We start from the raw sequence: 288,358 nt of genomic DNA, 5'->3' as shown, positions 1-288,358 counted from the left end.
CTGGCAGCCAGTTTTGCAGTTAATTGGCCTAAGTTGTCAGGAATCCATTGTTGCCACATTCCTCATGCCAGCGGCCATTTAAGGGTATGTCCTCATTGCGATCACCATTTTGTATATGCCAATGACCCAGGCAATGGCAGATAAGGCTTCTAAGCAGGGCAAGGCCAAGGCAAGTCAAAAAGGCCCAGGCATATGGAGGGGCCATCTCAAGGAGCCCCAGAGATAGGCCCCATCTCTGCAAAGAGCTGTAGTAGTCCCTAATGGCCCAAAGGCCCCTAGACACCCCTCAGCTGCACCATTGCAGACCCCTAAGGACTCTACCAGGCCCAAGTCCAGAGCTAATGGTATGGCGGAGGCACAGGCCACACCTGCTCTTGCCCTCCAAAGTGCCCCGCCCCTCTAATACTGGGCATGGGGCACATATGCAGCTGTCCAGCCGGGCATCCAATATTATGTCTCTAGATAACGTGAATCTGTGGCTGGGGGAAACTTACATTTGGGAACCCTCCAGAACTGCTAGGGAGCAAGATATCAGGCATGATCCCCCCCTCCTCCTCAGACAATATCTTAGAGAATCAGGAAGTCCAGGACAAGATAAATGAGAGAAGAATCGAGGCCGGCAATAGGACCCTTGCAGGACCCACATTACCCACTCCATAGCTGGCCTCTTCCACATGTGCCTATAGCAGAATGATCTACACAGGTAATGATCAAGGAGGTCTGTCGTGCAACCACCTGGTTGTCCCTGACTTCATTTATCCATTATTACAAGATGGACTCATTTGTTGCTGCTGATATGGCATTTAGACAATGGTGCTCCAGCAGGTGGCACCTAAACATGGGATTGCCAGCCAGGCTGACTTGCCCTCCCTAGGGACATGGGGCTTTGGTATGTCCCATCCTTGGAGGCTACCTCCACCCACTAAGGAGAATGGGCATTGGACCTATCTGATATGCCCCTTCTCATAGGGTGGAGCTAGCCTCAAATTACCCCCTATTATTTTCTGTACTGGCTGGCATATGAAGGTCCATGTACTGTTCTATGTGGGAGCTGCACACATAGTCTACTGTTGTCTTTTGCCTAAAGAAGGGGGTTACCAGGTGGAGGGACACAACTTATACTTTTTCAGAGTCAGTCATGATAGGCTAAAAGGCAGTGTCTTCCCATCCTTGGACAGTAGCGAGAAGGGGCATATTAGGTAGGTCCTAAAGAGTCGGACACGGAGTGGCTTGAACACGTTTATTCCAAGGTGAGGATGACAATACAACAGAACGGAATCAAAACAACACTGCTCAGTCCCCTCTATTTATATTCCCAGCTGGCTGAGGGAAGAACCAATGGGTGTCTCTTAATTTTCCCGCTCGTGGAGGTTACCGCCCCTTTCTACTCTCTCCTCCTGTTACAATAACTCTTCCTGTTGCTGGCACACTCTAGGCACTTCCTGTTTGTTGATTATCCGGAACATAACACTCCTCCCCCCTTACTCTGGAACATACGTAATCCTTTAAATAGGCGGGCTTCCGGATTATTCTACTAGAGTGTACTCTAGGCACTTCCTGTTTGTTGATTATCCGGAACATAACAGGTCCAACACTCATTTCTCTCCCCCCCCCACACACCCTTTGGCTGAGGTTTTAGTAAGAAACACAGGTTTTTAAAACAGATCCAAAACCCCTGCTCTTTGGTCACATCTCAAGGTTTTTAGATGGCCTCTGCAATCTTTAGACAGTTCATAAAGAGGATGTGTGTGACCCAGACCTTAGAGAGAGATGGTGGTTATATGACTTCTGAAAAGTTGTCATAAGATATCAAATACTAGACTGAGGTTGATATATGCCTAAGACCTTTGAGAAATACTGAGAAAAGTGAAAAAGACTCAGCTGAAGGTTTGTGTCTGACCCTTTCTAAAGTATCTGACCTATGCAACTTGTGTTCTCAGCTGGTATTCACTTGGTATTCAATTTGATCTTTCATTTAACTGTACTGTATTTTCCACTTTACCTGCACTAGGTATTTTGCCACTCTCCAGACTAGTGAAAAGTTTTTCAAGAGTGGCATAAGTTCTATTTGTTGGTGTTGTTTTTTTAAAGAATGAAATATTATTTATTGAATTTATTTACAAATATACATAGACATGTGGAAAAAAATAGTAGAATACTTTAGAAGCTTCAGACAAATCTCCAGGGAAATGAACCTGGATAGACAGCCATTATAGCTTATTGTATGATTCATTCTTTTGCCAGTGTTTTTCTGTCTCAGATCTCTTTCTTTCCAAAACCATTACCATTTTGTGTATTCAAACACACGTATATTATGATATTCAGTACCCCTGGGTTCCTCTGAAGCAGTGCCTGAGAAAGTATATTCAAAACATTGCGGAGAAATCTCAAACTATTTGATTTTAATTCCATTAAAACAAAGAACCAATGTCATTTGCATTTATTTTACCTTCTAAAGGAGCTAGCTAGCTAGTAGTCCCCATCCATATATATTTTTTGGTCTTTTATCTACATTTTACATTATGCAGGGCAAAAAGCACACAGAATTGTTGTGGCGTAAACAGATTTGGTTAAAACAGGTGTATCACTAATGATATACCTTGCATTGCATATATAAACAACAAGAGCTCCTTAGTAACAGGAACACACTGAAATAGTTTCATTTCCAGATGTAAATGTGATTGCTTCAAATGTTAAGTTTTTGCATAAAGTCTTGGAGGGTTCTGGGTGACAGTCTGCATCAGTGGTGAAATCTACTTACCTTCCCTACTGGTTTGGAAACACGTGCTTTGCACTCACTTTTTTCACCCTCTGTGTATGCGTAGAGGGTTAAAAAAGAAAATGGTGATGTCCAGGAAGATGGGCATAGCTTCATGCTGATGCCAATACTGGTTTCCGAATCACCGGCAGCCACTGCTACCAGTATGCCCAAAACGGACCGAACTGGTAGCATTCCACCCCTCGTCTGCCTATGTCATTTCATGTACATTTGCAGCCTCAAGAACAAAACTTGAGAAACCAAAATTGTAAATAGAAGCAGCACTAAAAAGGGAAATATCCTGCTTTCTAGTTTCTTCCAGCTTCCAGCTACAGCCTTAAACTTTGTCATCAATCTGCACAATCCTGCTTCTTTTTAACTCTCAGGAGTAGGCATAAGGCTTCTCTGGTTCAAAGAGTGTTTCCAACAGTTCTCTAATATCCAGATTCAATTTGTCAAGGTGCTTTTTTTAAAAAAAAATCCCTTTAAAAATAGTTGAATTTAAAATGTCATCAAAAATAATCTAGAAACCTGGTTTTGGACCTCCGTTCAGGAAATATAAGTTAGGTAAGTGTATACTATTCAAATCAATTTCTTCAGACTAGATCAACTTTCATGGGCAAATTATACAGCAATCAAAGCACTAGCTTAGCATTACTTCATCTTTAAATTCATCCTCATTCACAGTGAGCAAAAAAACCACCAAAACATAAAAACCTTAAAAAAACATACAATGGTAATTTATGGAAAGACACACGGTTTGTCCTATAGCTATCTCTATTGTTACAGGCTGAATTACAAACATGTAGTAATGATGCCTTAGGGCCTTGCTCTCAAGCATGGGAGTACAATGAGTCTAACCTTTTCACCTCTTCAACTCCCCAGTGTGTCACTGGTGGTCAAGTATACGTGCCCTCCTCTCATCTGCACACCCACAGTAGAGAGATTCATCAGTTGCTCTTGTCAGGAGCCTCTATTAATCACTGCAGGTGCATATGTGATTTCTGCTAATGCATCTCTCCCTTCTCAATGGGACTCTGTTGCAAAACTGGCTGCCACCAGCAGATATCTTAGGCAATTAATTAAGATGTCATTTATAGGCCCATTGGGTGACCTTAATTAAACTGTAAAATGGTGAACGCTAATAAGAAAGATGATATCTCCGTAGGTGGCAAATCAAGTATATTAACCTCCCAGTAAGGAAGCTTGGCTTCATTTGGTACAAGATCCGAGGAGCAACCACAGCAGTGGCATTCAGGGACTCACTGCCTTCTTCTGAAAAATCTCAAAAGTAGAGAATAGGATGTTTTGCTAAAATCATGTTAGTGGTATGCATGTGCCTTGAATTTCTCACAAAGCTACTGTAGATCTTGCTTACGTTGCAGCCTAATGATCACACTTCATTATATACTCTCCATAAACTCTTCTGTCAAAGAAATACAATTCTACTCTCAGTATTGTAATGATTAATGTTTTGGACATCTCCCAAGACATACTGATGACAATGTAATGTATATTCAGCAGACATCAGCATTTATTTATTTATATTTTTAAAAACCGAGTTAATAATTTACATTAGCAATAGCACTTCGACTTATAGACTGCTTTATAGCCTTCTCTGCAGAGTCAGCATATTGCCCCCAACAATCTTGATCCTCATTTTATCCATTTCAGAAGGATGGAAGGCTGAGTCAATATTGAGCCCGGTAAGATTTGATTTGCCAAACTGCTGGCAACCAGTGATCAGGAGAAGTAATCTGCAGTACTGCATTCTAACCACTGCACTACTGTGGCTCACATTAGAGATGTGTTTATTAGTTGTGGTTATATTAGCTATTCTTAGTAAAGACTTAAATGAGTAGAAAACTACCAGGAAAGATCACAGGATTATAGCTGGAGATATAGAATAAAAACTTAGCATATCAAGAACATATCCACAACATAATCTATGGCATTTTTTCAGGATAGGAATATTGATTCTACCTAATGACTTAGTCAAAGAAACCTGTCATTATATTGGAAGATCAAATATCCTTAGGCTAAAGACTTATTTGGTTGTATATATTATCTTCAAAAACCTATTATGTGAACAGTGCATAATATGATTTTAAAAATAATCTCTAATAATTAAAAATATTTTTAATGTAATGATGCCCTAAAATTGAGTTTGACACCAGTGGTTCCATACATGCAGTTTTCTTGGCTGTCTTATAAAAAAACGAATAAGTGTTTGGCTTATACCTCCTCCCAATATAGAATTTCCCATTGCTGCTTTGAAAACAGCTGAGACTATGCTTCCTGCCAGATTTAGTCTTTAGCAAGAAAGTATTTTAAAATTGAATTATTGGCCATCACATCTGGGTCAAAACATTCTATAAATTAGAAATCTATTTGTTGGCACAATTGCTACTCTTGCTTATTTTGTTCTGTTTTTGTTGTTGTTATTGTTTTGTTTTGTTTTATTATTTATTTATTTTGTTTCATAGTCAGATAGTAAACCAGAATGCACTCATACATCCCTAACATTCTAGTTTATAAACATGACTGAGGATTGCCTTTTGTAAACTACTTAAAACCCACCTCTGCCGTCAGGCATGGGGGAATTGAGATCCTCTTTCCCCCTAGGCCTTTATAATTCTATGCATGGTATGTATGTATGTATGTTTGGTTTTTATATTAATGGGTTTTTAATCATTTTTAGTATTAGATTACTATTGTACACTGTTTTATTGTTGCTGTTAGCCGCTCCGAGTCTCCGGAGAGGGGTGGCATACAAATCCAATAAATAAATAAATAAATATACAAAGATTTACTGTGTGAACTGTTGTCTGCAGGAAGTAACTCTTTTCCAATATCCATGCCTGCACAGAAATGAGGGTTTCGAATATTTTAAAATGTACAAAGCTGGCACATTCAAAACTCAGTTATTCCAGCTAGAAGTGTTTTGGATGTTCTGTTTCAGCTGATATGAGCAGAAATTATCTTATCTGTTGCAATTGGGAGGTTATCTTTTGAATTATGTTTTAGTTCTCAAAAGGTGATTAAAATGGAAGCTTTCCAGAGAACATTGGGGTATGCAATAGTGGCGAATATCTGTAGCTCAGGTGTAGGAGGAGGGTGAAGTTTTGTTCTCTGAGCTTGGGGTTGTTTTCTGAATGTTTCATTCCAGTCTAGGTAAAGTCTTTAGTAGCGTTTATGGGGTGTCAGTGTCAGTGATCTATTTACAAGGGCTTCAAGTGTAGGTATGAATCAACATCAAGCACCACCAGTTCAATAGGAGCAACACAAACATCATCAGTTATGCTACCACCCGCAATGCTCATGAATTCATTGAAGCCTTGCACAGGCAATTATATCAACACCCTTATTGATCTCCAATCAGCCTACAAATCCCTCAGAATCCAAACCAATCGCACAACCAACCAGAGACAGCACCAACCCTCAACCGAACCATGCAACCCATCAGTCACGAGCAGTTTGCCTCTCAATGATACTGACCTGATGTAACCTCCCTATCACAAGACCCTCATTTATACACCCTTGTTTGAAGCCCTTATAAACAGAAGAACATTTACACTAGCATCCCCTAAACTCCTTTGAAGGTGTTACCTAGACTGGTAATGAAACATTAGGAAAGCAGACCAAGAAGCTTGGAAAATGAACTTCACACACATTTAGGTATGGTTGAGATGGCATGATTTCTTCTTCTTCCTTCTCTATTTCTTATTACTGTTACTACCCCCTTGGATATGTTAATGTTGCATACTATTGCGTGTTTTTGTAGTTATCTGCTTGAATACCTTTGAGATTACTATAATACCGTTGAAGTTATGATAAACAAATTTGAGAGCATGTTAATGGGGAAAAAAACTTTCAAGGGACTGCTGGACTGGTCTTGCTGTCTTATGAAAAAATCTCTACAGTCCAAATCAATATTATTTGGAACTTTGATCGTGTTTTTTTTATTTTGCAGGGAGCCAACATGGAAAGACCACCAGGAACATGAGTCACATTGCACAGAAACTGCATCAAATTAGTCTTGATCTGGACAAGGCCAGATTCAAGATGCCAGTGCAGTAAGTGATCGTCCAAGGCATTGTGAAGAGACCAGTAAGATAAGAAGCACAGGCAGAATTCATCTCCTTCCTAAATGCAGCAAGCCATCAACAATGTTATTATCTCCCCCTCCCCAAAAAAACATTTTATGCTTTGGTTGATTGCTTTGGTTTGGCCAGCTCTTCTGGAGTTGTTGTTGTTTTTTACATCAGCATAATGTGTTCATTATTGCATTCTGTGGTTTCTATTTTGCCTTCTTATTTGTTTAGACTCCAGCATATATTAGAAATGTGAAAAGAAAAAAAAGAACCCAGACAGCAGAAAGAAAGACAGAAAATACTAATACTAATGCTACTAATACGAATACTAATACCAATACCAATACCAATACCACTAACCAATATCAATACTAATATTAATACTAATATTAATGCCAAATCTGGTGAAACAACTGTGATACAATTGTTAATAATAATAATAATAATAATAATAATAATAATAATAATAATAATAATAATAATAATATGGACTGATCAACATCAGAAGGGGCATCTTCCAGGGGGACTCTTTGTCCCCATTGCTATTCATCATCACTATAATCCCGCTGTCACTCATCCTACAGAAAACAAACCTACGCTAGCAAACTGCTAGGAATTCACCAAAAATTTCATACCTGCTGTATATGGATGACCTGAAGTTGTATGGAAAATTAGAAACTGAGATACAGGCACTAACCAACACTGTGCGAATCTTCAGCAATAACATCAGCATGGAGTTTGGCCTGGATAAATGTGCCACAGTGGCACTGAAAAAGGGGCAAATCACTGAAAGTGAGGGCATTGAAATGCCAAATGGTCAAACCATCAAATGCCACCAGCCAGAAGCCTACAGATACTTCGGCATCTTGCAACTGGATAATATCAAGCATGGCCATGTGAAAACTGTGATCAGCAAAGAGTACATCCAGAGGACCAGAAAAATTTTGAACAGCAAACTGAATGGTGGCAATGGTGGCACTATCAAGGCTATAAATGGTGGCAATGGTGGCACTATCAAGGCTATAAATACATGTGCCTTACCTGTCATTAGATACAGCTGGCATAGTGAACTCAAGCAGAACTGGACAACCTGGACAGGAAAACCAGAAAATTAATAACAATCCATCAAGCACTACACCCCCGGAGTGATGTTGACAGGCTGTATTTACCAAGGAAAATAGGCGGCAGAGGACTTTTGCAAGTGAAGCAGACAGTGAAAGAAGAGAAGCATGCATTAGCTGACTATGTGAAGGGAAGCAAAGAGTCAGCATTGATAGAGGTCAATAATAGGACGCTTCTCAAGGTGAAGCAAACTAAGGACCAGTACAGAAAAACTGTAACTCAATGTCGTATAGACAGTTGGCGGAACAAAGCATTGCATGGCCAGTTCTTGGAGAAGATTGAAGGCAAAGTGGATAAATAAAAGACCTGGTCATGGCTCACAAGTGGAACACTCAAAAAGGAGACAGAAGGACTCATACTGACGGCACAAGAACAGGCCATTAGAACAAATGCTGTCAAAGCCAGAACTGAAAAATCAACAGACGATCCGAAGTGCAGACTCTGTAAAGAAACAGATGAAACAATCGATCACATACTCAGCTGCTGCAAAAAGATTGCACAGACTGACTACAAGCATAGACATAATGCTGTGGCACAGATGATCCACTAGAACTTGTGCCGGAACTACCATTTACCAGTGGCAAAGAACTGGTGGGATCATAAGCCTGAAAAAGTGGTCAAAAATAAGCAAGCAAAACTACTGTGGGACTTCCGACTTCAGACTGACCGAATTCTGAAGCATAACACACCAGACATCGTGATCGTGGAGAAAAAGAAAGTATGGATCATCGACATCGCAATCCCAGGAGACAGCAGAATTGAGGAGAAGCAGCTAGAGAAATTAGTGAAATACGAAGATCTAAAAATCGAGCTGCAATGACTCTGGCATAAGCCAGTGAAAGTGGTCCCAGTGGTACTTGGCACGCTGGGCGCAGTGCCAAAGGATCTCAGTGAACATTTGAAAACCATTGGAATTGACAAAATCTCCATCTGTCAATTGCAAAAGGCCATTTTACTGGGATCGGCAAACATAATTCGCTCCTACATCACGCAGTCATAGGTGCTTGGGAAGCGCCCGACTGGTGATGAAATACGAAATCCAGCATAGTGATCTCATTTGCTGTGTTGTATTGACATAATAATAATAATAATAATAATAATAATAATAATAATAATAATAATAATAATAATAATAATAATAATACATCAAGCACACTAAAATTAAGAAGAATATTGGTGGTGAATACATCAGAGCAGCAAAGAGAATTTTAAAGTCCAAACCCAGAGGAGAAAATGTCATGAAGACAAGCAATTGTCTGGGCAATTCCAGTCTTTAGATATACAGCTGGAATAGTGGACTGGACTCATGCAAAACTAACATCCCTGAATAGAAATTCAGAAAAATTATAAGAAGGAATTGCACCCTTCCTTATGACAAAGCTTTGAGAACAAATGCATATAAAATCAGAATTATCTCTGCAAAGAAGCAATGGGCTGGGTCACCTGGTTAGGTGGTGTAAGAAAATTACAAACAACAGCATAACAAGGTAGCAGCAATGGTGCATACAAATATTTGCAAGAAATACAATTTGCCTGCAAGCAAGGAGTAGTGGAACCATGAAATAGGCAAACTAATAGAAAATGAAGAAGCTAACGTGCTCAGAGATTTTAGAATTCAAACAGACAAGCTCCTACCACATAACACCCTAGACTTAATGATTGTTGATAAGAAAGACGAAATAAAAAAAATCTAGAGGTGGTTATTACAATACCTGAAAAAGCAGAATAGAAGAAAATTAATTGGAGAAAATCACAAAATATAAAGACCTGTGAACAGAAATAGAAGGATTGTGGCAAACGAAACCAAATGTAGTACTTATTAGTACTAGTAATAGGCACCTCGAGTCCAATTCCAAAACATTTGGAGCTTCACTTGAACATATGGTGCATCGCATCTTAACACCATAGAGAAAATCATCATCAGTCTATAGAAAAAGGCATCTTTACTTGGAACAGTTTATATCCTGCGACAATATTTTAAATATTATTAAACAACATCTGTCTATCCCCAGGTCTTTGGAAAAGATTCAATAGCTGGACAAAAATGCCAAATCCATTTTAAACATCTGGTGAACTGTGTGTTCCATCATAATGATGTAAATATGAATTATTCGAAGATATAAATATTGGCAGCGAGGTAGAGAGGGATTTTTGTTCTCAAATGACGGAAAAAATTTGTGATTCTGATAGACAACTGATTTCCTTCCTTCCTTCCTTCCTTTTCATTCTAGTATTTATAAATTTCAATTCTTCAATAGCCACTCAATGTTAAGAAAGTGGGGAGGAAATAAATCTGGAGGCAACTAAATCTTGAAGTCAGTGTTTTTCAGACTTAGCAACTTTAAGATATATGGCATGCAGATTGTGGAATTCTGGGAATTGAAGTCCATATATCTTAAAGTTGCCAAGTTTGAAAAACACTAATTTAAATTTTGGGATGGAAAGATATATCCCATGTTTCTGACTGTCACCATTTAATGGACTGCATGGAATTAATTTAATATTATTGTTATAATAAAAGAGACAGCTGTGCCTTGTGTCACAAAGCACTGGATGGGAAGAGGGGGAAAGAATTATAGCTTGTTCTGTTACTGATCCCGTCAGTCTCCTAACCTGGATTATCATGAAGGGCTGATACTGTTTCTCTTTCTTGCCCTTTTTTTATTAAAGAGAGTCACGAAAGGACAATCTTGAGTTTCTTTCTCATCCTTTTCTGTTTTTCCTAGACTAATTTTACATCTCCTTTTTTTAAAATTTATTTTTATTCTTATTTTCATACATTTTCATATATTTATCATCTCATTTCTCATTTCATTCTATTACAAAATCTTTATACATTTCAAGGTAAGTGGGCTTACCTGCTGCCAAATTTGCCAATGGCGACATCATGGGTTGCAAAGAAAGAAAGGGGCAATCCTGCGTGAAAGCACGAGATCACCTCATACAAATACACGAGCCTTGCAGCAAACTGTGCAAGCTCGCTCAGAGAGGTGGGTGGGCCGGCGCCAGGTAAAAAAGGCCGCCCTGCTGGAGCTGCTTCCTTTCTGATCATCACAGGCAACAACTGCCCTCCCTCCCTTTATTTTCAATGTGTTAAGGTTGCCTTTGCAGCTGAGTAGGAATTTTTTGTGGTGCAGGTGGGGTTTTTGCCTACTCCCCACCGAAAGAGACGAGAGGGGACATGTAGGGGTGTTTCAGTGTCAATTTGTTTTATTTTTAAAAAAAATATTTTTATTGTTTTCAAAAAGAGACAGACAAAGACATACAACATTAAACATTTAAGGAGCTGCCATTGCTCCGCTTGTCATAGAAGTCTAACTAATACAGAATATAAAAAACGCTAACTGTTACCAGATCTATGCAGAAATGCCACATGTGTAAATTACATTCTTATTGAATTTAATTCTATATTTTTAATATTAAACTTATTAATTAAATTTCTTTATATTTTAAAATATTATGTACTTATATAAAAAGAAAAGGAATAAACAAAGTATTAGTAATGCAGAAAAAAGAGAAGATAAACACTTCTAAGTTAGTTATAATATAAACTATTTCATTCTAGTTATTAATTCTATTTTTAAAATTCCACCAGTCATATACTTTGTCCCATATTTTATAAAATTCTGTTTCAATTTGTTTTAAATGCTCATTAATTTAAACCTCCTTTGGTCACTAGGGGGACAGGTTGGTGGCGGAAAGGGGTGTTGGCAGCAGCTGCGTGTTCTCCTTTAGGGCACCTTTTGGAAAGTGATTGGCTGTCCCTTGCCAGAAGCTCTGGACATGTCAGGCCTTAGTTATGGAGGGAAGTGCCACTGGGGTTCACCTACATCAGGACCAGCATACACAGGAAAAAAAATCTTGCAACAGGGTGCATGCGAGATTTCAGCAATTGTTTTGCTTGCTCGCATGCACAGAAGCAAAAAATCACCAAAATCTTGTGTGAATTTGCTTTTGCACATGTGTACGAAGCAAAAATATGGTGGCGCCCATAGGACTGGCACTGTAGCAGCTGTGTGCAAGTTGTGCAATCTGGTGACCACTACTGGTGTGCCATCCCCTACCATACTGGTAGCAACCCATTACTAGCTATCAGTGCATGCACTAAAACCTGTAAAGAAGATTACCAACCATGGTAAATGAAATAGACATTACCTTTTAAAAACTTTTTCTTGTCTGCAAAGATGCCACTAATTTTCTTATTTGCTTTGAAGCACCCATCCCTTGTTCCAGCTCTATTGTTCATTTTCATTGCATATAGGTAAGCTTTAACACAATGTTTATATGGTGAACATTAATCTTTTCATTGTACAAGGAAAATCCTAAAAATAGATACGTTTTAAAAATGGAATTTTAATTTAAATATAAAGAAGCTTTTCCCCATTGGGAAAAAGAGACGTCTGCCTCAGGGAATGAAGGGCTGAAATTTCAGCATCACCCGACAACAGAATATTCAGTAGGCTATTATTTCTGTGCTGCCTCTGCAACCAATAGCCACTGCTTACCTGATGGGTACTCAAGAGCACATCGCTGGACCACTTCCCAGAGAATCAGACCCTTGAAGCAAAATCAAGATTGATTTTGCTTCGCTTACCAAGGCTCTCCTGCCGTTCAATTTATTTGGACCACTTCAGAGGCTGTTGCTGAAAAATGCACTGATGCTGTATATTGTGGGTTCTCTATTTTCACCAGTGCTCCAGGGCCAAATTCATAGACATTTTCAACTGCAATAGTCTGCCGCCTTTTACACTGTGTAAAAATTGAAAACCTGTTTTGCTGCTGTTAAATCAGTGGTGTTGAAGGAGCTTTAGATATGCTCGTGGATAATTCAAGAACTTCAGATGTTGAAAATCTTCACCCTTACAAAAGGTGGATCTTAAAGAACTAGATATAGTACATTAACTACTAATGGCTTTACTTGTGAAAGACGAAGGTAAATGGGGTAATATAGGACTTCGGTATACTCTAGCTGTTAAGCAGGCTTCATCAAAGAATCTTCTGAAAGCTTTAAGCTAAGAGGCTAATTATTTTGTGATTCTGTATAGGCAAAAGATGTGAATGGAGACAATGTAATAGGATAGCACTAATAGTTCTAATTTTGCAGGCTTCTCTACTGGTGCATGTATATATATATATATATATATATATATATATATATATATATATATATATATATATATATTTATTTTATTCATTTGTCCAATACACAATACATATGGAAGAGAATAGACATGAAGTAATATATATAAAGATAATATGTAAAAATAGAGGAGAAGATATATGAAAGGAAGAAAATATATATGATATATGAGATAAAGGAAAGACAATTGGACAGGGGACGAAAGGCACATTAGTGCACTTATGTACGCCCCTTACTAACCTCTGAGGAACCTGGAGAGGTCAATCGTGGATAGTCTAAGGGAGAAATGTTGGGGGTTAGGGGTTGACACTATTGAGTCCAGTAATGAGTTCCACGCTTCGACAACTCGATTGTTAAAGTCATATTTTTTACAGTCAAGTTTGGAGCGGTTAATATTAAGTTTGAATTTGTTGCGTGCTCTTGTGTTGTTGCGGTTGAAGCTGAAGTAGTCATTGACCAGTAGGACATTGCAACATATGATCTTGTGGGCAATACTTAAATCGTGTTTTAGGCGCTGTAGTTCTAAGCTTTCTAGACCCAGGATTGTTAGTCTATTTTCGTAGGGTATTCTGTTTCAAGTGGAGGAGTGAAGCGCGTGCATACACATACACAAACATACACACACACATCACATAATGCTGTCTAGTCAGTTGCTATTGGGGAGAAAGCCACAACAAAATGCAGGCAATGCTGCTTATGAAAAGTGTGCAGAACTTCACTTTGTACAATTCCTACAAATTAAGTACAAATCCCCTGCTATTTTCATGAACGTTTTTAAGAAATTTATCATTAGTAGTTACAGTTATGTTGGGTAATTTCTAGATTCTACCATATCTCAAGATCTAAAATGAACACCTAACATCAAAAACATCATCAAAAAAGCACAACAAAAAATGTTCTTTCTGCACCAATTCAAGAAGCTCAAACTGCCCAAGGAGCTGTCGATTCAGTTCTACAGAGGAATTATTGAGTCTATCATCTGGGCCTCTAAAACTGTCTGTTCTGCAACCCAGCAAAACAGACACAGTCTTCAGAGACACAGGCTTCAGAGGATAATTAGAACTGCAGGAAAAAAAATTGCTACCAAGCTGCCTTCTACTGAGGACCTGTATGCTGCATGAGTCAAAAAGAGGGCTGTGAAAATATTTACAGACACCTCACATCCTGCACATAAACTGTTTCAACTCCTATCCTCAAAATGACGCTATAGAGCACTGTACACTGAATGCATAGAAACATAGAAGATTGACAGCAGTATTCCAAATGTAATCTCACCAGCGTTCCAGAGAGCAGGATCACAATGTCCCTCTTCCTGCTTGTTATACCTCTAGCTATGCAGCCAAGCATTCTACTTGTTTTCCCTACCTCCTGACAGCACTGTTCACCCATTTTGATTCTGTCAGAAATCACTACCCTAAATCCTTCTCTTCTGAAATTTTTGCTAACATAGAACTGCCAATACAATACTCCGATTGAAGATTCCTTTTCCCCAAGTTCATTATTTTACATTTGGAAACATTAAACTGAGGTTTCCATTGCTTTGACCACTTATCTAGTAAAGCTAAATCATATTACAGATGCCTCCAGGAATATCAACCCTATTGCACACTTTAGAGTCATCAGCAAATAGACAAACCTTCACTATGAAACCTTCCCCATGTCACTCACAAACATATTAAAAAGAATAGGACCTAGAACAGACCCTTGTGGCACACCGCTTGTACAGGCTTTGCTCAGAATACTCACCATTAACAACAACCCTCTGATGTCTACACCTCAGCCAGCTGCAAATCCACTGAACTATCCAGGGATTAAGTCCAATCTTCACCAACGTATCTATCAGCTCTTTATGTGGAACCATATCAAAGGCTTTACTGAAGTCCAGATAGGCAATATCCATGGTACCACCTTCATCCAACGCCTTTGTGACATAGTCAAAGAAATCAATGAGATTAGTCTGACATGATTTGCATTCAGTAAAGCCATACTGGTTTGGATCCAATAAGTTGTTGTTTTTTAGGTGCTGATTTATCCTCTTTTTGAGTAGAGTCTCCATCATTTTAACTATAACTGATGTCAAGCTAACTGGCCTGTAGTTACCAGCTTCTTCTCTACTGCCCTTCTTGTGGATAGGCACAACAGTGGCCATCTCCTGTTAAAAGGGATTGGTTAAACAAATCAGTCATGGGGGTAGCAATCACTGATCTGAGTTCTTTAAGAACTCTAGGATGGATGCCATCTGGACCCATTGCCTTATTTATCTTTAATCATCATCACTTTTCTAAACAAATAATTTCCTCAACACTGTCAAACAGTTTACTTTCTGTATTACTATTAATCTTTTCATCGTTCCTATCACCCATTTCCTTTCACTTATAACTGCATGACTGTAACTTTATTGTTTGTATCCTTATGATTTATATTGACTGTTTCCTAATGTGATTTGATTGCTCATTTTTACCCTATGACTATCATTAAGTATTGTACCTTATGATTCCTGATGAATGTAACTTTTTCTTTTATGTAGACTGAGAGCATATCCACCAAAGAAAAATTCCTTGTGCATCCAATCAAAGTTGACCAATAAAGAATTCTATTCTCTTTTATTCTAAAGATGGGTATGGCAAATCTCCTTTGGAAACGTGAAAAATGCCCATTATCGTATTATGAAAATCAATTGGAAACCTATTACAGTATGGTCATAGAGAAAATAGATTTGCTTATGTTTTACGTTATGTTTTACACTGCTACACTGAGCTGTAATTTGAATAAAATAGCTTTGTTGATATAATAGAAAATGTGGTCAATAAAATACTGAAGAAAAATATAAATAAAGGTGTTCTAAAATATATTTGTAATAACAGAAATTAAAAAGTGGGTATTTATCTCTATTAAGAAATTTTCAGTTGTTCTTCCAGCATGTGTCAATAGTGATATATAAATTTAGATACCTTAAGTATATGCATTTTTTCCAAATGTTATGTAACATTAGAGACATTTTTTTTGAATAAGTTTGACTATGAAACTTATTTGATAGTCAAAGATAAATCATATGAATATGGAATGGGGAGTCAGATAAAGAGATTATGTAGATAAAATCATTACTTCAACATTTACAGACATTGTACTGTATTGCCAAAAAAGTTAAATAAATGTATGCATGAAATATTCTGGAGTCTGGATCAAATGGAGATTTATAGAAGAACAGGAAATCTTAAACTCAAGTTTTAGTTTACATGAAACCTTTCTGTCTTTGTATGATGCCATTGTACTTTTTACTCTGTAACCCTATGTTATTTACTACATCTTCTCTGGCTGACACAAGTTTCTTGTTTTAGGATTGTATAATTAATTCTGAATTAATTCTTCCAAAGGGATGAAAATATTAATAACACTTCATCGCCTCCAGAATTCTGTTTTCCTGGTGTAGAATTCATAGTTGTTCATTGCAGGCAGCAAATTTTAGATTAATCCAGAAAAGTCATAAAGCTAAAGAAAGCAAAATATCAATCAAAAGTAGCCAAACTACCCTTATGTCATAATGAATTTTGACTTGAGTGTATCCTAAGGTGAGACATTATTTTCATATGCTTTAAAAGCAATTAAATTATAAAGACGTCCACAGGAAAAGGAAACTAATATAGACCTATATTATTCAATTTATTCAGTTTGTAACATATGAAACCTTAGTTTGTTTCTTAAAAATGAATATTTTAGATGAATGTATATACTGTACAACAAAATAAATAAATACATTCCTGTTTTTTAATTTAATAATTTTTATTGATTTTTTTAAAATGTAAGACAAACAAAACAAACAACATTTAACATATATAGGAGCTACCATTGCTCCTCTTATTATAGAATTCCCATTTTTAACGGTGTGTTTCCTGTGGGCACCTCTGTTTCAAATGCAGCATCTCAGTTGATTCCTTGGGTTTTTCTGGCCCTTCACTGTGAACAATATTTTTGACTCATGCTTTCCTATTCCAATAATTCCTGGCTGCCATGTACAGCATGTTAGGATTCTGCAGTAGGTATCCAATATAGCATCACTATATCACATCATTCCTTCCCCAAATACATCACTCCTTCCCCAAATTGGTAGATATTACAAATATCGGTAGATATTTCAAATCAATAAATTATTTATTCAACATCACCTGCCAGTCACATAGTAGAAGGTGTGTTCTTTAGTGCACTTTGATGTCTTACCCTCCACAGTGTTGGACAGAAGGTATAATAATATTCCTTTTGCAGAATGAATTTCTTTCTGTGCTCTGGAGGAACCAGCCTCCTCAGCTAATATAGAAACATGTTCCTTTATATAGCGTATGACATATAGAAATATGTTCCTTTGATGCACTTTTTGCAGGTAAATTGCCCTCCATTGTGTTTTTTTACCCAGAGGTCCCCAAACATGGCAACTTTAAGACTTGTGGACTTCAACACCCAGAATTCTCCAGCCAGCATAGCTTCTCTTTAACACAATGTATATACCAATCTCTTTTTGTCCTGAGGATAATGTTAGTTGTTCTTTGCTGTCAGATCAGTACACTGATATGATAAGAAGAGTTGTATTTTTTTTTCTTTTTGATTTGTCATTGTACAATACAGGAAAATTACTTTACCAATGTTTGTTTTTCCGGTTTTATTAATGTGTAATTATCATCTTTTGTTTTGACTCTTTTTTTATTGCATCTAGGTTTTGTTTTGCCTGCCACTTTTCACTGTTCATATAAATGAAAATATACATGTAAGTTCATATAAATATATAGCCACTTACTGGTTAGGTAGAACTTCATAGGTAGAACTTAATTATTCAGTTCAGTCCTGGGCTATGTTTCTGTGCTCCATCCATTGCAGTAAATTAATATATGTATTCGTATTGAAGCTTTAGATAAATTTTAGATTTTAGGATTTTGTCAAAGTATGTTTTTGTTTTGTTTTCTCATGCCATATCTTTCCTGTGCTCTTTTTTTAAACAAGCCAACTGCTTAATTCACTGACCAATTACTATCATAAAAATATCTACTATTAAATGTAATTTAAAACAACAATCTCTCCTATATGTCTTGATACATTTCAACCAGAAATTGCATATATCCCCATTTTAAGCTATTATCCATTGTGATAATGCTCCTGTGCTGGCTCACTTTTTTCCCATCTTATTTCAAGTAGCTTATTTTAAGTCTTTGCCATTAACAATACTCCCAGAGTGGCATGCCATAAATTAAAATGATCAGATCAACACATTACAAATGAAAGAAGTTTTAAAATTATAACAGCATGATTATCAGCATATCTGCCAACATTTCAAAATCAAAATTCAGGAACAGGATTATTTAAATGTGACTCTAGCAAAACACACAGTTGTTTCTGTACCTTTACTCATCCCTCCCTGTGTATTCTGTTCCTTGATCCTTAAAAGGACACTCTTTATGTGACTCCAGATATCTAGGAAATTATTTCTTCCTTTATAATTAATTACGTTGACACCATTTACACTATCAGTAATGCAGTACTTGGTTGAATGCTGGTTGTGTCACCAGCATCTTCTGTAAGCCTCTTTTTCTATTGCATTTGATTTTTCCTAGCATTATAATATTTTCTAATGGCTCTTGCTTTTTGGTTCAATATAGTCTCAGGAATTTTATTTATTTATATTTCATATTTCTTAACTGCCGCCTATCTCTCTTGGAGATGTGCATTATACAGACACCCATCTTCTATCACATTTTTTTTAGTGGCGATGAATATTTTTTCAGAATCAAATGTCTTTTCTATACAACACCAAGTTTTTATTGCCATAGTGTACAAATCCTGATATATATCGTTTCCTCTTGTAGAACATCAATACAGCTTTTGGATTTATATATGAGCCTGATTAAGGTCAATGAGTTTTTTTCTCAAAAATAGCTTATTAGGGTTGCAGCTATTTTAAACAGAATTAAACATGTTAGCAGAATCATATACCATTGACTGAAAGTACAATCTTTAATTTTGCAGTACCTTCATAAAAACAAAAAGCATTCCTAACTGCTATCCTCTGTTTCTAACCATTGGCTTATAATATATACTGCTAAGCAAAACATAATCAGGAAAAAAATATGCTCCATTCCTTATGTTGCATATATCTGGATTTAATGAAAGCCACAAATTTCTCTGCTTTTCTCCGAGCTATGGTATTGCTCTAGCAATTCATAAACTACATTCCTGAATATTAAGGTCATGTAGACAGGCTAAACTGCAGGTGGGAAGCAATTTCTTAAAGTTGTTACTTTATGATTTTTACCATTATCAAATTGCTTTGCCCTTAATTGGCTGTAAATCATAATACTTCTAGCAACAGCAGAAATATAAATCCCCCACTGATAAAATGAACAGAAAATAAGCAGACAAAGAAAACCCTTTTAAAGAAGAAAAACTAAATTGTCTTGGAGAAACAGCATGCAGCTTCTCAAAGTTTACTGTTTGCTAAGCTGTACATACTCTTCAAAAGAGGGCCATGAATGCAGAAGTGACTGTAACTAACCATGAAGATCCAGCATGAGCGTTGGTCAGAATGCAAGCTTTGTCCTTTCGAACTTATTCTGCAATGTAATATGCAAATACATAGGTATAGTTGTGGCACAAATATTATCACTTGATTCCTTTGTGCAACCTACCCACCACTGACATCTCTGATGCAATCATTAAAGCTGGTAGGTCATTTTCCAGGGTCGAGCAACTATTCTCCAATGTGCATGCATATTCATTCTGCTCTTAAGGCAAGATTTTCATTTGTCACATTCTTCCAAGTCTATAGCAATGCCTGGCCCCAGAAAAATGCAAAGTCCAAATGGATTTCTCAAAAAAAAAAGTTTTATTTAACAAAAAAGAAATCTGTACGGGAGCTACATCCCAGAGTCAGAGAATTACAACAGAAAATGCTTATCCTAAAGTCAAAGAATTAGAATAGAAAATGCCAATACTCTTTGTGGGACTGCTGGTTAGAACTCATCATTTGTTTTCATTCTATAAGGCATGTTTATAGATTTAAAACGCAATCTCAGTGTGAGGTTGTTGGAAGTGAGAAAGTAGCTGGGAACTTTATATCAGTTGTGGGGGAGAGAGAAAAAATCCGGTGCTGTTGTGTCATAGATAACAAAATGTTCTAAGGGAACAAAAGAAATTGTTTTGTTCTTTTAATAAAATGCATTCACTAATAGAATTGATGAGAGCATCTGGTTGTGTATCTCATCACTCTGAAAATAGCTAAAATGGTCACACCAGCTTGCCACCTGCAACTGTTGCAGATGGTCATTCTACTTTAAGCCCCAACACATTTATGCAATACACTGTGAAAAAACATTTTAAATGATTGTACTAATAGTTTTGGCAATATAATTTTAGAATTGTATTTTACTGTTAAGAATGTTCATATCACACAAAAAAAGATTAAATGCAATCTGCAAGAAGATATCTTTAATTTGAGATTAAAGAACTTTTTTTTCCAAACAGAATAACAGACTTTCCACATTTTATTCCTTAGTAATATACTGTTTATAGATTTTCAGATCTATAATGCAATGTGCGGTCTATTGATAAGATTGTGTGCATGAATTATTGATTTTGGACATATTTCTTTCATTATTGGACCAGGCGCGCCTATGATAACTTGATAATAATATCCCCATAACATGCATTGGGCTACTAACTTCTTAGTTCAGAATTCTGCCACTGGTTGGATTATGTTTTGAATTCACAATTCATTTATTCCCTAAAGAATATAAATGATATAGAAAAAGCAAAGATGCCGCATCAATAATAACGCTGAAAAGAAAGACATTGACTGATGAAAATATCACACAAGACATGTCGTGTGTTTAAGAGAATAGTTCAAATATGTATAGAAAATATACACTGCTCAAAAAAATAAAGGGAACACTTAAACAGCACAATATAACTCCAAGTAAATCAAACTTCTGTGAAATCAAACTGTCCACTTAGGAAGCAACACTGATTGACAATCAATTTCACATGCTATTGTGCACATTCAACTGTGTACAGAACAAAGTATTTCATGAGAATTGCAGCACCGGACTTACCCGGCAGCAGGCTTTGCTGGAGGGACCGGGAGACACCGGACCCTCATGGCAGCAGCCATCTTGAATCCCGAGCAAAGTCTCGTGAGATGAGACTTCGCTCGGGAGTTCGGGCCTGTCTGGCCCGGCTGCTGATTGGTCCGGGCGGGGCCTGCTTGCCCTATATAAGGGCGAGCAGGCCCGGGGCTCTTCCTTTTCGCCCGGACAGCAAGCCACGAGCAGACACTTGTCAGTTCTGCTCGTGGCAGCCATTTTGGAGGAGCCTCATGCGGCGGCCGCCATTTTGTGCAGCCTGTGGTGGGCGAGAAGGCCTCCTTTTGCCTTCAGGCAAAGAGGATTTATTGCGGAGCCAGCAGCAGCTGTGCTCCACCCTGGTTTGCCCCCCAGTTTCCTGGGTTCGGGGTGTGGGGGTGCTCTCCTCCGGGGCCTCCTGGGGTGTACAGGGTCCCTGGGGGGGGGGTGAGGCCTTGGGAATAAAGGCCCCTATAAAGCGGTGCAGCGAGGCCTTGCTGCAACCGCTGGGGAGGGGGGAGGTTTTCACCTCCAGGGGGTGCATTGGGAGGCCTGCAGCATAAGCAGGCCTTGCCTCGTGGGTGCAGCCTCCTTGGGGGTAGTTCTCTCCCACCCCCTTCTTTATTCTGATTAACATAAAAATAGTTTGAGGCAGGCCCATGGCCCCTAAAAAGAGGCAAGCCCAGGCCCTTCCGGCCCAACCTGTGGTTCGGCCTAGGAGGGCGGCGAGGCCTTCTGCTCGGGCTCGTGCCAGTGCGGAAGGGCCCCCGGGGGTGGTCCCGGCGGCAGGGGGGGTGGGATTCATGCCCACGGTCCCTCAAACCGAGGTTTCTCCTTCTCTCTCTTGGGCCAGGGTCCTGGAGAGGCTCGATGAGCTGGAGCGGTGGCGGTCTGGGGCAGGCCCGGAGGGGCTTCCCATGACTGCCTCCGCAGCATGGGGTAACGACCCCGAAGAGGAACCAGCCCAGGAGGGACAGATGGCCCACACCGCGCAGCTGGCCCATACCGGGCAGACGGCCCAGACCGGGCAGACGGCCCAGACCGGGCAGATGGCCCAGTCGGGGCAGTGGTCATCGTTCCAGGGCCCGGCGAGGATGGGCCCCCCGTGGATGGCTTCCACCCCTTACGGGGCAGGTGAGGTTGCACCACACGCAGGCACTACACCGCTCCTTCCCGTGCAGGGTCCCGGGTTTATCCCGCCTGCATTGGGGAGTGGCAATAGCTTCCTGGGGGCCACTGCGGGCACATGTGGGCAGGTTTGGTCCCCGCCGGCTCCGCCGGTAGGGGCGCCAGGGGTATCTTTCCCACCTGGGGCAGGGGTGGGGGGTTGGATCCCTCCTCCGTCGGCCATTATGCCACCGCCCCCTTTGGTGTATCCACCGGGGCTTGGTGTGCTGGGGATGGGGGCCACCACGGTGTGGGACCCGTTCGCCAGCATCAAGCCTGGGGCCATCCCTTGTGGGTTGCCCGCGACACCATTGGGCTATCATCTCCACCCGTCTGTGAAGGAAGCAATCTGGCGGGGGGAATATGTCGACCTTTTCTCCCTTTTAAATAGGGAGGTCCCCAAGCAGGACAAGGAGGTGGTGCCTGGGGAGAAGGTTAAAAAAACGAAGGTCACAAAGTGTTTCAGCTCTTGGCTGTACGCTTTTTTGACCTTCGCTTCGGTAGTAATTCAGAGGCAGCCGGGTAGGGCCGCTGCACTGCTGAAATACATAGACCTAATAGCGAGAGCCCACTTTGAGTACGCAGGTACGATCTGGAGGCACTACGATAAGGGGTTTAGGATGCGTATCGCCCATGACCCCTACTTGCCCTGGGATATGGTGGTCCCGGACCTTTGGTTCCAGGCCACGCATATGTCCGGGAAGGAAGGATGTGATAGGACCGACAGCGGTCACTTTATGGAAGAGGAGCCCGTGACGCCCGCGCCGGCCAAGGCCGCGGCGGGTGGAGTGGGAAAAGGGGCCTCTCTGGTGTGCCACGAGTTCGCCGCAAAAGGGGCGTGTTTTCGTCCCTTTTGCAGGTTTCATCACGCATGCGGGACTTGTGGGGGGAACCATTCCGCAGCCGTGTGTCCCCGCCCCAAGAAGGGGACGGAAAGGAAGGGCGGGGGTCCCCCAAAGCCTCCCCCACCTGTTGGGGGTAAAGGGGCCCAGTCCAATCAATTTGCAAGTGCTTGAGGGTTGGTTGGGCGACTACCACCCTCGCTCGAGAGCGGCCACTCTCTTGCTAGGATTTTCGGAGGGATTTAGGATCCCTTACATGGGTGTTAGGAGGGCCTTCATGTCTGACAACCTTAGGTCGGTTGTTGGTCATGAAGACATTGTTAGGGAGAAGATTCGGAAGGAGGTGGCCGAGGGCAGGGTCCTCGGGCCCTTCCCGGAACCGCCCTTCCCGAATCTTCGTGTGTCTCCCTTAGGTGTGGTCCCCAAAAAGGCGAGTGGTGAATTTAGGTTGATTCACCATTTGTCTTTTCCAAAAGGGGAGTCAGTGAATGACTTCATTCCTGACGAGCTTTGTTCGGTCCGGTATGCATCCTTTGATGCGGCCGTGACTATGGTTAGGAAGTGTGGGACAGGAGCCCTTATGGGTAAATGCGACATTAAGTCGGCATTTCGGCTCCTCCCCATACACCCCGACGACTTTGAGCTGTTGGGCTTCCATTTCGAGGGTGGTTATTACGTGGACAGGGCTTTACCTATGGGTTGCTCTGTCTCGTGCTCTCTGTTCGAGGGTTTTAGCACCTTTTTGGAATGGGCGCTCAGGAGGCAAAGTGGTCTGGGTACTGTCGTTCACTACCTTTGGTGATTTCTTGTTGGCGGGGCCTGCGCATTCGGAGCAATGCTTTGCTCTAATGCGGGACTTCGAAGCCCTTTGTGCTCACTTAGGGGTGCCTTTAGCCTCTGAGAAGACCGAAGGCCCCGCCACCAGGATTACTTTTCTGGGTATTGAATTGGACTCAGAGGAGCAATCTTCCAGATTGCCCCTGGAGAAGTTGCTCAAAATCCGAAGGAAGCTTGATGAGGTGCTGGACTGCAGGAAGGTTACCCTACGGCAGCTTCAGGAATTGGCGGGCATTCTTAATTTGCCTGTCGGGTAGTTGTTCCTGGTAGGGCTTTTTCCAGGAGGTTATACGACGCGATGAAGGGGCTCCGTTTGCCCCATCATCGTACCCGCCTCTGAGCTGGGGTCAGGGCTGACCTCGGCGTGTGGCGGGATTTCTTGGTCAGGTTTAATGGTTTGTCTTTCTGGAGGCACGGGCTTCTTTTGGAAGCTGAGTTGCAGCTCTGCTCTGATGCCGCGGGGACTTGTGGTTTCGGGGTAGTGTTAGGTGACCAGTGGTGCTGGTCGGCATGGCCTCCGGAATGGAGTGCCTCTTCGTTCGTTAAGGACCTGACGTTCTTGGAGCTCTTCCCCTTAATAGTGGCCTTAGAGCTTTGGGGGGAGCAGTTTAGGGACAAGACCGTGCACTTTTGGTGTGACAACCTAGCGGTTGTCCATGTGGTGAATGCCCTGTCCTCTAAGAGCGACAGGGTCATGCGGCTTGTCCGCCATTTTGTGCACAGGTCCTTGTCCCTAAACGCATTGTTTTTGGCTAGGCATGTCCCCGGGTTGGATAACGGGGTCGCTGATGCCTTGTCCCGTGGTCAGTTGTCCAGGTTTCGGACCCTGGCCCCGTGGGCCCGAGAGTTGCCAGAAGCGTTCCCCGGCCACCTCTGGAGTCTGGGGGGGATCCAGAGTGGTGGAGAGACGAGGCATCCAGGGCAATCTCCTTGTCTGTAGCGCCCGGCACCCTCAGGGCATACCAGCGTGCAGGTAGGAGTTTGGGGATTTCAGGCAGGGCAGGGGTTACCAACTTAGTTGGCCTGTCCCTGTAGAGCACCTGGCCGAGTTTTGCGTCCAGCTTAGGCAGCGTGGCCTGTCAGTTAGGATGATCCGGTCCGGGTTAGCCGGCCTCGCCTTTCTGTCCAAGGCGGGGGGGGTTGCAGATTTTTCGGGTGACTTTCGCATCCGGAAGATGCTGGAAGGCTGGCTGAGGGAGCAAGCGGGGGCCCCTGGTGACACTCGTCGGGCTCTGATGGTGGAGCAGCTGTCTTTAATTAACGGGGTTTTTGACAGTCTGTATGCCTCATTGTACGAGGCCCGTCTTTTTAGGGCAGCGACTTGTGTCATGTTTTTTGGGGCCCTCAGGGTCAGCGAGGCCATGCGTCGTCTCAGGCTGACATTCTGCTCCGGGCCTTCCAGTATGCTGATCTGGCCTTTAGACAAGGAGGGGTATCCCTTGTAGTAAGGCAGTCTAAGATGGATCAGCTACACAGAGGGGTTATCCAGCTTAGTGCGGCCGCCGACCAGTCGGTGTGTCCGGTGGCCGCCCTACAGCTTTATTGTGGTCTGCGGGGGTCAGGGCAAGGGTACCTGTTTAGGCATTGGGACGGTACCCCTCTGACCCGTTACCAATTTTGGGTGCTAGTGTCCAGGGCAATGGCCCGGGTAGGCATGGATCCCGCCGGTTATGGAACGCATTCGTTCCGCATCGGCGGCGCCACTAGCGCGGCACTTTCTGGTTTCCCGGCCCATCGGATTCGGGAGATCGGCCGCTGGCGGTCAGCGGCATATTTGGGTTATGTTAGGCCCACTGAGGATCCTAGGCAGGGCTTAGGCTGGGTAACCTCTCTGTGTGTGTCCTCTTTCAGGTCCCCAGGCTAACATGAAACCAACGGCGCTGCTGTGTGGCCACAGCATGATATTTTGGGCCGGCCGCTCAGCAGCCAGGAGCGCCATTGGGACCCAGCTGTCCCTGGGGCAGTGGGTCAAGGTTGCCTGGATGGGCCGGAGAGGTATGCGGTGGGAGGGTCTCCTACCGGCGTTGCTGAGCGGTCAGCATTCTGTGGCTGCGCCCGGCAGTATGGCTGGGGCGGCTCCTCGGGGTCGTGCCCAGGTGGGTTTGGGTGGGCAGCGTCCTGTGGCCGCACCCAGGTGGCTGGTATTGCACTTAGGAGGCAATGACCTGTGCATGCTGGGAGGCCTGGCGCTGATCATCCAGGCACGCGAAGACCTGCAAAGGCTTCGTGAGGTTTGGCCCACCACGCAAGTGGTGTGGTCAGAGATCCTACCTAGGATCGTGTGGAGGGACGCCTCTTCCCTTAGGGCCATTCACCGGGCGAGACGTAGGGTGAATAGGGCCCTGGGCAAAACAGTTAGGGAACTAGGTGGGGTTGTAGTGGCCCATCCCCTTATCACAATAGACCGGCCATGGCTTTACCGGGCCGACGGCGTTCACCTGTCAGAACAGGGGAACGCCATTTTCTTACAGGACCTGCAGCGGTCTCTGCGTGAGCTGGCGCAGCTAGAGGGGGGAGTCGGGGGGCCAAGATAGAGATCTGACCCCCGCTCTGTGGCAGGTTAGGGGCGGAAAACTGGGGTGGTTTAGCAACCGCGCGTTCTCCCTTGGGCATCTTTGGGGATGATTGACAGGTTCTCCGCAAGCTCATGGAGGGAGTGCCTGCCTGAGCAGCTGGGGGGAACCTGTCTTTGGGTCCTGCACCTTTAATTCCCGGATTCGGGGTAGCCGGTGGGACCCCCCTCATGCAAAGCATGGCAGGGTCGCAGGTGATGGACTGGTCCCTCACCTGGACTTGCATCGAGATACGCCCATGAGTTGCCCAGGAAGTTTTTTGTCATAACGTCATTTCCGCCCCGGAAGTATTTGTTTGACCCTGCAGGTCCATTTCCGGGTCATAGTTGTTTATGCTAATTTATGCAAATTTAATGAATAAATTATGCAAATTTATGTTAATAAAAATGACCCAGTTTAAATCCAGCTCTTGTGTCCGTGTCGTTACTCCGTCTCTCCAGCAATTGCAGCACCGGACTTACCCAGCAGCAGGCTTTGCTGGAGGGACCGGGAGACACCGGACCCTCATGGCAGCAGCCATCTTGAATCCCGAGCGAAGTCTCGTGAGATGAGACTTCGCTCGGGAGTTCGGGCCTGTCTGGCCCGGCTGCTGATTGGTCCGGGCGGGGCCTGCTTGCCCTATATAAGGGCGAGCAGGCCCGGGGCTCTTCCTTTTCGCCCGGACAGCAAGCCACGAGCAGACACCCGCCCGCCCTCCCTATTATGCAGTGTGCTTAGGGGTCGCCATTAGGGGGCCGAATGGGAATTTTTTGCAGTTCTGCCTTTTAGCCGGGCTGTTTTTTCGCCCATTCCACACTGAGGTGATGGATGTGCGGTTAGGGGGTGCTTGCATTTATTAGGTTAATTGGCTTACCTTTGGTCATTTGGGTAGGCAGGTTAGGGGCGGAAAACTGGGGTGGTTTAGCAACCGCGCGTTCTCCCTTGGGCATCTTTGGGGATGATTGACAGGTTCTCCGCAAGCTCATGGAGGGAGTGCCTGCCTGAGCAGCTGGGGGGAACCTGTCTTTGGGTCCTGCACCTTTAATTCCCGGATTCGGGGTAGCCGGTGGGACCCCCCTCATGCAAAGCATGGCAGGGTCGCAGGTGATGGACTGCTCCCTCACCTGGACTTGCATCGAGATACGCCCATGAGTTGCCCAGGAAGTTTTTTGTCATAACGTCATTTCCGCCCCGGAAGTATTTGTTTGACCCTGCAGGTCCATTTCCGGGTCATAGTTGATTATGCTAATTTATGCAAATTTAATGAATAAATTATGCAAATTTATGTTAATAAAAATGACCCCGTTTAAATCCAGCTCTTGTGTCCGTGTCGTTACTCCGTCTCTCCAGCAATATTTCATTCATTCAGATCTAGGATGTGTTCTTTGAGTGCTCCCTTTATTTTTTTTTGACCAGTATATATTGTAGCCTAAAAGTTAAAGCAACTACTTGACAGACAAGCAGTCCAAGTTCGAATCCCAGAAGGGTATGGCTAGCTGATGAAAGCTAAATAGCTTGAAATAGATCTACTGTATACTAGTCTCCCTTTATTTCTTTATCAGTAAAATTACAATATATGAGAAAAATGGTTTATCATGAAAGCGACTGCCTGCATGACTGGATTGGGGCTGAAAGGCAAAAGGAAGCAATATGCTCCCTCCCATATTTGGTATAGTAGAAATTTTAAAGCATGATACATTATACAAAATATACGGTAACAATAATGGAAAAACTTATGCTAATTTTTGCCAATGCAGCAATGTAATTAGTGGAGATGACTGGAATATTTTAACTAAATTTATTATATTACAAAAGTAATAATTTTTCTCTATCCACCTTTTCTATCCCATGCATGATTTTATACACTTCGATCAAGTCACCCCTTAAATGCCGTCTTTCAAGGCTGAAGAGACCAATGCATTGTAACCTGGTATCATAAGGGAGGTGTATTATGTCTTTTATTCATTAAACATGAAACTCAGTCAACTGAACATTTAAAATGTGTCATAAATACCATTGACTATTGCTAATGGTTGATATGGGTTGCTGCCAGCATCTGAGGTATCAAGTATCATCTGAAAATATAGGATGTTCCAAGTAGTGCAGTTTTTTGCAGTTCTGCTGGGATTATTGCAGAAAGCTGCAATTTCTTGATGTGTTTTGTAAAATTCTTGGACAGGGTACCTTGATGACAATGGGTATCATCCATAACCATGTAATTTCGATGGCCAGATCCTGATATTTCATAATTTTTTCCTGTTCTTTTTCTTTGACTCTGGCATCTCCTGGTACCGCAATATCACTTCTGTTCTTGACAACCGTATGCTTCAGCCCTCAACAACCATGATATCTGGCATGTTGTGTTCCAAATGATGATCCATCTGTATTTGAAAGTCCCACAAGATCTTTAACATCTCATTTTTGATAACTTTTTCCACTTTGTGCTCCCATGATTTTTCGAATTTAGGTATGTTGTATTTTTTTACATAATGACCAGTGGACTAATTTAGCAACTCGATCATATCTAGCTTTGTAATTCATTTGTGCAACTTTGCTGTATTCACAGCAAAGTGTGAAATATTTTCAATTTTGTCATTGCAAAGTCAGAAATTTGGATTTTGAGTGGATTTTTTTAATCTTCACTTTCATGGCATTGTTTTGTAGTGCTTGTTTTTGAACAGCAAGTATTAAACCCTCTGTTTCTTTCTTGATGGTTCCTCTCTTAAGCCATGCCCATGTCAAGTTGTTATTACATTCTCTTTCAATGTTTCTCAAGTGCTGTCAATGCAGAGCTTTGGTTTTCCATCCATGTAATCTGTCATCTAACTGTTTTTCCTTATATTGTTTCTGTTGTTTTTAAAATATTATCCGTTTTCACAGCAATGTTTCTGTGCTTGGTATAATAATAATAATAATAATAATAATAATAATAATAATAATAATAATGATGTTATTATTGCACTTGTTGTTGTTTATTTATTTATTTACTGACCATTTTGAAGGTAAATAAGAGTTCTCATTTGAGGGACAAATGACCAGGCTCAACTGTATCTTTTTTGGAACATTAGATGAAAAATATTGAATTCCAGAGAGGGATATAAGACTGGGAAAGACAAAAGGAAAGGGAAGGAGAGGATAACCAGTAGCAAGGAGAATTATTATTATTATTATTATTATTATTATTATTATTATTATTATTTAATTAATTAAATTTGTATTCTGCCCCTCTCCGTAGACCTGAGGTGGCTCACACCAGTAATAGAAAAACAATATACAATACAAAACTAATAATTAAAACTATAAACCCATAATTTAAAAAACATGCACACAACATACCATACATAAACAATATAGGCCTGGGGAAGTTATCTCAGTTCCCCCATGCCTGACGACAGAGGTGGGTTTTAAGGAGCTTATGAAAGGAGAGGAGGGTGGGGGGCAATTCTGATCTCTGGGGGGAGTTTGTTCCAGAGAGTCGGGGCCACCACAGAAAAGGCTCTTCTCCTGAGTCCCGCCAAACAACATTGTTTAGTCGACGGGACCCAGAGTAGGCCAACTCTGTGGGACCCAACTGGTTGCTGGGATTCGTGCGGCAGGAGGCAGTCCTAGAGATATTCTGGCCCGATGCCATGAAGGGCTTTATAGGTCATAACCAACACTTTGAATTGTGACCGGAAACTGATCGGCAACGTATAGTCAATTGCAATGGTAATGAGTTTTTTGTTGGAAGACTTGACAGCTTGCGTTAGGGACAGTTCGTTGGGGGGGGGGGGAATCTATCCATGTGCTCACTAAGAGTCAATACTGACTTGATGACAGATAATCAATCAATCAAGGTTTTTAAACACCAGTCTAAATATATGCACAACTACCCTACCCAAAGTATCATTTTTTTTAAAAAAAGTGATAAAAATTGTGCTGCCTACAATCATTTACAGAATGTGTGCTTCAATAATCAGTGCTCACATCAGAACCACACCTGGTTCTGGAAAAACTAATAAAAGCATTTGGAGGAAACATTTATAATTCTACAGAAAGGAAAATTATAGAAACTGTACCAAGAAAATGATCCAACTGTCAATGAAAGCCTGTATTATTAGCTCATTTGTGAAAATTCCCATTCCGTAGTAAATGTGAAAGTATCCTAAATTGAAGAGACCGAGATGGATTAAATAAACATTTGTACGAATATAAAATTCATTTTAAATAAGCTGACTTTGTTGATTGGAGGAAAATAGTAAAACAGCTGGTTGTGAACTATAAATGTACTCTCTAGAAAGAATTAATGGATTACTGCCAACAATTGTAATTATAAAAAAATTCAACATTTTTGCTACACCTAACAGCAATTAACTGAGCATTATACAATTCTGTGTAAGTGCAGCTACTGAGAGCCAGTTTCTTAAAGTTAAGGCCATGATGAAAAACCTTTGGCACCCATGCACGAAGTGCCATGCAGAGCCCTCTCTGTTGGCAAGCCCACCATCGCCCCAGGTCAGATCTCCATGGTGTTTCTTTCATGGACTTTTGCTTCATGCAGATGATGGAACAAAAGCTCATGAAAGAAAGAGATCTTAGCTCTTGCAACCTTGCCTGTATTGGGATGCTTCACTTCCCACCAGCCAGCTGGTCTTAAGGTCACTGCTGTGCATGTTTGTGCATGTTTGTGTATGTTTGTGCACATGCATCATTCACTTTGGGTATTGTTGTGGTTGGCTCTGGCCCAACTCCTGTCCCAGGGAATGTGGAGGTGGATGCAGGGGAAACTTCAACATGTCACAGGCCTGTGTTATTGCCGACAGAATCAGTTCAGAGTTTAGTTTCCTCAGACGATGAAGAAGGTGGGAGTGACTCGGCAGAGGGGGGCTTGGCACACAGCCCAGGCAGTCAATCTCCCTTATCTTCCATTGATTCAGATGATGATGTTTTGGACCCACGCAAGCACAGAATTATGCGTAGAAGAGATCAAGTAAGAACATATTACAGGAGATAAGTGAGGCCACCTGTGTTTGGGTAGGGCTCCAGTAATTAGGGCTGCTGCTATAAATGGCAGCATGTGGGTTTGGCCATTGTGGAAGAATATCTGACCGCAGTTTGTCAGGAATCCTGTGTTTTCTGGACTTTGTTGCTTTTTCACGCCTTTGAAAACAAAGCAGAGCAACGTGTGTGTGTGTCTCACTTCGTTGGAAGATAAAGGGGTGTGAAGTTTCTTCACAGCTGCTAGCTAAGTACTTAATGACTGCTTAAGGGTAATTGTACAGACTACCCGGTTGTTTTAGGACAAGTGCTCTTTGCAATACAAAAAGAGTGCTTAGTTTATTTTGAATTTTGTGATAAAGAACATTGTTTTGAATTTTCAAACGTGTGTGTGTGTCTGAAATTTGTATCCTTGAATTTTCAGGAGGCTCCTATCAGAGAGCCCAGCAGAACAGGTATGCACCTGTTCTCAGTTTGGGAACTCAGTGAATAAAAGTTTCACCATTACTAGGTTATAGCAAAAGACTTGAAGCCAAAAGTCTGTGAATTCTAGTTCTGTTTTACATAGAAAATCTACAGGCTGATTTTGAGCCATTTTCTCTCTCCCTCCCTCTCTCTCTCTTTGCCTTAGGAAGGAGGCCATGGCAAATCACTTCTGAAAAACCTGCCAATAAAATTGCAGAGATTTGCCCAGACAGTCACCAGGGGTTAAAAAAAACTATTTAAAGAGACTACATTATCATCATTATCATCATCAATATCATCATCATCATTACAAATTAGCAGCTATTAGATTGGGTATGTTAAAAAAACAAACAAAAGAACCACTAGATGGTAGCAGAGAGGAATAGAAAATTCTGCTGCCCTCTAATGGTTGCCAGATTTTTGCAAGCTAAATCTAGAAGGTTTTTCCATTTTTCCTTTTAATTTTTTAATAAAAGGTAGAATTTTTGGAACTTCTTTTGCAATCAAAGTAAAGTCAGCAATTCTCTTCTAAAGTCTTCCCATGTACCGTAGTTAAAGAAAATGACAAGGTCTCTGCAGCAAACAGGACAGGGAACTGTCTGGGTCAGCCAACACTGACTTGTTTAAATAGTGTGAAATTGTTCTTTATGAGGCCACTCACCTTTTGACCAGAGAGCTAGCCTCTTGCAATGTCTAATGTTCTCTGCTATCCCAGATGTTATTTGTTAGAGAGGAAAAGAGAGAGGGAGAGAGTTGAATTTAGGTCCAGTTGTTCAGCATTTTGATTGCAAAATGTTAAGGGCTTAAAGATAAAATAGACTGAAATGTAGGTGGAGGATTGACAAGTATGGAATTCAAGGGTGGTTAATCTTTTGGCTTCCTGCTGAGGATTCTAACAGCATTTCCTTTCTGGAATTGCAATTTGTACTGTTTACAGCCCCCCTGTGTTGGGTGCCTTGTAGCATCTACATTCAAATACTGGAAGAAAGAGAAAGTTGTACAAAAGACAAAGGCTTTGGTTCAGGAGTAAATGGCTTGCAGTTTGCCCTTTTTCACATTATTTTACATAACAAAATTATTGTTTAGAACTCTAAACATGAATCTGATTTTTCAGATGAAATTTCACATTTTTAATCAGATCCTAGCTAATTTACAGATGTTCAGTGGTACCTCTACCTAAGAACGCCTCTGCTTACGAACATTTCTAGATAAGAACCTGGTGTTCAAGATCTTTTTTGCCTCTTCTCAAGAACCATTTTCTACTTACAAACCCGAGCCTCCGAAACTGTAACCGAAAAAGACAGGGAGAAGCCTCCTTGGGACCTCTCTAGGAATCTCCTGGGAGGAAACAGGACTGAAAAGGGTGGGGAGAAGCCTCCATGGAGCCTCTCTAGGAATCTACTGGGAGGAAACAGGGATTCCATCCTACCTGTGGTTTCCCCAATCACACACATTATTTGCTTTTACATTGATTCCAATGGGAAAAATTGCTTCTTCTTACAAACTTTTCTACTTAAGAACCTGGTCACGGAACAAATTAAGTTCATAAGTAGAGGTACCACTGTATATTAATCTGCTGTCATGCAATGAGATAATGCTAATGCAGTTACTGTTGGATTTATTTTTCTGAACAAAATTGCAAATCAATTTTGCTTTCTGATAAACAGTATTTTGGGAGTGACCACACACATCTGGGGCAGTAAGTTGGGGGGGTTTGGGGTGGGGATTAGACCTTTCATCCCAGGGTCTCAAAATTCCAAATAGCATTTAGCATTTAGACTTATATACCACTTCATAGTGCTTGACAGCCCTCTATAAGCAGTTTACAGAAAATAAGCATATTGCTCCCAATATCTGGGTCCTCATTTTATCAACCTTGGAAGAATGGAAGGCTGAGTCAACCTTGAGCCTACTGAAATTCGATCTGCCAAACTGCTGGCAGGTAGTGAACAGCAGAAGTAGCTTGCAGTATTTGCACTCTAACCACTGCACCACCGAGGCTCCTATCTATGTCAAACTCTTACAGATGCTGGCCATTTATGTTCCATAGTATAGCTATAAATGGGGAAACTTCCATATGATACACAAAGTTAAAGATTGATGTTGAAGCCAGCAATTGTACAATTGCAGATCTGAAGAGCTCATGCTTTCCAAAAATCCCCATGCTATTTGTTCATGTTAAATGTAAATATGAGGGTCGCCCAAAAAGCAATGCACCACATTTTTTTTCTCAGACTACAGTAATGGTACAAATGCGAAACTTTAGATATACATTATTTGAATTGTCAGGAGTATGTGTGTAAATTTTGCATTTCTTCAGACAGATAACATAGACGCAGCAGTGTTTCGAAATGGCGTCTGTAAGTGATATATATTACAAACAGCGTGTCGTCATTGAATTTCTCACTGCGGAGAAAGAAACTGTTGGGAACATTCACAAACATCTGTGTACAGTTTATGGAGAATCTGCAGTTGACAGAAGTACATTTAATTACTGAGCATAGAGGGTGAGGGTGTAGAGGTGATTCATACAGTGCAGAAATGGCTTTGTGACCAGAATAAGGAGTCGTACTGACAGGGCATACACGCTCTTGTGTCTTGCTGGAGGCAGGGCATAGAATGGGATGGAGATTACGTGGAATAACAGGGAGTGTAGAAGAAACATCATTCTTTCTTCTGTGAAATTTTCATTGTGTTCAATAAATAATTGTTGAAGAAAGAATGTGGCGCATTACTTTCTGGGCGACCCTTGTAGACTACAAACTGGCCCAGTTGAACCATCAGGGGGTTCAATAGGGAGCTCCATGAAGTTATTTCCAGTTAATTGCATATGTGCAAGGACCTGAAGCAGACATGTGTTATGGCTGAAATCATGAGAACAGTGGGCCTATGACCCAGAAATAAACTATTAGTGGGATCAAAATCCAAGGGGAGGTCTAGAAGAACCCATAGCTGTCCTTTTCCTTGTTTTTTCTTCAATGTGACAATGATGCTCCCACTCCAACATAAGGCTTCAATGTAAGCATAATCAACATCATCCAACTGTGATGACCCAGGGCACGGCACAGAGGCAACAAAGGCAGCTGGCAATTCAAACCATCCCTTTATTGCTCCAAATTGCCCCAAACACTGGCAAGTCCCAGAGTAAATTGATCACACACACACACACATACACACACACACACACCCCTCCATCAGCCTTTGGCTGTAAGTTATTCAGCACAACGCTGTGAACTAAATGGCTGCAAAGCAAGAAATCTAGCAGGGCAAGTCATGAAAACTAGGAAGCAAAGAAGCAATGCAATTAATCCAGAAATAATAATAATAATAATAATTATTATTATTATTATTATTATTATTATTATTATTATTTATTAGATTTGTATGCCGCCCCTCTCCTAGACTCCGTAGAAAGCCAGAAAGAATGCAAGGAATCCAGGAAAGGTCAAATATTGGCACTCAACACTGTGAATTCATCATTTATTCCCAACAAAGCCCCCCCCCCCCCCAGCATCTCCTTGTAGAAAGGGATGTGGTGCCATCCTCCCGCGTAGTCAGGTCAGTCTGCACTGCTCTCTCCTTCTCTCAATTCTCCATGTTCAAGGATCAGGAGGGGGCGGTCCTTCCTCATCGCCTGATCTCTGTCTCTTATGTTCACTGCTTAGCCTCTCTTGGTCATCCTGCACCCCCCTCTCTCTTTGCCTACAAACCATCCCAATCCTAAAAGACCGTGGCCTGACTGGGCTTGCCCCTCTCCCTTTTCCTCCCAAGCAAACGAAGCCATCCCCTCGATCTTTGGTGGCTCCAGTTCCACCTTTTCTTCCTCTGCAGCTTCAGGCTCTGATGGGAGCATGACACCAACACTATCTGGGCTTGAAAAACCAGAGCATCCTCTCTGGGCTGAGCATCCTATAGGCATTGCTCAATGAATTAAGATAATGAAAAATCCATATGAAATTACAGAGGTATCTCTGTAATCTATAGAATTAATCCAGTGCACAATTAGAAACCTACGGAAACCTGAACTATGATTGTGATGTTTTATAACAGGCCATTATCTCTCAAAATGATTGCCATTTTTCATTTAAAAAACTCTCCATATTTGCCAAGCAAAGCAAACATTCTACCATTGCTAAAAGTCAGCCTAACACCGTGGGAGAGATAGAAAGTAATGGATCCTCTCCGCACCTTAAAATGTTCTTTTACTAAACTGGAGGGAATTTTGCAGAGCACATCATAGCCAGATTAAATGTTTAAATAAAGATAGTGTTGGGTTGCTCTGACGGAAGACCCAAGGTCTGCTTTATTCATTCTGGCCAGAGTCCAATATAATTTTCCTATGGCCGGTTGAGATGATATAATGACAGAGCAATTGAATCCTGCCTTTTCAAAATAGGATGCAGGTTTCATTCCTCATATTTATTTTGTCTGGGGATCTGACAGACCTGGCACTGTGCTCTGATCACTAAATCATTGTGTTGACCTCTCTGGCCCCCTCACTTGATTCCTTTTTAATGAAACTGTCCTGAGGAAAAGAAACCTCTTTAAAAGAGCTGGCAGAGACAGCTACACCATCATATAGACACATACAGTGGTCTCCTCCCTCCCTCTCTCCCTCCCTCCCACCCACCACCTAGACCAGCAGTTGCCATGCATCTAAAATCAGCTTTATTTCTGCATCTGCCTTACCTCTACCTAAAAGAAGCAATATTGAACAGGATAATTGTTGGGGTGTAGTATCAGCACAGTACATGTGTATAAAAAATTCTGCATTAATCCTTATAAGCAGCAAATATATCTCTGTTTTATTCTGTATAGGATGCTAAAAGTGTTGTGGTTAGCTCTGGCCCAGCTCCTGCCCCAAGGACGGTGGATGTGGGGGAGACATCCACATGCTGCAGGCCTGTTTTGCCCCCCCCATTGGAATCTGATGATGAAGGCTCCTCTGACCAAGAAGACATGAGTGACAGGGCGGAGGAGAGTGTGGCAGACAGCTCAGAAGGAGATCAATTATCTAGCTCCTCCTTGGATTCAGAACAAGAGTTAATGATACAGCCATGCATGCGGAGAGCCATGCATAGGCAACAACAACTGAGAAATTATTATCAAAGAAAATGAGGCCACCTGTGGTTGGCTGGGGCTGTAGTAATTAGTGAGGCTGCTATAAAGAGCAGCCTGTGGGTTTGGCCATTGTGGAGGATTATCTGATCCTTGTGTTTCGTGACTGCTTTACTGACTTTGACCTTTTGTGTGCTGATTTTTCCTCGCTTTGAAACTAAACCAGAGCAAAGTATGTTTCAATTTATGAAAGAAGAAGGACTGTGAATTGCCTCATGGCTGCAAGCTAAGTATCACAGAACTGATAAGGGACTTGTACAAATTACCAGTTTGTTTGGAGATGAGTGCTCTTTGCTATACCAAAAGAGGGCTTAGGTTAAGTGAATTTTCATTATAAAGAACATTGTTTTGAATTTTCAAACGTGTGTGTGTCTGAAATTTGTACCTGTGAATTTTTGGGAGGAGTCTACCAGAGAGCCTGACAGAACAAAAAGTAATGAGAATTGTGTAATATTGAGAATGTGAAAAGGATTTCTAGCAGTCCTGAGACCCGTGGATGGAAATCAGTCACAACTATCCATGCCAGAAACGTCTCTCATATTACATCTGACAGGGCTGACTGTGCAAACTGACTCTACAACTCAAAGTCTTCCATGGGGTCCAAGATGGCCTGGGATGCCCTTTCAGAGCTGGATCATACATTATCTTAAGCTATAATGTGGTGGGTTTTGATGTTGACATAACATTCTGTGTGGACTGAGACATTAGGGTTTATTTAATAAACCATGATTAAATAAACCATACTCTGCATACCAAGTAGGATATCCTTAAGGCTTTAGAAAACCATTATGTTGATCCTGTCCTTCTTTACATATTTTTCTTGGATTCTACTAGATTGGAAGGAATTACAAAGGAATTAAGATATTCAGAAATGTCTTCTGGGATTCTTTCCAATCCTTTTACCAATGGTGGCCAATGAAGGCATATGCATTCTCTTATACATAAAACAAAATATTGTAATATAAATGAAACTATTTGTAGCTCAGGACTGAAATGAGGGATCCTTGGTGCTCTCTGAATTTGCTTTCTTACAGACATTTCATTATCCAAACTAGTTAACACCATCAGTGTTAATTACCTAGTTTGGATAATAAAATGTTTACAAGAGAACGACCAAGTCAGAGAGCACTAAGTGTCAGCATCCCAATAAACATCCTATAAATAAATCAGAGTCCAAACCTTGGCCTTCTTCCAAGTTCCAATTTATTAACAGAGTCATGTGGGTACAACTGTAGTCAAACTGATACTAACTTTTCCTACAGTTTCCCACCCAGGTTAAGGTTCATCCTTCATCCCCACACCCCCAAGTTCATCACATGGACCAGTCTGGTTGTCTGCACATCCATGGGCCTCCTCCGTACTTCTGCTGGTGCTGAAGAAAGATGGCCTTGAAACTTCTAGAAGGAATTTGTTGTGGCTAGTATCTTTCCCCCTCATGCAACCACTCCTCCTAAATCCCATGGTACTACTCTCCTTATGGCAGGCCAAAGTCTCTAACTCAACTGATGGGGACAACAATCTGCTTTGTAGCAGTAGAGCAGAAAATATGGAAGAGAGGTTTGTATGCTAGAACAGCTGTCATATTCTGAGTCGCTCACTATCAAACTTCCTTTCCCAAGTTGGAATGTTTTTCTCTGAAGCCCCAAGCTACAGCAAGCCCATTTTTGAGAGGCATTTTTTTTTTTTTTGCTGGCTTCTCCTCTGGTACCAGACTTGGACCCTTTCAGTTTTGTTTTCAAAGAGTTATGCTACTGATGGACAGGGAGAATCCTGAATTTTTTACATAATTTCTTTTCAATATTCTTGTTGGGTTAAAATAAAAACTGAATTGGATATACTTCAAATAAAGATGCCTCGACCTTTTCTGATAAGGGAGATACATGGTCATAGTAAATTAATGTCTAGTTGAAAATCATCCAGAAATTGCAACTGGAATAGAAAGCCATATTGTTAATTAATATTGCTTGCTGTGAGCACATCATCTCGGTGTTAGATTACAATTGATTTCTGATTTGTTTCTGGTCCCATCAAGACTTTTAAAAGCTGAAAGCTCAAAAACTGCTTTCTGTTGGTAATCTGCCCATCAGATGAAATTGATCAGGAACTTAATTCAGACAAAATGGGCCCCTGACAAAGAAAGCAGCTACCTCATAGCATGCAAACTGAGCTAAGAAATACACAGAGTGCAATAGCAACAACATAAACAACAACCTCAACAGCCCATCAAATCAAAAGCAAGTGCCTTGGGGGGGAGGGTTGTTTACAATACAGGTTAAGACAATAATTAAAAAATTACATGAGTTTAATGTGTCAAACACATCTTTAAATGTTAAAAACAGCAGCAACAATAGCTTACCTTCTGCACAGAAAGACAGGCAATAGCATAATAAAGTTAGTCATTGTCTCTTATATTGGCCGTAAGATCCATTTTGCACATGTGTGTTACAGAGTTTCAGAATGAATGCACCTTGTACAACCCAGTGATTGGGAAAAGGAATAACATATTTGGCCATGTGCAATGAGGACCACAGGAGTACTGTGATGAAGGGGGCGTTTTCATGCCTTTTCATCAGCATACATAAATATCCAATTTTCTAGCACATTCATTTTCAGTTCAGAGCACCAGTAGGCCACCTAGGTGTTGTTATCCCATGCTGTTCTCTGCAGCTGTCTTTGCCGCAGGTACGTCAAAAAACTGCAAGCAGGCAGTGCAGACGTCTATAAAAATTGATGACAGAGCACAGTTTTCTATCATAAGAAGTTCAGCTACTTCCTTTACTGTTGATTTTTAGCAATATCAGATTTCGGTAATGATTTGCGTGAGACTAGGAAATGTGTCTGACAAGTCATTATTGTATTTCTGAACCAGAAGTTCCCTGGATGCAAGTCTCTTCACCAGTTACTGATAAACTGTAGTATCTACTTTATTCTGCCTTGCAAATCGACCAGTATTGTTTTAAAAAAACAAAACACCACCACATTTGCTCTTAATTGGTACTCTGGAGATGTTGGTCTTTGATACTTTCAAAGATCATCAAGAAACTTCTTAAGCACATTGGTTTTGGAAGTCCTAAGATTTATCCCGAGGCTGGCCATTGCTACATCATTATCATATTTGATGCTGTACTGAATTATAGCATTTTGTGAATTATTGAGAGAATCTGGAGGAGCTCTTCAGTTTTCTTTGGGACAATTTCAGGTGACTGCCATAGTTCTGAAATGCAATTAAGAAGGTCCAACATTTTTGAGAGCAGCACACTCAAAAATACAGAAACTTTCCTTTTGAGTTGTTATGATACTTTCTGTTGTCTCATCCCTCTTTCCCAGAAAGAACTGAGTCAGCCCCTTATCAATATTTCTTAAATGGCAATTAATGGACATGAGAGTCTCACATCGTAGTAATCTTCTTGTTGCACATAATACCCTCAGTAGAATCTTAGACTGGGATGTTATTTGTGAGGGAAATAAATGTCCGTAAAGTAATCATACAGGGAACTGTTTCACTTCTGGAACAGTTGATATGACATCATTCAGAATTAAATCCAGTTGATGTGAACTCTACTATAATAGCAGTACAAATAAAATATGTTTGATCATAAGGTTTCCATCTCTCTCTCTCTCTCTCTCTCTCTCTCTCTCTCTCTCTCTCTCCCTCCCTCCCTCCCTCCCTCCTCCCTCTCTCTCCCTCCTCCCTCTCTCTCCCTCCCTCCCTCTCCCCTCCCTCTCTCTTTCTCCTTCCCTCCCTCGGCCCCCCTCATAATGTGTTCTGGAAGTCCCATGACTCAAAGTATTTATGAAAACCTTGAGAAACCGAAGTAACATTCCCTGAAATTTGCACTTCATTTTTTTTTCAATGAAAGTTGTACATTCATTTGTTTCTGGTCACCATTATAATTAGAGAAAGACTTCTTTTGACCATCTATACTCTATGTAGAATATTATATATTTCAAATATAAGCTATTTTGGAAGAATTCCAAAATATCTATCTCTTCTATCTCTTCTTGCAGTGATCTCAATTTATGCTTCTATCTCTTCTTGCAGTGATCTCAATTTATGCTTCTGGATAAACACTCTATAAAATTTTGCCTTTTCTCACCTCTGCCACTTAAAGTTGTTTTAACCTGGCTGGTTCTCCTCAGTTCTGATCAATTGAACTCTTCAGAATATTGGTCTATTCAAACCTCAAAATCTGAAGGGTCCTATACTTCAATCAACCATGCTTTATTATTGATAGTTCAGTGCTCAGGATAATCCTAGTCATATAGTGTATTCAATATGTTATGGTAAAATCACATCTTAGTTAATGTAGAAATCCAGCCCTCATTTTTGTCATTATTTTAAGATTCAACAATTATCATAGACTTTATTCTCACCCAGTCTTTCTTTCTTTCTTTCTTTCTTTCTTTCTTTCTTTCTTTTCTCTCTCTCTCTCTCTTTCTTTCTCTCTCTCACACACATAACCTCCCTTTATTTAAACAAATGAAAAACATGTACATAATCCATAAAATGACTAATCTATCTCTTACTGACTAAGCGATCCAGTATCCACTATCCCAACACACAGAGTTATATTGGAGCCAGAAGCTTTGCAAGCTGTCCATGAGATATTAACTGTGCCTCTGATGGCATTATACAGCATGTGTATTATAACTACTACATTCATGTTGGAATTATCAATCAAGATGCTTCTGTGTTGAAAGATTTAGCCAGTGATATCACCATTGCCCAAGGGACACGTAAGGGGACTCTTTTCATGTCCTTGCTATTTTCCCACTGAAGTGGTACTTATTTATCTACTTGCATTTGCATGCTTTTGAACTGCTAGGTTGGCAAGGGCTGGGACTAATTGATGGGAGCTCATCATATTGCTCTCAGGTTTTGACCTGCTGAGCAATCAACCTCTCAGTGGTCTTCTGATTCAACATCCTAACCACATGAACCACTCCAGGCCCTTGCATGTATGTGTAATCAATGTTAAATAGCTATTATTTCCATGGTTTCTACAGCTTTTGGTCCACTTTGTCCTCATAAATTATTAGGCTCTACAATAACATGTATGGTAATAAATATAGTATGGATTATGATGATGCACCCTTTCTTCTAATATTACCGCATGATATGAATGTAGTTGGTCACATTTTCTGCTTCACCACAGAAACCTTAGGTGGCTTGCATTTACTTTTTTGTAGCCCGTCAGTGGCTTGCACATAAACATAAGACCATTTTGTCTATCCTGAACACAAGGAAGTTGCCTCTAGACATTTTTATATTACTCAATTACTGAAACAGCTTTTGTGGTTACCAGGAGATATCTATCAGCACCTTCTTCATTAATATTTTGGGCATAATGTTTCCAGTAAGTGGTGTGTTTCAATGTTCAGTTAAACTGCATGCTGTTGTCCACCAGACTCTTCAGAATAGTCAATAAGCTGATTTACATTGCCATTTTATTGTGCAATTAGATTGAGGACCCACTGGACTACCAAGACATTGTTAAAATCATTATGATGTTCAGACTGTTTAAATTCCTGATTTACAAAGTATATGGTTCCAAGGATTCTTCCATGAAAAGAAAAAACAGCTTTATGCTTTCAATTACTGCCTTTGCTATTTTATTTATTAAGAATAATCATCTTATTCTCTTGGTTAAAATAATAATCAATCACAATTATAAAATTCAATTATCTATACTCAGTTTTTTCCCAGGGTGAATCAGGAACCAGATACAATGTTAATGACCTCTTGAATGACTCACCCAACTGGGGGCACCCTCAGGTTATTTTTCTATTGCTTGCTTGGCATCAACTTACATGCCAGCCAATATGCTAAGCATGCTCCTTTCCTGAGCTTTAGATCTCTGAATTCCTTGAGGAGTAGCCCAAAGCTGAGAAAGGACCTCCTGCTCCTGCACAGCAGGAATAGCTACTCTCATTTACACATAATGAATGCCATCCTGACAATGCAGTAAATTCGTCACATTTCCCCAAAGCTTTGCAGCTTCTGGAGCAGGGAAATCCTTCTTTATGATTGATATAACAGTTTGAAGGTGAGCATCTTGATCAGTCACCTTCTGCAACCGAACGGTGCAAACATTATCTTTGTTTTGAGTTTTCCACTATAACTTTCAATCTTTCAAATTCTTATAATCTTTCACGTACCCTATCCATCAATTGAATAGTATATATTTCCTTATTATTTCACTAAGAAGATCCATACTTTGAAGCAGAGCCTGTGTTATCTGCTGAAGTACAACAAATCACCAAAGCCTTTTCAAGTGTGAGATCTGGATCTTGTAATGTTCACCCTTTAACCTCTTCTTCTTTAGTGCTAAGCAGTATTTTGGCTCTAATGATCTCATTCAATAAAAACCAAATCTCTTGTCTATTAGCTTTAAGACATAACTTACCCAATTTCACCAATGTGAGATATAGGTTGAATTTAAAAACAAATCTTCAAACAATTCATATACCAGAAGAGCTTCATCAACATATTTATGAAGTTTGTTATTTTAAAAAAACACTAACAAATTATAAACTGTGAATATCTTCTTCCCAATAGATTTCAGCAAAGTAGCTATTGTTCTTTTTTAAATACTATATGTCTTTTCTCCCCCAGTTGCTGTCAAATACAATATAAAACTTTGCTCCCAATAGTTCCAATTATTTGCAGTGTTATATGAAGTACCAACAAAGTGGAAAATAGAAGGGAATATCTGTAGATAAAGGTTGAACTGTGAAATTATTGGCGGTCTCTGGGTTTATGTCATTACCAAACTAGGTGTAACATCATCAGTGCCAAATATAAATATCTAAATATACTGTAAATATGCTCATTTTAAAGAATAATATATTCCAAACCTAGCTTCTCTCAAATATACTTACAAAGAACAAACTTATAACATTGTGTAGTGGTTTTCAAGCCTTGCTACATTTGCAATAGCATGGAGAGATTTATTCTTGGACAAAGTTGTTGTCTAAAAGAAACAAAGTACAAACAACTTTGCCAAGAAACCTAAAGACATCATCTTCCAATAGTTGAACGATATTACATATAAATATGAAGATGGTTAAAACTTATAAAGGAATCATGCATCACATTTCCTTTCTATGGTCAGGGGCAGATCACTAAGGTGTTTTGCTGGGTGAGGCTGGTTCATTAAACAATTACAAAAAGTCCCAGAGAGGATACCAAGCTGCCTGTCTACAAGTTAAGCAACCACTGGGAAAATACTAAGCTCTTTCAATGTTAGCTATACCCATGAGATGAACCTCAAAGGCCCTTCTTTGTACATCCTCACTTTGTGAAGTTAAATATAGAAATACTTCAAAGTAGACTTGTAAGGAACACTTGAATTTTTTCAAGGGGAACAGTTTTATTGTTACAGTTATATACAATTATTTGGTTCTGACTATTTTAAGCTGTTTTTCTACCTTCTTGTTCACTAACTATTTTAACGTTGTATTTTAAAATAGGTATATGATATATTATTGATTATAGTCATGACTGCATCCAAACAAACTGCTTGCATTTTCACCCCAATGTAAGAAGTTCGTGCTAACTAATACAAATTACTGATTTCAGTGGGAATTTACCATACAATCCTGCATAGTCTAATTAATATGTATAGTATCTATTGGAAAGGTAATCCAGTGTGGGAAGGACAAGAGATTATAGAATTGCACGTTTGTGTTACTAAGAACTTCACCACATTAGGAATTCTAATGGAATTTATTCCTTGACTGAATATAGAGGCTTCTATCTTATTCTTTTATATCTAAACATTTGTACCAACCTTCCTAGAGGCTGGGAGTTCTGAGACTATAGCATCTAAAATGAGATTGTTATGAAAAATATTACAATTCATTATTGCAATGCAATGCAATGCAATAGCTTTGAATAAGCTTTGCTGACTTCCACAGCACCTACCTCTTCAAAAGTACAGAATTCCTAAACAAGACATATCTCTTATTATCCCATCATTTTGTTTCTCATGCATCCAGCCAAATGACTATCCTGTTGATGTTGACAGAGATATATCCATCTTCCACTATTGTTCCCCTCTAACTGAGATTTTGAAGCATCCTTCCCCAAACCATTTTTAATACTAAACCTTTAAAACTAATAACCCTGATAAAATTGATTACTATGAAGGTCCAAATATCATATAAAGCTAATGAAACAGGACCGAATCTTTTAGAAGTATTGGAAGAGTTTGGCAAAGTAGCAGGTTTAAAAATTAACAAAACCAAAGTTAAAAATACGAACAATATACAAAAAACAACTCTCGCCAAAAAATTAAATTTACAAATAACTAAAAAGATTAAATAGTTAGGGATAAACAAAACGGCGAAGGTCTCAAGCCTGAAAGAGGACTATTACGACAAATTGGTAATCAAAATTTAAAAAGATATAGAGAAATGGGATAAATTGCAAATTTCTTTTCTTGGAAGAATAGCAACAATTAAAATGAACATTCTACCAAAAATAAACTTCCTCTTCCAAACAATTCCTATCTATTTAACCCAAGATTTTTTTAAAAAAAATTAAAAAAATAACAAACAAATTCATTTGGCAAAATAAATGCCCCAGGATACGCTTAAAATATATGTTAGATAAAAAAGAGGATGGAGGATTGGCAATACCAAATTGGGAAGATTATTATCACGCCTCATCTCTTGCCTGGATTCAAGACTGGATCCAACTATCTAATAAATGTCTACTAACTCTAAAAGGGCATGACCTCCAATTCGGTTGGTATTTTTACCTATGGGAAAACAAAACAAAAATCCATAAATATTTAAAAAATCATCTTATAAGAAAATCCTTGCTTATAACTTGGCTGAAAATTAAAAATCAATTCTACAAGAGTATATACTGACTTGGTATGCACCTCTAGAGGCTCTCATCCACCCAAACTTTTTTTAAAAAAGTAGTATAATTAGATATAAAGATATAATCAAAACAAAAGGAGAAATAAAAACAAGGCAAGAAATGGCAGATGAGGGCTTCAATACAGAATGGTGGGAATATTTGCAAATTCAATCAAGATTTGTTAAAGATAAAAACTCAACAGGAATAGAGAAAGAAAACCCCTTAGATAAAGTTCTACTGGGGCACAAGACAAATTAATAAAAAAATTATTACATCTCCACCCCTTGTCCAGTCAGTGAAGCAGTGGAAGTGATGTGCCGGTGCCTGGAGGCTGTTGGGGTCTGGATGGGTGTCAACAGACTCAAGCTCAACCCAGATAAGATGGAGTGGCTGTGGGTTTTGCCTCCCAAAGACAATTCCATCTGTCCGTCCATCACCCTGGGGGGGGGGAGTCACTAACCCCCTCAGAGAGGGTTCGCAACTTGGGCGTCCTCCTCGATCCACAGCTCACATTAGAGAAACATCTTTCAGCTGTGGCGAGGGGGGCGTTTGCCCAGGTTCGCCTGGTGCACCAGTTGCGACCCTATTTGGACCGGGAGTCACTGCTCACAGTCACTCATGCCCTCATCACCTCGAGGCTCGACTACTGTAATGCTCTCTACATGGGGCTACCTTTGAAAAGTGTTCGGAAACTTCAGATCGTGCAGAATGCAGCTGCGAGAGCTATCATGGGCTTTCCTAAATATGACCATGTCACACCAACACTCCGCAGTCTGCATTGGTTTCCGACCAGTTTCCGGTCACAATTCAAAGTGTTGGTTATGACCTATAAAGCCCTTCATGGCACCGGACCAGAATATCTCCGGGACCGCCTTCTGCCGCACGAATCCCAGCGACCAGTTAGGTCCCATAGAGTTGGCCTTCTCCGGGTCCCGTCAACTAAACAATGTCGTTTGGCGGGACCCAGGGGAAGAGCCTTCTCTGTGGCGGCCCCGACCCTTTGGAACCAACTCCCCCCAGATATCAGAGTTGCCCCCACCCTTCTAGCCTTTCGTAAGCTCCTTAAAACCCACCTCTGTCATCAGGCATGGGGGAATTGACATGTTCCCTCCCCCTAGGCTTATAAAATTTATGCATGGTACGCTAGTGTGTATGATTGGTTTTAATTTGTGGTGTTTTTTAAATTAACTTAAATATTAGATTTGTTTTACATTGTATTGTTATTGCTGTGAGCCGCCCCGAGTCTGCGGAGAGGGGTGGCATACAAATCTGATTAAACTTAAACTTAAACTTAAACTTATATACTGCTGTGTATTAAATAACAAAACAAATTTACCCGAAATAAAAACTAACATGGATAAATGGAATGCTAACTTTAAATCAGAGATAAAAATGGAAGAATGGCAACTGCTATGGAGTAGGAACTACAGATTAACTTTGGCAACATCCTATAAAGAAAATGGCACATTACACCAGCTAAACTAGCAAAAATCAATAAAAAATTATCACCCCTTTTCTGGAAGTGTCAAAAAGAATACGGATCATACTACCACATATGGTGGCAGTGTGAAAAAGCCCAGATTTTCTGGGAAAAAATTGGGACGTGGGTGGATGAAATCTTAGAGATAAACCTAGAAAAAACTCCACAATGCTTCTTATTAGGGATTACTCACCAACAGTTTAATCAAAATTACATTTATCTGATTATTCATATCACTACTGCGGCAAGACTAGCTTTTGCCCAAACATGGAAAAAAGAAGAAATCCCACAAGATGAGTTAGTATTAGAAAAAAATACTCAATGCGCAGAAATGTGTAAATTGACCCTTGAAATCAAAGGCAAAGAAGAATCACAATTCTATGATTGTTGGAATTTACTCTACCACTGGTTAAAAAATAGAAAAAACTCTTGCTAAGTACATTGTGAACACTTAAGTATGTAAAAAAAAAATTACCTGATGAAAGCCGAATAGAGCAAATAAGATAAAGCTATGAACTATCAAGTTAGACTATTATTTGTTTTCCATGTTACTTATATGTTTTGCTTCTATTTTTTTTTCTGTGCTATCTAAAAGAGATAAATTGATTTCTGACAATAATTATAGCTGGATAAAGAAAATATACACAGTTTTGGAAGAACACATAGACTGGTTCTGTATTCGCCTACATTTTAACATGTGTTTTTGATGTATTGTGTTTTGTATTGTCTTTTTTTCCCTTCTGCATTATAATTGTAAATAAATTTCCCTCCCCCCCCAAAAAAAGCTAATGAAGTTATTGTCAGCTTCTATAGCTGCTCCTAGTTTTTCCAATTTAATCTGATTGCAGCCTTGTTTTTATATGGATATGTTTTAGAAGTCGTCTTGAAGGCACTTGACAAATAGTAGAATAAATCTCGAAAACAATAGATTGATAGCTATAGTCAGTCAGTGTCATTGATCATATTTGCATATATAGTATTCTTTTTTGTTGAAATTTCATTCATTTTTGCTAATATTGATAGCCTATCTTGCCTGCTCTAAAGTCTACACATGTTTATGTAACTTTTTTTTTTTTCAGAAATAGGAATAGGCAAAAGTATTTTAGATATGAGACCATTTTTATATGTCTGGTGTATTGTGTTTCCCCCCCCTAAATGCTTAGCCCAGGGATATTAAGCAATTGAAATCTGTCAAAGAAAACTCTCTCTGGACTCCTTTGCAACAGAGACAATCAGGCGGCAGAGATATAGATGCCTATTTTAAACTTACTTAGGCATTATGACCTACTTTTTTCTGAATAATTGAAGCAAGAAAGTACATGATCACCTTATTCACTGAGAAGTTCCAGAAGCTTGAAACAGAGCAGCTGGTGATAGTGACACGAATAATTAGCTAGTTAATACTAATCTGATAGTTGCTTTCAAAATTAAAACTGCAAAACCTAGTTAGACTATATCATTTTCTCCATTGTGCATGTTATGTATATAAAATAAAGGTAAGATCCATTCCTGAGTAACCTAATTCAGTTTTATATTTCCCAGGTCCACCAAATGTTATTGAGAAAACAAAGTTATTGCCTTATTTTTTTTTTAGCATGATCAGTTTTCCAAGCCAGTGTAAACAAAACCATTAAAAAGTATTTGCAGTTGAGGTGGAATAACACAGAGACAATATAACTGGGTTTAATGGGTCACTTTATTAATTTATTACTTGTAATAGACCTGCAGAGGTGAAGAACCAAAACAGGGTGAGAAAAATCCTGACCAAAACTTTTCTAAGCAACTTTTGGGGAAAGCTCCTTGCTAGGCAAGGAGAGGGGCTCCACCCCCTCTCCCCCGCCCTATGCCAAGCCCCATGGTGTGTGGGAAGGCTCGCTCCCAGTCCCTGGGAGGCTCTGGCCAGCCAACCCCAAGAGTGTCCCCCCTCCATTACCCAGGCTGGCTCAGAATGGAGGTTCTGGCAAGGGTCCATTCATCACCTTCCAAAAGGTGCCCTAAAGGAGATAACACGGTTGCTGCTAATGCCCCCTTCTACCCTTTCCTACCCCCAGTGACCAAGGGGAACCAAGCCAATTGACAGCCAAATTGATCCGCTAGCTGGAAGGGCACCTCCTAACCAGACCCACCCCTGAATCCAGTGTGAAATAGGTGAAAAAAACGGCCATGCAAACCAAATGCCTTAACCACAAAAAATTCCTACTTGGCTCCTCTGACATACTGCAAACAAAGGGAGGGCAGGTGGGTGTCCTTTCTTCCCAGCGGCGACCAGCAAAAGGAAGGCGGCAGCAGAGAGGGGGATCCTTATATACCCCTTTCTCTGCTCCGCCTGCACCTGCACCTGCCACACAAGGATTCATGGGTGATCTTGCTCCCTCCCGTGAGATCACCTGTCATGCTCCACCCAGACATGATGCCCGCTGTGTGTTCTGGCCCCACCGTAACCAGCACCGGCAGAAGGAGGCCGCTGCTGGTCACTTGACAAAAACAGATTTTACTTTCAACTCAATTCAAGCATCCAGAATTAATAACCATCCCCAAAATATAAGTAGAATGTTTGGTTTGGCATAATATTTTGAGAGGGTTAATGGCACTTGGCATGCACAGATATTGTTGTTATAGTTATTTTGAGATGTATAACGACTTCTACTCTGAAATAAGATATAAAGCACACGTTAATTGCCTTTCAAACTTAGATTTGCTGAAGCACTACTCTCAAATGCCAGTTCCTCAAGCAGTTATTGAGTAACTCACTTCAACTGATAAAGTCTTCCATATACAAATACTTTCATCTCCAAACTATGCCAGATGGTAATGTAATTTTGAAATGGTTAACAATTGCAGCTTTTATCTATGGATATTCTCAGGCATGCAGGTTATGATTTTCAAGAGGCAACTGGACTTTCTTAAATTTTCCTTGAAGAGCTTTTGCTTCTCACCCAAGAAGCTTCTTCAGTTCAGACTTAGAGCTGATCTCAGAACTGAAGAAGCTTCTGGGTTGAGAAGTAAAAGCTCTTCAAGGAAAAATGAAGAAAGTCCAGTTGCCTCCTAAAAATGTACCTTTGAGACAATTGTAGTTTTTTTTAAAGATTTTTCGACTTGAAACTAGTTAGCAAATTTTTTATGATATCCAATTTTTTTTTGTTTTTTTTATAATTAGATATTTTTTGTATTAGTAGCATTGAATTAGGTATTTAATCATGTATTGCTTTTTCTGTATCTGCATTTATACTTTTGAGAAAAGCAGGGATGATACATCCCTATATTGTATGTTAAATGTTTGTAAGTCTGTGTGTTATTTTAAAGAAAATTAATAAAAAAATATTGAAAAAAAAAGAGACAATTGTAGTTTTTTTTTCACTTGGAAGGTATAGAAATAGGCATATTGAGAATTTTTCATATGCTTTAAATGTTGAGAAAGTGAGCTGTGATGTATGCTTTTAGCATAAAAGTGATAAATATTGTATGAACAACATTTACAATGTTTAAAATAATAAACACTTTGTTTAATAATGTATTAAACTTGCCTGTCACTGACTCTCAAAGTCTCTGAGTGACTCACAACAAAGAAATTACTGTATAATAATGTCAACTGTAAATTTAAATTTAATTAATATATGGTGCACTTTTGGGGCAAAGGTATAACACTAAAGTTAATACCAGTATAAGGATACTGAATTTGAAAATAGTAAAGCTAACTCTTTTTAAAACCTTGCCAAGTAAAGCTAACTCTTTTTAAAACCTGGCACTTTTCAGATTCCCCGAATTCCCCAGCCATTGTAGAGTTGAAGACCATACATGTTCACTAAGTTTGAAAAATACTGAGTTGAAGTTTTTAAAAACTGGCACTTGATTTGCCTGGTCAGTCTCTCCCTCTTTGCCTCGCTGTGTTTTCTACCTTTCCAACTCAGCTTGGCAAAGAGGCAAGCTGTCCATAAGCAGTAAAAAAAACAGTCAAGCTGCAGCCATGCAATCATATCCTGACGCACAGCATAAAAAAGAGATTGAATCATGTGATTAGAGCAGTGTTTCTCAACCTTGGACATTTGAAGATGTGCGGACTTCAACTCCCAGAATTCACTGTTGCTGGCTGGGGAATTCTGGGAGTTGAAGTCCGCACATCTTCAAATGGCCAAGGTTGAGAAACACTGGATTACAGACTTTGTGGACTATTTATTTATTTATATTCATTTATTCATCTCTTTTATATACAGCCCATCTCGTGTAATGACTCTGGGTAGTTTACAGTTATTTTTCTTGTAAATACTCCTGCATAAAAGGAATTTGGTTGTAGCAATATGGTCATTTATTTTTTTTAATGTATTTGTTTTGTCTAGTACATAATGTAGGTATGTGAAGATATAATCATATTAATATACATGAATAAAAGATTAGAAAAACATTAGAAATGATAGTATTCATGATGCTAGTAAAACATAAAGAGACAATAGGACAGGGGACAGAAGGCATGCTGGTGCACTTATGCATGCCCCTTACTGGCCTCTTAGGAATCTGGAGAGGTCAACAGTGGACAGTCTAAGGGTAAAATTTTGGGGGTTAGGAGATGACACTAAAGAGTCTGGTAGTGAGTGCCATGCTTTGACCACTTGATTACTAAAGTCGTACTTTTTTGTAGTCAAGTTTGGAACAGTTTACATTAAGTTTGAATCTGTTGTGTGCTCGTGTGTTGTTGAGGTTGAAGCTGAAGTAGTCGTTGACAGGAAGGACGTTGTAACATATTATTTTATGGGCTATGCTTAGATCATGTTTTAGGCAACACAGTTCTAAGCTTTCTAGACCCAGGATTGAAAATCTAGTTTCGTAGGGTGTTCTGTTGCAAGTGGAGGAGTGAAGGGCTCCTCTGGTAAAGTATTTTTGGACATTTTCATCAGGCCACAAACCTAAGAAATCAGCTCCCGCATGCAAGAGAGAGAATATGCACAAACCAGTAGTAAAAGGTTTTAGAACTCACTACTGTAAGAAACCGTATCACTTTTCTTTGTTTCAGGGCTGAGCTGCATAATGTAGAAAACCTGTCCACAGTAGCAATTCTTAGTCTAACCCAATTCTCGCTAACCACAGAAGAGCTGACAGCGTAATGATGCATTGTCTTCACTGTCTTCACTCCCTTCTATTATTTGCAGCTCGTTATTGTTTTGCAGTATGGAAAATAGCAAGCGAAGGCTGCATAAATCATAGGCAGGAGGGGACAGGACAAAGGCAGTTCCAAGGGGGCAGCAGAAATGTTTGATTTTTGCCAGGCTATTCTGAAGATACTGTAAATAACATTTTTTAAAATATATATATATACTCAGCAAATAAGATATGTGCAGCCTGCTTTAGTTTTTCTTTTATATTTGTGAGGTTACTGTCCCAGACTGGGATTGCTACTCTAGCTCTACCTATATTTTTTAAAAGAAATATGCTCCTTTATATTCCTAAATTCATAACCCACCTCCTATGCAGAATTTAAAATTGTTTTTGTGCAGCTGAAGGCAAACAAAGGTGGGATCGGGGGTGGGGGTTGATGATTTCTTTTTTAAAAATGTGGGGAGAAAATCTTTCTGCCAGTCTTGTGTATGACAGTCACAATATAGTTTGGGCCTCCATGATTTTACAACACACACAAACAAACCAGAAAAGAAGCTTTATATATCATAGTTCATTTTCTCAGAAATTCATGGAAGCAGTTTTTGCAATTTAATATTTTAACTTAGTATTTTATGTGCAAATAATCCAAAGAAAGGTCCTGAAAATGGAGCCTGCAGAACTTGAGTTTAATTTTACTGTTCTCTTCATCTTGGGCTTAGCATTCCCCCCCTGCCATTTTCTTTTGATGGATGTTTTCTTACTCCTTGTGCTATTTATAAAGGGAAAAAGACATACATTGGCATCCAACGTGATAAGCAGACAGTCTGAATTTTCTACAGTGTATTCCAAGAAGATGCACATTAGGTCTGGTTATGAAAGAAAGTTGATATTTTGCTCTTAACTAATTAACTCAGTGTACTTTTTGAACAAAGTATTGCAGCCATTAATTATTTTCCCCTTGCTAAGTGTTGGCAAACATCATCTATTACCCAAACATGACATAGCTGCCTTTTTGTGAACCACCAGAATCATCTTCCATGTCACTCTCTGACAGGAGGATGGTAAAACTGCATTATTCAAATTGCACATCAGTCACAAAAATTGAGGAGTAATTTGTCAAAGTCACAGCTGTGCTCAATAACTACTTGGAGATGACTAAGTAATTAATCAATAATGCATTCTCACCTTTTCATTTCCCAGATTGCAGGTGCTGCTGTGCTGAAATGCCTTGGAATAATAGAATGAGATGTTCGGTGTCTGCTGGGTTGGCAGCTCCAATCTTCAGGAGGGGAGCTTCTAACACGGCTTCTATCCAAGACGGAAATGTTGTTGGAATACAGTCAGTAATTTTGTCTTCATAAAAACTTCATGATCGCAATGATTTATAGAGATGAAGATTCAGTAATCACCAACATCAGGGCATGCCCATTGATTTTTGCAAGCAAGTCAGACTTCCCTAATTTGATGCTCTTGTGTCTAGAGGATCAAATGGTAAATGGTAATTGTGTCTAGAGGATCAAATGCTAAATGGTAATTCTGGGAACTGAAATCTAATCTGTCTGGATAGGCCAGGGTAGAATTTCTAGCCCAAATGGGCAATTCATGGCCGACGTATATTATAGATAAAAAATCAAAGTAAATCCTCCTGCCACACAAACCTCACCCTCACCCATTTGTAAAATGTAGCCCACCTTACTTTCTCACTCTCAGCACGGCCAAACCCCCAGAACATTTCCCAGGCTCATACAAAAATAAAGCACATAATGAAATATGTGTCTATGTGGAATACCTACTTTGTGCTAGGTTGTTTTAGACAGCTGCTAAAGGTTTATTACTGAATCCTGACTGCAGACAATGAAATATTAATTTAATCATTATTGGATTAATATCCAATAATGCAAACTGCAATAAATCCCTGAAATGCAAGCAAAACAAGAGATAAAATAATCTATACATTTCATAATGCTTGAAACATAATAAATGAATGCATTACAATGTAATAAGATCAGAAAATGGAGCAACTGTAATATAATTGACCAATAAAAAAAACCCTCCACAATAATCTATAAATAAAACTCAAAGTATAATAAATGACAAAAGCGTATTAATTCAAATCGTAGCACAAATTCCAAATTTTAATTCTTGGTATACTGATTCCCAGTGTAAATATTAAGGTTGTGCAAATTCTTTGAAAGAGTTTCTTTTGAAATTTAGAATAGGCGTCTACCACAATTAAAAAGGTTTGCCCAGCCATCAGTCCTGCAAAGTATATGGATTCTGGACCAGGTGCCCTGGGTAATTCCCATTTCAGTGGTTTGTGCAAGCCAGTCTTCTTTCTTGGCAAGGCATACAGATTGCCAGCCATTCTGTGATGTCTTGGTCTAATCTGGGCACCACAGATAACTCCTGGCCAATGCCTTCATTCGTACTATCCTCAGATGGCCTATATGTAGAGTGTCTAGGACCTTTTTCTGCAAGCTACAAGGTACTGCAACTGTAATATTCCTTGTGTTGGTCTAAGGTCACATGGATGGGCAAGCCCAGGTTTGACACAAAGCCACACACAAACGTTCAGTTCACATTATGTTGTTATCATAAGTTAGCATGAGTTTTGTACCCTAGGAACTCTGCGTAGACCTGGAAAAATTCTAGCCTGGGGAAATTCTAGCTTGTAGCAAAATGAAACAGGAGTATATTTGCTGACACCTCAAAGCCTACTGCCAAGACTTCCCTAGATTTTGCCCTTGTATTTTGCAACATTATGAATGCTGTACTGTTCATTGTGTATGAATTACCACATAAGAACATAAGAAGAGCCATGCTGAATCGGGCCAAAGCCCACTGAGTCCAGCATTCTGTGTCACACAGTTGTCCACCAATTGTACATGGGGATCTTGAGCAGAAAGAGAAGGCAAAACCCTAACTTTCCTTTGATCCCCAACAAATGGTACCCAAGGGAATCCTGCCTGCCTCAACCAACCTAGAGGCGGCACTTGGACATAGAGGCGGCACTTGGATACATCATGTAAACTGAGCATGTACATAGCTGAAAGTTGCATAGAAATAAGATTACTATAAGAAAGCTGGCTGGAAAATAAGTTAACTCAGAAAATAAGTTTGGGATTGATCGATTGATGGATTGAGGGATTTTGATGCATTCACTCTTGGAATAAAGTTGGCTTCTTTCGCTCCTGTGATGGTGTCTGCTTATCTATCATCCCCTTAACACCCAGTTTGACAATATCTTATCTTTGGCTGTATGGACTGCGATGTCATGTGAAGTGACTGGGCTGGACTTTTCAATGTCAATAAACAGATTTTGACCACAAGTGCAGGGTCTTCAACAAGTTCCAGTGTGGGACAGCGTCAGAGGGCGTCAGTGTTGGCTGTGCTCTTCCCTGGGTGATGTGACAGTTTATAATTGTAGCCTGATAGGAAGATTGACCAGCATGTCATCCTGGGTGATATGCGAATTGGTGTTGCTGGTTCCCCTTTGAGCCTTCATGGCTTGAGTTTCTAAAGAAAAGGTAAAATATAAATCTAGAAAGCAATATTACAGAAATGATACTCATGATATCCTGATTGATCATTTAGCTTCTGAAGTAGTCCTCAAATGTCATTACTTCTTTGGATTCTCATTGGCTGCCAATTATTTTCTGGGGCATGCTATGAAAGTAATGGCATAACAATAATAGAAAATCAAACTTAAACATTACTAATTTCCATTCCTTAGTTTCTTAACTTATTTTCTCACTTCTGGATTCAGCTATGATAATTGTTATAAATTTGTCCCATCCAAGCATTGTTTGGACACAAAGATACCCTTACCATGTTTGGACACAAAGATACCCTTACCAAGAGGGTACCTCCTTAGATCACATTGCATTTTTCAAATAGATGCAACTTTAAAAATTGGAGCTTGATTTGAAAGCATAACTTATAGCCTTCCAAATTGCCTGCCAGGTCTCTCTTTTGGCCTCATTGTGTTTTTTGCTTTTGTAAACATAGCTCACAATCCAATCATAGCTCTTTTGTCAAAAGAAAACTTTTCTTGAGAAACAGAATACAATATTACTATAGAAGTGTATGAAAAAAGAAATCCTGATTTTATTTAGCAATACGCAAGTATTTCATTTGGTCTTGTCTGGCTCCAGACTTCAAAGTATTTTCTCACTATATAGCACACATTTGCAATTTGTGGCTCATGAAACCTCTTAGTGAATGTCTCACATGCCAATCTTTGCAACCTCCTATTCCAGCTGAATAGAGAAACGAAAATGTTAATGCATTCCTTGGTTCCAGCTATAAATCCTCAAAGTCGGACTTTCTGGTCAAGACTTACTTGATTTAATATAGGATCAGACAGACCCTGTTTTCCAGGAAATCTAATTTCATGTTTATAGTATGCTTAAAGTATGAGTTTGGCTTTAATCTTAAGTAGCAAGTATTTTTAAGTATTTTACTGAAAATCTTCACTCAGCTTTCACCATGGGTGACTTGAAACATTGACTCTTAACATCTGAGGAAAAGTAGTAAGATCTGACCTGATGAAGAAACTTGGCCAATGGTCAAGAAAGGTAACTTACCTTTTTATCAGTTTCATCCCACAAAACTGAAAGAGTAGAGGCAGAAGCATTTGCAGCTGGATCAACAGTGTCAAAATAATGGACACCACCAGGCAGCAGAAGCCTAGGCTGTACTGCTTTAAATGTGCAATGCATGAGTGGCACAACCATTGAGCTTAAATCACCATTCACAACTACTATTTTGACATTATTGAGTAACTCTGCAGAAATCCCCACATTTTGGAGCAATGATAACTAGGCAGCAGCAAACAATTTATGTACAGCAGAAAGCAAAATAAAGGAAATCACAGAAAGCAAATATTTTATTCATCTGCATGGATCTATTCACCAATATTTGTAAATACACAAAACCTAGCAAAGCATGGTCTCTTTCCAAACTGAATCTTGAACTAAGGATTGAAACTCCTGAAATTTGTCAAGCTATATATAATTACCACATAAATATAAAATGATTTATAATATCTCAAACAATGGATAAGAGTAATAGCTAAAGTTTTGGCCTGGCACCAGGAAGACCAAGTTTTAAGTCCATCATTTGTCATAGAAGCTTTTGAACTAATTTTTTTAACTTACAGAAAGGTTGTTGCAGAAATAAATAAGACCAATGTGATATACATATTTTGTGTAGACATTGCAGAAGAAAGTTGAAATTGGTTACATTGTGTAAGCAGACCTTAATCAGCTGGAAGTCATTTGGAGGTCTTCTACTCCAATCCCCTGTTCAACTGGAGACACCTTCATACAGATGAAGGTCCTGTCTTTTCTTAAAAACCTCCAGTAGTAAAGCACCCTCAACTTCTAAAGGTAAGTTTTATCTTTGGTTAATTGTTCTCACTATTAAAAGTTTCTCCTTAATTCCAGGTTGCTTCTCTCTTCATTCTGTTTAGATTTTTTTTTATCCTGAATGTGTTTTCTGGGCTATTGGCTATTCTTGCTAGCTTGATGTCATCTGCAATTTGATGAGTATCCCTTTTATTTTCTCATCTAAGTCATTTATCAATATATTGAACAGTTTTGATCCTAAGATGGAACTCTGCGGTAGCCTATTGCATACCTGCCTTGATGTTGATGTAGTACCCATAAGGACTACTCATTGAGTACGTTTCATCAGCCAGTTACAAATCTATCTAGTAGTGATACCAGATAGATTTGTCTACCATATTTTTCTAACTTACCATATTTTTATAACTTACCAATAAATAGATTGTGGTCTACTTTGTCAAATGCCTTACTGAAGTTTAAGCATCCTATGCCCTCTTCCTTGATGCTGAATTCACTCCTGTTCACGTTAATATGAAAAATAAAGCATTCATTTGAGAGAGAACTATTTTCAGATTCCAAAACTGATATATCCAGGTCTTCCTTTCAGCAGATAGATTTGATTACAATAGATTTTATATAAAATAAATGCTAAGATACAAAGTATAATCAGCAAAGGCAAGTTTGGGACTAAGGAATGCCAAGTATGGGATTTACAAAGGATCACTTTGCATTTTTGCTGCCTTTTCAAAATTTGAATTTCATTGCAAAACATTAGAATCGATGTTTGTACCTTTATTCTATCTATTGGGAATATCATATTTCCCCAGATTTAGGAATAATACACTGGTATTTGTTCTTTTTCCAAACCTCTAGTTAAGCTATAGCAACTTTTTCCATTTCTTTTTTAAGGATTTTTCTTGCAGAGAGCACTGTGGAAACATATTTTGCATGTTTTCTGTGAAATTGAATACAAATTATTCAAACTAGCAAAAGATAATTAAATCTCATGAATCTGGATTCTGCCTAGGTTACAACTATACTAAAATGCTAATCTTATTAATTACTTAATTTTACTACCATATTATTCAGTGAGTTCAACAACCCACTTGGTGAAACTGTTGGTAAGGAATGAATATATCACAACAGCTTTTTGAGTTTAAAAGCCCTTGGGAACTGCAAACCTCACAATTTTATTAATCAAATTATCACTTCTTTGAACTCACATTTTCAAGCCCAAATCACTTTTATCACTCTAGTGATAGCTCTAGACCAGAAACATTAAAATAATAATTTAGACTAAATTAGGTTGCTAACCATTAAAGCATTTTAGATAAGTGGGGAAACTCTGAGGATAAACCACTGCATTACAGTATTGCATTTTTGTTTTTGTTTTTGTTTTTGTTTTGTTTTTAATGCACACTAACAATTCTATATTCCTCTGTTTAAATTGAGCAGGTAACTAAGATAGAAAGATTACATGCAGCTATGGTCTTCTATGGAGCCCATGGAGCTCCCTATGATCATTCCGAAAGGTTCAAACAAGGCTGCCAAGTTACTAACAGTTCTATAGAACCGGTCCAAACTGGTAGGAACCCACCTCTGGTTCAAACCAGGCTCTGAATTTAGAGATGGAAACGTTTTGACTATGGGTAGCTCACAGTTTACAGCCAATCACCATGCAAAGTTACAGTGGCATTTAAAGAAGTTACTTACAAGGAACTCATATTTATGATCATTGCAGCATCCTTGTAGTCATATGATCAAAATCTGGGCTCTTGTGTTCAGAATGGTTGCAGCATTTTGGGTCATGTGATTTGTAATTGCAAACTTCCCAGGGGAGTTTCAAAAAGCAAAGTCAATAAGAGAAACTAGATTCACTTAACAAGCCTGCTAATTTGTTTAATGATCAGGGCAAAAGAGATTGTAAAATTAAGTGTAATTCAATGGTTGCATAACTTAGTGCTGGAAATTCTGGTCCCAATTATGGTTATAAGTTGAGGATTACAGTAAAAGCTCCAACAAGATTTGCCCTTATGTGTAATGTACCCCCATCACTTTGTGGCTTTTAGATCCTTTATTTATTTTATACTAATAATAATTCATAGGTTTTTTTTAATGCAGTTGGAGGGCCTAAAATGAACACAGGGATATAAATATCTTCTAAAGAACAAATAAAATCTTGCCCATTGATAAAGAGCCAATATATCTGCAGTATAAGTCAAACAACAAAAGAAAATGATAGTTTTGGTTGTACTCCAAATTTAATAAATCCACAAACATTTGTAAATTGATAAAACTCCAAATGTTTGATATATAATTTCAATGTCATTGTTGTATCCTGTCAATCACCGGCTCTCCAACAGCTGAATCAGAGGAGGAGGAGTGGGAGTCCGGGTCGGCATCAGGGCAACCAGAGAGCTCTAAGGGAGAAGAGGGAATAAAACTGTCAGTGAGAGAGATAGAGGCAGAACCTGGACCATCTGTTAGCCCTCAGATGGAGAGACAACAGCCCCCAGATCTGGAAGTGATTGATGAAGAAGAGGAGGAATGGCTGGGTCCAGTGCCTGACACACAGCTGCACAAAAGGCAGAGAAGAGGAAAACAGTGGAAAGCTGTGGGCCTATCCTGGGGAAGGAAGAGTCACTGCTGTTAGCTAAGACCCACCTAGGTCTGGGATAAAAGGCAGGGGGCAGAGATGAATAGGTGTGGCAGGCAATAATTCATTTCCCAGACTTGTTATGACCTCTAAAGCCCTTCATGGCACTGGACCAGAATATCTCCGGGACCGCCTTCTGCCGCACGAATCCCAGCGACCAGTTAGGTCCCACAGAGTTGGCCTTCTCCGGGTCCCATCAACTAAACAATGTCATTTGGCGGGACCCAGGGGAAGAGCCTTCTCTGTGGCGGCCCCGACCCTTTGGAACCAACTCCCCCCAGATATCAGAGTTGCCCCCACCCTCCTAGCCTTTCGTAAGCTCCTTAAAACCCACCTCTGTCGTTAGGCATGGGGGAATTGACATGTTCCCTCCCCCTAGGCTTATAAAATTTATGCATGGTACGCTAGTGTGTATGATTGGTTTTAATTTGTGGTGTTTTTTTTTTAAATTAATTTAAATATTGGATTTGTCTTACATTGTATTGCTATTGCTGTGAGCCGCCTCGAGTCTGCGGAGAGGGGCGGCATACAAATCTGATTAAACTTAAACTTAAACTTAAACTTGTTAGCCTCCGAGAGAATCTATTGCCAGGGCAGCTGGCACGCCTAATAAACTTTTGAGTTCATGTCCAAGGGTTTGTCATGCTTGGGAAGCTAGATCCGAACACTCACACTATTTTTAAACCTGCGGAAAATGATTCCAACAACTTTAAACTAAAATGTCTGTGTGACAGGCTCAAGTTATATGTGTTAAATACCTTCAAATGCATCTGTCTTCAACATAATTATGGTAGGTTGACAGTGAAGCCTTCTTTGCTACCCACTGAGATGTATATTCTGAATGAGTTTTATCTTAAGACCCTAAGGTACCTAGTTAATTTTTTTTTAAAGAAAGATAGTTCCACTGATTTATTAAATAGGATACTTTAATAGTATTCAAAACTTTTTAGAAATGGCTAACACCTTGGTAAAATTTCCAGTTTTTATCCAAAGTGTCTGAAAAATGTTTATTATTATTATTATTATTATTATTATTATTATTATTATTATTATTATTATTATTATTATTATATTTGTATGCCACCCCTCTCCATAGACTCGGGGCGGCTCACAGCAATAATAAAAACAATGTACAATAACAAATCTAATATTTAAAAAAATCTTTAAAAAACTTTATTTAAAGGCAAAACATACACACAAACATACCATACATAAACTATATAGGCCTGGGGGATATGTCTCAATTCCCCCATGCCTGACAGCAGAGGTGGGTTTTAAGGAGTTTACGAAAGGCAAGGAGGGTGGGGGCAATCCTAATCTATGGGAGGAGCTGGTTCCAGAGGGTTGGGGCCACCACAGAGAAGGCTATTCCCCTGGGTCCCACCAGATGACATTGTTTAGTCAACAGGACCCGGAGAAGGCCAACTCTGTGAGACCTAACTGGTCGCTAGGATTGTGCGGCAGAAGGTGGTCCTGGAGGTATTCTGGTCCAATGCCATGTAGGGCTTTATAGGTTATAACCAACACTTTGAATTGTGACCGGAAACTGATCAGCAGCCGGTGCAAGCTGCGGAGTGATGACGAAACATGGGCATATCTGGAAATGCCCATGATAGCTCTCGCAGCCGCATTTTGCACGATCTGAAGTTTCTGAATACTTTTCAAAGGTAGCCCCATGTAGAGAGCGTTGCAGTAGTCGAACCTCGAGGTGATGAGGGCATGAGCGACTGTGAGCAATGACTCACGGTCCAAATAGGGCCGCAACTGGTGCACCAGGCGAACCTGGGCAACGCCCTCCTCACCACAGCTGAAAGATGGTTCTCTAATGTAAGCTGTGGATTGAGGAGGACACCCAAGTTGCGGACCCTCTCTGAGGGGGTCAATAATTCCCCCCCCAGGGTAATGGACAGACAGATGGAATTGTCCTTGGGAGACAAAACCTACAGCCACTCCGTCTTATCAGGGTTGAGTTTGAGTCTGTTGACACCCATCCAGACCCTAACAGCCTCCAGGCACCGGCACATCACTTCCACTGCTTTGCCAAAACACAACTGGATTTTTTGCATCCCCAGAGTGCTAATGACCAGATGACTGATCCTTCCATTCCTCACTTTTCAATTACAATCAAAGAGACTTCTTAGATGTGAAGCAAAGCATTTAAAAACAAAAAAACAAGGAAGTCCAGTTGCCTTTTGGAAAAGTGCATTTGGGACAATCATGAACTGGAAGAATCTACACAACCCTTTCCATCCAAACGTTTGGCAATGTCTAAAACATTTTCCAATATAACAAGTACCTTGAGAATTTTACAGGATGCAAATTTATCAAACTGAAATGTCAAAATATATTTTAATTGGACATATTTCCATTTGAGAAGATAATGCTACTCACTTTTTTTCTTAAAATATATTAAATGCAACGAACGTACTAAGTTAATAATCTGATGATTTTTAAACTAATACAGGGGTAGAATCTGCTACAATAATCCCTTCCCTGCGTTAGTAACTGAAACAAGCTTTAAGGATCTGAGAAGCTGAGTAGCTGAGAAATCCTTACTATTAATTATTTAACTCAAAGAAGGAATATTTCTGTAATTCAGTGATTTAGGATTGACATATTTACAAAGGGTTGCAGTTGTCTTAGAATATCTTCGCAAAGTACTGCTTAATTTTTATCATCGTGTCTAGGGTATTGATATGTTTTTAAATCCTGAAATCAAATCTTTATTAACAGTACTCAGATTAAACAAAAATATTAAAATTGAATACATTTAATCCTCATCGCACAGTACTGTTTGTTTACCTAAATTTCTTGCTTTAACAGAGTGAAACACAGGAAGTGAGAGCTGGTTTGTTGTAGTGGTTAAGGCATGGGTACCCTTTGAACTCTTGTCCTGCCTTGAACACCAAAAAAGATGAATGACCTTTAGCTAGTCACTTTCTTTCAACCCTAGGATGGAGGCAGTGACAAACTACTTTTGAAAAACCTTGCCAAGAAACATGAAGACCAGGGAGTCTCCAAGAATCAGACATGATTGAACAGAAGAGACAGAGAAAAGTAGGAATTAAAGGAAATTTCAAGAGGGTGGAATATTATGAAATATGCATAATATTATGGAATATCCTTAAATCATGTTCACATGAACAAAGCCCCCCGCCCCCCATTTCTCAATGCATTAAAGTGGCTGGGCGCTCTTGAAAACCAATGCAACTACTTTGAATTCTATTCTGACCTGATCTCAGTGTTGGTGTCATCTCTGCATAATTCATGTGTCAAGACAGCCAGAAACAATCTTCAAAGCAACTACATGAGCTTTGCAGAGGACACGGCCACTTTAATGCATTGAGAAGTGGGGAGAGGAGGGGGGCACCCTTTGGTCATGCTAGTGATTTGTGAGATGTCTTTTCTTAAAGCTTTGCACAGCCCTACAGTATTTTCTACGCCTACTCTAGATTTCTGGACTGATCAAAGCAAAAGAATAGACAAGCTGAAAACAGCAGGTTCTGTTTTTCTTGACAGGCTACATGGAGCAAAACACATCCATCACCACCGATTCTTGAAGGTGAAATGAGATTTTTGCAAGAATATGCAGCCATCTGGACTTGGAGGTACTTTTCTCAGGAGAATATCTTCCAATGAGCTTCTCCTTGGATAGTCAGTTTCATCACTCAAAGAAACATCTGATGTTTAGCCTGATAATGTCCTTTTGGTTTTGCTTTATGAAGATGCATGTTTCAAGCAGGGTTTTCCACATGGTGTTTGACTTGGTTTGTTCTATCATTTCAGAAATAGAATGGTTTTGTATAGAAAGATGAATCTTTGGGAAGGAAAGAGGGGGAAGGAGGGAGGAATGGCAACCAGCAATCATAAACAATGTTAGGAAACCAGGCTGCATAAACTGCATAAACAAAACAAATTTTCCTTCCTGGCTAGAAACATTGAAAGAGTAAAACATTGAAAGAATAAAATATCAGTCATCATTTACCCATAACTGATTCCCAGTTTATTTGGTAGCTTTCTGTTTTTGTGAATAAGTTATTTTTTAGGAATAAAGTTTTCAGAAGCATTCAGCTAGCTATGAATAGAAGAGTAAGAGATACAAATGTTTATTATCTAAATTCTAATTAAGTTTCCATTTCATTCAAGAAACCTATTTAGAATACGATAGGCGATAGGCATGTGCTTTTGATCTGCCACTTCATTTACTTCTAGAGGCTTTTGTACCTACGTTCCCTATTTGCAGTAGGCTCTGTTATTGAACAAAGCTAGATTTGCTTCATTAACAAAAAGCCACATATTAGAAAGGCTGTTTTGATTGAAGACTAAAGAAGCAAATTTCCCCTTTGAAATTGCTTGCAGTCCTGAGCTCTCCAGATTCATCAGCTTAAAAAACCTATAAAACTCATTGTAAGAGAAAGGGGTGAGAGGTCTGTTCCCAACCAGAGTCCATCCTAGAAATTCTGTCTACCTGAGCTCTGGCATGTCTGGATGTGGCTATTTTCTCTCCTTAAATAATTACTGTAGTTACTACCTGCTCCTATGCTGGGAGATGCTCCAATTCAGGTGGAATTTTGATGGCTCATAATAGAAAATCTCCCTTTCCCAAGAATAAAATTTAAATAAATAAATGGTTCCAGTTTCTCCTTTTAAACAGGCAATCTGGTTTTCTGCTGCATGGTGTTTGGATTGGGGGGGGGGGGGGGACCATGGCCTTTTTACAATTTCAATAAGGGCAACAAAATAATGATGTGAAAAAGAGTTAAGCGGCATCAGGTTACTGTGAGATCTGCATACTAAAGCTGATTGCCATTAATCTGAGCAAACAAAGAGATGAAGGGACAAAGAATGACAGCGGATGTAAATCTATGCAAACTGAGCACAGCAGCACTTAGAAGAAATAAAATATCTCTCATGCATCAGACTGCACGTTCCCTGCCAAGCTTACCTCGCTGGTTTCAGGCTTCCCAGGCTCCACAAGCATTGCACCTGAATCCCAGGCCTAATCAGGAAAAATGTACTATTTTATTCCTTTGCTGCTTTCAGAGCTTTCCAGTCCATTAGACTTTTTTAGGAATAAAGAAGCTCCTAATGACCTTCGCCTCTGAATAGATGCTCTGCCTCACTTTACAGGGAAAGTGTACTTTAGCATGGTGCTTCAGCATCTACAGGGCTGATCAGGTGAACTATCGGGAGGGTCAGAATCTACGAGATGGACAGGGCTGCATCACAATCTCTAAGCCCCCAATACTTTTGTATACGCATGCAGCACCACACCCACAATGGCTATCCCCAAGGGACCAGGAAACATGACTGTTGCAACATTGTGACTTCAGGTCTAACCATTTTCTATGTGATGTATGAGTCATTTTGACAAAATTGTTACATTATGTGCCACACATTTGCTACATCTTTACTCTAATAATGCACTTATTACATTAGTCCATTTTGTGGGCTTACTCCATAGTGTGTACTTACTTGGCTTCAAGTCCATTTTTTCACACCTGTATAAGAGCCAGAAGTTTTCTTGGCAAGTTTTTCAAAAGTGATTCGCCATTGCCTGCTTCCTAGGACTGAGAAAGAGAAGCCTTGCCCAAGGTCACTTACTGGCTTTGTGTTAAGGTAGGATTAGAATTTATAGTCTCTCACTTCGTAGCCTTTTGACTTGCTTGCTGCACTGAACTGGCTCTTGCTCTTAGCGACAAAGAAATAAACCCAGATTAAACTAATTGATACAGGAAGACCTTGTTTAGAGACTACTTTATTTAGCAGAGTTGTGACAGTAATGAAAAAATAAATTATTATTATTATTATTATTATTATTATTATTATTATTTATTAGATTTGTATGCCGCCCCTCTCCGTAGACTCGGGGCAACTCACAACAATAACAAAGACAATATAAAAACAAATCTAATAATTTATAAAACACTAAAAACCCCATTATTAAAAACAAACATACACACAAGCATACCATGTATAAACTGTATAGGCCCGGGGGAGATGTCTCAGTTCCCCCATGCCTGATGGCAGAGATGGGTCTTAAGAAGTTTACGAAAGGCAAGGAGGGTGGGGGCAGTTCTAATCTCTGGGGGAGCTGATTCCAGAGGGTGGGGGCCACACAGAGAAGGCTCTTCCCCTGTGGCCCGCCAAACGACATTGTTTAGTCAACGAGACCTGGAGAAGGCCAACTCTGTGGGACCTAATTGGTCACTGGGATTCAATCTTTGCATTTATTTACAGTCTGTAAAGCAGACTGTAAAAACTGAAAAAAGATCATACGCAGTCAGTTTCACTTAGTGACCAAATTACCATTCCCAATTTTGGTCAATAAGCAAGGACTATCTGTAAAAAAGAGAGGTTAGAATCATGGTCTACTAGTCAGACTGATCACATACATATTCAGGGATTAAAACTTTCCCTGCAGTTTTTCTGGTTTTTCTTATGTGCAGGATGCAAAATCTTGCACAGGGAAATGCATTTCGGTGAGATTTTTTGCTTCCCAACCTGCGGAAAAGAAAAAAACTCACCAAAATGCGCAGACATGTGCATCCCTATGCAAGATTTTGCTACTTGCACAGATGTGGGAAGCAAAATTGCGCTTGATCCCGCGCTCATGCACCAGAGCCGCAGAGCTACATGCAATTAGCCGTTCTGGTAGGATCCCACCACTGCATCCAACCCATCCCACTCTACATATATGCTCTTCCACAAAGTACAAGTTGGTTAAGGAAGAAGCTGGCCCAGGGAATGCACGGGTATAAAAGTTTTGTTTGTTTGGGTTTTCTTCAGGGGAGTGTGTGAAGAAGGAGGCAATTGGTGAGTACATGTAGGCTGGAGGAAAGAAACTAATAAATGGATGTTGATAGAAGTGATAGCATCAAAAGGAACTGAACAATGAAGCAGCATGACAAAATCGTTCATGTGATTGATGGCGATCTTTAGCAATAAGGCAGTGGAGGGAAATTATTGCTTCCAGAGATGCTGGGCTTCTACTAGTCAAAGAGAATTATTCTGGGGTCAGGTTTACTCTGATTCATCCCTCGTTCCCCTTTTTTGTTTTACATATTAATAACAACCAACCAAGCAAACACTAGACAAAATATCTGGAGGTAGCACCCAATAGGAACTAACCGCTAGCAAAGTCCAGGAATGGAATAATGAATTGGGTTTCGTCAGATCAGCAAATCAAGAAAGGGGATTCATAGACCAAGAAAAAGTGGAAATCCAACCACAGCTCTTAAGCAAAGACAGAACCCATGCAACGAAATAATGGTGATAGATCAATGCCTGGGAGTAGGAGAAGGAGAAGACCATTAGGAAATTTGAGACTCTTTGTGCCCTTTTTGTATTAAGCACCAAGAATCAAAAAAATAATAGGGCTGGAAGAAGTCTTGAACATCTTCTAGTCCAGTGGTGTCAAACTCAAGGCCCATGGGCCAAATTAAGCCCACGGGGTGCTTAGCTCTGGCGTGTGAAGCCACCCTAGAAATAGCAAAGGACCAAAGTGGTGCCTCTACCAGTAAAAATGGAGCTTGGGAGAGCTGCATGTGGCCTTCCTGACCTCCATTTTTCTGGCAGAGCACTGCAGAAGGCTAAAAGTGATGTTGAACTGGCCACGCCCACTCTAGCCATTCCCCCAAGGCCAAACACAACCCTAATGCAGTCCTCAATGAAATTAAGTTTGACATCCCTGTTCTAGTCCAAATCCTGTCCAGTGAAGTGATTTTCATTTCCAAAGAAATGGGTGTCCAATCTTTTCTTGAAGACCAGAGATCAAGCATCCACAATTTCAGGAGAGAAGCTTAATAGTTCCATAGCTTAATAGTTGTAGCAGTCAGAAAAGTCATTATTATTTCAAGTTTGGATTTCCCACTGTAAAGCTTCCAATTATTCATTTTTATTCAAAAGTCTAAATAAATAAATCCACACTTTCTTCCCCATCTTGGAAGACTGCTATCATGTCTCCCTTTAGCCTTCTTTTTCTTAGGTTAAACATGCTAACTTCCTTTAACCTCTCTTCATAAAATTTTGCCTCCAATAGCCTTACCATCTTTGTCTGTCTTCTCTGAATTCTTTTTAGTTTTTAAGTCTCCTTTTCAAATTATGACCTCCAGAACGGGACATAATATTCCAGTTGTGACCTGATCAATGCAGTACAACATGATACTCTCACTTTCTATCATCTTGATATAATATCTTAATATGAAGCATTCCAAAATTAACTAGGCCCTTTTGACAGCTGCAGCATATATTTCCAGATCATGCTTTATTTGTGGTCTACCACAAATAAAGTCAATGGGACCCGGAGAAGGCCAACTCTGTGGGACCTAACCGGTCACTGGGATTCAATCTTTGCATTTATTTACAGTCTAAAGCAGATTGTAAAAACTGAAATAAGATCATACACAGTCATCTTCCACCCAGATCTTTTTCAGTCAATTTGATTTGGTATGTTCCATTGATTAAACAATATCACCTATTTGGAATGAGGGTCCCTCCCCAAGATACAACAGTCCTCACCCTACTGGCATTTCAAAGCACCCTAAAGAAATCACTTTTTTGCCTAAGCCATTGGCAAGGATAAAAATATCCTATTTCTTCCTTTTCTTTGTTCCTATCTGGGTTTGTTTACTCTGCCATCATTCCTTTTAGGTTGTGTTTTTTTTTTTTAAAAAAATTGTTCCATGTTTTTAAATGAGCCACCAGGAGTTGGCCAACCTGTAAATGTAATACATTATTATGGTTTGTCACACAGCCAGAAATTTAGACTGGATTTGAAATTTTATTCACCTATTGAGTTCTTCCTAAGGACTGGGATAGGCAGTCAACAACTGGGATGTTTGTTGGTGTTGAAATTATTATTACTATCCTTCTTTTGCTTCATAGATGGTAAAATTAAGAGCTTTTTCCATTGTAAAAGAAAAGCAATTTATTTTAATCCTATAGAGTTCAAAGGTTTATATTAAACAAAATAATTTGCACTCAGTGGCCTCATTAAATATTGTAACCATTAGAAATGTCTGAACATTTAAACAGTAATAAATTATTGGCAAAACCTCTCTCTCTTTATCTCTATCTCTATCTATCTCTCGCTCCTTTTAATTTATTTGTCCCAGTATATATTAATTCTACTGTTCTACATTAATACCTTACTAGTTTGCAATTTAAATTACTATTTTTAAAGACACAGAGCATTTCTTAAAACCAGACAGCCATCACTTTCATAATAAATAATTTGGAAAGTCTTCATTTAGCAAGGAAATGAAATCTTAATTTTTAGACTTAGTTTAGCTCACAGATGTGAAATCCGTGGCATCACATTGCCATCACATTATGTTTCATGATGTCTTTCCTCTTCGCAAAGCTGCGGTGGACATGGTCTGCATGTGACGCATCCATCCTACGACTCCCAAGTTTGACATCCCTGGTTTAGCTGATGGACCCATGAAACAAAGGAGGACATGAGATTGCTGGGTGTTCCTGCCAGTGTATACAAAAATTGCATCGTCATCATCTAGGTCTTCAACCAGAATGTGAACAGCTTATGAAAAGATACTGATACATGCACATAAAGCTCCTGGATTTGGGAGGCTACCATATTTGGACCATGATCCCTTTGACATCGAAGCTTTATCTATTTGTAGATCAATACGAGTGCAAATCCTTTTCATATGCTTGTGAGTAGTAGCAATGAAAGGTTATTTGCTCTTCCCTGCATCAGAAATTATGGCTGGAACCAACCATCTCCACACCTCTATAAACATTAGATTCAGTCACTGAATTTAAACATGCCTGGGATAAACAGATATCCATCCTAATATAAAATACAGGAAACAGTGTAAGGGCAGACTAGAATGGACCATGAGGTCTTTTTCTGCCATCAATCTTCTATGTTTCTATGTAACATCTTTCATATTGTCTATCAGTATCTGATGTGGGTGTCTCTGAAGTACGTATCTTATTGTTTCTTATTACCTGGGGAACTACTTGTAGGAACAGTTCTCATTCAGAAGTTTGCTACTGTGTTGGATTGTTTTATCTACATTTATCAGAAGAATGTAGGATGCTTTCCCCATGAAGCAAAATGTCTGTTTTTAGAAACAACCATATGTTTCAATGGTCAGTTATTCATGCTCAGTTACCAAATATTTCAAATCTATATGAGAGTCTGCAACAAATATTGGAGCATAAGGAGTTCCTGTTCATTTAACTATCTTTTCTTCCAGAAAGCTCCATTGCATTTCTCCATATCATATATTCTCCTCTCACCTCTGCAGTCAATTCCTGTGTATTCTAATCCTTACTGTGCTATTTTCAAAGGCTTTTTTCCCTCTCCATTAATGCTCTCCCCCTACCAACATTTATTTGTTCTTCTTATGAACACTAGCTTTTCTTCAAAAAAGCAGATATCTCCTTTTCATGCTGCAGATGAACCTGGCTAAACCTGCTTCAGCAATGAAATTTTTAAAATGAGAACAGAAATTGAATCAGTTCTGAGCATTGAAAGAAATACCAGGAAGATAGGATTCATTTAGACTCCAGACAAATAATTACTACTGGAATCTGTGATGTTGCTTTATTGGAGAACTATTCGGGAGGATTCAAAGTATGAATGTGCTAGTCTATCTAAGTCCATTAATTTCATGTATTCCAGTTTGTTAGCATTGAAATATATATGTCACATGTTTTTTGCTGAATTTGAAAATTAAGGGAGACTAGGATAGATCTATTTTGGCCTTATTTTGGCCTCATCAGCTAGCCATACCCTCACTGGGACTTGAACCTGCAAACCTTTGCCTTGTAAGGCAGAGAATTAACCTCTAGGCTACAGTATCCAATTCCTTCAGCTCTGCACCAGGGAAGGGTTACATATTTTTGTGTCGAATCACTCTGGTGTATTGAAGGAACATCACAGCTCCTTATTTGCCTCTCAGCCCAACCCAGGGCCATTTCCAAGGCAGTTAATTTTATTGATAGCTGACAATTCTATCTGTATGTGTCACATGTTCATTTGCTTAATTTGAAAATTAAGGGAGACTAGGATAGATCTATTTTGGCCTATTTTGGCCTCATCAGTTAGCTATACCCTCACTGGGACTTGAACTTGCAACCTTTGCCTTGTAAGGCAGAGAATTAACCTCTAGGCTACAGTATCCAATCAGCTCTGTAACAGGGAAGGGTTACATGTTTTTTGTGCCGAATCACCCTGGTATATTGAAGGAACATCACAGCTCCTTTTTTGCCTCTCGGCCCAACCCAGAGCCATTTCTAAAGCAGTTAATTTATTCATAGCCGACAAACTATATTCTGTATGTGTCAGATGTTTTTGCTGAATTTGAAAATTAAAAATGTGTGTTTGTGTGTGTGTGTGATATAAATTATACAGGAATGTGTATGCATTAAAACTGAATTATAAAATTGACTTCTACAATGTGGGATTCAATATCTTGTATCCATGATATGTCCCTATAGATTTTATCTGCATTTCCAAAATGTGTTGAAGCAAAAGCCTTTCCCCCCCCCCCCTGAATATCAGAGTTAAAAGGGTCATTCTTCTATTATAAGACAAAGGAAAAAGAATCCTCACTAGAAACAATGTAGCTCTTATGAATTGTTTATTCAAATGCTTCTTTCTAAATCCGCATTTTAACTCATATATTGTTGCTGCTACCATTTTCCTTCTACAAATGAGCTCATGATTTCAGCTGTCAGCATTTTGATTTGGAGCTTGTTGTAGTATTATGATGTACTTATTTCTAAATGAGAATGTCTGCCATCACCAATAACATATATCAATATATCTATTTCCATTCATTCTCCCAGAAGAGTCAGTGCCTACAAAATAGGATATATTAATTCAGTGGCAGAATAGCTCTCTATTTCAGATCCTCTGTGCTTCAAAACAAATGAAGAGATAAAACACTAATATGCAGTATACAGATCTTACTTTTATAAGCCCACAGAGGGGTCTGCAGGCTATGGTAGTGAAAGTCGAGTTGGAAGCCATGACAGTGCAATAGAAAATATTTCCGTTTTTAAAAGTATGTCATGTATGCAACACATGTAAGAAACAGATTTAATTTCACTCTTGGGGTTGTCATCTTATTTTTTTCTTTAACCACACCTTGGGGACATTCCCATAAACCTGCCTATCAAACCTGTATCTCTGCTTGCCGTGATTCAAAGTTGTCCTTTAGTTGGAAAATATGCAATTTATGAGCTCATCCAGACACACAATTTAATGTATGTGATAAAACATAAAATATGTCCACATAAATTTCCTATGTCCCCATAGTAGTTAAGTACGGTGAATGATGCTAAGCAAATATTTTACAATGTTGCAAATTAAATTTCATCTATTGGTGGATTTCTTAGCCAGTGGAGGGGAAATCCACCAGTCCAGGGATAGGCAAAGTTGGTTCTTCTATAAATTATGGACTTCAACTCCTAGAATTCCTGAGCCAATCATGTTAGCTCAGGAATTCTGGGAGTTGAAGTCCACATGTCATAGAAGAGCCAACTTTGCCTACCCCTGCACCAGTCAGTTTCTTTAAGATGGACTAGGGCTGAGAGAGGCTGGAATGGTGGGGTGAGCTACCTGTCACAACTGATCAAGGAATCCACATTGACACTGTGAATTACCTTGCCACAATCCAGGGATGGCTATAGGTTTAACTCTTGTTGCTGATTGAGATAAGCACCTGTCCTGATAATTTTGGTTTTTAGGTAAGTTGTGTTTCTAGATAGGCTGAAAGGCAGTGGTTTTGTTCAGGTAGTTGAGTAGGATCTTTTCCCCTCCTGAAACCAGTCCCTGGTGCCAGAAAAATTGGGGACCAGTGCCCTACAACCAGGGGTGGGCAGCAGGCAGAACGGGGTGGAACACAGTTCTACCAGCAGAAATGAAGATCCATGCGCAGCTCCAGCTGATTGGCAGCTGCCACTTCCTGGATTAGTGGTCTCGATTCAGGTCTCCTTTTTTCCCCTCCTGCTGTTGCTGCATCTGTGCTCCTTGCTTTTTTCCTCTTTCCTCCTTCCTGGCCTCGGACGAGCTTCCCTCTCTGCTGCCCGGCTCCCCTCCAGCCTCACGCAGCCATCTCCTGACTGAGGTGCAAGCAGAAGGTGTAGGTTGAAGTGGCGCTGGCAGCATTTATGCTTCTGGCAGCACCTGTTCACCTAGCTACCCAGCCTAACATGGGGGGGGGCAACCCAGGAAGGAGAGTGTGGGAAACATGAAGCAACACTGAGCAACACTGGTAAGGTTGTAAGTCGAGGACTTAAATGTTTACTTGAACAATGATGATAGTTCAAGCCACTCCTACCTGATCACATGGCCGGCAAGCCACTCCTACCCAGTCACATGACCATTAAGCCACACCCACAGTGTGGCAGTAAAAATTTTGGCTGCCCATTACTGCCTACAGCATTTGACCTATGGGATGGGCTGACAGATTCTTCCATCACTTGCAGATCACTTGCAGATCACTTGGAATTGCTAATAAAGTAGGAGATGCTGTCTCTCCTGCTTCACTGAAAATCTATTACCAAGCACGATATGCCTACATCATAGCTCTCATTGAACCTGGGTGCAAGAGATGGGCATCCTAGATCTTCTGTAGGACATGCCAACAAGTTGCACAAGTGGCTAAAGATAGAATTCCTCTTGCTTCAGCCATGCTTCATCCAGACAGAAATCCTCCTGCTGACATGGTGTGTGGAAAAATCTGCAGTATGTAATCTCCTGTGTAAGTGTGTCACCAGATTTCATGTGTATGTTGATATGGCATGAAGAAAACTTTGGGTTCTCCCACATGGTGTGTCAAATAGTCATGCCATGCAGCCAGATATTTTTTAAAAAAAATTTCACAAGCAGAATATGAAGCAAACATCTGCTGTGATTATTCTAGTTATCAGACCTGTACAGCTTTTCATATCGGAACTTTCTCAGCACTGGAAATTTAAAGATAATAACTTCCTAATAAATTGCTGCCTAGCCTTATTTAATGTCTTCCGGTGAAGAAAAGTTCATCTCCTGGCTGTTCAATTACCCCTCTTACCCTCCTCAAGGACTATTCTAGCTGGTTTGCATCAGGGATGGGCAATATTGTGTCCTTGAACATAGTTGTGTTTGCCTATGACTCACTTGTCCACAACAGTTTTCTGCACCATAGTTTTACAGTTCAGTAGAGTTATGGTTCTGTGTCTGTGAGTGTAACTCGTATTTGTGCTATTTGTAGTTACTGAACTTAAAGGCTGCATTTATTTCCATACTAATCAAACTATTGATATTGGCTTCTCCTGAAGGAATCTGTTCTGAGGCAATCTAAACTGATGGATTCCACACCCTGGGGCAGTAAATTTGTATAAAGAATGTACTTCTTCCGTAGCATTAGCTTTCCAAAATGTTATTACTTCAGCTTTTATTCAGTGTCTAAAACCTCTCCAAAAAGCATGGGAATCCTCTTCTCCGCAGGTGGGGAAAGCTGAAATAGAAGCCAAAACATTATTTGAAGCAGTGGAGCATGTGCTAATTTGTTCATGTTTCTATTCAGCAGGCATTTATTAAATGTTTCTAACTCTATTCATATGCAGGTCAATTTAATAATCTTATCTTAGTCTCCAATGACATCTATGGAAACAATAAAAATCTTTCTATATTTTATTGAGCATAATATACAAGACTTGATATAATCTCCAGACAGACAACCCAATTAGATTTGTAAAGTTGTTGTTCTTGTTAAATAAAAATGGGATTTCTACCGGTTTTGGTGTAGATTTTTCCTTTGTTCCATCCTATATGTATGAAGGCCTTTCCTTATTAATTAATTAATTCAGTACTATCCAGCCACATTACCAGACTCCATAGTGTCATCCCCAAACCCCCAACACTTTACCCTTAGATTATCTACAGTTGACCTATCCAGATTCCTAAGAGGCTAGTAAGGGGCGAGTACAAGTGCACTAGAGTGCCTTCCGTCCCCTGTCCTATTGCTCTCCTATATCTCCCATACCTTTCTTCTATTCCTATATCTCTTCTTCTATTCTTTCATTGATATGTTCTATTACTATATCTTCTTTTCTATTATTTCTTAAATATATTTTACTATGAGTATCTCCTCTATAACCTTCATCATGTATTTTACTATGTGTATATAGATATATACCCACTAAAACCCTCATTGTGTATTGGACAAAATAAATAAATAAAAAATAAATAAATAAATCTTTTTTATTATACTAGTATGACATTTTATATTCCCATTGCATCTCCCTTGCCTCTCCCTAGCTTTGTATCTTACTTCTTTATCCAATCACTACTGGGAAACTGACGGGTTACAAAGTTTACCACTTAGCACTTAGACATGTATACCACTTCACAATGCTTTACAGCCCTCTCTAAGTGGTTTTCAGAGTCAGCATATTTCCCCCAACAATCTGGGTCCTCCTTTTACCCACCTCAGAAGGATAGAAGTCTGAGTCAACCTTGAGCCTGGTGAGATTCGATCTGCCAAACTGCTGGCAGCTGTTGATCAGCAAAAGTTGCCTGAAGTATTGCACTCTAACCACTGGGCCACCATGACTCTTAATGGATTGTATGTACTTTGTGGCAGTCCTTCAACGGTGTACAATTAAAGAGGAAAATAGTAGTAAACTTGTCTCATCCATGGGTGGAAAAGAGAAGAAGGCAAATTCATGTAGGAGCAAAACATTGCTTGGACATTGTCAGAAGTACCACCTCACACCTGTGCATGGCTGCAGTCATTTCAGTATCAGACTGCCATGAACATTGGGGAGAAGTTGAGCACTTGGTAGGAAAGTGAAAGATAAGAAAATGATGGTACCTGTAGACAATGTAGAGAACAATCAAACCTCGAGGTGATGAGAGCATGAGTGACTGTAAGGAGAGACTCCCTGTCCAAATAAGGCCATAACTGGTGTGCCAGGTGGACCTATGCAAACATCCCCCTTGCCACAGCTGAGAGATGTTGTTGCAAACTCATCTGTAGATCAAGGAGGACTCCCAAGTTGTAGACCTTCTCTGAGGGGGTCAAAGATTCCCATGGTGATGGATGGACAGATGTCCTTGGGAGGCAATGCCCACAACCCCTCCATCTTGTCAGGGTTGAGATTGAGCCTGTTGGCACCCATCCAGACCCTCACAACCTCCAGGCACCAATACATTACTTCGACTGCTTCACTGAATTGGCACAGCTGAGTATTATCAGCATACTGATGGTAACTCACCTTGTGTTGACGGATGATCTCACCCAGTGGTTTCATGTAAATATTGAAAAGCAGGGGGGGGGAGGACAAACCCCTGAGGCACCCCACAAAAGAGAGGCCTGACTGTCAAACTCTGACCTCCAACTAACACCAACTGCAACCGACCAGATAGGTAGGAGGAGAACCACCATAGAACAGTTCCTCCCACTCCCAATCCCTCCAGCTGGTGCAGAAAGATATCATGGTCAATGGTATTGAAAGCCACTGAGTGGTCAAGAAGCACCAGGATAGAGAAGGGACCCCTATTCTGGACCTGCCAGGAATCATCCATCAGTGCGACCAAAGCATCTCAGTGCTGTAGCCGGGTCTGAAACCAGACTGCAGAGGGCCTAGATAATCAGCTTCATCCGAGGACCTCTGGAACTGGAGCACCATCACTTTCTCAACAACCTTCTCTAAGAAGGGAAAGTTGGAGACAGGACGATAGTTGTTTAAAACAGCCAGTTCCACGGAAGGTTTCTTGAGGAGGGGGTGCACAATTGCCTCCTTTAAGGGAGCTGGAAAAGACCCCTCCCTCAAAGAATTATTGGACTACAATGAATGACAATATGTGCTCCTTCATTTCTTCAGTTTTTTACTTTATAAATTCCTTAAGGGGGAAATAATTCGTATTCATTGAAAATTGTTTACATCTAAAATCATAGCACAGGACAGAATATAAATATTGGAAATTAATTAACCTATAAAATAATTAAATAGTATGTTCTCCATAAAATTAGCATGTGAAAATATATAAAAAAGACACCCAGCATACAGGATCTGTGCCAACAATTCACATACACAGAAATCTCAATTGCATTGGAACAGCCATCATTTTTATTCTTTTATGCACGTTCTTGTCCATATTAACACTAAAATTCTATTGGGGCCCAGATCAGAGAGTTGGGGGAGCACAAAATGTTTACTTCTTCTGGGACAGAGGATAACAGAAAATAATTGATAAGCACTGGTCTAGTTAACCACAGAAATTGGACACAGAGAAATAAGACTAGAATCATGGGAAAGTGATCTTGCATGATTTGCTTTAATTTTTGTTTTCAAAACAGGCTTGTGGTTTATAATTATAGAGATGGTGCTAGATGTCTCTCCTCTGTTTCTCTTTATTTATGATGTGCACACGCGCTCCCTCTAGAAATGAGTACATTAAGGAGGATGCGAGAAGTAAAATCATGCAAAGTGATAGAACTATACAAATGAGATTGAGTAGATTGTTTCTCTTCCTTTCCTGAATGGGATTAGAATCAAAGCTAGGTTTGTTCAAATATTTGGTGTAAACTGGATTTTTGACCAGATATGAATAGAATTACATTCTATAAGGAAAATATTGTTTGCCCCCGGAAGCAGAGTAAAGACGCTGAGACGTATTGTGGATTAAATAAGGGTCATTTTATTAAATTAACATAAATTTAAATAAATTTTAATGTGTAAATTTAAATATTTAAATCCAAACATGAACTAAGGACCTGCAGAGGTCAAAACTAACGGGGCGGAAATTCCTACCAGAAAATTCCTTGGCAACATTGGGCAAAAACTTCTTGCTGAACCAGGTGAAGGTCCAACCAGGTGAAGATCCAAGCCACGCCCCTTCATCGTGTGGGAGGAGTTCAACCTCCAATCCTCATGGGAAATTGGATCCGGTGATTCCCATGGACATCCTCTCTCCAATCCCCGAAGTTGTCCCAACCTCTAGTTCCTGGAGAGAGGCGGTCCATCACCCTTTAAAGGATGCCCAAAGGAGCATGAGCAGTTGCTTCTAATTGCCCATATCTGCCCCTAACCTGCCAAACCCCAGTGACCAAAGGGAGGCCTATACTGATATCTAAGTGCGCCGCACCCCCTAACCAATCCAGTCCGCACTGTCAGTGTGGAATAGGCTAAAAAACGTCCACCTCTAAAGGGGAGGCCGCAAAAAATTCCTATTCGGCCCCGAGGCGACCTCCATAGGACACATTGTTCATAGCAGAGGGTGGGCGGGTGTTCGCTTCCAGAGCCAGGAATCAAAAGGAGGAGGTCCTATTCGTATCACCCTTAAATAGAGCGATCTAGAACCTCCCCCAGACCAGCAGGCAGTGCGCTACCCTGGCGCGCTGCCAGAAGTCGAACTCCCGGGTTCCAAAGGAACTCAGAAGTTCGGAGCTCCAAAGAGCTGCCGACAGAGTCCCCCAGCTCCGGAGGCAATTTCGGCCGGCGGTTTAAGCCGCCGGTCGTGCATTTCTATTATCTGTTCTATAATTGAAAATGTGAGTACTGAGGATCCAGCAAACGTTATCTCCAAATATCTCCTGGGCTACTTGTTCCCCACACCTGATGGGTTACAGGCAGTAGCGGGTTCCTACCAATATATTTGACGCCATCATACCAGTAGCAAAAATGGATTTGCATGTCCAGTTTCACAGATCCAGTGTGCACGCACACAGCTGAGGAAGATTTCGCTTCTGTGCATGTGTAGGAAGAAAAATCTTGTGAGGGAACATGTGTGCGAGAGATATTTCAACCATTTTTTGCTCTGCGCATGCATGGAAGCAAAAAAATTCTCACACACATGGGTGTCCCCTCACAAGATTTTGCTTCTTGTGCTTGCACAGAAGCAAAATCTCACTCGGACTCATGCGCAAGCACACCAGAGACATGTGCTCAGCGTACTGGGAGCGGCGGGAGTGGCAACTCCCACCTGTTTACAAGATCATTAGATGATCAAACACAGATTAAAAAACAATAGTTCATAATTTGTCAGGAAATAAGCATAGATTTCCAATTTAGGAGAGACCAATTTTTCTACTTCTATTTTCTTACTTTTCTATGGCACTTTATATACTTTATGACACAGGTGTCAAACTTGCTGTGTCATGTTGATGCCATGTGACATATTGTGATGGTGTTTTTTGCCATTTGCCACGTGGTTGGCAAATCCACAGTAACTGAATTTAAACATGCCTGGGATAAACGTATATCCATTGTAAGATAAAATACAGGAAATAGTATAAGGGCAGACTAGATGGACCATGAGGTCTTTTTCTGCCGTCAGTCTTCTATGTTTCTATGTTTCTATGTTTCTATGTTGTTTCTATGTTGTTTCTATGTTGTTTCTATGTTGTTTCTATGTTTCTATGTTTCTATGTTTCTATATTCAGTCTGTGGGCCGCCAGTTTGACACTCATGTAGTTTATGCCAACCAGAGACTTTATATAACCATGGCATCTCTTCACATTTTTTAAAATTCCCCAGTAATATTGTGCCAGTTTAGGGTTCTATGCCTCTGCAAAGTTGAAAAAACTAACTTCACTCCTGAAAAACCTTCATTTAAAAAGAAAAGTTAAATACTTCAGCTTTGCCAGCTTCAGTAACATTACAAGTGATTAGTCACCCATTCCCTTTGTATCACAGGATGAAAAGAGGTAGGTCATATGTTTCCAGGGCCCAGCAATAAATGTGGAACTACTTTGATATAGGTTCTTATAAAGATCTAGTGCTGTCTCAGGACGGGTGAGTTATGACCCCATTTCTAAAATGGAGTAATGTTTTGTACGTTTTACTAATACAAACTGTTAGAAGTTGATTTTATTATAATTGAATGGTCTTCTTGCTTTTACTTTTAATATATATTTCAGCATATGACTGCATATTGGTTAGACGTGCCACAGGAATTGAAGCACGTTACGCAAGATTATTATTTTTAAAAAATGGACTACTGAATTATATAACATACAAACCCATATAAAAATTAATATCAGAGGCTCCAATTGCTAGAGGCAAAGATGGGGCAATGTCATAAAGTTTGATATGTATGCTTAAATAATATTAGATAAATAACAGAGAATTTGGCATGACAATTCTGTTCAAGGTCTCTCTATTTTCATCTGCAGTGTTTATGGAAACCTCAGGCTGGTTCTAGAAACATAATAAAGTACAAGATGTATTTTGTTTTGTTGGTTTGGTTTTCGTGCACTGTGTGAACCTATTCTCAATGTGACCAAAGAGCTGAAACTGGAAATAGGAACTCCTTTGTCTATAACCCACCCTAAGATTGCAGTCAAGCCCTTGTCTTTTTTACTTAGGCTGTTTTGATCAGTGCTACAGTATGTAGATTAAAGACCTAAATACATATATAAATTAACTGCTAAATAAAGTCGTTGCTTCCTGCAGTTTCATGTCACTATGCTTTGTTTTCCAATCTTCCATTTTATTCAGGCCATCAAAGTTTTGCTAAAAGAGAATCACAGAGAAATGCACAAAGCAATTTTTCACCTGGGCATGATGAGATTTTGACTGAGTGGTTGCAGTCTGGAGGGAGGCCAGAAGCTTCCTGCAGTGAGCAAGGAAAATGAAACCCATTAAGAAAGATATTTTCTTTTACTGTCCTAGATAAAAAATTTAGACATGTTGAACTAGAGGGTAAACTAGTCTCTGCCAGAAATATTTGTCCATGCTCTAAGACACATAATAATCACTGAAGTTCGACAACAACCCTAAACTGATGTGAGCTTCATGATTGATGATTAACTGCAAAGGTGGAACACTGGTAGTTGTTTAAATATCTACTGTGCTAATATAAAGAAGAAAACAGCCACTTAGCTCTTTCCAAGACACAACAGGACACTATCAATTCAAGTGGCACAATAACATATTTAGGACATAAGCCAGCTCATCTTCTCAAAAGAAAGAACAGCTAAATTGTACCCTTCTTTTACACCTATGAAATTTGGAGGTGGTAAAGAATAGCTTCATTCTGAGCTGATTTTTAAAAAAGAGATGATATGAGTACTTTTCAGTGGTTTCTTTTAAAAAAATGGACCAGGAGAGTAATAAGCTATTACTCATAGTTTCCTGAGATGCATCTTTCTCATGCCAAGAATTGCAATCCAGTTTTAATGTGTGTATTTCACTGGTAGGATATTGGTATTTTTTTACACGACAAAGTTGGTTCATGTTCTATATGCATTGCACTTAATAGGACTAAATGATGTGTGGTTTCAGTTTCGCATTTGTGTGCTGGAAGCATTGCAGAGAAACCATGCACAATATTCTAGTTTGGGCAAAAGGATGTGGAACCACAACTGCCTCCTTTCGCTGCCCGAATTAATTATGTAAGATGATATTCACATGTAATGAACATGACTAAGACTGGATACCATAATTAAATTAAGTCCACTCAGAAGAAACTAGTCCCACTTGAATAACCCTGGAGAGATATTAGATTGCGAGAGATCATAATAAAATAATAGCAAAATAATGCTTAGCATACTAAGCAGCTATGCACATGTGACTGCAGGGGGAAAAAACAAAATGGGGAAAGTATGCAGAGCAGAGGAGATACCTGTGATCTCTTCTGCCTAACAAAGTTAAGCATGTGCATTACTGCTCCCATCTAATGTTGCCTTAATGTATCTTGGGCACCTAGATCTACAACAACTGCCACATATATTCCGTTCTGGGTCACATGACTTGGAGGGAAGAGGAAATATAGAATGGAACAATCAACAACAATCTGAGTATTGTATTGGCAGTTCTGAAGCAAAAACTTCAGAAGAGAAGGATTTGGTGGTAGTTATTTCTGACAGTCTCAAAATGGGTGAGCAGTGTGGTCGGGCGATAGGAAAAGCAAGTAGGATGCTTGGCTGCATAGCTAGAGGTATAACAAGCCGGAAGAGGGAGATTGTGATCCCACTATACATAGTGCTGGTGAGACCACATTTGGAATACTGTGTTCAGTTCTGGAGACCTCACCTACAAAAAGATATTGATAAAATTGAACGGGTCCAAAGACGGGCTACAAGAATGGTGGAAGGTCTTAAGCATAAAACGTATCAGGAAAGACTTAATGAACTCAATCTGTATAGTCTGGAGGACAGAAGGGAAAGGGGGGACATGATCAAAACATTTAAATATGTTAAAGGGTTAAATAAGGTTCAGGAGGGAAGTGTTTTTAATAGGAAAGTGAACACAAGAACAAGGGGGCACAATCTGAAGTTAGTTGGGGGAAAGAGCAAAAGCAACATGAGAAAATATTATTTTACTGAAAGAGTAGAAGATCCTTGGAACAAACTTCCAGCAGACGTGGTTGGTAAATCCACAGTAACTGAATTTAAACATGCCTGGGATAAACATATATCCATTGTAAGATAAAATGCAGGAAATAGTATAAGGGCAGACTAGATGGACCATGAGGTCTTTTTCTGCTGTCAGTCTTCTATGTTTCTATGTTTCTATATGGAAATGTAATGGGCATATAAACAAAGATGAAGGTTTATTCAAGGGCAGACTAAATGGATCATAAGGGCAGACTAAATGGATCATGAGGTTTTTTTCTGCCGTCAGTCTTCTATGTTTCTATGTTTCTATTGCCCAATTGACTTTCCTATAAAGTTGCCCTGGGTTTTTATGAGATATCTTTTTCACACCACAGTTCTTCTTTTGTTGTCATCTTCCCTTATTTTTGGCCTCATTTTATTCAGTTTATTGTGCTTATGAACAGAACCACTTGACATACTTATGTTGTGACTAATAAAGATGATGAAAGATATGACTTTGATCATAGTTGTCTCATAGATTCTATCAATCCTGTTTAATATGTTACTGTACTGGATCGTTTTAAATGTTTAGTTAATTATAATTATCTATTAGTTTAAATGCCACTTGTTCTCCAGAATTTCTAGATGGTATAGCTCCACAACTATCTTATTGCATAAGTGAACTCAGAGAAAGAATGACTGGCTCTTTCAGTGAGCTTTTATGTTTGAAGGATTATTTGAACCTAATTCCCCCAAATCCTACTCTAATACCTTTACCAATCCACCACAGCAGTTCTGTGATATTATTGACAATCATTATTACTTAAAGAAACAAATAGCACGGAACCTTCTCACATGGGAATAATAGGTATTTTCAGGGGGACAAGTAATGAAACAGGCTTTGCAATACTGCAATACAAATTCTACACTTTACATACTTTGTATTGAAATTGCCACATAAGCAATATGCATTTTACATTGTGACTGAACAACTCAGGTGGATGTTACTTTGAATTAATGCTCTCCCAGAAATAGTTCCTGTGTTTCATCCGTCCATCTGAAGTTGGATGGATCATTGAAGTCACAGAGCAGAGGGATCAGCATTGTTCTCATTAGCACATGGAAGGACTAGAAACAATGGAATGAAACTGCAAGGGAGTAGATATTATGCAATCAACTCCCCCTGGAGATTTGAACTATCTCCATCTTCCTCACCTTCCGCAAGACTCTGAAGACCCATTTATGTTGCCAGGCATGGGGGGATTAATGCACCCCCTTCTGACTAGCAGGACTTGAGTGTGATACGATTATGTACTATCGATTGTTTTTTTAATGATAGTGGGTTTTTAACTTTAGTTTTAACTATTAGATTTTTACTGCATTGTTATTGTTGTTGTGAGCCACCCCGAGTCTTTGGAGAGGGGCGGCATACAAATCTAATAAATTATTATTATTATTATTATTTAGATTAGATATCAGAAAAAACTTTTAAAATGTTGTTATATGTATTGTTGTGAGCCGCTCTGAGTCTTCGGAGAGGGGCGGCATACAAATCTAATAAATAAAAATAAATAAATAAACCCGAGCAGTGATGGGCTACCAGAATTTTTACTACCACCCTGTGGGCATGGCTTATGCATTTTATTTCAACATCTTTCAGTGCAAATTGAGTGCTCTGGGGTGGAGCTCCAAATTTTGCTACCTGAACTGCGTTCCTGACCATTCCCGTAGGAGCCCATCACTGAACGGAAGGATATATAAAGAAACTTCAAATTTATGTTGGAAATGTGAACAAGAAGCAATATCTTATCATGTTTGATGGATATGTAAAAAAAAAGTTAGAAAATTGTGGATACCAATAAATACATTGATTCAGAGGGTTTTGAAAATTAATATATAATTGAGGGCAGAGATTTTTCATTTGGATTGATAGAAGACAGCTGGGGAAAAAAATATGGAACTTTTTTTGTGCATGATAATTGCAACAAGATTATTCTATGAACAAAGGTGGAAAAATTGGCAATACCCACAATGGAAGCTTGGTTAATAAAAATGGAACTTGTTGAGATGGTCAAATTGACTTCTTTAGTCAGAGAAAAGGTATTACCAGAATTTACTGCTGTCTGGAAAACCCTTATAGACTTTTTGCATGAAAAAAAAGAATAACCATATATTTTTATAGTTTTGAGGATTAGATAGGATAGACGTGAACATTGGGTGCTATCTAACAAAATAAAATTTAATGAAAAAGTAAAGTTCTACATTTAGGCATGAAAAATAAAATGCACAGGTACGATAGAATAGAATTCTTTATTGGGACTGTTTTTGTGTCTAGTTGTCTTGGTGTGCAGTGCTCTGTACCATGTTTTGAGGGTAGGAGTTGAAACAATTTATGTCCAGGATGCAAGAGGTTAGTAAACATTTTCATGGCCCTCTTTTTGACTCGTGCAATATACAGGTCCTCAATGGAAGGCAGTTTTGCAGTATTTGGGGTTTTTTTGCAGTTCTGATGATCTTCTGTAGTCTGTGTCTGTCTTGTTGGGTTGCAGAATATCCATGCTGTGCTCTTGATTTGTGTGATATATCTGGTACCTCATTCAATAGCAGAAACTGTAAATCCTGGAGTCCTAGTGGACAATCAATAAATATGAACCTCCAAGGTCCCTTCCAACTATTCTATTCTACTCTACCGTACCCTAGAAAAAAGAGTCACAATGTAACTTTAGAGTAAGAGGTAAATTTATAACTAACTAACTAAATAACTAACTGAGCCGGGGTGGCGCAACAGGTAGAGTGCTGTACTGCAGGCCACTGAAGCTGACTGCAGATCTGAAGGTCAGCAGTTCAAATCTCATCACCGGCTCAAGGTTGACTCAGTCTTCCATCCTTCCAAGGTGGGTAAAATGAGGACCTGGATTGTGGGGGCAATATGCTGGCTCTGTTAAAAAGTGCTATTGCTAACATGTTGTGAGCCGCCCTGAGTCTAAGGAGAAGGGCGGCATAAAATTGAATGAATGAATGAATGAATGAATGAATGAACGAACAAACAAACAAACAAACAAACAAACAAACAAACAAACAAATAAATAAATAAATAATATTATAAAGATTGAAAATTACTCTTCCTTTTTAAAAAAATGTTTATATTTTAATATTTTGTATTTTATTAATATTTTAATATTTTTTCTTTTTAATTTTTCTTTTTTCTCCTTTTCTGCACTTTCAGTTTTCTCTTTGATTTTTTTCTACTTTATTTTAGTTTTATCTTATCTTTCTTTTTAATTTTCAATATAAATTATATTTTTTTAAAAGGATACTACAGGCCCCATTGCATAATATGCTTGCAAAAACTGGAGCTTTCGGAGAGCCATCCAGCGATCTTTTCGTGCTATTTCTGGCCAATAGCTGACTACAAGAACCTGTCAGTGTCATAATGCCTGCTTGCTACAGTATCATTTCAAGCTGGTCAGTAATGGACTGCCTTAATCCATGCTTTGAATTTCATTAGATTTATGCCAACCTTCTTGTCCTTTTTTCCTTTCCGCAAACCAGTGCAATAATTTCAAGTGTTTTCCTTTCTCCTATGCTCCCTCCATATCCGGACTTGTAGTTGTGAACATAAAAAAATATATTTTATTTTTTTTAAAAAAATCCCAGAAACACTTTGAGGGAAAGCTGTGTGATGGGAAAGCAGAGTGTTAAAAAAACAAAACCTTGCACTGAGACCTCTCTAAAGCTTCCCAGTTGTCATGGCAGCAGGTTTGCAAAGTCTTCGAGTCCCCTACAATTTCTAAAGCTGATGTAGCAGCAATTCTACACTTGGGCACCTTTTCCTTATCAAGATAGCAGATTTCTATAACAGAAGCCCAGGATTTGGAAGGTGAGGCAAGGCAAGAATTCTCATTATGGGAGTTGCCCTTTGTAGAACAACCAGGCATATATTCAGCCTCCCGAAGCAACATTTACAGGGCTATAATAGTATTTTCACATTCACAGATAAAACAGCTCCAGCACAAAGATAGGTGGTAATTGTAATCCTCAACACGGAAGTCATGAAATCAGCATGGATTGAAGTCATGACTGTGCAGAAGTTACGCTGGATTTTCACATTGGAGTTTGCTAATCTAGCTAGAAGTCAACTTCTGGCTATTATTGTTATGTTTGAATGCTGTTACGAAAGAGAGATCCCTGATTGGATCAGACACAGATCCCTGATTGGATCAGACACAGCCAATAGGAGCCCGCAGGCTAACCAATAGGAAGCCTGCAAAGACGACCAATCAGGAGCTTCAGCGCGAGGACTTGAAACAATGTCACCAATCCCAGCGCTGGCAACAAAGTATATAAGTGTGGGCTTTTGCCGGGGTTTCTCAATCTCTCGCTAGATTCTTTTCCAGCCTGCGAGCTGGGCTCTATGAATGCTCCTGCTGATCAAATAAAGAGCTGTTGTCACTTCCCTCTTGCCTCTGCCTCTGATTTAACAATTATTCCTTCCAATCTGAAAATAAAAATTAACTTAGAAAAGGGAGCATCTTTATTGTCTTGGAAATATTAGTTAAAGCTAGCCTTTCTCTACCAATGAGAGACTTTCTTGGTGAGTGGATTTCCCTGAAGGTTCATGATTGTTTATGCTCATTTCACAACACATCTTTCTATATGAAGCAACTGGGAAAGATTCCGAGATCTCTTTCTTCTGTATTTTAAATTTTGTTTACCTCTGTCTGAAATGATAAACTACCCACTGAGCCTATTAGCTTTAAGTTCAAGGGCATTTTCTTCAAACTAAGTCATTATAATCTCTTTTCCCAGCAAAAGCCTTTGACATAATATACACTACAGGGAAGGGAGGCAAAAGACAGAACAAGCTCTGTTTTGAGCTTATTCTATTTACTGATTGGATCAAAGATTAAAGTGGGTATTCATTTGTATAAAGTGATTTTTAACCATGTTTTCCTGTTGCTGTGAATGGGGGCAGGAATAAAACCATTGATTTGTGCTAGTCACAATTTAACTTGTACCTTTTCCAGCCTGTTATTAATCTCTTGATTTATTGCAGGCATTTGATTTCTGCAGTATTGTTCCATAATAAAGGGATTACCAAAGGCCAGAAGTCTCTCCATGAATGCTTATTTGCTGTGGCTTACATCCCAATTTTGTATTAATTAATGGATTATATAAATAAAACTGCAGGGTTGGGAGTCAGTGTTTCTTAAGGTCTGGAGAAAAAAGCTAAGCCAAGAGACAAATAACTAAAAATGGTGTTTAAGGCACTGAATGGAAATTGCAAATGCTTTTGCGATTGCGTGGAAATACAAAAAGTCATTCCTCAATCAGACTTAGAAGGCCACAATGTAAATGTAATACATTTGAAGTTGAAGTTCCTCAGCACTTTTCTTCAATCTTCTAAGCTTTAGTTTTTCCAATCCTGTCAATATTAAACAAAGAGCTATTGAAGCTCTTGCTCAAAGAAAGTTCTGAGAAAACTGTATTAAATATTCTGAGACTGGGTAATATGGGAAACACACTAGAGTTCAGCACAGTTCTTTCCGTGAGCTCAATTGGTGCCTTATCCATCTGGGATTATTTGAATTCCCTGTGCTGCAGAATCAGAAGATTTAATGAGGACTTGCTAAGTGTCTGAAGCAAGTATTCACAATGTTTTTTTTTCAAGTTGAAGGCCATGTTTGTCCATTGAACGATGTTCTGAAGGGCTGGATCTCCAAAAATAACTAGAGCCAGGACAAAGTGTGGGTGCATAAAGCACAGAAACGAAAAATAATGTGAGATAAATTAACTTCAAATGTAATCAGAATAGAACTAATTGCATAAAGATAAGATTATTCTTTGTAATCATTAATTTATAATTTGGTAACAATTTGGTAGGACTCTAGGATCCTGTAGCATGATCTGAAAAGTTGACAGCTTTCACCATCCACCGAGAAATTTGAAAAAGTCATGTTGTAGCTACAGTCTTATAATCAATTCACCAATATTCGTGGGTTCTACTTACCTTCCCCAACGGTTTGCATTGCAATGGAAGTGCATATTTTGCGCTTGTGCATCCCTTCCCAAAAAATAATACTCTGCACATGCTCAGTACACTTTTTTTTAAAAAACCTTCCACATTACAAATGAGGCAAGGAGCACAGAACACAGCTGAAGAACAGCAATTCAATCTGCCACTCCTGATCACCTGGGCTTCGGAAGCAGAGATAAAGATTAATATAACCCAAGGGCGGGTATGCTGGTACACAGACCCACTTTCATGGACAAAGAGACCAGTTCACTCTCAGCTTGGAGTCAGAGCTACCAGTTCTAAAGAACCACCACTGCAGAACCCACCACTGCTCCTCCTGCCTGATGTAATCAGATTTAGCCTCAAGAATCTATGTCAAATGAAAAACTTGCTTTGAGGATGTCCACTTGACTGAGAGAAACTGTGAACATTGTCTCATGAACCAATTTATCCAAAGAACTGCTAACATCTGTAATCTTGTTTTGACACAACTGGATGTCTAATATTACATTTACATTTAAGAGTTTTGAGGATGCAGTATGAGAAGGTTGAATGCTTGTTGTTTCTCATGATTCTTACCCTGTGTGTCTTATTATTATTACTGAAAACTCCCATTAAAATTAGGTGACACTATTACAGATGCTTTTTGAGGAAAATGGCCTGGGGCAATGCTGGAACACACTGAGCCTGTTGAAAAGGAGCTGAAGACATTTGCTTCCAAAGAGAAGACTAAACTGGAGGGTAGAAAATACTGGTGGAGGATTATTACTATAGTTGAGACCCAGACACAGGATGATACAAGGAGTAGAGCTCCAGTTTGACAAAGCAGAAGTGAATCAGTTAAATCATAGCATGGCAGCAGAACTCTTACCTTTATCCATTTCATTCTCTGGTCTTGCTATCCCAGATTGTGGGACCGGAGAGAGGAAAGGTTTGGAAGAATAAACCATTAAAAAAAGGCTTAAGACATCAAACTTTCTAGAGATTTTTGGATGTGAGAGAGAAAATGGTAATGGTGGTAAGAAACAAAGCTGTAAAAAGGAGAAGGTGGAGCAAAATATTTTATTTTCAAATCATAGATGTAGATGTTGCAGCAAGACAGGAAGCGATATATCAATGCAATGTAGTAATAATGCAAAGTATCAAAATTCATTTTTTAAACTGTTTTGCAATAAAAGTGGTTTCTTGTTCAGTTCTTAAATTATTTATTCCTATTGTATGAGGAATATAACTTCACCCTCAGGGATGCTTATACTCATTTCTGATACATACAAAAATGATAATGCTCTTTTTTTTAACTGACAGGCATACAATATTTCTTATTGAATAACAATTGTTCAACATCTCACATTCTCCAAGCAGTAAGAATTTCCAGAGATGTAGCTATTACCCTAGTTTTGTTTTCATGAAAGGAAGTCCCTTGTGGCTTGTTAATAGTTGGTAATAAATATCTGGTTGTATATTACAATATAGTTAGGGCATAGGTGAACAGCATGAAAAATCGAAAATGTACTGTTTCCTCTACATTTTGCTAAGACAGCATCCAACCCTTTAGGTCAGCTGTGTTTTGTCTTTTTCTGTTTATTCTTGTGCCAAACACCCATCTGGACTTTTACATTCACAAATCAGCTACATTGCAGAAGGACAGGCCTTGTTCCATATTGTCATTCAGGGAACAATGATTCAGTAATTTGGCTCAGGAGTTTGTTAGTTTATAAAGGAATATGCAACCAAAGCTTGTTTTTTGAAGCTAGCATGATTTATTTTTTTATTTTTTTTATTTTTTTATTTTTTTATTTTGTCCAATACACAATGAGGGTTTTAGTGGATATATAGCTATATACAGATAGTAAAATACATGATGAAGGTTATAGAGGAGATACTCATAGTAAAATATATCTAAGAAATAATAGAAAAGAAGGTATAGTAATAGAACATATCAATGAAAGAATAGAAGAAGAGATATAGGAACAGAAGAAAGGTATAGGAGATATAGGATAGCAATAGGACAGGGGACGGAAGGCACTCTAGTGCACTTGTACTCGCCCCTTACTGACCTCTTAGGAATCTGGATAGGTCAACCGTAGATAATCTAAGGGTAAAGTGTTGGGGGTTTGGGGATGACACTATGGAGTCCGGTAATGAGTTCCACGCTTCGACAACTCGGTTACTGAAGTCATATTTTTTACAGTCAAGTTTGGAGCGGTTAATATTAAGTTTAAATCTGTTGTGTGCTCTTGTGTTGTTGTGGTTGAAGCTGAAGTAGTTGCCGACAGGCAGGACGTTGCAGCATATGATCTTGTGGCCAATACTTAGATCTTGTTTAAGGCATCTTAGTTCTAAACTTTCTAGTCCGAGGATTGAAAGTCTAGTCTCATAGGGTATTCTATTTCGAGTGGGGGAGTGAAGGGCTCTTCTGGAGAAGTATCTTTGGACATTTTCAAGGGTGTTAATGTCTGAGATGCAATATGGGTTCCAAACAGATGAGCTGTATTCGAGGATGGGTCTGGCAAAAGTTTTGTAAGCTCTGGTAAGTAGTGTGAGATTGCCAGAGCAGAAGCTACGTAGGATTAGGTTTAGAACTCTTGAAGCCTTCTTGGCTATATTGTTGCAGTGGGCTTTGGCACTTAAATCTTTTTTTATTAGTATACCAAGGTCTTTAACCGAGTGGGGATTATCTGTGATAATTTGATTATTCAGTTCATATTTGGAGTTCAGAATCTTCTTCCCAATGTGTAGGACAGAGCATTTGCTAGTTGAGATTTGGAGTTGCCATGTGTTAGATGATACCTAGAGATCTCTAACTACAATACAGCCAAGTAAGGTTCAGGATAATGCTCAGCTCTAGATCAACTTTTGGGTCCAGAGCAAGGCATTTTTCCTTTTAGAAGCTATTTATGAGGTTCCCTTTTCAGAGAAACTCACCTCATGTCTCCTGTGAAGATATCCTAACAGCTATTTGCTCAGGCTTTTAAACAAGTAACATCAATATTATGTGTGTATCATCTGGTCTCCTGAAGATGTATGCCAAACATTGTTGATCTTCTTTTCTTGTTTGCCTAAGTGTGATTTTTAATGTTTTCTATTGATTTTGTTTTATAATCCTGGTTCTTGCTGTACCTGCACAGCTTTGCTGAAGATTAGCTTAAAAAAAAATCCTTCAAATAAATAAATAAGGATCTTTGAAGAGTTGCAACGCAGCAAAAAGAGATTAATTTGGCACCTTTTCCCTACCTAACAAAAGAGGCTCGTGAGGTTTGCCTTATGTCTTTCATCATTGCTAGAATTGTCAGCATATGGAGTGCTCAGGGAACCTTATGCAAGTGAACCATACCAGACTATTTTGTTGGATATTGATCATGTGTGGTGAGGCCAATGACGTATATGCTCTCTTCCTTACTCCTAGTGGGTTTGCCCTCTGGCTAACAAGGCTGGAGGCGCAGAACTGCCTGAGGGAGGAAGAATGTGGGATGAAAAGCAAGCTGTATAAGATGCAAACTATGTTGAGCGTTGCCTAACAGCTGAAGTGAGTTCATTCTCCTATGCATGAGCATTGCATATGTGGCCTATTAGCAAAGCACTAGAGCTTTTGAAGATTGCTTTTAAAAGATACATTTCACCCCATGTTGAAATCTGGATTTCATTTAGCTAAAGTGTAGGACTCAAAAATTATATAAACATTTTTGTTTAATGGCAGATAAAGGCATAAAATGTAGACCTCTTGTAAAAGCAGAGCTTCTAGATAATTTTTCTTTTCTAAGAAATTATTTGCTTTTTATACATTTTTTTCATTTTTTATAATCTAAAGAAAGAAATTGATTCTTCATATCCCGAAAACAAAAAACAAGTTATGGATCATAAAGAAAGGAACATTGAAATATTTTCTTTAAAAAAAAATACTTTATTAAATATATACAGTACATTAAAAAAGAAAGAAAACGAAGAAAAAACAGAACAACAATACAACATTTGATATAGTATACATATAACATACAACAAAAAATAAAGCATCATGCTTTATACATGGATTATTTGATATCATAGCTTAATATTGACACCTGCTAAATAGCGGTGTAATTGGTTTGCAGCTCATTCATTTATATTAATATTTTCCCTTTATTAGTTATTACACATATATACATCTTGTTAATTTTCCTATTGATATGTCCATTTTTTTTGTTTCATTTTCTCAATGGTATAATAGTGCTTTATATTAATACTATTTCCTCTTAATATCAATTTGGTTTTTCTCTCTAAATTTAATATTTTAAATAATTTTATCATTATTCCCATTTTTCTTTTCTTTTAATTTATTTTTCGCAATCCAGATATACCACCTGCCCCAAGTTTTCTTTTCTAAGAAATTATTTGCTTTTTATACATTGGATCTCAGTTTTTCATTTTTTATAATCTAAAGAAAGAAATTGATTCTTCATATCCCGAAAACAAAAAACAAGTTATGGATCATAAAGAAAGGAACATTGAAATATTTTCACAACGTTTGTTTTCCATATATCTTTCTTTGGACTTCCTATATTTGATGTAAGAGTGCAGCAGTAGCTAAAAGTAAGCTATAAACACTTCTGCTGAAATAGGGATTAGCTCATAAATATTCAAAAATTAAATGTGATGTATGTAAACATTTTAATTGTAATCAGATATCTGTACTAGACATGTAACAGGCTTGGGTAGAAACAATTTACCAGCCTTCCCAATCATTGTTCTCCACAAGTGTTGTGGTTAGCTCTGGCTCAGCTCCTGCCCCAAGGACTGTGGATGTGGGGGAGATATCCACATGCTGCAGGCCTGTTTTGCCCCCCCTGGTGGAATCTGCTGATGAAGGCAGTGACGTGAGTGACAGGGAGGAGGAGAGTGTGGCAGACAGCTCAGAAGGAGATCAATTATCTAGCTCCTCTTTGGATTCAGAACAAGAGTTAATGATACAACCACGCATGCAGAGAGCGATGCATAGGCAACAACAACTGAGAGATTATTATCAAAGAAAATGAGGCCACCTGTGGTTGGGTGGGGCTGTGGTAATTAGTGAGGCTGCTATAAATAGCAGGCTGTGGGTTTGGCCATTGTGGAGGATTATCTGATCGTTGTGTTTCATGACTGCTTTACTGACTTTGATCTTTTGTGTGCTGATTTTTCCTCTCTTTGAAACTAAACCTGAGCAAAGTGTGTTTCACTTTGTGAAAGAAGAAGGACTGTGAATTGCCTCACAGCTGTAAGCTAAGTATCACAGAACTGATAAGGGACTTGTACAAATTACCAATTTGTTTGGAGACCAGTGCTCTTTGCTATACCAAAAGAGGGCTTAGTTTATGTGAATTTTCATTATAAAGAACATTGTTTTGAATTTTCAAATGTGTGTGTGTGTGTGTGAAATTTGTACGTGTGAATTTTTGGGAGGAGTGTACCAGAGAGCCCAACAGAACAACAAGTATTTGGAAAACAAGATCTATAGAGATTCTCAATTATCCAGATCCAAAGGTTGTCCCAATGGTGCTTTTCAAAAGGCAACTGGGCTATTTTTGTTGTTTTGTTTTTTTCTTTGAAAACATTTTGCTTCTCCTCCAAGAAGCCAAACAGAACTGGAATGCAGCTTCTTAGATCAGAAGTGAAATGTTTCCAAGAAGGGGGGGAAAACCCAACAAAGAAGATCCAGTTGTTTTTTGAAAGCACCTTTGGAAAACAATGTTCAGTATTCAAAGCAATACAGTGGTTCCTCTACCTAAGAATCCCTCTACTTACGAACTTTTCTAAATAAGAACTGGGTGTTCAAGATGTTTTCGCCTCTTCTCAAGAACAATTTTGCACTTAAAAACCCGAGCCTCCGAAACTGTAACCGGAAAAGGCAGGGAGAAGCCTCCGTGGGGCCTCTCTAGGAATCTTCTGGGAGGAAACAGGACCGAAAAAGGTGAGGAGAAGTCTCCATGGTGCTTCTCTAGGAATCTCCTGGGGGAAAACAGGGCCGGAAAAGGTGGGGAGAAGCCTCCAAAGGGCCTCTCTGGGAATCTCCTGGGAGGAAACAGGGCTTCCACCCTCCCTGTGGTTTCTCCAATCGCATGCATTATTTGCTTTTACATTGATTCCTATGGGAAAAATTGTTCTTCTTACAAATTTTTCTACTTAGGAACCTGCTCATGGAATGAATTAAGTTTGTAAGTAGAGGTACCACTGTATTGGCAATCTGATCATGTGGTAATTCTGCATTATTTGTAGTTCAAAAATAGTTCCATAGGAGTTGGAGCCAAGCTTTTAAACACAGTGTTGTGCTATTATCACATATGTATTATGAGTCATAATTTATGACCTGCCTTGAAAATGATACAGCATGGTGTCCTGTTGCAGAGAGTGCATTAAAAATCCCACCCATTTTTTAGAAATTGTTATTTCCAAAACTTTTGAAGAAAAATACAATATTATAGCAGAGAAAGTAGGGATTCAAACCATAGTTTAAAATAGTCTCACCTAACACTGTGCAGTTTATTGAGTGAATCCTCTCCTTTGGGGGAAGCGAGGACTAAGATCTGATGCTTTATTTATTTTAAAATAATATCACTGCTGGTATTTGCATTAGAATGAAGTCTTATACCATAAAGTCATGTTTCTCCACAAATCAAATGATAGTTTTCCAAGAAGAATTTCTCTCAATAGTATAGCAGAGCTAACAAAACTTACATTTCCTCTCCATTTTCACTCTTGATTTTATTGTTCCTATTCAATCAGTGCTTCCAAATTTTACACAGGCACAGATAAGACCACGTGTGTCCCAGTGAAGGGCTGCCAATTTTTTTATTACCACACTGTGGGCGTGGCTTATGCAGGATGCCCAGCATTTTCTTTCAACATCTTTCAGTGCAAATTGGATGCTCTGGGGTGGAGCTCCATTTTCACTACCCCACTGTGTCCCCCCCCCCCGGTCCGGGCAGTAGCCCATCCCTGGTTTGTCCAGACCCCCTCTATTTAAATTAACAGACTCAGTCCTTATCTGATTGGATGAGATCAACCCATCCTGGCTGATAGTTCCACCCACTATGGAGAATGAAGCTTAGCAGACTAAACCATATTAGTACAAAGGTGACAAGTCAAATGAATGGACAAAATTGTCAAAAAAGAACAGCTGATACTGGGAATGGGAGCTTGTCTCAAATTTCGTCTGAAATAAAATTAGTTCTCTAGAGTATTTTTAGCCATTGATAAAGACATGTATCTCCCTTACTATTTTATTTCTTTGGATAGAAAATGTTTATTTTCCCAAATGTCTCTGTATCAAGAGAAGGGACAGATTAATATAACCTCTAGTATACTTGTCTGTCATGGTTTTTTAGGTTGTGAAAAAAAGTGAGCATCAGGGTGCTAATCTGCACTGGGAGCTGATCACAATATTGTACACTGAAATGATGCCAGTAGCAGGACACCACCACTCTTTCCAGTGCCTTTTATTGCACACTTTGTTGGAGCATGAATATTTTATTTTGTTCTCTTCCATAAGAACATCTTCACTGATATGCACTTTAATAAAACATGAGACTATGTTTTTTGGCATCTCCTTGGTTGCCTCCAGAACAGGCCCCATCACAAATTCATTAAGCAGAACAAACACTTCAGGTTCATATCCTTAATAGCTTTGTTCTGAAGGAGTCATAGACCATGTAATTCAGCAGCAAAATGTGTTCCTGGGAGTTTTGGTTGTGCTAAGAATAAAACATGTGCAGTCATCAATAAAAACTCAAAATATATAACCCAAAATTTGAGGAGATTAAGCATCCTATACAGGCTCTCCCAGGTTCAGGGAATTTAATATGGTTTCTTTCCTGTGGAAGAATCCAAAATAGCAATAGCAATAGCATTTAGACTTATATACCACTTCATAGTGCTTTACAACCCTCTCTAAGCGGTTTACAGAATCAGCATGTTGCCCCCAACAATTTGGGTCCTCCTTTTACCCACCTCGGAAGAATGGAAGTCTGAGTCAACCTTGAGCTGGTAGTGAGATTTGAATTGCTGTACTACAGTTAGCAGTTAGCTGAAGTAGCCTGCAGTGCTGCACTCTAACCATTGTGCCAGCCGGGCTCAAAATGAAGGCTGAAGTAGGGCACAGATATATTACCAAAAAAGAAAGAACATTTGTAATCCAATCCAAAAAAAAATCAAACATAAAAACACAAACAAAAACACAGAGAAACACTGATTAGAACTTGGATCCAGAAAAGCATGAAATTTGCAATCAAAGAAAAAAGATGTTGGTGCTCCAGAAAGAGTACAGAAAAGAGTAACAAAGATTATTTGTTGTGGTTAGCTCTGGCCCAGCTCCTGCCCCAAGGACTGTGGATGTGGGGGAGACATCCACATGCTGCAGGCCTGTTTTGCCACCCTGGTGGAATCTGCTGATGAAGGCTCCTCTGACCAAGAAGACATGAGTGACAGGGAGGAGGAGAGTGTGGCAGACAGCTCAGAAGGAGATCAATTATCTAGCTCCTCCTTGGATTCAGAACAAGAGTTAATGATACAGCCACACATGTGGAGAGCGATGCATAGGCAACAGCAACTGAGAGATTATTATCAAAGAAAATGAGGCCACCTGTGGTTGGGTGGGGCTGTGGTAATTAGTGAGGCTGCTATAAATAGCAGCCTGTGGGTTTGGCCACTGTGGAGGATTATCTGACCGTTGTGTTTCCTGACTGCTTTACTGACTTTGACCTTTTGTGTGCTGATTTTTCCCCGCTTTGAAACTAAACCAGAGCAAAGTGTTTTTCACTTTGTGATGGAAGAAGGACTGTGAATTGCCTCACAGCTGTAAGCTAAGTATCACAGAACTGATAAGGGACTTGTACAAATTACCAGTTTGTTTGGAGACGAGTGCTCTTTGCTATACCAAAAGAGGGCTTCGGTTAAGTGAATTTTCATTGTTTTGAATTTTCAAACGTGTGTGTCTGAAATTTGTACCTGTGAATTTTTGGGAGGAGTCTACCAGAGAGCCCGACAGAACATGATTAGGGAACTGGACACTGAAACTTATGAGTAATAGTTTCAGGAATTGGGTACTTCTAATCTAATGAAAAGAAGGACTAGGAGTGACATGATAGCAGTGTTAAAATATCTAATGAGCTACACCAGTGGAGGGTTTAATCGCTACCAGTTCACATGCTACAAGTTCTAAGAACTGGTCTGAACAAGAAGCAACCCACTGTCAACCTATTTTTCAAAGCACTTGACAGCAGGACAAGAAGCAATGGATGGAAATTAATCAAGGAGAGATCCAAACTAGAAATAAGGCGATATTTCCTACAGTTAAACAATTGATCATTGGAATGGGTTGCCTTCAGTAGTTGTAGTCCTCCATCGCTAAAATGTTTTAAGAATTAATTGGATAGTTATTTGTCTCACATGGCATAAGGTCTTCTGTTTGAGCAGAAGATTGAACTAGAAAACATCCAAGATTTCTTCCAACTTGTTATTCTGTTAAACATACATTGATGCAAGGAAAAACCTATTTAAAACAGCTGAAGTGAAGCTAATAACAACAACAATAAAAACAATAATATGTTGTGGCAGTAATAATAACAATAAATGGAATACCAATGTACTATTGCATATCCTTTTTAAAATTCAGGAATAGACTAAGAAAATTGAATTGATCATTGTAACTAGTTTAAACCCTGTGCCAAGCATATAAGACATTTCTCATCATCAGTACTAGCGACCAGTGACCGGTTAGGTCCCACAGAGTCAGCCTTCTCCGGGTCCCATCGACCAAACAATGTCATTTAGTGGGACCCAGGGAAAGAGGCTTCTCTGTGGTGGCCCCGACCCTCTGGAACCAGCTCCCCCCAGAGATCAGAATTGCCCCCACCCTCCTTGCCTTTCGTAAGCTCCTTAAAACCCACCTCTGTCGTCAGGCATGGGGGAATTGAGATATTTCTTCCCCTCAGGCCTATACAATTTATGTATGGTATATTTGTGTGCATGTTTGGTTTTTAATAAGGGTTTTTAGTTATTTTAAATATTAGATTTGTTATATGTTGTTTTATTATTGTTGTTAGCCACCCCGAGTCTACGGAGAGGGGCGGCATACAAATCTAATAAATACATAAATAAATAATACTTACTGCTGCTGCTGCTTTATTCTACTCTAACAGAAAGAGTTGGAAGTCAACACTTTTTAAAAAATTTCTTTCTCCCCACTATATTTTAAAATTTGCTTTTGTATTTTTGTATTTTATTGTATAATCTAATAAAATGTTTAAATTGCAAAGTACTACTGATGCTACTGATAGCCCTGATAATATTAATGAAATATAAATGAAACACTTAGAAAGAAAACAGCAATGTTCTTCAGAGAACACCAAGGACCTCACAACAACATAATGTATTCCACCCCATTTCATTGATTGTGGGTGATTACAATGAAGCAAAGAAATTACAATGAAATCAATAAAATATGGCAAGCATGACTGACCAGATGGAATGAAGCAAAATATCTTGTTCTCCCTCATCAAAGACTGGAGTGAAGAACCAGAAATAATTCTTCAAATACAGTAAATATCTATAAAGTAAACATGGTTCCGTAGATTGAAATGAACAGAAAATACTGGAGAGACATTACTGTCTATCTATTTCTGTAACATAGAGTTTACATCTTCTATGATATCAGATATCTAATGGTTGCCCAGATGACCTTCAAGATTCTACTTTTGTAACAAACAAATGCTTCTGTTATTAAATCATGAGTCTCTGCATTATCCAAAGCAAGTGTGGCTGTTTGACAAATTACCAAACCAGGACCTCCTGAATGTAAAAATACTGTGGCAACTATCATTAAATTGGTCACTGATCTCATCACCATACAAAGCAATGACTTCTCCTTAGCATGATCCTTAGCAATAGCACTTAGACATATATACTGTTCCTGCTTTGCATCACTTTCTGAGTGGTTTACAAATGTCAGCATATTTCCCTCAATAATCTGTGTCTTCATTTTACCAACCTTGAAAGGATGGAAAGATGAGTCAACCTTGCACCTATCAGGATCAAACTCTAGATTGTGGGCAGAGTTAGCCTGCAATACTGCCTTCTAACCAATGTGCCACTGCAGCTCCTAAGCAGCGATTTATAAATTTTATTTATTTATTTATTTTGTCCAATACATAATACACATTGAAGAAAAAGATATGTAATAATATAAGTAAAGAAAAGAATAGAAGATAAGATATAAAAGTATAGGTGAACATATTTGAAAGGAAGAAAAGATAAATGAGATAAGGAGAGACAATTGGACAAGGGACGGAAGGCACACTGGTGCACTTATGCACGCCCCTTACTGACCTCTATGGAACCTGGAAAGGTCAATCGTGGATAGTCTAAGGGAAAAATGTTTGGGGTTAGGGGTTGACACTACTGGGTCGGGTAATGAGTTCCACGCTTCGACAATTCAGTTGCTGAAGTCATATTTTTTACAGTCAAGTTTGGAGCGGTTAATATTAAGTTTGCATCTGTTGCGTGCTCTTGTGTTGTTGCGATTGAAGCTGAAATAGTCATTGACAGGTAGAACGTTGCAGCATATGATCTTGTGGGCAATACTTAGATCGTGTTTTAGGCAATGTAGTTCTAAACTTTCTAGACCTAGGATTGATAGTCTGCTTTCGTAGGGTATTCTGTTTCGAGTGGAGGAGTGAAGGGCTCTTCTGGTGAAGTATCTTTGGACATTTTCAAGGGTGTTGATGTCCGAGATGTGGTATGGGTTCCAGACAGATGAACTGTATTCAAGGATGGGTCTGGCAAAAGTTTTGTAGCCTCTGGTGAGTAGCGTGAGATTGCCAGAGCAGAAGCTGCGTAGGATCAGGTTAACAACTCTAGAAGCCTTTTTGGCGATATTGTTGCAGTGGAACTGGAATTGGCGATAACATTCAAATAAAAATGAGAGCCAGTTTGATATAATGTTTAAAGTACTGGTCTAAAAACTGAGACTGTGACTTCTCATCCCATCTGGATGGGTAACTTTGGACCAATCACTCTGTCTCTCCCAGACCAAGTCATCTAACAGGGCTGCAAGGAAAATAGGAGAAAGAAAGACTATTAAGCATGTTTTTCGCCTTAAATTGAATATGAAAACAAGCTTGAATAAAAATCTAATAAATAAACATTTCACCTAATTTTGTTTCCTAAGGCTGAGTAGCACTCAATGATTCCACCTTATTTCTTGCTTAATGCTCTTTTTGATATTTATCTCATAGCTTCTTTACATTTGATAAGTTTTTATTCTTTATTTCTATTTCTAAAGAAGCTTTAAATTTAGTTAGTAGATAATGTGTGAATGAATTCATGTGAAGTTTTATTGTTCTGAAATAAAATGATATCCTTGCTTTTCAATTTGCTTATGAATAATTCTTCATCAAGGCCAAAAGAATTCCTGGCCATGACCCTCCCACTGGAACTGTTTGAAGCAGATATACTTATAACTATGAAATGATAGTACATCTTAACTATAGCAATCCTATGCTTAAAAGTGCTTGTATTCCATTTTTCTGTTAATGTACTACACTAAGAGGATGCCTTTCTGCACTTATACATCACACCAGTCTCATATTATTGGTCTACTTTAATTCAGTTTGCTGCTATTGTATTGGATGGGGACAGAATTTGGTAAATCAAGTGCTTTGTTGTGCAACTTCTGCTCCTAAGAGCTTCTTCTCTTCCAGTCACTGACTAGATCCAAACATGGTTAGCATTGGCAAGTTGGTTGCATCTCATGTACCTTTAGAGTGAATTGTCTGCAATGTTATCTGTTATCTATGTGATAACAACCATTTTAAAGAGCAGGTGTAATTGTTAGCAATCTACAGTAGAACCTCTGGTCATGACCAATGTTCCCTCTAATTTTTTTTCGGTGTGGGCGGAAAAGTATAGTGTCTGAGCGGCAGTCCCTTTGGGACTGGGTGGCATATAAGTAAGTAAGTAAGTAAGTAAGTAAGTAAGTAAGTAAGTAAGTAAGTAAGTAAGTAAATAAATAAATAATTCCCTTCTTTTTTATTAAAAGAATTTAATAATAAAACAAAACAAAAATCTATTACTATTATTTCTATCTTCTCCTCTTTTTCCATCCCTGTCTCCTCCCCCCTTGTGTGTGCGTGTGTGTGTGAACTCTTGAACCATTTCCAATAACAGGTGAGCTATTGGAAATGGTTCAAGAGTTCACACACACACATACACACACAAACGGCTGGGGTTTTTTTTCTCTGTTATTATTTGGGTGCTTTTTACCATATGCTTTAAATGAAGAGTCATTTCTCTCTCTTTTTCTCACTTTGTCTCTCCCTCTCTTTCTATCTCTCTCTCCCTCTTGCTCTCTCTCTCTCGCTTTCTTTCTCTTACTCTTTCTTTCTTTCTATCTCTCTTGCTTGCTTTCTCTTCTCTCTCTTGCTATCTCTCCCCCCTTTCTCTCTCTCTCTCTTTCTCACTTTCTCTCCCCCCCTCTCTCTCTGTCAGCGAGGGGGCTGCGAGAGAGCTTTCTGCAAGCACTTCGGGAATGCCTGCCCTGCCTCTACTGCAGCCCCCTTGCTGAAAGGTCCGGGACGAAAGCGCTCCCAGCGAAGGGGCTGCGAGAGGGGAGCGGTGGGCATTCCTGAAGCATGCGGAGAAAACCCTCTCTCGTAGCCCCCTGGCTGGGAGCGCAGAAGTGGAGGAGGAGGAGAAGACACAGCCACCGCTGCGGGATAAGTTGCGCCCCAAGGCGGGAGGTGGAGGAGGAGGAGAGGGGGCAGATCGGGCAGGCGGGGGACAGGGCTGAAAGGCATGGGGTGCGAGGGGGCCGGAGGCACCGTGGGGAGACAGGGGCGGCTGCGGCTCCCTTTCCTTCTACTGCTGGCGGCTCCCTGCCCCTGCAACCCCCACGCGGGCTGGCAGGGAGATGGGGAGCGCGCGCCCATGGAAAAGGGTGGGGGGTATTTTGGGGCACGCACGTGCGTGCACAGCTTACAGGGAACGCTGGTCATGACCATAATTTGTTACATAACTTTAGTCGCAAACCGATTTGTTTGTGACCCAAACCTAATTTTGAAAAATTGGCACTTGCCCCCCCCCCCCCCCAAAAAAAAAAAAGGCTACAGAAGGGGAAATCAGCCACAGAACCCGATTCTGGCATTCGTGATCAGAGTTTCTACTGTATATGTCACTATCCAATCAGCTCAGGGGCAATTTTAAACACCAAAATTCAAAATGAAACCTATTTTATTTTTCTTTCTCTGTTTGAATCATGTAGAACAGAGGTGTCAAATTCAAAGCCTGGGGGGGGCGGTGGATCTGGCCCATAGGGTACTTAGATCTGCCCATGCAGCCACCCTGGAAACAGCGAAGGACCGCTGTGTGGTGCTTCTGCCAGTGAGAATGTGCTTCCAAACCACGGCATCCTGCAATCCTCTGCCAGTGAAATCAGAGCTTGGGAGAGTTTTCACTGGCAAAGGGTTGTAGGATGCTGTGGTAGCCAAAAATGGAGCCCGGGAGCCCATTTTTGCTGGCAGAGAGCCCATTTTTGCTGTGGTGACCCCAGCATCCAACATATGTGATGTCAAGCTGGCCATCCCAACTTGGCCATGCCCACTCTGTCTCCCTGAGTTTAAACACAACCCAGAGGTGGCCCTCGATGAAATCAAGTTTGAACATCCCTGATTTAGAAGCTAGTTTCTGTGACATCTGGCTGTTAATTTTAAAATAAGAATCAGAAATGAGCACATCTCATTTCATAGTAATAAAATCTCAGCCACCAGTATACTACTGCCAAGTTTGCTTTCTTTTAAAATAACTACATTTTAAATTTAGGACAACTAAGGATAAAAGTAATTCTAGAGAGAATGACTTCCAAATAATTAATTCTCAAAAGAAAATTCATATTTGCTCCAAACATTCAAAGTTATTCCAAAAATAAAAAGTGTCTTGCATTTTTCAGGTGTGTGTGTGAGAGAGAGAGAGAGAAAGAAAGAGAGAGAGAGATGGAATGGGAAGAGAAGGGATATAGTAATAAGAAATAATCTTTGGTTCTTTTTTCCTAGTTACAATAGCAGCTAATCTTTCCTTATAGCTTTGAAATTAGTTACATTCCAGCAAAACAGCTGCTGGGTTTCAGTATTTATACCTATTACCTAGTAACATAGTGGAGAAGATGCAAGATCAGCACTTACTGCTGACACAAAGGGGCCATTGTAGTGTTAAAGAACTGTAGGAAGTAAAAGAAAAAAAAGCATTAGAGCTAGCAGTTATGTGAACAATAAAATGATTTTATAACATTAAAGTCCAGTCTGTTGAAGAAGTTCCCAGAATTATAGAGAGGTTAACTTTCTTGCATGGCTAAACTGAAACAGTTGGAACTGCTAGAGAGAGAGAGAAAATGCTATGTATCAGCTTTCTCCAACTGACTCCTTCCTGAAGTCTTGGAATCCAATTCTAATCATCCACCATCACCCAATGTGGCCATTGGTGAGATGGATTTAGACCATAGTGTCAAAACCGTGGTGTCACATTGATGTCATGTGACATTTAGTGACATTTTTCCCTTTCATGGAGCTGAGATGGGTTGGGCCTGCATGTGGCACATCTTGCCTGGGGGCCACCAGTTAACACCCCTGATAGACTGTCTTTGTACATGAGTTCAGTATTTTCTTGATTCACATTGTTTGCTCCTCAGCAGATGCCTATATTTGAACTGTTATCTATTTCAAGCTCACAGGAATGGAAGGGGATTTCTCTACAGATGTTCAGGTTGATATTAATAAATACTTGTAACAATGTTCTAACTGTAGCTGAAATAAAATCTCAACAGAAAATAACTTCCATATTGTTCTCAAGAATATTCACGGCATGAAAAACAGCATGGAACCCTCACGACATAGGACTGGATTACCTGAGGGACTGACTCTCCCTGGTTACATCAGCCTTCCAGATTAGATCTGGTAGAGAAGACATGCTGAAAGTACCATCAACTAGGGAACTGCATTTGATGGGTCACGGGAGATGTGCCTTCTCTGCCAAGATGCCCACTTTATGGAAGATCCTTTTTCCTGAAATTAAGTTAGCTCCATCACTCTTAATATTCCGAAAGACCCTTGAGATCTGGCTTTGTTATCAGAACTGGGGCTACCAAGGGATAGGAAATTGCTTAGAGCAGGTCGGTCAAACTCACAGCTTGTGGGCCGTTCTGGACACACCCATGCCTAGGTAAGCAAAGGGGGGGGGAAGGACATGATATCTCATGTGACAACACCATGATGCCACAAGTTTGACACCCCTGGTTTAGAGGATTCCATTGCTGAGGTTCCATTCATCATCCTCCATTCGCCTGAGTTTGTATCTTTGTTTTTTATCATATTTATTAAAATGGATTTGTATATAATAATAATTAATAATTTATTAGATTTGTATGCCGCCCCTCTCCGAAGACTCGGGGCGGCTCACAACAATAATAAAACAATGTTACAGTGGAACAAATCTAATATTAAAAGAGAAAAAGACATATAAAACCCTATCATTTAAAACCAAACAACACATACATACCAAACATAAAGTATAAAAGCCTGGGGAAGGTGTCTCAGTTCCCCCATGCCTGGCAGTATAGGTGGGTCTTGAGTAGCTTACAAAAGACAAGGAGGGTGGGGACAGTCCTAATCTCCAGGGGGAGTTGATTCCAGAGGGCCGGGGCCGCCACAGAGAAGGCTCTTCCCCTGGGGCCCGCCAAACAACATTGTTTAGTCGATGGGACCCAGAGAAGGCCAACTTTGTGGGACCTTATTGGTCGCTGGGATTCGTGCGGTAGCAGGCAGTTCCGGAGGTACTCTGGTCCAGTACCATGTAGGGCTTTAAAGGTCATAACCAACACTTTGAATTGTGACCGAAAACTGATAGGCAACCAGTGCAGGCCACGGAGTGTTGTAGAAAAGTGGGCGAATCTGAAAAGCCCCACGATGGCTCTTGCGGCCGCATTCTGCACGATCTGAAGTTTCCAAACACTTTTCAAAGGTAGCCCCATGTAGAGAGCGTTATATTGTTATATTGTTATATATGTGTTATATTGTTTTCATATTTGTTGCTTTATCAAATTGTTGTCTGCCGTCCAGATTCACTTTGGGTGAGATGAGTGGCTATATATGTTTGTTTGATTAATAAATAAAATTATAAAATAAATATACAGGTATGTGTCCGTCAAACAATCAGAAGTCAGGTTTGACTTCAGATATGCTATACTTTTGGGATTAGAAAACATCATTCAGAATTATAGGCTAGGGATAAACATCTTTTTGATGCTGTGGGCACATTTGGAAGTCATCAGTCTTCTCATAAAATAATACGGCAGCTTTTGTGGTCAGTCACAAACCATCCATTTATCAGAAGTCAAACTGATGAAATTGCTCCCTGCCACCATTTCTGATCGATTATTTTTCTAAGATTGTTTCAATTTTATTTTCCCTTCCAAAACAGGAATTGCTCAAACTGGCTTTCAGAAATAAAACAATTCAGCAAGCTGGAAACAGCACAAAAGATTAGAACTTCCATATTTCTCCTCACTTCTGATTAATCTTCAATAAGTAAGATTAAGCAGTGGGATGATATCCTTGCTTTTTTAAAGTTTCTGACTGAACACAGATAAAAAATCTAATCTAGTGGGCATCTTTTATGATCAATTGTCAAGTTTGCTCTTGCCTTTTGAGGTGAAGTCAGTGGCACCTCACTTTTTGGATAAAGGAGTTCTGTATACAAAGTATGGCTGCAACAGAATCCCTGCTGTAACGTTTGAAGGCAGATGTTTCTGCAGGAGATGAGCATCTGCTGATATTCAAAGGTGAATGTGCTTGCATTTCTTGTGAAGTTTCATTTTAAAAATAAAAATAAATACTTCCATTTCATGGTGTGTTGGTCTTCCATGATTTTAAAGAAGTTATTGAAGTAAGACTTTAGTCGTAGTGAGCTTTTCTCTTCCATGTGTTTGCTTTAGATTTCTACCAATATATTTAAAGCAGAACTTAGATTGGTGGGAATATACATTTTCTTCTCAGGTCTTTTTGTTAATGAAAACTGGCTACAACTGGCTATAGGATAAAGTGACCAGATTTTAACATTGGGAAAGAGGGACACCATTGACTGGGGGGGGGGGGGAGGTTCTTGATTAAAAATTTGGTCTATGTGGAGCAAAAAAAAATTCTCTTCCTTTCTCTCTCTCTCTCTCTCTTCCTCCCTCTTTCTTTCTCTCCCTTCCTTCCTCCTTTTCTCTCTCTGTCTCTCTCTTCCTCCCTCTTTCTTTCTTTCTCTCTTTCTCTCCCTCTCTCTTTTTCTCTCTCTTTCTCCCTCCCTCTCTATTTCTTTCTTTCTCTCTTCCCCCACCTTCCCTCCCTCTCGCTCTTTCTTTTTCTCCCTTCCTTCCTCTCTTTTTTCTTTCTCCCTCCCTCTCTTTCTCTCTTCATTTCTCTCTCCCTCCCTCCTTCCCTCCCTCTTGTTCTGTTTCTCTCTCTCTTTCTCTCTCCCTCTTTTTTTCTTCCTTCCTCTCTTTTTTCTCTCTCTCGTTCTCTCTTCCTTCCTCACTGTCTCTTTCTCTTCATTTCTCTCTCTCTCCCTCCTTCCCTCCCTCTTGCTCTGCTTCTGTTTCTCTCTTCCTCCCTCCCTCTCTCTCTCCCTCCCTTTCACTCCCTTTCTCTCTCCCCCCTCCCTTTCTTCCTCTCTCTCTCTTCCTCTCTCTTCCTTTCTTCTCTCTCTCTCTCCATCGATGGTGGGCACCTGCACTGCCTCTCTCACCTCCTTCTGAGGCAACGCCAACCCAAAGGCAGAGCATGCTCAGTCACTCCATTGGCAGCGCCAGGGCAAAGGCCTGTCAGGGAGGGAAAACACCGGAATGGAGCCATCTCTATTCACCGGGCCAGCTGCTGCTTGGAAGGAGTGGTTGGGTTTTTACACCTGGCACAAACACCACTCCATCTGCCTGCCCCCAAGCACAGCAGACGGGCTGTTGGAGGAGGAGGGAGGCGAATGCCTCAGCAGTGGTTTTCCTTCCCTTTGCTGTCATTGGCCATGCTGTTGCCGGCCACGGGAAAGGCACAGGCAGAGACGGGATGTCAGACAGCACAGCAGACTTACTGGCCGCTACACCCTCCATCGCTCCAGGTGCTGTGCTTGCAATGGGTGTGCCCACAGTGTAGAGTCACCAGCTCATGGAGGAGATGCAGGCACGAAGGGCAGCCCGGCAACTCCGAGAGCAGCAGCAAGTGGGCTCCCCCAGTGGGTCAACCACCTCCGGGGCACCCTTGCCACTCCCCAGGCCCTGCCAGGGAGGCAGCTGCATCTCCTTCTCATGGACAAGGAGGGAGAAACTCTCAGTCAGATCGTGCAACTCTTCAGGACACAAGCGACCCAGTCTGGCGGCGACGTTGCATGTGTCCAACATTTCAGACATGAGCCCTGGGCGGAAGGAAACTTCGCTCTGTGCCCTGCAGCTCGGTTTGTCCTTCTTTGCGGCTTCCGAGGTTTTTTTCGCCACAAAACATGGGCATATCCGGGAATGCCCATGATAGCTCTCGCAGCCGCATTCTGCTATGACTTACCTGTGTATCTTTGTTTGCATCTAATTGTTGTCTGTAGTTTTGTAACCCAGATATAGAAGCTCATTTCTATTGCTCATTAGACATCTCTTATGCAGGAGGAAGAACTGTAATCATTGTAATGAATGTTATGCGTAAAGAATGGTGAATCATTGTGAGTCAACAAAATATGCTACAACCTGATTGGTTGATGGATATATAACAATGTAAGACACCTTTGCATAGGTGTGGTAGTAGTGGTTGATAGTGGTTGTTGACTAGTTGTAGTGTGGCTTGTGTATAGTGAGATAGAGGTAATAGTGCAAATAAGATATTTTTTGCTAAGAAGAAGTAAATATATTTTCTCAAGAACTCCTGCTGCAGTGTGTTCATTTGAAGACTTCAGCTTCTTATATCTTAGTCTGTGCTGGTTGGTCGGGTTGAGTTATATCCAAAATCGTAGTTCCAACATAAACTAGGTTAGATTTGGACATAATTCTACACAAAAGGTAAAAATATAAATTAAAAGTATTAGAATTAAGAAAGCCATTTCATTGTGGTAAAACATTTCCAAACATTAAATTTCATATTTTCTTATTATTATAATTCCGGTTTAGAAATTTGCACAGAATAATATACAACACAATACAAACATACAATCAATTGCATGACTGTATAAATGTATACAAATCAATGTATCTCAGTTCTTATTCTGTAAATTCTGGTCACTCCACCCAGTGGATATTATGTGCACCAAATATTGAATATCTATTAAATTGTGTTATTTGCTTGGTGGTCTTTAGTTGTCTTCATTGTAACTATTCAAATTCTAAGAATTGTTTTATTATAATAGTGTCAATGTTAAAAATCACAGTGTCTTATTTTCTTTTTACCCCCAAAAGCTCCACTACGTCTTACTTTCGGGGTATGTCTTACATTGGAAAAAAATTGAAAGGGTCGCGTTCCCGAAGGCATCTCCCCAGAGTCCAGAAGGGCAGCCGCGGGACAGGAGCCTCGTGAGCCCTTTTCCAAGTTCAACCTCAGGGCTCCAAGCGGCGTGCACACGTGGAGCCGCAGACGCGTGTCGGGGAAGCGTGTGTCTGGAGGGGAGGAGCCGCTCTGCGCAGTTGGGCAGCCCCACCTGCCTGCCGGAAAGGAGGCGGGCGAAGGAGGGCGCAGCTCTGGCCGCTCGCCTCGGAGCCGGTCAGCCTTGCTGGGCGCTTGCAGCCGAGCCTCGGCAGGACTCGGTTGCTGGGACGAGCGCCTTCGCTGCAAGCCGCCGCCCGCTCGGCTCGCTTTGGACCAGCGCCGTCCTTCGCTTTGCCAAGCCGGGGAAGAGGCGGTGGTGCCACGGCGAGGCGAAGGTGAGGGGCGCGCGGGGAGCTTGGAAGCGACGTCATCGGGCTCTCCCCCCGGCAATACCCCCGTGTTTCCCCCGAAAGTAAGACATATGTCTTACTTTCGGGGTACGGCTTATATTAGCCGACCCCCCTGAAACCCCCGATACGTCTTACAATTGGGGGTGTCTTACTATCGGGGAAACAGGGTAGTTGGTTTACTTACTGGTTTATTACTGAACCTTACAGAGTGTGTAAGGTTCAGATTATGATCCCGCTATATAGAGTGCTGGTGAGACCACATTTGGAATACTGTGTTCAGTTCTGGAGACCTCACCTACAAAAAGATATTGACAAAATTGAACGGGTCCAAGGACAGGCTACAAGAATGGTGGAAGGTCTTAAGCATAAAACGTATCAGGAAAGACTTAAAGAACTCAATCTGTATAGTCTGGAGGACAGAATGAAAAGGGGGGACATGATCGAAACATTTAAATATGTTAAAGGGTTAAATAAGGTTCAGGAGGGAAGTTTTTTTAATAGGAAAGTGAACACAAGAACAAGGGGACACAATCTGAAGTTAGTTGGGGGAAAGATCAAAAGCAACATGAGAAAATATTATTTTACTGAAATAGTAGTAGATCCTTGAAACAAACATCTAGCAGACGTGGTAGATAAATCCACAGTAACTGAATTTAAACATGCCTGGGATAAACATATATCCATCCTAAGATAAAATACAGAAAATAGTATAAGGGCAGACTAGATGGACCATGAGGTCTTTTTCTGCCGTCAGACTTCTATGTTTCTATGTAAACAAATATTTATTGCTGATATTTATGCCTAACGAAAGTTTTCCATCACTAGATTTCCTCAACTGAATTTGGAAATTTGGGGTTTCTTGAGTATTTATGGAATATGAAGTGAGAAGCAGAGACTGCAGGCAGAAAATCTCTCCCTTGTCCAAATGAAGCAATTTAACATTCAAGCCTTTCTCTTTAGTAAAAATTGTTTCAACAATTGCTATGAATGCCCATAACATTCAGGACATGCAAGAGAGTAAGAAGGAACCCAAGTGAAGAAAAGGGCTGTAAACTGCATGACCCAGCTGTCTTAATTCACATAACCAGTAAAATGTGCTTTAGAAGCCACTAATCAGTTGATTTCCAGTGGAAAAAGGTAACCGTTCCTTTGCATTCAAAGGAAAGGAACAAAAGCAGAAACTGTAGGAGTCAGAACAATGGCGCCCAGGGTAGGCAACCCCTATGTGGTAAAACTATTTGATTGCTATAAAGGCATTCTAGGCCTACCCCCTGCCTAGGGCAACTTGATAGCTTCAGCATTTCCATCCCCCAAACTCTCACAAAGCAGTAGGAAACTGACTGAACATCTTGAATTGTGCTGACTTTGAGAAGCAGGAAACCATCAGAAAACTAATAAATGCATATTGTCTTCCCTTCTGGATGATTAACAGTAGAGGGTAAATAACATGATTCAATTAATGACTTGCCCCTTGAGTTTCAACTGGTCCTAGAATCACAAGAATCTCTTCACTCCCATTCCAAACCACCAACCATATATAAAGAGATAGTGGGGGGGAAACACGAATAAGGGAATAGGAGAGAACTGGTCTTTATTTTATTTATTTATTTTGTGTGGAATGCAAGTGAAGAAATTGGTTGGATTGGGAGAGTAAACAATGGATAGAGCAAAAGACAAATTACAAGAACAAGACACTGAACAGCAGTAGAGGGATAGCAAGGATAGAGATTAATGGTTGACTTGAATTTAAGAGATGCAGTACCAGTCAAATTAATAGGAAAATAGACCACCCACAATACTGACAGAACCCCACTAACAGAACCTCAAAATATCAGTTTTGTTGCTATTTCAAATAAATCAAAGAAAGAAATGGATTCATCTCTTCAAATACACATCATGAGATGAAACATTTTTAGATTCAATAGAAAAATAAGCCAAGTAATGGTATGGGGATGCCAGGTAAATGTTGTATTTAAAGTTGTATTTGGTAAATGTTGTATTTGGTAAATGTTATCTTGATGTAAATGCTGTATTTAAAGTTGTATTTGTTAAATGTATTTGTTAAATGTTGTCTTCAGGTAAATGTTGTATTTGTTAAATGTTGTCTTCAGGTAAATGTTGTATTTAAAGAGTATTAACAGTTAACTAACAAAAAGCCCAGATTATTTTCCCACCATCTTCATCTTCCTCCTTCAATGAAGAAGGAAAAAATACATGTCTCCTGTATAAGAAAGCTATTTATGGAGGATCATCCTTCCTTTGCCTTTCCATCCATCCTCTGCCTTTCCCATAGGTCTTCATTTCTTACTTACCATCTAATTTCAGACTCAGCACAAGGCAAGGAAAATTTTACATTTTGCCAGGAAGAGAGGTCTAAAAAGAGATAGAGCTGTTCCCTCATGTGCCTCATGGAACAATTTGTTTATTGAAAATTAACCCCCATCTGTTCCTGTTTTCATCACAGAGCACATTTGGAAAACTGACACACTTTGATGCCTCAAGGGCAGGCTGTAGAAGACAACCCCCTCAGATATCACAACCCCCTCAGATATCCCACTTTATCCAAGTCCTACCTCTAGATGCAAATGTTATCACCTACTTCCATATTCATAACACTTGGAGTTAACTGGGAGTGGTGATTACATACCCTAAAGGCAAGGGTGGGCAGCACGCAAGACAGGGTGGACTGGAGGAAATGAAGCTGCATACACAGCTCTAGCTGACCACTGGCAGTAACTTCCTGGATTACCAGTCTCAGCTCCGCTCTCCTTTTTTTCCCCTGCTGCTGCTGTGCGCTCCTTGCTTTTTTCCCTCTTTCCTGGCCTCGGAGAGCTTCCCTCTCTCCTGCCCGGCTCCCCTCCAACCTCACGTGGCCACCTCCCAAGGCCAGGAGAACCACACCATGCCAAAGCAGTCTGGGATGCGGTCTTTTTCCCCTTGTGAAGCCTACACTCGGCCCACAGCTGAGATTAAAAGGCATCGTGCGGCAATAACAGTTCACTTGAACAATGATAATCATTCAAGCCACTCCCACTGTAATAATAACACCCACTTTGTTACATGGCCGGCAAGCCACTCCTGCCCAGTCACAGGACCATCAAGCCACACCCACAGTGTGGCAGTAAAGATTTTGGCTGCCCATTACTGCCTAAAGGTGTATATAAAGGTGTATTACAGACTTACCTGATTAATTGCTAGGAAATCATACTAACTTCTATGCTAACTTTAAATGTTTGATTTCTTCCAAAGAAGCAACAACATTTGGAAAAAAAAACATCCTTCCCCGAGACCAATCAATTTCTTTTCATCTTTAGATTCAGTCTTTTATTTTTCAATTCTACAGTTGTCTTTATAAACCCAAGCTCACTGCAATGGCCAAGAATTCCTGCCCCATTTACTTTTAATGTTCAAAACTATGTTCGGAGGTTAGTATAAGAGCCAAAAATGAATCCTCTTGGATCAAGCCATGGGTTAGGTTAGGTTAGGTTAGGTTTATTGGATTTATATGCCGCCCCTCTCCGCAAACTCGGGGCGGCTCACAACAATAATAAAAAACAGTACAGTACATAATACCAAATCCAATGCCCACCCATCTAGTTACAATTTAAATTAATAATCTCATAAAAACAGTATATATAAAAAACAGGCACACATGGGCCTATCTAGCCCAGCATTCTGAGTTATACGATAGCCATTTGGGCTGCTCACAGGCCTAGACAAAGAGAGCAATAATTTTCTTTCTATCATGTTCCTTTATGGCTCATGCTTCAAGCAGCGACTTTGGGGAGACAAGCCAATACTATAAATACCAGATCTCAGAAAGTTCTAACAATCACCATTTAGGTTGCACTGTATTCATTTCAAGCAGAAGAGGAGCACAAAATGGATCGTTTTCAGTTTTCCATTTTCGTTTGTTTCTTTGCTTGCAGAATGATTGCTACTAGTTGGTTATAATGGATGAAGAGGGCACTCTGAAGGGATGCCTTCTTAGAACATCTCCCCTCTTCTTACTTCTTCCCCTATGAGTGAGCATGGCTGTTTGTTGAGATATTAATGAACTGAGAGAGCCCATGTTAACAAAGTCAGCCAATGAATAGGCATAGCAATTAAGTCAGCTAATGGGAGCTAAACACATCTGAGTGTACAGCGAATCAAAACTGAAAATTTAAGCTTAAGGCTGGGTGTGGCTCCAGGTCCACTTTGCTCTCTATCCACTCTGTACTATCTCTCTCTGAATTCTACTGAAATGAAGCTAAATGTTCTCTGCTGTCTGTAACTGTTTAAAGAAGAATTCCGGTAATGGTATTGTAAATTCATCTGTTACTATGTTTACAAAGAAGTTAATGAATCCAGCTAAATCGGTTATCTGTGTTTGCTTGTTTTTGAAACTTTGATACTGCTACTATAAACATCCACAAAAACTTCAACTTGGAAAATCTGAGACAATTCACAAATTTAGATACTGTATTTTTGGAGTATAAGACGCACTGGAGTATAAGACCCACCTTAGTTTTGAGGGAGGAAAACAAGGGGGGGAGGAAATCTGCTTCTACCTCCCAGAAATTTACCTCCCAGCAATCAGCAAACAGTACAGACAATCTACACTGTTTGTGGTGTATTTCTGTGCATGGGTGTCTGACCCAAAGAAATAGCAAAGAATTGGAGAAATGTACATTATGGAAGTATATTAATGCCAGAAAGGTTTCTTAAATGTAGTCACACTAACTCCTCCCAATTATTTAAATAGATCTGTTCCAAACATGACTAAGTCAGGATTTAACTTAGCTGCTTTATCTTAATACTAAACAAGACACCGTTACATTTCAGATTATACTTGTACAGATGCTGTTAAAAATGATGCGGCTTTCTTAAAGTATACATTATTCTCTGCTATTTAAAAGAAGATACGGTAGCACTGGGCCTCTTCAGTTTAAAGCATCTTCATTTTGTTAAGTTGTCTAGAACAGTGTTTTTCAACCAGTGTGCCGCGAGACATGGTCAGGTGTGCCGCGAAGAAAGAAGCTCAGGTTGAGAGAGAGAAAGAAAGCAAGAGAGAGAGAAAGGAAGAAAGAAAGCAAGAGAGAGAAAAAGAGAGAGAGAAAGAGAGAGAGAAAGAGAGAAAGCAACAGAGAGAAAGAAAAGAGAGAAAGAGAAAGCATGAGTGAGAGAGAAAGAAAGCAAGAGAGAGAGAGAAAGAAAGAGAGAAAGAAAGCAAGAGAGAGAGAGAAATGAGCAAAAAGGGGAGGGAAAAAGAGAAATGAGAAAATGATTGAGACAGAGAATGAGAGGAAAGAGAGAGAAACAAAAGAGAGAGAGGAGTGACTCTTGATTTAAAGCATATGATAAAAAACACCCAAAGAATAAGAGAGAAACCCCCCCCAGCCCTCACCTGTTTTTGGAAATGGTTCAAGAATGTGTATGCACACACACACACACACACACACACAAGGGGGGAAGGAGACAGGGATGAAAAAAGAGAGGAGAGTGTCTTAGGGTGTCATTTTGTGTCATTTTGGTTGGTGTTGTGCCCCAGGATTTTGTAAAAGTAAAAAATGTGCCGCAGCTCAAAAAAGGTTGAAAATCATTGGTCTAGAACAATAAAATAGAAAATAAGTCTAATAATTTGAACATTCTATAGACATTTATAGCAATTGACCTATCTCCTTGCATCCAGTTTCAGCAACTGATTAGCACAAGAAAATAAAATTCTGCCTCTGCCTCTCCCTTCCAGCAATTTGCCTCATTGCAGTTTTAGTTTCACTTTCATTTTTGCATGCGGGCCTTTCCTGCAGCTTCAATCAACTGCTGGTCAGGAGGCTGAATCAGTTGCTTGAGCTAATCAGGCTCTGTGCTGTTTGCTACAAGGAATAAATTGTTGGGAGGCAGAAGCCAAAGGATGGGGGGTGAATAAGACACACCCAAGTTTTCATCCCCTTTTCGGGGTGTGTGTGTAAAAAGGTGTGCCTTATACTCTGAAAAATATGGTACTGATGGAACTATACACTTCCTATTGTCTTTTGTTTTTCTACTTTTCTACTTAAATCTGTGGGTATAGATAGGCATAATTTACAGGACTCATTGAGATTATTTCCGAAGTGCTGCCCTGCTTATTCTTGTCACCTTAGCAGCCCCCTTTCTATTTAAGGTTTTTGACCTGGTTCAGTGTAAGAAATTGGTGGTGACATCCTAATCCTCATTTAGAAACTGGCTGACATTTTGTTTCTCCTGATTCTTGATGCTTACTATAACTGGTCACACAAAATCTGATTCTGAGACGAGGTGAAAGAAATCTCTTCAGAACCAGCAAAAATGTATGATGGGGAATATAATAGCTCTAAATTGCCATGAAACTATTTCCTGGATATAAAATTGTACAAGTTTTTTTTTTTAAAAAGGCCAACACCTGGACATTAAGAGTTTTCATTCTTCAGTGATAAAGGCATGTATATTAAGTATTAGAAAAAGTTATTCTTCAGCTTTCACAGGGCTTTCCCCCTACTTCATTACTTTTATAAGGATTCATAAATGCTAATATATCTAACAAGCCCAGCAACAAAAGGTTAGTTTAGGTCAACATATAATGGTGAGAAACAAGCAGCATAGTTAGTGATTATAGACAGAAATAGACTTTGGGAGTGGGCTGAAATAACTGGGAGCGTTTTCATTTTCTTTCTATTGTATTTCTCAGTGTCCACGAAAAGAATAAGGAAAATTATTGCCCATTATCTCTAAATATTATTCTATTTTTCCAATTCCAATAAACAAGAGAAAAGAGGAAAAAGAAGGATGAATGAATCTAGTCCATTTTGTCAAATTTGATCAGAGAAAGGGGACAGTTGTATTCCAGTCTGCCCGGTGCCTCCAAATGAGTTTCACATCAATTTCCATTATTTCTAGAGATGCTAGCCAGGCATCATGAAAATTTCAATACATCTGGCAACTCTAGGCTAAGATAGCCGAGTGTCTATATATGTAAAGAAATCTCAAATGTCTTCAGCCTCTTCAGGGATTTTCACTTAGTACCTCCTTCATAAAGAAACAGATTTTCTTAAAAACGTAATTAAAAAGTTCTTGAACTGTTGTTGGTTTTTTTTCATCAGTTTATTGTCTTTATACTTTTTTTGTTCAAGGCTCATTTATTTTATGAAGAGATTATGCACAAACTGAAAACAAATTCACCAAACACAAATTTTCATTTATCCGGAATGTTAAAAGCAAGCCTTCAAACTAAATGCTACGAAAAATGGGAAACTGAAAGCTCAGCTAGTCACAATATTAACAGTCAATGGTACCAACTTAATGCTTTGGTTAATCTATTGGCTTTAAAGAAATAAATGTAAGAACATTAAATGAAACTTCAAAACATAAAAAGAGAGACTTCCTGAAACAACCTTTACAAAATACATTTCTCAAAACACTTTGCCTACCAGTGCTGCTATTTCTTTTTCTCTCTCTCATATCAAGTGATCTTAAATCTCCCAAATAAATTATTTACACTTACAAAAACTAATCAATGCAAAATCCGGAAAGAGAGGTCATTCTTCAGGCAGGGCTACATTTGTATAGACAGAATGGCACATAAACATGCTCATACAGATACATAATCCAAATTTCTTTTACTATGGCAGTTATCCAAGACATTTAGAGGCACTGGAACGGTCTTATCTCTAAAGAATGTTAGGCATTTCACTACTGTTTGACAAAAGACTTCCATGTTATGATTTTTTCTGTTCTTAACAAAGGGATTCCACGCCCACAAGTAATGGCATACAAGTTTGTTTTTGTTTTGTTTTGTTTTTTTCAGAAAAAATATAGTTCTGTATGACGGCTGTTTCCAGTTAGGATTTATTGATCTGTAAGTGTCTATGGAGATTCTCAGTCATCCAGGTCATAGTTGCCCCAAAGGTGCTTGTTCAAGGGCCAACGAGACTTTGTTTTTCCTTGATGTTTTGCTTCTCATCCAAGAAGATGTTCAGTTCTGAATATGAAAAAAACACCTTTGGGATATACAGTATGTTGTGGTTAGCTCTGGCCCTGCTCCTGCCCCAAGGACTGTGGATGTGGAGGAGACATCCACATGCTGCAGGCCTGTTTTGCCCCCTGGTGGAATCTGCTGATGAAGGCTCCTCTGACCAAGAAGACATGAGTGACAGGGAGGAGGAGAGTGTGGTAGACAGCTCAGAAGGAGATCAATTATCTAGCTCCTCCTTGGATTCAGAACAAGAGTTAATGATACAGCCACACATGAGGAGAGCGATGCATAGGCAACAACAACTGAGAGATTATTATCAAAGAAAATGAGGCCACCTGTGGTTGGGTGGGGCTGTGGTAATTAGTGATAGCAGCCTGTGGGTTTGGCCATTGTGGAGGATTATCTGATCCTTGTGTTTCATGATTGCTTTGCTGACTTTGATCTTTGTGTGCTGATTTTTCCCCACTTTGAAACTAACCCAGAGCAAAGTGTGTTTCACTTTGTGAAAGAAGAAGGACTGTGAATTGCCTCACAGCTGCAAGCTAAGTATCACAGAACTGATAAGGGACTTGTACAAATTACCAATTTGTTTGGAGACAAGTGCTCTTTGCTATACAAAAAGAGTGCTCTTTTTTTTTTGCATTTTCGGTATAAAGAACATTGTTTTGAATTTTCAAACGTGTGTGTGTCTGAAATTGTATCTGTGCATTTTTGGGAGGATTCTACCAGAGAGCTCGACAGAACACAGTAGATCAGTATAGATAGGTTAAATGTAAATTTAAAAAGATTATTTGTTTAACTGTGGTCCAGGGATTGGGTATACTATTATCCCTAGCTATTTCCCATTCCGCCCGGTGCTGATTGAAGCTGAAGTTCAACAATTTTAAGGGTATACATTTAAGGAAAACTGTCTTAGAGCCTTGTGTATGTTGAAGTCATGTGTCCTGTAGATCAATATTGAATACTCATCTATAATTGACTGGAACTTTGATTTTCATAACATGGCTGATTGGTGGAGGCTAATATGACCCATAACTGTCCCTTTTTGTCTCAGCACTACCATGTTTCTCCCCCAAAATAAGACCCTGTCTTATATTTTTTGAACTCTGAAATAAGCCCTTGGCCTTATTGCCATACACTCAAAAGTCTGATTGGGCTTATTATCAGGGGATGTCTAATTTTGGGAGAAACAGAGTAGTAACTTAGTAACTATACATCAACTATAATCAATTGTCCTTGCTGTTGATTAAAATAGCACATTATGTGATCCCAGCCTACAAATTTTAACATCATTTAATTCAGCCCTGGAACTCTTTGTTCAGTTTATCCAAATGTTTTGGTACAGACTGCATGAGCTGTAAGAGTCCTATGGGAATCTGTAGCAGAACTGCAAAGGGGCAAAGCAATAAGCAGTTCCATCTTTGGAAAATGATTGTTAGAGGACAAATCACAGCAACACAGTATTCCAATCTTCAGTTCAGATAAGAAGAATGTGAATGTCAGTGATAATAAAAGACATTGAGAGACCAGAGAAGGTCATATCCCTTTTTTAATTTGTTATTTGTTATGTGAAGAATATTGCATTTTGATATTCTGCAATGGGATTATGGAAAGGAAATAAGCATTTTTATGGAGGTTTTTTTGTTGGGATGTTAATACAGTATTTGAATGGTAACTCTTTGTCTAGATCAGTGGTTCCCAAACTTTTTTGGCAATGCCCTACCTAAGCATCTCTAAAATCCTGAGGCCTCCCCCAAATGACATATAATTCTTATTATTTAAAAAGTGAACTACTCACACAGAGGAGGCCTAAAAGAACATTAACCAGGTTCAAACAATGTTCCAATTGCTCCCATTAAAAATGAAATTGCCCCCCTGTGAGATGTGGGCCCCATTTTGGGAACCAGTGGTTTAGATATTCCTACTCAACTAGCATCTGACTTAAAACTTTAAAGTGTCTCCATTTTTGCTAATCTAGAGAGTGCCTTATTCTATACTTGTATATAGAGGACAGAGAGTATACGTATTTTAACTGCTGGAATTAGTAGGTACAGAAACAAGAATCTTACAAAGCCAAATGGTTATCTTCCTCCTAAAATATTTAAAAATCTCCTGATGTAGCTGAAAACCACTGTGTACTATTCCATGTCAGCTAAACCACTGTGTACTATTCCATGTCAGCGAATATCCACACTTCATTCCTTAAGGCTTTCACTCACTCCATTTAAGAATGCAGCTGGTTTAGAAATTGTTATTAATATCAACCACAATCTGCCTCCCTCTACTTTTCTTCTGACTTATTTTGCACAAGAAAAGAAACTTGAAAGCTTACAACTTTTATTTTTTTAAAAACTTAAACCTGATCAAAATATTCACTGTGTGGAATTTTAATATCTATTTTTGTGACTGGTGCAATTATCATGATTATCTTATTTTTGTTGACAAGCATCACCCTATGAAATAAGTAAGACCCTTTCAATTTCCAAATTAGGCCCCAACCCTGGTAGAAATGCATCTTAAAAATAGGAGCATAGATCGGATTGGAGGAATCTTAAACTAAATAGATCAGAAAGATTTGAGATTTGTTTAAAGCAAAGCAAATTTCCCTGGAATCGTTCAAAGCAAATCTGTATTCTCCCTATAGTCTGTGAGCAATTTTAAAATTCAAAAGCCATAGGAGAGGCAATATCTCCCAAAAACTTAATTGGAGGGCCCAAAATGTTCCCAGATTAAAAGGAAAAGGGAAAAGAAGAGATAGCATAGCTTTGTGACCATTAAGTTGAATCTCAATCATAAGGAAGGCCTCACTAGGCCATTGCTTTGGGGGGGAATACTGTGTATACTCAAATATATGAACTTGCTTTCAATTTCTTCTGTGCTCCTTTATAATTCTCTTTTGGGCTGTGTAGCATAGCTTTGGTGATTGGTTTATTTTTTATGGTAACACAGTCCTTTCTTATTCCAGATACTAGTTACCTAAAGCCCCTTCTTTAGCAATCCAATGTTTAGATTTTAAAGGATTTTTTTTAGTTCGTTCTGAAGCATAGTTATACTGTACAGTGATCCCCCAATCATTGCGGGGGTTCCGTTCCAGGACCCCCCGCAACGAGCGGGTTTTCGTGAAGTAGCGCTGCGGAAGTAAAAACACCATCTGCGCATGCGCAGATGGTGTTTTTACTTCCCAGCAGCGAGGAGCCGAAGATTGGGGTTTCCCCGCCGCCCACGCAAACTCCTCGCTGTTGCCGCGCCCGCCGCTCGCCCGCCCTGAAAGGGAAAGCCCCCCCAGGCCGGCTCCGATCCCCCAGGCCGGCTCCGATCCCCCAGGCCAGCTCCGATCATTTTAAAACAGGCGCGCCGCTTTTCCGCTGACTCCTGGCGAACTTCCCCGCTTTAGGAGTCAGCGGAGAAGCGGCGCGCCTGTTTTAAAACGATCGGAGCTGGCCTGGGGGGCTTTCCAGCAACCCCCGAGCCCGTGTTGGGGGCTCGGGGGTTGCTGGAAAGCCCCCCCAGGCCTGCTCCGATCATTTTAAAACAGGTGCGCCGCTTTTCCGCTGACTCCTAAAGCGGGGAAGTTCGCCAGGAGTCAGCGGAAAAGCAGCGCGCCTGTTTTAAAACGATCGGAGCCGGCCTGGGGGGCTTTCCAGCAACCCCCGAGCCCAGGTTGGGGGCTCGGGGGTTGCTGGAAAGCCCCCCCAGGTCGGCTCCGATCGTTTTAAAACAGGCACGCCGCTTTTCCGCTGACTCCTAAAGCGGGGAAGTTCACCAGGAGTCAGCGGAAAAGCGGCGCGCCTGTTTTAAAACGATCGGAGCCGGCCTGGGGGGCTTTCCAGCAACCCCCGAGCCCGGGTTGGGGGCTCAGGGGTTGCTGGAAAGCCCCCCCAGGCCAGCTCCGATCTTTTAAAACAGGCGCGCGGCTTCTCCGCTGACTCCTGGCGAACTTCCCGGGCGAAGGGCGGGCGAGCGGCGAAGGGCGGGCGAACGGCGGGTGGACGGGCGAAGGGCGGGCGAGCGGCGAACGGCGGGTGGATGGGCGAACGGCGGGTGAGCGGGTGCTGGGGGGGGCTTCGCCCTCCCGCCAGCAAGAGGGGGAAGACCCAGGGAAGCCGCCCAGCAGCTGATCTGCCCGGCGCCATCTACGCATGCGTGCCCATAGAAAAAAGGGCACGCATGCGCAGATGGTGTTTTGACTTCTGGGTTGAAAAATCGCAAATTAGCCTGTTCGCAATGGTCGGGAACGCAATAACCGGGGGATCACTGTATATTGTGCCATGTTTCTTCTTTTTTTATACATACATACATACATACATACATACATACATACATACATGGGCGGGTTGCTGCCTGAACCGGGAGGGGGGGAAGCAGTGGGGTAGCAAAAATGGAGTTCCACCCCAGAGCACCCAATTTGCACTGAAAGATGTTGAAAGAAAATGCAGGGCATCCTAAATAAGCCAGGCCCACAGTGTGGTAGTACAAATTTTGGTAGCCCTTCACTGCATACATGCATACGTGCATACGTGCATACATGCATACATGCATACATACATACATACATACATAGAAATGAGGAATGAAGAAGAAGGAAGTGAGTTGGCAGGATATTACATCATAATAGGAAGATCTAATAAGGCACACTTTAGTTAACTCTTTCAATACTAAATGTCTATGAGACGGGCTGTCAATATACAGCATGACAATACATACATACACACACACACACACACACGTAACATATTTTTGCTGATAATGAAAAGGAATCTTCATGTTTTAGATGATAGATGTCATATTGTACAATACGTTGGCTTTATGTCCTATGTAGCTAAAATTTTGAAATTACAGGAAGGTATATAAATGCTATAAAATGATTTATATAGCTCGCCTTTTCTTAAAAACATGGAGCAGGGAGATAAAATTGATATGCCCCAGGTGCAGGGGTTTTTTATATGATGCCCTAGCTATCAAATAGTCAATAAGCCCAGGATGAAGAAAAACATACCAATCCTTCCTATAGAAGATATTCTTCAGTGCCAGTTCATGCAGGAGAAATAGAAAGGCTATTTTCCAGGTCCATCATACGCCAAGAGACAAGAATTGTCTGTCAATGTTGGAGAAGTATCAAATGTCAAGTCCAAAACCAAGAATGAACATGGTAAATCTTCCAAACTGAGATATTGTTTTACACCGACAGGCAAAATCTTGTCTTCGTCCCTTTTCTCTCACACATAAAATATCTGGGTGGGTTGCCCCTTAGTCCTTTGGAATGTACCTTTCCCTCCTGCAAAGCACATCCTACTGCATTCTATCACATCAAACATGGACATGGCAAGTGAGTCTGTAATTTCCTCCCATAGCATTGTACCAGTATCTAAATTCCAGACGGTCAGATGTTTTGGTCTGCCCAAAAGCAAAATTAACTTCTTACTTTTAGATTGTGATTTGGACTGAATAATTGAGGAAGGCTAGGATGACAGTGGAATGAGATACTTTAAAAATCATATGGCTGAGGGTGGGCTGCACTATCATTCACCATCATGAAGGTGGTTCAAATCAGGAACATATCTTTTCAAATCATTGCTGTAGCAGGAGATAAAGCACTATAGTTGTTCTTGGTCCCTCTTTATGCTTGGCCTCAAGATCCAACAACCATAGCTATGTGGGGGGCACCTCCCACCTTGCTCTCTTTTTGAAAACAGGGAGGATCTTATGAAACCATGTTAGCCAGTATTTGAGGGGCTGTCACAAGGAAAAGAGGGGTAAACTTATTTTCCACAGCACCAGAAGGCAAGGCAAGAGACAATGGATGGAAACTAATCAAGAAAAGAATTAAGAAAAAACTTTCTAACAGTGATGACAGTTAATTAGAAGTTGCCTTTAGAACTTCCATCATTGGAGGTTTTTAAGAAAAACTGGACAACCATCTATCTGAAATGGTATGATCTCCTGCTAGAACAGCGAGTTGCACTAGAAGACCTCCAAGGTCCCTCAGCCCTATTAAGTTTGAACTATGACAGCAACAATGTCAGAGGATTATGAACAATTAAATAGCAATTTCAGCTCTTCTAGCTTGTGTAGAACATCACTAAGGTTCAGTAAGGTAAGTGTGCCAAGATAAGAACCTCGCGAAGAGCTCTTTCAAACTATTGTTAAGTTTGCAAACCTGAAAAGTAGTTTTTTGTCTAGCTATTAATCGTTTATTGCATTAAATTATACCATCCAACAGATCTGATGCAACCAACCAATTATATCAACCAACAAAAAATTGTTACAGAAAGGGACAAAAAAGGATGCTTTGGTTTTGAATCTGATGACTTACAGAAGTGGATGCTCTCTAATCTTCTCTAATAAAATTGGAAGCCATATAAGATTTGTTTTTCCAGGTCAATCCACCTGCCCTATTTTGAACATCTTTAGTTGTATCTCCACGTATAGATTTTCTGTAGTCAAATCTTGGTATTAGCTGAACATGATCATTCTAAAATCATGCATTTCTGGATACAATAATTATTGACACATCAACAAAAGTTGATGGCGCTAAAGATTACAGTCAGTACATGTAATGTTTGCAAGAATGCAGCAGTTCTAAATATACATATGTTTATAATAGCTACTTATATTATTTAAATATAATATATAAATTAACTTGTTCCTCCTGGCCAATAGCAATAGCATGGTTAGAAAGTTCTTCAGAACTTTACTTCTTTGGCTTTAAAAAAAAATCTTTTGTGCCAATGTAATAAGTTGCAGGCAACAAACCTTGTGTGTAATTCAGTCCTCGAATTATTCAGAAGCAGCATCATGCCTATTCTATACAGAGCTGTGAATTTACACTAACCATTCCCAGCCAATATTCCCTGTAAGCTGCGCTGTGTGCTATAGCGCAAGAGATTGAGACCTCCACACAGCAGTTTTCAATTCCAGTGTAGATTCATAACCGTCTGTGGTAGGTAGATGGTGGGGAGTTGGGGGGGGAGCGGCAAAGGCTTTTCTCCGCCGAATGGCAGTGGCAGAGTCCGCGTCCCCGGCAGGCAAAGAGCCATTTTCTTCAGGGAGCGGCTGGCCCCCTCCGCCACCCTTATTGGCGCCAGTCAATTGCCCTCCAGCAGGAAGGACTTTGTTAGAAAAATAAAGGGGTTATTGGATCAAACTTTGGACACTTGACAACGTAGTTATCATGGTGGCAATGTCCCAGGGTTATGTGAACATCTTTTGGGATCTTCTGCAGACAAGCAACTTCAGGGATTCACTTAATGACTGTGGCAAGAAAGGTGGTAAAGTGAGGCAGAACTCACTTAATAACCATCTTACTCAGGAGATAGAAACATTGGCCTCTATTGGGGTCAGAACAGAAGTCGAGGACTATCTGTCTGACCAGTGCACTCTTTTAGAAGCAGGTCAGGAGTCCATTTTGAAGCTCCACAGAAACATCTAGGGGGGAAGGCAGGTTGTCCTCGACTTACAACAGTTCATTTACTGACCGTTCAAAGTTGCAACGACACTTACGACCTTCGCAGCAGCCCCATGACCCTGTGATCAAAACTTGGCCACCGTTTCATATTTATGATCGTTGCTGTGTCTTGAGGTCACATGACCCCCTTTTGTGACCGTCTCACAAACAAAGACAATGGGGGAGGGGGGACGGAGAAGCCAGATTTACTTAATGACCGGGTTTCTAACCGATCTATGTCCAGGCATGAAAATGTGCCGCTCAGACACTATACTTTTCCGCCCACACCGAAAAATATCAGAGGGAACATTATTCCCAGCCTATAGTTAAGAGATCAGTATACATCCATTTTAAAACTCTAGGTTCCTTTTTAAAGAGATTCTTATTAAAATAAAAGTAATATTATGCCATTGTGCCAAAATGTTTTGAAAATTCAAAAGGTTTTAAAAAGGAATATTAAAACACAATATACTAGGAAACATGTATGAAAAATCCATAATATTAAATAAAATAAAATTAACATTTTAAACAACAAAAATAAAGTCTTTTAAATATTTAAAAATAGAAGATATTGCATGAGAATAAAAATAGCAATTGTGTAAATTCACAGGCAGATGAGGATACTTTAGCAAGCAGGAAAGTTATTCAAGGCATAAATTGGGAAGAAAAGGCATTAGCTATTTTTCATGTAATAAAGCAAATTTGTATTCTGACTACAGAATTTCCCATACTTTTTAATAAGAATGTGCTGTTCTTTTATATTCTGGGATCTTGGAAACTATAATTTGTCATGTATTTATTTAAAAGATTTTTATATTAATTAACAAAGAGAATTTCAATCTTGAAATTAGAAGACAATGCAGCAACTAGTAAAATCCAAATCCAGAAAACTATTTTAAAAATTTGGATCGCAGAGCTCTACTCTAAAGGTGAACAAAACTCTCAGCCTCCCCAACTCCAAGCACTGATTTTTAACTCTAATGGGAGTGCTAGGAGACTTCTCAGCTACACATCAAATGACAACTTTTAAGATGATATTGGGGAAATCAAAGTACAAGCTTTCTAGTAGCACACTGGATTGGATCCTACTAACACATGCTTGGTAGAGCTCTAGTTAGGTGATATTCCACTGGAGATTTTGAGGAGTCAGTTTTGCCTTCACTGTAAAGTGTCCCAACCATTCTGAAAAGGTTGCAGCTTTCAAAAGAGCATGGAACCCGATGTTAAAATTGCCTCCAGGGGCGGAGAGGGGCGGCATACAAATCTAAATAATAATAATAATAATAATAATAATAATAATAATAATAATAATAATAATAATAATGACAGACCTTCAGGAAATCAGTAGAATAGTATCTTGTTTACAGAACAGTAAATTCTGTATCCAACCAGATTTATAGCAGATTAAGCTGGGAACTAGCAATAGCAAATGTATTTAGACTTATATACTGCTTCACAGTGCTTTACAGCCCTCTCTAAGTGGTTTACAGAGTCAGCATATATTACACCCAAAAATCTGGGTTCTCATTTTACCCACCTCGGAAGGATGGAAGTCTGAGTCAACCTTGAGCCTGGTGAGATTTGATCTGCCAAACTGCTGGCAGTTGGTGATCAGAAGAAGTAGCCTGCAGTACTGCACTCTAACCACTCCGCCACCGTGGCTCTAAGGAAAACACCTCCCCACCTCCCACCTCTCCCTCTCTATCATGTTGGAATTAAGTAACAAGAACTTGAAAAATGGTTTCATTGGATGACAGCACCTAGACTGCCTTGGCTGATCTGGAAAAGATAAACAGGGTTGGAACTAGTAACTACTTGATGTAAGCACTTAGAAAAGCCTCCTGGAGGAAGACAATGGCAACCAGAAGAGCACATGGAGGTATATAGGGAGTCCCAGCGACTGAATTTTACTTGAAGGACACTTTATCTTTGGCTCATCAGATTTTACTGAGACCAATTTCAAAAGAGTAGCACTCCAGAAAGGTGATATACATTTGGTGTCACTTGCTTGCATATCACGTAGAGAAGCAACCCAGCCAGAACCATATTTTCTAGAAAAAAATCATTAAAAAGCGGGTGTTTCACTTGGTGAAAGATGAGCCTTCCAGGGCCATCTGCAATAACTGTCACTGATTTCAAAGCGATCAGCATGATAGGATAATTAAAGACTTGCCTCGTTGTTAATATGCATCAGACATATTTTCTGCTGTATATGAAATAAATATAATCAATATATACAATGTGTATACATTGATTATATGTTTGTTTGTTTGTGTGTATGTGTGTTTGTGTGTGTAACATATTTTTGCTGATAATGAAAAGGACGGAGTATGTATGTATGTATGTATGTATGTATGTATGTATGTATGTATTATTGTTGTTGTTGTTGTTGTTGTTGTTATTATTATTTATTGGATTTGTATGCCGCCCCTCTCCGCAGACTTGGGGCGGCTAACAACAATGATAAAAAACAGCATGTAACAATCCAATTAATAAAACAACTAAAAACCAAACATACACACAAACATACCATGCATAACTTGTAATGGCCTAAGGAGAAGGAATATCTTAACTCCCTCATGCCTGGCGATAAAGGTGGGTCTTGAGTAATTTGCGAAAGACAAGGAGAGTGGGGGCCATTCTAATCTCTGGGGGGAGTTGATTCCAGAGGGCCGGGGCCACTACAGAGAAGGCTCTTCCCCTGGGGCCCGCCAAACAACATTGTTTGGTCGACAGGACCCAGAGAAGGCCAACTCTGTGGGACCTTATCGGCTGCTGGGATTCGTGCGGTAGAAGGCGGTTCCGGATGTATTCTGGCCCAATGCCATGTAGGGCTTTAAAGGTCATTACCAACACTTTGAATTGTGACCGGAAACCGATCGGCAGCCAGTGCAGTGTATGTATGTATGTATGTATGTATGTATGTATGTATGTATGTATGTATGTATGTATGTATATGTACAGTATATGTATTCTGGGTATTCTTTTAATAATCTTGCATTAATGTATTACAGTGATTAAGCATATACAGTACCTTACAATTGAGCTTCCTTAGAGCTAGTTCAAATGACAATTCAACATGATTTGTTTTGTATGCTTTTATGTATGCATGTGGGTTGTATGTGCGTATTAGGGTATTATACTTCTTTTTCAATGGATTTGTTTATATTCTACAGCTATTTTAATCAATACTGGCTTCAGCAGGAATTGGCAAGCTACATGCACAAATGAACATATTCTCTTCTTTCTTCAAAATATATCTTCCAGGCCAATGTTTTTTTTAAAGTTATTATAGTATAGAAATACTTCATCTAATATCAGCCAGAGATTTTCCACACATTCATTGTACGAATTGTTTTGTACATTACTCTCAAATGAAATTGATCAATACAAAAGTACAGAAATTAAATCCAAAAATTTAAAAAATGAAAAAATTAATAAACATTATTTTTTTTTAAAAAATCCAAAAATAAAACATTGCTTGAACTAGGTTTTGTGGGTACGTGCCAGCTGATTCACTAGAAATGCCAATCCCATAATTATCTCAGTTGGTAACAACAAAGAAACCATTAAGTGCCATTGTTACCTTCAGCCTTGTGGATAGAAAAAATAAGAATAATTCTATAGCAATGAAGGTTTAATACAGAGATGCTGTGCAGCATATCCACTGCTACCATAACTAATTTATGAGCTGTTTAAGGAGATGCATAGTTTTAATCCGAGAATGTCTCTGCCTCCTCTGTGTTAGAAAAAACTTCAGAAGAGAAGGATTTAGGGGTAGTGATTTCTGACAGTATCAAAATGGGTGAACAGTGCAGTCAGGCGGTAGTGAAAGCAAGTAGGATGCTTGGCTGCATAGCTAGAGGTATAACAAGCAGGAAGAGGGAGATTATGATCCCGCTATATAGAGTGCTGGTGAGACCACATTTGGAATACTGTGTTCAGTTCTGGAGACCTCACCTACAAAAAGATATTGACAAAATTGAACGGGTCCAAAGACGGGCTACAAGAATGGTGGAAGGTCTTAAGCATAAAACGTATCAAGAAAGACTTAATGAACTCAATCTGTATAGTCTGGAGGACAGAAGGAAAAGGGGGGACATGATTGAAACATTTAAATATGTTAAAGGGTTAAATAAGGTCCAGGAGGGAAGTGTTTTTAATAGGAAAGTGAACACAAGAACAAGGGGACACAATCTGAAGTTAGTTGGGGGAAAGATCAAAAGCAACATGAGAAAATATTATTTTACTGAAATAGTAGTAGATCCTTGGAACAAACTTCCAGCAGACGTGGTAGATAAATCCACAGTAACTGAATTTAAACATGCCTGGGATAAATATATATAAATCCTAAGATAAAATACAGAAAATAGTATAAGGGCAGACTAAATGGACCACGAGATCTTTTTCTGCCGTCAGACTTCTATGTTTCTATGTTTCCTGAACCTCTTCTCCATTCCCACCCTCAGCCTTGTTTCAGGAACAATCTATTCACCTAATTCACCTTGGGAAAGTTTAAATTGTCTGCAATAGACACCGCTTTGGTTCCGCAGTTGTGTCTGAAGCTGGCACAATGCAATAAATACTTTCAGTACAGCCACTCACAACCTTGTGCCATCCCAATATATTGAAGCTGAATTTGTACTGTCCCTGTCAGAATGGCCATTGGCAATTTGGCAGAAGGCTGCTTCTCTTTCTTGTTCCTACATCAATACTTTTGTCTGATGGTCTTAAGTGCATTCCCTCCCAATTAATCAGAATTCCCACAGCAACAATTTATTCGGCCACCAGTGACATATCTGCCCTTCACCGGAATGTAATTGATTACTTACACATGAGGAAATGCAGTTGAAGGCATAAAGAGTAGGTTCTTACCAATTGAAACACTGATCTCCTCTAGCTATATTTCAGCCTTAATAAAAAGAAAACATACAATTTTATACATTTTAAACTTAAAATACTTTTAAGTATAAAACTATGCAAAAAAAAAAGGATAGCCCTGAATATTCACAGCTCCATTAATTTACATTAAACACTACCTTAAAAAGAGTAATGAAATTAACAGAAGCTTTAACACTTTAGCCAAACTCCCCGGTGGCAGTATCATCTTTTTAAAGTGTTTCAAGCGAGATGGTGGATTCCCAGCACAAGGAAATTGCCTCAATTTTCCACACATTGAGCACAAGCTAAAATCTAGAAACCAGAAGAACCTAGGGGTGAAGAGCTAAATTAATGGGCCTCATTGCAGCTGTAAGTCAGAAATGTAATCACTGTTTACATCTTCTTAAGCGTTTGGGAAAACTCTTGGTAATTTTGGACCAAGCAAGATTTTGTGGGGTAGCAACCACCTGCATTTGGAGTTTAAAAGGGGATTCGGATAAATTCTCAAGGAATATTCATTTTCAGACATCCCTGATTTTTTGCTAGCAGTGGCTATAGAACTTCCCTAATTATTCTATCCCAAAAAGGATTTAGAATTTCAGACAAAACTGAATTCTACTTCACTAGGCTTTCTAGGTTGTTGTTTTTGTCTACCAGTTTTGTCACCCTGCACTAAGTAATTCCTGACAAATAGGAGAGAAAGGCATTTTTGCTCAGCCCAAGCAAGCATTTATTCACACAGCTGATTCTGATATGTACTGTGTAGCAATAGCACTTAGACTTATATATTGTCACATAGTGCTTTATACTAAAGAGGTATAAGTGCTCTCTAAGAGTTTACAGAGCTAGCATACTGGGTTTTTACTTATTTTTTATTTCAGATGGAAGCATTGAGACTATAGGATGACTAAGTTGGTCAATATCCAATCCACAAAAGAAAAGAGCACTATACTTGTATCAGAGGTATCAAAGGCAAAAAAGTATTAACATATTAGAGAATAGGAGTGGGAGAGGTAGTAATACTTTCTCCAACTGCATGGTCAGGTTATGTCTTACTAATAAAACTCAGTGTCATATATAAGACTTTTTTGTTATAGAGGCAGTCCTTGACTTAGTAATTTATTTATTTATTTGTTTTGTTTTGTCAAGTACGTATTGGTGGTATACAAAGATATAACAATGTTTATATACATGATACTAGTAAGAGAGAAACATTAGGATAGGGGACGGAAGGCACGCTGATGCACTTATTACACTCCTTACTGACCTCTTAGGAATCGGGAGTGGTCAACAGTGGATAGTCTAAAGGTAAAGTTATGGGGGTTAGGTGATGATACTAGAGTCTGGAAGTGAGTTCCATGCATCAACTACTCAGTTACTAAAGTCGTATTTCCTGCAGTCAACTTTAGAGCGGTTTACTTTAAGTCTGTATCTGTTGTGTGCTTGTGTGTTGTTGTGGTTGAAGCTGAAGTAGTTGTTGACAGGATGGACATTGTAGCAGATGAGTTTATGGGCTATGCTTAGGTCGTGTTCAAGGCGACATAGTTCTAAGCTTTCTAAACCTAGTATTGTAAGTTTAGTTGCATAGGGTATTCTGTTGAGAGTGGAGGAGTTCACTAACTGTTCAAATAAGCACTAATAAAACGACTTCCAACTGGTCTCTGAAGTTATGGCTGTTGCAGACTCATGTGACCAAAATATGGGCACTTAGCAGCACACTTAGGCAAACTGGGCAAGCAGGGACATTTCAACTCCACCCATCCAGCTATCTCTCCGCCCACCATCCTTGCCATTTTCCCTGCCATATACAATGGTAATTCTCAGTGAGAGCAGAAGCACTGTGACTAATGTACTATAGAGACCCAGAGCCTTTAGCCATCTCAGCCAGGTGGTGCCATTACCAGCTCTTACTTTAGCCCTAGTGGCTCTGGTGCCACCAAGAAATGCTGCTGACCATGCCATGTCTTCTTCCCAAGGCTGCACAAGCTGTTCTCCAAATCACATGTGCTGTTCTCCAAAGAGTGTGTCCTATTTTCATGAGGATTTAAAAAGCCTTCAAAAACTTCTGAGATCTTCTAATGCTTTGTAGGAATGTGATGCGTGCCATTCTGAAAATGGAGCATCTGCCTTCTCCTCCAATCTGGGGAAGATGGTAGGATTGTGTGGCCAGCAACTGCCTCGCAAAGGACCAGGGTAGCCATGCCTTGAAGGCAGTAGGAACAAGATGACCTGCAGTGGTGGAGCGCAAGTCTCAGAGTGCAGTGAAGGTGGCTGGGCTGGAACGGCTGGGGCTTCCTAGGGCATCTATTTTGTGCCCTGCTGTTCGGTAGCAACTTTGTAACATTTTGTTGGGGCTTCCTGGAATGGCTGGGGCTTCCCAAAATAGCTAATTTGTACTGCCCTGCTGTGCTACAGCTTAGGGCCGTGATGGCAAACATGCCACAAGTGGCACTCAGAGTCCTCTCTGAGGGCATGAAAGCCACCACCCCAGCTCAGCTCCACCATGCATGCCTCCTGCCCACCAGCTGATTATCAGGTCTCTGTTGTGTATGTGTGGGGGATGGAGCACATGCAGAAAACGTGAATGCATGTGTGGGGTGGGTGGTTGCGTTGCACATCCATGCACAGGGATGGGGAAGCAGGTGGGTTACTGCACATGCCTGAGAGGTGGTGGGAGTATGTATGTATGTATGTATGCATCTCTGTCTGTCTGTCTGTCTGTCTGTCTGTCTGTCTGTCTGTCTATCTATCATCTATCTATTTATCTATCTATCTATCTATCTATCTATCTATTTATCTATCTATATCTATCTATCTATCTATCTCTATCATCTACCTATATCTATCTATCTATCTATTTATCATCTATCTATCTATATCTATCTATCTATCTATCTATCTATCTATCTATCTATATCTATCTATCTATCTCTATCATCTACCTATATCTATCTATCTATCTATCTATCTATCTATCTATCTATCTATCTATCTATCTATCTATCATCTATCTATCATCTATCTATCTATCTATTTAGATTTTTATGCTGCCTTAGAACATGTTAGTAATAGCCCTTTTTAATAGAGCCAGCATACTGATCCCAATTGTGATCATGTGTCAAAGGCTACCTGTATTTTGGAAAACTAAAAGGATAGAATTACAGATTATAATTTGAAATTAGCTTTGTTTTAAGGTTTTACAGGTGCCTAAATTTTCTGATTCTCAATGTATAAGAATTTTTACTTACTTACTTGTTTGTTTGTTTGTTTGTTTGATTTTCTTGCTGCCCTTCTCCTTAGACTCAGGGCAGCTTACAACATGTTAGCAATAGTCCTTTTTAACAGAGCCAGCATACTGCCCCCACAATCCGGGTCCTCATTTTACCCACCTAGGAAGGATGGAAGGCTGAGCCGGTGATGAGATTTGAACCACTGACCTACAGATCTACAATCAGCTTCAGTGTCCTGCAGTACTGCACTCTACCTGCTGCACCACCCCGGCTCTATGGGAGTCATACGCACATGCATGGGGATGGGAGAAGCACAAGGGATCATATATGCATGTGTGTGCATGGGAGACTGTGTGCATATATATGCATGTGCGGGCGCAGAGGGACGCACATGCACACTTTCAGCATGCGACAACAAAAAGTTTAGCCACCACTGCCTTATGGGTTTCTTACAGCTGCAGTGTTGACACACCAAGAATCCTGCTAAGCTATGCTGGGGCTGGGCTTCGTGTTGCATATTCTTTCCTGGTCCTTCCTGAGCTTATGCTGAACTGCCGCACCCTCCCTCCCCCAACTCATGCATGGCCTGTATTAGGCCTCCCACGGCCCACCCTCTCACCCACCCCTGCACATTTTATCTGGGACTCTCTCCACTTCTTACTTAATGACCCATGTATCTGGAGTTACAACAGTAACCAGGACTGGCCTGGATTGCCATGGTGATGCAGTCACGTAACATTATGTTTTATGACTACATTGGTTAGTAATGGAAATTCTGATCCCAATTGTGATCATATGTCAAATACTACTTGTATTTTGGAAAACAAGGATAGAATTACAGATTATAATTTGAAATTAGCTTTGTTTTAAGGTTTTACAGGTGCCTAAATTTTCTGATTCTAGATGTATAAGAACTTTTACTTACTTACTTACTTACTTACTTACTTACTTACTTACTTACTTACTTACTTACTTACTTATTTGATTTTCATGCAGCCCTTCTCCTTAGACTCAGGGCAGCTTACAACATGTTAGCAATAGCACTTTTTAACAGAGCCAGCATATTGCCCCCACAATCCAGGTCTTCATTGTACCCACCTCGGAAGGATGGAAGGTTGAGTCAACTTTGAGCCGGTGATGAGATTTGAACCGCTGACTTACAGATCTACAGTCAGCTTCAGTGGCCTGCAGTATTGCACTCTACCTGCTGCGCCACCCCGGCTCTTTTTAGCCATCTACAAATAAATTTGTCCTTTGTTATTTTATCATAGCTCCAAAAATTTGGCTTCTATTCCTTTTGCTGGCAATAAAACTAAATTTAAAAGCATGGATATACACATGCACAAACAGATGATGGCAGATCCACTGTGCCATAAAGTCTTTATATGCTTGTGGACAACGCTTACAATCAATTGAATTGAAAAGTGGGGGTGTTATTCAAAATAAACAGATCAGTGCAGCTTCAAATCTAGGGAATATAATCCTTAGGCATTTTACAATTATACAATGGTATAATTATACAATTTACAATTATCCTTAGGCTTTTTAATACATAGTATTATATCACTGTATAAAGAGAAAAACTAGTAGAAATGTTATGCTATTGTTTATTCATTTGATTTCTACTTATCTTTTGTTCAGGGATTCTCTCATTTTCTCCATCCTGTGGTTGTGCTTAATTGCATTGGGAGTGACTGGCCCAACATCAGCTATTAAGCTTCACTAACTGATGGGTGGTTTTCAACCTGGTTCTTCCCTATGCTAATCCAAAAACTTTACCACAACTTCCTTTTTTCTCATCTACGTGTGCATAATGCTCACTATTTTTCACTTCATTATATGTCTTCAAAATTGTCCTTTTCTTCCCACTTTGCTCAAAGGAATCTCATAATTAAAACAAGGTAGGCAAGTCCTTGAATTCTTTACAGTCTCTTTATCAGCTTAACCATATCAGACATCTGTTTTTTTCTTTATGTAATCAAATATTGTACTTTTGTTTGTTTGCTTGTATCCGTGTATGTAAAATACTAATAAGGGCTGATGTGGCCTGTGTATGGTGTTTGTGTCTCATTAAGGTAATGCATGCATTGTTTCTACACGGTGTCCAGGGGGGAAGCATTTTGAAATTCCCTGACATTTCCCTGTAACTTGCGATCTAATTAAGGCGCAGTCATAAATGATATCATACCAAATGCTTAAGCCATGGAGAAATATTGGTAGATGAGGAAGCAAGTTGTCACCACAGTTATGCTCATTTTTGCTTGACTCTGCCAGGCAGCACAATCTGGTTTTTTTACATGATTTTTCCCTGTCTTTTAAACATTTAAATAGAGTTTTTTCCCCCGATTTATTCAGTTTTTTTCACAAATTCCCTGATATTTCCTGAACTGCTGATTTCCCTGATAATTCCCCAATTTCCCTGTTTTCCAGGTTTGCTGGACACCCTGTTATATGTGTACTGTCTACAACTCCTTTGTGTACTGTCCACAATTCTTTTGTGGACAGCAAAACAGATGAAAACAGCCTGATCCAGGTGGGCATGTACATGTTGTCTCTCAGGGGCCCTATGTGTATGTATGTTGTGGGAAATATAAGGAAAACTGCTGATAGTCTGCCTTAGGTGATATGATTGGAAAGATAGAGGATGCTTACAAAGGAGCAGCTGACAATCTAAACTGAATGCCCAGATATCTGTCCCATTGGATGTGCTGAGAGATATTTTCTAGATTTTTTTTCCTTCTCAGCCCTTGCCTGATAATGCCCATTTTTTAACTTGATATTTTTCTTGCTAACTTCTCCTGGGCATCTTAGTCCCATTCTTTTTTAGTTTCCTGGTAGAAATCCAAACTTGCCTGACAAAAGTTCTGTCTAATTTTCCATTGGGTTGGAAAATAAAAAATAAAAACCAAACCAATCGCCTTGCAGAGATTAAAACGAATTTTAATATTTCACAGTCTGATATTTACACAGCATCTGAAGCAAGTAAAACATAGTCTGTTACAAAAACGTCGAGATAACAAAGTTGAGGGATTCATACAGTCACAGCATGGAGGCCAGGCCACTCCAAAATAGGACAGGGCAAGGCAAAGTTTGGAAGGTGCATCTTCTTGCCCACTACATTCTTCCTGGATACTCCAATCCTTCTAAATTAGTTGGAATTAGATATTGACTTTGGATATTACTTTGCAATTTATATACTTCAAGCCTCATTCCTATATTATATCAACAGAATGTCAGGAATCAAGGTAGCCATAATAGGATACAGATATGGAACATTTTTACAGATGTTCATAAAGTGGAACTGGATTTCAATAGTTAACAAGAAAAATTAATAATGAGTTATGTTAAAAGAACATGTCTACACCGTCATAACTAATTTTTCATTTGCTATGAACTGTTATATGGATCTTAAATATAGTTTTCCACTGGGAAACCAAATTATCAAAATATGACATTAATTTTGCCAGAGGCAATGCTGTTCTATGTCTTTGATTTGCCCTAGCAAGAAAAAAATCTCCAAAACTTTGTCTTAATAAACGAAAGTCAAGCGGATGCTTCTTCAACCCCTAATACAAATAGGAGTGAAATAACTAGGGATTTCAGCATTATTTTAATAAAGAATAGATTATTAAAAACAGTAATTTACCCCTGAGAGGGATTTGTACTCATTACAGTTGTCCTTTACAAGTATTTATTTAATACTAAGTGGTAATTAAACTAACTCAAGTCTCCAAATAAAATTTAAATTCAACCAAGCACAACACAGCAAAGTGAAAGACAATACTTTCCTTGTTCTCAGGGTTTTAATAGAATTTCCCCAACAAATTATCCCTATAACTTTAAAGTTATTAAAGACTTAAAACTATAATAAGCCCAGTTAAAGTAAATGCTGAATTAGACAAAAGAATGGTCATGGAGAATATCTTTTGTAAGAATCAAATAGAAGATATTTCTTTCATCAAGATTCTTGAAACTTTTATTTCTACTCCTATAACCTTGGCAAAGAATCTGGTCTGCTGCCTTGATAAATATTGGAACAACTGCACAATATTTTTTGAAAGGCCAGAGTTAGATTTCTTGGACCCAAATTTTCAAAACCTGTTATCTGTGAAACCAACAAAACCTTGACATAAAAATCATTTGTAAATGTCATAAATTTATGTTGAATCATCCATTTAAGTCTCCAATTCTTTTAGCAATCAACACAGCAAGCTTTGAGACCAAAAAAACCCCCACTAAAAGGAAAGAAAGATTTTTGGCCCATTTTTGGGCCCTTTGGGGCCATTTACAAACTGTGTAATGAAGAATAGTTGACTGAGCAGAAAGGGAAGAAATGCTTTTCTCTCTCTTTCTCCTTACAGATATATCCATGAGATGGAATAAAAATTATGGAACAGAAGGGAGTTGTAACCTCATTCAAGACCCAAAATTGTAGAATTGGTAGCAATTGATTGTTAAATACCTTTGAGGCTGCACTTACTTAATCAGTAGCTGATGCAATATTTCATTTTCAAAAACAAGGAAAAATTTCCAAGATATCTGCCGATATAGGGATACCTGTTCTTTAATCCTTGATATTGTTCTTGCAAAAGGAAACAGACTGCAGCACCATTCCCTAGGCAGATGTACTTGAGGAAGATTAATAAAGTGCCCATAAAAAGTAGCCATCCTATGCCTCAAATGCATTATATCCTGTACCAAGGTAGTCCTCATATTTCCAACGCTGCAGAACATACGAGAAGTATGTTGCACCTGAACAAAAGTCGTATTGTGCCATTTTTGGAACACTGGCCATATCAATGAAGATGACATCTGATAACAGTGGATCTTCCAAGATCTATCGTGTGACCTGTGAACAGAACAGAATATATCAAACAGACTTCTGCCACTTTAACATCTTAGTGTGGATTTATATCTATATCAATATTCTTTGCCAACTAAGGTTACATAATACTAAGGTTCAGTTTGTTAATGAATTAAGGCTATGTATCACTTTGGAATCAAAGGAGAAAAGGTGCTTTGAAACATAACACGGGCACATCTACCAGCACTTTGTTAAACCAAATACTGTATACCTCTATCTATGATTAGACTGTAACTACCAAATGCAGATGCATTGTTCTGGGGAAAGAGCTACTTTTCATAGGACTGCCTGAGTGGTCAGAGACCTTCTGTTAAATCTGAAGAGCCGTTGAGCTCCATTATGAATCAGTGCTCTGGAAGCAAAACTAAAATTAAAAGACAACACATTGTTCCAAGCCAATATTAAGATGCAAAAATTGATTTTTAAGCCAACAACTGTTACAAAGGTTGATGTGACTCAGATGAGTTGCCACCTTAATTTGTTCCTTTATATAGTTTTTACATAAAATACAAGTTATAACATGACTTGTTTCTGATTTAAATTAATTTAATACCAGCTCATTTACTATGTGATTAGAGAGTTGTATGAGTCAGCCCATATATATTTCTATGTGATTGTTAAGCAAGTCAGCATGTTGTGTGAATCCATCTCTCTCATCTTCCAAATGTAGACAAACATTGCAGTTTGCAGAAACAGCCTAATTTAGTGATAACTGCTGTCTTATGCACACAAGGAATGTCTTTAATTACATGCATAGTCACAAAGAGAAGCCATAAAAGAGAACTCAATCAGCTTTAAAAGTGTCCATCAGAATCCAATGAATCAAGAGTCTCAACCAAAAACCCCCAAAAAACAGAACGATCTATTGCAAAAGAGCACGTATAAGATTTATATTGGGGCAACGAAATTTATTCCAAAATGCTTAAATATTAACATTTCTTATAATTTAATGCCCTCAAGCATTTCCAGGCTTCCAATTTTAAGATTATGTTAAGTGACCTTTTTAGCTGGTAAAGTGGAAGGCATTTTAAAAAAAATTAAAATTCCTCTAGCATAGGTACATTAACATTATTCAGTCTGAAAAGAAAACCAGGGCATGCAAGCCTCTCAAAATATTTTAATAGAAATGCATGTGCATTTAACAAGGATGATTAAAATCCCAGAAATAGAAGCTCTTCTTAGTATGATGCTAATGAATTAGGTGAAATTCAATGTTTCCACCTCTGTGATTCCACATGTCCAATTATTACAATAATTAATCCATATCAATGTACCTTAATGTTAAGTCTGACATGGGTGGAAGCTTCAGAGAGTTATAGAGCATACGCCTTCCATAGGACAAGCTCCTCTTATTCAAGCTAGTTCTTATAATCAGACTCCTTTGATTAAAGAAGTATGGATGCCAAGTGAAAAAAATAAACTCCTAAAATGTAAGATTCCTGCACTCCAGAAACTTTTCCTTCTTCTCATCTGCCAATACAAAGAGACTAGTCATAATAGCTCTGTTATCATGGGAGGGAATCAGTGATGGGCTCCTATGGGTACGGTCAGGTATGCAGAACCGGTAGAAAAATTTTGAATTTTTTTTTCTTTTTTTCCCTTCTGGGCTCTGGGTATATTTTTCCTATCACAGTAAAAGAGGTTGAATGTGTATAATTTTAGAAGAGCTGTGCGAGCGTGTGTGTGTACATACATGTACAGTATATATTGGCTGCCGATCAATTTCCGGTCACAATTCAAAGTGTTGGTTATGACCTTTAAAGCCCTTCATGGCACTGGACCAGAATATCTCCGAGACCGCCTTCTGCCGCACGAATCCCAGCGACTGATTAGGTCCCACAGAGTGGGCCTTCTCCGGGTCCCGTCAACTAAACAATGTCGGTTGGCGGGCCCCAGGGGAAGAGCCTTCTCTGTGGCGGCCCCGACTCTCTGGAACCAACTCCCCCCAGAGATTAGAACTGCCCCTACTCTCCCTGCCTTCTGTAAACTCCTTGAAACCCACCTTTGCCGTCAGGCATGGGGGAACTGAAACACCTCCCCCGGGCATGTACAATTTATGCATGGTATGTTTGTGTGTGTGCTTGTTAGTAAATGGGGTTCTTTTTAAACTTTTTAAAATATTTTAAATTTATTTGGTTTTGTTACGATTTGTTATATTTTGCTGTGAGCCGCCCCGAGTCCGCGGAGAGGGGCGGCATACAAATCTAAATAATAAATAAAGTAAATAAATATAGTAGATAATGTATATTTTTGTGCACCTGTGTGTAATATGTATGTACATATATACATAGAATTGAATAGTATATTTTGGACGTTCAGTAATAGTAAATAGATAGGGCAATTGTATCTCTTTGAGGCAAATAGAGTCCAGGCACCCTAACCCTAACCCAAACCCTTGATGTGAGTGATGTCAAGTTGGCCAGTCACATGACCTTTAAGCAGTAATGGGCAGCCAAAATGTTTACTGCCACACTGTGTGTGTGGCTTATTTTGTGAGTGTGACTTGATGATCACATGACTGGGTAGGAATGGCTTGCTGGCCATGTGACCGTGGGAATGGCTTGAATGATCATCACCATGCTAAGCATCAACTGCTAAGTCCTCGACTTACAACCTCACCAGTGTCGCTCTCTGGGGTGACAATTTACTTTGCATTTTTTGTGCTCAGGCTGGATATCTAGGTGAATGGGTGCCGATCAGCTGTTGAGAAAAGAGGGGGAGGAAATGGGCCCCCTGCAACACCTGTCAGTCTTGGTCTCCCTGCTGTTTTCTGAGGAGAAGGAGGAGGATGGGAGGGGGGATGGTCAGCTAGAGCTAGGCACACAGCTTCATTCCCGCCAGTGGAACTGTGTTCCACCCAGTCCTGGCTGCTGCCCACCCCTGCCTTTAAGCCATCCCCAGTCGCATGATTGTCAAGCCACTCCCACCTGGTCACATGGCTGGCAAGCCACACCCACAAAATAAGCCATGCCCAGTGTGGTAGTAAAAAAATTTGCAGCCCTTCACTGGAGGGAGTAATGGTAATGCTATCTACTATTATCCTGTTATTTCTTACTCATTTTACTCTTACTAAGTTGCCCAGTCTATTTCAGGAAAAAACAATTTTTCTATCACTATGGCAAAAAGTCTGATAACAAAAAGCAGAAGCATACTCAGCACCATGAGCTGCCACTTCTATTGTTATTGAGAAACAAACACTGCCAGCACTTTCAATGTAGGGGCCCATATGTGAATGTTGGTCAAACGTGAATGTAAATAAGGAAATAAAGTTTTCACCAGCTACAATCTTGGATGAGTCAGCAAAGCTAGAAATATGCTGGTATTGTGCTACCTTAAATGTTTTAGTGACTTCATTATTATTTTTAAAAATACATAAAAATGTGTTTATGTATTTGTTACCATCATTTTGAGAACCAATCCTTTATACTCTCTATATCAGATAGAAAAGCTGAGGTAAACATTTGTTCCAGTTTTTCAGAAAACACAGAAGTCAATTCCAAGATGCTAGAATAGCACTGCTGGCCAACTTATCAGGTGTTGATATTTGTGGACAGCACAAGGAAAAGCCAACACATCATCTAGAAGTCCCTAATGCAACAAAACATATTTAATGTTTTGTTAATCAAAACCATCCTAAATTTCTTTCAGCTGCTATCCTCCAAATCTTTCCATTCGGCATTAAAAATGTCCTCATTTACCCACAGTTATTGAGATCCAAATTTTCTAATTTGGGGAAATGTATCCGTAGGTCTAGCAGTCTCCAATTATAGTCATTAATCAAGGACCGCACATGATTATGACTTCGCACTTCCTACCAGTTTCTCCTTTGAAGTTGCTTATGAGAAGGTGATAGGGAATGTTGCAAATCAGTATCAGGTGACCATGAAATTACTGTGATGACTGGAGCTTTGAGGACTCTGTAATTACCACTTGTAGTTGCAAGCTTGCACAGTTGCTGAATTATTGGTTACTGAGTCAGAACCACCTGTAAAGCTCAGTTGCTTCAAATTTTAACCTGCTATACAAAACATGTTTGGATACCTATCACTTAACTCCAGTCTTACTCATTCCCTTTTAACAAACTGACAAATCTACATCCATGAAGCTTGAGCACTATATAATATCTGTGGATGACTGTAGAGACTTCAGATATTCCATACCTCATTTACCCATTACAAAGTCCATTCTCATTTATTTCACTAGTGGCCTGGAGATTTCTGCAATGACAGCCATGAGAATTGTGGATACATTTAAATATTCGTATTTAAATTCTCTCCCTGGCCATATGTGCATGCCAAACAAGAGATATATTCATAAGAATAATTTAGCCCATCTACTGCAAAATAGCAAACTAAGAGCATCATAGGGGGAAAAAGAAACATCTATCCATGTGTACACAGCAGAGAACCATAGATAATGTTGGATTATATGCATATTATTTAAATGTTCAGCTCAGCCAATAACAGTGTGGCAGCTTTATCTCATATTTCAAAGACAGAACAAACAGGAGACAATTTGCTTTTAATGTAAAAACTGAATGAAAGACAAATTTAAAATAAACATAGAGGTCTGAAAGCTAAGGTCACATACTAGTGATATGAGCAACAGAAGCAGAATCTGTTTTCTAGATAGAAGTGAGTATTCTGAGAATTCATTTTTATTCATGAAATAAGGGGATGACTATTTCTATATTGCCCATACATCTGAGCACGAATGCAGTGATACTGGATAATTTAAAAATAGGAAACAGTTCTCTGTGAACAGGCAAGGATGCTCAGAGTGTCAATTAGTCCAAATGAGCAGAGGGACTGCTGTGTTTTGCATCCAAGCTTGGGTGAATTCTTATCTGTCTTCCTCGGGTTTCTCATTACTTGGCACTTCTTTCTTGCCCTAGGGAAGTATTGGGTTCTCTATTGTTCCTTCACTTCAGCAATTTCTTTGAAAGCACATGTTCCAAAGCCCAATCAGCTCTGCCAGCTATGAATGGGATGCCCCAATTAATAAAGACTCAGCTACTGTCTGTTGTTTCCAGTGATGGTAACTAATCCTGTGACCTAGAGGCAAGATGAATTTTTGATGGATAGGATTTCACACACACACACACACACACACACACATATATATATATGATTTTTTTTTTGCTGAATTTGAAAATTAAGGGAGACTAGGATAGATCTATTTCGGCCTTATTTTGGCCTCATCAGCTAGCCATACCCACTGGGACTTGAACCTGCAACCTTTGCCTTGCAAGGCAGAGAATTATCCTCTAGGCTACAGTATCCAATCCCTTCAGCTCTGCACCAGGGAAAGGTTACATATTTTTGTGTCGAATCACCCTGGTGTATTGAAGGAACATCACAGCTCCTTATTTGCCTCTCAGCCCAACCCAGGGCCATTTCCAAGGCAGTTAATTTATATATATATATTAGAGAAAATGTGGGTAAGTTGATAATGTGTATTGGATGGAGGTAAGGCAAAAATAGTCCTCATCTTATTTTTTTTGTTGAGGGAATTTAGAAATACGCCACAATTCTGTAACTTTCCTACTTCAAAACTGAGGAAACCACCCACCAGTTTGCAGCAGTTGTGCTGAGAGATTGCTCCAAAAGCCATTGAAATACTGTAGTATAAAAGATCCCAACAAGTTGAAAATAGATCAGATCGTTAGAAAAGTGTTAGAATGTTTAGAATAAATTAGAATGTTTCATTCAAAACACTTCAGGAAAATGCCATGAAGAAGTGAAAATTCTTCGCTGTGTAGGGAAGACGCCTGTCAAAAAAGATGACCATAGGATAAATTTTCTATTCTCAAAACAGTACCTTCAGAACCAAAGTGAACACACATACAACATTGACACTAAAAAAAATAAACTAAAATAACGATGGGAAACAGATAAAGCAAGGTTGATGGAGGGAAGATAGTTGTTTTAGTCATCAAGATTACCTCAGGCAATGGGATCTACACTGATACGCAGTTTTTGGAAAGCATTTCAGCGTGGGTATGTTATCGGCAGAGCAAAAGATAAGAAAGAAAACACTCTGCTGTTTCCCAGAGCAATTCTTGGGGGATGTTTGTGTGTAAAGGAGATGGACGCACAAAGCAGGCAAAGCTTGAAGAATAATTACACTCCACTATATGAACAATGATTACAAAATTATGCAACTGATTAACCATGACATACATGTAATTACTAATGAGTTTGATAAAATTTTAATTATACCTTGTTCTTCAGAGTATTCAGCAAGCCATGAAAATAATAATCATGTAGTTCTCTGTCACAGATGATTGCTCCAACAGGAAGAGCTGTGACAGGATGGAAACCGTTTGGCTGGATTGAGAGGAAAAGAATGGAAAACCTGCTCCTGGGCAAAAATCTTACAGATGCAGCATCTCTCTAGGAACTTCATTGGAATACTGAGTGAACCTCATATGCTCTAGTCAGAGATGCTCCTTCTAAATAGCCATTAGAACTGCAAATCAATTTCTATCAGCTGGATGATGCTTCTTTTAACTAGACAACTGATCTTTTATTATCAGCACCACACTTGTCACTTCTGATTTTGTCACTCTTCTCTGGAATAATAGGAGGACAGATGGGAAGAAATACCTGAACTAAGTGATTTTCAATAGAGAAAAATATTTTCTATTATAAAGGAAAACATATTTAAGCTTTCTTGAACCGACCAAATTTGGGAAATGTTTAGTAAGATTTGTTGTTGAACCTTTTTTGTCATTTTGCGAACAACTTTTGTTTTTCCCCCTTACTTTATTATGTAGCTATGGACTGCCTATGCAAATATCCACAGGACTGTACTAAAATGCACTGTTCATACTACATCAAGATGTTCAACACTAACTTAAGTTTGAACTCTTCATAAAATAGTTGAATGTCTAAATAGCCACAAAAACGATAGTTTAAGTTTGAAAGAAGGGTAGGTTGGAAAATAGGAAATGACTACTGGAGTATGGCCTTTCTCCATATAATCATCCTGTCAACTACAGTGTTTCATTGCTTGTCTGTCATGTGGCTTTTTATATTATTTTATATTTTTACCTCCTGCCACTGCACCAATCACAACAATCCCTCATAGCCAGGCCCAATAGTAGCAATTTACTAATAAAAAGCTAAACTCAAGAAAAAGGGTCATGGGTCAATTAACCCATAAAAGCCTCTTACATAGCCTCCCCATTGTTTCTTTTTCTTTCTCTCAACATGGTTTTATAAACTATTTTATAATTAGAATTATAGGATGGTTGGCCTGGACAATGGCTGAGAGATAAGGTGGCATATCTGAGCCGTTAGATAGCAGTAATATTTGGCATTCTTAGCCCATCTGTACTAAGCAATAAAACTATCAATGCAATTGTCATTCAGCAGTCCATCTAGTCATTAGATTTTTAAACATTACCCTAAAAAATGATAAAGCTTGCCCAATATAGGTGAACCTTATCACTCATTCACCAAGGTCACATTTATTCAAATAAGACCTACCTTAGTTGTCTTTACTTTGTTTCCAGTACTGCAACTCCATCCAGACAAATCTGGTAGTACTTTACATTCCTCTCCTTCTAGACATGGCTGCATTTGGCACCACCACTTCTGAACCACTATTGATGCTATGAGAAAACAAGTGATGCTGTTAAAAACATTAGCAATTCATTAGTTCATGCTGTATTATTTCTTAACTCAAATGTATACTTCCAGTGAAATCCAAAGATCTCAAAGTAAGGATTTCACGATGTATTGCAAGAAGCACACAACACATTATCAGATGTTATTGTTGCAGCTCCAGACTGGCTATGGATGAAATCAATGTCCAATTAAATGTCCTATAGTGAATATTATATATATATATATATATATATATATATGCAGATATATTAATTTATTATTTTTGAAATACGAACTGAGACAAAAATTCATATCATCCAGAGTCTGCCATGGAACACAGCTATGAAAGGAAGAAATCATGTTAAAAATAATATCATAATATAGTTACAAGGAAAGCCATTCTAATTTTTGAGATTTATTTATTTATTTATTGAATGATTGATTGATTGATTGATTGATTGATTGGATTTGTATGCCGCCCCTCTCCGCAAACTCGGGGTGGCTAACAACAATAGTAAAAGACAATATGTAACAATCCAATTTAATAAAACCATTAAAAGCCCTAATTATAAAAAACCAGACATAAACACAAACATACCATGCATAACTTGTAATGGCCTAGGGGAAGGAATATCTTAACTCCCCCATGCCTGGCGACAAAGGTGGGTCTTGAGTAGTTTGCGAAAGACAAGGAGGGTGGGGGCTGTTCTAATCTCTGGGGGGAGTTGATTCCAGCAGGCCAGGGCCGCCGGCTCTTCCCCTGGGCCTCGCTAAACGACATTGTTTGGTCGACGGGACCCGGAGAAAGCCAATTATTTTCACTTTTCCATAAATACACACAAACACGCTTGAAAAAATCTATCCGATGCAAAGTTCAGGTACTGATCAAGCAAATCAAAGATTATTTCCTATGGTGGGCATCAATTATGCAGAAAGCAAAACAACAATTTTTCATTTCATTTTCCACATAACTTGGATTTTATATCCAAAATGGTCCACTCCAATTCTGTGAATGGAGATGGTGGAGATCAATTTAAGATTTTTACACTCAGGGTGTGCATTCTTACCACTGAAGTATAACGTATTCACCTTTCTTTAAAAATTAAAAGGCTATATGGTTACTTTTTATAAATAGATGATAAAAGAATGAGTAATGAAACAAAGGAGCTTTATAGAAACACAAGAATGCATTTTAAAATCCAATCATCACTAAAATTAATTATAACTTCCTATTACAACCACATTGCAAATAATTACAAGTCTCTTATATAATACACCAGTAGTTAGATAACCATGCTTCGCTATAAAATCAAGGACAGTTAAAGCTTGAAAATTAATGAGTAGTTATGATCAATCTTGATACATTGACACTTGAAAAATGTATGTAGAATGTGTAAGTCCTTAGCATCAGAGCGTATTAATATAAGGCAACTGGCAGTTAGAACAGAGTTCTTTTCATGTGGGGAGGGGGAGTAGAATGTTCAATTCCTTAGCATCAGAGCATGTTAAATAATATAATACTGTATAGGAAATACTAATGATCTGATGGCCATTTCAAAAAATTATTTCTTAGTGAGCACCTAGAAGCCACAAGGAACATACATGCCAAGTTTCAAGTTTGTAGGCTTTACAGTTCTGGAGATTTCATGATGAGTGAGTGGTATACAGTGTTCCCTCGATTTTCGCGGGTTCGAACTTCGCGGGTGATTCTGGTTTTTCAAAAATATTAATTAAAAAATACTTTGTGGTTTTTTTCCCTATACCACGGTTTTTTCAGCCCGATGACATCATACGTCATCGCCAAACTTTCGTCCGCCTTTAATAAATAGTTTTTTTAATAAACTTTAATAAATAAACATGGTGAGTAATAATCTAAATGGTTGCTAAGGGAATGGGAAATGGTAATTTAGGGGTTTAAAGTGTTAAGGGAAGGCTTGTGACACTATTCATAGCCAAAAATAGTGTATTTACTTCCACATCTCTACTTCGTGGAAATTCGACTTTCGCAGGCGGCCTCAGAACGCATCCCCCGCAAAAATCGAGGGAACACTGTATATAGATACCAGCAAAAAGGTTTTATTTGATGTATGAATCTTAAACAAAAATTACACTGCAAAAGAATAGAACAGTATCTTGGCAATTGTAATTAAAACAACAGTAAATCTGGAAGGTTAAGAAGTTGAGCAGCCAAAAAAACAGTATGAAACTTAAATTTTCTCAGTCAAAGCCATCCGCCTTATAAATTGGCTTTTCCACCACAGGGGGAAATCTTTTTAAAGATTAGAAGCCCAAAGCACTTTTGCATGCGACTTTTAAAATTCATAGATAGGAAAAGATATATTTTTATTCAGAAACTGTTAAACAGCAAAGTCAATCCTTCTACTCAAATATTCAAACTCTTAGCCTCCTATATGGTAGTATCTTTTTGGTTTTTTTACTTCTATATTATTTTAAAAAGAAGTTAACTAGCTTTTCTAGAAATTGCAGCATTTCTTCCCACTAATCTTACTTGCTATCATCTCTGCCATAAGTACTGCCACCCACAAATTCTTGTTTATTTTCTTACTTTCTTCTTTTGCCATTTTCAGTTCTGGTTCAATTCTGAACAATTCTTAATGGCAGCTAACATATGCTTATTCTTGGAGACAAAGCTGCAAGCAAGTAATACCTCATTCAATATCTTTGAGAGTGATAGAGTCAGAATGTTGTGTTGAAATTGGGGAGGCCCATTTGTAAATTGTCATTTATTCCATTTTAAACGTAATTCTGCCCCCCCCCTTATTTTTCTTAAAAGCACTGCCATGCAGAACTATGACTAATTGTATGCAAGTTTACATAGAACATATATACATTTGAAATCTAGAGCACATGTAATACAGTGGTACCTCATGATATGAACCCCTCGCCATACGAACAACCCGAGATATGAACCCGGGGTTCGGATATTTTTTGCCTCTTCTTATGAACGTTTTCCGTCTTACAAACCTGCCCCCACCGCCCGGCTGTCGCTTTTTGAAACAGCCGGGGGCTTCCCAGCGTCCTCCTGAACCCGAACGCCAAACCCTAACTTCCGGGTTCAGTGTTCGGGAGGCCGCCGAGAAGCCCCCCGGCTGTTTCAAACGGTGACAGCCGGGCGGCGGGGCTTCTCGGCAGCCATCCGAACCTGAACTTTTGCCGAACTTCCAGGTTGAAACAGCCGGGCGGCGGCGGTTTTTTTGCGTTTTTTTTCCGTTGCACACATTAATTCATTTTTCATTGTTTCTTATGGGAAACAATGTTTCGCCTTACGAACTTTTCAAACCTCCCCCGGGAAACAATTAGGTTCGTAAGACGAGGTATTACTGTATAACTATGTGAATTTAACCACATGTATGCACAAGGGCATACTGCTAATAAAAATCTCTAGACCCCAAGCAAACTTTTCAGAATGGGTCCCTGTGGAAAAGTTAAACTTCCCTAAAACAGAAGAATGTTATATGCAACTGTCAAGGTCAACATTTTTTCTTTGTGATGTCTGATTGTTAAAATTCCTTGAAACTGAAACAATGGTGAACTTTCAAGCTGAATGGCCACAAACTAGTTTTCCTTTGTGTTCTGTGTTTCACCAACAGCTGTGGCTGGCATTCTTTAGAGGTAGAGTGAACTGATTAGTGATATATCTCTCGGCAGCTCATAGGCAACAGAAATGGGTGAATGGCTTGTTGTATTTGATGCTTGAAAACCGATATTTGTTTGATTTTTTTTTTCAATTGGTACATTTTGAAGGAACCTCAAGAATACTGGTTCCTGATTGATCTGGAACAGGTTGCACATTGGTTCTTGTGTAACTGGAATTCTGATTGCTTTATTTTGTATAATTTCAAAATTGGTTTCCTCGTTAAAAATGTTGTAAATGCATTCTGCATTAGGCACAAATACCAATAAAGAGCACTTGGCCTGTTAACTGCATGTGTGTTTCTGTGTTGTTTTGTTCCTATCTGTCTGTCATCTCCCATCAATTCATCAATTCCAAGACTAAGACAGCTCAGATGCAAAGCCCCCTCCCTTCCACCCCCAGACAGTCAAACCCACACATTCAACACTCAAAAATTAAGTTTACATTTCATTGCCTGGGATTGTTTCATTAATTCATTGTCCAAATACACACTGCTGTGACACTATGTGGGTTGCCATCAGCTTTCCATTCGAGTAGAGAAGGTATGTAAAATTTAGCAACGAAAAAGGTAGAATAGCAGAGGGTGAGCAAAGAAAAAACAACTGAACCCCAGAAATGATATTGTGAATTCCAGCTCCCTCCCCCCATGACTAAACTGAGAATCCAGAAATAGAGAATCACAAATTGTAGCATGACAAAATACCTAGGTATTTTTAAAATTAAAAAACCCACCTTTAAAAACAAAGTTTCAACACATAGTTTATGCATATTCCTTACGCAGATGGGTTTAGCACTCTTTTAAAACATTGCTAGACTTGTGTTTAAGAAGTTGGCTTATTACTCTTTTTTTGTTGCAAATGTGTATCCTGTTCAGAATGTTGATTTGTATTCTGCTTTGATCAGTGTAATTGTAAGGTTTTTACTGTTTTTGCATAGAAGAAGGGAGAGACAGGAAGTTCCAGCTCTTTCTGATATATGGGCAGATCAGATCTAGCTTAAGACACAGAAGAGGGGATATGCCAAGCAGAGGCACTTAGAGAACTCTTTTATACTTCACTGCACCCTCAGCTTCTGTGACCCATCAGCTGGGCTATTTTTAGACAAAGTATTATTCCAAAAGAATATTGTATTGAGAAGTTGGTAACTGACATGTTATAGATGCAGAACACCTTTCTGTCTGCCACTCATTAAACCAAGCAGGTTAATTATCATTCAAAGTGCTTACCAATATTCATAAATTCTTGCCCCAGCACATGTTAAAGACAGAAAATTGTGGTTTTCCTGCTAGCAGGTGACATTTGGTGAAGGAAAATGAACTACATTATTTTTCAGAGTATAAGACACATGTTTTTACTCCCCAAAAGAGGGTCAAAAACTCGGTGTATCTTATATTCTAAATGTAGCCCCACCCACCCACCAGCCCCCTCCCTTTGGAGGTTTTTGACTTCTGCACATCACATTTTTGGACAGTTCCAGGCAGCAGGGATCACTTCCACTCATGGCCAGGGGAAGGTAGGGACTTGATTGATGAAGTGGGCGCTGTGCAGGAGGCATAAGGCAAGGTGCCTTGCCAGTTGGCCTGGTGAGGAAAGCATTTTCATCACATCTCAGGTGGCAGGCAGTTCTGGTCGATGTTTCCGCTTGAAAATTCTTTCCTCCTCAATTCCAAAAATGGGGTGTGCTACTAGAGCTGCCTGCCCCCCAAAATGCAATGCTGTTTTGGTTCTCCACACATTTTTGGAATCAGGGATTGTTCTGTCGAGCTCTCTGGTAGAATCCTCCCAAAAATGCACAGATACAATTTCAGACACACACACGTTTGAAAATTCAAAACAATGTTCTTTATATCGAAAATGCAAATAAACAGAGCACTCTTTTTGTATAGCAAAGAGCACTTGTTTCCACACAAATTTGTAATTTGTACAAGTCCCTTATCAGTTCTGTGATACTTAGCTTGCAGCTGTGAGACAATTCACAGTCCTTCTTCTTTCACAAAGTGAAACACACTTTGCTCTGGGTTAGTTTCAAAGCGGGGGAAAATCAGCACACAAAGATCAAAGTCAGCAAAGCAGTCACGAAACACAAGGATCAGATAATCCTCCACAATGGCCAAACCCACAGGCTGCTCTTTACAGCAGCCTCACTGATTACCACAGCCACAACCAACCACAGGTGGGCTCATTTTCTTTGATAATAATCTCTCAGTTGTTGTTGCCTATGCATCGCTCTCCTCATGCGTGGCTGTATCATTAACTCTTGTTCTGAATCCAAGGAGGAGCTCGATAATTGATCTCCTTCTGAGCTGTCTGCCACACTCTCCTCCTCCCTGTGACTCATGTCTTCTTGGTCAGAGGAGCCTTCATCAGCAGATTCCACCAGGGGCAAAACACGCCTGCAGGGCCAGCGCTAACCACAACAGGGATCATGGCACTTCTGCCTGAAAACACTTTCCTCCCCATTTCAAAAATGGAGCATGCAGAGATCAAAAAAGAGCATTGCGTTTCAGGTGGCGGGCAGCGCCAGCTGGATGCCCCGTTTTTGGAATCAGGGTGGAAAGTGTTTTGGGGCCGCAGTGCCAGCCGGAATCACCCATTGCCTGAAACATGATGCTCTTTTTTACCTCCTCATGCCCCATTTTTTGAATGGGGATGGGTGGGTGGTGGGTGGCTCTGGCCGGCACTGCAGCCTGAAAACACTTTTCTCTCCATTCCAAAAACAGGGCTTGAGGAGGCAAAAAAAGAACATCGCATTTCAGGAGGTGGGTGTTCATAGCATACATAGCAAAGACAAATATTGTTCCAGCACCACTTTTTTGTCTACTCATTTGACTCCTGATGATGAGATGTTAGTTTTATCAGAAATGATTTCATAGAATTATGCTTTATTGAGACAGACAAGAATAGACTCACTCTCCAAAAAGACCTTGACCTTGTTTCAGATTGGTCTAACACCTGGCAACTTCAAATATCAACCAACAAATGCTCTACCCTCCACATCGGCAAAAAGAATCCAAACCTCATATATGAACTGAATAAACAAACCCTCACAGCCAACCCACATTCAGTAAAAGACCTTGGAATACTAATATCAAATGACCTAAGTGCTAAAGCCCACTGCAACTATATCGCCAAAAAGGCTTCCAGAGTTGTTAACCTGATCCTACGTAGCTTCTGCTCTGGCAATCTCACACTACTGACTAGAGCCTACAAAACTTATGCCAGACCCATCCTCGAATACAGCTCATCTGTCTGGAACCCACACCACACTTCAGACATCAACACTATCGAAAACGTCCAAAGATATTTCACCAGAAGAGCCCTTCACTCCTCCACTCGAAACAGAATACCTTACGAAAACAGACTAACTATCCTAGGTCTTGAAAGCTTAGAATTGCGGCGCCTAAAACACGATTTAAGTATTGCCTACAAGATCATATGCTGCAATGTCCTTCCAGTCAACAACTACTTCACCTTCAACCGCAACAACACAAGAGCATGCAACAGATTCAAACTTAATATTAACCGCTCCAAACTTGACTATAAAAAATATGACTTTAACAATCGAGTCGTCGATGCGTGGAACTCATTACCGGACTCTATAGTGTCTACTCCCAACCCCCAACATTTCTCCCTTAGACTCTCCACGATTGACCTCTCCAGGTTCCTAAGAGGCCAGTAAGGGGCGTACATAAGTGCACTGATGTGCCTAACGTCCCCTGTCCAATTACCTTTCCTTTTCTCATATATCCTATATATTCTCTCCCTCTCATCCACTCCTCTTCTTTTTTACTTACTATCCCTATATACTGTATACTACTTAATGTCTATTTCATTCCATATGTATTGTATATTGGACAAAGAATAAATAAATAAATAAGCAAGTAAATAAATAAATAAATAAATAAAGTCTGTATGTGATTTTGGTTTCTCTTCTTCTTATACCCTACAGGGCCTGGGAGAAGCCAATCTGAAGCTTTTTCTAATATTTTCTTAACCTCCCTTGACTTAACACATGCTTCTACACCTGTTGTTGTCTTAACACCTTTTTTTTCAAGGTTATTTCCATGGTATCACATAAGTTGATAACGGATGAATATGAATGTCTAGTAACTGAAAAAAACTTTCCAAAACTAAGATGCAATCATATCTGAAAAAGTGGCCAAGAAACCTATGGACAGTTTCTAGAATAGAAGGTTGTCCTTTACATGGAACAAAAAGATCCATCTTGATAAACAAAACCACTAAAGGGGGAAAGGTTTTTAAAAAAACATGCATGTCTGAGAGATCATTAATAAAAGAAACTGTGTCTCAAGGAGAACAGAATTATCATGCTTAGCATGGAAAGAAGTTTTCATGCTACTGCTTCTTGCTGGGAAATCCTTGTAAGATCCAGCAGCCGGAATTTATAAACTATTTAGTAGTGACAAAGTCACATTTCCTGAGATGCACCACAAAAAGGCTAGTCTACATTGAATTATATACAATGCCCTTTTGCCTTTGATCTTCCAAGGAAAATCTGGACAATACTTAACTAGAATCAAACTTTTTAATTGTATTCATCACCCATATTGTGTGTTTGTAAAATAACTCACTGCTTTGGTGTTTTTACATTTCGGTACACATTTTATATCTTGTTTCTGTGAATTTTATGCACTATGCTTCATTTTGCTATGCCATACCAAAAAAAACCCACCCACAGATAGCCTCGGTTTGTTGACAAATATGACATGAGGAAACCAAATCCCTCACACCAATTTTTTTTTACATTCTCTTTTTGTCCACCAGAAATCCCCAAGCAAAAATTACAATATTTTTTAAACTTCCACATTTTTTGTTTTGTTCCCCCAAATTAAGGTGCATCCTATACTCCAGTGCATCTTATACTCCAAAAAATAAGGTAGGTGCACTCATCAATCACTTTCCTTAATGTGTCTCACATTAATACAATAATTACAGTACCACTCACTGATTTCATTATTAAAGCAAAATAGACTTGGTCATTGTGGCAGGAATGTTTATGCCAATATTCTGCCATTCTGGATAACATTATAATATAATGTCTGGCTAGGACTTAATATTTAGCAAGGAACAAATGAAGAAAAAGTAGAATGGGAAATGCTTTCAAGATTGCATCGTAATTCCCTAACCCACAAGATACAATGCTGATTGGAGCAAGTATCCAGGAAGAAAACTTTAAAATATATCTTCATTAGTTGTGCTTTTTACAGAAAAAATTATATGTCATCATACAGGGTAACACTGGAATAATATGAATGCAAGACCCATAACCAAGCCTACAGGTAGCCAGAGTTGAGGGGAGGGAACCATGTTCAAAACTGGAAGTGTCCACCAGTCATATTCTGCAAAGCCAGGGCCAATGTTTCATTCTTAAAGGAAGAATAAGGATTGATAGACGTTGACAGGAAGCACACAGCACACCAACATTGGTTGGAAAATATGTATTCTTCCATTAGTACTTTGCTGCCTTGGGACAGCTTTAAAGGTCCTAGACATATTAATGACAACTGATCAAGAACAAGCTGTCGTGAAAGGTTAACTACAGCTGGGATTTGGGACCTCAAGGTTCTCTGTTTTTCTCAGGGCTTTTGCCTCCACAAGCTTTTAGGTCTGGTAAACTAAACACAGGCAAGAGGATCTCAGTCTGCCTCTGTTGACCTGCCAGCAACACACTGATTTCACTTTGCCTGTCAGCTCCCTCCTATATCATGGCAATGCAGCTACAGTGCAAAAGCTGAGAATACGGAAAAGTGACGAATAAGCAAGCAATGTTGCATGATGTGCTGCCCTCCTGAGCACAAAGCAGCAAGCCTCAGGCTGCCTGTTTCCTCTTCTCTGCCACTGCAGTCAATTCTACCAGTTCATTCAAACTAAGCAGGATCTCTCATTAGGTCTGATTAGCGTATGTGATGGTTTGTTGACAAGTCTGACTCATAAAGAATAATTTGTTTTCTCCAACATAGTTTAAGTTGACTATTGTTCTTTGTTTAAACATGACTCTTCCTTGTTGCAGTGTTCAGGAGAAAGACCTGCATGAGCCTAAAAATCACAGTTTCTAATGAAAGCAAGGTAGTGATGCTTATCTGTGTCTTCTTTGGGTATAAAGGTTATTAGTGACTCTGTCCAAGACTTAGGAAGTTTTGTCTGCTCCAATATTTCATTATACAGTATACCTTTAATAGTAATGAGTCCATTGGATGATATATTTCGTTATAGAATTCTGCAGGAATTCCATCTGGTTTATGTGTATGTTCAAAATAGCTTTGTCTCATTTATCTAATCTTCTGAACTATTTCTTCCTGAGTAATTAAAATAATTTTATGCTTAATCATTTCTTTTTCTCTCTTAATTTTCTTATCTTGAGAATATTGCATCCTAACTTCTAATTCTTCACGTTTCTTCTGCAGTTCCAATTGCTGTGCTTCCCCCCCCCCCCTATTCTGTTTTGCCATATAGGCTATTGTTAATCCTCTAGATATACTGTACCTTCTTGGTATCCCATACATTCTATAAAGTTGTATATCCATTTCTGTTTTATTGCAAAAACAGGTCCAATTCTTTTTCTATCCATTCAACATACCGTACTTTCTTTCTATTAAGACACTCTGGTTCATGGTCTATCTTTCTTTTTATTCTTCCCTTCCATTTCACTATTATTGGGTTATGATCTACCCATGAATTTGCTACAATCTCTACTTCCATTATATTATCACCCAATTCCATATCCATCCATACTATGTCTATCCTGGACCATGAACTGTATGAGTTAGAAAAGAAAGTGTATTGATTTTTTTGTGGATTAAATTTTCTCCAAGTATCTTTCAGATTCAATTCTCTTCTTCTTATTTTTACCACTTTTATAATCTTCCTTTGAGTCTACTACTGCATTAAAATGTCCTATCAGACAAATATTCTCAAATTATAGTTCTACTATCTTCTTATGCAATTTACTGTAATATTCCCCCTGAGTTGTATTGGGCACCTATATGACTGCCAGGGGTGTACATTTTTGTCTTATTAATAGTTCTATTAGTAGTGTTCTCACTTCTTCATCCGCATATAACTATCTTGGTTTTAACCTTTCTTTAATATATACTGCTATACCTCTCTCCCTTTTTTTGTGCCAATGCCAAATGTAATTTTCCTATTTTTGGAAATTCTAGAATGCAACCTTGCTGTTTTTTAATGTGTGTTTCTTGTAAACAAATAATGTCTGCCTTCTGTTTTTGAAGTTTGGAAAATACTAACTTTCTTTTAACTTGTGAATTCAACCCATTTATATTAAGTGATATTAATTTAATTTCTTCTTCCATCCTATTATCTACTGGTTGTCCACATTCCTATACTTTGTCTTGTCTCCTTTTGTATCCTTGCCTTTGCCCTTCTATTTTCTTATTGTTGTCTACCTCTGTCTTGTTCCACATTCTCCTTTCTTCCCTTCTACCTGATGATCTTCCTGGCTTTCCTCTTCCAATACCTATCCACTCTCTTGTTCTTCATCCATTCCTACATACTGATTATAAAACTCTGGAGCTTTATCCAAAGTGTCAAGTCTTATTTTTCACTAGTTGCGAGGAGAGAAAATTATAGTTCCTCCTTTGCTCTCTAATTCGTCTAGGTATTTATTTAAGAGTCACAATCATATATCAATGACTCATCTCTAGTCCTATAAATTTATAAATTAGTCCCTATATAAATTTCATCCCTCACTGTCTTTTTAGAAAATCTTATGTGAACTTCACGCAGTAGCTTATGGCATGGGGCATAGTATGTCTAAACTCTATAAATCTCAATGCTATTCTGCATTTCCCTTTTTTCCACATGTAGTACCTCTGCTAGAAGTACCATTAAAAGGTTCGCTAGATCTTCTTCCTTTTTCTCTCTCATATTTTGAAACCTCTAATTCGGGAATCATAACTGCCTATTGACTACCATCAGCCTTTCCTAAAATACAGAGAATTCTAATGCTTCATTTTAAAGTTCTTGCAAATAACTAACCTCCGTCTTCACAATAATTGACTGAAAAAGATCTTACAGTTTTACAATTGTCCAAAATAAATTTCAGTATTGACAGTAAGACAAGAATTTTGGATGCTGCTAAAGCATCTGGACTAAAATGTTACATTTGCTTTAACTACACATGTTGGCTTTCCAGTTTAAGAGAAATCAGTTTCAAAAGTTATTTTAAAGTATTAATATCCCCATTATCACAAAAGAAATCCCATTTATATTAGAGATTAACCTGAAATTGATCATGTCAATAAGGGTCAAATAAATAAATAAATACATAAACTCAGTACCTTCTAAAAATCTTCAGTCTTTAATGCTGGAAATACAACTTTGATTACAAAAGGGACCTAAATCCCTTTCTTCAATAAAGATATTGTAAGTGTTATATAAAATATTTATAATTGTATCTACAATGATTTCTGGAATTGGCCTCTTCATTTCCATACAGAAGTAGACGTCTAAACATATGTCCATGATAAGGTCGAAGGCAGGAATTTTTTTTAACCACATAGTTTTCGATTCCATTCTATTTTTTTTTTGCTCTCCTTTTCTTTTTTCTTTTTAGTAAAGTCAGTTCATTTATTTTTCTATTCTAAGATTCCTGTTCTCTGGTAGTGCTTATAGATACAAATTATTGTTGAAGTCACCAGGGCAACGGAATAAATAGCATGCATTTAGCAGCCATTTAAATTTGCCAGAAGCCCAGCATCTATTCATCCATTCTGTTATTCTTCTATTAGTATATACTGAATATGCCTGGTACATATGCCCTATACAGGTAGTTCTCCACTTACAACAGTTCATTGAGTGACGAGTTACAACAGCACTGAAAAAAGTGAGTTATGACCGTTTTTCACAGCTACAACCTTTGAAGCATCCCCATGATCATTTGACCAAAATTCAGATGCTTGGCAACTAGTTCATACTTATGACCATTGCTGTGGACTGGGGTCACTGATCCCCTTTTTCAACCTTCTGACCAACAAAGGCAATGGGAAAGACAGATCATTGAATAACCATGTTACTGCAGTGATTATCAATTGCAGTGATTCACTTAACTGTGGAATGAAAGTCATAAAATGGGGCAAAACTCACTTAACAATGTCTCACTTAACAACAGAAATTTGGAGGTCAATTGTGGTCATAAGTCAAGGACTACCTATATAAAACTACTACCATCCATAAGCACCTTCCATATAATCTTAAAATTTTCTGTTTTCAAGTAGAATGTTTCTGAATTTCCCATAACGTTACAATAACTCAGTCATTTGAAGGCAACATCTGTAGCTATTCTATTCTATTCCATTCCATTCAAATCCTTCTGACATTCATATTTCTTTTTCCCTTTTATTTTTATTTTTTCTTCGCACTTTAATTGCTAAGGAATGGCAAAAGAACTATATGTTTGACTGGAAACTCTTGCCTGCACGATGATTTCAATGAAATCTCAATGGTAATTTTAGGGAAATGCTTTGTTCACATAAACCAAAGCACTTTTCCAAAGCTGCTAAGAAATGCTAGTCTTTCAGGGGAATAGTATCCTATGTTTTTTAAGTAGTTTCTTGGCATCACATATAAATCCATTTGCACCAACTAAGCTGCCAAGCCAATCAATAATGTACCAGCAGAGGCTTTGAGCCATTTCAAATAGATCCCAAATGACACTATTCAATAAAATATAGATGGGCTCAGAGGTTTTTTTTAGCAGTTTGCACAGGTGATTAGATTGCATGCTTTTATTCCTATGTGTTACGCCTACTTTATAGTAACAAGTTTTCCTACTTTTAAAAGTAGATTTCAGGGACGGAATCGGAGATATTATAGCTAAATTGACCCTCCAACAAGTGTGGGGGGAAAGGAAATGTTGATTTTAAAACACATCCCTTTTTGAGTTAAAATAAGATACAATTGCATCCAAAATATTGGCTTCTGAAGTCAGAACTGGGCAATAATTACAGTTTCAATGGAAAAGCTCTTTATAGGAAGAAAAATCTATAGTCAATTTTCTGAATAAGTGGAAGAGTCACTGTTTTTCTAAAATCAGTTAAATAATTAATTCACATCTTACTATACAATTATGAACTATCAAATGCATATACAAAAAGCTACCTTTTTTTTCTGTAATTCATTTCCTCCATTAAATATATCTTGGTACCTTATGTCCTAAATCTCTTAGCAAAGCAAATCCTTTTTTTCCCAGGGGAGAGGAAGAATATCACTTAAAATAGCAAATTGACTACAGTATTTACTGTACCAATTTCCTTTAAAAAATACTAAGCAGTTGATAACATACCATTGTATCTATACTATTGAGGAAGGCGTTGTGACTGGCCTAGGCTTCCTGGCCTGTTTTGTATATTTTTTATTCCACATCAGATTTCGTTTCCAGTAGTGGCAAGGTGTTGGTGGCCACAAATTTCTAGGAAGAATAGGAAACTAATAAGAGTATATCTCTTCAATACAAAAATTTTAGTCGTGAGCTATGATATTTCTTTTTGCAAGATTCAATTAATTTCACATTTTGGATATCTAAGTCAGTGTTTTTCAACCAGTGTGCCGTGGCACACTAGTGTGCCACGAGACATGGTCAGGTGTGCCGCGAAGCTCAGAGAAAGAAAACAAGAGAAAGAAAGAGCAAGAGAGAGAGAAAGAAAACAAGAGAGAAAGAAAGAAAGAGAGAGAGAGAGAGAAAGAAAGCAAGAGAGAGAAAGAAAGAGAGAGAAAGAGAACAAGAGAGAAAGAAAGCAAGAGAGAGAGAGAAAGAAAGCAAGAGAGAGAAAGAAAGAGAGAGAGAGAAAGAGAACAAGAGAGAAAGAAAGCAAGAGAGAGAAAGAAAGAGAAAGAAAGAAAGCAAGAGAGAGAGAGAAAGACATAGAGGGAAGTAGGGAGGGAGAGAGAAAGAGCAGAAAAGAGGAAAGAAGGAAGAGAGAAAGGGATGGAGAGAGAGAGAAAAAAGAGGGAGAGACAGAGGGAGAGAGAAATAGAGCAAAAGGGAAGAAGAGAGAATTTTTTTGTCCAACCTTTTTTTAGCCGCCCCCTCCTCAATGTGCCCCATGGTTTTGTAAATGTAAAAAATGTGCCGCGGCTCAAAAAAGGTTGAAAATCACTGATCTAAGTAATAAATATAACAGATTACCCTAGAAGGGCTTTACAATCGGCTTGAAAGATTGCAGATTATAACCAGTTCATTGGTTATAGCAGAATTAATCTGTGAAATTTCTCCAAAAAAGATTGAAAATGCATACTTGAATGAAGGTTGGTTGCCATTGCAAAAGAAAGAAAACAAATGGAACCTGTTAAGAAACTTCAGGAATTTTCCCAAGTGTGGACAGCGCATGGAATCTTAGGTCACATCTCAACTGAGAATTGAAGCCACAGGACCAATCCTATTCTGCCAGATCCTGTTCCTATTACAAAACTGTTGAGGATGAATGAGTTTGGGAATCATAATACTAGATGTCTATTTTATGGGCACAGCATGCCTATTTTCTCAAGTTTTACTAATCCATTTTCAAACTTTGTTACTGGTTGAATGTGCAATAGTATTATCATTTTCATTATAAAGTAAAAAAAATAGTCTAGAAAGCAGAAAAGCTTAAAGACATGAATCAAACTGTGCAGTAAAAAGCAGCAGACTTTGGAGTACTTGACAACCCACTTTTTGTATTCCAAAAATAGTAATTGAAGAACAGTCAGTCTTAACTAAGTTACCCTAGCCTCCATTTGGAGAAGAGTCAAACTATTACCCCATCTAGCTTACTTTTGCCTCTCCAGTCTGCTGATCTTCAGAAATGTTTGGTGAATCAGCTCCATAAAATCTGTATTAATCTGATATGATACAAATAATAATATGATAATCTGTATGATACAAAAGTAGCAGTCCACCTTACTAGCTGCAAGACTGCTCCACACTGAAGAAATGCTTGCAAGGCTTTCTTAATCCTACTTGGAGATTCCAGGAATAAACCAATGATATTGAATAAGCATATGGTGCTTTCGAAATCTTGACTTACCCAGACAGATACTGTGATGCTGTACAAATTCAAAAGCAGGACTGGGATGTAGAAACATCAGCCTCCTTGCCATAGAAAATTGTTTAAATTGGCTAATCATGGTTGCTATTAATTGCTTTTAATGATTATCAGAGACTCATTACCACTTTGAGCACAACTAAATATATATTTGAATTCAAAGTTACCATTTAGTTAGTTTTTCAATATACGTTTTTATTAGCTGTTAATAATAATGTATACTTCTAATAAGAATTAACTGGTGAAAGCTATGAAATGCTTTAAATCCGAAAGCAAGGCAAATGCTGTGATCATACAGAGGCACTCATGCCTATAACACTTTAAAGAAGCAAAGTCATTTCTTGGTATTACATTTGGTTTAAAATATATTTGACAGAAAGTTTAGTCTGCTCCCGTGTGCTGTAAAGCATACTTCTGCCTTCAAATAAAAAACACGTACAGCGCTGTTACTTACAGAAGACAGAATACCAAATAACATAGCTGGAATAGCTGATCTTGTTAAACTTATAGGATCATATTTGATATACTGTAAATTTCCTAGCAAGCACAACTATCCAGACTCACAGGCGCCAGAACAGGGGGATCAAACTCAAAAGCCCAGAGGCCGGATGTGGCCCATAGGCTCCTTAGAACTGGCCCGCGGGGCCACCCTGGAAACAGTGAAGTATCGGCCCGCAGCACCTTTGCCAGTGAAAACAAAGCTTGGGAGTGCTGCATGAGTCCCCCCCCCCCCTCTGTTTTCACTGGCAGAGGAATACAGGAGGCCATCACAGCCAAAATGGAGTTCAGGAGCCCGTTTTTCCTAAAAGACAGGTGCCCCCTGACATCGAGCCAGCCACACCTACCCTGGCCACACCCACCCCGGTCCCCCCAAAGTCAAACAAAACCCTGATGTGGCCCTCAATGAAACAGTTTGACACTCCTGCTCTAGAGCTATGAATCCATCTTTTGACCTTGCTATATCTTTGTCCGAGCATTCACACTGCAGACGGTTATATACTTACCATCTACACATGAAGGAGCAGCATGTGTTGTCCCAGCCACCTGACCTGGAAAGCAGGAACATTTCACTGTTTGGGAACGCTCTTCAATCTTATTCTTATTACAGCATCTGTGGGCAGCAATGACTTCACAAGTACCAGGTTCTATGTGCACTGCAAGGAAGGAAAGCATATGGTACACCGATGTTTAAGGAGTAGAAAGACATATAATACATACAGAATAAAATAAATTAAGAAACAAGTAGATCAAAATGCTTAGCAAATTTTTAAAAAATTGTTAAATGCATTTAATAAGAGCTGAGGAAAAAAATGCAATTTTTCAGCAGCCAAATATCAGCAAGAATATATGAATCTGGAAAAAAAAATCAAAGGGTACCCTTCACAAATTGTGACTGCTCAGCTAAGGGTCAAATGACTGCAAAACACCCACGGTATATAAAACAACAGGTTCAAGTAACTTTGTTAATGGGCAAAGCCAATGATATACCCATTATAAAGTCATTAGCTTTTGTTGATTTCATGAAAAGGTTCATCATCAAAACACTCCAAACTGAAAAATTATGGACTACTGTACTCTGTAAAATGGCAATGTGTGAGCAGCTCCAGGTGACCTGCAGGCGGGTCCCAGTGGCCGAGTTGGCCTTCTCCAGATCCCATCAACCAATGTTGTCTAGCAGGAACTAGGGGAAGAGCCTTCTCTGTAGCAGCCCTGGCCCTCCGGAATCAGCTCCCTCCAGAGATTCGCACTGCCCCCACCCTCCTCGCCTTTCGCAAGAGCCTTAAGACTCACCTATGTCGCCAGGCATGGGACAGCTAGATCATGTCCCCTTCTTCTCTGACCATTAAATGTTATGTGTGGAGGTGACTGGGTTAATTGACTGCGTTTTAATGAAATGGGATCTTAGTTTACAGTTTTAACTAATTGGATTTGTATACATATTGTTTTTTGTACTATATTCTGTGAGCCGCCCCGAGTCTTTGGAGGAGGGTGGCATACAAGTCTAACTAATAATAATAATAAAAAAATAAATAAAAATAATAATAATAACAACAACAACAATAATAATAATAATAATATTTTACTTCTGCACATGCATGGAAGCAAAACATTGCTGAAGTCTCATAGAGAGGGGCAGCATACAAATCTAATATATCTAATCTAATCTTACACGTGCATCCTATTGCGAGATTTTGCTTCCTGCATATGCACAGAAGCAAAATCTCACTGATATGCATTTGCCCGCTGGTCACCCAGAGCTGCACACGCATTGCAACGGTAGCAGCGATAGGTAGGAAACTCCGCCTGCATTGGTGGCATGTCCTTGTCATAAACTCTGGCAAAAGTGATAGAGTAAAATGGGGAATTTGCATCAGCTTTCCCCAAATCCTGTTTCCTTTCAGATGTGTTGAAACTGCAACTGTCAGAATTGCTATTCCCAAACAATCTACAGAAAATTTCATGATAGGAAAGGCTGAATCAGATTTACTTATAGGTTCACTGCTTTTCAAAACTTCATTGATCCAGAACTAATCCAAATCCAAAGAAAAATTACATGTCATGACAGTGGAAATAATGGACATCAAATTGAGGTCAACTGAAGCTGATTTTTAGATCAATTTGAATTTAATAATCTTGTAGATTTCCCTTTCCTGTCATTGCTTTTTCCTCCTGCTATTCTAGTGTCTAAAATTTATCATTTTTGAACATGATTACCAACTTAGGATCCAGGATTTTATGTGGAAGTGTATTTGCCTTGCCTAGAAACCATAATCTAAAAGATTTATAGATGAGACACAATTTAATCCAAGAGTCTAAGCCTTTTATATCTTTTTCTGTTATTCCAGCAAGTAACAAACTGCTCTGAAACTAATAAAGCTATATTTTATAATACTGCATTCCATTTCCCTTCTGTAACTAGGTTTGAGTAAGCTGATATATTGTGCGTATTTATCGCATTAATTGATTGTTTCTTCTTTCTTTCATTTAATTTATATATGATTATCAGTAAAATAAAACTCAAGACTTTTTGAGAATTCTAGTAAAAATACTTCGTATTTGTTAAGTGTCAATCATTTGATGACTCTTTTCCTTTTTGCTATTAATGTAATATAAGAAAATTTGCTTAACTTTAATTGCATGTCACAAGAAATTACACATAATGGCCACTTAAACCTAAAGGTTCCCCCACACATACATGCTAGTTGTTTCCGGCTTTAGGGACTGTGCTCATCTGTTTTGTTTTGTTTTTAAATTTTTTATTGAAATTTGTACATTAAAAAAACACAAACACAACATATAAACAGATATTGATACAAATACAAATCTAAATATTTTTCAAGTAAGTCATCTTTGTTTCTATGCCAAAGAGCTAAAACTGTACGAAGACATCTCCGTGGTTATGTGGCTGGCATGACTAAATGCCAAAGATTCACTGAGCGCTGTTCCCTTCCCACCAAAGCGGTCCCTATTTTTCTACTTGCCTTTTTTACCCGATTTCAAACTTCTTGGTAGAAGCTAGGACAAATGACGGGCACTCACTCCATTGTGCAGAGCAAGGGATTTGAACCGCTGAACTGTCGACCTTCTGATCGACAAGCTCAGTCTCTTAGCCACTGAGCCACTACATCCTATTGGCCACTTAGTTGGCCCAAAACAGGGATATATGGCACTTTACAGAGGCACTTTAAAGGAGTGTTTTGCTGGGATCTTCATAAGGTTGCAGACCTGATTCTAATTGTAGAAACATTCACAATGACATAAATAATTAAACGATTGATTTCCATGGAATGATCTCATTTTTTAAAAGAACTACATTAACAGCCCCCTTGATATTTTCCTCAATATCTTTAAATTTGTAAATAAGGTAATGAACAAAGCCAGAGGTTTTAAAATAATTTTCTTCAATGTCCTTTCTTCAATGTCCTTCAATGTCCTTCCCATGCATGTGAAAGGGACCCAAGTCCAGGAAGACTTCCTGAACTAGTGGCTCAATATTCAGCATCAGCAATTTTACTACTATTATATGCATATATATCAGGAAGCAAATCTTGATTTTATAAAAGTTTTTTTTCTAAGAAAAGATTATGAAGATCAGTCTCCGAAAGAGAAAGAGGCAGAATTAAAATTATTTGTCCCAGATAGTAAGAAAAGTCCTTGGCTCTGAGCCTATGTATATTTCTGCATTATTACCACTTCCATTTATGTATATTTATTGATATTTCATGGACGTTTTCTACTAATGAACCATCACTTTCATTTCTGCCCTTAATAATCACACAATTATCTATCCTGAAAATGTTTGGTAATAATATTCCTGACTATAAATTTGACACACTGCTTCTCTCTCCCGCAGCCTTTAAATTCTTTAGTAATTCAATTTTAATGAACGTTTTCAATATGCAAAAAGAACACAGAGTTTATCTGAAGTAGATATAGAAGTCAATAAGAATATTCTGGATTTATAATCTGAATAAGTAACCATCTCTTGGATTTGATTGATTATAAATGCTGCAAAGGAATTTAACAGAACATATTTTACAAAAAGAAACATGTCAATTCCTAAAGTTATTATTTGTACATAATAGGTACCTAGCTATTGCTCAGTATATGAAAGTCGGGACACTGCAGCAGACTTAAATGCTTTTTAATAAAGTGTAAGACTAGAAATATTTTCCATGAATTAGATTTCAGATATTGCCTTGAGAATATAAACTGAAATTCTAGCTTATTTCAGTTTTACTTAAAACTCATAAACTCTCACTAAAGTATATTCTCAAAATATGTAAGCTAAAAAAAATGATCTCTTAGCATTGATCACTGGAAATATTAGCAATTTCAAAAAAAATGTGCTATGAGGGAATAATTATTATTTCACAGCTAGCATTAACAAAAAATAGAGCTTTAAGTGCCATCCATCTCAAGCCAGTTTGTTAACATATCTACAAACACTGCTGTGGCTTCCCTTGAAATTCAGCATAGAAAACAGTGTTTCCTGCAATTGGCTTTTTATATATTTCAAATCATAACCATAGCTTGTGCGCATAGCTTGTGTACATAGTATTCTATTGAGGAAGCTGGGCTATGCCTTGATATCTGTATTTTCATTTTGTACTGCATTTCTTGCCAGGATTATGCTCTTTTGATATATGACCTTTGTCCTGCATATATCTTCTATAAACTTGACATTTTCTAAGTGCCGACAACAGGGCTAAGCCTTTCCGTTTTCACACCTGTACTTCCTCTGTGCCCGGGTAGGGTGAAGCTCCTGCTTGAACGCGTAACCACGAAATGTGCTTAGGAAGAGAGTAAAGCTTTGATGGTGTAAGATAGGATGTCAGCTAGCAATAACTTCATACGAATATAATCACTGATTAACCACAAGTTCTTCTTTGTGCCGCCCACAGGTACTTTCGATCTGTAATTCTCATCTCTGTATTTTTTACATCATATAACCTTGCCCCTTTGATGTTTGATTGGATATTTTATTCTCCGCTTTTTGAATATGTATAAAAAACCCCAAGGGACAGATTTACAACTGTTCAGACATTGCTTTTATATCTTCTGAACCTGATGCATGCACCAAATAAACCTGGCAATCTCAATTTTCTTGTGGTCTCTGCTCCCTTATTGGCATCAAACATCTGTGTTTCTGCTACACTATGACAACATAACTCATTCTTTTTTTAAGGTCAAGTATATTTTAAGTCTGAGCAAATATAAATAATGATGTGATCAAGAAGTGGGCTTTTTAGAACAATAAATATGCAGTTAAATGTCTGTTTTCAAAAGTTTCATACTAAAATTTTATCAATAATTGATAAATAACCTTGAATACCTTATAACATTTTTGACATATTTTTGATTTATCTGCCTCTTCTCAATTGTTTACTACATCTTGTATTTGACTCCAAGGTTTTTATACATAATTCCAGCATTTTTCTCATTAAGATTTAATTTGTACAGTGCCCAGAGTCACAAGAAAATTCTGTCATTCTAGAGCCATGTTATTGCCATTTGCAACCTTCCTAACTGGAGGTTTATGTTACGCAAACTTCTATTTTGTATTTTATGTTTGTTGGTTAGTTTATGGTCTGGTTCTCTATGTTGTGGCCTATGAGCAAAACCAAATACAGTATATCGATCCATTTATCCATCCATCCATCAAACAGATAATTCAACAAAGCTAAATTATAGGATTTTTTAGTTAAATTGAGGGAGTTACTAAACATAGAGCACAATTAAATTGGAGGCTATCCCAGGTTATTCCAAATTCTCCAAAGTTAAGAGTTCCAAATTCCCACACTAATTTTAATAATTAACCAAAAGCTAGTAAAATCTAATAACATGGGATCTTGGCAAATTGGAGAGAAACACCTGGATTTGTCTGTTTGTTTATTAAACAAATTTATATATGGCCTTCCATCTCACTATGTACTGGACTACTACATCATGGCAACCAGCAAAGACATGCCCCAGTGGAATTTAAAATTAAATCAAAATGAGGGGCACAAAAACCCTACTATTTAATGCACATCACAAATATTTTAAAATGGCCAAGTCTCTGCAAAATGATACCTGTCATCCTGATTTTTTATATATACCCCACCCCTACTCCTGCAGTTACATTGGACAAGTAAACTCCGAAAGACTGCAAAATCCTATGACATTCACAATTATAAGACTTAGGAAATATTTACCAAGATGGACATTTTCAGGGAAATTGAAATTGTGGAGGATAACCTACCATACTTGTGGTACGTTTCCATTGAATATATTGTGTTACATTGTGGAAACAGAATGCCGGACTAGGTAAGTTTTGATCTGCTCCAATATGTTCACTTTCTCAGCTGGTTATTGATATAATTCACTTGAGAAGTGTTTCACTAAATAACCAAGAGTGGCAAAAAAGGTAGTAGGAGTAGAAGTGATTACAAACTTCCCCATTGAGATTTCTTCTGGAAAGCTGGCAAGACCCTTCCTTCCTTCCTTCCTTCCTTCCTTCCTTCCTTCCTTCCTTCCTTCCTTCCTTCCTTCCTAATCTCTCGCTCCCTTCCCTCCCCTCCCTCCCTCCCTCCCTAGAAAGTCTTTTGATAAACTCAGACCTTAGTGTGTTTATGCTGACTCCTTGAGGACATTCTTGAATACTTAAAAGATATAATATATGGTACAACAGCAACCTTGAGAAAACCTGTTAATGAAGGAATTGGTACAAAGAAAATTCATTTTATACACCTGGTAGCTTGATATTAGAGCTATAACCAGACAATTGCTCAACCTCTCACCAGGAATGATTACACAAATCTTCCAACCACTTTTCTTTCTGTATTTTCTGCTGCCCGGTGGCTGATCACAGAGGAAGATAAGTGTGCCAATTTCCCCATCTCGTTCATCTGTAGACATTGGAAAAATCCTCAGAGATTCCTTTGGAATATTGGAGACCACTGTTCAGATAATAAACAAATCTGGTTGACAAGCTCTGTGCCTTTTCTCAAAATCCCCTCTATTTTTGAGTCACTTTGGCTTTCCCCCCCCCAGAATTATCATCCTTGAAAGTTATCTTACATATATTCTGTTCCTCGGTAAGTGATTTTTGCAGCCTTTTCCTGTGAGCTCATCTATGTATACTTTGTGTGTGATCTGTAGTCTCAAGTCTATAGTACACTTACAGGGGTACATTTATTCAACATGTATCTAACTATTGACAGGAAAATTAATGGGTTTCAGAACATTAATGCAAAATTAAAACAAATGCAACATTTTAGATCCCAAGTCTCATTCTGTTTCTGCTTGTGTTATGTAGTGTTTAAAACACTATATGGGCAAATGATCAAATTCATTTAATAAAAAAATAAAATGTCAATTTGAAATATGATGTTAGTTGGAAATAAGCCTGGCCAAAAAAAATCACAATGTTTTAAAAACTATTTTAACAAACCAGGCACTGTTTCAGACTTTCTATAAACTATGCTCAACTATCCAAATCTTATAAATATCCCAAGCCATTTTTCACAGATAACTCTATGGTTTGGTGAGAAAATGGGGATAGCACTGCGGATGTTGAATCTTGTTCGTTTGTTAAGAATGTACTCATTAGGAATATGCAACTAAATAATTTGAAATGCCTGAAACAGAAGATTCTCAATTAAACAAAGGAAATATGCCATGCTAATAAATTGCAAGCAATATTTGAAATTGCCTGACATTTACAGCAAAGGTCTCCAGATTCCCATTCATCATAAGCAAAAAAAAGTATCACTTTCACATTTACGACAAAATATATTTGAACTATACATGAAAAAGAAGAAATGTTCATTTAGCCTTTTCCTCCTCCCCAATATTTCTTTTATGTTCAAATCCATCTTGTTAGGTTTTGCACTAATTTTAAAACAAGTTGATCTGTTAAGCTGGTTGTGCATACTGTGAAAACATGATGTTTGCTGGAGCATTTGGAAGTATAGCACTACTCTAATGCAGCAGCATCTTTTTCAGGTATGCAAATACATGCACTACTACATAATCTACAATTGTTTGACACAGTAAAATCCTTATATGACAGTTGCCAAATGGTTTCCTTCCAGAAAAGTATTAATGGTATACAGTGGTACCTCTACCTAAGAATGCCTCTACTTACAAACTTTTCTAGATAAAAGCCAGGCGTTTAAGATTTTTTTTGCCTCTTCTCAAAAACCATTTTCCACTTACAAACCCAAGCCTCCAAAACTGTAACCGAAAAAGGCAATGAGAAGCCTCCGTGGGGCCTCCCTAGGAATCTCCTGGGAGGAAACAGGACTGGAAAGGCAGGGAGAAGCCTCCGTGGGGCTCTGTAGGAATCTCCTGGGAGGAAACAGGGCTGGAAAAGGCAGGGAGAAGCCTCCGTGGGGCCCCTCTAGGAATCTCCTGGGAGGAAACAGGCCCTCCACCCTCCCTGTGGTTTCCCCAATCGCACACATTCTTTGCTTTTACATTGATTCCTATTGGAAATTACAAACCTTTCTACTTAAAAACCTGGTCACAGAATGAATTAAATTCGTAAATAGAGCTACCACTGTACTTACCTGCCATTTTTCATTGTTTTGTAGGGGTGTTTTTTGAGATCACCCAAAAGAATTCATCTTTTCTATCACTAATCATTTTAATCACAAAAGTCACAATAAAAAAACTGAAAATTCATATGAATGTGAATAATTCCTCCAGAGAATTACAGAGACTTCAGAACTTTTCCATGATGTTTGATTAGATTAAATGGACTACTGATACATGCAAATATCAAAGCAAACTTAAGAAAGCAACCAAAAGTATTGGTACCACAACACCTTCCCCCAAAGAACCCAAAGTTGCTCAAAATACACTGAAGCTGACGCAATTAAATTCCATTATTATTTATTGCAAAGCCTATAGAGCAGATATTTTGCTTTTGATGTATGACTTAGCATAATCTTGTAAATAACAAAAAAATTGAAAATGGCATAGATATAAGTAGTGGTACCATTTAAAAGTTTAAAGGCATTCTTGCATATTAGTGATCTCTCAATCAGACTATTTACTTTAATTATCACAGGAATCTTCAATCTTATAATTAGTCATTCATCCTTTTTAAATTAAGAAAAGTACTTGCTCAGGCTTTTTGTGTCATTATGTACAGGATAGTGCACATAGGTTTTTTAAAAAGGCAAAGCAGAAAGCAAAGGAAGAGGATGATAGCAAAAGTATGGTAAATGTAAAGTCTAAAGCATCTCTATAGAGCTTTGTATGTGTGTGACCATGATTGTTACTACTATTAAGGCATTTACGATACATGGGACTGAAGCCAACCCTCCTGAATATTGATGAAGGACAAAAATTGGTTCCAGATTGAATAGGAGAATAGTATAAATAGTGGAGAAAGAACTAAGGAATATATCGAAATACGGTGGTACCTCTACCTAAGAATGCCTCTACTTAAGTTTAATCAGATTTAGAACTGTTCTAGATAAGAACCAGGTGTTCAAGATTCTTTGCTTCTTCTTAAGAACCATTTTCGACTTAAGAACCCGAGCCCAGAATAATTTCCCAGGAAATTTGAGAGCGGCACAAAGGCCCGGCCAGTTTCCTGCCATTCCCCCTTTACTCCCGGCCATCTCAGGCTATTCTGGCAGAGGAGCCTTTTGGTGGCGCTTAAGGAGGCTTTGGCAGTCCAGAGAGAAGCTTTTTCCTTTCTCTGGGCACTTGGAGAGGGAATAAACCTCTGCCAGCACCCAGAGAAAAGAAACACTCCCTTCACTCTAGGCAGAGCGAACGGAGTGTTTTCCTTTCTCTCGGCGCTTGGAGAGGGAATAAAACACTTCACTATGGTGACTCCCTCGCGCTGCCTCCCACACATCCGGCGTGAGGTTGCCTCCTGGAGCTTCTGGCGCAGAAAGGCAAAAGGGGGCACTTCACCCTGGCCGAATCAACTCAGCTTCAGCCAAACTGAGGAGTCACCACAGTGAAGGAAATGCACTGGCTACAAAGCGAGCAAGCGAGAGGAGAGGGGAACCCTTCAGCGTGGGAAGGAAGAGGAAGCAGGTAGCAGCAGCAGTAGCTGCTGCCTTTCGGTTAAAGGAGCAGGAGGTCCCCCCCCCTCTTGCCCACCTGGGTTTCTCTCTCTGGCGCAGTGTATGGGAGGCAGCCTCAGGCCGGGTGTATGGGAGGTGCATGCTCCTCCTCGATGCCTCAGAGTCCCTCCTTTTTTTTAAGCCTTCACATTTTGGATTTTGTTTTGTTCCCCTCACCTCACCTGTTTCCTTTAGCAGCGACTGTCCTCCTCCTTTTCTTCCTCCTCCTCCTCCCACCCAAATTCCGAGATTTTATTTCTTTCCTAATGGGTTTGCACGCATTATTTGCTTTTACATTGATTCCTATGGGAAAAATTGCTTCTACTTACAAACTTTTCTACTTAAGAACCTGGTCACGGAATGAATTAAGTTCTTAAGTAGAGGTACCACTGTAGATCTTGGCTGACTCCCCGCCTCCCAAGATCAAGTTGCAACAATAGCAAGTCATCCCATCCATCACTGGTTGACAGAAATGGCTTCCATGAGAGAAGCCCAGGAAGATCCCAAAGACAGAAAGATACACACATACAAGCCAGACTGCTAAAATGAATGTTTTCTGGTATTTCTACTTGGTGCTCTTTGATCTGAGCTCTATAATTGCCTTTTCCCACTTCTTCAGTTTAGGCATTCAACACATTGTGGGGGCTTTTTAGATCTTAGTGTTAAGCATTTCTTTAAAGCCATATGGCTCATGCTTGCTTACATGAATTCCATGATCCTGGACCTAATATCTGCTACCATTTTTTGTCTTGTACCCTGAAACCAAGTTTGGGTTGTTCGCTGGAAACCTGATGCTATTGTTTCACCCACCGCAATTCTTAAAACCTAAAGACTAATTTACAGTTTTATGATTGAGCACAATAGAAAGTTTATTTGATTTATGATTACCCCATTATTCTCTGTCAGAACTGTGAAAAACCTTAGTTTAAATGTCATTAAGACTACAGCATTTCAAACACTCTTTTCAGCCTCAATATAACTGATATGGGACAATAATATTGAAGTACCCTACTGAGTTGTAAGATATGCATTTTATATAAATATTAAATACTGCTTTGTTTATAATTGTCACTTCACATAAATTGACATTAATATAATCCATAATGACCTTCGGCAACTATCTAAAGAAATGAATAAATTTGGGGATGTGTTTGTTAGGCTAAAGCAGAAGTCTTCAAACTAGGCAACTTTAAGACTTGCTTGCTGGAGAATTCTGTGAGTTGAAGTCAACAAGTTGCCAAGTTTGGGGTCCCCTGAGGTAAAAATCCTTGACCAGTAATCCTTAGATTGATATGTGAATATATATTACTGAGAATGATAAGTTGATATGTGATATAACGATGAAAATATAAAGATCAGGAATGGATTAGTGAATCTCTATTTAACAAACAATGGCTCACCTTTTACCTTTGACCTCAAATTTACTAAGTACTGCTTGTTTCTGTCAGATCCTGCCAGTTTCTCATAACTTTTATTAATAGATTTGGTTAGAACAGTTGATTTATTCATTAACTCTGGCAACCAGGCTAGGAAACAGAAAGAGCTCAAGCAACAGCAGATACTGAAAGACATGCAAAACAATCTTGGGTGTTCAATGAGCCATAAAGAGCTTCAGGAATCCACATACTAACTGCAGCTGTTATTAATACAGCTGCATCTCTGCAAAACAGTGAAACACTTGCAGATCTGTCCTTCTATGGAAGTAGCTCATAAGCTAAACAAAAGAGAAAAATAAAAATGGAAGAGATGGAAAAAAATCTAGCACCAAAGTGACTCCTAAGTACAACAGAGAACTGGAATCTAGAGCCTTGGGCCTGCTTTGGGATTCTTCTCAGCATTTTAATCTACACTCAGGTTACACCCCTCCTTTGTTATGAAAAGGTTCGCCATCACTGCTGTAGGCAATTAATACCATAATCCTTTTAATGCTTCCTTCAGTGTATTTATTTATTTATTTATTTGATTTTTATGCCACCCTTCTCCTTAGACTCAGGGTGGATTACAACATGTTAGCAATAGCACTTTTTAACAGAGCCAGAATAATGTCCCCACAATCCGGGTCCTCATTTTACCCACCTCGGAAGGATGGAAAGCCGAGTCAACCTTGAGCCAGTGATGAGATTTGAACCGCTGACCTATAGATTTACAGTCAGCTTCAGTGGCCTGCAGTATAGCACTCTACCTGCTACACACACAGCTCTACAGCACCCTACCTGCTGCACACCCCAGTTGACCAACAGTACAAAACCTGCCATCTACTCATTGCCTTGTGCTACGCTGCCACAGTTCCTACAATGGCAAAGATTTCCTTATTCTATCTAAAAAGGGGGGATACTGTCCCTCTTTAAACTTTTCAGCATACATGAAGAATATAATGACCATCTCCTTTATTATTTCAAATCAGCAGGCAGTCAATAAATAAAGTGGGATAATAAGTTATGTTCCATAAGCAACTTGCTCAAGTTTGAGGCACGTAGTTCGCAGATTTAAATGACTGCCTCAGGAGTTGCTGGGAGCAGCCACATACTCTTTTTTTTTGAAGGAGGAAAGCCTTAGGGTAGTAAGTATCAACTGATCCTCAAGAGAAAAAAGGAGTAAGAAATTCTGTCTATGTTTGAAATAATTATTTTAGTTCACACTCATTTCTGTCTATGTGGCTGTTTTAAGCCTTGTTAATGAAAGGGGCTTGCAGAAATAATAGGAAAGAAAATAATTTGGTGGCATCTAATGTTTAATTTAAAAAAAAGTGATCACAATCATTGTAACTGACATCACCCCAAAATTAAGATATTTAAAACAGCATAGTAAATAGCACCCAAGCTTTCAATCCTAATTCCTGAAAGAGGGATTCACCTCATCTTCCAAAGGATGACCTATAAAGCCCTTCATAGCACCGGACCAGATTATCTCCGGGACCGCCTTCTGCTGCACGAATCCCAGCGACTAGTTAGGTCCCACAGAGTGGGACTTCTCCGGGTCTCGTCAACTAAACAATGCCGCTTGGCGGGACCCAGGGGAAGAGCCTTCTCTGTGGCGGTCCCGGCCCTCTGGAACCAACTCCCCCCAGAGATTAGAATTGCCCCCACCCTCCTTGCCTTTCGTAAGCTACTTAAAACCCACCTCTGCCACCAGGCATGGGGGAATTGAGATATTCTTTTCCCCTAGGCCGTTACAATTTTAGGCATGGTATGTCTGTATGTCTTTTTGGTTTTTATTATAATGGGTTTTTAATTGTTTTTAGGATTGGATTATTATTATATGCTGTCTTATTATTGCTGTTAGCCGCCCCGAGTCTTCGGAGAGGGGCGGCATACAAATCCAATAAATAAATAAATAAATAAATAAATTTTACTCACACTGCAAACTTCTCATTGTATTAATTAAAATAAATTTTACTCAGTTAATGAAACTTTCTTTGAGATAAGTATGTACAAGGCTAAAATGTCTAAAACTATATTATGGGATAGATTCACATTAATATATTTCTTTAAAATGAATAGTGTTAATGAGATGAACCTGTCTTAATTTTATGGAGAACTAAAATCCCAAAATCATTTCTAAAGCTATGCCAATCTTATTATTTACTACAGCTTTTGTAATTTTTCATCCCTCAAGAATTCAATTTTATTTCACCAAGTTAAAAGCAAGGGCCATAGCTTAAAAATAAAATATTGCTTTAGTATAGAAAAAAAACATTTTAACCACTTGATTAAAAGGATCTCAGCAGCAGGAAAAGATAATCCTACAATGAAATGTGTCATTATATTCAAAACAGAGCAACTTCTTTGTGTCTAATTTGTAGTTCTGTTATGACAAACCTCATAAATTCTCTTTTTTTCTTTTGATTGTGTTTTTATATAAATATAAATTATATGTTTCTTCCCTCATAAAGACAGTCTTTCAATGCTATTACTAATTATAGATTTATGGCAGCCGTTACCTTTTTCTCCTATAATGTTTTTGAGAAGAATAATGTTCTATGAATTCTCAAGGGACTATATGAACATGCTTTCTAAATATTCCAATACCTGTTCTGTGTTAGGTATTACAAGAATTAGAGTTTCTCCAAATCAGAAGACTGCATTAACACCAACTGAATTGGGACAGATTTGTTTATTTCTTGAAATGCCTTCTACATCAAGGGACAGGAAAGTTTGTGCATGTTTATATTTTATTTATGTGAACATAATAGAATAGAAAACTGGAGGGAGGGACAAAATTTTGTTTCTCTCATTTCTGAACTCCTAGACTTTCATTGCCTGTAAGACATTAATGTTTATCTTTTTAAATGTTGATATTCTTTCCTGCATTGCCATCTTTTATTCCATTAGTTTTGTTTTTCCACTGTTTTTATTCTTTTATGCATGTTAATTCTTTAAAATCATCTTGTTATCTACCCAGAGGTCTCTCATTATTGGACAGGTTGAAAAATGATAGTTGAGATTTTCTCAAGCTGGCACAGAGGCACAAAGACTACGTCTGTTTTTTCTCCCACTAGGAATTACTTTATTATTCAAAATTAAAATGTCTGCATTTTGTCTTGTTCCTTACTTTTAACCTTCATGCTAAGTTTATATCTGTGTCCATTTCGGATTTATTTTCTTGCTTGCCAAATGAGCTAACAATAAACAGCCCAACCTAATAACTACCAAGACAACTCCCACCAACACAGACAAAGCAAGCCATTAGAATATACAATGTTGTTGTTCTAGCACCTATTAGCACTGATGGATGTTACTTAGGTTGGCTAATGAATGGTCTGCAAGAAAACAACCAAGCTAAGAGACCATCAAGGGCCCCTTGGAAATAAAAGACCATGTTTTGCCATGTATTACAGTAGAAGGGACTAACAATGTTCTTAAAACCTTTTCTAAGTATTTCTCCAAACATCAGAAGTCTGAATGTCTGAAAACTCCAGGTGATTGGGGGGGGGGGGGAGGATAGATGACACAACTGTCATTTAATGTTGAGATTAGCAGGATTTGTTTACCTCCTCACTTGACAGAGTTGAAGATGAAGAGTATTCAATTCATGACACTTTACTGTCTGAATCTGAAGTTACTTTGAAAAAAATTCTGCTGCATTTCAGCAGGAGGGAGATTTAATTTGGAGAGAAAAAGCCCTCGGAAAAGATTCTATCCATTTCCCTGCAGCCTTCTTATTTGCCCAAGATAAGGGTTCTTAATGCCTTCCCCACATGGCAAGGAGAATAAAATAATGGGGCAATAAAGATTAGGCTGTAGGAGAAGCATTATAATTAATGAGCAAGAATTATTGTCAATGGAATAATTGTCAATGCAGGATAGATACACATTTTAAAACTATGAGAACAGTTGCACACAAAAGGATGAAAAACTGGCACCATGGGTTTTTATTTACACGCAGAGGCCAAGGGTATATTTCTTGTGTTATGTTACAGTTGTGGCATTTTAAAGACTGACAGATTTATTGCACTCATAAGCTTTTTTGTAGACTAGAGTTCCCTTCATGCATATAAATCAATTACAAGATATGTTAACTTCTCTAGATAATCTCTTTCATACACATACTTGAGCATGACAAAAGTAGAGAAAGATTATGAACTATTTGGCAAAAATGCCACGAAATGTTACCTTGAAAGCTTTCTGAACAACATTTTAGCCTCGTAGGACTCCTGTGAGGCAGTTTTAAAATGCAGCACAGAGTGATGCTCAAGGCTTCCTAGAGTGTTACTGATGAACACAGATTTCAATTTCTCATATCTATATCCAGCATTCTAGCTACCCCACAGGTATTATTTAATACACAGAGGGAAAACTCTAGGAAGCTTAAACCTAAAATAAACCATGTTTTCCATTCTGATTTATTCTATTTTGATGTCGTAGGTTATTGGCCTTATTAATAAAAAAAGTTACACTGTCTTTTGAAACATGACTACATGAGAAAGAAAACAGTGCACATTAATTTCCTTCTTAAACAACAAATAAAAAACCCTGCTTGGTTAGTCAACCCGGCTATAAAGCAAATGTGAATCACAACAGAGTTCACCTCTAGGTGAGATATTTGTCTTCATAAATATGTATCTCTTTACGTTTATTTGTGTCTCACTTAAGCTTGAAATATTGGAAGGTTTTTCTGAGGAAGATGAAATGGTTAGAAATTGTGCTTGGATTTTTCATCACTGCAAGCTTTCTGTTATCTGTTCCAATAGCAAACTGAACTTAGCTTAGGGAACCTTCTCAAAAGGATACTCAAACCATGTTTCATTTGCAGCTGTAATAACCCCTGAAGAATATAGAGAATCATCATTAGCAATGGAACAACTGAAACTTCAAGATGCAAGCTGTTCTACTAATTACTGTATTTTTCACACTATAAGAAGGTTTAGAGGAGGAAAACAAGAAAAAAAAATCAGGCGGAGCCTGATAGGACCCAAGGCAGAGTACTAAGACCTACTCTATTCATTCTCTACATCAACGACCTCTGCGATCATGTCATAAGCAACTGTGTTCTTTTCGCCGATGATGTAAAACTTTTCAACACCACGGACAACACATCTACTCTCCAAAAAGACCTTGACTTTGTCTCACATTGGTCTAACACATGGCAACTTCAAATATCAACCAGCAAATGTTCTACCCTCCACATCGGCAAAAAGAATCTGAACCTCATATATAAACTGAATAAACAAAATCTCACAGCCAACCCCCACTCAGTAAAAGACCTTGGAATACTAATATCAAATGATCTAAGTGCCAAAGCCCACTGCAACAATATCGCCACAAAGGCTTCTAGAGTTGTTAACCTGATCCCACGCAGCTTCTGCTCTGGCAATCTCACACTACTCACCAGAGCCTACAAAATCTTTGCCAGACCCATCCTTGAATACAGTTAATCTGTCTGGAACCCATACCACATCTCGGACATCAACACCCTTGAAAATGTCCAAAGATACTTCACCAGAAGAGCCCTTCACTCCTCCACTCGAAACAGAATACCCTACGAAAGCAGACTATTAATCCTAGGTCTAGAAAGCTCAGAACTACGTCGCCTAAAACACGATCTAAGTATTGCCCACAAGATCATATGCTGCAACGTTCTACCTGTCAATGACTACTTCAGCTTCAATCGCAACAACACAAGAGCATGCAACAGATTCAAACTTAATATTAACAGCTACAAACTTGACTGTAAAAAATATGACTTCAGCAACCGAGTTGTCGAAGCGTGGAACTCATTACCTGACTCAGTAGTGTCGACCCCTAACCCCCAACATTTTTCCCTTAGACTATCCACGATTGACCTCTCCAGGTTCCTTAGACGTCAGTAAGGGGCGTGCATAAGTGCACCAGTGTGCCTTCCATCCCCTGTCCAATTGTCTCTCCTTATCTCATTTATCTTTTCTTCCTTTCAAATATGTTCACCTATACTTTTATATCTTTTCTTCTATTCTTTTCTTTATTTATATTATTACTTGTCTATTCTCTTCAATGTGTATTATGTATTGGACAAAATAAATAAATAAAAATAAAAATAAAATCCTCTCATGTACCAGCTCTGCCTATTGACTCCTGCACTGCAGAAAACAAATAGAAGAGGTGGGCAGTGACAAAGACAGAAGAGGTGGTGTTCAGCACCATAAAAGGACTAAGACACTGCAGCCCAACTGCTAGTCACAAAGGACCAGCACTGGTTCACTATTGGGGACCCCCGAGGTAGTACACTTCATGGTCTGTGATGCAATATTTGCTACATAAGACACACAGACATATCCACCCACTTTGGGAGGGCGGCAGCGGTGGGCTACTAGCCGTAACGCTAAATTGCGCTCACCGTGGCGGCTTGTAAGTGCTTGCGGGGTGAGCGTGATTTTGCTTCTGCACCAGTGGAGGTAGCAAAATCGCACACGGAGCAGCAGGTGCGCCCGTGTTTCAGCTAGGTTTTTTTGCTTCTGCATATGCCAAAACACAGGCGCACCTGCGGCTCCATGCGCTCTTTTGTTACCTCCACAGGTGAAGAAGCAAAATCACCTTGGACCAGTCACTCTCTCACAGCCAAAACCACTTCACAGGGTTGTTGTGGGAAAAAGAGGAAGAGGAAGGAGTGTGTGCTGAATATGTGCACTGTCTTGAGTTATTTGTAAAAAATAATAAATTAAGATACAGATAAATAAAAATTTCCCTTTACTATTAAAAAAAACACATATTGTGTGGATGAATTCATTCAGCTAAGCTTTTAAATCAGTCATTAAATCTTGATCACATAAAATTACATTCATTGATATTTCCATTATATAGATAACAAGCCATCTCAAAAATAGCTCATATTTATAATCCAGGAGCTAAATCTACAGTGGTTCAGTGTTACAGTACTTCTCATAACCAATACTTCTAAATTTCAAATTCCTGAAATGTACACATACACAAATACACATATATTCATATCTACATATTTTGCATTCCCAATTTTGAACTGTATTTATCGTATAAACATTCTATCAATAAAATAATGGATATCAGCTCAAAATAGGGCACCAGAAGAAGATAGGGTATGTATATCTAATTATTTTTTTTATTTATTTTGGCCCTAATGAAGTTTGTTTGTTTGGTTTGGTTTGGTTTGGTTTGGTTTGGTTTGGTTTGGTTTGGTTTGGTTTGTTCGTTCATCATTCATTCATTCATTCAATTTTTATGCTGCCCCTCTCCTTAGACTAAGGGCAGCTTACAACATGTTAGCAATAACACTTTTTAACAGAGCCAGCATATTGCCCCCACAATCCGGGTCCTCATTAAAAATTAATTAATAGACCCCATTAAACAAACTTAGGTATATCAAGTATATGTGAGAAAAATATTTTGATGAATTAATCTCATTTTAAGATAATATGAAACATAATATGCTTTAAGGTATTATGAGATAAGGATATCTTTATTAAATTGATATTTCAATTATTTATTCCAGATATCTTTAAAATAAATGGTATAAGCCCTATAATAATAGTTTCATAGTATTTATAAAAAATACCATAAACTCAGAATCATCTAAAGCACACTGCAATACAACGAATAATTCAGGAACTGTCGATGCTGCTGAACATCTTGATTAATTTGCATTTTAGAGTTATTTTGCAATTTACAAATTTAGTTTTATTACAACCTGAATAATTTAAAACATTGCTCACAAAAATCGAATCCAAAATATTAATAGCTCTGACAACAACAATGTAGTTTGCTATATGTTTTGCATTCTGTAATGTATGAAATGCAAACACAAAAACAAAATTACTCTGGTTAAAATATAGCCAAGCATTTTCCATAATGTCAAATAAGTCATATAACACTTTTTTAATTTTGTTATATATCTATGTTATAAGAGACATAACCACCACCACCACCCTATTGTTTTATATCAATCCATTTATCTAGGATATAAAACCTGATACATTTACTTGGTTATATTTATTTATTTTATTTAATAAATGGATTTCTATGCCGCACCTCTCTGAAGACTCGGGGTGGCTTACAATATATAGAAAAAACAGTAAATTACAATAAAATAAATCCAGTTAAGTTAAAATCACAAAGCCATCTAAAATCCCTAATTAAATTAAAAATCAATCACACATATTGATCATATGATCATTTGTTGGCCAGAGGCTAAGATCTAATCAGCCCAAGCCTGACAACATAAATGAGTCTTAAGACACTTATGAAAGACAGGGTGAGGACAGTACAAATCTCTGGGGGGAGTTGATTTCATACGCCCAGGGGCCCCACCGAGAAGGCTCTTCCTCTAGGTCCTGCCAAACAATATTGTCTAGTTGACGGGACCTGGAGAAGGCTGACGCTGTGGGACCTAACTGGTTGCTGTGGAACCTAACCGGTCGCTGTGGGACCTAACCAGTCGCTGGCAATAGACAGTCCCGCAAGTAATATTGCTTTCAACTGAAATATATCTTAAGTAGTATATTCAATTAAGTAAAATACACACTTGGAATGGAAATGCAAACAAATGAGATGCATTCTAACTAGATGCAATTAGATGTCCTTAGTCTGGGTAGATAGACAAACATGAGCATCAAAAAGCAGGACAAATGACATGACATGAATCCTCTAAGCATCTATATTTGATGCAAACTATCATAATTTTTGCACTATAAGACACTCTAGATTATAAAATACACCTAGCTTTTAGGGAGAAAAACAAGAAAAAAAATCTGCCTCTGCCTCCCAGCAATTTGCCTCCTTGCAGACAACAGCCTGGTCAGCACAGCCTGATTTAGCACCAGCAGCTGACTGGCGGTTGGATCAGCCTCCTAGAATATTGACAATCAGCTATTCCAGGCTGCGTGGATTGCCACCTATTGCCGCCTCTGCAGGCCTCGTTTTCAGCTTCTGCGTGCCCCATTTTTGGCTTCGTGCATTATGTTTTCCACCTCCGCATGCCCCTTTTTCCATGCATTCCATTAACAGCCCGTTTCAGGCAGCAGGGATTGCTGCCGTTGCTTGGCAGAAATAGGTGGTAGCAATTCCTGCCACATGGAACGGCATGGGGAAGCGGTGATCAGTGGCAGCAGCAATTAGTAGTGATGGTAATTGGTGGCGATGGTGATAATCGGTGGTGGCGATACTCATAGTCTGGAACAGATGATCAGTGGTATTCCAAGAGGAAGAGCCAATTATTCTTATTATTATTTATTAGATTTGTATGCCGCCCCTCTCCGAAGACTCGGGGCGGCTCACAACAACAGAAACAGTACAAATCCAAAATTAAAACAATTTAAAACCCATTAATATAAAAACAATCATACATCTCATACAAACCATGCATAAAGCGGAAACGGGCCAGGGGAATCAATTTCCCCATGCCTGACGACAGAGGTGAGCTTTAAGGAGTTTGCAAAAGGCAAGAAGGGTGGGGGCAGTCCTAATCTCTGGGGGAAGTTGATACCAGAGGGCGGGGGCCACCACAGAGAAAGCTCCTCTCCTGGGTCCCGCCAGATGACATTGTTTCATCGATGGGATCCGGAGAAGGCCAACTCTGTGGGACCTAACCGGTCGCTGGGATTCGTGCGGCAGAAGGCGGTCCCGGAGATATTCTGATCCGATGCCATGAAGGGCTTTATAGGTCATAACCTATATTTAACCATATATTTAATATGGAGGTGGTGGTGACTTTGAATTGTGACCAGAAACTGATCGGCAACCAATGCAGACTGCGGAGTGTTGGTATAACATGGGCATACCTGGGGAAGCCCATGATTGCTCTCGCAGCTACATTCTGCATGATCTGAAGTTGCCAATCAGCTGCTCATGCTAAATCAGGTTGTACTGCAGTTGACCAGGCTATTTGCTGTTTGTAAGGAGGCAAATTGCTGTGCGACAGAGGCCAAAGGGTGAGGGCCGGTGGGTGGGCAGGGCTTAAGCAACATTCACTCTATAAGATGCACAGACATTTCCACCCACTTTTTTTGGGGGGGATGTTCTTATAGTGTAAACATACAGCATATTATTCAAGTCATAATTGTGATGATATTACACACAAAATGTCATCATGGTTTGCAACATTTCTCAAGGCCAACCACTTGCTAAATATATTCAATTAAATGTACTAAGTATACATTTTCTTTGAATATTTGGGATTCCATCTCAGCCATCCCCAGTTCCAGATTAGCAATAGCAATAGCACTTAGACTTATATACCACTTCACAGCCCTCTCTAAGCAGTTTACAGAGACAGCATTATTGCCCCAACAATTTGAGTCCTCATTTTACCAACCTCAGAAGGATGGAAGGCTAAGTCAACCTTGAGCTGGGTGAAATTGCATCTGCCAAACTACTGGCAGCCAGTGATCAGCAGAAATAGCCTGCAGTACTGCACTCTAACTACTGCACCACCGTGGCTCTTAGGGGAAGGGAGGTTAGGGGAAATTGGGCTTAGCATGTCCCCTCAAGGCTTTTTACTGAATATTTGAAGGCTTAGAGTAAACAGGCTAATGGGCCTTTGACACAGGAGCAGGAACCCTGCAGGCAAATGGATCGACCTCTATTATTATGTGAGTAGACATGCCATGAAATTCCCTTCACCTTCTTCCTGCCCATATTTTATCCTACATACTGTATGTCCTAAATTTACACCAATGGACAGGTAATTTGTGTTTAAAATGTTGTTCCTTGTGCAGCATTTAAAAACACTATTTTCACCTTTTAAATAATATTATTCAATAATTCAAAATGATTAAGTAAGTCAGGGCTGGTGGCTTGTCGTGATATGAAAATGCCAACAAAAGGAATTTACATCGACCTCCAAACCCCACGTAAAAAAACAAAAATAGGATTTTACATGCACAAGATATCTACATACACAGTCTTGCTATGGCTGAATAAATTCATGGTTATGGTTTGGGAAAAGGTATGATAATGGCAATATACGATTTACAGCTATCCCCATCATGTCAGCTAATGCCAGCTGACAAAGCTCCAAGGATCTATTTAGGCTTTTATTTCATATCAAGTATCTGTGGAAAGAAAGAAAAAACCTCCTCTACAGTGGATGCATAATGAGAATGATAGGAGTCTCTCCCCGAAACCTCCCCTCTTTTTTTCCCTTGCTGAGCTGGAAGAAAATGTTTATCAGTTCTGTCTGAGAAGGCAAATCAGAGCAAGTGCTTAATGCTGAACAGCGGGAAACCATGGGAGAGCCAGAGACAATTTCCTGCCCTCTGTGCCATGCTTTTCACTCCAGTTTAGCTGTTATTTTCCCTCCTGATTTCCCCTATCTTTTTTTTTAAAGAAAAACTTATCTTGCAGAAGCATGCGTACACACACACACACACACACTTCTGCAAGCTAAGTTTCTATATACTATATATAGTAAAAGAAGAGAGCACATGAATCCTAGATATACAAATAAAATTAAAGCCATGTCCTATGACATTTAAAAAGGAGCAGTCAAACACATTTTTAGGTCCTCATCTGGAAGACCATTAGCTGCCTCTCTCCAAAAATATGAATGGCTTCTTCAATCACTCAGTGACAAAAGTGATCGAAAAATACATGTCAGGGTTCCAAGCAGTATCCAAATTTAAATCAGAGTCACAGAGTCCTCGGAGAGGGGCGGCATACAAATCTAAATAATAATAATAATAATAATAATAATAATAATTATTATTATTATTATTATCATCATCATCATCATCATCACCATCATCATCATCATCATCATCATCATCATCATCATTATTCCTCAAAGTTCCAATTTATTAGAAGAGCCTTGTTGGCACAACTGGGAGAAACCTGAATCTGAAATTCCTGGGGTTTTTCCGCCCAATTGCAGTTCAAGAACTTTCCCCCATTCCCGCAAGTCCCTCATATTGATGGACTGCCATCCAACTGCCAACTTGATAGGATCCAGCCATCTATTTCCATGCAGGGGCAGGAGTGCAAAGACAAAAGATGACCTTGACTATCTAAAAAGAATTTGTTATGGATACATACAGCGACGGGCCACCATTCCCGGCACCACTGGAACAGGGCTGGGAGCGCATGCGCAGAAGCCGAATCTCATGTGAGGACGTGCGATTTCCAGCATTTTTTGATTCTGCAAATGCACAGAAGCAAAAAAGCTGGAAAGCGAAAAGGTGCTCTGTCCATTTGCCTGTCCCCCGTCCTGCCGTGAGTGGTGGCTCCACCACGAGCGGCCCAAGTGCTCCGCCCCCCACTGCCTATCTTACCTTGTGCGACGGCTTTCCCCTCCCTGAGAAAATGGCACGCAGCATGGGGAGGAGGACAGGCAGCCCTGAGTTCCAGCCGCACAGTTTATTCTGTTCTCTCCCGCGCCACAGGTATCTCTTGGCATGGGGATGGTGCCCCGAGTGAGTCGTGGCCTTCGGAAGCACAGCTGCTTCCAAAGGCCATGACTCGCTTGGGGCTTCATCGCCATGCCGAGAGATGCTCGAGGCACGGAGAGCAGAAAGCAGACCATGCGGCCAGAGTTCGGGCAGGCTGCTTTTGTTGTTGGCCCAAGCTGCCGCTCTAGGTGCCGCGGACATCCTTCCGGCAGCAAAAATTGCTGGTTTCTTTGCTTCCACGCTTGTGGATGTTAACAGACAGATTAAATTAAGTTTATGGGGCAAAATTTATGCTTTGAAATTAATACAGTTCCCTGCTTGATTTGTCTTTAGAAGGATCCCAGTGTTAATTCCAAAGAAATATTTTTGTCAGACCAGAAAATTATTTAGGAAATTATTTTGAAATAGCACCCTTTATGGATCTTAGTGAAAAATTATTAATTTCTATCAGAGTCAACTTGCTTGGATAAACATACAAGAGAAAAACTGTTTACTGCAGGTTCTAAGAAATCTTTAGGCACTACTGGGACATTAGATTTTGATATTGAGAGTCCTGGATATTTAACCTCTTGGTAAAAGTCAAAAATAAGAATAGATGGTAAAATATTTTATTGGAAAGCACTAGCAGAAATGGAGTAGTGATTTCAAATAAATTATTATGTAATAAATAAATGAAGTGTCAAAGTGCATCCAAAGTGCTTTGTATATCAAATGTAGCTTCTGAGTAGTCTTCAAAGAACACAGTGATGGGCTGCCAAAATTTTTATTGCCATACTGTGGTTGTGGCTTATTTTGCGAGTATGGCTTGATGGTCATGTGACTGGGTAGGAGTGGCTTGCCGTCCATGTGACCAAGTAGGAGTGGCTTGACAATCATGTGACCAGGGTGGCTTAAAGGCTTATTTCAAATAGGTGCTTGGACTCTTTTTCAGTTGATTAAGTCACATTATTTGAATAGCCACAAAAAGGACAAATGATAGACAGCATTATTTGTTGAGGAGCACAGTAACATTTTAAGTTTTTGTACTGAACCCACAAGGTTCAATATGATAACGGATTAGGCAAGTAGCTCCATTTTCTTTAATTGCTATAAAAGTTCAGTTCTAGATAATGATTAAAATGATTAAAGCGATCATTTATAAGCGATCAATAAGGATTAATTATTTCCTTTTTAACAAGTAATTAAGGGTCATAGTAGAGAATTAACTAGTAATTAAGGGTACTAGAGAAGGAAGAACAATAAAAAAAACTATTAAGTATTTAATAATAGTGCATAAACTTACTACCCCCAGTGTGTTCCTCTCCCTTTGGGGGCAGTAGCCCATTACTGATAGATCACATTGTAGTTGTCCTGAAAGTAACAAGCCAGGTTGATATAGTAGTTAAGGCATCAAACAAGAATTTAGGAGAATATGAGTCCCGCCTTTGTCCTGCACAAAGCTGACCAGGTAATTTTGGGTCAAGCACTTTCTCTCAGCCGTAGGAAGGAGACAATGGCAAGCCACTTCTGAAAAACCTTGCCAAGAAAATTACACAGATTTGTCCAGGCAGTCTCCAAGAATTGGGCACAACTGCTTGGGCTTCATGCTTCAAGTAGAGGTGCAACTGATGCACTAGTCAAACTGGGCAAAGCTTTTCCATCCATGACCCCCACTTGCCTAGTTGAAACTGCCCCAAGTTGGTGCTGTCCTGCCTGAAACAATAAATCAGAGACAAACAATAGCCAAATGGTTTCTGAACAACCAGCACTTCCTCTCCTGCCAGGACGTATTTGCAGATAATGAAAATGAAATCTAGACCTATAATTCAGTGGCTTTAGGGCATTTCTTTTTCAAGCTATTTCATAGATGACAAATGAAATTCAAGAATCAAGTGACAGAACTGATCTTTAACTCTTCTGTGAGATAGAATCCTCTTTAATCTACCTGTTATGTGACTTCAAACTTCATGTGTCATTACATCTATGCATTTTATTAACATATTAAATTACTAAATTAAACTAGATTGTTAGATAGATTCAGATAAGCTCTCTCATTGGATGTGGGCAACACAAGTAGTTCTTTCCTATTATAGCAACCCATTGAAATAAATTTTGCTTAGGAATGAAATAAATGGCTTCTAAATCCCCCACTGAGTTTAAAATTCTCATATAACTTTTTCAGATATTTCAAAGGGCTTGTTTGATTACCTTGGTCTCATAGGTACTGCTAAATAGGCAGAGAGAAGCTGTGGTCAGCTTGCTGCTACTTGGATGATTCCACAATGATATCATATGCTCTTTCTATTACACAACTCAATTGCGGCAAAAGACTTTACATGAGCCACTTCTGAAGAATACCTGAAAAGCAACATTGGTGCAAAAATGCAGTAGCCCATCTTGTTCGTATTCACCACTAGGAATGTATTAAAAAGTAGCTTAAGATCTTGAACTGGTTATCAATCTTGTTTTTCCATAATGGCTGAAACACTGAGGAACTGATCTGCTGACATATTGTCTCAAATATATATGATCATTGTGGGTATTTTATTGTTTACATTGACACTTTATTGCTATGTGCCATGCACATTTTAGATTTTAGCAGAGGTTTCAAATATTGTTATCAAGAATACGGGTAGACCTCAACTTATAACAGTTCATTTAATGAACATTCAAAGTTACAACAACGTGGAAAAGTGTGATTTATGACCATTTTTCACACTTACGACCCCAGCAGCATCCCCACTGTCATCACATTATCAAACAACTGACTGATATTTGTGACGGTTGTGAGGTCCTGGGTCACCTTTTGTGACCTTCTGACAAGCAGAGTCAATAGAGATGCCACTTAACAACCATGTTACTAGCTTAGGCACTGCAGTGATTCACTTAACAACTCTGGCAAGAAAGGTCGTAAAATGGAACGAATTCACTTAACAAATGTCTCACTTAGCAATAGAAATTTTGGGCCCAATTGTGGTTATAAGTCAAGGACTACCTGTATTTAAATCACACATTTACAGTTATATTCACAGTGCATCTCCTGATCACAAAAAGGCTTCCTGTACCTATTCTACGTGGTCCAGGCCAAACAGAAAAGACTGCAAGGTTGTTTTATCTTGTCAGACAAACCAATTACCCAGGGGTGGGTTATAACTTACCTCGCTGCCGATTCACTTCCTCCCGTGCCACATGGCTGTGCCTCACATGCAGTGACAAAAAATACCCCCCGAAAAACAAGGTGGCGACTGCATGCACAGTGCCGGAAGCTCAGCTTCTGCGCATGCTCAGAAGAAAAAAAATGTAAAACATTTTTTTAAAGATGGCGGCACCCACTAACAGGCACCGACCAAACCGTTCCGTGACATCATAGTGATGTCATCAGCAGGTTGCCACCAGTCTGAACTGGGAGGAATCCACCTCTGCAATTAACCAAAAGCAATAAAGCTTAAGCCCAGAATAAAACTTGGGGATGTTTTTTTATTACTCAGTAGTTTTAAGATTGAAAGACACAATAGTATATCAGGTCTATATGCAGTACACAGCTGTTTCCTCCTTCTTCTAATATATTTCATATCAGAAACCTTGAGATGGCCTTGCCAGCCAACCTGCATTTGAAGTTAACAAATATGTTACTTTTCCAAATGAAAATATTATTGCTGCCCAAGAGTAGTACGGATGGGAACAAATGATGTGGGCAGCAAGCAGCTGAACTCAAAGTCAGTGAGTCTTTTAAATAGTGATGCCATTCAGATTTGGGTTTTAAAAAAAAAAATTCTAGAGTTAAACTTCCAAATGGGAATACTGCATCTCTAAACTCCAGATTTCCATTAAATTGTAAATTCTCAGAGAACATCCTCCCTATGTCCAGGTACTCAAAAACACCCACAGTTGGCCCTTATAATGTAAATTAATTATGAATGATTAATGAAGTAACAGAACCCTAATAAACAAAAATATTTTAATCAGTTGAAAATTCTCTGAAGCTGCTTTCAATTAAGAAATGTCCTAAATTCCCTTAGGGATGGAAATATGTACATGTTCATTTTTGCAATGAGAAGCATACTGTGTTCTTCTCTCCTTTGTGTCACCTCTGAAATCAATCAAAGTTTCAGCTCAGTTTTGCATAGAGACAGCTGCACAGTCAATCCCAGGTGGGTGAGGTTTTTCCTTTAAATAAAGATTTATGTATTTTAACATTTAACAGGAGCCATTTGATCAAGAAATCTTTCTTGAAATAAAAGATAGCTCTATGCCTGCACAGAGATCTTAAAATCCATTTCTATATTCCTTTTATCCATTATCATATTTACCTAAAAGTGATACTAGTTTCCCAGCTCTGCCAAGTAATTTATCTATAAAATAGTGAAGTCAGCAGCTTCACTAAAAATATCATAACAAAGAGCGATGCTGTTTTCTATCTGATCTTCCTTAAATTCAGAATCATCTTCCTTTTAGATAAATATGTATATAAACAATTGTCATGCTCTGCCATATTGCACTTTCAAATGTGATAGCTTTTTTTGAGACAAGCTGAAATTGGACTGCCACTGAAAGAAAAACAAGATTTGCTTTTGAATAGAAGACCACCTGGAAATTCAAAGATTATTTGTTAGAATCAAAAGTGAAAAGAAACAAACAAAATGTTCAGGAAGAAAGCAACAGAAAAGCCTTTCTATTCTATTATCAAGGAAGCGGAAGCAGCATACAGTTAACAGGAATCAAACCTGACTTGAAATTATGTATACCTTATCATTACTCATTCATTCATTTGTTCATTCATTTATTTATTCATTCATTCATTCATTCATTCATTCACAGTATATTGTGCATAACAAATTTTATTTCCTAGAACCCCAAATATCACCATCTAGAACCTGATACAAAAGTGGAAGACTTCTGAACACAGGATCTTTCTCAGAACATCTCTGCCAAATGTAGATCCAAAATCCATTCCTAATTCTCCAAAACTTTCCTTAAATCAATAGTACAAATCCACAAAGAAATACCAGTGACAAACTCAGACTCAGAAATACTTGTAAATATATGGAAAATCATGCAGTGAGTTGAAGGATCTTGCTGTGATTTCAAATGGAGAGAACATACTTCCCTGGAATCATTTAGTAGCACATCCCATATTTAGCCTGTTGCATAAATGTTTTAAAATAAAATAGTTGAGTGATTCTGTATTACCCAATTCCAGTCACATCATGTGCAAACTGGCAAACTAATTTTTATCCTGTTGTCTTATGGTAGGAGGGATAAAAGGAAAGAAAAGTAACAAAAAAGGGAACAATAGCTGGAATAGATACAAAAGTCAAACCAAACAAGGAATTAAAGAGAACAAAATAACGATAAGGAGGGGTTGCAGCGGACAAAACAAAATCACGAAGTAGGAAAAACAAACTGTTATAATTATAAATACTGTAGTTTTACAATTTATAACATTGGACATTCTACAATGCGAAACTCACATATAATTTTCCAATTCCCATTTTGTAGCCCCACAGGTCATTTAGTACTTTTGAAGTATTAAAATTAAATGAGCAACTCTGAGCAATGGTATGTTTTGCAAAGTAAGAGTGGCCATAGTATTTTGCATCTGTGAAGCAAAACATGTCTACTTGAAACCTTGAAACCTATTCCTTTCCCTAATCCACAAGGTGGATTTCCAGGTGCTCCTACCCAGTTATATCCCTTAATTTTTGGACATAACCCTGTATCACCACCAAATGCATATATCAAGGTTATGAGTGGTTGCTAAATCTTAGTTGGATTTATAGGCTAAATAAACTAAATATCTCTATTTCTAGTAGAAGGAGATGTGATATGGTAAGAGCTGTTCTTGTTTTTGACTGGAGAAAAGACAGGATAGTTCCTAGTTTATTCACCACTTGAAGTGCCCAACTACTGAATAGCAGGAGAAGTTTAATGTCTTCCTTAGTGTAAGGCTGTTAAATGTGCTAAAGCATGTGAGCATGTCTTCTCCAAATATAAGTAAAATGAACACAGTGAACATAGTGGCTCACTTGGTTAGAACTCTAGGCTGACAATCAGATGTCTTATGTTTGAGTTGCTGCTTTATGATGGGATGAGCTCCCATCATTTGGTCCAGTTCCTGCCCACCCAACAGTTCAAAAGCAAGCAATCTCAAGTAGGTAAATAGATAACATTTTGGTTGGCAATAAACATGAAAGGAGTCCCCTGGGCAACAGTGATGTCACCGTCTAATCCTTTCAACCTAAAGTGCCTCAGTGCTTCTGATGCGAAAGCAGGAGCAGCCTGCAGAAAAGCACTGAATGCCAGGAACATAGAGACAAGGCAAAGGCCATTCCCATAGGCCAAATGAGATGGCCTCGCAGGTGCTCCATTTCCTTTTAGCTAGGGTCTTCCAAATGTGTTAGACTGAATTGAATTTATCGCAACTGTAACACATTATTTCAATTAACTGGATAGAGTATGTTTATGTTATAGCCTAACACAGTGTTTTTCAACCACTGAGACATGGTCAGGTGTGCCGCGAAGCTCAGCAAGAGAGAAAGAGAGAGAGAGAAAGAAAGAGAAAGAAAGCAAGAGAGAGAGAGAAAGAGAAAGAAAGCAAGAGAGAGAGAGAGAAAGAAAGCAAGAGAGAGAGAGAGAGAAAGCAAGAGAGAGAGAGAAAGAAAGCAAGAGAGAGAGAGAGAGAAAGAGAGGCAGGGAAGGAGGGAAAGATAGAAAGAGAGGAAGGAAGAGAGAAAGAGGGATAGAGAGAGAGGAAGGAAGGGAGAGAACGAGGGAGAGAAATAGAGTGAAAGGGAGGAAGAGAGAGAGATAGAATTTTTTTGTCCAAACTTTTTTTAGCGCCCCCCCCCCCCCCCGCTAAAGGTGCCCCATTATTTTGTATATGTAAAAAATGTGCTGCAGCTCAAAAAAGGTTGAAAATCACTGGCCTAACATGTCAGAAGATACAAAATTGGGGAAGACTGCTTTCCAATATATAATTGTAAACTTTCTCACTATTACATTTCTTTCTCTTTCTTAGTTCAACCACGACATTGTTAATCAATCTAATCCTCTCAATATTAGGATTTGATATTTGACAGAATTCAGTTTTTTAATTACTTGATAATCAATTCTAAAATCAGAGATTGCTAGGTTTTTCCAAAGCTGACTACCAAGTAAGAAGTCTGTGTTCCACACTTGGCTCTTATACCTTGATATTGCTAATGTTCAATGAATAATTAAAGTTTTAAACTTATTTATGCTTAAAATATCCAATGATTATCAGAGAAACAAGTAATGGTTTTATTGCTTGCCACTACTACGTCTTAACTAAATGTAGAGAAAAGAAGAGGATTATCAAGTTTGCTTTGCAGAGTATATTACAAATCCTTTATAAAATGGTAATTTTACTCATCTCTTTCACCACAGTTTATATGAGTTTATAACTCAGTGAATGTCTGTCATGCTGGTAAGATGCTATTACATAGCCATAAATAAAGCCATTAAGATCTGTATATGCAGAGACACAATTGCATGTAAAAATGCTCATTCTATTTTATTCTATGTATTCAGAACTGGAAATTCACTTCAAATCAAGGTTTTATTACTAGTCCTGCTGCTGAATTCTTATGGCCATAACATACAAACTTTTGAATACAAAAGCTAAAGCTAAAAAATGAAGTATATAATATAATTAAGTATAATACATACATAAACAAACAAACAAACAAATATACCTGCATAAGAAACAATACATTATACTTCAATAATTTCTGTTTCTTTCAAGAGGGAATTCTTTTCAACAGAATTTTCTTCCAAGCTTCCAAATTCTAATCAAACTAATCTTTATACATTCTACATTGGTATGTTTATATTAAAAACTGCCTTTCATGCCTTCACCAGAAAAACTGTAAATAGCTGACAACTTCACATATATTTTCTACTTGCTAAGCCAGTAGAAAAAAGTGAAGAGATGACAACTATGAAACAGTTCCTGGAATAAATGGAATTGATGAAAGCTGCCACAGGTTATAATATGGGGGCAACCCCCCCCCCCCCATCTTATAGTAAAACTAGTTGATACCCCTGCAGTGAAGAAGGGGATGCAACAGAACAAAAAGTCCTGGAAGGGTACATGCATTAGTGCTTGTCACCATGGAGAATAGTTGATTTTCTGAAAAATGGTCCATGATTATGTCTTCACAATTTTTAGCATCCAATATTTTAAACACAAAACTTAAGGGCTACTTACTTTTCCATTGAAAATAGAAATAAGAAATAGAAATAGAAAAGTATTGCAAACTGCAAACCCACCCAGGTTAAGAAGTAAACTTCACCACCTTGACTCAGTAATGATGCTTAATTTATAGCATGTCTTAATTTTTCTCTAAGATTAACATCTATGATTCTACGCTTGAAAATATTTTATTTCACGTTTTCCTTAAAGGATGTATTTATCCAGTTAGGATTTTACCAAACAAGCTAAGGTTCTTAGCAAAGAAAAGAAAGGGCAGCCAATGTTTTCATACTTTTCTTCCCCGGCACATTGTTCATGCAGCGCGGAACATCACCACTGTATATTATGAGTTGTCCTTCACCAAGAATCCCGCAATTCTCAGTTTGACTTTCCAAGGTTGTTAAGTCTTCGATTTACAACCCAACCAGAAATGCAAAGTCCTCGATTTATGATGAGAAATCTGATGCTGATGCCTGATTGTCTAAGCACAAGAGGCCTTTATAAGCGGGTAGTTAAAGCATTGTGATTTGTTGGCTGTCTGACAGCCACACTACAAAAGGAGCTGTTCTATTTAAGCTGAGTTGGAGTGGTGCTGAAAATGCCAGAATAAAAATTCCCTGTTTAAAAAGTCAAGCCTCTGCTAAGTTCTGTCAGTTCAAAGACTCATCTATCTAACATAGGTCATACAGTACTAGCTTAGAAAATAATTTCCCTCACTCTCAATATTTTGACTTTGAATTATTTTATAAATCAATTTGTGAGAGTTGAAGCAGGGGACAGGATGATTTCTTCAGACATCATCTTTCTGTTAAAGCATTTTTATTCAAAAGTGAGTGTGTGTGTGTGTGTGTGTGTGTGTGTGTGTGTGTGTTGTTTAATTCTTATTGCTTGCGCTTGCAGACATTTCATTATGCAAAATCTGTAAATCTACATATATCCTCTTCTATTGGTTTTTTTTTTTCCAAATCTGTTTTCTGAATTTGGATTTATTAGGCAAAACTGAAGGAGTTCAAAGAGAAAGCCTGACACCACAGCTTCTTTCATCAAACAATTGCATTTAAATAAGCACATCAAGAAAATTGAACCTTAAACTCATTAAGGCAACTAATTATTAATTTTAAAGCTGAGAATGTCCAAATCAGCAAATTCTGCTAGTGATCATTGCCTTCATCACAGGAATTTTTTTTATTTATTTAAAAAAATTTAAACAATTTTAAAGGTGGTTGCACTTTTTTGCTGCTTTGATCTCTAGGAAAATGTTTATTACATATTTATAGTCACACATACATAGACATATGTGTATATCCCTATTTCACTCATAGAACATTCAGCAGATACTGCAACTGAAGAAAAATTAAAATCTTAAGATACAAATCAGTCTTTATATGCTCAGAAAATACTATGTAAGAGAAATCCACATTGAGCTACTTGTGATTTAGTATTAAAATCCAACATACATTTATATTATATAAATAAACTGTCTCATTCATCCTGAAAAGCACAGTTTGTGTATGTGTGTGCGTATTCCATGTAATGGAATAAAATTTGTTGAACTATCATACTATTTTAACATTACAATTCTGTTCTGTCTTAAAATATGTTGGCCTCATGCATCACATTTCCCCAAATCAAATTGTTGCCTCTTATTCCTAGGAAATTCCTGACAAATTTCATGAAGAGAATAATTTAGTGAAACTCTATTTCATAAACAAATTATTATCTCTCTAAAATAATTCCAGACATTATTATAGAAATTTATCTTTATATGCACCTGGCAATAAATTAGGAAGACAAAAAGATAGATTCTCAGTGGTTGTTTGAAATGAGACTATGTGCTGGTTTTAGGTAAAATATATTAGAATTGATTTATCTATGAAAGGGCATGAATGGTAAAAATAAAATACAGAATAAAGTAGTATGCATGGAATCACATTTCATATTTTCTCCCATATATTAAGAGAATGCTCCTTAAGGGAGGGAGGGGGGAGAGAGAGAGAACTCTTTCCTTTCTATTTGGGGGGGATTATCACCGTCCCTCAAAACTATTAAATCCTGATCCCCTTGTACATAAATTTCCTATATATAATGTAGACACCACTACTAAAAACTGGGATCTTCAGAATGCCATTCTACTATCATCTAGCCAAAGGAGTAAATATACTCATTTGAGGATGCATTGAAGCATTGCATGTCTGAGCAACACTTTTAATTTTATTTCGTCCCTTTCATACTTGGAAATACTTAGGAAGACTGATATGAGTTTCTAGGCAAAATTTCCTTCCATATACTAATGAAGCTGAGTTGTTGGTTTTTTTAAAAGAAACACCACTTTACAGTGCAATATCATTGGTGCCTCTAGCTTCTCTTGCAATTATTTCCAAGTACTCCCATTAGTAATTGCAGCATATGCTAATACATTTCAAAGAAAATATAGAACTATTGCACAGCGCCTGAAACATCTTTTCAACACTGTTGTGTCTTTCACAGCACACAAGAAGTAGAACCGGCCTTCTGACATTAGGTCATTAAACACAAAAGCAGTTTGGAAGAATGCCTCATATGTGGAAACCAAAAATGCAGCTGAACCAGAGTTCAAAGTTTCTTCTATTGTTAAAAAGCTGTGTTGCATCAAAAGCTGTTATGGTCAGAAAAGAAGCAGTGAAGCAGAATTACTTTAGAAGTATCACTTTTATGCAGATACAAATATGCAACAGACATGAGTGGAATTCAAATCTGAATTTCTTAGCCCAATTTCCATCAGCTCTTTCTCATCAAGCGAGAGGCTTTGCTTTCAAATGAGAATTAGAAAATAGCTTGTATACGAAAAATGACAGAACTATATTTACAACTCAAAAGACTACAATGCAGTTATGCCTTCCAGACTCAAGCAGCATTTGCTTTCTCTCTCTCTCTCTCTCTCTCTCTCTCTCTCTCTCTTCAGACAGGTACTTATTATGTCTTTCCTGATCAATCTCTTCCTCTCTCCGCCTTTTCCCCCTCCCTTTACATCCCCCTCCCTATATGCCCACTTTTTATGTATTCCTAATATATTCCAGAATACACACTCATAGTAGCAATGGGACTTATGCACCTGCAGGCAAACTGAAAAGGCTCCTCTGTCCTTATGGACAAAACTATCTTCCTAACTACTCTAGGTGATCATGCACTTTTAATTGCTTCCAATCGCAGAAAGCTACATAGGAAAACAAGGTTCAGACAGAAGTCCTCTGCAATTATTAATTCCTGAACTTCCTCTCCTTTCAGGTCACAGTAGAGAATTCAGGGGTGGCTGAATATATATATATTTTAGCATAAAAGATAAATTAATGCCATTGTGTTCATTAGGTAAAAAATGTATTCACTTTTGATTAATTAAAATTCCACCATACAGCTTTTATCCTACAAATACCTGAAATTTAGTCCATTATTAGTAACACACTTATAAACTTCTGATATATGCTGATCATGCCATAAGCAATGATGTACAGTACTCCTATACTTCAGTAAAACTAAAGAATTATATAGCACTGCTTTCTAAGATTAGATTAGATTAGATTTATTGGATTTATATGCCGCCCCTCTCCGCAAACTCGGGGCGGCTCACAACAACAATGAAAAACAGTACATAATAACAAATCCAATGCCCACCAATCTAATTACAATTTAAAATTTGTAATTTCATAAAACAATCCCAATATATATGTATGTATGTATATGTGTGTGTGTGTGTGTGTGTGTGTGTGTGTGTATATATATAAAAATAAATAAAACAGGCACACAGTCAATCAATCAACAAAACAACATGGGCAAGGGGGAGATGTTTTAGTTCCCCCATGCTTGACGGCAGAGGTGGGTCTTAAGAAGTTTACGAAAGGCAGGGAGGGTGGGGGCAATCCTAATCTCAGGGGGGAGCTGGTTCCAGAGGGTCGGGGCCCCCACAGAGAAGGCTCTTCCCCTGGGTCCTGCCAGACGACATTGTTTAAATTTTATATCTATTTGGTTTTTAATTTTGTTTTGCTCATTTGTAAATATGGATTTAACTAATGGCTCATTGACATTACTTGGTTTCATTACAAAGGAGATCTCAAAAATCTTCCCTTAATTACCGGTATCAGAAGGACTATCCTGAATAACATTCTATCCTAAAGGAAGAAAAAAGATGAGATGAAATGGACTTGAATGAAAGAAAAGGACTTGATGGTCAAAGCCCAGCTCACATTGAGAACATATGGTATGGGAAAGCATTTTGACAGAAATAGTCCTTAGGCAGCATACATTTGTAAACCAGAGGAAACATGAAAGAGGAATTCAGCTGGAAACCAGATTTCCCCCATCAATGTTTATTCAGTTGGTTGCCTGAATAAATCCTGAACCAGGAGTAAACAACTCTCAGAAAGAGACGGGTGAAATAATGTGAGCATATAAGTTAGCCTTTGAAACAGCCTCTGCCTTGACATCCAAGGGAGCCCTATACCCTTTTAGTTTTCCAGAGGACTGTAAAGATGGCCAGAGGGGGAAGCTGGATCTTCCCTAAGCATTGGGCAAGGATGGAGATTGGCATTTTGTCTAACATCTGGGGAGAAGTATATTTGTGTTTAACCACGTCTTCATACAATGTTGTGAGCCACATACAGTAATCATTATATGGGTTAGGCAGTCATTCATTCATTCATTCATTCATTCATTCATTCATTCATTCATTCATTTACTCATTCATTCATTCATTTGAATTTGTATGTATGTCCTATAAATAAATAATCAAATAAATAAAATTACAACCTACTTATATTAACATAGTGAAAATGATTTTTTTTACCTGTTCAGTCATGTTATCATATTCCATTTTGTTGTACGTGGTATTAGAGTTGATAACATTTGGGGGTTTCTGAGAATTGTATTTAAATCCCCCTGGGGACACATTTGGTCCTGACATCTCAGGTTATATCTCTCTGTCCTAAGTACATATGGTGATGCTTTTTCAATGATATTCTTGTTTACAAGTATCCCCCCTCAAATGATTCATACTGTGGAAACTCAAATAAGTACCTTATATGAAATAAGTACCCAATCCATCTAAATACTATCCTAGAAACATAGAAACATAGAAGATTGACGGCAGAAAAAGACCTCCTGGTCCATTTAGACTGCCCTTATACTATTTCCTGTATTTTATCTTAGGATGGATATATGTTTATCCCAGGCATGTTTAAATTCAGTTACTGTGGATTTACCAACCATGTCTGCTGGAAGTTTGTTCCAAGCATCTAATAATATTTTCTCACGTTGCTTCTGATCTTTCCCCCAACTAACCTCAGATTGTGTCCCCTTGTTCTTGTGTTCACTTTCCTATTAAACAAACTTCCCTCCTGAACCTTATTTAACCTTTTAACATATTTAAATGTTTCGATCATGTCCCCCCCTTTCCCTTCTCTCCTCCAGACCAGTGTTTTTCAACCAGTGTGCCATGAGACATGGTCAGGTATGCCGTGGAGAAATTAAACATGGTCCCCAAACTACAGCTCATGTGCCAGATACAACCCATGGAAGCCATTTATCCGGCCCACCGCCAGCCGCCTCCACCCGAACATAAACGTTCCCCTCACAATCCCTCCAGCTATCAGCGACAGGAAGAGTGGAGGCACAGGGAACACTCACTGACCAATCACCTTCCAGGATTCATCCCGACCACTAGCGATGAACCAATAACAGACCGCCTCTCATCCACACCCAGGAAGGTCCCCACTCAGGCTGCTGCACACTTGTCATTGTGTGCCTGCGGCGAGTAGTTGAAACTGCTACTCCTCCCCATGGTCCCAATTTCTAATCCTGGTCAGGACTGGAGGTAAATGTTGCCACCACTAGATGAAGCCTCAGCCCAGATTTCACACTGAGTATAAATACATTTAGAAACTATATTATTAAATATATGTATAATATGTACTGTGTTAGAGTGTCATTTTGTGTCATTTTGGTTGATGGTGTGCCCCAGGATTTTGTAAATGCAAAAAATGTGCTGCAGCTCAAAAAAGGTTGAAAATCACTGCTCCAGACTATACAGATTGAGTTAATTAAGTATTTCCTGATAAGTTTTATGCTTAAGACCTTCCACCATTTTTGTAGCCCACCTTTTGTAGCCCATTCAGTTTTATCAATATCTTTTTGTAGGTGAGGTCTCCTGAACTGAACACAGTATTCCAAATATGGTCTCACCAGCGCTCTATACAGCCGGATCACAATCTCCCTCTTCCTGCTTGTTATACCTCTAGCTATGCAGCCAAGCACTCTACTTGCTTTCCCTACAGCCTGACCGCACTGTTCACCCATTTTGAGACTGTCAGAAACCACTACCCCTAAATCCTTCTCTTCTGACGTTTTGCTAACATAGAACTGCCAGTACAATACTCAGATTGAAGATTCCTTTTCCCCAAGTGCATTATTTTACATTTAGAAACATTAAGTTGCAGTTTCCATTGCTTTGACCACTTATCTATCCTTTTCTTACTAGTATCTTTCCAATCAATGGAAGATCCCCAAGACTGAGCCTGAAATCTTCTGCTTGAGAAGCAAATGTTTTAACACCAAGGAGAAAAGCAGGCTGTTCCCTGTTTTGGTGAACTCAAAAACCTGCACCATTTTAAGATGTGTGAGAACAGATTAGGTGTAGATCCTCATGGGGAATATCTATGAGGTTGCTAGAAATTGAAAACAACTTGATGGCACATAATCAATCAATCAATTAAAAAACCATGCATTTTTTTTTTCATTCTGAGAGAGTGAACAGTGAGGCAGATATGTTATAATAATGGATGGATTCTAAATATGTACATTTCTCAAAGCAAATCATACTTTTCACGAGCTTTTCAAGTGTACATCTCAACATCACATTTTCATCCTTTGGGAAAATTCAACCAAGAATCTTTCATGATGCTATGCACCGAATCTATACACAGCCAGATTAATAGAATACCACAAAGCTACTCTCTTTTCCCCAAAATAAGACGTCCCCTCATAATAAACACAATCGGGCTTTTGAGTCCATGGCAATAAGGCCAAGCACTTATTTCAGAATTCAAAAAAATGTAAGATAGGCTCTTATTTTCAAGGAAACAGAGTAGTCAAAAGCTAGGTACCGACAAACTCAGTTCCTCACCCCCATCTGTAGATGCACAGCTATTGTAATTTCCATTCTATCCAACCCACTTGCTTATTAACAAAGCAAATTAATACTTCTGACAACTGTAGTTGCGATATCTCTGGAAGGCAGCGGAACGAGAAAAAAATGAAGTACAGTGTTCTATTAAACACTGCAGATATACAATAAAAGAAATAATTTGACTTACCTGAATGGCTTCTGTGATATGATGAGGCCAGTGTCAGCCTTCCCCAAAGCATTATAAGGCAGAGAGAGAGCACCAATACTCCTTTGCTCAAACTTTGGACGTTCCTTTCACTCATTCTGCCAAGCAAACAAAAAAAATAAAAAAACACTGAAATAAGTTAAAATGCCTTACATTGGGGATAGACAACTCTGTGTCAGAAAGTAGGGAAAGAAGAAAATACACAACTTAGATTGTTTAGATTGTTCGTTCTGCAAACAGTGAAATTATATTTCAGCATTTCTATATCCCTAAGGACAAATTACAAATATGTTATCCTAACATAACCTTTTGCCTGTGAAATAACTTTTGAATCAGCAAGAAATCCCACTGGCAAGATGCAGATTTTTAGAGCACCAAGTCCTTCAATGAGTTGTATAAAAGGCTGTTTACATGCTTCTGCTGGTGAAAAATAAACAGTCCTTAAGCAGAATTCTAACAAAACAAACGTGAGGAATATCTAAGCATGCATTTTTCTAAGGAAAAGTTTTATTCCCATTATATGTCTGCATACACACATTCAAACATAGATATTGGACAGTTTAATGGTTTGGCATTTACAGACATGGTGAAACTTCAACTTTACTTCTCTTGCTGCTAATCAATCGGTTAGATTGATTTAAGCCAAACTGAATGACAGCCATCCCTGGGAAAATACAGATAGCTGCTTCACTATACGCAGCAAAAAATGTTACCATATCATTCTCACAAAGGAAGGTATAAATTTAAAAAGTCAGAAGTCCGTTTATTAATGTGAAAGCAGCTATGCCATTATGAAAATGCTTAAAATAATTTTAAAAAGACAAAAGAGGAAACCATAAACCATTAAGTAACAGAAGTATATGAACCTGACAGAAAAAAGCTGTTCCATGCTGAAGCCAGATTATAATATGGATCTTTTCTAATCTTGTCTAACCTCCTGGCCCTATGAAGTACTCTTCATTAGGAAAAGAAAGCAAAATACATTTAGCCAATGTGAAACAGCTAAAAGCAACAATGATATCGCTACTTCTGCAACAGAGGTGGGTTTCAGCAGGTTCTGACCAGTTCCGGAGAACCGGTAGCAGAAATTTTGAGTAGTTTGGAGAACTGGTAAATACCACCTCTGACTGGCCCACCCTCATCTATTCTCTGCCTCCCGAGTCCCAGCTGATAGGCAGGAAATGGAAATTTTGCAGTATCCTTTCCCGGCTATGCCAAGCCACACCCACCAAGTCACGCGACACACACCAAGCCACGCCATGCTCAACAAGCCATGGCCACAGAACCGGCAAGAAAAAAAAATTGAAACCCACCTCTACTGTGCAGCTGTATCTAATTTATAAAATTACAATGTTAAATGATATGTAGTTGTTCTGAATATTAAATGTTCTGGGTTAGGGGTGTCAAACTCAAGGCCCATGGACGTGGACTGCATCCAGCCTGCAGAGTGCTTAAGTCTGGACTGCAGGGCCAGTCTGGAAATAGCAAAGGACAGTCCCGCAGTGCCTCTGTAAGGCAAAATGGGGTGCAGGGGCATACCCCCTCTGTACCCCATTTTCAGTCTGAACGGCCTCCTGCAGCCCTCTGCCAGACAAATGTAGGAGGGCTGCTCCTACATACCCATTTTAGCTAGGAGGATGCTGCAGGAGGCATCCTACCATCTCCCTCCCCCCAGCCAGCTCATGGAGAACTACAATGCCGATCTGGCCTTCAAAGAATAGTTTGGATAGTTTGTCACCCCTGTTCTGGGCCATTAACACTGCAAACTATATAGTCCAAAAAACCATCGCTGAAATTATCTGAAGCTTGATATAACAAAGTTCTGTTACAGTTATGAGTATCTTCGTAATGGCCTAAAAATGATATTCTACTTATAACTTTCTAAGCATGGCTTGAGGAAAGGAACATATTTATTCTGAGTAATATTTATTATTCCAATTCCAAATAACGTGTTATCAGAACTCTATCTTTCTCTATCTCAAGAGTCAGTCTCACTCTCAGAGGCAAAAGAGAACAAATAGAGCATTAGTCTTACCTTAAATGTTTCTTCTTGATGTACTGCTGGATAATCCAAAGTGTAGATATTGTTCCACCTTCTTCCCTTGGAGTCTAGATCCATTGAGCTTTCTGCCATGCCTCTCCTGATTACTTCCAATTTGATGAAGACATAACAGATGACCTGACTTTTATCTGACCTTGCTGTCTACTCCTATATTCTGCACCAGACGATCACCAGGGTGGGATTGGATTCTCTGGCAGTACATAGTGAAGACGTGGATCAGGTAAGACCAATGCTCTTTCTCTCTGGTGTACTAGTATAGTAGAACCTGAGGAACTGTTGGTGCGATAGTAGTATAGGAATGTGGAGGTATACCTCTATAAAGTCTATTGATGTTAAGAAGTCATCCTCCCAGAGGCTTCCCAGGATGGACTGGAGAGATTGTATCTTGAACCTCTTGTAAATGAGGCACTTGAGTCTTTTCAGGTAGCTCTCCGCCCACCCATTCCCGAGATCTTGGGAACCACAAATAGTATGGAATAGAAACCCTGTCCCTGTTGTTCTGCCAGGACTGGCTGAATAGCCTGAATGTCCAACAGGTGTTGGATTGCGGTCTCTATGAGTTACTTCTTTGTATTGTTCCCTGGTATGGGACAGCAAATGAGGCGGTTTCTGTTGGTCGAAAGGAGAAATTGTCCGCTCGCCTGAGCAAAGTTGGCAGGATCTTTCTCTTGTCCCTCGTTTCCACCAGGTTGGGTTCCATGGCTTCTTCAAACAGCTTGCCACTTGTGATTGGTGCTGAAGTTAGCCTCCATTTTGATTTGGCATCTGTCTGCCAGTTGCGAAGCCACAACATTCGTCTGCCACCACTGCTGAGGCCATTGCCCTGGACATGAATTTGGCTGTGTTCAAAGTGCCATCTGCCGAGAATTCCATTGCTGCTATTAGTTTGGTGATGGCCTGATGGAGGTGCTGGTTATCAGATGTAATTCTGCTTTGCATCTGCCCCAGCCAGGCTAAGGATTTCCTGTTGAAAAGCAAGGTGATCATAGTTGATTTGATTGCCCAGGATGCTGCCTGATGAACCCTGCAAAGAGCCAACTCTGACCTATCCTTTGGCCTCAGGTTGTCCACTGCATCCTGGGATACTAGGTTAGTGGAATTCAAGGCTGTGATTGGCCTGTCTACAACTGGCAATTGCAGCTACTCTGCAAAGTCTGAGACTATATTGTAATTTTTTTTTGTCATACCCATTAGGATTCGAACATGTTCCTGGTTGAGTCCATTGTTTTTGGACCACATCACCATACAATTGTGAAGGAATCTCCTCACTCTGTGTCACTGGTTGTGCAAACAGTAGTGCATTTGGTTTTGTTGGGTCCAGGGAAGACTCTGAAGTCTTAGCGCCCTTCCCTGTTGTATCCCATGCCGTTGGTCACAGATCCCGAGGATCAAGAGGCAGTTGTGGCACAGAGGCAGTTGTGGTGCAGTACCACTGGCCCATACCCCTGGCACCTGAGTCTGATAGCGAGGAGGTCGGAGAGGATTTGGTGTCAGAAGCTAAAAGCCAGCCAGGGTCTTCTGCACTTCCTGAGGTGCACATGATGACTCAGGCGAAGAGTAGGAGCCTCTTCTTGATGCTAGGGCACACAGGGCTTTTAGAAGACAGGAGTGGCTTAGACTATTTAAGGCTTAGTACATCACACTTCAGTGCGGAAGACAACGTCATTCCATTCCAGGCTCTCTCTCTCTCTGACATTCTTGTTCAGCTTGTGAAAAAATTTCCTGATTCTGATAATGACCTCCGGGCTTTCTGCCAACCATGCATAAGTTTCAGGGAAATATATCTGCTTGGACTCTGGCCAGTTGTTAATTCAGTTGTTCCTGAATTTTTAAAAAGACCCATATGCTAAGAAAATATTAGGAATAAATGATTAGTGTTTAAATCAGATTGTGTGTGCATATTTCTTGGCGTACTGGACGTGGGGACACAGCATTCCCCATGTTAACTGTGGCCTTTACCCAGCGATGGGCTCCTACGGGAACAGTCAGGAATGCAGTTCTGGTAGCGAAAGTTGGAGCTCCACCCCAGAGCACCCAATTTGCACTGAAAGATGTTGAAACAAAATGCATAAGCCACGCCCACAGTGTGGTAGTAAAAATTTTGGTAGCCCATTGCTGCCTTTACCTTAAACAAAAGCGGTTTAAAAAGGGAGGGGCAGAATAACCCTGTGAATGTCAGTGGATCAGGATCTTCTGTAAGGCTCTATTCTCTCTGGTCATCCGTTCCTGGAATTCCATCTCTGCTCTGTAGGAATTTGTTTGTTTGTTTGTTTGTTTGTTTGTTTGTTTGTTTGTTTGTTTGTTTATTTATTTATTTGGGGATGACACTATGAAGTGCCGTAATGAGTTCCACACTTCAACAACTCGGTTACTGAAGTCATATTTTTTACAGTCAAGTTTGGAGCGGTTAATATTAAGTTTAAATCTGTTGTGTGCTCTTGTGTTGTTGTGGTTGAAGCTGAAATAGTCTCCGACAGGCAGGACGTTGCAGCATATGATCTTGTGGGCAATACTTAGATCTTGTTTAAGGCGTCTTAGTTCTAAACTTTCTATCTGAGAATGCCCTGCACACACCCTCTTTTCCCCACTCACGTGAGCCTCATTGCCATCTGATGCAGCAGTATTATCCATTCTCTGATGTGCTGGGGATTTTCCAGACCCTGGGAGGGGGCACCCAGATGTCTGTTGAGGAAGCAAGCCAACTTTAGCCCTTCTCTGAAAAAGCTGGAAATGGTGCTGGTCTGGAGGACTTTACACTGCAGCCACTTAACAATGACAGCTTCCGGCAAACTGACTCGCCAGCACTACCTTTTATGAAGAAGAAGAAGTTCTGTAGATCCAATGTCAAACTGGTTAGCCTGTTAATTATGTTGCAGCAGCCCCCAGTCAAACTGGGTTGCCAGTTGTTCTCTCCCTCCAGGCATCCCTTGCTGCGATCAGGAAACTTTTGCATTTTAAAATCCAAGCTGCATGGCTGCGGCGCTCCTGAAAGGCTTTCCAACGATCACCCAGCCTCTGCTTGGCGCTATTAACTATTCAAGCTGCTCCCAGCTGCTTTCCCTCTATCGCTGATTCCTTAGTTAGAAATCAAAGAACCGACCTTCCCACCTTCCAGATGCTCCAAAAACATTGCTTCCGAAGCTCCAGTCTTTCGCCCCTCTCTGCTGCTCAAATCGGCCAGGTGAGCTATTCCTTTACTTGGAAGGTGAAATCGAATTGACTGACAATTCTCTTTCTACTCTGAGAATCCAAAGTACACAATAATCTAAAATACCTCTGAAGCTCAATACAAAAAAAATATGTCTCTCCTGGCTGCAAGACTGAATCAAACTGGGAAGTAACCAGGAGAGGTGTGGCAGAAAGCTCAATGGATCCAGTCTTCAAAGGAAGAAGGCGGAGCAATAACCACACTTTGGATTCTCAAGGCAGGACATCAGAAAATGGCTTTGTTCTTTGCATTAAAAAATAGCACTGAAGTTCATTCTTTATATATACAATATATAATATAAATAGATGCAAGCAGCCTATACCAGCAAAGATTCAGGGATCAATAACTATGGTTGAATATTTCACAATCCTGTCTCTTCCATTAATTACAAAATTACAAAAAAACAGTGGAAGGGATTTTGGAGGTCTTCTAGTCCTACCCCACTGTTCAAGAAGGAAATCTGACACAATTCCAGATAAATGACTTGACCATTTTCTTCTTAAAAACCTCCAGTGATAGAACATCCACAATTAATTTTCCTTTTCTTTCTCTGATCAAGATTAATTCCTTTTCTTTCTCTGATCAAGATTAATTTGACACTCTCATAAAAAAAATTAAGCATTTCCCACCACTACAAATCCCATAACTAGATAAGCATTTAAGCAATTGCTATACTTACCTCCTATTGGGACTTTACAGCTACTGTCTGTGCATTGGCCAATCTCAGGTAGACTTGGTGTTTGAAAAGAAGGGGAAACATTAGGACATCTAAAAAATGAAAAAAGCACCAGTTTAAATTCTTTTTATTGGAGAACTGAAAAGTAACTTACAAATATTGAAAGCTTCATGGTATCTTGTAAATGTTGAACTTTTTCATAAAATATTGCAGGCCAGATTTCTATATATACAGTGTTCCCTCAATTTTCGCGGGTTCGAACTTCGCGAAAAGTCTATATCACGGTTTTTCAAAAATATTAATTAAAAAATACTTTGCGTTTTTTCCCCCTATACCACGGTTTTTCCTGCCCGATGACGTCATATATCATTGACTAGAAATTTAGGTCAGATAAGTTTTATAAGTGTGCTAGAGAACTATCTATCTCTAAAACCAAATCAAAAGAACTCTCAACGGCATAACTAAGAAAGGTCAGATGACACACACACAAAAAGAACAGTAATAAATGAAAAACAGCTGGAATCCTCTCCTAATAAGTGAAAATCTCAAAACAACAGCTATGGCACAATATATGATGATTAGCTTCACCCCCTCTTAAAATCTGTGTGCAATTATATGATTGAGTGGGAAATAGAATAGTTAGAATAGTGAAATTAAAATATGCGGACATTTTGATATAGTATGATGAAAAAAGCCTGAAGTTTTGCCATTATTTTAGAAAACCCTGTGGAGAATTGAAATATACAGTGATCCCTCGAGTATCGCGAGGGTTACGTTCCAAGACCCCTCGCGATACTCGATTTTTCGCGATATAGTGGTGCGGAAGTAAAAACACCATCTGCGCATGCGTGCCCTCGCGCATGTGCAGATGGTGTTTTTTACTTCCGCACTTGGGAAGACCCCCGCCCAACAGCTGAGGACCCGCCTGCCCGCCGCTTGTCCGGCCGCCGCGCCGCTCGTGCCGCCGCTGCTGGCGCGAGCAACGCCGCTTCCCAGCTGAGTGGCGCGAGCAACGGCATGGGTGGGCGAAGGGCGGGCGCGCGGACAAGGGGCGCACGAGCGGCGTGGCGGCCGGACAAATGGCGGCCGCGCCTGGCGGCAGCACGAACAACACAAACAGCGTGGAGGCCGAACAAACGCACGAGCAATGCAAGCGGCGTGGCGGCCGGACAAATGGCGGCCGCGCCTGGCGGCAGCACGAACAACACGAACAGCATGGCGGCCGAACAAACTCACGAGCAACGCAAGCGGCGTGGCGGCCGGACGAATGGCGGCCGCGCCTGCCGGCAGCATGAACAACACGAACGGCGTGGCGGCCGAACAAACTCACGAGCAACGCAAGCGGCGTGGCGGCCGGACGAATGGCGGCCGCGCCTGCCGGCAGCACGAGCAACACGAACGGCGTGGCGGCCGAACAAACTCACGAGCAACGCAAGCGGCGTGGCGGCCGGACGAATGGCGGCCGCGCCTGCCGGCAGCACGAGCAACACGAACGGCGTGGCGGCCGAACAAACTCACGAGCAACGCAAGCGGCGTGGCGGCCGGACAAACGGATTCTCCTCCGACCTGCCCTCACCTTAGCTTCCAGCTGATGCTTCGATCCTTGGAAGAGGCCAGAGCGCCTTTCTGCACCACACTCTGCGCTCGGGTTCCTTTCCGGAAGATGGAAGTTTCTCTCTTTCCATCCTTTCTAGCAATACAATACTCGATGGTTAAAACCATTTTAACCATCGAGTATTTTATTGCTAGAAAGGATGGAAAGAGAGAAACTTCCATCCTTCCATCCTTTCTAGCAATACAATACTCGATGGTTAAAACCATTTTAACCATCGAGTATTGTATTGCTAGAAAGGATGGAAAGAGAGAAACTTCCATCTTCTGGAAAGGAACCCGAGCGCAGAGTGTGGTGCAGAAAGGCGCTCTGGCCTCTTCCAAGGATCGAAGCATCAGCTGGAAGCTAAGGTGAGGGCGCAGGTCGGAGGAGAATCCGTTTGTCCGGCCGCCACGCCGCTTGCGTTGCTCGTGCGTTTGTTCGGCCGCCACGCCGTTCGTGTTGCTCGTGCTGCCGGCAGGCGCGGCCGCCATTCGTCCGGCCGCCACGCCGCTTGCGTTGCTCGTGCGTTTGTTCGGCCGCCATGCCGTTTGTGTTGCTCGTGCTGCCGCCAGGCGCGGCCGCCATTTGTCCGGCCGCCACGCCGCTTGCGTTGCTCGTGCGTTTGTTCGGCCGCCATGTTGTTTGTGTTGATCGTGCTGCCGCCAGGCGCGGCCGCCATTCGTCCGGCCGCCACGCCGCTTGCGTTGCTCGTGCGTTTGTTCGGCCGCCATGCCGTTCGTGTTGCTCGTGCTGCCGCCAGGAGCGGCCGCCGTTTGTCCGGCCGCCACACCGCTCGTGTGCCAATGTCCGCGCGCCCGCCTTTCGCCCGCCCACGCCGTTGCTCGCGCCACTCAGCTGGGAAGCAACGCTGGGGTTTCCCCGCCGCCCACGCAAAGGGGAAACCCCGGCAAGAGGGGGAAGACCCAGGGAAGCCACCCAGCAGCTGATCTGGCCAGGGGGAAGCAAACTCCACCATCTACGCATGCGTGGCCATAGGAAAAAAAAATGGCGCACATGCGCAGATGGTGTTGTTTACTTCCGGGTTGAAAAATCGCGATATAGCGTTTCGCAATAATCGAGATCGCGAAACTCGAGGGATCACTGTATACATTAACATGTATAAAACATACGGAAATAAATAAATGATACATCTACTCCATTCTTATGAAAGCCAAGAATGGATCATTACCCTCTAGATTAAGAGGAAAAAGAATTTCATAAACAAGGAAGGAATAGGTCTTTTTCATATTAAAATAAATGTAATTTCACCATTTTTCAAATCATTCTTTCAATTGAGCTTGTCCTATGTCTAGAGAAATTACAATGCTCTGGTGCTATCTGATATCATTTATAAAAATCCATCAATTATAGAATAATCAGAAGTCATCTTGGAGAATAATGGATACACTACAGCTGTCTGTCTGGTCTGGGATGTTTTGAGTATTTAAAAGATTTTATTTCAAAAACATTTTAAAATGATTTGGATACATTTAAAAAGGCATTGGAGTCTTCAGAGAGGGGTGACATACAAGTCTAATAAATTATTATTATTATTAAAAGTTCCCAATTTTATTTCCACATTTTAATATTTGTAGGTTGGCAAAACAGAGCTGCTGTCTGAAATACTAGAACCTATGGCAGTGATGTCAAAACATTTTCAGTTCAGGTGCAAAAAGGGTGCACTTGCACATGATAGCAGGCACGCGCATGCCCACACTTATAATGTAATGTCCTCTCTCCAACACATACACAAAACACCTGTGCTGACCCACAAACATGCGTACAACCTCCCAGCATTGTCCCCCCGCATATGCATACAGGCCTCACTGAAGCCTCTAGACCTCTGGTAGGCCCACAGGACTGTTTTTCACTCTCCCCAAGGTTCAGGAAAGCCTCTTGAACCCTGAGGATGGCACACAAAAAAAAGGGCCAGTGGGAAGTTCATTTCCTTTTTAAAAAAATATTTTCATTGATTTTATAATATAAAACATACACACAACATATAACAAGTGCTCAGTGATTGTGCCCACCACCAGACAAACATTCGTACCCCAACACCAATCGGGGTGTTTCTTGTATAAACCATTTTAACCCAAGAGCAAAATATCTATTTACATATTATAAAGTAATTCCAATTTGTTTCTTGTAGCTTGGTCTCGGATTCTACTCGCCATGTATCGTCTTACTTTGTCCCATCGTCCCATCAGTTGTCGCAAGTCAGTTTCATTAACCAAATTCATCCTTTTGTCCATAATCTCAAATCGAATGTGGTCCACCATGTACTGGTACCAATTTTGCACTGTCCATTTTGTCGCATCCTTCCAACTTAAGACTATTACTGCCTGAGCGCTTTCTATTGCTGCTTGTTTTATTTCTCTAAATTCTCCCATCTCATTACTTTTTACTAATACTGCCATTTCCTTAGGAATTATCCATCTTATATTTAACATCCTATTAATATCCTCTTGCACTTTTTGCCAAAAATTCTGCACTACTGGGCATTCCCAAAACATGTTTCCTTTATCTTGGCAGGAAGTTCATTTCCAAACTTCCGGTTTTTCTCCATCCCCAGGATTGAGGAGTCTTTCCTGAAACCTGAGAATGAATACAGCCGGAAAAAAGGGCAAAAATCAGCTGGCCAGCCTGCATATGTGTGCTGGAGCTGACATAGACCAACACCTCATGTGCCCTTATTTATGGCTCTGTGTTCCACCTGTGGCACTTGTGTCATAGGTTTGTCATCACTGGCCTATGGCAACTGAGAAACAAACCACACGCAAGTCTTTATTTCTGTTTTTCAAATTTTGATCTTTAACTAAGAAATGACTCATTGACCAATAAATGCAAAGAACAGCAAGCTCAGAGAAACAATCCTGCCCAATGCAAACACAATTTACCAGGAATGGAGGAAATGACAGCTTCGCAACCTTGCATATTACCTACTGGGATTTAGCAGAGTCTGAAGAACTACAGAAACTATAAAATTTTAATGCCCAATTTGAATTTATTAACACTGAGACATAAAGCAAGTGCATGTTGCTTGTAGTGATATAGATTCCCAACTGGACAAAGAGCCAACTCACAGCTCATTCTGCTCAACCTGAACTGGGTTTCTCTAATTTAAATATTTGTTATGAACTTATTACGCTATCTTGTTGGTTTCAAGGAATTTCTATGTGTCAAAAGAAACTGCCTGAAAGGTCTCTGGATGCCAGTACAATTGTTTTAGATGCACAGAATTACAAGAAAAGAGAAAGGCTGCTAAATTTGTGGATCAACGCTCTAGTTTTCTTATTAATTCCTGCTTACAAGAGATGGAGATAGTTGTATCAAGATATAAATGAAAGATTTATTTTAAAAAGCATCTTTTGCATCATTATTTATCGCCCAAATATAAACTAATGAATTGCAGATTCTGAATCAGCATCTTAAGAAGACACTAAACAAGGGTGTCATAGTAATTTGTTATAATAGTGGTTAAAAAATACAATATCTCTGTACAATTAAGGGGGAGCATTGTGAAGCTAATAAGATCTTTTCGTGAATTATACTGATATGAAGCACAGTTGGGGAGCCCAACATGTTGGCATCACAAATTTTCCTTTCCCATCTTAGAATTTCTTTCACAGTAGGAATTCCTCTAGTAGTAGGAAATTCTTTAGCAAAAGAAATATTTTAAAACATATTAGTGAGGGGGAAGTAGGTGTGTGTGTGTGTGTGTGTGTAAACCCAGGACTAATGATTATATACCATATTTTATGGAGTATAAGAGACTCCTTATTTTGGGGGAGGCAAATACCTACCAGGTATTCATCTAGCTAGCATCTTTAGTCTGTTCAGCTTCAGCATATTATTTCATCCCCTGGTTAGGGCTGAAAAAGCCTTTTTCAGAGGGAGTAGGAATAAAAACAAACGTGCAAAGACTTAGGAGAGGAAAAACTGCTTTGGAAGGAGTAGGACTAAAAATACCGCATTTTTCGGAGTATAAGACGCACCAGAATATAAGACACACTTTAATTTGGGGGAGGAAAACAGGAAAAAATGAATTCTGCCTCTGACTACCAGCATCAGGATTGGTGGGGTCTTCACTTCCACTTAGATTTTGATAACGAGCAGCACAGAACTTTTTATCTGTTCTAACAATAAAAATGAATTTTGCTAAAATACAGAAATGTGAAGTAAATAAGAAATTACAAGAAATCATATATGATTGTATAATCTTCCGTGTTTTTGTATTATTAGTTTTTGGTAATTATTAATAAAACATATTAGTAGAAATATTCCTTGATTTTTCAGAATCCACTTTTGTTGCATAAGGTAAATCTCAGATTTCTGCTACAGAAGTGGTCAGTTTAATTGTCTAATGTGACTAACTAAGTTTCCCAATAAAAGCCTCCTCAGGTAATACTAGGAAAACTTAGAAGAATACTGACATTTCTTTAAAGCACATATTCTTCAAATCTTTAATCATATTTTCTGTTTTATCATGCATCTGTTGACATTTTTTTTCTGCAGAAATTGGGATGGAATTTAACTGGAGTGGGTGAGGTGGGGTATCATTTTCTTGGGGGCAGAAGATAGACTTGGTTCAAAGGCCCGGTCTTCTTGCCTATAGCTGTAGGCATTGAAAGCCAGGCCTTCTCACAGCAAGGGCCGATAGAGAGGCAGCACACCAGTCTTCCTAGACCTGCCATTTTGTAAACATGCTACTGGGCTTTCCAGCAAGCCCCTGTGCCTTTGCTGCCTTGGTCAGAACCCGATTCTTTAAATAGTGCAGGGAACTGTGTTAAAAGCCTTTTAAAGTAAAGCGCTTCCAGCTGGCAGATTCCCTTCCATTTTGGGGGGGGGGATTTGCCATCTGGAAACTCTTTCCTCTATGATCCTCGCATTTCAGGCACCCTTTCTGCAATTGGAGAGGGAATCTGCCACCTGAAAACACTTCCATTTAAAGGGCTTTCAATGCAGTTCCCTGGGTTGCTTTGGGAATCAAGCTCCAACCGAGGCATCAAAGGTCCAGGGGCTTGCAGGAAATCCCGGTAGCATGTTTATGAAATGGCAAGTCCAGGAGGACTGATGTGCTGTCTCTCTATTGGGCCTTTCTGAGAGGAAGCCCAGATTTCAACGCACTTTCCCGGGACGCTTCGGGAAACAGGCTCCATGTGGAAGTGAGGATCTCTGCCACCTGGAACCACCTGAAAATACAACAAGTGGAGCGTATGGGCAGGGCTGCATTTGGAATATAAAATGCACCTAGATTTTCACCCTCTTTTGGGGGGGAGGAAGGTGTGCCTTATACTCAAAAAAGTACGATAAATGCTGCAAGCCAGGAAGATAGTTAGCACCGCGTTAGGGCTGAAAAAGACTTTTTCAGAGGAGGTAGGAATGAAAACAAGCCTGCAAAGACTTAGGGCTGGACAAACCTTCTTTGGAGGCAGTAGAAAGCTGGGAAGATCATTAGCGTCTAGTTTGGGCTGGGGAAAAAAGCTTTGAAAAAGCTACATTTGCACCCAAATTTTCAGCCTCTTTTAGGGAGGAAAGGAGTGTGTCTTATACTTCAAAAAATATGGTATATTATAGTCTGACTTGTGACTGGTCTTCAAAATTATGATCATTGCAACATTTATGCAGTCACATGATCACAAACCTGGGCACTTCATATCAGCATGCCCTTATGAGGATTTCATTGTCCACCAGGCCAACATCTGTAACCTTTCACCTGGCTTCCAACAAGCAGAGTCAATGCGAAAAGACACATTTGCTTCATAATTACAGCAAAAAATAAAAGAGTTGTAAAATCAAGCACAATCACATGATGACCCACTTAATGACTATATTGCATCAGACGTTCTGGTCCCTACTGGGGTTATAACTTGAGGATTAACCTGTATCACTTTAAGTTGATAATAAAAAAAGATTGATGTGATTTTGGAAAGCTAGAAAGTGGGATAAGGAAGCGTAAAATTAATATCCCTGACATAGTGATGAAATCTGGAGAATCCTTGAATGCATGTGGGTGAGATAGGTTCCACAAAGGAAGGTTATCTCTACAACATAAGCATTGATATTTAGCATTTGTAATCTTATACTCTCCCATCAAAAAGCGCATCCAGGGAAACGAGATGGTTACCACAGTAGCTTTGAAAAGCTCTGACATGATTTCCTAGGCTTAAATGGGAGGATCATGGCACCACGCATTTCATTTATGTATGTTTATTTAGCCAGGTACTTAATGAGCAACTTTATTCTATCCTTGTATTAGTGCTGGTAGAATTTTACAGTTTCTATTGCTATTGTAACAGCTGTTTATCTAAATTATATGGTTAACGTTGTTTTAATATTTTATTGCTATTTTAATTGGATTTTAGACAGCTGTTCCGACAATCTTGGTAAGGTGGTAAAAATTCTATTGTTTTGAACTTTGCTGCTCTATTCCACTATTGTAACTGCTTTCCCTAATGAAGTGTCTTAAGATATATAAAACTTCAACTCCCACTGTGCTGAATTATGGTAACTGAAATCCAAGGAGCCTGAAGTGCACCACACTGGGAAAGACTGTCAGAGTTTTAAGATCTTTTTCCTTCTTTTATTTAGCCTACATTACCCGATGTCACTTCTGATTGTTCACTTCAAAAATACCTGCTGAAACCACAACAGACAAGCATATATGCACTGAAGCACTTAGATCTCTGTTAAAAATGCATTAATACTATAGCGCCTGTGGAGTGCCATCTGGTGACCTTCTTTAAAAACATGGACCATTTTGGAGAAAGATGTATCAAAAATCATTTGGAGGGCTGCTGTAAAATGTTAGTAGAGCAACTCATGGATAAAAATCACCCAGATCCACTTAGAATTGGTTTCAAATTTTAATAAAGTTATAGAAAAAAAGAAGCTGTCTGTACAGAATTGATGAGGTGGTTAGGCAACACCTTATGTTGTCATCTGGGAAGAATTTGAGAGTGAATAGAATAGAATAGAATAGAACAGAACAGAATAGAATAGAATAGAATTTTTATTGGCCAAGTGTGATTGGACACACAAGGAATTTGTCTTGGTGCTTATGTACATAAGATAAAATATACATTTGTCAAGAATCATATGGTACAACACTTAATATTATCATAGGGGTCAAATAAGCAATGAAGAAGCAATATTAATAAAAACCTTAGGATATAAGCAACAAGTTCTGAGCTCTATCACCTGCAGACTAGACCTTCTCTCCTCTGGTCTGTAGACCAATTAAGAATTATGGAGGAGACATGGTAAACTGGAAACATCTATGTGAAAGTGGAGCTGAACCAACAGTGCGCTACGAGCCGGAACGTTAAATTGTGCTCGCTGCCGGGGCTCATGCGTTCTTGTGAGACCAGCGTGATTTTGCTGCTGCACCTGTTGAAGGTAGCAAAATTGTGCCTGTGTTTCAGCGAGGTTTTACCTGTGGCTCCTTGCACAATTTTGCTACCTTCACATGTGCAGCAGCAAAATTGCGCTGGTCCCACAAGATCTTACGAGCCGCGGCAGCGAGTGCAATTTAGCGTTCCGGCTCGTAGCCCACCGCTGAGCTGAACCCTATTTTTTATGTATATGTCTCAATTTAATTGGAGTGCCAGCAGTGTATAATTTCTTGCTGCCGTTCTAATATTGAAGCTGAGGCAAATCTTTTCTTCAGTTTCTTTTCTTTTTTAATGAAAGTAAAAAAAAACCCCACTCTTCTTTTTTTGTCAATGTGTTAAACCCTGTGCTGGATTTTTCATGGAATGTATTGAAACAAAATATTGAGCTGGGCAACCATTATTCATTTTTGCAGTGCAATTCATGCCAAATATTGAAATACTTTGAAGCCTAATATTTTTACCGATTGTTCAATTTCTTCCAAATTTGTATATAATTATTAGTAAAAACTCTATTAACGTTTTTGTAACAATGATACCTAAGTATTTTAAAGCTGTATGTTCTACTGAAATCCACAAATTTGTAGAGATTTCTTATTATGTTTTAGAAGGCATATGAAAACACATCAGTACTGATTTGTAAAAATTGATAGTGCTGAACTTCCACAAATTCCTCCATCTGTTTCTTAATATAGTTATCTGAATGGAAAGTATTTGAGAAAATCTGAACTATATCATCTGCAAATAGATTTAAAAGATACATCTCATACATTTTCGGAGAGGGGCGGCATACAAATCTAATAAATAATAATAATAAAAATAATAATTACCCAATTTTATCCGGTGAATCAAGTTACTATTGCCAGCTCGTCTTCAGCTTCTTTGAATAATAAGTTACTTTTACCCTAAAAGTAAATTATTGTTACCGAGTTTTATTGTTCTTTCATATGTATTTATACCTGAGTTTTTGAAATTTTAAACACTATATATTGCCTCAATAGCTTTTAGCAAAAAAGAGAAGGGATATAAAATATTAACCATTTTGTTCTGATAAAAAGCAAAAATAATGACTAAATAAATAAAATGGCAAAAGATGTACTAGCTAATGCAGGTTAATTGATCCTCTGAGAAAGAAAAGATCCCAGCATACAGATGATACCTTGATTACCATAAAATCTGCTTTGAGCTATCAATTTAAAGAGCCACACAGCAACTATCGGCATCAATTATACTCCTTTACACAGGCAGACAAATGACATGAAGTCTTGTTGACACAGGCCTTCAACAAAGCAAAGATGAAGTGCAAGAATCCTATTTAGCCTGTAAATTTTGAACAGGACCTTGGTCAGCACCCTTAGGCACTCTCATCAATGGAAGAATATAAGCACATACAGCACTGCCCTAAAGCATCCTAGGTTAATAAATGATTCAAGGAAAACTAAGTGATGGTGTGGGCAATTTGCAGAGGTCATGTAAGGAACACCACAAACAACTGTGACTTATCATGCATCACATTCTTCCTAGATATTTATTACTATTTAACTCAGACCGGTGTGTTTTTTAATGACAGACATATTAAGTTCTTACACAAAGGGGAAGATACACAGGCTTTTGATCTCAAGAAGCCCTCAAAAACTTACAATTTTTTTCATGGAGCATTACTTATGTTACATCATCCTAAAAATTTATCTGCCTCCAAGTGATCTTAAATGAAATTATCCCAAGATTTACAAAGGAAAGGATATTGAAGATAAATTTAAAAAACCAGTTATATTAAATATAGCTCTCAAAATAGATTGGTGGGAGCTTCTTGTAGATTCCAACTACTCAAAGGCATTCATTATCAACGTACTATTAATTACGATAATATTTATTACATTATTTTCATATACTAAATGTTTGTTGATGAACAATTTCAAATTTCACAAAGGGTTCAGTGAATTGAACAGTCTGAGGACTCATACTTTAGTTTAGTTCAGCAAGGTTGTTATTGTTATTATTAGCATATGGCATTGTTGCAGTAACTAGGAGTTCACAATGCTACTGTAGTAGTTTGGCTTGCCAAGGTACCAATTCTATTTTAGGATACACTTGCGCGCTTTCCAAGGTGCGCCACAAGAGGGCGATCTGGGTTCACACCAGAGAGAAAGACAAGTAGTTCTGACACCATCACCCAAGGCCCCCTCTCTTCCTGGAGCTGCCTTGAAAACGGGCACTGCAACCAAAAAAGGTTCAGAGCCATCAGGAATCTTACTCCCTGCACAGAGTACCAGCTTGTTTCCTCACTGAAGTGGTATCTATCTACTTGCATAGAACATCCTTTAGAATTGTTAGGCGAACAAAAGGTGAGGCAATTGACAGGAACTCACAGTGTCATGCAATGCTAGGGCTTGAACTACTGGAGCTGAGACCATCTCCAACATCATTAAGCACTGACCCACCGCACCTCAGCAGGACTGTTCTGACCAAATTTTGAGTTTAAAAAGAATCTTAATTTGAAAGCAATGTTTCTTATGCTGGTACATTTATTCTATATGTTTATTAGATTTATATTCCACATTGCATTCATGTATTTAAAAGGGTTTATATGAAGTTCTCCATTCTATCCCTACAACAACCCTTTGAGGTGTGCTTCAAATCACCTCCTGTGCTTTTATAGTTATGAGTACAATTTAGTCTCTACAGTCTAATCCCTCAGTCTCATTGTGCACAGATTGTTTTATTGGCAAATACAAATTCATGAAAGTAATCTAACTGATGCTCTTGAAATATAACCATAAACCTTGCTGTTCCCTTTGCTTTTTTGATCTTGAGAAAATGCTTAAGAAAAATATTCTACACTCATTGTTACTACATCACAAGAATTGTCATGGTATGATACTTTTACCATAAAACAAAGATACAGTACTTTTGGACTAATTCTAGCAAGTTACATTTGTTTCTTAAGACTAAAATCAGTTCCACAAATGTACCATCAGAAGTTCAAAAAATCAAAAGACCTTGGTCCAATTGAATGGGCAATAATATATCTCACGAGTAACTAATTTGGAACAATCAGAGCCATCTGCCTAAAATATGTACTGTACTCTTGTAATTTGTGATGCCCTATAAAGAAAATGTGAAGAATATATTTATCATTAATCTTAGCTTTAAGTTGGATATGAAACAAAGGAATAATGCAAGCAAATATTGTGCCCTGTAAAATGCAAATGTAATGACAGTCAGCACTATTACATATCACATCATCACATCTGGATTTCAGAAGTAACAGTGTTACACATCTGGATTTCAGAAGTAACAGTGTTATACAAAACATAGAATGGAGTAAAAAATAAAAAGTAAAAAAAAATGAATGATAATAAAGGGAAACCCAACTAAATCTAATTTAAATGAGTGTTTCTACTATTCTACTATTATTGTAAACACCCTTCACTCCTTTACACCAATATATTAGTTAATACATTGCCTGTTTTTAAAAATATTCTTTCCTCTTTCTTTTTGAAAATCTAACCATCTCTATCCAATCATAACTTTCTCAGTCTTCCTTTTACTCTTCGCCTTCCTTTTCCTCTTCCTCTTTTAATGTATGTATAGTATATGGGTATGCATGTGTATATGTGTATAATTTGTAACACACACACACACACAACACACACACACACATACACACAAATTCATCTCACACTCAATTTTTTTCACAATTTTATGTGAAAATTTATTCTCTTTACAACACCAAACACTCAATTTGCTTCTTGAATTCTTGCTGCTCACTTTTGTATTCATTCCACATTCATATTTAATCCCTCTCTTGTTGTTTTCGCACACACATTTCTTAAATTACCCATTTCCACTTCATTGTTTATATTTGTATTTTCCTTGCTATTCCAGACTTATTGCCATATGATAATATGAGCAGAGGCCCACTTTTATGTACAGCATTTTTCTTCTTTCTACAAATATTCATTACTCACAATAAACCTTATACAACCCTTTCAACAGCATTTGCACATCTTAGAATGTATTCATCTATTTTTATCTTTTCTGTAAACATTTTGTCAAGGTGTACAAACTTTCATTTACTTAGACTAAGGTGGGGTTTTTTTGCCATTTATATATAACTGGTAATTGTTCAAACCATTTTCTAATTATAAGCAACTATCTGAAGAAGAAATTAAAACTGAAATGTGTTTCAATATTTCAGCAAGAGATAGAGCTGAAGACAGAATGCTGAAATATACCTTCAAATTGACTAGGAAGTACTTAGAAACACATAAATATTTTGAAATAATCTTCACAGTCCCAAATAGAATTTAATATTTTTGAAAATTTTGGGAGGAATCACAAATATATAATGAGTGCAAGGAGACCTTGGAATAATTCTAAACTAGCAAAAAATTTCTAGGAAGAGCAGGGGGGAAATTTAAAAAAAGAATAGAAAAAAAATTAGTTGATATAGGAAACATTTCAAAGCTGCTATTTGTATTACAAAGTACTTGCTAGAAGGATTGAAAGTTTTTCCATTAGCTATATTTACTTTAAAAAAAACAAAAACCTTAAACTATGTCTCAAATGGCCCAATGGGATTGGTCTACATTACACAATCTGGCAGAAGGGGACTCCTGTTGAGGACCCTGTCAGTCAAAGCGTTTCAGACGGTCAGGTCTAGATGGACAACTTTTTTTGCTGTGGCTTGTCCATCTTGCCACTTGAAGTTAGGTCTGTTCCCATTTTTTTTTAGCTTTCCAGTGGAATGTTGGTTGTGTGGATGTGTGATAGATAGCTTGGGGTCTTGATGAGGTGCTATGTATTGGAGATGGCTGGTAGACTAATTGGAAAGATGTCTCTGTACTCGCCTTGCCTTTGGTTCTTTTAGCTTGTATTTATTATTGTTAATATTTATGATTTTAAATGTAAGTGGTCCTGAGATTCTTTCTAGAGCAGTGGTTCTCAACCTGGGGGTCAGGACCCCTTGCGGGGGTCGAATGACCATTTCACAGGGGTCGCCTAAGACCATGGGAAAAGACATAGTTCCTATGGTGTTAGGAACTAAAGCTTCTATTCTGGTGCCTTGGAACATATTTTTACAATCCGACCAATCAGGCGTTTACAGTGGGGGTGTCCCTCTGACCTTTCTGCCAATCAGCTTAAAGCTCTGTTGGGAGAATAGGCACTAGATTTATGGTTGGGGGTCACTACAACATGAGGAACTGTATTAAGGGGTTTCGGCATTAGAAAGGTTGAGAACCACTGTTCTAGAATGAGATGGGTGGCATATAAATTTAATAAAAATATAAATGTGCAAGGCATAGTGTTTAACTTTCTATCATATAAAGACTAAATTAACTTCTGCTCACTTGTAGGACCTAAAGTTTTGCGTGCAATTATATCTTCACATATCTCCCCTACGTGTACCTATAAATACATTAAGAACTAAGGACATATCCTTATCTAATTCCCTGATCAATATTGACTCATATACCGGTACTAAGCATTCAATATATTTTCACATATTAGCATTTTTCACTTTATATTCTTCTTTGTATATTTAGCACCCAACTGTCAATTCCATATTTGCATAAAATGTTCCATAATTCAAGTCTATTTACTCTACAATAAAAGTTTTCTTCCGCATGTATAATACATTTGTCACTGACTGACTGTAGAATAAAAATCTTATTTTATCATTCCCCATTCAGCAAAAATACTGTAGTTCAATTTGTTCATTGTACTCTTACCTGAGTTCTTCCAGGCATTTCTGCAATCATATTACATATATCTGGAGGCTTATCATTTTTTAACTTTTATCATATTTATGATATAGAATCAAGATGCAGTTATACTTAAAGTAAAATAATTAATTTCAGAAATTTACCCTAAATAAGATTAATAAGTAATTCCTGGAAGAAAAGAAAGGTATTAATAAAAAGAAACTAAAACCATATACGTAATGCTTAAATGTGAGCACTGCAGCAAAATAATGAGACAAATTAGTATTTTATTGTAAATATGTGTTTTGTGTGAAATAAAAAAGAAATATGAAACTCCAGTGTTAAATTCATCCATTTATACATCATCCATTTCAGAATTATTTCTGGTGCTGGTTTGTTTATCTCTACTCTCTTTTTAGAACCATATCACTGATATGCAAAACTTTAGGGCATAGGCAATAATAATATGCTGAAGACAGAATTAGGCTGAAACCAATTTCCTTTGATTATTTTAATCAAACACTGCATTCTGAAATCTAGATGTGATGATGTGATATGTAATAGTGCTGACTGTCATTACATTTGCATTTTACAGGGCATAATATTTGCTTGCATTATTCCTTTGTTTCATATCCAACTTAAAGCTAAGATTAATGATACGTGGAACCATGTATTTCTTAGTTCTCTGGTTTATTTGGTTGCATCAGTGTATATATAGATCTGTATTCATCATACTATTGGTTCCAAAAGTTGTCTTCATCCATTTAAACATATATAAGATTGACTGACTGACTGAGTACATTTTTATCTTGATTTTTATTCCATGGAACTCAAAGGTATAAAAGCAATTCCCATAATCTAGATGTAGACACTGATTCTGTTTAGGCTTAGTAAACATAGCAAATCTTTGAATATAAATATAAATTTGAATATAAACATTCACATAAAATGCTTTTTCCAATGAATTAAAAATCTCTGCATAAAGAAGATAAAGAAAAAATATTTGAAATATGTCAGCAAAATAAAATATCAAACTTACTGTCCTTAAATCTGAGAGATGTACTTAGTTGATGATAAACTCAACACAAAATATCTAATGTTTCTCTTATTCTATAAATCTCTTCTTCCCTCTACAAACAATTGTTAGATAACATGATATTGTAGAGATGCAAACAACTGAATCACAGTCCAAACAACCAAATCGCTATATGAAGTTCATTTCAAAAATCTCTCCATGCCAATAAATATTTTCTAGGAAAATACTTGAAATATTGGAGCAACAAATTCCAGCCTCATCTCAACATGTATCTCTGACAGAAAAAAAAGAAGACAAGCTAATTCAAAGGTTTTACCCATATTAAATGTAGATATGTATTTTATTTATTGCACTATGAATAAAAAAACATCACACGAGTTTCTTTAAGAGTATAAAGAGTTTCTTTTAGTATAAACTATAGAGGGGAGACTCCTGGACGGAGTCCAGGAGTCTCTTTTAAGAGTTTCTTTTAGTATAAACTATAGAGGGGAGACTCCTGGACGGAAGCAGCAGGTAAATGCCACATCTCAGGAAGTGCTCATTACATTTTAAAGATAACCCTATATTGCTCTCCACATTGGCAGCTGTAATTAATGGTCTGTGTACCAGAGAAGAGTAAAGTGAAGCCAGACTGGAAAAAAGCTACCATCAATTTTCTTTTTCAAGCACCATAGAACCTGCTCCTGTACACTGCAGCTAAGCCTGGGATACCTGATAGAGAGATGATCTTCTGGGTGTCCCACAGATTCTCAAATCCAGTAAAAAAAAATAATAGGATAATAGAACAATGGTTGAATCAGATGGTTAAAATCTGTCATTTTAGAACAGTAGTTTCATGAAACTGCTGCAGAAAACCTTTTCCCCAAAAAGACTAAACTAACATAAATTAATGTCATGCGAACTGTGCCAAACATCTATGATTTTGCAGTACTTTTAGGCTCTGCCAATCTTAATTTCTGAAACAGAAACAAAGCCAAGGCAGCTGCATCCAACACAGATTTAGTCCCCATGAAGCTTTTCTTCCAGGACTGATTTGAGTTAGAGCACACCAGGTTTTAAAGTCATGCTAACTTCTCATTGCATGTGAAATGGAATAATAATACAGTTGCATTAGGGATTGCCCTTAAAAGAATTAAGGGTTAAATTAGCTGATGATCGAACCTTTTCCAACATATTATTTATGCCTTATGTTTATGTTTCCTTTTATTTTATTTTTATTTATATATTTTGTCCAATACACAATGAGAGTTTTAGTGGGTATATATATATATATACACATACCGTAGTAAAATACATGATGGTTATAGAGGAGATACTCATAGTAAAATATATCTATGAAAGAATAGAAAAGAAGATATAGTAATAGAACATATCAATGAAAGAATAGAAGAAAAGGTATAGGAATAGAAGAAAGGTATAGGAGATATAGGAGAGCAATAGGACAGGGGACGGAAGGCACTCTAGTGCACTTGTAGTCGCCCCTTACTGACCTCTTAGGAATCTGGATAGGTTGATGGAAGGAAGGTAGGTTGAAAATAACCCTAGATCTGATGAAACGCCTTACCAGTTTGGGGAAACAGACAGAAGGAAACAAAGCATTACAGAGGAGAATCTGGAATCCAGAGGAGGCAAATAATGGGAGAAAGAGATTCAGAGTAATTTTGCCTTAATTCCACTAGGTATAAATAGTACAGGGAAATTGTTATGGTAGATTTTTAAGATTCTGTTACACTACCTACTAATAATAAAGATTTTTCCAGACATAAAATCCCCCCCCCCCCCCCCCTGTGTTTACCAGCCTCACAGGAATTCACATGAAGTTAATTTTACAGCAGATCATTATTTGAATTCAGGCCAGGTCCAATGCTCTAATCCAGATGCCCTTCAAATATTTTGCATTACATCTCATAAGAGCTGACTGACCCTGTAATCAAAAATATTTGGAGGGTACCAGGCACCTTCCTCCATCTAATCACTGTTGCAATAATCATTGAGAATAATTACTCCAATGGCAATATTCATACAACATGTTAATCAGGTCAGATAAAGATGCCATGCTTGGTTAATCTTGACTATATTTAGCTATTTTTCTGCCTTAGTGTATACATATATGAGCCTAACCTATTCTTAATTTATAGTTCAATTTAGTGCAAATAAAGAACATGAGCTCATGCAGTAACCACATTAAGTGAATTGTGTCAACACAGCCATTAAGAAGCCCTAAATCTTATTTGATAGGTCAAATTACTTAGTTTCATGGGGAAAAAATCACACTTTGCCCAGAGGTAAGTAATGGAAAAATTAGAAGGCCCTTCGTTCCATGTCATCAAAACAGCATAATTGAAAGCTCTCAAGCTATATCTAACTTAAATTAATGTTATCAGTAGATAATCCAAAGCTCAGAATACAGAATGCATTATGTCTGTGATAGACCGATTCAGAACGTGAGGAGCTAATAGAATTATATAATACATGTTGACTCCTACTTTGTTTCATGATCTAATGCTGACTATGGAATCTGTTGCTAACTGGTCTTTCCATTACTAAAGAACACATTCACAACACGAGTTCTGTCCTTGGTGACAAATAAAGAGATTTAATACAAAATTCAAAACAAGCAACATTTAAATTCCTTCTCATTTTTTCCTGTAACTGTTATAATATCAACCAAAAAAGGACATTTCACTATATTTTAATCTGCTTTTATTTCAGGAACTGATTACAGAAATGAACTATTCTAAGTTATGCCAGGCTATTGGATAACAACTATTCTACATCTAAATGGATTCTCTGGCCTACTAGAACTTTTAATATTTACCTATAGTGGTCATAAGAGGTTTTGACTACTTATTTGTGATAGAACATTATCAGGTAAAACAAAAGGTCTAATATATTTCTGATCTTTTTTTGTTGAATTTTGTTATAAAATTGTCACCGGAAGGGAATTATTGGGGGGGGGGGGGAGCAATTATGAAGAAACAAAAGATTAATTATATCCTTTTCTAACAACTGTAAATGAATTCTATTTAATAAATAGGATTGATAGTTTATTTATCATTTTTTTATACTGCCCATCTCACTTGTATAACTCTGGATTATTTATGAATAAAGCACAAAATCATATAAAAGCCAGAGTTAAAAACAACATTTAAAAAAGGACTAAAATGAAGTTGAAAAGAATAGTTGTAAAGTTAAAAAACCAGGCCCAGAATTGCATGCCACTCTTAAATCTCCATGCCAACTGGCAGAATCTTGACATTCCTCTAGCAAGCTTGGAGAGAAGGGGCTGATCTTGCCTTTTAGGGCAAGATATCCCATATGGCAGGGGTAATGGCAGGGAAGGCTCTCTTTCTGGCTCCCAGCTGTCGAAATTATTTAACCAATGGGGTCCACAACATACCCTTGCTGCCTGTCCAGGTGGAATATGTCAGTGAAATAGAGATGAGGTAGTTCATCGGGTAACCTGGTTCCAGGCCACAAAGGGCTTTAAAGGTGATAGTCAACACCTTGAACTGCACCTGGAAGTAAACTGGCACCCAATGCACTTCACACAGCAGATCTATTATATGTGCATTATATTCCCAAACTGCTCACCCAGCCACATTTAAAATCAGCTGCAGGTTATAGCTACTTCTCAAGGGTAGCCCTATGTGGAGTGCATTGCAGTAGTCAATAAAGGAGGTGTTTGGCTGTGGGTTCTGGCTCCCAAGGTTCTGGCTCCCAAAGACAATTCCATCTCTCCATCCATCATTCAGGGGAGGGAGTTTTGACCCCCCACAGAGAGGGTCCACAACTTGGGAGTCCTCCTAGATCCACAGCTAAGGCTAGAACAACATCTCTTGACTGTGGCTAGGGGGACTTTTGCACAGGTTTGCCTGGTGCACCAATTGCGGGGCTATTTGGACAGGGAGTCACTCACTCACACCCTCATTACCTCTAGGCTCGATTAATGCAAAGCACTCTACTTGAGGCTACCCTTGAAGAACGTTCAGATACTGCAACTAGTCTAGCATGCAGCCGCAAGAGCTGTGTTGGGCGTACCCAGATAGTCCCACATTAATCTAGCACTCTGTGAGCTGCACTGGCTGCCTATTGGTCTCCGAACACAATTCAAGGTGTTGGATATCACTTATATGGCATTGGACCAGATTATTTACGAGATCATTTTCTGCCTCACACATCCCAGTGACTGGTTAGGTTGCACAGAGTCAGCCTCCTCCGGGCCCCATTGGCCAAACAATGCTGACTGGCGAGTCCATGGGGGAGAGCCTTTTCTGTTATGGGCCCAGTCCTCTGGAAACAACTCCGTCCAGAGGTCGGCATCGCTTCCACTCTCCTTGCTTTTGAAAGGCATTAAAAACACATCTATGCCGGCAGGCCCGAGGACCGTGAGCAAAAGCTTCGATCCGGCCACTTGTATGAAGGAGGAACGATTGTCTGTTTTATTGTGGGTTTTTAGTATTTTTAATGTTTTAATAATATTTATTATCATTGTATTTATTTTTATTCTTGTGAGTCATCCTGAGTCCGTGAGGAGAAGGGTGGCCAATAGATAGACAGATAGAGAGATGGATGGATGGATGGATGGATGGATGGATGGACGGACGGACGGACGGACAGACAGACAAACAAATAGTGACTGAAAGAATGGTAAAGAAACATCTATTATTCCATTTCCTGCAAAACCAAACAGGACTGATTAAATATGAATGTATTTAAACCTGCCCATAAGCATCTCTGCACATAGTGGATAAGGAAGTCATTTTGAATTCTGTGATTGCAAGAAAATACAGTTATATCACAGAAGCAAGTTGAGGTAGGTAGACTACTATCTCGTTATTTTTCTTTTTTCAGGCAACACACCTCTTGACCTCTGCAGGTGATTTTATCTACTGAGACAGGTGAGCCAAGTGTTTCAATAATTTCTTCTTCTCTCCTTGGCACTATTTCTGCAAGATTAAACACCTTGTCAGCTGCAAGTGTCAATCTGCCATCAAATGTCTATCTCTGTCAAGGTCATAGACAGTTCAGTATTACAGAAGGAAACTTGGAGGTGACTTATTACCTTCCCATCAAAAGTCCAGTATACCTGCAGGCCACTGGAAATTCTATAACTTCTATATTATTTGTTTCTACCCAGTTGTTCTTTCAACAAAACTTGCAGGAAAATAATAGGAAATGAGAAAGATCATCCTATCCTCTGACACAATGGGACATAACACATTCTTTTTCATCAAGAGAAATTTTTAAGGAGATGAAGCAAGAACAAGGTGAGGTTGATGGATGGGGCAGAAAAAAGTAAGTAGAACTCTCTCTCACACACACACAGAGATAGAGAGAGAGAGAGAGAGAGAGAGACGCACACACAAGCACAGTATGGTATAGAACTCCTTGGTGACAGAGGATAATTTTCCAAATTCATGTAAGAATTTGGTCATGCAAGACTATCAATAGCTACTCATTCAGAAGGCTTTCTCTTATATTCTACCGTATACAGTATTCAAAGCAAGATGCCTTTCACTTGCTACTTGTTGCAATACTCATAGTCAGATCATAAACTTCTTATAGACATCTTATGGCATTTATTATAGCGGAACAACTGATAGGTCATAACAATAGCTAACTCCATTAGATCAGTCTTGTTTTATAATATAAAAAAAGGGATTTACATTTTCACATTTTCGTTTTAGTCAAAACCTGTCCCTAAGGTGAGGACTAAAGAAGGTTCTTGGATGAGAAGTGAAACATTTTCAAGGAATACCCCCAAAAAGTCCAGTTGCCTTTTGGAAAAGCACTTTGGGGGACAACCATGACTGGATGATTGAGAATCTCCATAGACATTGTCAAGAGCTGTTTACCTAGAAAAAACTGTAAACAGTTATGGGAAATTTTACTTCCCCTTTCATAAATAAATGTGATTAGGTTGAGAAAACAGTATGGAATATAGACAAAATAGGATAGCTGCCCATAACTACACCTATACACACTTTATATATTCATATTTGTGTGTCTCTCTGTGTGTGTATACATATAGTACAGAGAGAGAGAGAGAGAGAGAGAGAGAGAATGTACAAACACATTAATACACTGCACTACATTACTCCTTTAGTTTAAAAAAATGCTTCTTTTCAAAAAGGAGTTTCCATTTCCATTTCTCTCGTAATGTATCTACACCAGTGGGCAGCAGCAATAAGACACATTTTCCATATGCCTCATCAATAAGGAAGGTTGTTAAAGCCCATGAACCAAAACAGTAAAGACAATGAAAAATTCTCTTCTTCCCCCCTCGACCTTTCCCTATTTGGGTGCCTCATCCATCTGCTGAAGGTCAGTCAATACAGCCAGATGTTCCCAGATCCTCCAGGCATTTGAAATGTGAGCCTCCGTCCTTGAGCAATTCATAGAAATGCTTATCACATGAATGAATAATGTGGGCATTATAATCTGCATATAGAGTAGCCAATTCACAGCTCCCATGGGGACATCCAGGCTGAAAAGATACAGGTTCCAAGGCAACACACTACTTGTTATCCTTCAATTCATATGGGTCCTGCCAAATCATATCAATGACATTACAGTCACTGGCCCTAGTTCCACTCTCTCTTCTTCCATATATTTGAAAATATGAAAATCTCTCCAGAAACCTAGTTCTCCATTTTAAGTGGAGGCTATCTCTCATTGCCTCGCATGGGAATAACAGAAATTCAGAATAGTTTAGCCTAAACATAAAACAGGAAAGAGCTATAGTATAGTTAAACACATGGCAATACTATGAAGAGAATGTTGAAGAGTATTCAGGAACTACAGGTGGTACAGAACACAGTGGCATCGACAGTTCTGGAAGCCCTTCAGGTGGCACATCTGTCACTGCTGTTATGTGAGTTGCACTGGCTACCTGTTTGATTCTGGATCCAATTCAAGGAGTTGGTCAACACCTTTAAGAGCTTTTATGGCATGGGTTCAAGGTATATGAGGGGCCACCTTACCCTAATGAACTGACTCATCCCACTTGTTCCAGTAGAAATAGCCTACTATCAAGCCTGAATCTGACCTGGCTGTGGCTGGTCTGTTTTCATTGGGGATTTTGTTTCTATCATGGGTTTTCCTCACATGACTTCAGGCTGACCCTGTTTGGAGTTGAAAGGGAAGAGTAGAAGTGGATGGAGTTTTCAGCCAAAACAGCATAGCTCTCTTATGAGTCAGATACATTCCAATTGCTGGCTGGCCAGAGGAGGAGAAGTTGCCAAGCAACCAGTCATTATCCCTATTGGACATTGTGATATATTGTTTTGGGAAACTTTTACTTTAAATGAGGTGGAAAGCGTGGGAACCCTCAATACTGGCTTTTCACCAGTTTGTGCCAAAATGATACATTTGAATAAACTTGCTCTTTGAGGAAATCGGTTGCCTCATAATTTTGTTTGCAATGGGAACATTAAATGGAATCTGACACCTACTTCACATAGTGTTGGCCAAATCCTTTGGCTGAATTTCAGCTGGTGGGGTCCAGGAGAGGAACCTTTTCTCGTGTGGCCCCTATCCTCTGGAATATTCTCCCATCAGAGGTAAGATCAGCTCCCATACTCCTTGACCTTCTAGAAAAGATGTTGGTTCTTACTTTTTCTGATAATCGAAGAAAGAGTCTAGGATAGATTACTCTAACCCCATGACTCTATGGATTGGGTTGAGTTTTCTGAGCTCCACCTCCCTGATGATGTTTCCTCAGTTGACAACAAGTCTGAAGCGAATGGCACAAGCTTTCAATAAGCTTCCAGAATCTACAAGCTGTGTCCAGACAACACCTGAGAACCCTGCAGAAACACGAAAATCAAATCCCACAGAAGCCAGCCAAACCAGACCCAAGCATGGGACTGGACTCTTCCTTTGGTTCTCAGAAAAAGTGTGCATCAGGTAAAAACCAATGCCCTTTTCCCCTTATATCAAAGGAAGAATCCAGGATGGGACATACCAAAGGTAAGGAGTCCAGTACGGTGGGCAAATACTTATTCACAGTTCTTCAGCTCCTCATATATCCACTGCAGCACTTGCCGCCTGCATGCCACATCAGCCAAAACAAACGAGTCAATGAGATAGTGATGGATGAATGGATCGACCAATATCCATGTCGTCATCTGGTAAACTTCCTCAACTGTGTAAACCAGGCAACAGTCATAACCGCACTTCTGGTCGAATGTGCCATCAGCCCTTGTGGCACGGGAAGAGACTGACTGATAAGCATCAATGATACAGGCCCAAAGCCACCGACCAAGGGTGGAAATCTTGTTGCCAAGTGACAAAGGTCAAAAGGACACAAACAAGGCCTCTGTCTTCCTGAAGGGGGCAGTTCTGTGAGTGTAGATGTGAAGGGCCTCCTCATGTCCAAAGTGTGCCACTGGATTTCCAACCTGTGGCACAGATCCAGACAGAAATTGAGTAAAATTAACTCCAGGGGCCTGATGGAAGATGGAAATTACCTTGGGCAGGAACACTGGATCCAGCTGCAGAACCTCCCTATCTGCGTGGAAGGTGCATCGACAATGATGCCAGCTATGAGATTTGCCTCACTGAAGTGATGGCCACCAAGAATAGCACTTTCCACAGAAGTTGTAGGCAAATCTCCTGCAAGGGTTCAAATGAAGGCTTAGTTAGAGCCTGCAAGACCAGGGTCAAATCCCAAGTAGGACAGTGGTGAATGGGCAGAGGTCTGAGATTAAAGGCCCCACACAATAAAAAGCCTTATGCCTGGACACCTCCTCAGATAACCTGTGATGCCCCACTGAAGAGTGCCGATCTAAGACCTCCTCTGCCCTTGCAAACTTATTTTTTAACAAGAAGGCTGACTTACGCAAAAAGCCACTGCTCCTGCACTGGTGGAACAAGGAGTATGGCAGCGCCAGGAATCCCTCCTCCCACAGTAGTGGTATAATCGCTTGGGGCCTCAAAGATTGGATAGTGCAGACAAGACCTGCTAAATCAGCAGAAGGCCACCAATAATTAGCACTGCAGGTGAGCCTCAAACCCAGTACAGCGATCCAGAGTCCCAAATCAGAAGCTGGCTGCCCAATGGGGACGATACACAGCCCAGTTGGACAACCAGTTGGTAAAGGGGTTTGCAAAAAACAATGAATCGCTAACTATAGGGCATGTGCAAAACTTACCATAAGTTGGTTTGTTTGTTTATTGGATTTACATGCCGCCCCACTCTAAGGACTCTTGCTGCCTCAGATGACTCCATGCAGAAAATTTTTAACAAAATGGCAACTGCTCCAAAACAATAACAACCAAAACCCAAAATGATGTTTGCACCAAAAAGAGGGCCATAAACAGAAAATTTGCAGCCTTTAGCGACTTTGAGGCAATGTAGCGTTTACGCTCAAATGCAGCAGGCAGCTAAGCAACAAGGCAAGACTAAATCTGCAAAAAAAATGGCAGCACACCAGCAATAGCCAGGCTGGATCATACCAGAGAAACCACATGTAAGGGGTCAGAGAACGCGAGGCAGCCCGTCCCAATACAACTGGAACAATCCCAATACCGCTAAAGTCACAGTTTTAAAGGCAAATGGTGGCATCAACAAGCAGAGCCAACCGTGTCAGACAAATGGCCCAATAATGGAACAGGGCAAAGATATTACAAAACCCCATTCCTCAGTATCAAGCAAGTCAAGAAAATAGCCCACTCGGAGGCCTGAAGGCAGCACGAGGCAGGCACGCACAGATAAGATGATCAATCCAGGCAGGTAACACAAAACAAAATGTCGTCCCAAATGGAATGAAGGAAAAATCAAATGAAAATAAAATAAAATCAAAAGTCAGGGAAGGTCCAGAATGGATTAATTGTCCAAAATCAATTGAACAACCCCAAACTTATAGGAGCTGATAGTAAAGTGTCCATAAGCTGAGGACTGAGTTGAACGACTGAGGAAATGTCATCAGGGAGGTGGATCCTCAGAAACTTCAACCCATTCTATTGAGCTATGAGGATAGGGTAACCCATCCTGGACTTCCATATGAGGGGAAAAGAGCCTAAAAAATTGCCTCTGCCATTTGGTCTGGAGCACTAACAGGGGCCTCCTACATTGGGGTATCTGTTAGATGGAGAAGATTCTCACCCCCAGGATGCCCATCATCTTGGCTCTTAACTTAATCTGTTATTCTACTTTTAATTGTTTTAGGACTTTTTAAGCCTACAGTATTAGTGAAATGGGCAGCATAGAAATGTAATAAATGAATAAACAAACAATAGTCCAGTTCTATTCTATAATGTAAGGGCCAAAGATTGCATCGAAGCCTAACTGCAGTTGTTCGGTCTGCCTCTCACTTACAATAGTCTATGCCCAACAGTGTTCAATACATTTGCAGTCAGATATTTTTGGCTTTTGTTCTTTAAGATACTGACTGAACAAGATACAGTGAAAATCTGTAGATTAGCCTCCAGTAGGAAAAAAAAATTCCCCTAGCTCCTATTCCCTGGCCTTCAGGAGCATTCATCTGTGTCTTGTGGCATCTCCATCTGCCCTACACTGTTTTGGGAATATATGTTATTGGCTGTGTATTTGAATGTTCTGTCATGAATTCAGTGACTGGGATCACACCTCAAGCTACTGCATAAGATACAATGGGTCACTGAACAAGCTGCAATAGTCAAGCATCATATTTAAGCTATAAATAATGGTCTGAGGAATTACCATTATATATTTGGAAGATCATATATGCCTAAACTTTCCCGCTCTGTAGGCATCTGGGTTTCTAGAATGAAATCACTATTCAACTTTGGGGTCTCACCTACAGTATTTTTCATATACAAAACAGAGGCTTTCTACAATGCTTTTATTATATCTTTTGTTATCTCACACTTTAAACATATAATGAAATTGTTTATGTTTTGCTTAACTATCCAGAATAATTAAGAGTCAGGCAACACATAAATTTCATCACCATCATCATCAACAACAACATCATCATCACATCAACATCTGTGATCAACCATTAAAAAATCTGCCTATCTCAGGTCCCTGAGAAGGACTCAACAGATGGATGAAAATGCCAAATCAAATCTAAACATCTGTTTGATTGTATGACCATCATAATAAGTGATGTCTTGGCTCACAACACAAAACATTTATATGTGGTTGGAAAAAAATGTGGATAATTGATATGGCAATACTAGAGATCAGTAGAATAAAAGACAAAGAATTACAGAAAATAATAAAAGTATCTGAAAATTGTAGCTGGAAGTTTTTGGCATAAACAAGCAATGGTGGTCCCAAGGATTATCGCCATGCGCCATGCTAAAAAAAATCTTGAATGGCACTTAGAAAATCTGTATTGGAAATGTTCCATTTGCCAATCTGAAAATGCCACACTGCTTGGATCTGCATATATTCTTCACTGATGTGTTTGAAGGCTACACCAAAACAGCTGTGATTTCATATCATTGTGCAGGTAATAATAATAATCTAACCATCATTATAACTTGATTAGAAAGAAAAAAACCCACTAAGTAGTATATGTGAATGCTTTTATCTATACATGCATTAATCTATACATGCATTATATATGTGGCTAGACCACTTACTTAAGCAGAGTGCTCCATGATGATTTTAGCTTTTATTTGAGTCTTGGCAGTGATATAGTTGATTGATCAGTTATGGGTAGGTCTCCTTAATGGATAGTTATTTCCTGACAGGCAGAATATATAACAGCTGTATATTTTATGTTAAGATTGTTTTCTGCATCTTTGGCTTCTTTCCTTAAACCCCACATTTGATATCTGTTTCCATCCAATGAATACCAAGATGCTGGTATTCAACTAAAAAAAAAATGTTCTCCTGGAAAGTATATCCAAATAGGAAAGATCCACATTTTAGCCTGATTGTCCATTTTCATTTTGGTAACTTCGTACAAGTACAGTTACAACAACATTCATTTACCAGAATAAAGGACCTAACTTATTAAGTCCATCTATCAAGAAACACATTAAAAACCACAGAACTCTTTCTAAGTTGCTGAGGTCTGGTTCAAATATTTTCTAAATCAAAAATATGTAGTTCTGGTTTGTCATATTGCATAAATCCAGGCACTGTACTTTATTAAACATGGCTTATAGTTTATTTATTATGTTGTATAAATCCAATAAACCAAAATGAAAGAAACCGTGGCTTAATAAATAAGTACACCTGGTGAAAAGGAAAACAGGATTAATCTGCCTAGCCTTGGATCATTCAATAATATTAAAACTACAACCTTGGTTTCTGTCCTTCATTCCCCTTCAAAGAAATATGAATAAAAGTCATGCTGTAAGACTCAGCAACTAAAGCCAAAACATGCAGGGAGCCATTCACATGACTTTTGTCTGCAACTCTTTTAAACAGTCTTCTCCAATAGTCATGAAGCTGCCCTCCACAACATGCAATTCTGGAAAAGGATATACTGTACAGTGGTACCTCTACTTAAGAACGCCTCTACTTAAGAACTTTTCTAGATAAGAACCAGGTGTTCAAGGTTATTTTGCCTCCTCTTAAAACCCATTTTCTAGTTATGAACCCAAGCCCAGAAAAATTTCCCAGGAAATTTGAGAGCAGCACCAAGGCCCGGTCAGTTTCCTGCCATTCCCCCTTTAATCCCGGCCATCTCGGCTTTTCTGGGCTGCCAGAGGAGCCTTTCCATCGCGCTTAAAGAGGCTTTGGCAGTCCAGAGCGAACAAAGCATTTTCCTTTCTCTGGGAGCTTGGAGAGGGAATAAATCTCTGCCAGCGCCCAGAGAAAAGAAATGCTCCCTTCACTCTGGGCAGCGACTGTCCTCTTCCTTTTCTTCCTCCTCCTCCTCCCACCCAAATTCCGAGCTTTTATTTCTTTCCTAATGGGTTTGCATGCATTATTTGCTTTTACATTGATTCCTATGGGAAAAATTCCTTCTACTTACAAACTTTTCTACTTAAGAACCTGGTTACTGGACGAATTAAGTTCTTAAGTAGAGGTACCACTGTACTTTGATTTAAGGAGTATCACACAGGTGATATATGTTTGCAACCTAGAACAATCCAAAACACCTTTTCCCTTCCAAATTCAAAGCACTCCTTAACTTAATGTTGATGAGCTCCTCTGGGTTCCTTCTAGAGAACCTTATATTTTCTATATCTCTTCCTCACAGTAAAAACGCAATCAGACAAAACATGATAGATCCCCTTCCTTGGAGTATAATGCCAGCGAGAGCACTATTGAAATGTAGTCAACAAATAAGGTCAGCAAGTCATGGAGTCATGTCTACAAACAAAACAAATGCAGTTCATGGCAGTGCCAGGTAAGGGACTAAAGAGGTTGTGGTGGAATGCTAAAGAAGCACAAGGCTTTCAGTGCACTTTCTACCACAATTATTATTTCCTAAACTCCTTGTGGTTTACTTTTACTACAACTACCTGTGAATCTACTTATGATTCACTTGTGAATCTATTTGTGAGTCACTTCCACTAAATTCCTGCAGCAAGGAATTACAATTTTATAACTTTTTTTTGTAATTTCAGTGTTTTTCCTTCAACAATTTAGCAAGAGCACTGCTAACACTACTGTCAGGCACTGATAGATTGCATTATCAAAATAAAAGAAGCTACATTGTTTTACATAGGAGATCAGGGTACAAAGGCTAATGGTTACAAAGCAATGAACTAATTTAAGCCAATGTGCATACACACCACTGCATCTTTGGTTCATTCAATTCCTAATCCTATTGTTTTTCTTTCTTTCTTTCTTTCTTTCTTTCTTTCTTTCTTTCTTTCTTTCTTTCTTGTCATGACAGTGAACTACATGAACCAGAATTGCTGCAGGAATTTAGTAGAAGTAAATTTAAAAAATTAAGGAAATAATCATTCTAATAGAAACATTTCATTTAAAAAAAAAACATGGTCTAAAATAAATTGGCTTTTTATTTTATTTCCACTCCTGTCTCTAGGAGCACTTGTAAAAAATAAACCTCTACTTACTGCCAGGCCTTTTAAACAACTCTACCTAGTAGACAAAATGCTAATGAAAATCTTCCTATCATCCTAAATTTTACAGCATCAATCATGCTTTGGCATCACTCTAAATTACAACAATAAAGAGTATTTTGGTCTGTCCTTCAAAATTACTCAGAAATTACAGCTGGTACTGTATGCAGGAGATCGAGCCTTTAAGAGTGTTTCTCAATTTGCCCAAGTACAACCACTACTACAAAAGTCTCAGTGATTATCAATTAATTTCTGGTTATGATTTAAGCTGTTGTTGTCTCTTTTAATTCTAAAGTCCTACAACATTTTAGTTTCTTTATTTCCTATTACTTTGTCTACTTTGTGATCACACAATTCTTGCTTGCTGGAAAACAGTGTTTCTTGCAGATATTTCAATGCACCATTTTTGTCATGAAGTTGTTTTTAATCAGTCTGTGCAATCTTCTTGCAGCAGCTAACTAAATGATCAGCTTATTTGCAAATGCATCATTTGCTGTTGGTTGCAATCTTCTCAGTACTTGTTTTATATGCATTATACTCAGAGGTGGGCTCCTGCCCGGAGGGGAGGATGCAGTGGGGTAGGAAAAATGGAGCTCCATCCCAGAGCACCCAATTTGCACTGAAAGATGTTGAAAGAAAATGCAGGGCATCCTGCATAAGCCACGGTCACAGTGTGGTAGTAAAGATTTTGGTAGCCCTTCACTGATTATACTTAATGTTTAGTCTTATGCAGCAAGAAATTGCCCCTCTTGTCTCTTTCTTCAGCTTTCCTTCTTTTAGCCATTGTTGTTCTTATTTATTTTGCCTACCAGTTTTTTTATGTGCTGGCTATATAATACTTTTACTTGCTACGTCTCTTTTCTATTCTTTACTGGACTTTCTTATAGGTCAGTTTGATCTCTTTGGTATTTAGAAAGCTTTCATGGTATACTAGCATCTTCCCCTCTGTCCTTCAGATGCCTTTTTTCTTCTTTAACTGCCTGATGTAGTTGCGATATTCTAGGCTTACATATGCTTCTTGGTAAACAGAGTCAGTCAACATGACTACATGAATGAAAGGGCATGATTCATTGTCATTATTTTTCTGACATTTCTATCCCAGGTTGTTAGTTCTTTTTGAGTTCAGTTTACCTTTTCAAATACATAACTGGAATTTCCCAGATATTAACTTCCTTGATAGTATTTTCTCCACTGAGTTTAGAGTTCAAGACCTTCTTCACCCTTTCTTCTCAACTTCAGTGTTCTTGGTGTTGTCAATCTGAAGGATGTCCATGTGTCTGTAATGATCTTCATCCAAATTCTTGATATCATTACTGTAGGGCCATAATGGCGAACCTATGACATATGGGCCAAACTTAGTGCACCAGCTCAGCTCTGCCACACACGCACACCACCTCCCACAGACCAGCTGGTTTTGGGGTCTCTGCTGTGCATGTGCAAATGGTGAGGCATATGGGGAGATGCGTGAACATGCACATGTGATCACACATCAGTGATGGATTCGAGGAGTTGACTGACAACGAGTCAGTTGAGGTGACTGGGGCCCGACCTTATCCATCTGTTTGCTGGATCCGTGTCTCTCCTGGCTGGTTTCAGCTAGCAGGGAGGTGACTCGGAGCTGGGTCCAGGAGATTGTCAATGCTTCTTTGGGGAAGTGGTCCTTCCCAGCTCCCTACAAGGAGGCACATGTGCGCCCCCTCTTCAAGAAGCCTTCCTTGGACCCAGCCATTCTCAACAACTATTGTCCAATCTCTAACCTTCCCTTTATGGGGAAGGTTGTTGAGAAGGTGGTGGCGCTTGGAAGAAGCCAATTATCTAGGCCCTCAACAGTTGGGTTTCAGGCCCGGCTACAGCACGGAAACTGCTTTGGTCACATTGATGGATGATCTCTGGCAGGCCCAAGACAGGGGTTTATCCTCTGTCGTGGTGCTTTTTGACCTCTCAGCAGCTTTCAATACCATCGATCATGGTATCCTTCTGCACCGGCTGGAGGGGTTGGGAGTGAGAGGCACGTTTCTACTCCTACTTCTCCGGTTGGTCGCAGTCGGTGTTAGTGGGGGGTCAGAGGTCGACCTCTAGGTTTCTCCCTTGTGGGTGCCTCAGGGGTCAGTCCTCCCCCCCCCTGCTATTTAATATCTTCATGAAACCACTGGGTGAGATCATCCAGAGGCATGGGGTAAGGTATCATCAGTACGCTGATGATACCCAGCTGTACATCTCCACCCCATGTCCAGTCAACAAAACAGTGGAAGTGATGATCCGGTGCATGGAGGCTGTTATGGTCTGGATGGGTGTCAACAGACTCAAACTCAACCCACCACCACTACCAGTCTGTAGAACCAGACTGAACCAGTAACAACCCACCCTGTCACATGCACAGGGGGTTGCACAGCTGGGAGTCACGCAGGGGGTGTTACGCATGCATTGCATTATGGGTGTGCGGGTATATATGCTTGCTTTCATGCATGCGCTTTTAGTACTCAGCATCGAAAAGGTTAGTCACCACTGCCATAAGGCATCTTGATTCCCTCAATTTTCATTATTTCCCTCCTGTTGATGGTAATATTTGTCCCATCCAAATCCCATTTCAATATCATTGCTACAACCATTCAGCTGGTGCTTACATTTAATATTACAGTAATGGCATCTTTTAATACTTGGGTTAGCTGGTTTTGGGGGGAATGTAACAAATTTAAATGCTGATAATCCTATTCTATTGTTTTTTGGTGTTAAACACAATCAGTTATTATTTGTTTCAATTCTTGTTGCCTAGTTGGTGGGCTCTGTTCTTTCTGATGAGAAAGCAGAGGTTTAGGAATGAAAACAGTTCAACAGCAATGCTGGCTTCCTCTGCTACCAATTCCCCCTGCTTTGCCTTTATGGTCTGGACTATTTCTAGCAAAGTTTCAATTTCTTTGCTCTAGGTAGACCTGTGCAGTACTTCCTTTCATATCATAAATCAACACTGATCTGCTAGTCTCTTCTCTGTTATTTCTGATTCTGGATGTTGTTCTTTTCAAAATGGGTGCATTCTTTTTAGATATCCTCTTCTCTTGGCTTTGTAATAGCAAATAATCACTCTTTTCTTAATATAATTATTGGTAATCTGGTTTGTGTTAGAATGTTTTATTTTTATTCTGTTTTGGTGCTATTTAAAGGCAAGCGATGGCTCACCTTTTTGGCGCCGAGTACCAAAAGTCTGTGCCTGCATGCATGAAAGCAAGCACCTGCACCTGCACACCCATAATGTATTGCATGCATGTGAACCCCCTGTGCATCCTGCCCACATACACATATGCATGTGTGACACCCATGTGCACCATGCCCCTTCATGCATCCCCGCAGGCATAGCAGAAACCCCAAAACTACGGTAGCTGGCCAGTGGGAGGTACATGCGCATGCGCGATGTAATTGAGGTGAGGCGACAGTTCACATGTCCACAAAAAGGGCTCTGCGTGCCACCTGTGGCACATGTGCCATAGGTTTGCCATCATGGTTATAGGCTGTAGGTGGAATGTTTTGGTAACTGAACAGCATATAAACTGCAATAAATAAAATTAACTTCTGATGCATCTCAAAAATATATGTTGACAAAACCCCATTGACAAGAGAGAGTGAAATCAGTCTAGCCTGGACCAAGGAAATTCAGCAGCCACTGAATGCTGAATGTTAGTGGGCCAAATCAAGTTAATGGTGAATAAATGGAATAGAACATCAGGAAGGAAATCATGTCTGAATGATTGGCTGAACCTCCTAAACAAAAACATCTTAGCTATTAAAAGTTTGTACTGTGAGAAAAGTGCTCAAAGTGGAATCAAGAAAGAGCCTTGTCATATAAATTAATGACACATCATGTGATATAAAGTTTTCCTATGTAAGGAAAACTCACTGAGAGTACCTGTACAAGAGCATATCTGGATCCTTGTAGAGGTCCTATCATTAATTTCTGCCTTATATGTATTCACTTATTCAGGTCACTTTAATTTGTGCCTTATATGTATTCACTTATTCAAGTCACATGAATTGATTACTTTAACTTCAGAGCATTTTCAGAATCTGATCCATTACATAACTATGAAACTGAATCCTTTGGAAATTCTGAGATAAACTAGTAAGTAATTGGATTTATGTATTACATAACCTATTTGATAGGTTTAGGTTCATATATGCAAGCCACAGTGGCTTATAAACTAAGATAAATTGTATATGCTCTTTCCTTCAGTTATGTGGCGTTCAGGAAAGTTTTAAAAGAAATCATGGTTTTGGCCATCACAGCACTTGAATATTTTGCATGATTTAATTTTCAGCTAAATGTAATCCAGATATTTTTCTTCCAGTTCAACATTAATGTTTGCAATAGAAATGACTGAACTTCTCTTCAGTTTCATGGTTTACACAGTCCAAGTTCTCTCCCCAATATTTCTGGGTTTCTAATGCAGCAATAAAGAACATTTGGCAGAAATGGATTTAAGTTGAACAACTGGAAGAGCATTTACATAAATGGATTAGGAGCATATAACTGTGAAGAAGAGATTTAACATTACTCCATAAATGGCATGAGATCAGCATTAATTTATTATATTTAGAAAGAATCTCCCTAATGGAAGTTTAAAAATTAATCATTTCCTGTGATTTTTAAGAAATGCCCTTACTAGCAAATGCAGTAAATTTATTTTTATCATTGTTTGATCAAAAGCAAAGAATCTAATTCTCCGTCAGGCCTTCAATGAGTGATGTCATATTTCCCTATATAGTATTTGTATTTCCATGGAATACTGTAGTTTCCAACCATTAGTTTCAACCAACTGATGAAAAAAAGATATTAATAATTAAAGTAAATACAATATCAATATCACTCAGACTTATATACTGCTTTGCAGCGCTTTACCGCCCTGAAAAATTACTAAGTCAGCATATTGGTCCTAGAAATCCTGAATCCTCATTTTAATGACTTTGGAAGGATGGTAGGCTGAGTCAAACTTGAGCTAGTGAGACTTGAACTGCCAAACTGAGAGCAGCCAGCAGTACTGCTGTGCCACCACACTCACAGTACATCCTTCTGTATAACACCTGCATTTATGAAGCACATCATATGTTTCCTTGTAAGTTTGTCTTCTATGCAAAGACAGTAACTTCAATAAGTGGCAAAACAAGTGTCATCAGACATATGATTATAAGTTGAAAATGAGTGCTAAAAACAAAGCTTTTATCTCAAATTTTCTATCTTATTTAAGTCTACCTTACAAAGCTTTAAAAGTGTTTCTTCTCTACAACCAAATGGTCCAGAACTGTTTAATTGAAAAGAAATGTAGATCCTGGCTCCCCTTCAAGAGAGAGAGGGAGAAAAATTCAGTCGATGTAAGAATGCTAGTTTGCTAAGTGATATAAACATAGTATAAAATTCTTCCAAACAAGTAGATTTATTAGGTGTTACAATAAACAAAAAAAAATGTCAGGAAACCTGTGATTTAATTTCAGTCACATAATTCTACTCATTTCTCAAAATACATGAGATGAAAGGCTGAAGTTTTCAAGTATTAATTTGTAGTTGTTAATTCTAGTTTAAAGACATATTTTTCTTGTAAAAGGCCTAAATAAAAATATTTATCTAAAAATGAATATACAATTAAGAAGTAACCAAAAACTCTGCTATTAAATCCAGTCAGGAAAACTCTAACAAGCCTGATCATCCTCTAAAATCTTTATAGAATTAACAAAAACCCTCTGAAATCTGTAAAATGTTTTTTTGTTTATGTTATTATTTATTTTAACTAAGGTATAATGAAATCCAATTTTAGCATGTTTTCCCTAGTAATTAAGCCACTGGGTAGTGGACAAGCTGTACTTGAAGTATACCTCAGTTATTTTTCCTCCCCTTCTCTTCCCTCCCCAAAATCCAGTTTTAGTTAATAATAAATCTATTTGAAAAGTTAATGAAGATACAAAACCGATATTTTTGAACTTACCTAAAATGAATTACTAGAGAAAATGGCAACTGATAAACAATACCTAATTGGTTGAGGAATAATAATAATATTCACTCACAAATGTCAATGCAAAACTTTCCTGACATATAACAATTCCTAAAGTTTAAATTTAGATTTTTGCCAAAAAGATTGGGTTTTTTTAATTATGTAACCTTACACATAGGACATAGCATTGTAAGAAAAGACAAAAAGGGCAAAGTAGAACTGTCTGTTAGGAACATTAGAGTCCTTCTTTGTCCCACATTTTCTTTTTCAGGATGGACAACCAAATGTAAATGGAAAACACTAAGTAAGGCATGCATGACAGAATAGGATAAATCTTGTTTTGTTTTCCATCAGCCAGTACTCAGAGCTATATTGCTTCCAATACTGTAGGTAATATACAATAGACTGCATATTAATAACTTTTCTCTCTCGGGAATTTGTGAACTAGTTGTGTACTAGTTGAAATGGTATACGGGAATTACTTTCGATGGGCCGGTGGGCAGGAGCGGGGGAGATTCTACTCAGTGAATGATCAGGTAAGAAAGGACATAGTCTTTTACAGAAATTCAAAAAGGAACTTCTCTAACCTCTTGGGTTGAAAATAAGATGTGGGGGATTTGTGATATCAAAATTGCAAGATTCTATCAATGCAGCTTTACAATAAAGTAGAATGAGCTAATCTGGCCGTGCGTCCCTATATGGTCCACCTGGGAAGGTTGACATCAATTGATAGGAAATCCTTTTTAAAGTCAGCTATGTCCATCACTTTTTCATGTAATCACAAATTACACAATTTAACTATGACCTTCAAATTTCTAGGTTCTATCATATCTTAAGACCTAAAATGGTCACCTAACATCAAAACATCATTAAAAAAAAAGCATAAACAAAGAATAGTCTTTCTGCACTAACTCAGGCAGCTCAAACTGCCCATGAAGCTGCTGATACAATTCAGCAGAGGAATCATTGAGTCTATCATCTTCACCTCTATAACTGTCTGGCTTGGTTCTGCAACCCAACAAGGACAAGAAAGACAAACAGACTTCAGGAGATAATCAGAACTGCAGAAAAACAATTACTGCCATCCTGCCTTCCATTGAGGATCTGTATACTGCACAAGTCAAAAAGAGGATTGTGAAAATATTTACAGACCTCTCACATCCTGGATATAAATTGTTTCAACTCCTACCTTCAAAACGTCACTACAGAGCACTGCACACCAAGGACAACTAGACACAAGAACAGTTTTTCCCCCCCCGAACACCATCACTCTGCTAACAAATAATTCCCTCACCACTGTCAAAATATTCACTGCATTACTATTACTATTAGTTTTTTCTCATCGTTCCTATCACCTATCTGCTCCCACTTATGACTGTATGACTGTAACTTGTTGCTTGTATTCTTATCCTTACGATTTATATTAATATTGATTGTTTCCTGATTGCTTATTTGAACCCTATGACAATCATTAAGTGTTGTACCTCAGGATTCTTGACAAATGTATCTTTTCTTTTATGTACACCTGAGAGTATATGCACCAAAGACAAATTCCTTGTGTGTCCAACTACACTTGGCCAATAAAGAATTCTATTCTATTCTATTCTATTCTATTCTGTTTTCTCTGCATATGAAAAGGTAAAGATGTCCTTAAGTCAAACTTGATTCCTGGTGATTACATGGACACAAGCATGATGGGGTTCTTTTTTCCACTTTTTGATCTAGCAAAACTTCTTGGCATTCCTTGGCAGTCTTTTAAATGCTAACCAGACCCCAGATAAGTTCAGCTAGGTTCTGCCATCTACTGAAACTTGTATCAGAATTACTCAAATTGCTAAGAAGATGCAGCAGACATCTTTGTCAACATTTAGCTTTCTGTTAAGAAAGGAGCAAAAAAGAGTACTTTCTATTCATCTGATAAAATTGCCAAACTTTAATTTTTACTTTTTTAAAAAAAATAAATGTTTTAATATTACATCTTATAATAACTGTTATATAAATTTTAAGATTAGTTTAAAAATAAAATAGACTTTTCCAATCGCAAATTAGGCCACTGAATCAAAGAATGCTTAAAAGGAAAGCCAAAAGTTGAGCAACACGCTCAATTATGGTGCTGAAAAGAAATCCCCGAACTTAATGTGAATTAAAGGTAAGGGTTTTAGCTTTATTCTTTAACTCTAACAGCACATCTTGACTCTAAACAACTATTCTTTATTGGAATCCAGTTGTTAAATAACAGGGTCTAAGGGAGGGAGGGAGGGAGGGAGGGAGGGAGGGAGGGAGGGAGGAAGGAAGGAAGGAAGGAAGGAAGGAAGGAAGGAAGGAAGGAAGGAAGGAAGGAAGTTCATCCCCTGTATTAGGGAACTTATTTGTGTGGGGAAAATAGAAGTACTGTAGTGGGAAGAAAGATACAAGTCCTTCAGCAATTAGTATTATAAATTTCAGATTTACAGTGTGTAATACAAAAATCATTCAGATTCCTATTCTTCGCATTGCCCCCTAAAATATTAATCATTAGATTTTGAGAAACTATCAAACAATTAGTGATGATAAGAGGTACCTCTTGGAAATATAAAGTAAAAGTGAATGATGGTAATAAATTACCATCATTCACTTTTACTTTATACTTCCAAGGGATACCTTTGTTATGTAGCAAGAAGCTTAAGGGTTTTATAACACAGTAGCCAGCACTGAATTGTTTCCATTAAAATCTGGCCATTAAATTGCATTTGTCTAAGTTAATAATGCATCCATTTTTGGCAATTGTTTATACAAATTAAAGCAAATTCCTGAGATCCAGTTTTTCTCTAACAAATAGTGCTGAACATTCCTTGCTAAAAAGAAAAAAGAAGTTGGTAATAGTCCAGCATATTACATGCTATTTACCCTGTAAATTGGAAATATTGATGCAAAATTTCAAATCACAATCAAAAATCCTTTGTACCTTGTTCTTTCAGCACAAGAGTCCAATATTATTCTGTGCTTACCTTACTAATCTAGCTGCCTTTGTTAATTCTGAATAATACCAATTTCAGAAAAGCTCTTATATGTCTTATTTGAGCCAATTTGCTAGCTCAGGGATTCTCTCAGACATTGACCCAATTAAATAGATAAAGAGTGGGAACAGCCCTTGCTGTTTTAAGAACGGAATGAAATTCTGCAAGGTAATAATTGTATTGCCAGCATTCTCATGAAAACACTGGTCAGCAGAGGAGCTCATCTGCCAACTGTCATTTTTGGGGGGTGATTTTACTGCAAGAGCATCTATTTCCTCACAGCTAGAAGGAATACTGTAGTAAAAAGAAATGAAAAAAAATGCTTTCATCAGATGATCCAATGCAATTATGTCCAGGAGTGAGCCTTCCACTAAAAGCTATAGGGTGTGACAAAGAATCTTGTCACTTTTTAAAATCTAACACATGTAAACAATCATATTAGAATGAAGATTTGGACTTGGATCTTTTTATGTCAATCAATGTCTTCACAAATGTAGTTTACTCACATCCTTCGGAAAGTTTAATTTTTTTCCAAAAGGTCTCCCACAGAAACTGTTAATGGTCCATGATGTTGTTGGATCGACTCTTTCCAGAACAATAAATTCCAGAACAACATAAAAATGAAGTAGAAAGTATAATTTAGAAAAGTCACGCGGTTTACTTCAGACCCAATGAAACAATGACTTATCCAACAAGAAACTAGGTGTCCACATCTTAGCTAGCAGAAGTGTACTAGGCTATGCCTTTACCCTAAGAACAGCTATCAATACAAATGGCAGGCCCCATCGAGGGGAAACAATTCATACCACCATGCTGCAGTCACCATTTCAAAAACAATTGCTTGCTTCCTTAAAGCTGTGACCATAGTATCTGCTACAGTGCCTGTGATTCGACTGTAATGAGATTCCACTGCAATAGCAACATTGCTAATTCAAAGCATATATGACACTCATTGTGTCAAGAGTCCGAGGGACAAATATTTCTTCCATTGGTCCCCAACATGCAGTATTATATTTTCAAGAGATATCCATCCTCAATCCATTTGATGGCATAGGTCCAATAAATAAATAAATTTTCAAAAGATATCCATCCTCAATCCATTTGATGGCATCCGTCAGGTATCGAAGCGATGATACAACACTTGTCTTTATTATAATACTTCAGTAGAGCACAGGTTGCATGATATCCTAAGGCCATTTCTCCACTAACAACCTTTAAGCCCTTTCACAGCATCGTCCAGCCATCACTATAGTGGTATAAAGCCTGTTCTTCATTGTTATCAGTGCTACAACGAAGTCACAAGTAAGGGAATGAAGTAAGTATCAGTTCTGGAGCTGGCATCCATCAGCTGGGAATGGGGGGGGGGGGTTGTCCATCCTACTCCACCCCTTAGAAAGAAGCCCTGCAAGTATTCCAAGGCTGACAGTCAGCCACACCTCACAGCTTCGCTGCCAGACTTCAAGGGAGCTACCAGCCTCCCTGACTCCAGCACTTGAGACAGGAATGCTCCGCTGTGCTTTTTTCCCAAGGAGCCAAGAGACCCAAAAGGCTGCAAAGAGCATCCTGTTCCCCCCATCTTTTTTAAAAATTTATTTACCTGTATCTCTGCCCTCTGATTCTCCAAACCCTTCCCTTTATCTCCAGGGGAGAAAATTAAAGCTGAGGGAAAAGACCACCCTAAACCTATCACTGTGTGGATGATTATTATCGGGGTGAGGGAGAAGGGTCAGGTGAGATTTACTTTGACGGGAGAGTTTGTTTTGACTTTGCACCTCCGCCATTTTTTATCGAGCTCTCCCTCTCCACCACCACCACCACCACCCCAAAAAAACCACCCTCGGACCCCAACGAGCACCCGTTGTCGCAGGCAAAATGGAGTTTTTGCCTGTCACTCCCGGGCAGAGCTGACCTGCCCTGCCCTGCCGAACGCGGCATGCGAACTCTAACGGGAGAGCCAGGAGAACGGGAGCCTCGCCGTCGTCCAACCTTTATAAGCAAACGGAGAAAACACTCGCCTTCTTTAAACAAAAAACAAAAAACCGGACGCCGCCGGTGCCGAATCCCGGAGCCGGGGCAAGTAGTTCGCTCTGCCTCGGACGACCCGGCTTTTTCAAGTCCTCGAAGCGAGAAAGTAACCCGGGGGGGGGGGGGGGGGGGGGGGCTTTCCGAAATCTTGATCACGAAGGCTCTTCCTTTGGAGAGGGCAGACCGGGCAAACCCGGCTTGGATTGTCAAGTCCGGAGGGGCGGCTGAAGGTCTGCGAAGGGACACACACACACATTCACACACACACATTCACACACACACACACACACACACACCACCGGCCACACTCTACGGGAGACCAAGGGCAAACTTTACTAGCTCCGATGCGGCGCCTCAGCCTCTGGCAGCGCTTCCTTGCCCCCTACCCCTCCCCGTCACCCCCGACTCCAGTCCCGTCGGCGTCCCGGCCACTTACTTTACCTTTGGCGCGCCTTCACAGCCGCTCCGCCGGCGCGTCCTTGCGGCGGGCTACTACGCCGCTCCCCATTCTCGTCTCTCCCAGCGTGATGCGTGCCGGGCGGGCGGGCCGTCCGGGATTCGTCCGCCACAGCTGAGATTCAGCAGCGCAGGCACGTGCCCGGGCCTTTTCGGCTGTGCCGCCAGGAAACGGCTGGCATCGCCTCGTCTTCGTCCCTCTGGCGGGGCTTTGCCCGGTTCTGCCACTCCGCCCGCTCCGGCAACACGCGCGCGGCTTTCGGAGGAGGCGGAGGCGCGGCGCGGCAGCAGGCTTGCCCGTGCGTTGCTCGCCGCCAAGCTTGAGCTCCGGGCTCCTCGGCGGGGCTGCCGGGGAAGGAGAAGAGAGCTCAAGGAAGGGCTGCAACGACCCCCAGAGCCCGAAGAAAGGATTGCGTTTCGATATTTTTGGTCCCCCGCTTGCTCGCCTTACTTATTGTCGACCCTTATTTTTTGTTGTTGTTTTGTTTTGTTTTGCAGTCGAGAGATCAAAACGCGACTTTGAACGGGATCTTCCCCCAGGGAACTCTGTCTGGTAACCGGCTGCTTTCTCTGCCTGAAACTAGAGGCATTTCCGTGGAATTCTTTTCTCTTCGGCGGCAGACAGCATTCGTGGGCTTTCCGTTTGCAAAAGGCACGCGGCGCACGGAAAGTCAACGGGAGAACGTCTGCAGATGATAAGGGAGGCTTCCCCTCCTTATTGAGTTTATCTGCGTTCAGCGAATCAAGCCCATAACATATTGGGAACGAGAGCCCTGCAATATAAATTTTCTCCCGTGAGCACAAACTGATTTCTTCCTTAAATCATCCCTAATGTATGGCATAGCTAATCGGAAAATTGCGTTTCAGTTCCTAGCCTAGCTTTATGCCAATGTTGAGTGTTAAACTTATTACTGGCATTACTACCGGAATTATGTGCCTATTCTGATCAATAAGTAGGAGAAAGATTGAATTTCAAAGGAGTGGAATTGGTTAGGCCCACCAGGGCCACCATCAGGAATTTTGGGGCTCCATACAGCCTAAGTGTCTGGGGCCCCCCCCCCGCCATTTTAAAACTATTTTAAGTCGCCAAGCCACTCCATCCCCCGGGGATCATTTCCCGCTTCACGCCAAGCGAGGCGGTCCCATAGGCCAGTGTTTCCCAACCTTGGCAACTTGAAGATATCTGGACTTTAACTCCCATAATTCCCCAGCCAGAAAATGCTGGCTGGGGAATTCTGGGAGTTGAAGTCCAGATATCTTCAAGTTGTCAAGGTTGGGAAGCACTGCCATAGGCTATTTCAGGAACTGGGTTAAGCCGATTGTGTGGACTCGTCCAGGAGAAAGAAAGAAGCGGGAGTGACAAGGGAAAGAAAGATCCTGGCATCGGTCAGGCGGAGCTAGGCTTATTTACGGCTCATTGGCACTTCTCCCTTCTTGTTGACAAAACCATGTGCTTTCTAGCGAGGGGAGAGGGGAGGGGGATCCCACACCCGGCAGCCACCCGAGAGGAGCTGGAAAGGACGAGGGGAGAGAAAAAGCAGGGTACCAGCAGTCAGGCGGGTGTCTTGAGGGGGCACTCCCATCTGGAAGGAAGGGAAGAAAGGCGAGGGCGAGCTTTGAAGGAAGGAAGGAAGGAAGGAAGGAAGGAAGGAAGGAAGGAAGGAATGGTAAAAGGGGCGATCAAGAGAGGAATGGGTGAATGAATGGACGGAGGGTGGGAAGGAGGGAAGGAAAGAGGGAAGGGACAGGAACAGAGGAAGGTTGCAAAGGAAGCAAGGAAAGGTGTGAAAGGAGAGAGTAAGAGAGGAAGGAGTGAAAGAAGGGAGTGAGGGAGGAAAGAAGGGAGGAAGGAGAAGGAAAGCAAGAAATGGAGGGAGGGAAGGAAAGAAAGAAAGGGGGAAGGGACAGGAACAGAGGAAGGAAGCAAGGAAACTTATGAAAGGGGAGAGTAAGAGAGGAAGGACTGAAGGGAGGGAGGGAGGGAAGAAGGTAGGAAGGAGAAAGAAAAGAAGAAATAGAGGAAGGGAAGGTAAAAGAGAAAGAAAAAGAGAAAGAAAGAGAAAGAAAGAAAGAGAATGAAAGAGAAATAAAAAGAGAGAGGGGGAATGAAAGAAATGGAAGGAGGGAAGGAAGGAGAGAAAGAAAGAGGAAGAAAGAAAGCAAGAGAAAGAAAAAAGAATGAAAGCAAGAGAGAAAGAGAGAAAAAGAAACGAAAGAAAGAGAGGAAAGAAAGAGAATGAAAGAGAAATAAAAAGAGAGGGGGAATGAAAGAAATGGAAAGAGGGAAGGAAGGAGAGAAAGAAAGAGAAAGAAAGAAAGCAAGATAAAGAAAAAAGAATGAAAGAGCAAGAGAGAAATAGAGAAAGAAAGAAAAAGAAACGAAAGAAGTTGTGATTTTGACTATGCCGGCTCATTCCCTCCCCCGCTCCCCACAAACCACCTACCCCTCTACTGCACGAGGGAAGCGCCCGAGGTGCCGGGTTCTTCCCTTTCTCCCTCGCCCGCATCCTTGCCGCGGTGACTCACCAGGAGAAGGCTGGAGACCCACGCAGCTCCTCGGGGGGCCTTGCGGAAGGCGGCGGCGGAAGACCCCATGGCCGGCGCTGGATGCGAGGAAGGATGCTTTCTGCGCGGGCGGAGGCCGAGAGCTGAAAAGGGCGCGCCTTGCCCACCCTCGCCGGAAGAGCTGCCCATCTAGCAGTCCCGGTGTCCCATTACCCGGCAGGGGATGATGGGCAAGGGACGCCTCGGGGAAGGAGGGCAGAGCGGGAAGGGAAGGAGGGGGCTGGTGGGGGTTTAGGAAAGGGGAGCCCGCCGGGCACGAGGGAACGCTGGCCGCGCGGGGCTCCGAGGCCAGCCTTGCAGCTCCTCGGCGGGAGGAGCCGAAAGCCACCGGGAGAGGACTGGGCTCAGCAGGAGAAGCGCTGCCCCCCCCCCATTATTCAATTTTCTCGGGCCCGGTACGCCCTTCCCAGTAATACCCGTCTATCGGCGGCCCTGAGGCCCACATTCCACTTGGGGCAAAATTTACTTGGGATTTTAGTCTTAAACCACAGTAGCATAACATTTGAAATTTAATTCATTAATTATGCTAATTAATTAATTATGTACAAATGTTATTTGTACAAGTTTCCTTCCTCCCTCTAAGCCAAAAGCTATGTTTCCCCCATATTCAATTTCCCAATAAATGCTATGCCACAGTGGTTTAAGACCAAAATCCCAAGTCAATTATGCCCGAAGTAGAATGTAGGCATAACTAATGCCATATACATGTATGTGTATGAGTTTTGTTCACACAAACTTCTAAGCCAAGATTTTTTAAATGCATCTTTTGTTGAGCAAGCTACAATGAGCTGCATTGCAGGCAGTACTAGAGCTAAATGAAGCATACAGAAAACTGCCATGTACATACAATAACTATTATTATTATGAGCAGGACATCCTTTATTATTATTTATTATTATTATTATTAATTAGATTTGTATGCCGCCCCTCTCCGCAGACTCGGGGCGGCTCACAGCAGCAATAAAACAATATACAATAACAAATCTAATATTAAAAATCTAAAACCCCATTATTTAAAAAGCATACACACAACATCCTTAGCGAATATTGAGGCTATCCTGCCAACCAGAAGCCTTGGCTGCTTAACAGACTTTCACATGTTTGTCGTGTATACTTTTCCATGATACACAAGATTTCCGTTAGGACTGATAGTAGTTATGCCTATATGTGGAAACCTTCTGGCAAGGCCCTTGAAAAAACATATTAGGCCAGTCATGGCGAACCTTTTTTTCTTCGGCTGCCGAAAGAGCGTGCATTCACACTATGGTGCATGTGCAAGTGCCCATACTCATAATTCAATGCCTGTAGAGGGCGAAAACAGCTTCCCCCAGCCCCAGTAGCCCTCTGGAGGTCAGAAATGGCCTGTTTCCCAACTTCTGGTGGGCCCAATAGGCTTGTGTTTTGCCCTCCCCAGGCTTCAAAAGCTTCTTTGGAGCTGGGGGAAGGTAAAAATATCTTCCTCCATCCCACCAAGAGACTCTCTGGAAGCCAAAAATGCCCTTCCAGGGCCTCTGTCTGAGCCAAAAATCAGCTGGCCGGCACACACATGCATGTTGGAGCTGAGTTACAGCAATGGCTCGCATACCAGCAGATATGGCTCCGTGTGCCAGCTGTGGTACCCATGCCATAGGGTCACCATCACTGTATTAGGCCTTTTGATGAATGTAAACTTAAGAAGGACTATTTTGCAAAAGGAAAACACCCCTTCCCAAGCTTCGCAAAACCCTGCTCTAAAACGTAACGAGTTCAGATTCATGCTAAAGCAGAACTATATTAATTAATAAATTCATTCCGAGACGTATCAATACAAGCAAGCCCAACAAACATCACAATCATAAATACAACTCTTCAAAAATCCACACATTCATGACACAAGGTCAGGTCATTTTATTTTTGCCTTTTCTCTCGTATTTTTTCTCATCTTTTAAAAAAATTGTTTCTATATCCTAGGTGTTAGCACCAATGCACTTACAAGCCTAGACAGAGTCAGCCCTCTCAGATCTATTTTCGACCTTGGGAAACTCGAGGAAGTCCAAGTTCAATACAAAATGGACTCACCTGAGCTCATGTCAGGGGTTTTTTTTTCCCTCCAGGCAAGATTAGCAGTTTTACCTGATTCTGTTACTTTGTTTAGGAGACATGGGTAAACCCCCTCTGTCTTAGAGGGGACTCTAAAGAGTTTGGCTGTGTCTGTAGAATTACTGCAGGATAGCTAAGATTCAGGGAGCTGTATATAGCAACAAGCTTTTAGTGGGGTTACTACAGGTCTAGTACAGAGCTACATTTATCATTTCTTAAGAAAGAGGTAAGATTTAAAATTGTGTTTCTGTACCAATCTCACCCTAAGGTGTATTTTTTTAAACACCTTGGGGCTTCCAATTTACAAACAGTATCATCACCATTTTGAATATTATTATTATTATTTTATTATTATTATTTATTAGATTTGTATGCCGCCCCTCTACGCAGACTCGGGGCGGCTCACAACAGTGATAACAACAATATATATTGACAAATCTAATAATTAAAATCTAAGATAACAATTGTACATTTAAAAATCTAAAAGTAAGGAACCCCAATATAAAAAAACATACATACATATCATGCACTAGAACTACATAGGCAGGGGGAGATGTCTCAGTCCCCTCACACTTGACGACAGAGGTGGGTTTTAAGGAGTTTACGAAAGGCAAGAAGGGTGGGAACAATTCTAATCTCCGGGGGGAGTTGGTTCCAGAGGGCCGGGGCCACCACAGAGAAGGCTCTTCCCCTGGGCCCCACCAAACGACATTTTTTGTTGACGGGACCCGGAGAAGGCCCACTCTGTGGGACCTAACCGGTCGCTGGGATTCATGCGGCAGAAGGCGGTCTTGTAGATCCCCAGGTCGGGTGCCATGAAAGGCTTTATAGGTGATAACCAACACTTTGAATTGTGACCGGAAACTGATCGGCAACCAATGCAGACTGCGGAGTGTTGGTGTAACATAGGCATTTTTGGGAAAGTCCATGATAGCTCTCGCAGCTGCATTCTGCACAATCTGAAGTTTCAGAACACTTTTCAAAGATAGCCCCATGTAGAGAGCATTACAGTAGTCAAGCCTCGAGGTGATGAGGGCATGAGTGACTGTGAGCAGTGACTCCTGGTCCAAATAGGGCCGCAACTGGTGCACCAGGTGAAGTTGGGCAAACGCTAGGTAGTATCTGCAAATTTGTCTTTTCCTTTCTTACACCCAAGTTTGAACACCATCTCTGTAATGCAGGCTGCAACGTATGTGATTAAATCTTCCCCATCAGGTGTTTTGGAAAAATAATGCTATTTTCTCTGATAAAATTAGCTTAATTTATCTGGAGAGCCTTAAAAAACATTGGCCCCTAGAGTCAGAAACAATTGGAGAGCGAAACCCTTTACCTTTTAAAAGGTCTGGATGTCTTCAAATATTTTTCCTTTTCTACTGAAAAGTTTTTTTCTGTTAGATGTCTTTGAATAATTTTATGTTTCCTTGAATCTACAACTTCCCAATCCCTCACTTTATTCTTATCCTCCACAGAATGCCACTGCCATGCTGATCATGAGAAAATCAGGCAGTGGATCTTATTTCTTCACCCTATCCTCACCCTTTTCAAAAGCCAGCTTACAATAATAAGCCAGGTTTCAAAGACAGCACATTCTCATCCCTCTTTCTATCCAGGCAAGCCCCTTCTGCTTACAAAAACTTGTGATGTTTTTTTATAGCAGGTGAACAGATGGACCGTGGGAATATAGGGGTGGGAGGAACCCACTATCTGTTGTTCTATTTTTGCGGAGGAAAAATTGACTGTGCAGGCACATATATTATCCTTGTTCATTTCCCTGAAGCCTTTTTCAAAGGGTTTTCTTTCCCCCAAAGGCTATCTGAAGAGGCAAACTATTCAAGTTGCTCAGATAGCACAGAAGCAATGTGCAGAAGGAAGGCAAGGAATTTTATTTTGCAATAAATGAAGATTAAACTTCATTTGATATATATTTTAAAATATATATGGATAATTCAAACAAACAGGACAAAACCTACATTTAAAAGTTAGGAACCATTAGTGGTGAAATCCAATTTTTTTTTTTTACTATATTGTCTGTGGGCATGACTTGGTGGGTGTGGTAGGGAAAGGATACTACAAAAATGCCATTTCCACCCCACTCTGGGGCCAGCCAGAGGTGGGGTTTGCCAGTTCTCCAAACTACTCAAAATTTCCTCTACCAGTTCTCTGAACTACTCAAAATTTGCACTACCGGTTCTTCAGAACCTGCTGGATTTCACCCCTGGGAGTCATTGCTAAAAGTAATTTTCAAATTCAAATGTTCATTTGATGATGGAATTTCAGGTTGTAATTGGAAACATTTGTCGGCAAAAGTTCAATATCATCATGACAGATATAATTCTTGTACCATTTGCCATTCTTTCTCTTTTTTTAAATAGAAATGCTACTCTTTCACCCAGAATATAGTCCTCTTCTGTGCCTTTTGTTCATTCCTTCTCTTAGTACAATGCTAGTAATTCTTCTAGACGCTTTTTTACAACTCTTCAATTTTCTGGAGAAAAATTGTTTTCATGTTGTGAAGCAAGTGTGAAATGCTCAAAGAAATAATGCAGGATGCTCATAGCTAAATTTAATCTTTCATACCTAAATTTAATCTTTCCTTTCAGGAAGCATCTCACCTGCAGCCTCTCGTGGGGAATTGGTGTTTAGAATAACTCTTATTTTAGAATAAGTTTCTTCTTTTAGAAAAAGAGTTATCCCCTTCCACTTTTAACAGAAAAATTGAAAATGGAAAAACTCTTAACCAGTTGATTATGAAAAGAGAATATGATTTACCCAAAAAGAAATTTGGAATAGAGAGTTGAAGTACCTACGTTATAAAATCAACAGTCTCAGGTTTATTTTTTTTTAAATGATATATTTCTTCCCTAAAGTTTTACTTAATGAAATTTGTCAAGCGTCAACCTTTGAATTGGCTATTTATCAACTTAAAGGAAAGACTGCACAGTATAATTCTTGTGATCAAAATTCAATTTGAAAATTGAGCGATTTTGATTTGTGTAAGGATGCTGCAAAAGTTGTAACAATGAACAAAACATAAATCACTTTTTTCAGTGCTGTTGTAACTTTGAATGGTCACTAAACAAACTGCTGTAAGTCAAGGGCTATCTGTATTGCCACCATGTTTTTATTGTCTTCCCATGTCAACACTGCCTGAAAAGTCGGAAGACCACAGAGTTGGAACAATGCTTTATTGAGGAAGAAACCAGCAGAGAATGACAGCTAGCACGAGAAGGTGACAGTTCCCTTTAAAGGGACCTTAAATAGGCCCAGCTGGCTAAGGAAACAACCAATCAACAGCATAAACTTTTCCTGCTCAAACTGTAACAAAACCAGGCGGTAACAACCAATTAGGGACTTCCAATTCATCCACCAATACGAACCATCTCTAAGCAAACCCTACAGGACTGGTTGCTGGGCAGGGACATAACACTCCTCCCCCCCTTACGATTGAACATATGTAGTCATCTAAGTAGGCGGGCTTCTGGCAGATCCTTCCGGAGCGGCGTGGAATGACAACTTCCCAGGCTCCTCCCATCAGTAGTGCCCGGAGTGGTTCAGGAACTCTTTCTGAAGGAACCAGCACCTCCCCTTGCAGTAAACTATTGTTGGTGTCCCCTGAACTGATTGGGGTGGGTGAGTTCGAAACAGCCACTCCCTCGCGGTCTGACCCAGTTTGTGGGGTTTGACTGCGGTCTTCCATGAGTCCCTCCGCCCTTCGTGGGCGGATCTGATCGAGGTGGGGGGTTCTGGCCATGGAGAATCCTACGCATAAAGGGAGTGTAGTCTATCTAATATGAGTTATAACCTATAAAGCCCTTCATGGCATTGGACCAGAATATCTCTGGGACCACCTTCTGCCGCACGAATCCCAGCGGCCCGTTAGGTCTCACAGAGTTGGCCTTCTCTGGGTCCTGTCAACTAAACAATGTTGTTTGGCGGGGCCCAGGGGAAGAGCCTTGTCTGTGGCGGCCCTGAACCTTTGGAACCAACTCCCCCCAGATATCAGAGTTGCCCCCACCCTCCTTGACTTTCGTAAGCTCCTTAAAACCCACCTCTGTCGTCAGGCATGGGGGAATTGAGACTTTCCCTTCCCCCTAGGCTTATAAAATTTATGTATGGTATGTCTGTATGTATGATTGGTTTCTTAAATTAGGGTTTTTAAATTAACTTAAATATTAGATATGTTTATATTGTCTTATTATTGTTGTTAGCCACCCCAAGTCTACAGAGAGGGGCGGCATACAAATCTGATAAATAAATAAATAAATAAATAAATAAATAAATAAAAAATGATCCGAAGCTTTCGGCCCATTAACAACTCGGCCGGGGTTTTTTGGGTAGCCACATGGGGTGTGGAGTGCTGGACTAGAAGCAGCTCTGAAAGTTTCTTTTGCCAAGACCCCTGAGGTAACTTCTTAAAGGAGTCCTTCACCGAGCGAACCATACGCTCTGCCTGCCCATTCCTGGCCGGATGCCAAGGCGACATCAGGACATGATGGACACCAGCAGCTGCTAGATACGTTTCAAAAAGGACAGAGGTGAATTGTGGTCCATTGTCCGACACCACAAGGTCCGAGAACCCATGGGTGGCGAACAAAACATCTAAAGCATTAACAATGGCCTGCGAGTGGGTAAAGCATAGGTGGACAACTTCCAGCCAATGAGAATGGGCATCCACAACAATAAGAAATGTTTGACCCAAGAAGGGGCCGGCCAGGTCCATGTGGATGTGGGCCCAAGGCCCCGTCAGCAGCTCCCAAACTAGGGGCTCAGCCAGGGCCTTTTCAATGTCCTGAGGAAGCCATGGAACATCTGGGCAAGGCACTGCCGAGGTGGCATTGACAGCACCATCCATAGCCGCGAGTGATTGTGTGGAGAGCTTGAATGCTCGAGCCTCCGTTAAGGTGGCCTTGAATGTCAAATCTTGAATAGCTAGTAAGTGGCCTTTAAGGCGGCTGTCCTTTACGCCAAACACAAGTCTGTCCAGTAAATAATTGTTGAAGTTGTCAAACTCGTAATACAATGCCGCATGGCGCAGGGCAGCCACAAATTCATTGATAGACTCGCCCTCCAACTGACTGCAATGAAAGAACTTGTAGCGGCAGGCAAAGCAGGAGGGCGCTGGGGCATAGTGGTCTTGAAACGTGGAGAGGAACTCTGGCCAAGGAACATCATGAATAGAAGTAGGAGCGAACATTGCACGGGCCGTTTCAAACATTTCAGTGCCGCAGAATCCTAAAAAGTAGGAGTGTTTACGGTCCCCGGAGATCTCAGTGTAGCCATTGGAAATAAGGAAACAGTGAAAACGGGCTACGTACGAGTCCCAAGTCCCTCCCTGGGGGTTAAAAGACGGAAAGGTAAGTTGGGTAGATATCGTGAATAATAGCAAACTGATCTCCTTTCAGACCAGTGGAGGAACAACGTGGATGAAACCTCTCGTTGCCAGTGAAAAGTCGGAAGACCACAGAGTTGGAACAATGCTTTATTGAGGAAGAAACCAGCAGAGAATGACAGCTAGCACGAGAAAGTGACAGTTCCCTTTAAAGGGACCTTAAATAGGCCCAGCCGGCTGAGGAAACAACCAATCAACCGCATAAACTTTTCCCGCTCAAACTGTAACTAAACCGGGCGGTAACAACCAATTAGGGACTTCCAATTCATCCACCAATACGAACCATCTCTAGGCAAACCCTACAGGACTGGTTGCTGGGCAGGGACATAACACTGCCAGTTTGTAAATTTTTCTTTCTTCCACCCAATTTGCCATTGTTTTATGAATTCCACTGATTCGAGATGGATATCTGCAGGAGTAAAGAGAGGAGAAGGGAGCGCCAAGTGAAAAAGTTAATGGTCAGCCTTGGAAGGCAGACTAGTCAGGAAAAATGGTCAGATTAGTGTTTTTTCCCCACACTTTTTGTACCCCCAAAATTCTAGGGGTGCCTCTTGACTCCTGCTTCAGGCCAAGGTGCCTTTTATCTGACATTTCTCTTAGCTGTCTCTTTTCACCTTGTCTCTCAAGATCATTTCTATATAACAGTGATGGTGAACCTATGGCACGGGTGCCACAGGTGGCACGCGTAGCTATATCTACTCCCTAGCTCAGCTCCAACATGCATGTATGTGCTGGCCACCTGATTTTTAGCCCGCACAGAGGCTCTGGGAGGGCATTTTGCTTCCAGAGAGCCTCTGAGAGGGATGGGGGACGGCATTTTTACTTCAGGGAAGCCTTTGGAGCTTGGGGAGGACAAAACACGAGCCTACTGGGCCCACCAGGAGTTGGGAAACAAGCCGTTTCCAGCCTCCGGGGAGTGGGGGAAGCTGTTTTTGCCCTTTCCAGGCATTGAATTATGTCTGTGGGCACTTGCGCATGTACAATAGAGCATAAGCACATTCAGCACCCGAGGAAAAAAAGGCTCACCATCACTGACCTTACGTCGAGATGTTCACCATGCTTTTTTTCAATGGCAGACACCATCTTGTATATTTTTTAGCCCTCCTCCCCTCATACCTCTAGAAACACCCTTGCCAAATATCTTTATCATACTGTCCCTAAACTTCTGCAGTAGATTCTGGTATTTCTAATCCACTATGATGTTCTTATTTTAATTCCTATTTCTTTATTGCTTTCCTCCCCCCCCCCCCCCATCGTCTCCAGCCCTAACTTCAGTTTTAATGTCAGATCTTCATAGGTGATTTATCTTTCTTCTCTCAAACATAGCATCCCTGGATATAATTTCCCTGGCTCATCTCCCAAATTTTCACTCTGTTCTCTGTTTCCATCTTTGGTGTTAAGAATAAGGAAGATGATCTTAACAGAGATATGCAAGGTTTGTTGCCAAGGTAACAAGAGGCAAAACTTACTTTAAGTACATAAATACAGCCAGTTAAGATTCAGAAGTGGCTCAGAGAAACAACTCCCTAATTCACTGAATTGGAATTCATAGAAGGTGGTACAACATAATCATATTTCCAAGTTTATGTTGTTATAGCCAATCTCAATGAAAGCAATTTTAACTTTCTGCACAGTTTATTTCTGAGTGCGGTCTGCCTAATGGATATAGCAGTATCATCATCGTTTTATACTGTACTACTACAACCGTCTGAGGTAAGTTAGGCTGTGAGATTGGGACTATTCTGAATCATCCAATCATCTCCATAAATAAATAAGAGTTCAACCTGTGTCTTCCTGGTCCCAACTCAATATATTAAGCCATTATATTATATTGTTTCTTTCATGATCTCCTTAATTAGTTTTAGGAATAAGGATTCAAGATCAGGACCTATCTCAAAATACTTAACTTACTGAGAACAGCCCTACCATTCCCTATACCAGTGTTTCCCAACCTTGGTAACTTGAAGATATTTGGACTTCAACTCCCAGAATTCCCCAGCCAGCAAATGGCTGGGGAATTCTGGGAGTTGAAGTCCAGATATCTTCAAGTTGCCAAGGTTGGGAAACACTGCCCTATACAGTACACACATAGTTTGTAGTTACCCTATACTTGGAGATCCTGGTGAGGTTGCTACATAATGAATGTTCAATACCTGTATGTGAAATTAGTGTTTATGCAACTATCCCATGAACTTATAAAATAAAATTATGAAACATTGATAAAAGGAGGAACAAATTCAAAAAATCAAAATTTAAACTCTAACTCAAGTTTAGAATCTCAAAATTTCCTCTATACTGATAGTAAAGATCTTAAAAGCTGTAGAGTAATCAGGTCAATAGATAAGTTGACACTATTTACACCATCTGATAAATTTATAGATATGAATTTATCTCTTCTTCCTTCTTTCTTTTATTATTAATTTTCCACTTCTGTTTCGTTTCCTTTTTCCTTCCTTCTCTTTTTCTCTTTTCAGTTTTATTTCCTTTTATATATGTAAGCATGTATTTTGATTTATAACTGTATACTCTAAATTCATATACATTTGTACCAATATTCACATAGTCCCCTCCCCTATTTATCTTCAATTTAAAAAATTAAATTAGTGTTTATATTGAATCAAGCCAGTGATTGTTCCATCCCCAGGTCAACATTTCCTTGCTCTTTAGCCAGCATTCTTTCTCAGTCCTATGGTAATATAAGAGATATTTTAACCAAATATCTCACCCTAAAACCTTCTTTATTTATTTTAATTTGTATTTCAATATATATGGCTGTCCAGCTCAAATGCATGATTCTGGGTATCTAATAGCAGTTAAAATAGAACAAGAGCAATACAAGTAATACAAACATAATTGGCAAATGTCAAAAAAACCAAAAACAAGCCATAAACAAATCAGCATAATCATTGTATTGGCTGTATCAAACACCCAGATGCCCAAGGATAGGGACATAAACCACCAGAATATCTATGTCATGCACTTCATTATTTACCAGTAGTTGCACCCATGTTCTTAGGCCAGAGTTTCCAGAAAAATACTACTGGGATCTGTGAATGATGGGAATGATAAATATAATTGCAATACAGGCTTATTTTTTCATTGTTACTAAGTTATATTATGGTGATACAGTAAAAGATTACAGAGACACTACAATAAGGCTGTTCAATTCTATAAAACAGAACTGCTTGAATGAAGAAACAAAACTTTCAAAAAAATGTTCAAATACCTGGTTTTGCTTTCAGGTGTACAGTTTTGTTGTGGCATTGTAATATATCAGCTGTGTCAACCAAAGCATCACATATTTCTTCCTCAAGCGAAGAAAATAAAGCATATCAAAGAATTTCTTGAAATGTTAACATGGAAAATCTGAATACAGAAAACCTGTAATTATAGATGCAACTTAAACAGAATAGTAACCTTGGCAAAATGTTATTGACATAGAGGGCTGTAATATATGTTTGTGGATTTAGGTCAAAGTTTGTATTGTAGTCAAGAATTCTTCACACACACCACATTCACTAAAAGTGGCTTTCTCAACTCCGGCAAATTTAAGATGTAGGGACCTCAACTCCCAAGATTCCTCAGCCAACAAAATTATCAAGGTTGAGAAATTGTGTTAGAATATATAAGCCATTTCTCTGAAAACCTATAGTTATTGTACAATGCAATTGTTCTAGTTTTATAACTGTGCAAAGTTTATCAAAACAACGAAAGAAGCACAAGTCTACAAACAACTTAAGTTTATAATTCTGCATTCAGATAAGTCAGGTATAGTACTTGTTCCTTCTCTAAATTAATATTGGTGCTGTTAACTGTTTAGTTGTCTTTCTGAGGAAAAACTACCAAAAAAAACTTTCAAAAAAAAGAAAGAGAACATCCAACTTTAATGAACTGTTAAAAGGTTTTGAAGCTGAGCGAGCTAATACCAGAGGAAGTTGTTGAAGTCAAAGGCCAAGTAATCTAACAATCTGTTTAAAAAACAAAAACAAAAAAAACTGCAAATGAGATAATTGAAGATGCGTTGGAGTCATTCAGGTTTGAAGCAGCTTCTCTGAGCAGGACCACAGTAGCAGGGAGAGGTGTAAGATGAAGATCTGTGATTATAATCCAATTGGCCCATAAAAGGAATAGCAATAAATCCTGCCTTTTTCAATTGCAGGGGACAGGCAAACCTTTGAACTCCTTAAGTGCTCTTCTTTCTCCTGATGAATTATCCAGGCAGCATTGAGCTATTTGCTGAACTGTAGTGTACTACACAAAATATAAATGAATATATTGCTCATTACACACTGATGTTAGGTAGTTCACCTAATGCTCTGCACTGTTGAGGCTATTTCAAAGCATTCTCTGATGTTTCAATGATCTAAAGGTTTTATTTATTTATGCATTTGTTTAAAGGCTACTAAAGGACTGTTCCTTATTTTACCCCACAAAATGGCTCAGTTGGTAGAGAGTACATTTCTCTTCCAAAAGTAACTTTGTATAAGCAAACTATTTTTTTCTGAAGCTTTGGCAGTACACTGCAGCTATGCTACTGTAAAAGAAGCCTTTTGCATTGAAATAGAAAAAGAAGTGTTCTTAAACATTCCTTATTCCATGATTTGACTGGCTTGCAGGCTGGTGTAAACTATGTTAAAAGCAAACATTAGAATCTACTCATGATAGTTACATATCTAATGAAGGAAAGCACCTGTTTTCAGTTGCCAGTTTAAATTTTATCTGGAATAAATTATTTTTAGCCTAATTTTAGAATGTTGGGAGGAACTTTAATGTAGATCAAAATGTACTAGTTCAGAATTGTACTACATAACACCACAAAATGAGGCCAGTACCTAGTGGAAATATCCATTAATGCTTTCCTTCAGCTTTTGCCAACTTGGTGCCCTTCTGATGTATATGGACTTTGTAAATACTTCCTCAGTACTGTGAATTAATCATTCAGCTTGAATGTGCAAGACATCCGTGCAAACTATTCCACCATGACTAGAAGGCTACTCTATAGGAACCTAATTTCTTTGAGCCTTTGTACATTTAGCAGCCATAAAGATGCCATCAATCTTCAGAAATTCATCTCAGGAACATTGCTTTATAATATTGTCAATACTCATGAAAGTGGTAAATCTGCAATATAACTTTCCCAGTATTAAGATAGCATTAGGGAAACCATGCACACTGGAATTCAGAAACTATTTATGCATTAATATATACATAAATATATATTTGACCTTTACTATTTCAATCACAACAACTTTAAGAATCTTATAGTTTTGTAATAATAAATAAAAATGTCAATATACCACGGTACAATAAACTAGTATATAAATCATAATATACTGATATTATGCAAAACACCCCTTTCTCATCGCCAGGACTGACAGACATATTGAAAAATAACTGCTTCTTTCCCTCAGATAAACTTCAGTTTGCTAATACTTGTGATAATCCCTTGTCTTCCAGAAAATGTACTAGTACTATTGGTAGATGTCTTCTGAATACAATGCTTTTGGAATAATTCACTTGCATTCATTGGGGGACATTTGAGGAAAGTAATAGGCAAACTTGGGTAAATTTCCATTATATGTTCATTCTAGTGACATGTGAAAGGGTTATCTCCATATATAGATCTTACGTGCCGAAGATAAATATGACTCAGTCTCAATATAGAAACTTTATTTTGTCAAAAAGCACCACACATATGTCAGGATGCACAGAAGGACTTTTTTTTTAATCACACTTCACTGAACCAACATTCCCTTTGGCATTTTGACTATCAAGTTTCTTAAGTATGAACTGGCTGGCATGTCTGTTAGATAGATCTATATAACCGGCTTACTTAGGAAAAAAGGTTATTTTATTTAGGAAAAAAGGAATTAAATGCACAGGTACAAAATGGGTGATTCCTGGCTTGGTAACTACCGTACATGTGAAGAAGATCTTGAAGATCTAGTTGATCACAGGATGTGATTCGAACTATGATTCAGCAGTGTGACAGGTAGAAGTTAGGGTTGCAAAGGGTTCCAGATCACACAAAATGGTTAGCTCTTTCCTGGCGCTGATCTAAGCCTGCAAAGGAGTCAGAATAGAGAAAAAAGAGGATGATGCATATATCTCTGCCTGGCTGCTTTCCAATCTCCACGTATTCAGGTGAGGAGCCCAAAGAGAAGATATATTGATCCTGGCATGGCACAGGAAGATCCAACAACCAACTAAAGCAACTTGCTTTATGTTCAGGTAAAGAGTTATAGCTGCTCTAAAGGCCTCATGCCTGAACATGGGATTAGGCAGAGAAATCGGAGTTTTGTGCAAGTATCTATCTTCTCTCCCCACTTGGAGCTCTGCGTGAATTCAAGAAAATATGCGAAGAGAATTATAGTTCAATATATTTTACACTAGCAATAGCACACTTCAGTACTAGGTCTACCTTGGAGCATTGCATTTTAAGAAAAACAAATTTAGATAGAAATTGGAGCAGATGCAAAAAGCAAGAAGCATAATGAAAGAACCAGTAACTAAGTTTTAGGAAGTAAGATAAGGGAACTGGGTATGTTTAAAATCAAAAAGGGATTAATGAAGAGGAAAAAGATAGCAGATTTCTTAAGAAAAAGGTCAGCAGCCATTCTTTATTCTTTCAGAATACAGAAGATAGAAACACAGTTAGATTCTGGTTAAAGGTTACCCCCCAAAAAAGCTCAACAGTAAGAAAAGCTTGAAATTAAATACCAATAGGACACATTGGATGTATTCAAATAAAAGTAAAGTCATATTTGCTGGGGATGCTTTAAGTTGGATTGTGTGTGTGTGTGTGTTCCAGTGAAATGGGTGACTAAATAAATAAATATGAGGGTTGCCTAGAAAGTAATGCACCACATTTTTTTCTTCAACAATTATTTATTTAACACAATGAAACTTGCACACAAGAAAGAATGATGTTTCTTCTACACTCCCCATCCTGTTATATGGCCTTCCTCCAGCAAGACACAAGGGCATGTATGCCCTGTCGGTACCACTCCTTGTTCTGGTCACAAAGCCATTTCTGCACTGTAATGGCTTTACCCTCTGTGCCCAATGACTAACCATACTTCTGTCGACTGAAAATTATCCATAAACTGTACACAAATGTTTGTGAATGTTCCCAACAGTTTCTTTATCCGCAGTGAGAAATTCAATTATGACACGCTGCTTGTAACATACATTACTTACAGATGCCATTTCGAAACACTGATGCAGCTACAGTATCTGTCTGAAGAAACACAAAATTTACACACGCATTCTTGACAATTGAAATAATGTATATCTAAAGTTTCACATTCATACCATTACCATAGGCTGAGAAAAAAAATGTGATGCATTATTTTCTGGGCGGCCCTCACAGATAGATAGATAGATAGATAGATAGATAGATAGATAGATAGATAGATAGATAGATAGATAGATAGATAGATAGATAGATAGATAGATATTGATTGCAGCACCTACTAAAATTTGGTTGGCTGTTGAAAAGTTAATACTGGGTCTAGTTGGCACTTACTTAGATCACCGCCAGAACTGCCAAGGCAGACTACAAACATACCATAAGAAGGCAATTGCAAACCATTCACATTTCTTTACTGAAAAAACCTTGCCTGAATAGTCCTGGACTTACGACCTCAATTGAGCCCGACATTTCTGTTGCTAAGCGGTATATTTATTAAGTCAATTTTGTCTCATTTTACAACCTTTCTTGCTTCCCAAGCACCTAGGACTGTGTGATGTAGCGGCAAATTCTGTTTGCCAATCCTAGTAAAGTGGCCTTTTACAATTGACAGATGGAGATTTTGTCAATTCCAATGGTTTTCAAATGTCCGCTGAGATCCTTTGGCACTGCGCCCAGCGTGCCAAGTACGACTGGGATCACTTTCACTGGCTTCTTTAGCTGCTTCTCCTCAATTCTGCTGTCCCCTGGGATTGCAATTATTATATTTATTTTAATAATAATAATAATAATAATAATAATAATAATAATAATAATAATAATAATAATTATTATTATTATTATTTATTAGATTTGTATGCCGCCCCTCTGAAACCAGTTGCAAAGAGACTGAATTTTGATCACACGACCATGGGGTTGATGCAATAGTCTAAGTATGAAAGATCACTATTTTCAATGCCATTGTAACTTCGAACAGTCACTAAATTGAATTCTTGTGAGCAGAGGACTTACCTGCATGTCTGTGAAACCACCACAAGCTAAGTTTAACTCAAACATGGATTAAATGCCTCTTTCCAGCTTTAGGATGACTTTATATCTGTTCCTGCAGGGAAAGCCTTCAGGTAAGAGGATCATCTCCCACAATAAAAAAACCCCAGTCCGGAGAAACCATGGTATGATCATCCATGAAGACCTTCAGAGGAAGAACAGCAAATAAAGTGTCTCTCCCATAGGGAGGATTTCTTTCCTTTGCACTATGGTGTTCTTATTATTTCCTAATGCAAACATTAATATCTACATCCAAGAATCAAAATGTCAGATTCAGCAAATCTCACCAGACTTGATTATTATTTGAGTGCTTTCAAAAAAAAAAACCCAACCTATGAGAATGAGAAAGATGTCAAGCTAGCAATAGTGCTATCTGCCCACCCACCCCCAAAAAACCCTCCCATTGAAAGCTTTGGAGGGTTTTTTTTTTTTTCCTGAAAGGCAATTGCATTTTGATTAAAGGCTTGAGCAAATGTCAGAATAAATAAATAATGATTTTTTTAAAAAAAAATCTCTGGCAGTCTTCTCTGCATGACCATAGGATGTAAATCAATTAACAGATTATACCTGACAGAAAGAAAAATTCTATGTCTGATATTACCTTGGTATATTTGAGTTTACATTTCCAAAATGCTCCTCGTGTTACCAAAGCTACAGAAAACTTGACCCGCAAGGAATAGATAATGAAAGAGGAGCAACTTTTAAATATACAAAATGTACAACATTTCCAAATAGCATCTGCTTGTCATTGAACCTCAATATGTCATTATGAGAAGCATTACGGATGAATACATGGAAGCAAAAATAATAAAATTTTCCAGTGGACAATATTCAGAAAAGAAAAGTAATATAGGAATTCACCCGAGAGCTCAAATTATATAGTACCCATGACACTGAGCTGTCTTTAATAATGGTATTTTTGCATTATCTCCCCCCCCTACTCCTTATAATACATGGCGGCAATTTCATTATTGTTATTTATTGTCCTAAATCTTAGTTTTATCGTGATTAATCACTAGTTGATATTTAAAACAATAAATAGCACAACCATGAAATTCCTTTTACATGCAATTCTATTCCTTTTACTGCACCTTTGAATGCTCAGGGAATTGCAGATCCTGTATCTTTTTATTTTGCAGTCCTTTAAGTAGAGGCATTAGATTAAATAAGAATGCAAAATAAAAATGTATTTGTGCTAAGGAAACCTTAAACTTCTATCAATAATAAATACCAGATTGATACCAAACATAAGAACATAAGAAGAGCCATGCTGAATCAGGCCAAAGCCCATCGAGTCCAGCATTCTGTGTCACACAGTGGCCCACCAATTGTCCATGGGGATCTTGAGCAAAAAGTGAAGGCAAGACCCTCCCTTTCCCTTGAACCCCAACAAGTGGTACTCAAGGCAATCCTGCCTGCCTCAACCAACATAGAGGCAGCACTTGGACATCCGTTTCAATAATCATCTATATCAGGGGTGGGCAATTAATTTTGCCATAGGGCCACATGAGAAATTGGGATGGTTTTAGAGGGCCGGACTAATATAATTAATTCAGTTCTACACAAAACTGTATACAGTATTATTACTGTAATGAGCCAGGGTGGCGCAGCAGGTAGAGTGCTGTACTGCAGGCCACTGAAGCTGACTTGTAGATCTGAAGGTCAGCGGTTCAAATCTCATCACCGGCTCAAGGTTGACTCAGCCTTCCATCCTTCCGAGGTGGGTAAAATGAGGACCCAGATTGTGGGGGCAATAATGCTGGCTCTGTTAAAAAGTGCTATTGCTAACATGTTGTAAGCCACCCTGAGTCTAAGGAGAAGGGCGGCATAAAAATCGAATAAATAAATAAATAAATTATTGGGTAGAACTGAATTATTTATATTATAATTATAAATTATAATTTATATTATTATATTATAGTATATTTCATATATAATATCGTATCATATCGTATCATATCGTATCATATCGTATCATATCATATCATATTATATAATTATATATTATATCTTGAACACCCGGGCCGGTCACAGACATCGGGTGGGCCGCATCTGGCCCTCAGGCCTCATCTTGCCCAGGTCTGATCTATATGCTTGGCATCCATGAATCTGTCTAATCCTGCCTTGAAGCTATCAAGGCTGACAGCTGTCACAACCTCTTCTGGAAGTGAATTCCATAAACCAATGACCCTCTGGGTGAAACAGCTTCAGTAGATATATGGAACTAAAGGAGTGTTGATTTTCAGTCAATAAGGGATAACTAATGGTGAAGTGCATGTATTTTGCTTCTCAACAATTAATAGTTAGATAAAAAGAGAGTGGGAGGGGGAATAGGGATCCTCAAAAGGGAAGGAGACCATTCAAAAGGAAGACCATTCTTCCCTTCCTGTGTTTCCCAGTAAGTGGCTGGATCCACACAGTTTGGAAGCCATAATGAGATTTGTCAGTTTGTATAATATGCAAATCTACTCTGGTTTGTGATTTAATACAGGAAGAAAATCGTGGTTTATTCAATAGCCAAATGTGGCTTAGAATAATGTGTGAGTCCCTTGTGAAAAGGAAAAGGACCGAGTTCAGCTGTCTGTTTTTCAGCACTTTCTTTAGAGGCCTACTAGGGATTGGAATGAGAACATTATGCTTGCTAATTATTATGGACCACAACCAAAGAGTTATTGTTGCACACTTAACACACCCTGGTCTTCCTTTGATGCGCAATGCACATCACACCATAGTTTCTTTGATGTACGGTGTTGTTTATTGCTTTATAAATGTCAGTGCGTCACTTTTTCTGGCAGCTACAACTACCCCTTTTTTATTTATGCATAGGCTGTAAGTAAGGGAAAGTATGAATTTGCATTCTCCGTTCCTCTTAAATGGCTATTTAACCATGAGTAGAGGATGTGATTCCCTTTGAGAATGGTCAGATAGATTTATCCTGAGCCAAGATGCATGAAAATGAGCCAGGACGCTTAAATAAGATGAATTCCCCCAAACAACATTTGCCAGCACAAAAAGACAATGGCGCTAACATGGGTTGCAGGAGATCTGCATGGAATCCATTTCTGTAGTAAAGAAGTTGCATTTCAAACATGGATTGAAGCCATTGGACTGAAACAGAAATCTCTGTGTTGGATTGAAATCAAGAAACCAAAAGGAATCACAAGCACTGCCATCTCAGGGAATGTTTTGCAATAGAAGGACTGGCCTAAGGTTATTGCCAAAGCTAGGATATTTGCATGCATTTAAACCATATATTTAATCATCTCAAATTTTCAGTCTCTGTCCTAAATATTCCTGTCTTTTATCTACCTCCACACTGAAATAATATTACATCAGTTATTTTGAAAATGATCTTAGATATTATGCATTCGTATGTGCACGTTATCTTTTTTTTCTTCAGTAACTTGTGCATAGAGCAAATTCATCATTAACTAACTTCCGTCAGTATCAAATGTATTTGTTGTGGCCCACCAGCAGCCCATGCAGCTGGTAGCTGATTCTGACAGTGAAGAGGCTGATGTGCTGATATGGCCTGTGGCCTGTGAAGCTGGCACCCAAGTCGGACAGTGAGGAGGCTGGAGAGGATTCAGTGCCATAGGCCGAGATTCAGCCAGGGCCTTCAGAACCTACAGAAGTTCCCATCAGTGATGAGGAAGAAGAGGAGAAGCTTATTCTCAATGCAGGGAATACAGAGCTGCCAAAAAGCAGGAATAGTTCCTCAAAAGGAGGTCTCCTCTGCAATAAGGCTTGGACCTGATTGGCCAGTCCCCTGTCCTATTTAAGGGATGACAACAAAGGAGCCAATTTGCAGGAAACAATGTCATTCATATTCCTTTGTGTCTTGACTCCAGAAACATCTGGTCGGCTCTTGTTCTTTCTCTTGGCATTTTTCCTGCAAATTGCTTCTGGGCGTTTTGCCAACCACCATAAGATTGTTGTTATCTACAAGACTGTTTACTCAAAATTGAATTATTGTTTTGTGGACTCATTCTGGCTCTTCATGAAGTTGAATTAACAGCCAGTGTTTAGAAAAGACTGCTTTAAACTGTATTTGTGTTTGACAACTACAAAGAAAGCTCATTAGCAGTCCTTAATTAGTAAACTAATGTTTGTACAGACTTTGCGTGTGCTGCGTTCTTTGAGGTCTACAGCTGGGGCAAAACACTATTGTGCTGTTTTCCTTTATTTTAACTTAGCCCAGATCCTCCAGATATAAGTTTTACTGCTTTATAGCTTTGTTTCCTGTAAGGCTCAACTGCTTTCCTGCCTCTCCTTTGTGTCATATGGAGTATAGCATAGCGATGCAATGCCACTTCACTTTAGGGCATCAAACTGGTGACCCATGGACCAGAGGTGTCACATGTAGGACATGCACACCCCAGCTCTGTGAAGGGAAAAAACATCACAGTACATCACATTCAGCTGGGGGTTCCTACTTAGCGCCGCTACTGGTGTAATGAGTGCACAGCTCCGGGTGACTGGTGGGTGGGTGCATGCATACCAGAGAGATTTTGTTTCTGTACATGCGCATGAAGCAAAATCTTTGAGGGGATGCACATGTGAGATTTTGGTGAGATTTTGCTTCCGCGCATGCACATGCACATTCACTTGTGAGATGTTGCTTTCTGCACATGCACAGAAGCAAAATCTCATGGGGATGCATGAGCCCACCCACTGGTCACTCAAAGCTGCGTGCACATCATTGGTTTTACTACCAGTGTGCAGTATGGCCTGTACTGGCTAGGAGGCCACTACTGATCACGTTATGGCAATGTGACACTGAGTTTGAATTTAGAATCGGCTACACCAGGAGACTTTCATAGCACTTAACATAACCGGGTTTCTAATTGCTCAATTTTATTGAAAGGCTGGTATAATATGTGAATTGAGCTATTGAATTGTTTTACTAGGCTCTGACAGCCAGACCTTTGACCAATAAAAGGACATTCAGTGAACCGAACAAATAACTTGTGTCTGTCTATCTGTGTATTTATTAGTGACTGTCTCTCTGTCTCTGTTGTCTTACAGGCAGTGGTGGGCCCCAGTCTCAACGGTGGGGAACGTGGTTCCGGTGGCGGCCATGTAGCACATAGGCTAGCACTGGTGGTGATGCCTGGCATGTACGCATGTGCACATGCCACCGGCGCTTCCCTGGACCTACACCTGCCCTGTCCCGCTGCAAGCGCTGCCTTCCCCTGCCATTCGCCCCTTGCTCGCCTCTCGCGCTGGCTTCTCCCATCACCCGTGCTGCCGCCGTTCACCCCAAGAGCGAGAGGCGAGCGCAGCAAATGGGCGGTGGGGAAGCAAGTGGTGGCGGGCAGTGGAGAGTGGGCACTCCCTTGTTTTCCCATTTCTGGTTTTTTTCCGCTTCTGCGCATGCACAGAAGTGAAAAAAACTGTAAATTGCGCTCATGCAAGATTCAGCTTCTGCACATGCAAGGGGGGGAGCGGGGCTGTGTTTCCAGCCAGTCTGGTAGAGTCGGGAATGGTAGCCCATTCCTGCTTACAGGGCTCTTCAGTGCTTCTTGACTTAGGGACAAGGAGGGTTAAATGGGTTTTTCAACTCTATTGTCACTATTTTATATGCAATATGCCCTAGAGATAATGGGATATAAAACATGTTTTTTTTGCATAGTTGACATAAATACATATAACCATCCTTTTTTTGCAATGACATTGGACTTTTGTGTTGCTGTGAATTATCTGTTTGAAAAGCCAAATGCTCTGCAGTAAACCGCAGGCCCACACAGCTGATTCCCCAGGCCCACAACACTTCTTTGATGCCAGGTTTGCCTCCTTCCAGGTCCAACTGCCAGTCATATTGCAGAATATAACCTACTGATTCCCTAATTAATTAGTTCCCATTAAGAGCAGCCGTTCCAGTTCACAAACTGGCACGCCCCCATCTACTCAGCAGGCTTTTACAGCTGCCCTCTTTCCAAACCTACAGGAGAAGGTCTCAAGACAGGTTGACTGTGGGTGATTGATTATTTCGCACAAACAAAATGGTTATGTATGAAGTTTTGGGTGGGGAGGGAGAGATACTAAACTTGGAGAGAAAGAGAGCTTGCAAAATGGCAAAGAAGTGGTCCTGTGCATACGAACACAGAGACCTTTTCATTATAAACATAAATACTCAATAAACAAGCAAAAATAACCCACCCCAAATTCTTTAACTGCTGAGAAATTACAGGGATGTTTTTTTTAAATTCCTATTGCTGTAAGGAAAGGAATGATCTCTCCCAAAGAAGTGTAAAGCAGATTGTTGTGTTTCTGCTACTATGGTTTGAGCAAAAGTTTTAGCCACTGAAGATGCATATTTAGAGAAGCACTTTGGCATGGCCACTGCAGGAGGTTGTCAGCAAATGGCAGATTGGAGCAACCCAAAATTGCATTCTTTTAAAGACCTACCCACCAATGGTCAAGAGTAGGTAACCATAAGGGTTGGAACCAAGGTTTTACTCCCTTCCTCTTTTCCTCTCCTCCTGTCTTTCATCCCCTTTACCAAATGGGTTTCTAGTAACCAGGATAAATTATTTTTATAAGAAATCTGAACATATTCCTTACAGAAGGATTCAGATTGCACCAAAAGCCAACCAAAATATGACAGGCCCTTGGTAGTAGCACAATATTTAGGTTTGCACATTTAAGCCAGTAAAGGGGCTACAGGAAACTAAAGTTTCTAAAGGGTCTTGTTCTGATATAAAGGTTCCATAAAATACCCAGTATCTAAAATTTATCTTTATTACCATGACGAACACTATAAAAATTTCCTGTTCTTATTCCTAAGTGTGTGGAAACACTATGGCAGTGAAATTGTTCATAGAAATAATTTTTTTTAAAAAACATCTATTGATCTTATTTTTTATAAAAACAATTTAAAAGAGAAGGATTTTGTGTCTGATTACCTTGCCTGCCATTTAGTTGTGGTGCATTTTTATATATAAAAAAATCATGGCCTAAGTTTCTGCTGAAATGAACAACTATGTATGGATGGTAAAAGCGAAACACAAAGAGAAACATAACCGAAAAAGATTAGACAGCTGCTTGCTTGGATTTCAAACAGTGGGTACGAACAAAAAATCAGCAACATTCTCAGTAAGTTGTTTTTTTTAATTTCATCTATTATTCCGCATTTCAAATTTCCTGGACCATAGAAAATGAATACTGCTTTTTCTTTTCCCGATTCTGCTGCAACACACACAAATGTATGGTGTAGATAATGATAATAACTATAACTAACAGCTATAACTGTAACAATTGTAGCTATAACAATTATAACTACACACACACACACACACCATTTTGCATTCATACAGAATTCAAACAAAGGTTATCACTAACCAGCAGCACTGTTTGCTTTACATAAAGTTAATGCACCAAGCAAAATAAAATAAAATTAATTTGCTTGGCCTTATCATTAGGTTCACTAGGATGAACAGAAAATTCAATTAGTCCAGCACAGTAGGAATTTTGGTATATCTCGAATGAGAAAAGGGAGATTGTTTTGTACTCATCTTTCTCTTTCCCTCTTTTTTTTAAAATTAGCCTAAATATAAGGGATACATCTTGCAGAGATGAAGCATGAAATAGAAAAAAACAACTACAATCTATTTGTGAACTTGCCACATGGAGAAAGTAGCAGAAAGCAGCCATCTGCTCTCATTCTGCATGCAAGCATAGATTTTACTCAAGATAGGATGACTCTGAATGTAATACCATGCTCCTGTGTTTAAAAAGAAATGGACACACACACACCCAAAAAAAACCCCACCCAATCACTCACTATTACTGCACTGTTTAGCAAAACAATCCTCCATTTTAAATCAGTAAATATCAAGGAAATAGAGTACAGTGAGTATTTTCAGAGACGAGCATTAAAAGAAAAGGTCTCTCTTTTTTTCGTAGCCTAAAATTCTCAAATCCAGATGTCCTTTTACATTTCATTTTAAAAAGATCTGTGTTTGTTATAAGTTAACAGCCACATGAAACACGTGCCATTGCGGCCAGGATAGTATATGCGCAAAATTGGAAAGGGGAAGGTATTCCCAAAGAGGAAGAGGTTATTAAGAAAATATTAGACTGCGCTGAAATGGATATGATGACAAGACGGTTAAATAACCAAGAAGAATCAGAATTTTATGAGATTTGGAACAAAGTGTATATATGGATAGATAAGAAGAAGAAGTAAAAGTTAAAACTATGTGAGAATTGTAGAAGTACTGTTATGATTTAAATTTTGAGTTGTTATTTTGTCTATACATGAAGGTTTTTTATATAAGCTTAAACAAAATTTCTTCTTTTCACTCAAATTAATATGTTGATTTAAGGTATTAATAATGTATTCTTCTTTCTGTAATATGATTTGACTTCTAGAACAAGAGGGCTAATTACAACCCCAATTTTATGTTAAATGTGTGTTTGTGTGTATGTCAATTTTTATGAAAATTTAATAAAGTATATTTAAAAAAAGAAAGAAACACTTGCCATTGCCAAGAAAACCATGACAGTTCATGACATCTAACTGATTAAATCATCCTTGATAAAATAAACAAAACAGATAATTCTCCCCCCCCCCTTTTTTTTTTTTTGTAGTAGAGCTGCTGATATTGTTAATACTGTCCCTTGCTTCTTCTAAGGATTGCAACTTCTTAGTGTTTCATTATGGCACACTCTAGGAACATACCAAACCCCCAAATTATCTGTACCTCCTCCTACTAACATTTTGACCATTCTATATTACAGAAGGAGTGAATGCAATGCCACAGAGTTTGTAATTTATCAGTGGCGTTAACAGTGAGCCCTAATTTAGATGCCATGAAAAACCCAGTCGTTGTGCTAAGTATGTTCTTAGATATACTTATTAGTATGAATTAAGGATGCTTAACGATACTTGCTCCTTGGGAGGAAGGCTATGACAAACCTAGACAGCATGTTACAAAGCAGAACATCTTGCTGACAAAAGGTCTATATAGTCAAAGCTATTGTTTTTCCAGTAGTAATATATGGCTCGAGACTTGGACCATAAGGAAGACTGACTACCTAAAAATTGATGCTTTTCAATTGTGATACCAGAGAAGACGCTTGAGAGTCCCTTGGATTACAAGGAAATCAAATCAGTCAATTCTAAGAGAAATCAACTCAAACTGTCCTTTGGAAGGATAGGTACTGAAAGCTCAAATACTTTGACCACTAAATGAGAAGAGAGGATTTATTGGATTTATTTCCCTGATGTTGGGAAAGAGTGAAGACAAAAAGAATTGGCAAAGGATGAGATAGATAGTGTCAATGATGCAGTAGGCATGAGTTTGAGCAGATTTAGGGAGACAATGCAGAGGACAGAGGATCCTGCCATGCTATGCTCCATGGGGTTGTGAAGAGTTGGATAGCACTTAGAGCAGGGGTCCCCAAACTTTGCAACTTTTAGACTTTTGGACTTCAACTCCCAGAATTGCTGGGTGGAGAATTCTGGGAGTTGAAGTCCACAAGTCTTAAAGTTGCCAGGTTTGAAGACCTCTGACTTAGAGACTGAACAACAACAACAATGAATTAAGAAATCTGCTTCTAAGTGTAGTTAATTTATTCAAACTGGTGTTATGTCAATGATGCCATCATCTGAATATGATTGTAAAATTCATTAATATCTAGTGCAGTGTTAGTTAATCTTGGAAGCTTGAAGATATGTGGAATTCAACTCCCAGAATTCCCTAGACAGTTTCCTTGTTAGTTTTTGTTAATTGCATCTTTTGAACAGTGTGTAAATGAGGTTTATCTCTATGAACCTCTTGGTGGCTGAGTTGTCTGAATGTCAAGCTTCTATGAATTTCCTAGGATGTTTGAATTTAGTTTGATCAGTTATCCTAGACAGTTTCCAATTAAAACTATGGTCAAGTTTGTCCATATGTTGTGGGAAATAATTTTCATTGTGTCTTCTGACTGCTAGTTGGTGTTAATGACTATGGTCTACTCATCTTCTGTTTGTCCTACATAATAGCCATTACAGTTCTTACACTATATGTTATATATGTTAATTAAAGCTGCATGGGTATCCATTTTGTGGAAAATAATGTATATATCTGTCAGACAAGTATATACAGTATACTTGTTTCAACTTTAGCAACTTTAAGATGTGTGAACTCAATTCCCAAAATTCCTAGGGAATTCTGAGAATTGAAGTCCACATATCTTAAAAGTTGCCAAAGTTGAGAAACCCTGTTATAGATAACTCCTGTTTTTACCTCTTAGGTTTCTGGGTCTTTTGGGATACTTACTTAAATGTTTTGGAGGAGCCTAGTTGGTTTGTGTATGGCGGTGATGTTATGTGGTTATATAGTACATGCTTATTTCTGAGATATTTTTGAAGGTAGTGTTATCCTTTTCATAGCAACACCCTACATGGTAGATGTTGTGTAGGTAGTCTGTTTGCATTCTCTGGTGTTCTGGGTTGCTGCAGTGCAATTTTCTTGTCTGATAGGTATATGCAGTATCTTCCAACAAAATGGATACCCACACACCTTTATCCCCTCCCCTCAAAAAGTGATAAACTCAACCCACTACAAGACAATTAGCACAAGCTGTGAAAAGGATTGAGAAACCAATGAGCATCCTTGGATCAACTCTACCACCCATCAAATCCTTGAGGAAAACCACATTATTCACCTGTATCCCTGCATGGAAAGTTGACACCAGTGGGTTTGAAGGCAGTCAGACATGATATATCCACATTAGTGCTTCTCAACTATTTTCTGTTACCGCCCCCCCCCCCCCCCCCCCCATCCAGGAAGAAATAAGCATTCCTGGGGCCCAATGGAATTTTAGTGTTAATATTTATTAGTTTACTTATTATAAGCTGCAAGCAAACTATTGGCTGGAGAAGGCTGCTCTACCCACTTATCTGGAAATAAGTCACACTCCGTGTTCATAAACTTTCAGCACCCTGTGACGTAAGGTATAGACTTCCTCTTTCCTTCATAAAGAAGAGATTTTAAAAAGGAACATACACCTTCCTCTTGATCAGCGGTCCCCAAACTACGGCCCGCAGGCCGCATGCGGCCCGCTGAGGCCTTTTATCCGTCCCACGGGTGAGTGACAGGAGCACAGGTACATACTTTTCTTTTAATTAAATTCCCTCCTTAATGTTCCTTCAAAAAGTACAACACCAATTATATTTCTAACTTATTCATCATTATGCCAAAGTGCTTCCTTCTTTCTTTATACATTTTTCTATAAACCAAGAAAACCTTATATAGCCAATCAGATGTTAACAAAAGAAAATTAAAAACAAAACATAAACATATATGAATTTCAGATTTCTTCCCCCCCTCTAAATAGTATATTTCCATTTTGTTTTTTACTTTAAAATAAGGTATGTGCGGTGTGCATGGTGATTTGGTCATAGGTTTTTTTTTATATAGTCTGGCCCTACAACAGTTCGAGGGACAATGAACTGGCCCCCTGTGTAAAAGGTTTGGGGACCCCTGCTCTTGATAGTTGCAAATGGGGGTATAAATGCAAGGGGGGGAAACTGAAGTTTGCAGGGAAACTTCAGGAGCCTTTCTTTCACAATAAAACTAGTTTAGCCAACTTGTGAAGCATGTGAAAAAACCCTGCACTATGGTGTTTCAATCTTGCAAGTGAGCTAAGAAACCATGTAGGATTTCTTTCTGGGAGGAGTGAACAAAGTCCTCTGGAAGTGAGGGAGAATGGCATGTCAGGTAGTGTTATAGTGAGAAAGAAAAAAACTGATTCAAGCATTCCATCTGTTGCTAAAAAGAAGGAGCAAAAGAAAGACCAGCTTTTGACAAGGGGATAGGGACCAGCATGTGCAATATATTATGGTGAGAAGCGACAGGCAGCAAAGGTACAGAAAATTGTTATGTGATCGTGCTGAATAATTATAAAGACTCCCCTCCCCAACCAATTTTGTTAGATATCTCAACAGAACAGAATGATCAATCCAGCGTTTCTCACACTTGACCCGTCGACTAAACAATGTCGTCTGGCGGGCCCCAGGGGAAGAGCCTTCTCTGTGGCGGCCCCGGCCCTCTGGAATCAACTCCCCCCCGGAGATTAGAACTGCTCCCACCCTCCTTGTCTTCCGTAAACTACTTAAGACCCACCTATACCGCCAGGCATGGGGGATTTGAGACACCTTTCTCCCAGGCTTGTTATAATTTATGTTTGGTATGTATGTGCTGTTTGGTTTTTAATTATGATAGGGATTTTAGTGTTTTTTTAATATTAGATTTGTGTCAGTATAATATTGTTTTTATCATTGTTGTGAGCCGCCCTGAGTCTTCGGAGAGGGGCGGCATACAAATCTAATAAATTATTATTGTTGTTGTTGTTGTTGTTGTTGTTGACAACTAATATATGCGGACATCACATGGTCAAGTCTGAGAAGCACTGAATCAATCCACCTCTGCTTTGTCTAAAGCAGCCTGACTTCATCTGGCAAGACACTTCCAGAGATAGGCCAATGTTAAAACTTTGCACATTCTGCTATCTTTACTTCTGCCAATATTGCCTCTGAGCAAAGCAGGCAGTAAGGAGGGCATATAAATAGAGATCGGGACAAGGCCCAGCACTGCAGGCACTAGAATACTGATTGCTATTCACTAAACTCAGCACAATTTTAGCTGCTTGTTGTCTCATTAAAAAGTGTTTTGAAGCCCAGCAGCCATCCTGGCTGCCTGCTTACATTTGCACATATGCATGTTAATTAGCAGCAGTGTGGAACTTACAGGCACTTATGCAGCATAAGCCTGACCCTTGTATAAGGGAAACATTCTACGAGTGTGAATGTTACCATTCAAACCTAGTGCGAATGTTACCATTCAAATCTAAAATCAAAGCATAGAGTTTTACCAGGCATTGGAAATATAAATAGAAAGATAATTAAGTTTCATTGAAACAGTCAGCCCATCTGACTTCAGTTACATATAAGCAGGGATGGACAGCAGGCAGAATGGGGTGGAACACAGTTCCACCGGCGGAAATGAAGATGCATGTGCAGCTCCAGTGGATTGGCGGCTGTCACTTCCTAGTTTTCTGGTCTCAGCTCGGCTCTCCTTTTTCCCCTCCTGCTGCTATGGCATCTGCGCTCCTTGCTTTTTTCCTCTTTCCTCCTTCCTGGCCTAAGATGAGCTTCCCTCTGTCCTGCGCGGCTCCCCTCCAGCCTCCCACGGCCACCTCCCACCTGAGGTACAAGCAGAAAGTGTGGGTGGAAGCGGCGCTGGCAGCATTTATGCTTCTGGCAGCACCCATTCACCTAGCTACCCAGTCTGAGGTGGGGGGGGCCACCTAGGAAGGAGAGCATGGGAAACACGAAGCAAATTGTCACCCCAGCAAGCGACACTGGTAAGGTTGTAAGTCAAGGGCTTAACAGTTCACTTGAACGATGATGATCGTTCAAGCCACTCCCACCTGATCACATGTCCAGTGACTCCTACCCAGTCACATGACCATTAAATCACACCCACAAAATAAGCCACGCCCACAGTGTGGCAGTAAAAATTTTAGCTGCCCCTTACTGCATATAAGACCTCTGTGATCACAGATGATGTGGTCTGCAGGCCAGGCAGATATAACGCCCTCACTCCAGATCTTTGGAGAAATCTAAGAATTGTGTATAGGGAAGTATACAGAGTAGGCAAGTATACAGTGTAGGCAAAGTCAGGGTTTTTCTAGGATTTGGGAGAGGATAGCTTTTTTAAAAAATGAAAGTGGGCTCCCATTAGCATTCTTGTGTACTTCACAATGGTAAGGCCTTTTTCTACTGAATTTTGACAGTAGGGATCAGAGACTGGTCCTCTTGAGGCCACAAAAAGAACATTACGGGTTGCATTTCTGTATTATCCATTCCTCAGCGATTCGAAAACAATATTCTCATTCAAGGATAACAGTCCAGTAAAAAATGATACCTATTTAATCCCCTTCCCCCTTTCATATATTTCTCTGTCCATCACCAATAACATATGAGCTATGTGGGAATGAATCCCTTGCATCAAATATATGGCTGCCAAAGAAAGATCCTGAACATTTGTTTTCATTTTTCCTCGGGACAAGGTCACCGGTTACTGTTTAGCTTTATTTTGTGATGTGACGTTGATCAATTTCTCATTCTGCAAAGGAGAAACACATTAATGGTGACACACATGCCTTTGGGGAGAGGGGGCTCAATGGAGTGATTTCGTGATGGCATTCAGACAGACGTTCTTCTATGTAATTTCTGTCCACTTCAGAGCCCAAGTTGATGTTGTTGTCACTGTTTCTTCTCCTTTTACTCTTTGCTTACTTTACTTAGACTGTTTTGCTGCCTTCCTACAGGTCTTCAGAGAGAGCGATGCCATTATATTTGCTGTTTAACTTGTTCTGCAGAAATAAGCAGTGGATGGATTTTCTGTGTGTGCGCACACAGAAATTCACAAATGCAAATATTCTCAAGGCTGTTCCTCTAATAGTGGAATATTGCTTCATCTCTATCAAATAATTCCCAAATCCCAAATAGGTAAGATATTTTGAAATAAATAGCCTCTCCTTCTATTCCCTGCAGATGTCTTTGGCTGCCCAATCCTATTTCCAAATAACTGTTTCTGACAGCTGTAATCTAAACCATCCTGCCCTGTTTTGCTCTGGGACTTGAGTTCTGTCTGCAGGGGATCATCCAAGTAAATTGCAAAGTAGAGCAAAGCTAAACAATACAAATATCTGTCATCACTCAGTTGAGATATCCACCTTTGCCAAAATAGCACTCTGATCTATAGAAGTGATATAAGCAGAAAAATCAGTTGACTAAATATCCCAAGGCTACACAACATGTATTTAATTCAATGTTTTATGACATATCGGGAAGAGACCAAATAACTATTAGTTTCTAATGTGGACATTGTTTCATTACCATTCATCTTTTGTGCGAATTGTCATTTGAGAGTAGCAGGAAACCAAGCTGAAAAATGCAAGTGCTAACTATTGCAGTCAATAGCATCTCTCTATGACCACAGCAGCAGATCAACTCATCTGTTTTGTAATTCAGCCTTTCCCAGCCCTGAGCCCTCTGGAAATGCAATATTTCAAGATCCATCATTTCTACTAGCATTTGGCTTGAGAGTTTTGGAAGTTGTGGTTAGAATGTAGCACTAAAGGCTAATTCTGCTGACTGCTGGCTGCCAGCAGTTTGGCCGTTCAAGTTTCACCAGCTCAAGGTCAAGCCAGCCTTCCACCTTTCCAAGGTCAGTAAAATGAGGATCAGATTGTTGGGGGAAATATTCTGAGTCCATAGAGAGGGCTCTGAAGCACTACGAAGTGGTAAATAAGCCTGAGTGTTACTGCTATATCTGGAAGGCAGTAAGCTGGAAAGATTGAACTGCAGATGGAAGACCTATTTTTTATTTCCGAGTACAACTGTGCAACTCTTTAAAGTATGCTTCCAAAGTTTAAGGAGAGGAGCGGGGTACAGTGATATATTAGCTTTGGAAGCCAAGGGTGAGTTCTGGATTCTATTGTTGCCATTTGCTCAAGGATGAAGTGCACTACTAAAATACAAAATTGTGGTGCTTATGACACTACTGAATAAACCAGCTTGGGGCATGGCAGACCTTGGTCCCTGCGGGTTCTATAGAACTAGTCCGTACTGGCAGGAACCCACCTCTGCTGCATACACATGGACTTGAATTTACATTGTATATGGGTTTTTGCAAAATGAGGTGTTATATATTTAAAATAAAATGAAAATATATCTAGAAAAAATATATTGAAAAACTCACCTATGTTTACTTATTTTAAGAGATGCCTGTTTCTTGGCAGTAAGAGACAAACTGATTTTACATTTAAAATGCTATTTTCTTTGCTTTCTGACTTGCAAACACTGCTGTCATTTGTAAGACAGAATTACCACTTTCAATTGCAATTCTTAGCAGCCCAGTCAGTCATATCTGATTTGTAACAAAAAATCTATCACTGTGTGAGCATTTGGACTTCTAGCAGTAATATCTAAATGTCTACTTATTAATACTTTAGTTTCCTTTCCTTTAGTCAGTTATCTACAACTAGCTGGAGGCCTGCAGATGGTATCAACAAAAGGTGGTAATATCGCAACAAGAGTCCAATGTTTTGGTCCATGCTGACGATTTAGACGGGAGACGGGAAAGGAAAAGCTACTCCATTTCTTCCTTAAAAATCTGCACATCCCACCAAAAAAACTCAAAATTAAACATTTTCCAGAAGAAAAATTTTGAGGATATGACTTTGACTTTTTTGAAAAGAGGGTCATTAAAAATGGAAATGTGTGGTTCACCTCCTACTCCTATTTTTAGGGGGAAAATGACATCAGCAAAATGTTGCCCTGTTGTCATCAGAAAGTATGTTGGGAGCCTGAATATGGCCTGTGATTGCCTGGTCTATAATATACTCAGGGTAACTCAGGAAAACTGATGCTAAGAATACCTACCTAGCTTAATTATTGCAAGATATATAACCCATCAATGTATGTCCTTCACATCCAGGTTGCTATCAGAGAATATGCTAATTGGTATCCCAACAGAAGACACTTTGCAGCTATGCTGTCTTTTCTCTCTAAAAAAGTTGGAAGAAGTGAATTAGACACATGACATCTGGATGAGCTTTCCCCCCTATGAATAGAAAATAAGTATTTGCATGATAAACATGATATCTGAGAGCATCCACAAATGCTTTCTATATGGAAATGTTTTCGTAATATTTAGGGCAGTGTTTCCCAACCTTGGCAACTTGAAGAAATTTGGACTTCAACTCCCAGAACTCCCTAGCCAGCATTCTCTGGCTGGGGAATTCTGGGAGTTGAAGTCCAAATTTCTTCAAGTTGCCAAGGTTGGGAAACACTGATTTAGAGTGTGTTATTGTTGTTGTTTTTTAAGTGGAAGTCTATTAAGAAAATACTGTAGTAATATTGCAGTTTGCATGTAGAGCAAGGGTGGTTCTAGACCCTTTTGCTGCCGGTTTGCTCAGGGTCGCACATGCCTGCCCACATCAATCAAAAAATAGCTTCTGTGCTTGCGCAGAAGCAAAATCCAAGATGGCAGTGCCCATGGAAACACCTGACAGAACCAGCTTTGTGACATCATCACCGAGTTACTAATGGTTATAAAGGACCAGTTAGAATTGGTAGGAACCCAACTACTGTAGGGAGAACTGGTAGGAACCCAACTTCCGTAGGGAGAAAACTATTCTCTTTCTCTGTTTCAGGCACAAATATGTGGCACTGAACTATTTATAGCCTGAGAGGAAGGAGAGAAAAGAGGGAGGCAAACATTTTGTGGTAAAAATACTTGCTGGCTGAGGAATTTCACAAGTTCAAGTCAACACATCTTACATTTGGCAAGTTTGAAAAACACTGAATTAAGCTGGTTTGCTTCAAAGGTGGGATTCAGCAGATTCTGACCGCCTGGAGAACTGGTAATGGAAATTTTGAGTAGTTCAGAGAACCAGTAAATACCACCTCTGACTTGTCCTGCCCCCATCTTTTCTCTGTCTCCCGAATCCCAGCTGATCAGGAGGAAATAGAGATTTTGGGGTATCTTTCCCCAAGCCACGGCCACAGAACCGGTAGTAAAAAAAATTGAATCCCACCACCCTTTGCTTAGGTTTGTCTTAATATAATAGAAGTTGCAAGTTGTTGTGGATAATAAGTCAAAGTTATTTATATTTTTATTAATGTGATCAATAAATATTAATATCAGCAAATCATTACAGCTAATAATGTCATGTGTGACCTCAGCCTCTGACTCCAGCCTCTATTAAACTTTTGTGGTGCCAAGTTCCAGCAGAATACTCTGGTCTGTCCAATTTAACCTAAGATTGCAGGAATGATGAATGATAGTAGGAGCTTATCTTCTTATAACAGCACCATTCTCTAGATGGAGATCTTTTTTCCTTTATTCATCCTTTCTTACCTTCAAGAACCATGAATCACCTTCCTTGCTAAGAATTTTTCCTCTTTAGTCACTAGCAGTGGGTGACAGCAAACTGCTAAAACAGCTATTAAATGCAGGGGAAATAGAGATCTACAGAATGTTCTGCCATTGACCAAAATAACATGATAACTATCTAAGCTATCTACAGAAAGAGAACATAAAAAGGAAAAATTGGACATAATGGGCCCTTTCAATTACTGCTTTCAGAAAGGTTGAAAGGTTTGTAAGAGTTTTGGAAATGGACCTGTTAAATACTTATTTCAGGGATTATCCAGATGATATTTTGGTAATTAGAAGCTGATGCTTCTTACTTCTTATGGATTGGAATGTGCCGTTTTGCATATGTCTCGACAGGCTAAATGCAGCTGGGAATATCTCTGTACATTATTTGTGATGAGTGGGAGGAATTAGTGAGGAATTACTCTACCCAATAGGAAAGAAGTACATGGAATACTAGAAATGGGTGGAAGCTGGGTTGCTCATTTCCAAGAGAGAAATTATTAATCACCAGGGAAAGTCAATCTTGTTAGCAAAAACTTCAGAAGAGAAGGATTTAGGGGTAGTGATTTCTGACAGTCTCAAAATGGGTGAGCAGTGTGGTCGGGCAGTAGGAAAAGCAAGTAGGATGCTTGGCTGCATAGCTAGAGGTATAACAAGCAGGAAGAGGGAGATTGTGATCCCGCTATATAGAGCGCTGGTGAGACCACATTTGGAATACTGTGTTCAGTTCTGGAGACCTCACCTACAAAAAGATATTGACAAAATTGAACGGGTCCAAAGACGGGCTACAAGAATAGTGGAAGGTCTTAAGCATAAAACATATCAGGAAAGACTTAATGAACTCAATCTGTATAGTCTGGAGGACAGAAGGAAAAGGGGGGACATGATCGAAACATTTAAATATGTTAAAGGGTTAAATAAGGTTCAGGAGGGAAGTGTTTTTAATAGGAAAGTGAACACAAGAACAAGGGGACACAATCTGAAGTTAGTTGGGGGAAAGATCAAAAGCAACATGAGGAAATATTATTTCACTGAAAGAGTAGTAGATCCTTGGAACAAACTTCCAGCAGACGTGGTTGGTAAATCCACAGTAACTGAATTTAAACATGCCTGGGATAAACATATATCCATCCTAAGATAAAACACAGGAAATAGTATAAGGGCAGACTAGATGGACCATGAGGTCTTTTTCTGCCGTCAGTCTTCTATGTTTCTATGTTTCTAATATAAGGGGGAAATATTCCTCCACTCTCAAATAGATACATTTTAATTTTTCCTGTCATTTTCCTATCATTCCTGACAATCTGACCAATTGTCCTAAGCAAAATGGATAAACCAGTTTTTGGTGATATCCACACATTCCTCAACTGGAGTCTGATGGCATTTTCTTCTGGCCAATCCACCTTATTAAAAGGCTTACACTCTGATAAATCTGGGTAAAAACCATGCCTTTTAATAAAATGGGTTACATTTGAAAAGGCGCTACTCCTAATTTTGGCTATTATGACACACCTCCTACAATGTTTCTAACAAAAAACACTTCAAAGCAGCTTTATCACTGAGTGTTTTAATGCACACTCTGTTAATGCCCTTGTCAAGCACTTCAGACTTCTTTTAGCCAATTATTGGTTCTATTTGCATCCTAAGCTTTGTAATGACATGATTTTGTTTGCTTAAAATAAGGACAATCACAATCTCACTATGTTAATCCTTGATTAGAACATTACTAAAAAAATCTGCCTATTTCCACGTTAAAAATTGTAACAGCTTGCCTTTCATGTAAAAACCAAACTCACAATTTATTGGGTCTTAACTAGAGTCAAGTGGGACCTAACATGGGAGAACTCTGTTTTCATTATGACAGATCTTCTGCAATATTTTTTTAAAGTAACATGTAAATGGATGCAATACTTTTTAAAGAAAACAGCTAAGTGTTCTTTATGTGTGAAATTACCTTACATTAGAGCATAGTTCCCTCTAAGCTGAGCAGTGAGCAATCGCTCACTTAAAAATCATCATCAACTCAGAGTTTTCCAAACCTGCCCAGAAGCCGAGAGGGAAAGAGTGAGAGGGAAGGAGAGAGAGAGGAAGAGAGGAAGAGAGAGAACAGATAGAAAAAAGAGAGGAAGGAAAATAGAAAGAAAAAGAATGGGAGTAAGGAAGAGAGAAAGAAAATCAAAATCTAGTTTGAAACTAGCTCAACTATTTAAGTGGCATTTTGATATTGATAGAGTTGTCCTATTATGAGCTCACTGTTATAGACACACAGTACAGTATTTTATTTTGAAATTCTCTGAGGCAAAACAGGGTGGGTTTTTTATTTGTTTGTTTGTTTGTTTATTTATTTATTATTTCTGTGCCGCCCGGTCCCGAAGGGACTGCCGCTCAGACACTATACTTTTCCGCCCAGCCCCCCCAAAAATTAGAGGGAACACTGCATTAGAGTCTCCTCCATAATCTGCATTTAAGCAAGGAAGAAAAATCAAATATTGAAAGAAGTAACAGCCATGCTTGTGGCCACTAGGGGGTGGCATTTAGCAAGACTGGAAATAAAAGCCTTCCTTTGCGGGGAAAATGTTAATTGTGGCGTTTCTTGTACTGGCTGTATTTTTGCACAACACGCCAGTCTAGGCTAAAAGCAATTGGTAATTTCTTACACAGTGTGTCATTGGAACCCAACAATTTCTTAGATTATGTGAGCCAGGCTGTCACATTAAGCTATAATGTGCTTGATTTGGACGTAGCATGTTATAAATACAGAAATTATATTGTATTTATTTGAATATAAGCTTATTGCATCATGTGTATTCAGCTGCTAGGTCTTTCCAGATGAGGCATTTGTTTGGAATTTTGTTATTTTCTGATAATTTTACAAGAGGGTCAGATATCATCATCTTCCTCTTGTAAATTATCTGTGATTTGATCCATGTTTCTTTCTAAAAGAGAAATAGAAACCTTAAAGGAAACAGAAACTTGGAGCCAGAGTTCCGTGCCCCCAGTCAGATACAACTGAGGTCAGCTTTAGAAACACAGATTTTGCAATACATTCAAGACAGGATATTTCGAACAAGGGCAGACCCAAGCCTCTTCATTGCATCACTCAGCAGACTTCAACCTTAATTCAGACAAACTGGCCTCAAATGGGAATCTGACTACATCAACCAATAGAATACATGAAAAAGAGAGAGAGATGAGAGAGAGATAGGGAGAAAGAAGAGAGACAGAGAGATACAGTGATCCCTCTATTATCGCGAGGGTTCCGTTCCAAGACCCCTCGTGATAATCGATTTTTCGCGATGTAGGGTTGCGGAAGTAAAAACACCATCTGCGCATGCGCGCACTTTTTTTCATGGCCGCACATGCGCAGATGGTGGAGTTTGCGTGGGCGGCGGGCGGCACCCAGGGAAGGTTCCTTCGGCCACCCAGCAGCTGATCTGCTCCGCAGCGCGGCAGCAGCGAGTAGCCGAAGATGGGGTTTCCCCGTTGCCCAGGCAAATGGGAA

At 39.4% G+C, this 288,358-nt stretch overlaps 1 protein-coding gene across 4 annotated transcripts; it reads right to left on the bottom strand.

The window, feature by feature from the left end:
* Positions 1 to 136,304: 136,304 nt before the first annotated feature.
* TAFA3 (TAFA chemokine like family member 3) lies at positions 136,305 to 248,965 on the bottom strand. 4 transcript variants are annotated; one of them, XM_070745634.1, is made up of 6 exons: positions 248,622 to 248,965; positions 207,479 to 207,567; positions 201,512 to 201,627; positions 162,580 to 162,729; positions 145,743 to 145,867; positions 136,305 to 138,234 (listed from the first exon to the last, which is right to left on the bottom strand). In XM_070745634.1, exons 3-6 carry the CDS (start codon positions 201,624 to 201,626, stop codon positions 138,223 to 138,225), a joined length of 402 nt encoding a protein of 133 aa, XP_070601735.1. In that variant the 5' UTR covers position 201,627; positions 207,479 to 207,567; positions 248,622 to 248,965; the 3' UTR covers positions 136,305 to 138,222. The 4 variants fall into 4 exon arrangements, with proteins under 4 accessions (XP_070601735.1, XP_070601736.1, XP_070601739.1 ...); XM_070745635.1 differs by having other exon boundaries at positions 248,617 to 248,694; XM_070745638.1 differs by lacking the exon at positions 248,622 to 248,965 and adding an exon at positions 248,065 to 248,168.
* Between the last annotated feature and the right edge of the window lie 39,393 nt (positions 248,966 to 288,358).

Source organism: Erythrolamprus reginae, chromosome 3 (assembly GCF_031021105.1).
Source record: "Erythrolamprus reginae isolate rEryReg1 chromosome 3, rEryReg1.hap1, whole genome shotgun sequence".
Classification (NCBI taxonomy): Eukaryota; Metazoa; Chordata; class Lepidosauria; order Squamata; family Dipsadidae; genus Erythrolamprus; species Erythrolamprus reginae.
Note: the sequence above shows the minus strand (reverse complement) of the source record. Positions and strands in the feature narration are given on the sequence as shown.

Coding starts and splice junctions, on each gene's coding strand:
- TAFA3 (XM_070745634.1), bottom strand. CDS start 201,626: ATGAGTGAAAGGAACGTCCAAAGTTTGAGCAAAGGAGTATTGGTGCTC. Junction 162,730..201,511: donor ATATCACAGAAGCCATTCAG/GTAAGTCAAATT, acceptor CCTTCCTTGCAG/TGCACATAGAACCTGGTACT. Junction 145,868..162,579: donor TGCTCCTTCATGTGTAGATG/GTAAGTATATAA, acceptor GTTTTCTCATAG/CATCAATAGTGGTTCAGAAG.